The 288,358-nt window shown below is 38.0% G+C and overlaps 1 protein-coding gene across 1 annotated transcript; it reads left to right on the forward strand.

Moving 5' to 3' along the window:
- Nucleotides 1-10,607: 10,607 nt before the first annotated feature.
- AGMO (alkylglycerol monooxygenase) lies at nt 10,608-207,700 on the forward strand. The gene is made up of 13 exons (XM_068405255.1): nt 10,608-10,764; nt 17,095-17,225; nt 30,669-30,820; nt 89,609-89,712; nt 95,652-95,747; nt 109,663-109,729; nt 111,287-111,352; nt 111,460-111,539; nt 112,666-112,800; nt 113,288-113,404; nt 122,795-122,877; nt 124,048-124,153; nt 207,417-207,700. The coding sequence occupies exons 1-13, from the start codon at nt 10,636-10,638 to the stop codon at nt 207,495-207,497; spliced, it is 1,347 nt and encodes a 448-aa protein (XP_068261356.1). The 5' UTR covers nt 10,608-10,635; the 3' UTR covers nt 207,498-207,700.
- Nucleotides 207,701-288,358: the final 80,658 nt, after the last annotated feature.

Consider the following 288,358-nt stretch of genomic DNA (forward strand, 5'->3'; position numbering starts at 1 on the left):
ACTATGTTGTGGATTTTTTTTTTTTTAAGTGAATTGGGAAAGCCAAATATGATTGCAACAATTACTTATATAAAATATAATTTGTGATTTTTAGTAACTATGAATTGGCACATATGTCTCATGTATCAACTGAGTAATGGCAAATTCCCCAGACTAGCATCAATAAAATCATGCCTGGGCATTGTATCTTTCAAATGCAAAGAAAGGATGACAATGTGTGGAAAAAAATTCACCAGCTCATTTCCCACACTGATCTTCTCCAATTCAAGTACAAGCATGTCCTAACCTGACATAAAACATGAGATTTCATTTTACAAGTGATGCTGTGATGCTCAAGGCAATAAGGGTATCTTATTTTTAAGGACATTTAAGATCTTTTTTTTTATGTGTTTATGAGTTACAAAATCAAGTGAAGACTTAGTGACATATCTGAGACGAAATAAAATCATTCCTCTGGATTTAATTAAACTGAATCATCAGAAGTCTTCATAGATTATATCTATGATTGAGTACTCAACCTGTGAAATTTTTGGAAAATGTAATTCTTTTCTGTGGAAAATTTGATATTTAAAATTAGTTTTCACCCTAAATCAAGCTGGAAAATAAATGTGATCATCATAAAATCATCAGCAAAGAAAACATTTACAAAGCAAAATTGAAACTTGTAGACAACATATATATTAAAAATGTTTTGAGTTAGTATGCTACTTTGACATCTCATTTTTTGTTTAAATTGGGAAACTGATAAAATTTTGTGTTGTCTTCACACTATTGCAGTGGCTTAGGCATCCCGCATAGGTGTGATTCAGAAAAAGAGTATTAGATGAAGTACTTATGTGAGGAACGGAACAATTCAGAGAATTTTAGTTGCCCAAAGTAGCCAAGGAAAATAATGTAGACAGTATTTGATTTCTCATCTGGGCAAATAAAAAGAAAACTCTCAGCTTCCGAAATGCCAGTTGGCATAAGGTCCAAGACATTTTTAATATGATAATGTCAGTAGAGGTTGTTTATGTAGGAATGTGTTTCACTGGAGCAGAACGACTGGATGTGACAGATATCAACATTTTACACACTATTTGCATACCTGGTAGTTTAGAATTACACTCCAAATGTCTCATTGCAGATTCTAATGTCAGCTACAGTATTGTAATGCTAAAGCAAATACAAGTCTGTACGTAATCATTACACCTAGTTTCTAGCAGAAAAAAAAAAAACCCACAGAAAAAAGGGAAAGAATCCTCTAAGAAGCCTTTTCATTGACAATTGTCTTTGCTCACTACATTAGAGTAAAAGCCAGGGTTTGCTCAGGTTGAAAGGTAAAAAAGCTGAAAAATATAAAGGCAAAAAAAATATTGAGACCTAAACTGGAGACATAGGTCAACACGTTTCAATTTCCTTTAGCTTTGTGACAACACCTGGACTCCAAAGGTACACCCATATTCAGTGGCACTTCTCAAAGAGAGTCTGAAGTTAATATTAACATTCTTCTCTGAATTCTGACAAGTTGGTAGAGGAAAGTCTGTGTTTATTCTCGGTTTCCCCACTTCCCATCCTATCCCTTCCTCTCACTGCACTCCAAATCCAAAAATATAACTCTCCATGGCCCAAAAGAAAGGACTAATGATGTTACAGAAATGACTCAAACATGTGAAAAGCAGTTTTACTGATTGAGAACTGCACTCTAAAAACTTCACTAATTAAAAGTAACTATAGAGAGCTGTGAGGTCAATGTAATTTTTTTTTGAATCTGAAAAACGCAAAATAATGTATTTTATAAATTGTATTGCTTTATTCAGGTTGACTATTCAGATTGTGCTAGATTTCATAATCTTTTAAGAGTGAACATGCATTCCCCAAGTAGCTAATCAGTCTCTTAAAATCTAGAGATGATTCACGTCAAAATTATGGAGTTGATTCATTGCAAACATACTGGAAGTAGTCAGAACTGACCTTGATAGTTGCATCTGGACTCTTGCAAATATTTTTCTAATTTTCCACTATTTTGTCCCCCAGTATCTTGAAAAATTGCCACAAAAAAACCCACAAACCCCTAAGCATACCCCAAAACACTACACATACAAATCTTACTATTCTGACTGGGCTTTGGCTCAGATATTAAATCAGTAAGTGTTTCAGAACAGGTACACCGCACAGCAAAGAAAACCTTACAGACATCTTGATCACATCTGCTTTTTTAAGTTAGTCTGTAACACTGGAAAGATTCCCCACAACTAAATATCAGGGAATACATTCCATACTTATGACATACAAATTTGAAGCCTATTTCATTCCCTGAACATAAAAAGAGATTAGAAACATTCATGAATATATGGAGAACTAAATTTTGGAACTAGCATGAAGGAGGGAAAAATAGGCAATTCATAAGCAAATTTTGTAGTAGATAGTCTATTTTTCCTCAGTGATGTGTATGCATAAATGAAATTTCATTTATCTTTTCATTTATATTCATCATATATAAAAAAGAGGACAAAAAAAGAAAGCAAAAAAAGCTTTTGCTATGGTAAAATGTGACATATATATTACTTGTAATTTGATTGATCATACTGATTTCAATCATTTATTTTATCAAATGACTTTTAGAGTTATTCTTGCTTTTCACATAATATTAAAAAGTGTGGGGCATGAAATGAACTTCAAGCTTGCATAATGAAAAGCACTCAAAGACTGAAAACATTTATCCTTAAGTTCAACAGACAGTTCCAATGCTTATGCATTATGGTAGTCTTTAATTACTTCATCATATGCTACCTTGTACCAGGATGTCTAACTAGATTTATGCTCTAGATTGTAAATACTCCAGAAACTTTGGGGTTTCTATGAATTTTCACTTGCCTGCTTCCCTTTAAGATTTTTTTTCATAATATACTTACCCCTAATAATTATTTACAAATGTTGTTATATTTATTAATTAGTTTTTGCTCTGGTTTTAACTTTCCTTCAGTCCAAAATTCAGCTTTTAGTTGTTTCTGAAAGCTTGCAGAGCCTTCTAGAGCTAACAGCTTTAGTTAGCTATCTTCTGAAAGAGAGACTGTTGATTAAAAAGGGCCTGCAACTTCTGTCTTTATCTGATTTCTGATTAGGAAAGAACCTGTTTAGGTCACCAGGAGTTCAGCTAGCAGGTATTTTAGCAATTAGAGAACCAGCAGGGGTGTGAAGAGCATGCTGGAATGTCTCCAGGTAGGATGGGATTACACAATATTGTAAGGTTTGGTCCTCAACATGTGACAGATAAATTACCTGGAGTGTGTCAAAAGTGCTGGAGCAATGAAGGATGCCCTTTTGCGGGTTTGGGCTGCGGGGATTACTTGGTGCTTCTTCCTGGGGTGGTCTCACAGTGGGAGGTGTGCTTTGGCAGAGGTACTTAGGCACTGGGTAAGGGAGCAGTGGGAAGAAGTGTGTGACTGTGTAGCTTCAAGGATGCCAAGCAGGTGATAGACAGGGTCTTAGAGAGCTCCTGGAACAGCATGAGTTGCAGGATAAAATGAAGAAGGGAGAGTGAGAGGCTACTTCTGGATGAGTGGTGGATGGAGACTCCCTGGGTGGAGGAGGCTGGCAGCTTGTGACTTCAGGCAGCAGGGGAGAGGCTCCTTCTTTGCCCTCAGACTTGAGTTTGCAGCACTGATGCAGTGTCTCAGGCAAGGAACAAACTCTGCTAAGGGGGAGCACAGAGGCAGCTGGACAAGAGGTGAGCACTAGCTCTGGAGTGGCAGGGGACAGTGGATGGAGACTCCCTTTGCGGGGTGGTGGGGTGGCAGTGTCCATCTCCTACCAGGCTTACTGGCACAGGAAGCTTGTTGCCTACCAGAGGTCCAGGTAACTTATTAGAATAAAAAAAAAGAGGATTTCCACCTTTCCAAAGGTGTTCTACCACCTTTGGTAGCTAAGCATTTTTTTTCTTCAAATGCATTAATTGCACTTAACATTTGTAACTCACTGTAGTTTATTTAAGGGAATCATCCATGGAAAATAATCTCGCCCTCAAGGACAAGCGATTTGCAGGCTAGGAAGAAAGAGAAACTATGTGATTTTCCTAGGAAAAAGAAAGTATTCCCTGTTCCTCATGATAAAGAAAAATAGTTGATTTAAGGTCAGAGGATGCTTGAAGATCTCAAACTTTAAAATATTACCCAGTGATTTTTATCAAGTACATCTGTTGCTGGTACTAGAATATATCTTTAAAAAGATGTTCAGGGTCAATTTATGACAACTGTCTTTCTGTTGAAGTTCAGATACGTGTGCATAATCTTTATAATTCTCTAGGACTGTTTTTTATGATAAAAAATTGAGTGTTTTGGTTAGTCTTGCTTGAAAGGTGTTACTTCCTATGCTTCCACTCAGAAATGACCCAAATGATTCCTGCCTGTGCAAGTGCAGTAAAGTGATAGCATGCACTATAGCTCATGTCATGAGATGTTTCATAATTTTGGATCTACCTACTGTTGATATGCATATGCTCTGAATCAAAAAACATGAAAGAGACTATTCTGGTGATAACAAATAAACAGTTATAATCACTAGTCAGATAGTACAAAGACCTATTAAATAGGTTATAACATGTCTGATCAAATGATCTTGATGTATATCTATCCTGAATCTGAGGCTGTAAGCTACATAATGCTGACATACCATGCAGGTTACAGCATGCAGCAACTTGAACCCTGATGTTCCAAATAAATTAAACTAAAATAAGATTTTCAAAAATAAAAGTGCAAAAAATTGCACAGCAGAGCATGCCAAATAAAATTTGGAAACACTGACAACAGGTGGGCAGGCTGTTCTTCTAAAGTTACTTGATAGGCTTGCCTTGAAGATGGAATTTATTTTTCCGGTAACGCCCATCCCCTCTCTCACCAAAAAACAAAACACATTTTTCCTCAGTAGGAACAAAAGGTTAAAGTATTTCAAGAGCACAAAATGCTGAAAATATAATACAAAAATACCCTTAAAAAGTTTCTGCCTTCTTCTTCAGCCTGCCTGAGTACCCTGATGACTGCTTCCTGACTCATGAGGCAGCTATGTTGTCTGCATCAGAACTGTGCATGAGCGAGTCAGCTGGTGTGGGACTGCTCGTGGCTTAAAAACAACATCTTGGAGCTGTTTTAGGTTGTGCAGAGATAAGCAGTCCAAGAAGCCAACTTCAGGGAGTGCCAATAACTGACCTAATTAAGAGTTCACCTCTTAAGAATATTGGTAGCTGAACACCCAATGGATGGGGCAGCCTAGGAGCCCACCCATGGGCAGCTGAACTGCCCAGGCAATGAGGCATGCAGACAGAGGATGAACAATCATTTAGTCAGATCACATGCCTGTTTATTGACAAATCTTTCTCTAGGCATGAGATACCGAGATAAGTTTGATGTTCTGAAATTCCCCAGCTTTCCTCGGCAGGGTAGAGTCTAGACTACCACATTTTCTGATCCTCCTTTCTGTTGTGAATGTCTGTCTTGACTTGAGTCCAGAACAACTCAAGTTGAGTTTTAACATTTTGTTTTATTGGGCTATTTTCTGCTGATGAGGCATGTTAGAATGGCTCAGCTCAGTGTCTAATGACCAGCAGTACTTGCACAAGGAAAGCAGTGAAAGTGCACAGCATGCAGCTGGAAGTGGGGGAGGGCTGAAACCACTACTTAGGCTCTCTTGGGAACTTCTTGCCATTACAGCACTGTTTAAGAAGTCTAACATGCAAACATGTTAGAGAGCTTTCTGCTTGTGATTGGCTCCCAAAAATCAGTCAGAGCTTCAGGATGAACCTCCTTGTCACTCTTCCTTGCAGTCAGCATAGCAACAACACCAAAAGGGTTTTCTATCTCTAATATCGTTTTATTAGAATAGAAACTAAACCAAAGTAGCTTCTGAAATACAGAAAACTGAGTTTCTGCTGATTGAGGACTAATAAAAATACAGAGCATGAGTGTCAATTCCCCTACTGCTCACCCTATCCTAATAGGGTGAGCCATTACGTTCAGACCTTGAAATTTCAGCTAGTTTCCTGGGTTGCAGCAATCTTTGCAAAGCTCTTCTGGTCTCCAGGAGAACCTCCCTCCTGCAGCCACTGTTGTGTCCTCTTTCTGATAAGGCCCCTGCCTCCTCATCTCATTCTACATCTTTCATCTGCTACACCTCTTGGACTGTCCCCTCCCAGCTTCCTTGCAGCCCAACAGTCCCTTGTAGATCCCATGGAGAGCACCATCTTCCCCTTCTTCCAGAAGATGCCCCATGACCCCATCCATGTGTGGCAGCTAGAACATGGAGTACCAGGGAACTTCCCTGTCCAGACAAAATCCATCCATAAAATGGAGTATATAACACATATAGTTATGTGAATAGGCAAATAAAGGAAAAAGTTTCCATCCTGCTAGAGACTGGCCTTTCAGGAAAAAAAAAGGATAACTTTGAAAAAGGCAGTTACTGAAGTGCTGATATAAAGGAAGAGTCAACTGTTTGGATGTAGCTGCATGCTGACATATGATAGCCTGCTGAAGCCATATTTTTGGCAAATGCACAGCAGGCGGTGACTCTGTGAGCCGTTCAGTTGATCTAATAACTTGCTGCTGCTGAAATGAAGAAGTCCTGTTTCCACCTTATTCTCCTGTCTCTGGTTTGTAGCTATGTGGTCCTGTTCTCTCTCTCCTCGGCTTTCATGCCAACTCCTGCCACTCTCTGGACCCTCTCATGAGCTGCTTAGCTCACTAGAGCAGTAGAAAAAATGTAAAACTGTTTCTTTTCCAGCTTAATTTCTTGTTATGAGAGTTTGTGAGGTAAAAAACTCATGGAGGAATCCTGTCAGTAAGGCAAATCATGGAGGAAGCCTGTTAGAAGTAAGGAGGGAGAGAGCAGTGCTGCCCACCCATTTTCCAGGAGAAAGTCAGCACTTGGCTCAGCCAAATGAAGGAACCAGAGTCTAAGGTGCAAAAGATTCCTGTGGTCAATACACTAGGGGACAGAGAAAGGAAGATAGGGAATTTTAAGAACAATTAAAAAAATTTTCTCTGTAAGAGAAAGGAGAAAGATATCAGACATATCACTGTTAAAAAAAACAAACAAACAACAAACCTGCTATAGGATCAAGAATAGATGCTAACAACAAAGAAACATAGAGGATTCTAATATGTACACTTATCACATTTATTTTCCCCAACAGACTGCCTGAAGGGTGTGTGTTTTTCTCTGGACATCTTGGCAACCCTCGAATAAATTGATTTTGCTAACAAGTCACGCTGAATTAAATAATTTAGAATGATCATACATGAGTACTGTTCTATGATTAGCAGTCCTGCATAGAAGGAATGAGAAGTTAGCAATAAGTGGCTAAGTGCATGGCATGACATTGATTAACACACAGAACATCCCTGTCTTCAGGTTTCTGGAGTCAGTGTTATGCTGTTATTAAGAATTGCATATTAATACATATAGATTATACAATATGAGCAAATAAACGAATATGTTTTTAAAAAAGGTACTCTATGATGTAGGGTTTATCACTTGCAAAGACAATATCCAAAATATTTTGTAATACCAATTTTATAATAACACTGATGCATCTAGTGCTCCCCTAATGACATCCATTGCCAAGCTTGAATATAGGTGCTGAATACTTTGTGCAGTAATCAAAAAAAATTCCGACACCTGCTCATCACAATATACTTATTTAAAGTGTTTCTATATTCAAAGATATCACTATGTAAATAGAGCATGCTAAGCCCAGCTTGGTTCTGGATATGATTCAGTTTGCTGTGAATGATTGCCAAGGCAGACTATATCACCCATCCCAATTTCAACCTGCTCTAATTCCCTTTATGAGTTTATTATTTAATGCTGGTTTAGTGCTCAGAGAGACCCAAACAGGAAGCGTCTGGGCGTTCTCTGTTCATGAAGTGGGTGGGATGGAGTTCTTTAGAGAAAACAAAATATGATCCACCTACAGATCGTGTTAGGCCAGCTCCCCAATTTCCTCTAAGTAGAACAGAGGCTTTTGTTGCCTTAGTTACTGGAACGATCTACTAGTCAACAGCAGAATCCCAGTCTCCAGACAGAACAGCCTTCTGCATTTTTGATGGCAGCATAGGATGGGAAATATCTACTTTTCTATTTTCTGTTGTAAAAAGAAAATAAAGTAGGTTATTTAACTCTGGAAAAAAAAATATAAAAAAAAAATCAACTCTTGCAAAAAAAATTCTGCAAGGTCACTGAATAGGGGGCGCATTGTCTGGTAGAGGGTTAGAGCTTCCACTAAAGCAACAGTCCTGGATGCTTTATTTTCTATTCCTTTCCTAACAAAGAAAGGCGTGAGCACTGGAAACTGCATGCTAAGTTTCAAGGCTTAAACAGACAACAGCAGCTACATTTGTACAGTCAGATTACTGAACCCTGTCTAAAACTCATAGAAGCTCCAGATAGGATTTTAAATTGTTCTTCTCCTCACCAGAGGTGTAGCTATTGTAGCACTATCATCTGTTTTCCCTTGGACACAGAAGCTGGAATACATAACCCATCTGCTTCCCCTGTGAGGCATAATCAGGTCCAAACTCTTTCCTTTAGTTTTGAAAACAAGAATTTCAGTGTGGTGATACTTGGGTGATAATTTACACTGAAATAGGGGTCCAAAATAATAATTTTTAAGAAAGCATAGAGTCCCAAAAAACTGAGGGATTCTCTTCTTTCTCAGAATGGTGTAATATGAGGTAGTGGTTCCATGGTACCTGAACTGTATCTCACCTTGTGTAGCCATGGGCTCCCTTGCTCTGCTAATCATTCTTCTCACTCCAGAGTGATCCCCAGCCACTATTCACTGATAACATTTTTATGGGATTAGGTTTTGGTCATTTTAACTCTGCGAGCTGATAGTGGAGCAAGATGAGCGCTAGCACCAGAGCAATGAAGGGTGGCCTGCTGGGATGGCGTGGCTGAGGTTACAGTGAGTTCAAAGAGCCTGAATGCGAGAGTAACACACAGAAATACTTAGGCTAATCTAACTGAAAATGTAAACATTTTCTACCATATGTCCCTGCCTGCAATGAAGACCTAGTCAGAATGCTGTTGATTTGTGTGATTTGGAGTAAATTTGGAATTTTCATTTAGATGAATTCAGATTTTAGAAGTTAATAACTAGAGTTCTGTAAGAACCTCAAATTACCATAAATCAACATTGAAGTTGAGGAGAACACTAGGATGTCATTTTAAAGCATTTTAAAGTTTATTAATTTTTACTTATAGTACTAGTATAAACTATATGTGTTAAGAGAGTGTCCAAAAATCTATTTCACCATTAATGCCATTTTAAAATACTTGTGCTTTGTTCAGCTTAAAAAAGTAAAACATTTTTTTGGTACTTCCAGTAATTTTCTGACATTCATGCACTACACTATTGCTACATTACTCAAACTGCAGAATATTGTTTAAATCTAACCCCCCCAGCTGTTTAAATGGCAACATATTTAATACAAACATCACAAATGTGCATTACTTCAACTATTTTAATGTAAATTTCTACATACGTTTCTTTTTCTAAACAGGAATTTCAGCTGAAATTACCTGTCATAATCCCTTTCCAAAACTAAGGGTTGATTCAAAGTAGAAAGTTTTTCTTAATTTAATGACTGGCAGGATTTAATGTGTGGCAAAATCCTTTACAGCAGGATTTACAGTCCATTTCTTCTGCAAAGACCGTAAGTGGAACTTAACATTTGAGATGAAGGGATTGGGACATTGTGTTATTTTATTTCTGGCTAATCTATTTTATCACAAAGCTTATTATTTGTACTAACACCAAACATATCAAGTGTGATTGACAAACATTTGACAGGGAAATGCATGCTCCTGAGCTTCAGAATGAAGGCCTGAGTGTACAAAACCTGTCCTTATTCCCATTTCTGAAAGTCATTTTCTACAAGGATCTCGCATACATTTGTTCTCACTGCTGCTTTGTATTTCCCTAGTTTTCATTCCTTTGTAAATGAGAGCATCATAGATGGCTTCTAGAGGCTACCTTCAGCATGGTCATGTTAATCGGATCTATATAAAATTGAGCTGTGATAAGCCCGTCTGAAAGTTTAAAAAATAAAAACTTCTAATGGGAAGAGTGCTGGACTGACCCAGACAGCTGACCAAAGCAAAGCAGCACACCTCAGCTTGTTTCTCAAAAACTTTAACAATTGAATTTTATAAAATTCTGCATTTTATGCAGAAGTCAAAACCTGAGCAATATTTTTTTTGTGTATGTGTAGAAACCTATGTGAAGTTGAAAAAGGATCGCTCCAGCTCTGCTGTTTAGGGAGTTTTGAGGGTGAGCGGGGAGCTGGGACATGCTGTGGGTAGGTGTGCGAGGGCTTTCTCTTCACTCCCAGCAGCGGGCCACGCATGTGATGACACACTGGGGAAAAAAAAAAAAAAAGCAACCATGAAAACCTCCAAAGCAGCACGATTCAAGGAGAAATCAGAAATGGAAGGCTTTCCGCAGAGCAGCCTTCAAGCGCCCCAGTGCCAACGGAAACGCAGTGCGGCCGTCGGGCCGAGCCAACAGCCGGAGTGCCGGGGCGGGCCGCGCTGCGGGGCGGGCGGTGCCCGCTGTTGGCGCACCTGCCGCGGCCGTGCGGAGCGGAGCGCAGCCGGGCCATGGGCAGCGAGGCGGGCGGCCCGCGGACGACCGCGCCGGGGCAGCAGCTCCGCGCTCTCTTCTACGCGCTGCGGCCCGGCGAGAGCTCCTTCCGCAGGGTGGAGGAGGTGCCTGACTACGTGGAGAAGGTGAGAGCCCCCTCCCTGCCCTCCCCTGCCCCGGAGCATCCTTCGCCCTCCCCTCCGCCCACCATGCGCGCAGCTGCCGCCCGCCTTTTTCTTTTTTTCCAAATGCCACAGGCAGCCCAAGGAAACACGACTGCGAAAGGGCACCTAAATTAAGATTAAATACCTCGTCTTTCTCTGTCTGCTTTCACTCCCGGGTTCTCTGCAAGCTGCCTGTGTAATCTGCCCATGTAACTGTGCACTCTATTTTAATGTTTTTTTAAATGAAGGTTCAGATGCTTTCCCCCGATGCCAGAAGCTAAAGTCTTCAGAGAAGCACCCCAAATATGAGTGTTGGTGCTAACGTCAGTGCTGCTGGATATAATGACAGCAAACTGAACCGAGGAAACCAGAAAACATGATACTGTGTTTGGCTATTATGGTTCTTAAAGCAAGCAAAGTGTCAGGTCTCTTTGTGCCCTTACAGCAAGCACTACAAGCTCAAAGAAAGAAAAATAAAAAATTCTATTTAAAAGAAAAAATGAAGATTGTTTAAGAGAATGAGAACAAATATTTGTGTTGGGACAGTGCAGTCTCCTAAAGCTCCAAGGCAAGAGTACAGAGGTCAGGGGTGAGAACTCCCTTGTCAGCAGACAGCAGCATATCACTCCTTCCTCTCCAGCCCTGCCAGCTTATCCACTTCCATGAAGGTACCTTTGCTCCCTTCTGTCCTACCTATTGCACATATCTTGGCACCCAGCTCCTGCTGAACCTGGCACTGATGCGAGCTTTTCATGGAGACGGCAGATAAACACTCTTTGCCCTTGTTGAAGTAAATTCAGTCCAGCTTCACTGAAGATCCCCATTTTTTACAGAGGTCCCATTAGCTCTGACTAGCTCCTCTGCCAGGTAAACGTCAGACTGCTGTACAGCATCTGCTATTGAGCTGTAACAGGGGTGTAATGGGTTGCGCAGAGCAGTGCAGCACCGTCAGCAGCTTTCTGGGAATCGCAGTATGCAGCAGCCCCATCATTGCTGGCTGCGGTCTACAACTTCCTCACAAGGTGAAGTGGAGGAGTAGGCACTGACCTCTTCACCCTGGCGATCAGTGACAGAACTCAAGGAAATAGCAGGAAGATATGCCAGGGGAGGTTTAGGTTGGATGTTGGGAAAAGGTTCTTCACCCAGAGGGTGGTGGAGCACTGGAACTGGCTCCCCAGGGAAGCAGTCATGGCACCAAGCCTGCGAACATTCAAGAAGCATTTGGACAATGCCCTCAGACACATGGTGTGAACTTTGGGGCTGTCCTGTGCTGGGACGGGAGTTGGACTCAATGATCCTTGTGGGTCCCTTCCAACTCAGGACATTCTACGATTCTATGTTATCAGCAAACATTGCCCTTTTGGATAGGGTAAGCAGACAGCTGCTGCAAAGCCAGGCTGTGCATGCAGTGTCTGGTCAATGCACTGCTTTCCTCAGAGGCATTTTGCAACTAAGCTGTAATATCATGATCGAGGAAGTCTGTCTAGAACTTGACAGTTTTGCCTAGTCAGCTGATCTCTCCCTCCAGCTCTATCTATTGCCTGTCTCAATCCCTTTTACTGTTCCCCCAGTTTCCAACAGAGTATCATTCCTTTTCTTGCCAGCAGCATTCCTTAACATCCCTGGGCTTTCTTCTCCCATGCAGACCTGTGCAATATTCAGCTCAGACCTTGACCAAACCTGGAATTTCTTGTACTGGGCACACAGCTGTAAAAGTTTGTGGAAGGGTTCGTAATACTACTTTGCATCATAAAAGTGCCGCTGGCTTCTGCTGTTGTAGAGCTCTGTTGTGATAAGTTTGTAAGGGAATATGTACCTCACAAAAAAACTACACTAAAAAAGGTTTCCCATTACGGTTTTACTTTCCTATAATTGCTGTCTTGGGTTAGTTGTACTAGAAACCCCTCTGGTGCACTTGTTGCCAGAACAGGTCTTTTGATGCTTGGTTAGGTGAGTGTGTAGAAATCTTTTAGTGGTGTAACTGTCTTAACTGTAGGCAGTCCAGGAGACTCCTGGAATGCATTGAGGATGACTTCTTAAGTCAGGTAATAGACAGCCCTACTAGAGGGGATGCAATACTGGACCTGTTGGTCAGCAGTGCAATCAAGCTAATTGGTGACATCAAGACTGGAGGCAGCCTGGGCTGGAGTGATCATGCACTGGTGGAGTTTGCAGTCCTGAGCGATATGGGTCAGGTGAAGAGTAAAGTCAGGACCCTGAATTTTACAAAAGCAAACTTCAAGCTGTTCAAGGAATTAGTCCTGTTCTAAACAAGGGCTGCTCAGCTACCAGGGTCTAGTAACAAAGCTCTGCAGCAGTGTCCAGAGAAAAAAATCACCCTTCCAACTAGTCTCCAAAACTCTGGGAAAAGGTGTCCAAATCCTGGACTATAACCATAGAATTTATTTCTAGAAAGAGAAGAGAAAGTGTAAATCAATTTTCTTTGTCCAGGACAGAACACATCCTGACTCTTACAATGTATACTGATGCCTTGCCCCGTTGTTTCACGAGCATCCTCTGTGCTATGGCTATAAGATTATGCTCTGCATGCTTTTTTTTTTTTTAATTCTCTCATATTCTACAGATGGGCAGATGGAGTGCTTCTTTTTGCTTGTTGTGTATAGTTTTCATGAACAACAACAATTTTACTTTGCTTCTTGCTACATTCCGAAATTATCACTTGTGCTCAGTAAAGACTTTCATAAGTCAGACTCAGGAAGAGAGCACTGTTCCTTCTGCTTAGAGCCCCAAAATGGAAGCTTTGAATTTAATAATCACTGTTTTGCTTTTCTATTTACTCTCTTCTTTTGAGACCCTAAAGATTAAGTTCACATTTACACTCAATTCACATTTTAGGCTTTGCTTCTAAACAATGAGGCACAGAACCTTCGTATTCAGTTTAACATGAAAGTTGAGATTCTTATGCTATAAGGACCTGGGACTTTAAGAAAACAGAAACTGTTTTAAGACTTGCAATAAACCCATGGATTTATGCTGAATTTCAACTTAGAGTATTAATTTTTGCAACTGCATAAAGCAGAAACTGGTTTTAAACAGTCCTTCACATTCTGTAAGAGTTGGTTACTTATAAGGGAACCCATCCTACTCAGTGCTCAGAGTAAGACTTTCAAGTTATAGATCAGTTATTTAAGTAAACCACAAGCTAATGCAAATCTTCATTAAGTATTTCTGATGATGGGTGAAGAGAAAGAAACTGGAAATGGAGAGAGCGTAAAGCATTTATAGACCAGAAGATATCAAAAGGATCCAGGTTCTGTCTCTGACCTGTGATGCCAACAGCAGCTATTTCTTAACTTTGTGCCGTTTTGTTTGTAGGGGCAATCCTTGAAAACTTTTGCAGGGCTACTGATTCTCCACAGGTTCCTTATAATGACTTCATTGTCATTTTAATTTAAGAAAAAAAAATGGTTAGCCTAGGGAGACTGTTGTCTGTCTTCCTGACTGTCTCCTTTTTTTCCTTTATTGTTTACATTATCCTTCTGCTGTCCTACATCTCATCCTTAGACTGTGGGCAGTTTGGGACAGGGTGTGCCTTTTCCTTCTGTTCGTACAACATCTAACACAGTATGATCCTGCTCCATGACAATAGCTGTTAGGTGTTATGGTCACAAAATAATACATACTAGTCTTGACATAGTTGATCCCTTTGATCTGCTTTGGACAAAGCTTAATGTGGGTGTGTGGGAGAGAGGTAGTAATTTCTTAGATACTAAGAGGTACGCCATAAATCTTTCCTTTTGCAAGCTCCTTGATGGGCAGGAGGTTAAGGCTGTCTGAACATTTATCTACCCTCCTTGCTATGACACTCCCTGTTTGTGAGTCAAAAAGTGCTGTTAAATGTTTGGCTGTCTCACAGCTTCGCAGTGGGAAGAAAATATTTAATGAAGTCAATGGGAAAGAAGTTATACCAGTGTATTAGTATAAAGTCAAGTATTTTAACTGTTTCAGAGGTTGCTAGGTAAAGTGAATTGCCACATAGAATACAGGCCTCATGTATTTCCTATTCACTATTTTAATTTCATGAATAAAGCATCCTACTTTTTCTGCCCTGAGCCCATTCAGTTTGCTGTGCAGCTTCTGCTGTTCCGTAACTCCAAACTGCCTGTAGTCTGTGCTAGACCTGGCTCCTAATATTGTGTTCAGGTGTTTCTTAGCTGTTCTTAATAAGACCCTTTTTATCTCTGCTGGAATGTACAGCTGTGGTCATCAACCTTTGTTTGATAAGTTAGGAATCTGTTCTTTAATTATATCAATTAAGAAAAGTACATTAAAAGTCTTGTCTACTTAGAAATGAAGCAGCTAGAGCAAGACAGGGAGGATTTATATTTTCCTAGAGTGTTTCAATGATTTAAAATGGAGGGTTGTGGGGTTTGGTTTTTATTTCTTTAATTATTATTGATTTCAAATATCCAAAGATTTGCCACATTGGTTTTCTTGGGTGCTGGTTAGGCTTTATCCATAGGTCTTCCTTTGTTTTCAAAGTTTTTTATACCATCAGTTAGTGCGTAGCCCAAACAGGCTTTTAGATACCTAAAATGCTGTTAAAGAGCAAGCTAGGCATCTAAATTAAAAAGTGCCATGTTGATATTAATCTCTGTTAGTCTGTTATTGTAACCTAACCCTGAGCTGCTGAAGTTTATGAACTTTCACATTTCCTAGACGCTATAAATCTCTTGCTGCTTGCATGGTTTGAATCATCCCGTTCTTCTTCAACTGAGCAATCTGGTCTATATCCATCTTAGTCTCTTTAGTGTCCCAGCCTGGTAGGAATTCCCAGATATCTCACTTGGCAACAAAAATGAGCACCCTCCAAAATGCAATGGCGTTTGCGGAGGCAGCATGCTTTTTCCATCTTAATGTCGTATAAGCAGGAGCAGCCTCTCTTCTACAGCAATGCAGTTTGGAGGGTTTCGGTCTGTGAATCTGTATGTGTTTGCAGGTCACTTGAAGGGGGCAGCAGAAGACTAACAGGGCAAGTTTGGCAGTGTGATGCCTCACATAATGGTGCAGGAAGTCTCACTGGTCTTGTGCTTCTCTTGCCCTGCAAAACATGGTGGGAATTTTATGCCTTAATACCACTGAGGAGGAGTTGTCCGAATGTCTCCAAGGTCACCTAAAAGTTTTCTACAGCATGAGGGAGGCAGTTGAAGGAACATTCACATGCACAGAGATCTGATGCAAGTGAAATAGCTCCTTCATGTTTTCCTTGCCACAGGCCTCCAAGATTTTGGTGGTGGTGGCTGATACACTGCCACTGCCTCATCATTCCTTCCACCCATGAAGTGCAGGGACTGTTAGGACTCCAGTGTCAGTAAAAAAGCATATGCTCTACCGATTACTGTTATTCAATCCTTTTTTCTTGCCTATGCTAATAAAAATTTGAGAACAGCTGTAACAATCTTTCTCCACTGATGAAAAATAGTGTTGCCACAACAATGTTACGAGTCCTATCCCCTAGTCACAGCCATACCTTTCTCTACTGTGTGCTGCTGTTGCACATTTTCAACTTGCCAGTTGATCTGGGACACAGGACGAACAGTGTGAATTGAATCCTAGACTGAAGCAGTGTTGGGAGTGAGAAATGTTTCAGTCTCACTCATCATTATGCTTTTTTTCAGAAAGGCAAAAAGTTATTTTACAGTTAGTACAACTCAAAAGAAAAAAGGGAACATTGTATCATGGCTACTTAGTCTGGAAAGAGAACATGTTGTACGGCTGAAATTGGAATGGGCTGCACAGTTACTGGGTTCTCTGATGAAAACACGCACAGAAGAGCTGTTGCTATCTGCAGCAAAAAGCATGGCAACAGAAATGCCTAGTAGAAAGAAACTCACTTTACTATGTCTTTCAGAGAATATTGTTGAATGCCAAATTCAGTGGCTGAACACATTCAAAAAACGCTTACCTATGAAATCAAAAGCAAATTCTGTTTTACCTCATGGTTAGAGGAGCCCACAATTGTTGCTACTCTCACTGATTTACTTGAATATGAGAAATGAGTTTGGAAAGACTTTTGTGTTTTGTTTTGATGCCATTTAACAATTTACGTGCAGAAGATACAAAAGAAAATAATATGTGAGGAGGTTAGTGCACTGGATTTATGCTGGTGTTGTGGATTAAATGGGAGCCTTTGTGGTTCTGATTTATAAGGTCCATGTGGAGCTTTCTCATAGTAGTAGCCTGTAAGGTGCCAGCCAACCTGAGAAGTATCTGGCTGCATAAACTGTGGTTAGGAAAGGTGGATCTAATTCTATTTGTGTTGTGACTTCTTTTCTTCAAAATCTTTTTCAGAGTATTCCGTTCTTCATTGCTTTTATTGGGCTGGAGTTTGCTGTCAGCTGGGTTCAGAAGCGTAAGCTGTCAGTTCGGGTCAATGATGGCATAAGTTCTCTTTCTTTAGGTATCCTGTCTCGACTGCCAGAGTAAGTATATGTGTTATATTAGCTTAAGGTTGCTTTTTAATCACTAAGAAGGAAGAAAAAAGAATTATATATTGAAGTTGTTATTGCTAACCCAAAATGATTAAACAAGGCATCTGGATCTTACTTTGCTAAAATGAAGTTGCATAAAGAGTATAAATGTCTTTCTAATCTGTAAGGCTAAATATGACACTTGCAGGATGTTTTCCAGCTCCAATTACATTCATGTATATTTGATCTTGGCTGTCACCTTTTGCTGATTCTGGGACCTCAGCTGACTTGACCATATCTTATGGTAGACTGTATACTAAACGCTGAGTTTTCTTTTATTAAACTTCTGAAAGAAGAAAACAAAATAAAAACAAGCCAAACCATGTCCATTATTTTCATTAGCCTTTGAAAATAAAATTGTGTGCATATACCCAGATTGCTAGAATTGTGGATATGCACGTGATCCAAAGTTCTTTAAACTCAGTCATATCTTGTGTTTGACTTAAGGGGACTTCTCAAAGATTTTAATGCCTGAGAGAATTGTCGCAAACATGATCATCTAATCTACTCTCTGACATAAAGGCCATAAGATTTATCTGAATTAGTTCATGGAGAACAGAGTTGTGTTTTAAAGAAAGATCCACTGTGGATTACTAAATATAAAGTAACAGGGAATCTAGCAAATTCTTTTATATAAATTGCTCTAAGTGTTTTTCAGGAGCTCTAGTTTCTTTTAAGGATTATCATGTTTTAGATCTGCCTTTGCATGATATGAGCTTCCAGATGACAGATTTTATTACATCTTTTCTGTTAGAATGGAATTAAATTTCTATTCCCCATGTATGAATTTGCAGATTACCATCAATTGCATATAATCTGTTAATTACATGAAGAAAAGTTTCTATTATTTGAATTTGACTCTATGATATATTTTCAAGCCTTTCAATTATTCCCACAGTCCTTTTTCTGAATCCTCTGCAGTTTTTCAGCCTTCTTAGTGTTGATGTCTCAAGTGCACTCCATATTTCAGAAATTACTACATCAGTGCCAAATAATGAAGTCATTTGTTCTCTATTTCTACTCGTTGTTCCTCCCTTTATGTATCCCAGGTCCTCTGAGCCATCCTTCATCCTCAGATATTTTTTTAGATTCTGTGGTTTACATTCCTCATTCATAGGCAATATGTTCTTATATTTGGCCACATAGAAATACATGGATTGTACATTTGGTTGTCCTGAAATAGTTTGAATCTGTGAAATGTTGTCTTTGTTACTTACAGATCCCTGGTTTTTGTCATTGCAAATTTTACTGGAAATCTTCTCTTTTAATCCAGGATATTAATAAAATACATTGAAAGAGCACAGCAACAAAAAAGTTAACAAGATACTTTGAAAGAGCACAGCAACAAAAAAGTTAACAAGTAATTTTTTTGGCAAGTAGCACCCATTTTCTGAAATGTGTAAATCACTTTGTAATGTATTGAACATTTGACATCTGCTTGATTTTTTTTTTTTTTTTTTTAAACTTTCTAATCAAGAAAAGTTTTGACAAGGTATATGCGTGTGCCTTTAAATTAGGTACAAAGACAACCTGTGATGGATTATCTTAGTTACCACTAGTAAATATCATGGATGAAGCCTTCTAAGGAGTTTGGTAGATAAAGAATGTCACTTAAAGACACTCTCCCAAACTCTTCATCTATCTGCAAATAAGAGGCATGAGCTTTCAGCATGAGAAGTGTTCAAACATAAAGTAATGTCTAAGTTATTTGAGAATTTCATGAAGCTCTTTTTGCAGCTAGTGTACAGCCTATATTCAAACCCTTTTGTTGCTTTTAGTATGACTTGTGAGCATGATTTTGAAGGAGAAACATTCAATTTTTCGTTAGGTTTTAAGCTGTAATAAATCAAATACTTATCAATGCATTAGACGTGTGTACCAACACACAACCCTGATGAAGGCTTACTCTAGTTTGTATGCAGCTAATATTGAAATAGATTCAGTGTCTCTTCTTCCACTTAACCCAAATTTTCTAGACAGTCATACACTTCACAAGTTTACCATGCTAAATACTTATTTTTTTTCATCTGAAATATTCAGGACTGAGTATGTTAAACAAAGGGACTGAGATACATGTAAAGTAAGTTTAAACAGTTTTATGAGGCCTTTTGGCTTTATTTTAAGAATAATAAAATGCTTCAGATGCACTTATTCCTGGAAGAGATGCTTGCTAAGAAAACTAGTGTTACGTATGTGGAACACAGCTTTGCAAGGTGCTGAGTACTTTTATTATTTTGGCACTCAGTACTTTGCTGCAGCATTTGGCTCATGGGCTATGCAGTTTTCTTTCAAATAAGAATTATTTTGCAAGGTTGTTTCAACTGAGTGAACCAAATGATCCTTAAGGACACAAGCTTTGCAGGATCAGGCAAATCTGCAGGATCAGTACACTTATTCATTGCTACATCAGCACAAGAAGTTTCTTCCAGGTCACTTGTGCATCTCTCGTAGCTGGAAATATGAGACCCTCCTCAGCAGCTCTTTCCAAATGAGTTCTGTAAAGCTTTTTTAACTTTCTGACTGAATGTGAAAGCAGCAGGCAAAATACAGACTTTGAAGTTATTTAATTGCATGTTAATATCACAATTATAATGGTGACTGCTTAGTGCAGCACCTCTTTTGTAAGTAAGAGGAGTTGTGAATAATAGACTGACTAAAAAGGCTTGAACTGAGAAAACAGAAGAGTTTACCTTTCTGTCTTCTGCTTCCATGGTGTGAAAGAACTGGGTCAGAAAAAAAAAGAAAAAAGAAAAAAAGCACACGCAAAATCTGTTACTAAGACTTTCACTTCAGTCTTTCCCTTTCAGGCAGAAAAAAGGTAGGGAAAGCTGACAGAAACTGCTAAAACAATATTTCAGCAGAACCCACAGCATCAGGGGAAATAGTAGTGCAAATCATTAACAGCTGAAGGTTAGATTAACACACCATTGATTGTATCCTCTCCCAGGGACTAATTTTCATTTTCTCAACTGGCAGCAATGGTTTGCCACTTCCTTAAAAAATCTGTGGCTGAAATAAAATGGTGCGCTTCAGTCTATTAGTTAGAATGAAGCTTCAGAGGCATTGTTGCAAAGAGGTCTTTACATTAATGAAAAAATTAGGAGTCACAGACCATATTCAGCCTCTGAGTATGTTTTTCCATTTCACAGTCTGTATAATAGAAGTACAGTATATCTTGAGGGAAAACAGTATTTATTCAGTGTTTCTTACTTCATTGTTGGAGAAAATGCAAATCATAAATTGTTGATATTCGTATGCCAAATATTAAAAATGTAGGTGCAAGAGGAAAAGTCTAATTGGACAAGGCAATGTGTTTTGTTTTTAGGCTTATTAGACTCAACAGCATGTAGTAAGTTGAATTGCTTTGTGCGTATGTATCGTCTCTTGTAAAATAGCCCATACATTTCTTAAATATAATTTTCTGCGCCTTAATGCACACTATGCATTCCTCTGCATGTATGAATACTAAATGTTATATGCAATGAAAAGTAATTTGGGGGAAAGGGAGAGACTTGAATTACTAAGTTTACTCCCAGCATCCTAAATATTGGTGGTTAAAAAATTTCTGAGAACTTCTATTCTAAATAAATAACTAACTTTTCTAACTAACCATTGCCAGGAGACTTGAAATGCTGCTTTAAAAATATTCTCTCAAGAGAAAGTTTGTTTTGTGTATAAATATCCACTATACAAGTATGTGCATTATTTCATATTGGCCCATTTCTTCCTTTAAAGCAGCAGAACATAAATCAAATCAAAAAGTGTTTGGGGGATAACTGAGGTAGGTACATTTTCAAACTAGTTGGGAAAGTCTCCGTTCTTTATGGTCATGCTCAATTGCCAATTTTTAGTGTTCAACTCTGCAACACAGTCATACAGTGTATGAGTGTGTGTGTGTATATATATATATATAACACAGAATTTTGTCAGTCAAGTCTGCAATGAACTTTTCCATTTCTAAAGAGAGCATTACAATTTGTGTACATTATTTACTTTGTTTTTTTGCAACGGAGATTAGAGTTCTCTGTGTTGAACATCAGAAAGGAACGAGAAAATACTTTTTGATTAGTTCATGCTATTATGCATCTTAAGATATCTGCAGATCAGCAATTGAATCAAAGGAGTACAAATCCTGTTTCTGCTGTAGACAAGCGTATTCAGAGTTTTGTATGTCATCTGGATTTTAAATAATCTTCTTCCAGAAGTTAGATCGAAGAGGCAGTTTCATGTCCATTTTAGACCAGCACTGCTGCCAAATGAAGCACCTTTGACTGACTTCTGGTTGCTCATTTCTGCCTCTGCACCTTCTCTCCCCTTTTGCCAGCATCAGCATTTCTGTTGCCCTGTGGTGAAGTGGCCCGGGAAGCAGGTCCAGCACCTCCCCATCATATTAACCTGCAACAATTCTTACTACGGCTGTGCAAAATCTTGTGCTAGCACAAGAAATGGGCTTGGAAAAAAGCAGTCAGGGTTGCAGGACAAGAAATACTCAATTCTTTTGTGACATTACTGAGTTATCTGCTTTAAAACATATGTAAAATTGCAGTCTGAAAACAGAAGTTTTCAATTCTTAATAGTAGCAATATGCAGAGTTGATTAGAATACACTTGATTCAAGTTGGTGCAAGCAACTGTGGAGCTGACAGTGTGCTGACAACAGAAAATACTTGCCCGCATGGATTTATCCATTTAAAGTGTGTCCTGGTTTCCTGAAGTATCTACTAGATACTTTACCTGTGACTAGAAAATTAAAATCTCATAAATTAGTGATAGCATCTCTTAGAAGAAAATTTGATACATGCAGTTTCTTGTAAATTATATTTTCACTTCAAGACTTATTAGATTCATTGTTTTCTCCACATCTGTTTGACTAAGGCTTTGGACAGATGTGTTGCTTCTGATCCAGCTGCCCCCTCAGATCTGCCAGCATAACTGCACATTTAATTGCTCCCTAACGTGGTCCTGACAAAGGGATCCAGCTAAAAGCAGAAACAAAAGACCCTCAAGAACCATAAAAGAGGTGTTTAAGCTCAGCTGCATTCATTTTGACAGAGCCAGGACAGGGAGCAGCTATGCATTCAATTATGCTGGCAGGTCTGAGGGCTGGTAACCACCACACTTAGGGCAGTGATGAGCAGATGGGGCTAAACTGGTAAGGTAATCACTTAACCTGGTTAAACAGCAAGTAAAGCTGCTGTGCCATGCCGTGCCCCTAAACCAACCTAACTTCTGGCTACTGCACTTCTGTCCTTCCTGTACTCATTTACGTAGTCCTTAGTTTCTCTTGTGTTGGTTCAGGTGCTCATCTGATCCTGTGAGGAGGTATTTCAGTTCACTATGGGAGCAAAAAGTATTTGCTTAAGGCAGAGACACAGGCAAGTGAGTGGGAATGTGGCAGCCAAGAGCTGTATTGGCTTAGGCTCTATTGAACCTGCAGTCACGACTATGCCTGCAGCAGCTAGTTATGGCAATTTAAGATACTACCTGTCAATAGATGTTTCCCAAAAATAAAATTTTTAATAGGTAACAAGCCTGAAGAGACAGAACCTACTCACCTCTCCACTCCTCCCACTCTCCAAGTAGCACTAGGTAGTTACATATTTCATGAGAGCACCCTCCTGGCTGAAGTGTCCCAGCTATGCTGCTAATTCTTCCCACATTTTTCCAGAGGTCATGACCCTCACAGCTCTGTCAGAAGAACAGGTTTTGAAATAACTCACTAATCTTCTGTAGGTAAAGCAGTCAGAGTAGGATAAACAGTTTCGATAAGGGGGTAGTGCTGTACGGTAGGAACAGGTAACATTTTCAGCAGGCAAACCTGACTCTGGAAGGGGATTTTCTAAATCAGTTTAATTAAGATTCTGGCAGTGACTATCTATGTGAACAATCTTTTTTTGTTCTGATTAGGTTCTTTTTAACTGGTTTGCCATCGATGAATTGAGTGGAATTAAATCAGTAAACATCAGGATAATTAATCCACACAAGAGTTACTCTCTTCTCTCTGCATCAGTTTGACAGAGTTTTATAAATTTGGTGTAAATTATGCAGTGGCCTTGGGCAAGTCCAAATCCAGTTGTGCCCAGTAAAGATGCTAGTGCTTCCTGCATGCCGTCAGGTGCTCATCAGCACCTCCCCAGTCCCCTGTTACTGTCTCCACTTCTCTCAGTGGTGAGTCCTTCCCAGGCATATCAGGAACATTACCTTTGGTTTGAACTGTAGAATTTTGCTATCCTGGATCATTTTGTTTGAAGCAGGCTAGAGAGCACCCATATGGGCAGGGCTGCTGGCAGACTACAGGAGTACCAATGAGCAGCTCTAGACAGCCCAGTGTGCATGGAGTGCTACTTTTTGGTGATGACTAAGGAAAACTCTGAATTTAAAACTCTGGAGTTTCTAAAGAAATGACATATAAGCTACTGAACATTAAAAAAAAGGATTTGGGGGAGAGACTTGGGAGAGTCGGGATGTTGTCAAACTAATTGACTGAAACAACTGGTAGTCCCTACTTACCATAATGTTCTAGAGATTGCTGTATTTCACACAAGCCTCTCAGGGAGCCAATTACTCTTTTAGGTTGTCTCTTACACAGACACAGCTGTTTGCAGAAAGCATATTTGTCTACATCCTTAGTACTGCATCATTACCTTTTCTATATAGTGGGGCCAGTAAATGGCTCGGTGATAGCCTGTTCCTGAAACTCAGAGCCCAGCTTTGCCCCTGCCATGACTTTAGAAACAAAGACAAGCTGTCAGTGTTTGTTCTCAGATATACTTGCGCTCTTCTGTGAAAGTACAGGCTGTGAACTGAGTTTACCCTTAGTTGAAATATGTTATTAAGTTCCGTAGTCTCTGTAGCTCACAAAATATACCAATTTCTCAAACCTACTAAATGTTACGTTGATTTTTTTATTCCATGTTTCTGTATTATTCTTTAAGATAAATTGTGTTAGTAGGCATTTTGAAAAAAAAACTCTAAGGAACTGCTTCTGTGTAGAGTACCCTTCAGACTGAAGCACTTCTCTGCTAAAAGATGCATTAAGCTTAAATCAGGATTCCACTAGATGGAGCACAGGGGTAGCATTTTTAGAGCTGGTCAACTTAGTGTCCTGGTGCAACACCTAGAAGTTATGGAAATTGGGGAAAAATGTCTCTTAATGATTCTGTAAATCAGTGTTACAGATCTGAAAAGAATAGATTCTCACCACTGTGTATATCACAGACAAAAACACACTATTATTTTAAAAGTTCAGAAGTATGACCAAAGCAGTTCAATAGAAATTCTCATGTAAATATTTTTCCTCATTTCATCATTTGATGTGCTATGATGTCTCACTGAAGTTATTTCACTATATTTTTATAGACCATAGGAACAGTCATCTGTTACCAGTTCCTTTGTTCTAGATAAATTCAGAACTAATCTGAGTTGAATAGAATACCCATTTCTCTTTCCTCATTACTTCTGTTTATATGTGACCTTTGAGAATATTACAGACTTGTTCCTAATCTAACAAACTGTAATGCAAATTTGCTGACTTCAGTGGAACAATCGAGTAGGAGAGATCAAAATCAGATCCTCTATTGGAAAAAGGTACTATGTAAGCATTTGTGGTAGCACTTATATGGTGTTATTTGTACAAATACTGAAAAGTCAGGTCCGTTGCCTCACAGAAGACTATGTTCTAGAATCTCACAGTATTGCGTGTCCTGAATTTACTGGAACAGAATTTACTGCCCAGTGTGCCTGGCAGGTATAAATAGGCCTAAAGAAATATAACTTCCATTCTCATAGAGGAAGAAGAGTAAGCTACAATGCCAGAAGCTCAGCTGTACTGAGGTTTTTAAACTAAGATTTGTAATCTTTTAAAGATCACGTGTAATTAAGTTTGCCAGAAGACCTTGCATAAACTCAGGGCAAAATGTGTTACCACCATGAATTGTATCATTAAAGGCAGTGGAACTTCTCATGAAAATATTTAAATTGTGCTGGATTTTTAATTGATTATTTATTTATGTATTAAAGAGCAAAGATAAACAACAAGTGGCTTGAATTATATAGACAGGACTTGGACTTAATAATAAAAAAGTGTAACACTGACTTTTGTTCTTTTCCTTCCAAAGCCTGTTGTTTCATGTTTTATTCCACCCACTACTGTAAATTAATATTAATGTCTTAAATTTGAGGATAAAAAGTGAAGTGCAACAGGAATAGGTTTGGTGAAGAAAAGGTCAGCTCTGTCAGACAAAACATTATGCAACACTGCATATACAGCTAGTAGGGATAACAAACTCACCTCTGTTTTACTTCATTTTGCATTTGGTAGGTTATTTTCTCCTTGAGGAAAACTGGGGATTTGCATTATTTAGGCTAAAATGCCAGAGAAGAAAGCCATACTGAGGAAGAGGAGAGGCTTTGATTCAGCTTTTGTGTCTGGTGGGAACATTTTCTCAAAATGTAGGTGCTATTTCCTGTAATCAAGGGCTTTCCAGAGCCTGATAATCATTTCCCAGCTGTATCATTTTAGTGAATTATTTTTTAGCCTTGAGTTATTTCATGACTGGTTTTGCATATTAAGAATAGGAGAGGATCATATTCATCTTGATGATAGAAAACAGGGAATAGAACTCCCACAGCTCCCACTCCCTTTCCCTCCACCTTGTGGAAAGTTTGGCTTTGTGCTAACGCGTGAAAAAGGCCTTGACTGCAGTATGTCAGGCATATTTCAGCTCGATTTGTGTCAACCCTAATAAGTCAGCTGACAAGGTAATAAATTGGGTGTCTGTTCAAGACCTGGCACCTGTACAGGAAATAAAAGGGGATTTCAGTTGCAGGAGATTTGCTTTGTTTTGCAAATGGACCTTTTCTCAAGGCTCCTCTATGTCCTCCCCCCTTCTTCTCTTTACTGAAATCGTGTTATCAAAATGTTTATTTCAATTGTGACTGGAGCCAGTTTTTCATCTGGAAAAGAAAGCTCTATGAGTATCTTTGGAAATGGAATCCTTATACTTTCCACTCTGAAACAAAGGCTTACAGAGCATTTAATTATTCACGTATCCTGCTGTTACAGATATGGTCTGAATAAATTCAAATTATTGAGGAGAAACTTCCTTTGTTCAACATTTTGAAACTACATTCATGTAGTTTGAATCAGGTTAGGAAAATTGAATTTATTTAACCCAGGGAAACTGTATTAATAATAACTCACTATTTTTAATGATAATATAACCTTGTGACCAGGGTGTCTTAACATGTTTCCTTTTGTGTCTAACCTCCAAGGATGCAAATCTGTTAAAGCCCTTGAGAGCTGAGCTTTTGTAGGTCCAGCTGTAGAATTGTGTTTTTAGCTCAGGGGCCCCAGACTGGTTCCCAGTGTGACACAAGGTGGTGACTGCAATAGTGGCGAGAGTTGAAGCAGTTTCCTTGGGGTTTTCGCTTTTGATACATGGATCCATGCTCAGAAGAGAGACAACAGCTACTGTCTCTGACCCTTTTCCCTTTTGGTGACTGTCCTGGGATCCATGGAAGAGGTTTCCTAAAACTTTGGTTTCAGGCTCTAAGGCTGATCTGTGAGTTGGAGGAAGAAAAATGGGACCTTGTATTCTTTGAAAAGAGGCAGCTGCCTTTTCTTCCAATTGAATTTCCTCCACCTTTTCCCTCCTTCATTATCCCATAGGGATCTACCATAAGTAGATCTTCATGTCCACATGGAGAGTTCATCTCCCAGAATTTCCTTCTTGGGCTTTTTTAATTAGAGGAAGTGATAATCTGACCCAGTGGAAGGAGAAGGGGGGAAATGGTTTGTTAAAGCAAATATTATCACCTTTGAGTAAAGTATGTACGAACTTTAGAAACAAGGAGACAAGAACTCTCTCTCAAAACAGTTGCCTAAGTGCATACTTTGCACATAATAAGAAATTTTTCAGCAGAAATGTTCAAAATCTGAGAAGATAAAACTATGCAATGTATATAATAAGATTTTCTATACAGTCTGTCCTCAGATTTATTACTCCTTGGGCAGAGGATTTCACTAGATGACAGAAGTCTTACCTGCTTCTGTCATATTTATGATTAAAAACTAACATTTAAATGAGGAAAAAGTTTTCTTAAGTTCTCTTTAGTGTTTTCAAGAAGTGAAAATGGAACTTGAGGGAAAAAAAAAAGAGCAATATAAAACTTTAAAACTCCAAGTGAACTTTCAGAATCGTAATTGAATGGAAGCTCTGGACTTTCCTATCTATCACACTGTAAATTTTAAAAAAATACTTAGCTAAGCAACTCTTCTTTCTCCAGCATTGCATAGTGATATGATGGATTACTCTAAATTAATTACAGTAATCAGCTAGTGTTATGTGCCGTAGAGTTGTGATTCAAGCATGAAGGAAAGAATAAGCAAATTCTGACTTGTACAGTAAATTGCATATATAAAAAATGTGTTACAGGGTTAGCTCAAGTTTTACACCTTGGCCTCAGCCTGTGGAAAAAAAAAAAATTAAGGACTCAAGGGTGAAATACTGATCAAAAATGGAGGAAATGTACCAGTTCACATATCCTTGGATATACTGCAAAGGCATTATATGTTAATAAAAGCAGAAGAATAAAGTAAGAAAACAGTACCTAATAATAACTGATACTCTGTGTTGCAAGAGGTGTTTTAAATTTCCTGGTCATTGAAAAGATGTTAAGAAACACCCATTTCTTTGTCTTTGAATAATATCAGCTCCCTTCTGAGCTGTTGTCAAAGGGATTGAGAATTTATACTGAACTTTACAGATGCCTCGTGAGATGTATTGCAAAAATCTGGTTGGACACATATAATCTTCTTTAAAAATATTTATAGAACACAGCTCTTATGAAAATTAAACATGTTCCAGGTGTGTATGGTCTAACTTCTGGGTATAGCTAAGCTGTTTTTGAAGCGGTGGATACACCTGTCATTGCTAGTCAAAAGAAATTCTTCATCTGCCAGCTGCTGAAATGAAACTTCATGGGTTTTGTTGTGTTTTGTTTTTGTCCAAGAGAAAAATTGGGATGATTGTAGTAAAGGTAGGAATGAGTTGCAGGTAAGATGTGGCAGCTGGCAGCTAGCTGTGGGAAAGGTATTAGTTCTCTTCTTCCCAAGCAACAACTCCTTGTACAGCTTCAGCTTCTCAGGATGAGATGGTGGATGTGATACTATTCTGCTTGCAGGCTAGTATTGGGAGCTTGGGATTTTCAGCTGACTTTGTTCCTCATTAACAGAGAAACTAGCAGCACAGAAGCTCAAGATATCTCCTTCTAGCCTTATTCAAAACATGGTTATGGGAAGAGGTACTAATGCCAGAAGTATAAAAGCTCTGAATGGATATCTTTGCAAAAATACAGAGGCGACCGCAAAGTTCAGTCATAGCATGGGGGATGGTTTGCAAGCTGAAGCAGCCACTTTTTCTGAGGTTCCCTTATGTTTCAGTGCAGCTACCCAAAAAGACAGGGCATGGCCAGACTATTTTCAGGCATGTTTCCCAGGTGTGTGAAACAAGGCTTTAGAGAGGAGGAGTATATGTCCTTTTTTCAGTTTTTGCAGATTCAAGTATTTTCAGGGCCATACTGTAAACTAAATCGCTGAAATCATACAATAAATAGTCTAGCTGGAAAAAAGGAAAAAAAAAAAGGCACGTTTTGAGAAGTACCATTGAGAAGTGGCACTGAGACAAGAATGAGCAGACATGGACAGAGAGACACATGAAGCCTCTTTTAGCTGATTTCAATGTAAGGTGAAATTCCAGGTGAGACTAAAGTGAAAGAGAGATATTGGTCTGTGACAGTCTTTCAGCTGAGGTTTTGCAAGGCTGTGACCCCTATGTGCAGTTTGTTACCACTGCTATTCCAGTCGTGGTTTGCAGGTATGCCATTTGCAATCTCCATTTGAAGCTCCCTGAATTTGAATCCCTCAGTCTTCCTTCAACCATTAATATGATTTATAGATTTCTAAAATCTTCTATAACTTTGCACAAAGGTGGTGTTGTTCTGATAATTCTTCCACCACCCCAAAATAAAAGATATGGGCAGCAAAACATCTGAGAACTAGATTAGTTTTTCCTGTGTGTAGAGATGGTGCTAATGATAACCTTATTCCTGACTTTTAGGCTCTTAACTGAGGTGTATTTAAGATATTTATATATAAAAAAAGGATATTTGTGACTTTCCTACAAGTAGGATCTTTTCCCTACATTTTTCTGCTTGCTGTTTTTCAGAGGCTGCCCCAGTTCAGTTCACCACAGTCCCACAAACATTTTCAGCAGCACAGCAAAGGCAGGTAACAGGAGGTAGCATGAGGAAGCTGTTGTAAATCATACCGTGGACTACTCCCTTCTACAAAATTGCCAGTTTAAATATACATCAATGGGCAGCTGAGGTGCCACTTCACTGCTACCTAAGCCAGTTTCACCTGGGCTACCCCAGTGATCACAGCCTCTCATCTCTCTCACGGTGGGGTTAACTCTTCCCTATCTGTCCAAAACCTCACCCAGCAAAACCAAAACAATTTTTTTTGAGACAGCTCAGCCTCCGAATCAGTGAAATGAGATGGGATGTAGTGGGGCTCTGAGGGGAGGGTGTGGCTGTGGCGACCCAAATTTGTAGTAACCTAAACAGCTGTGGAGGGTTACTGCTGGATCTGGCCTGCCCATCCCAGAACTACTTTCTTTCTCCTTCTCTTGGTCTCAGCACCGATCTGTGTTAGGTCAGGGTAGCTGCTCACTCTCTGTAGTCCAGGAACTCAGCAGCAATAAAAGCTGCTGTCTGGTGGCTTTCCTGCCTTTGCAAATTCATTATTTTTTCTCCCACTTTCTGGCAGCCCTGCCATGTTTCTCTACCAATTGCCCTTTCCCTTCTTTTCAAATGCTTTGTCTCCTCTTGCTGCATGTATCCTCTTTTAAAGTGAAGTGATATGCTGAGCTGATAAAATATTTCACAGCTCCCAAAAGTACTGTTACCTTCCATGCCCTTCCTTACAACGGAAATAGCCAAGGTATTTTAATGCCATACATTAGTGTTTGAGCATAATTGCTGCTATACTTCAGTCACTTCCGGCTTGTGAGCTAGCAAGGATGGGTTTCTTCCAGATTGGGAAGAACAGGAACATTGTAACACCTGCAGAGCGCAGGAGTGCTTCAGCCTTTGAGCATGCCTAATGCCACAATATGGGTGGTGAGTGGGTGAGAGTTGGTTTTAAAAACCTTGTAGACCTTAAGCAAAGGTCCACTGAAGTCAATCGTAGTATTACTTGATAGAGGTTGCAGTACTGCAGAGACTGTGTGTTACAAAAAGACTCCCATCTGATAAATGGTAAACATATAGTAAAAAGGTTCTGTAATTAAAGTTGATAAAATTATTGATAAAACTTTTTGGATCTCTATTTCAGTGTTTTATTCAGAAGTGTTGACTTAATTAGTTATATATACGTATGGAATAACTACAGACTCTTTGAACTGTCCTGGGACTCGCCATGGACATGGTATTTGACGCTTCTGGGAGTGGACTTTGCATACTACTGCTTTCATCGCATAAGCCATGGTAAGAGTTAACGAATTTTTCATTTAATAAAATACAAAATATATTAATTATTTATTTAAAAAATAAGTATTTGGTTTTGTTTCTATACTTAATCTACTCTAAGCATATATAGCTGCTCTTCTTCCCAAGGATTAGCAAAGATTCACTTTTACTTTGAGCATGGAAAACAGTTTATACATCATACTCTGTATAATAAATGTGATTTTGTGAAAAGAGGGAATATAATTTTGAAGGCAGTACCACAGCAAAAGTGAAATATCATAGGAAAAAATTAGGAAGTGCATAAAAAATTATGGTTAGTATCCCTATATGCCTGTGTGAAAAACAGCATGGTACAGGTAAATATTTCAAAAGAACCTCATGAATGTACAAAGTGGAGGGCAGTAAAAAGCAAGGTGGCCAAAATAATGATAGGATAACTGGCTAACTTCATCTGTTTCTGTGTGCTTTTAGAAATCTTTTTAAACCTTCAATCATTGTTTAATTGGTAAATGAATAAAAATGTTTCTATACTTTATATATATATGGATATAGATATACGTATATAAATAAGATATTTTAGAAATCCTGTCTGCAATTAACACTTGACTACATAAATGTGAGCCTTGCCTTGTTTTTTTTTTCAGAAGTACATTTTTAACCCTACTTGCTTTTATACATGAATGAGAAAAAGCACAGTTTATAAAGGATTTAACTTTTATTTATTGTAACAATGGAGCCTATATAAATCATGCCAGTCATTTCTGTATGTGTATATTGTCAAGGTATGATGATACTGATCCTTATGTATCTGTCTCGTTACATATTCCTGTTCTATAGTGAGAACATATTTTTGGTCTAGCCTTTTATATCCTACCTGAAAATGCAATAACACTTTCTATCAGTCCTAATTTTGGGCCTGATCTAAAGTCCATAGCAATGAAATAAGAATCTTCTTGTGGTTTAAGAGACTTCGGACTGGGCTTCTCAAGGCAGAGCGCCCACAGCTTGCAAAAGCTGTGGGATCTAGTAACGATGGTTTATGTAATGCGCTTTCAGAAAGGGAAAATGTTTCGATGCCAATAGGTCAGCGGAATATATGGAAGTAGGTAAGAAAGGAGCCTGAGCTGCTGTGGGAGCAGGAGGGAGGAAGGGTCCCTCCTGGGTGGGGATGGCAGGCAGGTGGGCGGGGGCGAGAACAATGCAGGGTGGGTGCAGGGGGACAACAATGGTGTGGGGGGCCAGGGCTGGCGGGGGGACGGGGTGGGAGGTGAGGAAGCGGGGGGAGCTGGAACAATGTGGTGGGGGGGACATCGCGGCTGGGAGCTGGGAGCCGTGCGTGGGCGTATGCGAGACTGGGAATACGCTTCGCAAACAATGACATTAACAGTGCTGGAAGGGCTACAACTTCAGGCTGAGAACTGGACCAGAGTGACAGGCTATTCCTGCATTTTAAAATAAAAATAATTGCCTTCAAGTGTTAGAAAATCACTAGCCTGGCTGGGCTTTCACTGGAGTCAGTGGTAAAATTACCGTTGGCAGAGAAGGGAGAAGGGTCAGCTCTGTGCTCTCTAAAGCAATTGCATGTATTTCTGTTCTTGCAGCAACTTTGCATTTACTCTTGTCTGGTTTTCTATATTTTGAGAGGAACACTGGGATTGCACACTTTGAAATTAATCATTCTAGCAGTTTCAGAATTAAAATCCAAACCAATTCTGTCTATATGTAATGGAGTCGAGGAAACTGCATAACAAAATGCTTCTCTTGTCTTAAGGTCAGCGCTGAGCTGTTCTATAAATGTTAATTTACTCTTCTTCAGATTATAGATACATTGTTCACTGTTAGGTCTGTGCTACTCAGCAGGGAACTGATGCAATGTTAGAGAAAACCACTCTAAATGGCAATTTTAACTCAACCAACACTCTCTTCTCTGGTCAAGCAATGATGAAATCCATAGCGTGGCCACACAGCTGCAAAAGTCTGTTGCTTCGGAAGTTGCTAAGGAAATTTAAGTGTAGGAGAAGCTTTTAAAAAGTAAAATGTAAACTCCTGAAAAATACTTTTGCACTTTGAGAAGTCAGGGTACTGGAACAGTCTCTGGTACAAGCGGACAAAACACACCCTTGTGCTTAAAAGTGACAGGGCCTGGTGATTCAGGCTTGGATCCTACAGTGAAGTTAAAAATTAATAGCACATGTATATCCCAGGAAATTCAAGCTGTGTGGGCTTATGTGTGGGGATGTAAATAATAGCGTAATTGTTTCAAACTGGAAAACTAAAATTTAGGTACATTTTGCAGTTGTTTCTTAATACTTGAAATAATTTTGATACGAAGAATCATCATCATCATATAGCTTTTCCTGTCTCCAAGCAATAATTTGATAACTCAGACTCCGGGCTTTTTGCTACCTTCATGTTATCTATGCAATAATTGGATTGTCTGTTCTGATGTTGGAATAAATAGTCTGAATCATTACAGATTTTCAAGTTTCTTATGTAGCAGAAACTCTACTATACAATACCAAGTTTTTACCCAGCACTTTGGAAGCTATTTTTTCCTCTTGACTATATGTGTGTAATAGCTATTATCATAAACTGAAGTTAAACAGCAACAAGAAGAAGTATTTTTAGGTGTGATCTCATTTTGCAAAGGATAGAGTTATTCTAAGTATGTGCTTGTATTTTCCATTGTTTGCAGTAGCCACTAGAAAGTTAGAAAATAAAGTGTTTCTACACTTATTCCAGTGTTCTTCTGGGCCTGATCCAAAAGTCATGGCAGTCAATGGGAGTACTTACTTAACCACTGCTTTTTCTCCTGGCATTTTAATGAATTTATAAATCAATATAACTTTTCCCTTTGTTTCAGTAAAAACACCCGTTATGGCTGCACTACTAAGGAAAGTAAGTTGTAAAATCTCAGGTTTTATTTTAATTTTTTTCAGGGAAGGATATGTGTGGGTTTGAGGGATTTTTACCAGATATTTTAATCCAGCATATATGGATTACTCCTCAAGTTTCCTCTCCAGGTGCAGAGTCCTTGCAGAGTTACTCCCGCTAGAAAGGGGGATTCGGTGGTCCCAGAGCAGTGCCGAGCCCTAGCCGTGGTGCAGCACACCCCTCCCCACGCCCTGGCCTCACAGATACTCCTGTTGCAGACACATGACAACGGCAGTAAGGAATTTGGAGGCTCTATAAACTAATTTCTTCAGCAGCCACACCTCAGGGGAGGAAATCTAGAGAGTTCCAGATCCATGCCAAAACAAGAGAGATGGGGTTGTGCAGAGCCTGGGTCCCAGCTGCAGAGCAGTGGGGGGTTTCATGGCTGACTCGGGAGTGGGGGCCTCCACTGAGCCCCAGGACACCCTGGGGCTGAGCAGGGCACTCAGCAGCGGCTGTGCTCTCAACCCCACACCCCAGTGGGGGACAGTGGGGAACAGTAAAACTCTGGTCCTCTGTGGAAAGGAATAGTTTTTAACCTACGCATCCTGGGGGGTTGTGTCCTGCAGAGCAGTGTGGTTTTCTGTCAGCCGGGGACCCTCTTCTCCTCTTTCAGGCCCTGAAAGAAGCTGTCCAAGTCTGGCAGCCAGCAGGTTTAGAGAGCCTGTCTTTTTAATGGCAGCTTCCAACACCTCTTCTTTTGTTCTCCTTTACTGCTGGTGAATTTCCATTGCTTCAGTGTCCCTCCCCTCAGACAACCTGGGAGAAGCAAGTGTCCTTCAGCGGGGCCAGCCTCCACAGCAGCTGCATTGTTCTGACACGGCTGCGGCGGCCCGTGTCAGCCGCTTGCTCCCATTGTCTGCTGGCGGCTTCCAGCTGCCCTGTGGGATACGTGACACGGTCCCTGTCAGCGAAAGGCCGAGCCAATATGAGCCGATGGTTCGAGTTATGTGCGGAGGTCGTAAAATAGACCTCAACTGATAAGTATACCCTCGGCAGATTCCCCAGCTGCTACATAAAATTTTGAGTTAATGATGTGTCTCTTAATACTTCTGAGTTTATTTATGGTGGATGAGAAATAAGCCTTCTACTACACCAGGCGTATTCTGGAGCAATAGACTCTGAGCTTCTCAAATTCTCCCACCCCACAGGACTGTTTTTTTTGGCCAAGGCCAGCTTCTGAAGGGTCAAAACACAAAGAAGAAACCCTGAAAACTCACTTCAGCTTTGTCCCTCAAAAGGCCATGCATCAGATCTGTGGCAGAATGTCTCAAATGAAGATGCTGAGGAGGTTTTCTTTCTAAGATTTCCAAGAAATAGAAGCTTTGTGAACTTTTCATCTGCTGTTTTGTAGAACTTTTATAGAAGGGGGTTTCTCTGCACCATGACTTACATTGCTTCTGCCTCTTCTCCCAGTAAGCATCTTTTGTTACAGTTTCATAGAACAATTTCTTCAGCAGCAGAGCTGACTTCAGAAGTTTCTGCCTGCTTTTTTCCTACACCGTGCTGCAGTTTACCATGCACTCAGTTCTGAAAAAAACCTCCTGCATGGAGTCTATATGGGTAAGATCAGTGAAAGAGTCCATGTTAAAAAACAGAGTTGTGTTGGGTTTTGTTCTTAAACAATTCAACTCAGTTCAATAGTCACGGGGTCAACTTAGGCATGAAGCAGGACATGTGGTCCTGCCCAGTGGTTAGGGACATAAGCAACATAAGCCAGACTCGATAGCACAGAATCTATGGGAAAACTGCTTCAGAGAGAGCAGAGAGGATTTTCTGGGTTAGTAATGCACAGGCAGGTAACTTTTTTTTTCTTGTTTTTTTTTGTTTTTTTTTTACAAGGAACCAGAATGTTTAAATTGGGGCAGGCAGTGTCTCAAGATTCATGCCATTAAAATGGCTGGAATGGGCAACAGTAAAACCTGTTCCTATTCTTTCTGCTAATTATATATGTAGTCCGCAATAGTGGTCCTAATATGATATCACTTTGGACACCAGGGCAATACTATGTTCAGTGTTGAATGAGCTTGCAAGCTTGTTAAAGGAAAAGACAGCAGGGCTCAAATTCTCTTCACCATCTACATTTACTTATCATTTTTGGAGGGTGTATTGGAATCATATGATTGTGCTATCTTTATTTATCTGACCCATTCCTGCCTTTGAAGTGCTCCTTTCATCTGCATTTTATAATGTACTTGTCTGAAGTCAGTATATTAGAATGGACTTAAGTAGATTTTATATTAAGAATTGATAGTATATTGAAAAAATTTTGGATTTAAAGGATTTTAGTTTTACGGGAAATTCATTATAATAAAATGATGTCTGACTTTTGTTATTGGGAACGTGGTAAGAGACACAAGGTTTTCTTTTCAGGAAAATCTGTATCCCCTTAGAAATACAGTAAATGAGAATGTTCTTTTACATGACAAAGGCTCCATTTGGGGGGCAGGGGGGACAGGGTTGCATGGTGGTGGTTTTTTAGGCTTGTCCTTGCATGTGGGAAAATGCCGCTGTTTACCTGATGAGAAATTCAGTACCATATTGATTATCCAGCATGAAGCAAATTTAATTCCACCCCAGTGAAAGGTAGAAAACTTTGGGAACTGTCAAGTGACTAAATGAAGCTCTGCTCTTTTTCTTGTCACAGCTTGTGTTGATTGCAAAGGGAATTGATACCCAGTGATTAAGAAAAAAATATTCTCTTCTTGTGAATTTTAGAGATAAACATTTTTTGCCGTTCTGTCAGTTGTTTTTTTCTTATTTTTTAAACAGGATTGCGAGAGGAGGATATTAAAATGCTGACTCTTCTTGCCTCACAAAAATAGCAAAAGCAATAGCTGGTTGTCATATTTTCTGTTCTATCTTCTGATTGATTCTAGTCTAATACCTTCAGACAGCATAACGTGAATTGAAAAGTAATAGAGAGTTCATGTGATTATGATTGATTCCCTGCCTTCCAACTCCACTGTAAATAAACTACATTATTTGTTATTCCTATACGCCTGTTTTTATAACTATGTCTTTTACCCTTCTCTTACTTTTTAGAAATAAGAGGTGCTCCTTTACCATGTGTCATATAATTTTCTGAGTGGACACTGAATTTGTAGAAGACCACAGTCAATCTTAGCAAACAAAAATGTTGCCATTCTTCCTGATATTTAAATGTATATTTTAGTTGAAAATGTTCACCTGAAAACTACCTCAGCTGCAGTGAGGCTTCATGACATGAAGTGGTCCAGAGTCCCATAAAATTATAGGAGCCTGCCTGTATTGTTTTCAGGTTGTTATTGTTCGTAATAAGTTCCTGTTGTTTGAAAGATTGTGATTCTTGTATACTGGCAGGAATAATGTCCTGATATGGGGTGAGGTTGGCTCATTTAGTCTGTTAAATTTAGTGGCACATGTAGATATCACAAGTACCTTCCTGTTTTACTTGAGAAGCTGTGAGCTAGTAAGTGACTTTCTGAAAAATCTCTGTAACCTGAAAAGTTTAGAACATGGGAATAAGAGGAAATCCACTGGAGAGTTTTTGCTTAATTTTAATTTCTGAATATCCAGAAGAGGTTTGTGGGTGAATAGATTTTCTAAATATGTGATATGCCAGAGGTTGTTAAGAATGACGGTAATAACAAGTACACTGACAGGTTGGATGGCAGACAAAGTCATCAGCCATGGATATTTCGCTCTTTAGAACTGCTGTAGGATATGCTCTGGAGTAGGAATATGATGTAGTGGAGGGTAGAACATGGCTTATTGCTACAGGTGAGGAATTAAACTCCATGGGTTCAACATCTAATCCAAGAAGACATAAACTGCTTATCTTTGGGTGATGGAAGCATATTAGGAGAAAAGTCACTACGCATGAATCTTGTAGTTTTTCTGTAAATATCTGGTAATTGCTTTTGTTTGCCATAGGATACTGGGAGAGATGGATCTCTATGGTTGTTTTGAATTAGGCCTTGATATGAGTATAAAAGGAACCTCTTTTTTTTTTTTTTTTTTGATGTTGCCAGAGACAATATATCTTTTAATCTTAAATATCATGAAATATGTATTCATGAAAGCGTGAGCTGACACTATTATGACACAATTTTTTCATATCAACAATTCAAGTGGTAATTCCATCTCCTCTCAGCACTGTTTATCTTTTTGCAGGCTCCCACCATCAAGAGATCTGGCAAACTCCCTGATACAAAATGAAAAAGAAACCATATTCTTCTGTTTTACTTGCTCGTCATCTTTTCTTATGGCTGGGAAAGGGGCCAGCACAAGGTTAATACTCCAATTCTGCTTTGAGGATTTACATAATACATTGGCCTTCTCAAGGCTCTCTATATGGGCATGCATTAATGAGAGGTACCTATGAGTGTCTGGAGGGTAGAATATCATCTTTTTCCTACCTGCAGTGCTTGGGTTGTTCCTGAGTGTACAGACTGGGGAAAAAGCTCTGGATCTGCTTGCACAAAAGCAAGTTTATAACATGCTTTTACAGTAAAACATTGGAAAATGTAAAATAAATATCCTTAAATATTCAAAGCCATGGGGAAAATCTCTGCTCTTTTTCATCTAAATTTTTCTTCAAGGTGGTAAAAGCTAAACTTTCTGAAGCTTGAAATGAGTTCCAAAAATCATTTGTGAAATGACTCTCTTCTGAGATCTCCAGGAAATATGCCATAGTGTGTGGATTAAACAAGAGGTTGTAATGAAGAAACTGGTACATCGCACACGTGGCTGTTGTGATTACAGTGATGCTCCTGACTGTTAAACTGACACTTCTGATAGAAGTGTCATTGCGCATGAACAACTTAAAGCAGTATCTTACGGGATGAAGTGGGAGAAGAAAGTGTCCTGGTTTGGCCTAAACCAGGCCGATTTTCCTTTCAGTGGTTTTTGCTTTCAGCTAAGTCTCCTCTAAGTAACTGCACTTTCTGAAACTAACTGCATGTTTGCAGACAGTGTCTGCCTCCAGGACTGATAACACCCGAAGTTTGTAGTTATCGCTGAGGCACAGGTAGGGATGTTGTGCAGTAAGGCCCTTGCTGTACTTATTCTTAGAGAAACCAAGGTCACTGCTGAATTTCTCACTGCTTACAAGTGAAGAGCCGAAGGGGGGTCGCAGGTGCAGGGGGGAGCAGACAGGGCAGGTGACCCAAAATTGACCAACGAGGGTATTCCATCCCACACATGTCATTCTCGGTATAAAGGGGGGGGGATCACGAGGGTCTCGCTCTCTTTCTGCTATGGCCGGTGTCCAAGGAGGACTCCGTCTGTTTTCCTGCTGCCCCCGATCCCGATCCGTGCATCCCTGAATCCAGCTCTCAACCGTCGCTAGGCCCAGCCTGGGCCTTCCCGGAGCCTGCCCTGCAGTGCCGGTGGTGACGTGGCTGACTTCAGGGGAGCTCAATCTTGGTTTTGTATATATATTTGTATATATTTGTTTATCTCTATTATTATTATTATATTCTTTTTCATTATTATAGTTTATTAAAACTGTTTTAACTTTCCAACCCGGAAGTCTCTCTCCCTTTTCCCTTTCCCTTTCCCTTTGGGGGGAGGGGTGGGGATAACAGAGGGCATCTGCCACAGGTTTAATAGCTGGCCCAGCTTTAAACCGTGACAGAAAGTTTGCTATAAATTAGAATGGGTTGACCATTCAAAAAGACAGCTGTCTTCATACATTCGTATCCTTGGCTAGTGCTGCACTCTAGTCTGTGCACGTGTATTTTAAGCAGGGAAAAAAAATAGTCCCTCTTTAATATGAGTGGAGACATCAGTATGAAAGCATCTAACTCACTGTGCAGAGAAACAGTTCATTTGACATACTTCTCCAAGTGTGCTGCTGAAAACCAATGAAATGGTGCATGACACTTGTACTTCTTAAGGTGTTATAGAACATACAGTAAAATGTGAATTTTCCAAGTTTTGAAGAGAACCTTTTTGCAGTTAGTGAGTGTGGAAGAAGGGAAACTAGTTCTTCTGCCATAGTTTGAAGATCTTATTTTAATGGGATTTTACCTGAAAAAAGATTTTAAATAGTTCTATTATATACACTAATTGACCTCCTAAATGTTATAGAACTACCTTTGATCAGGTGACTTCATAAGTTGAAGAGAGAGACTGTGTATTTGGAAGTTCAACTACTTGTTCAATGAAAGCAGTCCAGCTACGTCTGTTTTATCTTCCTTTTTTGTTTCTGTCTTAAACTTTGAATATGTATCTTATGCTAGAAACATATATCTAGAGTAAGTGAAAACCCACCTAAGACTATATATTCTTGTTTCTCTGGATCTAATTTTAAGCCATGTTACTTCGGCTGAAGGCTTCATACTGAATTAGAGAGGAAATGTAAAAATGCTCACTAATATCTATTTCCTGAATAAGTAGCACACAAATCACTTGATCCAGGCTCATCATTTTAAACACACGTCTTTCCTAAACCAATTGCGATGACTTTGGAGATGCTAGCTGTCTGTTTCTGATACAGTAGCTTTGCACACTCTCTTGCTAGAGGGCTTTGTCCTGGGCTGGAGGGATGTTTGAAGAGAGGCGAGGTTCATTTTTATGTCCCTTCCATGTTTTGCCAATCTATTGATATCAGCAGATCAGCAATAAAAGATACCAAATGTAACAACAGTTTTTAATTTGTGATATGAAAATGTGATTATAAGGAATTAGATTTAGAATAAAAGCACACGTCATATAATTCATCAAACAGCAGCAGTGGTAACTATTTCTTGTCACTAAGTTTTAAAGTAGAAGCAGAGGCCTAGAGAAATAAAAGGCATTGTTAAAACAGATGGCCCATTGAGATGCTTGTGCTCTTTCTGTTGCAAAAAGAAGTTGTTTTTCTGCTGCTGGGCTAGTAAAAATTGCCTGGTCATTATAGCTCTGTACGCCAGTCTGTATAGTTTTAACATGGAGAAAGAAACGTACAGAACACTATCTCTCTGCTTCCCTCCTCTGAAGCAGCACTTTCGGTAATAGGCTCTATGAAGATCTATAGTACTTTGCGATTTCAAATAGCTCTTTTGAAATTTCTTTTCAAATGTTTTTCAAAGCATGCAGAATTTAGCTTTGGAGCACCTTCACAGTTTACTTGCAGGGAAAGGTAAGTGGCTCCTGGGGCGCGTGTGCGGTTCTGTGGCTGGGGGATGTAGAGCATAGATGTGAACCCTGTTCTCCTGGGGAGATGGACTGCTCTGAAGGGCTTGGGTTTGGACTTCTGATCCTCAGCGAGACACTGCTAAAATCTCTCATTTCTGGAGTATTAAGACCAAGGACGTATCAGAAATATCATTATTTCCATTTTTTCCAAGGACACACACTCTTTATACACACCTTTCTCTAATTTAAATACAGTTTCCAGTGTGTTTCCATCAATACATGTGTATTTTATGCGTGTATACATAGAGAGATTATTTTTATTATATTTGGTATTATCTTACTTGACTGTCTGAAATATTTCCAAGTGCATAAATTGATCATGTCAGAATTAGCTAAAATAAGAAAAAAAAAAAAAAAGATTGTCCATTGCTAATTGCATTCTTTGTTTTGCTGACTGATGTCCACTCCTTATAAAAAATAGATGCATGATTATTTGCAAATTTGAAAAGGGTATTGTTTATTTGCTATAAGAAATTTAAAACGACTTTTTAAAGAAGACTAAAAGTGCATTCCACCCCAACCTCCAAACGGCAAGTTGTTCCTTTCAGGATGTTACTCAGATTTCTAGAAGCTGGGTCTGTAATAGTTTTCCTTGCTTGCTAAAAATCTAGTGAGGCCATTACCGTTTAAAATACTTTATTATACATTTCAAGATTGGCAATTAACATTTAAAGTGTGTTTGAAGCAGACAAAACTTTATTGTATCTGGCCAATGTTCTTTGCATGTATGTTTCCTTCAATGCATCTTTATTGCCTTAATTAAAGTATTTAAACTGCCAAAAATGTTTTTTGAGTGTAGGAATGGCAATCTTTCCCACATCACGCTCTATCTAAATCGATAGCATGCTGGTGGAAGGTGTAACAATGAAAATTGCAAATTGGATTTTTGCCTTTTTTCCCTCTTTTTAATAGCTAAAATTACCAGTAAATCCTTTTCTGGCATAACTTTGTTTTTTTCCCAACCAAAGATATTTAAATAACCTGCAGTATTTCTCAATTAGTTTTTCTCAAGAATCAGTAATTGTCAATCTTTAATAAATTCAGCAAGGTTAAATATTTTAAAATTAAAATTGCTTTTTTAATCTTAAAAATGAAGATATGCTCAAAATAGAATATAAACATGCTGTTGCAAAAAGATACCTACAATGTTCTCATGTATAAATCTGTATGAAAGACACATATTCCAAATAAGAATCACTCAGCTGTTATTATGGTATTCATAGTTGGATTCTGCAAAGCACTTGGGTTTTAGCACTGGATGTTGGCCTCTGGGCTACTTATTTTGATGGCTAAATGGGAACTGAAGTATTAAAAAAAATTATTTCTATTTCTGGTAAAAAAAAGTGTGAATAATCAAATAATATTGGTATGTGTGCATGGGGAAGTGCAAGGTTTTGTAGGGTCCAGGAGAAGAACTCTTGATTCTACCTAGTTTTTAACTTTCCAGAAACTCTTACAAACTTTTGTTCTGAAAAAAACACAATCAAGCTCAGCTTCTCTGATGAGGACAAGCAAGTAGCAGTCATTATGCAGACTATCAGTAAAATGGAAGGTGCATTGCTTCAGACAATGCAGAGTGACCTGGGCACGTGAGCTTGTAAAACATAGGTGAGATTTTCTGTTGTGACTTTTAACTTTAATAAAATTAGGAGAATTCCATTCTATTTAATGAACGTATATCACAAATATCACTGTTGTCCTGAGAATACCTTGTTGTATTATAGTTGTAAGTTCATCAGTGGCAAAGCTATTGCTAAGTATAAAAAGGGAAGTGCAGACTCTCAGATTGTAATAACACTATGGCATGCAACATGTTTTCACAAGGAATCATTTCCGAAATCAATGACGTCATGTTCATGCTTTCAATCAACTGCAAACTGGCCTATTATGTTGAGACAGAAAAAAGTATGGTTTGGTTTTTTTTTTTTACAGCACAGTGGTGTAAGGGAAGTATATATGCTTTACATGTGCATCATATATTTTACATATTTTTATGTTGTCTTTTATTTTCTCTTAAATTATAGTCATTATTAACAGATGTGGATGCTGAGATCCTAAAAAGTTTGTAGTCATAAAAACATCATCTTACCTTTTTTTCAGTAAGGTAACCTATAGTGTGTTACAGAAATAAGAATAGGAGTTTTTCACCCAAAACTAACTGTCTTAATATACTTTTGACTGGAAATTACCTTTTGTTTAAAAAAAAAAAGAAAGAAAATTTTAAAAAAAAGGAATTGTTCCTGAGTTGTTTGTTGCCTAGAAGTGTTGTGAGGCAGGAATGAGTAAACCTGTCAAAGCCAGTTCTCAAGTCTTTCCCACTGTTTGCGGCTTTGCTCTTCTCCTGATCCCTCTTACCACTCATTCTAACGTGGAATTTTATTTTTTTTTTTTATTATAAATGTTGTTCTGATACTTAAACGCATGTTTTATTTGTTGGTTTAAAGTTGAAAAATAAATTAAAAGTATTATGGAGAAATGCAGAGCTAAGTATGTAGGCTTGTTATTCATTACCAGCTTCCTTGTACCATATGAGTAAAATGAATGAGTCATGAATGCTTTGCAGCATTCCTATGGGACAAATGGCAGTGTGCAAAGTGCCTGCAGTACACATACAAAATAAACTCGTACTAAATGACAGAATTTTAAGAAACCATAATATTAAGTTTTGCTCTTTTATCTTTAAATATGGGTATGATTTTACATTAACATCTCTTCTAAGAGCACTTCAACTTCACCAAGCAGAGTTAAGTTGGAAAGCACGGCTGGTTCAAAGAAATAACAAAGGAGAAGTGAGTGCAACCTCAGGTAAATAGCAGACTTCAAAAAAACTCATTGCATGGTTTGAATTCTTTATTTCTTGTCCAAAGCATTTTGCTAAGCAATTTCAGATTGATTACCAGGATGGTGATTTGGATATTTTAAACTCAGTAGTAACTTTAAATTACTGAAGAATAAGAAAAACTAAACTCATAAATAGATAGATTGAGAAATGATTGACATTTTCCTTTGCTCAATATGTGTCTTTGGTAATAACATGTGAGTCTCTTAGAGTGTATTTTTTTTTTCCTAGTTGAACTAGGAAGGGTTTTGCAAAGGAGGTGAGTTTCACTATGCCCCCCTCTAAAATAGGGGAAGGGTGGCACAGGCAGATGAAGGGACTTCCCTAGAACAGAGGCAGAGCAAGGGACAAACTCAGGGGTGAACTCCTCAGGCTGGTGGCTCCAGACCAAAGGGAGTGCTTCCATTACAACAATTCTGCAAGTGAAGTTTGTGGGGTTTTTTATTATTTTATTTTATTATTTTTTAAGTGAATTGATATTCACGTTTCCTGTTTTGTGACTATCCCAAATCCGAAGTTTAATTGGCATAAGTTTTGCTGTATAGTTTATTCACAAATCAGTCTGTATTCTTACTTATTTTAGTGGTTTCTTCTGAACGTATGTAACACTTAAAACAAAAAAAAGCCAGTTTAAAGATGTAGGATATTTTGCATGCATTGCAGATATGACTGTGTAATAAATACAATTGCATATGTATGCTCCCTGTGGCTACAGAAGTACATATTCACAGAATAAAAACCACAGTCAAAGGAATCCAGACTGCTTATTTTTATACTTACTGATATCCCAGGGAAAAAGGTAAAAAGCAATTTATAAAACCTGGACAAAAGAAGGATGTAACTTTTTTTTGTACTCCCTTGCGCTGAATCTCAGCTGAAATAACTGACAGTTTTTGGACTTCCCAAAGGAAATGATGAGTGAAGATAAATATCCAGATGTTTGCTGGCCAGATGTGTAAGGTTACATTTTGGAAGGCATGAATACTCTACCTGTGTCCTCTGAGAAGGAAGTTGTAAATAGTAAACATGCTAAATTTTTATTTCTACAGTTTGGGGGGGAAAAAGGGAGTTCAAAGTAAAACACTCTGTTTTGCCTTTAGTCTAGTGTCTTAAGAGCAGATGCAGGTTGCACATGCAAAAAAGTGGGATTTTTTTAATGGCCATTATGTCTGCGTGGCTAACTTAACACCCTTTGTGCATTGTTTTTAATTTAGGGGAGATGCAGCTTATGGAACTGTCTTAATTTTCCAGCAGTAGGAAATAGGTGTGTCGTCTTTGAAAGTTTCCTATTTTCTGTTCCCATGTTTCAAGCCGCTTATTTGCGACAACAAAAAATTTAAACCTTGACTTTTTCCCTTCTTTCCCCCGCCTACGCTAAGTTTCTCCCTTTCCCACCTAACATACAGATCTGCTTCTTTTCAAATAAATTGTTGGAAGCGGCTGCCTGCTCGTACAGCAGCACAGCTCATCTCAGCTTGTGCTTGCTCTCAAACTTAGGAAGAGGAAAGAAAAGTCTTGTTAAAGTCAAGTAAATAACTTAGCTGCTAGGCAGTAGGAAAAATATTGGATTTGATTGTGTATTATTCCCATATGGGTGAGATATATTTAAAATTGAAAAGGAAACCAGCTCCCTTAAAACTTAAAGGGACAGATTTTCAAAAATTGGCAGCCAATTTTTGCCTATAATTGTATTTAATGTGGAAGGGATTTTCCTCTGCTGATGAGGGATAAGAGGGTCTTGCCACCAGACTAGCAGGGAGGCAGAGGAGGCCCCTTCCAGCACGTAGATGTTATTACTGGCCAGATCTTTCTCTCCTTCCTCGGGCTAAAGATCTCCCATGGCCCGCAGGGCCCCAGGGAGGTGGGCGAGGGCTGGAGCCTGCCCCAGTGCATGGGAGGTGATGAACTCATTTATGTGAACTCCCCACTCCTTTAGGAGCTCCAAAACAAGTATGTCAAAAGTGAAACATTTTTCTTTTTTTTTTTTTTTTTTAAAAAAACCCAACAACAACAAAATAAAACAACGGGATTATCCGTCTCATGGACAGGCAGTGTTGCAGCATGTTCCAACACTGCAAACTCCCTTAAATGGCATGGCCTGTAATTTTAAATGGAAACAGACTTGAAAGGTTTTTTTGTTTATTGTGCTTATGTAGACTTCTTTTTGTGTTTCCGTTCTGCCAGTGTGTAAACATTAGAAAACATAATAACCATATAATTACAGAAGTCCAGTCTCTTCCTCCTTAATAAAAATAGCTTCCAGAAATCCTTGTCTCAAAGACACAGGCTGTCCAGCCCCAAATTTCTTCAGTGACTTACTCATTTCTTCCCAGTCGTGTATGAGAAAAAATAGGCTCTGGAGCATGACCTGAAGATCGGCCATTGCAAGCATGTAGAAATAGCTTGTTTCAATTTCAGTGTAATCCTCAAAACATTGCTTGGAAGTGTCATGTGCTAAGGACAAGGGAAGTCATTAAAAGGTGCAAAGAAAGTGTGGAGGTATCACCAGATGCAATACTTGCTGTCATGAGTCTTTGCATATAGAGAAGGAAGAGGACCAGTTAAGAAGACAGGACCAGGAAGAGCGATGGAGAGTGACCACGAAGAAGAACTGATTATAGAAGTGGTATAATCCTGGTTCTGGGAGTTCATCCCTGCTCCTGGGGCAGCTGCTGCTCCCCATGAGGAGAGAATAAATTGCCAGGCCCTGGGAAAAACCTCCTCAGCTAAAGGTTGAGTAACCAGGTGGTGCTTGGAAGCTGCCCTGGTCCAACACTGTGGTTATGGTGGGCACCACAACCCCCTGGGCGAGCAGGCAGTCTGGACCCTGTGACCCACCTGCTCTTCCTACTCACACCTGCAGTTTCCTTATGTAGGTGTGGGAATGGGAGAGTGGAGTGACAAAACACGTAGTTCAGATTTGCTAGTCAAACTAGTTGTTTTTCAGGCATGTCATTGTGGCTTATCTGCATGCGTTGCTGGTGTTGCTAGGTCTTACAATACTATCACCTGTCTCAAGAACCTTATTTGTGGTGTTGGTTTTGAAATTATTCTGAGATTATTTTTTGTCTTGGCTTTGATTTTTGTGCCTATAGGACACATTTACTTTGTTTTTTTCTGCATCTTGGAGGATTGAAATAATTTTTATACTAGTGGAAAGTGTCTAGACTACAGCAGTTGAAGCACTAAGAGGAATTTTAGTTATCACGACAATAACTGTATAGGAGAAGACTGGGGCAGGCAAAGTGGGGTACATTCAGAAAGGAAAAGGCTATGGATCTGCATGTGTGAGTGGGATATGGAAGCACTGCTGGATATGGGGGAGAGCGTGGGAAGGGCTGGATGGAGCAGAGGAATATGACAGAAAACAGTAGACATTGGGGCAGTATGGAGGAAAGTCCGTGGAGTCAGGATGAGTTTAGGAGGAGCGGTCTGAGGCTAAGGGAAGAAATTTATGATGGATAGATTTATGGCTGCTGCATGAAAAAGTTAAGGGATAAACCCCTGTCCTATAGAAGCTTGCAGAATTTTTGCTCTTAATTACAAAATGAGAGTTTGCACCAAAAATGAAGGGAAATCCTCTTTTTCTATCAGGCACTAAGAAATCCTCTATTTTTGTATACAGCTCAAAAGAAATATTGCCATAAAGTTTGAGCAGCACTCTACAGTCTGCTGAAAATACTCTATTCACTTCCCAAGTAGTTATGCTTCAGAAGCTTATGATTGTCAGGCAAATATAATGATTTTTCAATGTGTAGAACTGTCAATAGTAGTTTTTAGTGGATGAATAGGGTAAAATTGTCCTTTACTCTGTTATGAAGGAAAAGGCAATGGCAAGTGCTAGAGGAATATATGTTTATTATGTATATTTTTTTATCTCTTTAGAGATATCTAAGATTTTTCAATTGCCTGTGTTCAATAAAAGGCTGTATTAATATTTTTTAGCTACATATAGATTTATGTCTATTAGTTGAGTAATACAAACATCCCTTGAGACATGCGCTACTGAGTGTTAATATAATTGCAGAAAAGTTTCACACTTTTTTTTAATTGGGAATAATATCCAATATGTAATGTCTTTTGTGTGAGGCGATAGCACAACATTTTACACATTAATCGAAATAATTCACAGAGCTTACTTCATCTTCCAGTCTAGTAGGATATGGTTACTACACAAATAACTTTAGGACAGGAAGTAAGAATAATACTGTAATTAACTGAAATTGTAGGGGAACTTAGGTAGTCAGAATGTAATTATGCAAGGCAGAACTCAGTTAGGAAACAGGATTAACTTTCCTGTTCTTTTGAAAAATGCCAGATGATTGCTAATATTTATAAATGGTTTTCACACGTCAACTGAATGATGATGCCTGTGACAGAGGAACTGCCTTTAAAATTATGCGAAGCAGTTGGTTCCTCTCTGAGTCAGTGATAAAGATGCTTCCTCCAGAAGCAGCTGTTTAATTTCCTTCCTGCAAGATAGATTTCCTTAACGGTGTCACATCCAAACATTAGCCCAGTCTTTACTAGTTTGTCAGGACTAACTTGAATGAAGTATACCCAAAGTAAAGTCAAATTGAAAATGACTGAGTAAAACTGTTTTATTTTAGAAAAAAAACCAAAAGTGCATATTCTATGTTATGTCAAACACTGATATAGGAAAGTTCAGCATGGAAGATACTGACTCAATAGCGAAATGCACAGTTATCTCTAACTTTCAAAGGATTACAAGACCTCTCCAAACTTTAGTAGAGATTGTTTATTTAACCTGTGTCATTGCTGAAAGTGTTTGCCATGTGGTTCAGAAGTAGCACAACAGAGGTAAAGTCAGAATCGAACTACGCCAGAAGAAATAGAAAATAGGAGTAGCTACTAAGTATTGTCAATTAAAATCCAAATGCAGGGAATGATATTTAGTTCAGGAAGAAATTCACTGTATCTGTGATTTGCTCTAAAGAGAACTTTGGAATGCTAATTGAAACCAAAGTATTGCGGCCCCCAAGTCTAACTCAGGTGAATATTCTATTGGCAGTGGTGTCGAATGCTAAATAATAAGGTCAAACGAGTCACAATGTAGGCCTACTGTACGGTGTTGATTCCAATACACTCCCCAAAACAGCTTTAATCTTTGGTTATTTTATTTATTTATTATTTATTTTTAAAATTGTATTTGCTGTACTTTTAAAGGATTTTAAAATTAAATCACTGACTACTGTGTTAATCTTTGAAACGGGTTATAGTTGTTTGTTAGCTATTTTGACATTGGGATTTCTTTTAAAGTAAAAATTCAAATATTTATTCTACATTTCTTTTTTATTTAACTATGAATAACTCCATTAATTCTCTATAGTTTACTAAGTTGATACACTACATTTACAATATGATGATTAATTGTTTTGTAAAAAAAGAGCATGATGTTATACTGATTACAGTTTAGTGTAAAATAGTTATCTAGAATACTGTAATCTGACACTTCAAGAATATTATTCTCAATGCAAACTAAAATTGTTAATTCTACACCTAATTTTACCGCATTGACTGAGTTAGTCTACAGGGTAAAATCTTATACCTTCTTAGTGTCTTGAGAGATTTGTTCTGCTTTTGAGATGTATATTTGTATGGAAATAAGATTTCAGTAAGGAGTATTGCTTAGATTAGATGCCTAAGTGCCAGTCTTTCTGATCAAACAGCATCTTGAACTCAAGGGCTGAGGTGCAACAGTTCTGTATCTTGCTGTAAGGAAAGCTAACTGAAAGCTTACTTCTGCCTTTTTGGCTTCCCATGGCAGTGAACAGATCAGCAGAGAGATACAAAACGTTAATCCTTCGTACTCACTAAAGTATGTCTGACATCATGAGCACAGTTCTGCGGTATTTCTTAGGGAAAGACTTGCCAAGACTGTAAAGAAAATGTTTTTGCAGGGAGCCTTACTTTGTCCTGACATTTATGTGAAGACACAATTTGCCATGAACCTTTTAGTCTTCCTCTTCCTTCAGAGAATAATGAAAGGAGCCTATTCATCCTGGTCTCTTGGCGTTTTTGTGGAAAAATAATAGTTCAACTGCACAGGCCCACTCCTCATCTGAAATATGAGTAAGCCCTGGAACTGGAGCAATCTGTGCCCACTGCATACTTCTACCAGGACGCTGGACTGTTGCCATTGTTAATAATGTTGAACCTAAAATCAGCATCCACAAATGAAAGAAACAGATAAAAATACTCATAAAAGGTCAATGCTTATAGTATAAATATACCCAAGATCACGTTAGAAAAAATATGTAGGATAACTGTTTATTATTACATCAGGTTTTAAAATATTTATACTCCGAAATGGCCTTCTCTCATTTTGCAGTTGGGGAATATTCCTTTGGGAGCAATGGCAGGATGTTTTCTGTTAACCTCATTTTTTTTTTTTAACTAGAAAAGGAAAACCTTTTCTAGCCAGTTTTTCTTTTTTTTTCTCCCTGTAACTAGGTAATAAACTTCTATCTAAAAAACCACTTGCTAGAAAGTGCTGTTATCCGTTTAAAATTTACGGAAACACTGTAGTTTAATGGTACAATAACTAATGTTCAATTATAGAGGAATTCCTCCGGAAGAACAAGTCATGACTGCAAGTGCCAAATAAATCTGGTGGTGTGACATGGATAGTAAAATTTTATAACAATGGGAATCTGAGGGTTATATTTTCAAAGCAGATTGTGTTGATAGTACTACAGCTGACCTGGCCATGTTTGATTTGGTGTGTATGTGAGGTATAATGCTACTAAGCTACTGAGGACTGAACAGGGTGACTCACTGTATATGAGGTGAAGAGTCATGGAGTTATAACCCAGATTAAGTACTTTTTTTAAAAAATAAATGGGATCGTGGCAGTGGAGTTATCAAAAGCGTGTGCCTTTCCTCGGATTAGTACCCCTAACTGCAGTGTGGTAACCCAAATGCATGACTATCAAAATAAAGTAAAACACTTTTGTAATGCCCTGTAAGAAGAAAAATATTTAATAATTGAAGGGGGGAGAGAAATGAGGAGAACCTCATTCAAAATTGGACTGTTACCATATAGAATGAATTTAAAAATTAATCACCACAGCCAGTCTCCAGGTAATTAGACATAATATATAGGAGAGGGGTTGCAACTATGCTGCTACTGTGAGTTGCAAGTCTGCTGCTGTGACCTGTATTGGAGTTGACAGGGAAACAGGTAAAATTTTTAGCTTCCATGTCCTTGTAGTATTCTGTTTATTAATGTTACTTTTTGGCCATCAATGATTCTTAAAGCTTAAAAAAAATGAATCCTAGTGTTCTCAGATGACGTATCTATGTTTAAGTGCTTATTTTTTTACATTAAGTAGAGCAAAGTATTACTTAATTTATTCTTTTAGATAAATTCAAAAGACTTTCTCATGCTGAAAGTACTAAATGCAAACCTGCAGCAAAGGTTTAATTCTCCTATTTTATTACTTGTTAATATATTTGCTTTTAAGATTTAAGAAAAAAATATTGTAAACCTCTATTACTGTTACGATTTAAGTTAATTTTTTTTCAGAACACCACAAACATTCTGGTAAAAATCCATAGCTGACTTCTTAAAGAAGTCCATTTCTCATTTATATTCAAGAAAAATGATAAAGATCTGGAGTTTTCTTACAATTTCAGATTTCTGATTAAATGAGACAGTCCTGGCAATTGAAGACATATTTTTAAGGAAATAAGATGAATTGCTTTTAGGACTACAAGTTTTTTTTTTCAGATGAGTGTGTTTTCATTTAATAAGTGAATCAGAAACTTTAATTTTCTAGTTGACTGAAGCGATTTGGTAAGGTTTTGTATGAGCATGATTTGCAACGGTATAAATTCCATACAGGGTGCATAAAATAAGATTATGTTTCATCTTCAAGAAGCTGAACAAATGAAGGACTAGAGGATTCTTTTAACACTTTTTTTAGTGAATATAGGTGATACAAGAAGCATAAATAAGCATAGTATCTCAGAAGTCACTCATTTGGTTGATGGAAACATTAATTTCACAGCATAGCGTAGGGAGTGATTACTAGAGCAAATGGTTATTTTGCAGTGTCTTGGATATGGTGATAGCACTGACATTTTAAAAGAACATGTGTAGAATTCAACTTTTGTTTAGTGTACAATTTATATAATGTTTAATCATATATTCATTTTAAATAATAAGTTATCACTCTATGGCAATACAGTAGCAAGTACCAAACCCTAGATTTTAAAATCTAGGTATCAAAGTTAGTTATCAAGGTATGTAAGTCTATGGAAATAACATTGTTTTGAGAGGTGACTCCACAAAGCTGATATTTAAACATTTCTATTCTAGCTGAGTGTGCGTGTGTGTGTTGGTAAGGATCGCAATTCATGTCTATTTGAGTACCTGGTGCATTAGTGGAGTAGCTCTCCACTAGCTCTATGGATAAAGTGAAAAAAGTTCCCATTGTTCAGAGCTCCCATCCCTTTGGAAGATTAGGTGACCTAAGGAAAAAGTACAAACTTAGCTGACCTTGTGGTGGAGAAAGAAACGGGCGTTGCAAAGAAAGGGCTGAAGATTCTAGATTAAGAAGAAGATTCTAGTTTACCTTACTTCTTTGGGCAAGAGACTGTGAACTGTTGCAAAGTGAGGACTGAGGACAGTTGCTGCTCTTGCCTGAGAAATTAGGGGTTTGTTTGGGTTGGAGCCTCCTTTACATGTGGAAAAGGTCAACGGAAATGTTACTGGGGGTGTGCTGAGGCTCTAGCACTTCCCTGCTGGCGTAGAAGGGAGGGCCTTTCCCTTACTGCACTGTGACTTGTAATGTACTTTACATCCAGCCGTAGTGGAGCAAGTATGGAAAATCCATCTTTGCAGGAAGAAATGTTTTTGAACCTGTGCAGATTTAATGGATGGCTATTTTTATATGTTCATAACATTATAAATATGTGGAGTATTTTCTATTTTAAAATGTTTACTTGAGACAAATGAAAAACTTTAGACATTATGAGGGGTGAGGCCGCTAGGGTAACAAAATGTATTGCTTCTCATAAATATATCTTTAAAATTGAGTCACGCAACTGTTGAATGACAAACAGCTTCTGATAGTCAGTGTCTTGAAAACTTGAGAGCATCCCTGTGATTCTCTGTGTCTCTGTCAACTTCTTCAACTGTTACTAAATTATACAACTGTTGAATTGTTTATATAAAAATATAACCATAAATAGTGCCTAAAGATGCTAGTACGTAATATTCTTGCCATAGTTTTTAATGCCATGTTCAATACATTTTTAAATTCTATTTAATTATAAAATATGAAACATTTTTTAGAATTATGCTGTTGATATCCTCAATGTGGAGATATCTAGAACTAGAACCAGAGCTTTCCATTTGCCAGCCAGTGTGAATTGTCAGTCAGATTTTCAGGTCGTATCTTGGACAGTGGTGGACTTCTGAATTGCTAGGCTCAACTTTTTGGTGTGATAACCTGTAAGATAAGACAGATCAGTTCACTGAGATAAACCAAAATATGGTCAATATAATTTTCTGATTCATTGGCTTGATCCTATGCTGTGATCCTGAGTCAGTATGAGAATTAAAGGAAAATATATAGATCTGTGTTTGATCTGAGCACCAATTTCTGATATTTTTTTAAAAAGCTTGGATTTAAGGGAGAACATTGTACTACTTTCTCATGTCTGAAGGGAACAACCTAAGGAATACTTTTTCCCCTGAGAGACTGAAGAATATTATCTCTTCTAGAATAGCTGTGTTCTGTAGTAATTGCTCTTGTGGAATTAACTGGGGACATCCTTAATCTATCTGCTTTGTTTCTGATAGTCATGGAAAAAACAGAGCTCATTGCAAGCTCTAAGACTATTCTGACAAAGCAGAGTTAGTTTGTGTTACATTTTGCTGCCTTGGTTTGCAGTATGCAAAATAGTTAGTTGCAAGTTATCTTAGGTAATTCTATCCAACCTGTAGTGACCTGGGAAAGTCTTCACATTTGGTGGCTTTTGTCTCATATTGTTTTAAGCAGGAATTAGTCTATCCACCATGGACACATAGAACGTGTGCACCCTCTGAAAGCACATTGTGCTAGCTGCTGTTTCGCTGCCTATGGAAGAGCTTAACTGCGGGTTAGGAGAGGAACATACCTTAAAGCAACTTTCAAAATCTGTGTTGCACAGAATGATAATTAAGTTTTTGGGAATGTTTTTAATGATGGCAGATATGTAATTGCTAATATTCTCTTTGTAAAGGTAAGCATGATTCAAAAATTTATAGTTTTATAAAAACCTTTTTTCATGTGTGAAATGGCTCAAAAGAGAGAAAAATACAGTTTTGTACAGTGTTATTTTACTCTACTGCCACATTCTGACTCAATAACAACATGTGCATATATTTTTTCATGAAAGACTTTTCCAGTTGCTCAGTGTTCAGGATGAATTTACTACGAAATGTTTAAGTGCCATTAATGTGCTCTTTGAGAAAAATAATGGCTTTTGTGGGGGGTCAATGTTCATTCAACTTGTTTCCTTACTCTTAAAATTGTCCATCACATGAAAGATTTGTTTCATTGATATACTCTCCTACTGGCCAAAAAAAAAAAAGTCATCACATTCTAATTTAAGACAGGTTAACCCCCACCTCTATACACAGTAAATGGATGTGGCAGAGACAAAACCTTCATTCCCTCTGTCTGTCTTATTAGACTTTGAAAGCAGTAGTCTTTAAATAGTTTAATAAAGGCCCTGTCCTCCAGCTGGATTTTTGAAGGGAAATGCTCCCACACAGAGCTGATTGAAACTGATGATTCTTTTATGTGAACAAGTTATACCTATCTAGACCTTATGACTGTTGATACAGTGAATGGAATCTACTAGTCGTCAGTATTTTATAAAAGTGAACAATTTAGTCTGTGATGTCTCAATACTTTGTCGTATTACAAGCTTCTATTTATCATTTAAATAATTTGCATTATATAGTGCTTGTGGTTTCTTTATGTTGTTGATTTCCATGTTCAGTTTGAAACTTGATTTAAATTCCTTATGCCTTTTGCATTTTTTGCAGCACATTACCAATAAATGCTTCTTGCACATTGTTCAGTTTATAGCAGAGAATATTACTTTTTTATTGGTAATTGCGCAGCAGATTATTATGTGGTGAAAAAAAATCCATTCTTTTCCTAAGGCCTAAAACCAAGTTCCTGTCTGTTTTGCGGATGTTAAAAATCCCTTGACACTCAAAGAAGAAGAGTGGGAGTATTAACTCTCAGGAACCCTTGGCTGAGTATCCATGAAAAGAGTCTTTCTCCTCCCAGCACAGGGGACTAAGCTTGTTAGGAATGGTTACTGTGAAAGAAACACTTTATGTAATCTTAATAAATTAAATAAATTTAAGAGCATTTTCTTAAGCAGGAGGGGAGGAATGGAAAAGAGTTCAACTTTTTATGTTATTAAGAAATATACAGAGTAGGACAGATTATCTGAGGATTTGTCCAAGCTTCTAAGCATGAACTGTTTTGGGGAAAATGACTGTAAAAATAATTTTCCCTACCTATTTTTAATATTTGATATTGGAATGTCATTTTTCTCCCTCTTCCAAAAGCTATATGCAATAAATAGCCAAACCACTTGCACTGTAAAGGTCATAAGGGCCTTGGAAGTAACTTTTAACATGGTGGCAAAGAATCTCATCATTATTACAAGTGATGGGAGTTGTTCGGACAGGGTGACTGTTCTACATACTCAATATTAGTGACTGGCACATAAAAATAAAGGGTCTTGCACTGTAATTCAGTATAATCAGAGCCTCTATAATGCTTTTATTAGTTTGCCTTTCAAACTTTTTATAGATTTTGCAGATTTGCAAACTTTTCTGAATACATAAAGGTATAAACCCACTGTCTAGAAGAGTCAAGACTTTAGAAACCCAGAGCGGTTCTTGGAGACGTGAGTTATCTCAGCTGACACAGGTCTGGCAGATAGCAGGAGATGGGGCTACCGTGCCTAGGGGAATTGCTGGCTGCCCTCGCTAGAACCGAGGACTTTGTGTGCGCTGGTTGTTAAGACAAACAGGGAAAGAGAGTGCCAAGAGAGACCGCCCTGCTGAGCTGCGGATAGATGTTATTATTTTTAAGAAGCAGCCCTCTGGTGATATAACAGGGCTGACCCTGTTAGCGGAGGCTTCACAAATCTTTCTCAAGTGAAAGTTCCTGGCTGTGCAGGTTGGAGGGCAGACAAAAGAATCAAAAGAGCAAGGAGGTGAAGTCTCTGTACTGTACATGTGAGGGCTGCCTATGGGACTCTGCAATAATACAACAACAGCCAAGACTGCAAGGCACAGCTTCAGTTCACTGCCTCTTTTCAACTGCTTCTAATAACAGTTTTAATTTTAGATTCCTCACGGCCTTCTGCATAAAATCTTAAAACTGTAATGATTCTTTACCAAAAAAAAAAGAAAAAAAGAATTAAATACCACTGAAATCTCAGCCTAGAAAACTCTCTCATTTCTCTCTTAGCAATATAGTAATGATTAAAGATGGTGATTAGAATAGAAAACATAAAAAGATAAAGTGGCTAGAATATAAATATGTTCGATTCACTTTGACTTTCCATATATTTGCTATGCTGTGATGAAGAGAACTTTATATACAGTATTGTCTGTCAACCTACAGGAGACCTTTTTATCTTATTATCATCTGCTAATCATTTGAGAGGTGCTTTGCAGTACAGGACCTTCTCAAAGCTGACTGAAGAAGCCTCCTTGAACCATACTGGTGACATGCCAGTCTCACAGTCCAGAATGAAACTGAGAAACTTTCTTTGTGGTTAATACTTGCACCTGTTCAAACATGATATATGTATATGGAATATACATAGCCTCTCTTACTCCATCAGTATGGAAGCCGCAGGCCTTGGTGTTTGCCAGCTGTGTACTGGTGACCTTGCAAATGGAATAGACACTTTTCAGGTCCAAAAATCACAAGACTTCTGCCATTTGAGCTAGCTGGGCTTACAGTAGCTCTTAGGTGGTTTTGCGTTGCAGCAGGTATTAGTGATGACATAATCCATAATTCTGGGCTGTACCTGAAGCTTTTATTTTATCCTTCTGTGCAGTTGTGCACAAACAGTTGGAAGTTAGTTGTGTTACCTGGAATCCATATTTATTGTGCAAGAAGAAAGGGAAGGGTGGAGAAGTGCAGTATAATATTTAGACAAGTAGGCAGGGCCAGCTTTAAGGCCATTTGAATTGAATAGGGAGATTCTTAGGTTTTTCTACTTGGAGCTGAAACAGGAGCAGAATGTATATTGGTAGAGTGCGTGTGCTGCAGTATTTCTAGGACAAGTTTTCCTTTCTTTATTTGCTATTTTAACATTTCAGCATACCATCAATCCCCCAAGTGGAAAATTTACATGAGGCGAAACATAATGAAAACAAACGAGCAAGTCTTGACTGGCTTTGCAATTTACGTAAAATGTTGGCAAGAGCTTTGATTAAGAGTTTAAATTCACACAGGCTTAATCAAAAAGAAATTAAAATCCTATAAAAAGACTGCTCAGGACTCCCTTACAGAAACCAGAATTGACAGCAAGAGCTAATTTTGTGTGTTGATATCAAGACTGGGAGAAAGGAATGGAAAATAGAGCATAATGGGCAGTTGAAGTGTAAATAATACATGTATATCAGTGTACTCCCAGAAAATATGATAAATGATACATGCTGTAGAGCTGCAAGCTTGGGGCAATATTATCCAATGGAAGACCCAGCATTATCTGGTTGACAGGGAAATGTACCACCCTTGAGGGTAGGTCAGTAAGAAGCAAAATGAGCAAAATCTGTATTCTTGATAACTAATGTTCACCAAAACTTTTGAACTTAATTATGGAATTTTTAAATGGAAAATAAACCCAAATAATGTCACTAGGAGCATTACTGGGATATTAGTTATTACTGGGATAACTAATAATTTCCCTTTTGAAGGTGTGAGTCTTTAATGTGTTAGAAGTTTTTTGCATTTTTGTCAGGTATTCCACAATTGTAATTAAATTTGAAATATGACAAATATTGTGATCCCAATGGACTCTGACCAGACAATAGCTTATAGCAAATAGGAGAAAATCAAGGTCCTACATATTGGCATGCGTGTTGCTGCCATTACTAGGAGATCTTTATTTTAGCCAGCTACAGACCTTTTGTATTATTGGGGGAGTAATCAATAAATTGTGTGCTAGTAACAACTGTTCCACGTATCACATCATATTTCTGTATTTCAATACTTAGCAAGGGTAGAGGGTCCCCATGTTTTATTATACTGAACTGTACCTTTTCAGTTCTCATAAGCCAGGTTAGGAAGAGTTGTTTTCCAATTCATAGTAATTGCAACAACAAAAAAATCACTTCCTTTTGCCAAAGGGGAATAAAGCAAGGCATTGAACAGAAAACTCTCTCACTTCCCCAGCATCTGTTGCCTTACTAAGGAATTGCAAATTGTGCAAAATAAACAAACTGCATTCCTTGTAAGAAATCTTCATGAGTAAACTACTCAGATGGTAGTTAGTTATAGTCCCTTAAAAAAAGTCAAAGGTGTTTTTGACAATAATAGTTTAGATGCTTTGACATTGGGGCCTGAAATATCTAGAATGATTTAGCAGGAAACAATTTTTATTTAAGGTTCTAATTTTTTTTTTTTTGCAGTTTCAATGTCCAAGAACCCACTTTATACTGTAGGCTGTAGATACCAGACATGAATGCATATACTGTGCATGTGATTCTGCAAAATACATTGACTCTTGAAATCCTGAAAAAAATGGGCATGGCCCATCATCAGCTTTCAAGGACGCTTTCATTCAGTAAGTGTTCAGAAAATACCAGATATGTCAAGTCTCACTTTGGCAACAAGTTTCTTGGAGATGCTCAATGCTTTGTTTGCGACTAAAGCGATGAAGTTAGAAGGAGGAACCATAACAAATGCAGAATAAAATCGATTTTGATATACTTTCTATCTAACCTTTAGGTGGTCAGTATAAAGAGTTGAATGAAGAAAGATACCATCTTGAGTTAATCAGAGTAATTGCTGGAGATTTAAATACTGTTGCACACAAGTAATTTTTTATTAAAACTGATTTGAGAGAGTCTGCATTTAATATAAAAAGCAGCTTTTCCGCTGGCATGGGAGTGAGAACAGCAGTGTGATCTGTGATGACAGCACGTGACATGTCCAGTGTCCTAGGATCCAATGGTTGTTTTGCTTGGCCAGCATCGCGCAGCAAATTCCGTAAGATTTTGTCCGCAATTGACTGTTCTGGTGACAAGATCTGAAGTCACTCAGCAGACAGAAAATCAGCAGCTATTTGGCATATTGCTTGCATGTGCTTGACTCTACTGTTTTCTGTAAGGTTTATTAGCTGCTTTCATTGTTTTTTGTAGTAAGCATTGCACTTTCTGATCCAGAACAAGTTTAGACAGCAATAAAAAAGTGATTTTGTGCTGCTTTTTATGGTTTCAACTGTGTTTAAAAGTAGAAGCACATGACAGGTTATTGAGTTGCATTGATTTTAATGAGTTTTCAACAGCTCATCTTGGATTTTTTTTTAAAAGGTTGCAATTCCAATGTGAAATTTCCTTCCTAAAGCATCTCAGTTAGTTGTTCAGATTGCACTGTAAAATGAGAGATTTCCTTTTTCTTCTTTACTGTCAAAAGCTGGCATACTGTTTGTTTTTCAGTATTTTAAAAAATTGCTCAAATACCCATGTTTGTTGAAAATAATATATAATTGTATGTACTGAAGCTTCTATGTGCGCACCTGTGAGACAGGGAGAGAGACAGGGAACTTGAGTTGAATTCTCACCCATTAGTGAATGAAATTCCTTTTTTAGCTGTACAGTGATTTGTATGCAATATTTTTGTATGGCCCTTACAACTAGAATATCTCATTACCTCACAAATGATATTAAATATTTCTTTTCACAGTACCTTTTGCGAACATCAGTGTAAAAAGAAAATGATATATATTTAAATACATCCTTCATTTCAGTGTTTTGTTGAAAGAATTTTAACGGACAAACCCAATTTCATTATATATTCTGTCTTTATTAACAAATAGTGTGCAATTAGGAAACTGCGAAACATTTTAAAGTACCATTTCATGGATGACTTTGTCTCCATTATACTGATCCTTATTTTAATTTATGTGTAAAAAGCTGCTGTCAAGAGAGGGCATATGTTTACCAGTTAGATTAAAGCTGTTTTTTTCAGTAAGCAGTAATTAATGAATGCCACTCAAAAACGACCAATTTGACTTTGCAATGACAAAGAATGTCAAGAGTTTTCTTACTGTTGAAGGCCCAGGCATTGTTTTTGTGTTGCATGTTTTGGTGCCACATGTGTATCAGTAGCACATTACCGTCACCTTTAAATCTTGAACAAATATTTTCCAAAACACAGTTTTCTGCAGGAAATGAAGAAGCCTTTTCTCTTACATATTTACTGTCTGTGGTGGGAAGCAGCAAACAAGTGCTGGGAGTTAATCTACTCCTCCCACTGATCCCTTCCCCAACAACAAAAAAAAGCATCCATGTATTTCTTTTATCCCCTCTTCCACTGACTCAACATATGAATAATTTGTAGGAACACTTATAATTACTCATAGTTGATTTCTTCATAAGAAACACTTGGCTGTGAGCAAGCTCATAGTAATTTTGAAAGGGAGAAGTGTGTATCTATGTGTAGATTTTTGAGGTGTCTACGTTGACTTTTAACAGTCTGACACTTTGTACAGATGATAAATGAGCTGAGAGTGGTCACCAAAGGATAGACATGTGCATAAACAAATATATGTTCAAGGAATTAAAAAAAAAATTAAAAGCATGCCAGAGAGCAGGGTGCCTTTGGTGTGAATATATATACACATCCCTAAAGCTTTTTTTTTATGATTTTCAGTCAAATTATGTATTGTCAATGTATCTTCCTTTGTACAAGATCTTTGGCTGCACCTTTGTGATGAGTTTCAAGAGGTGGTTGTATAATTGTTTTTGTTGATCTTTAAGTATGCAAAATGCTGAAGCTATAGCTTTTCTACGCTGAAAAGCAATTAAAATCTTGAGATGCATTTTGGAGAAAGTCTGGATTTGCAGTCCTGCCCAGGACTGGATAGGATTCACAGTCCAGGGATCCCTGCACATACAAAGCTGTTACTGTTTGCACTGCAACTCCTCTTGCTGTCACACCAGATAAGAACAGGACAGTTGTCTATGTCCAGCAGGATGACTTAAGTACTTTAAGCAGCAGCCTTTCAGGTGAGGGATCCTGCTTTCCCATATAAGGCACAGGTCTTGGGACTGCAGGGAAATGCTAAAGCATGAGATAGGCAGGCTTTGAAAACTGCTTGTTTGAAGTTTACTTTCGGTTGTCTTAAGTTCAGAACAGTGCCTGCCCTTCTGGACACCCGTACCTTTCCCTACACATGTGATGAGGGATAGAAGCACTCTCTAAACTTCATGCCTGACATTTAGGTGTTTCTGTGCTCAATGTTGTTAGGACTGTATTTTTATAACTGGATCTAAATGCTATTCATGCTGGGAAAAGCAGGGGTTAACATGAAAACTAAACAGATGACAGAGCCAAGGATGACAGTCCCACTTCTCTTCTTGTTTTACAATCCCAGCCAAAAACTAACCCAGTGAGCTGAATTACCCTGCTGAGTGTTGTTGTGAGAGCCAGAGTGAGCAGGAGCGTGTGTGGGTGTAGAGGAGGAGAGAAGGGAAGAGCAGACGAAGAGGGACGTGTGATCGCCACTTTGGTTAGAGCAAACTACCAGATGGGCTTTGCCGTGTGGTCTGAATTCTCCCTAGAACTCTGTTCCCCTTCCCACAGAAAACATTTCCTTTCAATGTGTCCAGATGCAAACTGAAGCAGAACTTTAGGGCCTTTCCATGTAGGGTGAATCCAGCACAGCCAAGGTGGCATAAGGGAAATCCCTGTGGGACTGGATTTGGCAGATTTGCATGTCCTTCTGTAAATCCCCATATTTCCATTATTTTTGATGGACGCACACTATTCAGCACTGCCAGGGGAATCACCAGGTGTACAGAGAGGGCTCACAGCTTTCCATTGCTGCAACAGACGAGTGCTAACGCCAGGTAGCACTGGCAGAGGTGAAACATTGCCAACTCCTTCCAGGGCTTTGAAGGAGGCAAGGTCAGAAGGAAATCTGCCTCAGACTTTTGAAAGGGGCAAGTCTGTAGCTGAACCAGCTGATAAGGGAAGAGGAGAAGCTGCTGATTCATACAGGTTGGTAGGAAGAGGGGGTGAAAGTAGCAGCTGACAGGAGCTCTAGGAGAGGTGTGAGTTTCCCAGATACCCAAACGTCTTTCTAGTTTTTCTCCTAAAAAGGCCCTAAAGTTCTGCTTCATGTTTCTTCCAAGATGCAGTTTCACTGATTGCTAAGCATTTTCCACACAATTTCATTTGCTTTTTTATTATTTGGCTTTTGTGTGAGGAAGTAGGGGGTGGGTTGGGTGGGGTTTTTCTGTTGTTTGTTTTCCATCAGAAAAAACTTCAGCGTCTGTCCTGTTACTCCATCAAAAACGTGCCACTGGGACTTTAATTCCCTGGCATCCTACCAGAGGGAAAGAGAGAGGAGTTCAGAATAAAAGCTCCATTGATAAATGGCAACTCTGATAGTGTGTTGCCATTTTCTCTTATCCTTAATATGCTGCTGCAGATTCAGCAGTTTTGATGATGTTTGACTGTTGTAAGTTCATGTGAAACTTTTGGACGAGATGATTTTTAATACATCAGATAGATACATAAAATGTGTTAAAGGCATATTTGTGTCCTGGCTTAAAATCACTTTTAGCTTAAAACGACTCTGTACTAGACTGGTCCAATACTTTTCTTAGAAGTCTGCAGGAATCTGAAATAAAATAACAGAGCACGATACCCCAGGATGACAGCTTGTCCTAGATAACAAACAAGTCATTTTAATTCTGTAGGAGGTGGAATGTTGACTTGCCATTTCATTCAATCTAAAATTTTAAGAGTGGAAGGAATAGCCCCTGCCCAGGCCCAGAAAATATCATCAGATACTGGTACCCTCATACATTTTCACCATTTTATTTTCTACAATTATTTTCTGCTTTACCTCTCAAAGTAGCAGAAGCACTTAGTTTGTTTGCTGGATGTTTGTATTTAAAATCCTTAATGTAAAAATAATCTTAACAGAATGCAGAAGGTAACCTCGAATAGAACTCAGAAGACGTGTAAGTAGCCAAAATTATTTCACATTTGAAATATATCAGTGAAGAATTAAAGAACTATGAAATGAATCTTGCTTTGTTTCAGCAGAAATCTTGTTTCAACAGACTGTGGTTAAAAAACCCCAACTGTTTAAGCACAATAAGTGTTTAACTTTAGATTTCTAGTATGTATTGTTAACTCTGTTCATTCCCATAACATAAGAAAAGCCTCCTCATAAACTTATAATATGTACTTCTAGTGGCCCATCAGGATAGAATAAATATATCTGCTTTTTGTTAGCAATGTATCTACTAGCTGCTTGAAAAAATTCATAATATAACGACACTCAGAAGGGAAATGAATATTTTATCTATTTGTTTCTAATTTAAAGTTGAAAAGGAAAGTGAAGCTTTTTCTGTCTGTAATAACTTCACATTTCCTAGAAGGATACATGGTTTCTTTTGCACTTCTTTTAATTTTGTATTCAATAACTCTTTCAAAACATAATACATCATAAAATATTATTTATACAAAACATGATAGAAACCTTTCCTTTACAACCAGGTATTTGTTATTTCTGAGTATTCCAAAACCAGAGACTTGAGGAATATCCCTCCTAGGAAGATAGGGTCTCTGGTATAGCCACATGTAAGCATTGAAAGGTCTTCTATTTCAAGCCTCTGCTTGCTTTTAAATCACTCTAATCTCTGCTGCTAAAGTCATGAAGTAATGAATGTTGTTTGGTGCTGACTGGTGGATTTTGGAGACAGCCAGAATGCCATGATGCCCTAGAAGATGTAATTAGGGGTCAGACTAGGGAAAATCTTGCAAAAAGCTGTTTGAGCCATTCAGATTTGAGAAGAAAGCTGACATTGTACATCCTAATGTCAGTCAGCAGAAATGGCCTGCGCCGTCTCCAGAACTCTGACCATTCAGATTATACACAAAGAAAGTGTCCTCTCGTCAGAGTAGCGTGAAATTTCAGTTTGTCATGTTTGTACTCTCAGCAAAACGACCAAGTGTTTAATTGCTAATCCAGACTGGATTTACTCTTCCACACCAGATATCCAGGGCTCTTCATGCCAGCCCTTGAAACACCTTTTCTGTTTTGGTGGAGGAATTCTGTACTGCATAATCTGCTGAGCCAGAAAGCTAAAAAATTCCAGCTCCTTTCATTTTCCTGGGAGTCTCTGGGATTGCACATGTCCTCACAGAAGGGCTGGAGGACTTGAGCATGAGATCCCACCACTCTGGAAAGATGCTAGAGGAACAGTCTGTCAAGACAAGGAAGGTCTCCTGGGAACCAGCAGTGTTGGGCTCCTCTGAGACCAGAGGGCTTTTCCCACTGCTGAGGGTACCCGTTTGGAGGAGCCCATGTTTCCAAAGTTTCTTCCCACTTGACCCCACGTATAAACTATTTTTCTGTTGCTTGATTAGGGGAAAGGCTGAAGTAGGAGCTAAAAAAAAAGAGATTCAGGCTTCATTCCGTATGCAGTGGATTATCTGGGAATTTTGGGAGGACAGCGTGTGCCTAGCCCTATTTCCAGGGTGTTTCCAGCCACACCAAGTACTTTCTAGAGGAGCCCCAGGAGCACAACACTTCACAGGAACAGGATGTATTTGTTTGCCATTGTGTGGATTTAGAGACTGATCGCATCAGAAAATCTTGAGCTTGACCTTGGGTTACATATATGTAATTTGTGTATGTATCCACACAATATATATACATTCATGTTATCTGTGTATATATAACATGTATGATTCCTATGATGTGCCTTTAGCTATTTCAGGATAAGAAAGACAACATTGAGCCAGAGTCACTATTTTTCTCTTACATGAAACTTAAAATTTTGGTAGTACTGCTTGATTGATTCCAGCTATGGCCAATTTGGCAAAAAAAAAGTAAATTTTTCCAGTTTTTTAAGCAAAGCCCATAGAAACAATGCTGAGAAAGGAAATTGTATCTGGCAAGTTAAAGCAGACTGGATCACCATTCTTTACTTCACTACAACATACACCCACACAAACTTTGAACTCCATTACATCCGAAGTTCCTTCTGGCTGCATTTCCAAAGATTCAAAATATTTCTAATAAAAAAAGTCATCAGCCAGCTTTTCCCTCTGAGTTCTGAAATAGATGGTGTGACCTGCAGTTACCAGTTTCCAAAAGTAATTGATGAATCATAAGAAGACATACTTTATTCCTGTTTATAATTTGAAAATGTTGGCCCTTGTGTTTAGGAACTACTTTTTTTTTTTATATCTGTTATTCAGAATTTCATTATTATAAATGTGGGAAAAGTTCCTAGTGGGAAAAGAATGCTGCAGATACACACACAGATCCCAAAGCCAACCCCCACATTGCAATTTTCCTATTGCCTCACATCTGGAATGTGTAACTTGCAAACTCAACCATAACAAGAATTATGGTTGAGCAAGTTAAAAAGTTTGCATTTGATGAGGAGACAAGTAAAGTTGACCCTGATAAGGACATTTTTTTTTCTTTAGATGAAGCCACATCTTTTTTCTTAAAGGAAAAGAAAAAGAAAATACATACTAACTTTTAGCCTAAACCCGGGAAGTTAAACCCCTGCTAATGAGAGCTCAAGCTCACATAGCTGGCTTGTAATCAGGACTGACTGTACTCCGTATTGTCTTCCACATATATCCAATCTTTTTTTTCTTCTTCTTTTAAACAATCATCTGTACATGGCAGCCGGGACATGGTGATTTTTTTCAGTTCACAATTTTTAGCTTATTTTTAGTGAATAGCATAGTGAAGGATAGGTTGACAAAGGAGTATTACATTGGAGATTTTGACTTTATCTTCCATTAGACATAATTCAGAATTTCTGTAGTAATACTTGGATATAGTAAAATAAGAACAAAGTCAAAACAATATACTTCACCTAGAATGAGTATATGTTTCAAAATATGCTAAAATTAGCAGCATACAAAATAACAGGCTTAATCTATCCCTGATATAACTCAACTGAGCTCAGTAAGTGTACTTCATAGACTATTTCCTCCTTTCATCATTTCTAACTGGACAATTAAGAATTATTATGTTTATGGAAACCTTTGCAAATCTGATATCTCTGAAATCCAGATTATCTATAAATTTTGTTCAAATCGACAAATGTAATTCATTACAGGTGTCTAAATGTGAGTTCACATTCCCATGAGCTATGCAAGAATGTGTAAAAAGTGTGAATCTTCAGTTAAACATTATTTTTTTATCTTCTCTAACTTTAATAGCTAAACTCTTAACAGTTTATAAACTCTGATGACCTGAGCCTGATTCAATAATCTTACAGTCTTTGTAAAAAAAAAAAGATTAAATGGATCCAATTTCCATTTTCTGTGGTCAAAGTTACGGACGGAAAAATTGCACAAAAATTCCATGAGATCATAACACCAAGTTATAAGATTATGATTCTGTTTTTCAAGGCTGATACTGCCAAGTAGAGATTTGAGTCTTGCCAGAGGTATACTCCATCCTGCATGAGTAAAGAAATGGAAGATCTGCAGGCAGACAGAAATCAAGCAAAAAGCTTGCTAAAGAACTGTACAAGACTGGAAAATTTTTGCTGTGATCCCATCACAAAAGTTTGTCAGGAAGTTATGATAAAATAAACCTGCAAAGACCTACTGCATTTCCAAATAGTAGGAACTGGGGAGGTATTAACTGAAAGGTTTGGTTCCATAAATATAACAATGATTATTATAATCAAGAAATATAATCAAGAAAAGGGAAAAGAAGAGATGGATCAATATGAAGCCACAGCGAACACTGAGGGATACAGAGGCAAATTTTTATCGCCTTACTAATACTGAAGATGAATAAATTTTTACAGATAAGATCTCCACAGATACAGACTAATCTTTCTATTAACTGATGATGAATTTACATGAGTTATTTGGTAAAAAAAATGAAACTATTCCTGACTACTGCATCTAGATGCATGACATGTGTTAGGCACACTTCTTTCAGATGTATGCAATGAAAGCATCATTCATGGAATTGCTCCCAAACAGGAGTATGCTATCGTGAGAGTTTAAATCCTCCCACTCCCAAAGTGATCAGATCAGTATGAAGAATGATTGAACCATTCTCCCTGTCTGCTCCCGTTGCCAATCTGTAAGAGAATGCTGTAAAACATGGGTGGACATAAGGTAAACATATCAAATGCACACTGGAACTTGCTCATCATCTGAAGCTGAAAATGGCAGGTGTTCAGGACAGAGATGTTCACAGCAAACAACTCCCTTTGGTGAGAAACACTGTGTCTTTTTCAAAATAAGTTGAGTGCATTAGCAACACCCTAAGGAAATGGAGTATATTATATTAACCTGGATGTTACTTCCTTTCAATAGCTCAGTTTCCAGATTTTTCTCATGTCTTACAAATTCAGTGATGTTTATACTTGATGATGTAGTCTTGGTGGTGTTTTCTTCCAGTTTAACTGCACAGAGGCAGCTAAAGGATTTAACAGGGACAATACTGGCTGTGCAATAAACTTGGCCAAAATGAAAGCCATTGCACCCACGGATGCCTAAATGATTGACTGTAAAGTAGGTACCTGTGAATGGTACAAATTTCAAGTAATTTGATTTCCAGGTACTGAATCTGACACCTGGTATCTAAACAAATCTGTTGTAACTGTAAGCAAGATGGTGAAATTTCCCTTTTCAGCAGGTTTTCTCTTCACTACTTTCAGGTAGGTTGTTATCTTATAGAAATCTAAAACTGGTTTGTGCTGATAAAGAGGTTGAAAGCCATTAGTAATATTGGCTGTGCTTACCTTCCCAGTGTACTGCAGAAAAGGAGTCAAGCTTCTTCTGAATCCTACAGAGGATATGGCTTTCCCAGCTTGGTATGGGCACGTAATGTGGGGTTTGAAGCACCAGCTTCAGCATTTCACTATGCTCTTGCTGTATGCCCCAATAACCAAGAAGTAAAAAACACAAAGGAACCTAAATCCTAGAAGACTTGGTACTTTCTATGTATTAGACAGCCCTTTCCTGATAGCAGAAATCAGCTGCCTTACCAAGAAAAGGAAAAAAGAAACCCAACCCCAAAAAACTAATACTTATAGATTGTTTTCCATTTTACAAACTTAGATCTGATGACATAATATTACCAATATATCAGTAATTGTCTGTGTTTAAATATATGTACATAGACAATGTGATACAGATGACACATGATGATATTTGAATATAAATTATTGCCAAATACAGTACCTTATCACATAAAAGCAAATAAAATATTCAAAATGCTTACCTAAAATTTAATAAGAACTTTCATTTTCTGTACTCCATTTTCATGTTATGCTTGACATAGTGGAAAAACAGTTTTCTCCCTGAAACTGATGAGATTAGGCTCTGCACCCATTGTGGCTGTTGTCCTTCCATCAAATGCGTTGTTGGCTTTAGCAAGGGCTTATGAACAGAATTTTGTAACTGGACTGGAATAAAGTTTACATTTTTAGCATTTAGATTGATGCTTTGAACCTGAAGAATGTACAGGGATCACAGTTCCATAAGGAAGTTTTATAAGCATGGTAAGATTTGTAGAAGCAGTTCCTAACATATATGTCTAGTACATGTAAGGTACAAGTAGTGTTCATATTTTGTTACCATACTTCCTCATTCAAAATGTTTCAATCACTATTTAGATAGTAGCATTGTTAGATTAGTTTTAGTTTAATTTTTTATTTAACTCGTACAATTTGGCTGATTTCAGAGAATATAAATTGGTTTACATTGGAATAGATGACATTAAATATGTCTGATTGGACCTTAAAAAATTACTTTCTTTAAAGATTTTGTTTGTTTGTTTGGTTGGGTTTTAGTCAAATTAAAGAGTTGAGTAAGTTTTCTGTTAACCTTTATCAAGGTACTTTTAGATTTGTGTGTCCTGAATTTGAATTCAGGTGTGGAGCCAATACACTGAGATGTGCTTGGACCAGTATTGCTCAGAGGTAACTGGTGGTGTAGCAGAGCACTATGTTGCAGCACAGAAGGCAGATTTTACTATTAGTAGGTTCTAAATCTCATAATTTTACTACAGCTGACACAATAATTGTAGTTTTACTTAAGCCTTGCCCCTTGGTCCTACTGAATACCAAAGAAAAATTTTCAGTCTTAATAGAAATATTTTTTGAACAGTAAATTTCTAGATTTTGTGATTTCAGTAAAAAAAAAAAATCTTAGCAACTGTGACTCAAGTGATTCTGAAATCAAAAGGAAAATTGTCACAACCCCAAATTTGTTGCTGCTTTTTAATCTCATTGATTTAGTGTAATGTTTGTGGGTCTTCCCAGAGCTATGTTCCTGTTTTCTTAGGGACTGTTCTCCAAGGATGGGTTAGAGCATCTAAAGGACTACCTTCTGATGATGGATAAAAATCAAACATTGAAGAATTTGATCTATGTCTTTTTATTAATTATTTAAATTTAATTTTGGAGGGTTATTTATTGTTACACTGAGAAGTTTATATTGATAAGTTAATTCCAAGTCACTGCATCTGAATATTCATTAATTTTCATAATTTGAGGGTGTTTGAAATTTTGAAAGGAAAATTTTGCCGCACTTAGGAATAATCCCTTTAGGGGAGTTTTGGAAACTTTAAATTCCAGTCAAGAGCCCCATGCACAGAAAAAAAAATATTTGGTCATCTTTTCTGCAGCACTGACAGCTTTGGCTTATATTAAAATTACAAAAACACCCTTAAAACCACAGCCCAAAATCTGCCACTGGACTTTATTGGGATATATAGCCATATGTTCACCATCCCTTGCTAATATTAAAAAATGGATTATTTTAGCAACAACAGCGTTTCCTCATTTTTGGTTGATCTTAAGTTTTAGTTTAGGATACAAAATGTCAATGTCATGCTACAGGCATTTCAGTATTTTGGGGCCAATTTCTGTGATGAGGAAGACACTGGAAATGTTTAATGTCAGGTTTTAAATTTTTACAGCAAATTTTGCATCTACAAAGCTTTAGTAAACACTAAACTTCATGAAGTCAGTAGAATTCTGATGCCATGAGTTGTTTTGAGTTATGGATTATAAAAAAAAAAATCAGGATATTTATGTTTTATTTCCTGATGTGTCAGAATAACATGAAACTCAAAAGTAAGATTGTATCTGCAAATTTGTTACTGACTTATAATAGTTGTTTATGTGGTTAACAAAGAATCAGAATTCTTGGATGCAGGGAAAATTTGCAATGGAAGTTATATACTTTACTCATTATTTACTTTTTCTATAAATTTAGCTAATGTCATTGCCTTGTGGAAAATTGTATTCAGAATTTTAACTTTAAACAATAAAAGTACTTTTATATTTGTTAGTTTTAGAAGAATATGTTTTGTTCTGATTTTTCTTATCCTTAAAACAAAAAGCCCCTTCAATTTCTAGTCCTAGCACGCAAAGCAGCTTAATACTAAACACCTTTAAACCTTCGGGTTTTTCCACATATGCTTTCCAATCTAAGGAATTTTTACACAGAAAATATAAGTTTTAAATACAGTTTTTTTCTGAAATTAAAAATCAAAATTATCTGTGAGAATGAAACTGATGCAATCAGCTAGTTTCTTGGAAACTGTAAAAAGTGGCTGTCAGTCACTATGAGAAAGATTGCACCTGTGTAGGGTTTCATTTATTGTTGTCAAGGTCTCCAGGAAAGAAATTTAAGTGGAAGGCAGAAAACAAAGTCCCATTTCTTTTTCTATGCATCTTTAAATACATCAGTAGCATCTGGACCTCAGGTTGATCTTTAAAATCGAAGCTGGGTTCGGTAGAGTACAGTAAAGTGAGACTTTCAAAATGGCAATAAAAGCAGCTGTTGTATCTCCAGCATAAGGGTAGCAAAGTGATGCCTCTAAACATGTTAAGGCTGATTGAAGAACAGACCAGAAAGTTACTTAAGAGAAAGTTAAATTCAGGTAAGAGGAGAGTGAAATATTTAAAGGTAAATATTGGAACTGTTCTTGCTGTACGTGAGGAACACCTGCAAAGTGAATCAGATTTACATTAAAATGCTATCTATGCTGTGGTCTTTGTCACCAGCCTAATTAAAATATCCTTCTGAACCCACTATGGTACTCTTCTTCCCTGCATGCTTTCCAGAGAAAGTTTTTTGTATGGAGGATGCTGCCTTGAAGTGCAGCATGGCTGTGCAGATGCACTGCAGAGCACAGCTGCCTGGCAGATCCCACCATCAGTGCAATGCAGTGCATCGATGCAGGACACAGCCGATGTACTCCTGTACCGTGAACATGAGACCTCTACTTAAAAACACTTAGATTCATAAGGCTAACCAGTGGCATTTGTTTGCATATATGGGGGGAAGCATAATTTCATACTTTGACCACCTTACCTCTTCAAACTTTGAAGCTGCCATGGCTTAGGTACACATTTGCCTTTCAAAGCCATCATTGCTTACATGGTGTGGAGTCAGGTGATTACACTCAGTTTCTAGAAAAGAGGGACTGCCTCTTTGTTCTTGCTTCATTTTTCTAATCACTTCAATCCCTGGTCACTGTGAGCTGTCTCTGAAGGGAGCAGCCATGATCCCCCACTCCCTGTCACCCTGCACATGGCTGCCTATTTATTTCTTCCCCCACCATGCAGGCCACCAGCAGGATTGTACAAATCCAGAAACACAACCCTCAGCCACACCATCATTCTCCATTCACACCCTCCCCTGGCATTTTCTTCTCCTTTAAGTCCCTTAAGCTTCTCCTTAAGCTCCTTTTTTCCTGAGCTCTATTTATATGCCATTTTTGTCTACTCTAGTTTGATAAAACAGATTATGATAAAATTATCTCAAACACATATATTACTGCTTAAGTAATATAAAGCAAAATGCAGAAATACTGAATATAATAATGAAAGCAAATAACCTTTCTGAGTTTTTCATATTTTTTTAATAAACATAATTATAGAAAGAATAATTTATTTTTATCCTTAAACTGGATGAAAATTAAAGCTTCTAAGCAATTTTGATAAACGGAGACTGACCAAAAGTCTTTAAACAGTTAAAAAATGCTGATGCTCACGACAAATCCACACAGATTTTATTTAAACAGATTTCTGTCCCTGTTTAGGCTCATGAAACCATGAGGTACAAATCTGATTTGATCTGTTTACTTGATTTCTCTGCTGGAAGAGAAGAGAGCTGAATTAAGTATGACCAGAAAGATGTGACCATGCTATTTATTTAGTGCTTTTGAGAATTCTCTGAGAAATGTGCTTGCTATGTGCTTCCCATTTTGTGCATGTTCATATGTTGATCTAAGAGTCAAGAAGAATGTTGATACCTTTGAAAATACACTAGAAGAGTCATAGAAAAGTGTCATGGCTAGCATAGAGTATGTTGGTTTTTCCCTTTATTCTTTTCACTTTTTAAGTGTCCTTCTGATATTCAGACTGATTATGCATGAGCATTCTGCTCTTCTCTGCTGCATTAAAACAGGAGGAGAGTAAGTAGTCCAGAATAAATATCTTCATTAAAATATGCAAAAGCAGAATCAAATCTGCATAAATGAACATCTGTATATACAGTACACAAACGTAATATTTAGTCAGATGATCACATACAGATTATGGCTGTGGCCTTCAAGAGAAACTCCCAAAAACCACCTCTCAGTATATTTTGCTGCATAATAAGCTCTTTCAGCTGAATTTCTTGCATTAATGTGTGTTTTATTGTGCTGAAGTAATTAGGCTGGCATTAACTGATGTAATACATTGGTAAATATTAACTTGTTTCAGTTGATCAGTTACTTACACAAAGGCTATTGAGACTGTACATGGTGCAAAATAAAAGAAGTATTTTGAAATCTCTGTGATTCTAATTGAACAAAACACTTGAACACACAAATAATCACATCTTCATACATAACAGGTCCCAAATTAATGGGAACTTTGAGATAAAACTCCTCATCTGACTTTCCTTGAAATGCAAGAATGCTGGAATATAGTGAAGGCTTCCAATCTCTAAACCTTTGCCTTACCACAACAGTAGATACATGTATAAACTAGAACAAGAAAACTCTGAATACAGATACCCAAAAACTTTGAAATGTGTCAAGCTGGAAAAAGATGTGAAAACCCCTGTATTGCCTGCCCACTGTGTCTTTCCAGGGTGAGGTGCAAATCCAAGAAATGTATAGTGATGTCCTGATTTGAAAAAATCCCCATGCCAGGCTTTTTTTCGGTCCTTCTTTCCATCAGCTTTGGCTATGCTCGCTCCACCTGTCATTCCATTGCCAGGCCAGTCCAGTATGTTTAAAGAAAATACGCTGTGTACTGTCACTATAAATGGTAAACAAACTGGCCAAAACCCCATGTCAATGAAAATGCTTGCATGTCTGCAGAATCAGGGTCAAGAAAATGTGTGAAGTGTGTTGTTAAAGCTGTTCCTGAAACAGGATCTATACTGGGAGCCATAGTGTATTTTTAGTTTCAAACTCTTCCTCCAGCATTCCTCTGGAATAATCATGAGGAAATGAATCAGCAATCAATAACTATGAATATTAGTAGCTGAAATAAGTACCATGTTCTATGCTTGCTTTAATAAATATATATGAAGAATAGATATAGGTAGTTTATACCTTTTTTAGTTTTCTCTAAGGCTCTTGATAGATGTGAACTGGAATTTAGCAGTTCTTCACATGGCCTCTTGCTCCTGCACCTGGAATGCTTGAAGAGCTGAATCAAAACTCAGATTCTAATCCATGAAGATGACATTTAATATGTAAACAGACATAAATGCAAAATAATTTCTAAACTTTTAGAAGGCGTATGATAGGCACAGTTTACTCTGTCTTAAATATTATAATGTATGAGATCTAATTACAGTGGAGAGAACTATTTTGGAAAGTAAGGATAGGTGGTGTGTGGATTGTTCTTACATCCAGTCATAATCCTGTAAAGTCTGTCACTCCTGTACTGTTTGTTAACTTTTTCACTGGATTATTAGAATCTTTACAGCATCAGAGTATACCTCAAAACTGGTAATAAGTTTCCTTTGCTAACAGTAATTTAGATCTGCTGTCATGCAAAAGCCATTCTCACATTAGTCTGAATTTTAAAATAAGCTTTATCTTATATGTGAAAATTGCTTGTGTAGTTTGGAATAAATTAATGCAAATGGAGAGCTTAGAGATGTTACTTTTTTTCTTGCACCTGTGAAATACCTTCCTGAATTTGAATTTATAGCCTCTGAACTGTGACCTATGTTAGATGAAGGAGAGATTTAGGCGTGGTTGGTGCAGTTGTAGATTACTGTGTCATGCAATGGTGTGACTACAGGTTAGTCATGCCCATTAGTTTTCCTTCAAAATTTAATCTTTTAATACAGGAAATATGGTTTAACTTTAGATTTTGCTTTTATCTAGTAGCACTTAATCCTCTAGATTGAGGTTTTGGGTGTTTTTTTCTTTCCCTTTTTATATGGTTTGCTACATAATTTGTGCTGTAAAAGGCAAAACTGCTTCTGTTACACCTACCAGTTTCTCCTCTGGGTAGGCAGCATTGTAAATTATTAAATACAACTACAGACAGTGTCATGATAACTTTTAATGTGATGGTGAAGTGAGAGCATTGATCTTATGTAATTTGAGTCAGAAAAATCTGAACAGGTAAACTATTTGTAACTTCTTACAGCTGAAAAGGAGCATAAGTAATAATAGTAACAGAAAAAAGGCCATCTGGTCCAGCTTGCCTGAGTTTGTTTGATTGGTCGATTATAATCTCAACCACATGCTTTTCCATTGAGCTCTACTTTGCCAACCCTATCCTATTCCAGAAACAAATGTATCTGTCTCTTGTACACCTTTATAAATCTTTCCTTATAACTTTGATTATTTAGTCCTTATGTGGTCTTGTGGCACAGGAGATCCCAAAGTCTCAGAAGACTTTGGAGCTGGTAGGTTCTGGATGCTCAACAACTGCACAGAAAGAAATGCTCTTGATCTGAGGGTTTGTAATCTAGTTTCAGAGAAAACACCGATTAGAAGAGCGGTGTGATAGAATTAGGTGAACATCTATGTGGTGATATGATTGCCTTGACCAATTACAAAATGCAGATGTTTATTTTCCTTTTAGATTTAACAACAGACACCTGTACTACTTATAAGCTGTACTGACATCCTGATAAGACATTTATTATTCTTTTCTGCAATTTTTATCAAGGCAGTACTATCTTTTATGTAATTTGGGGAGGAAATAAGGAGAGTAGTACTCTTAAACTACAGTTCTTTTCGCTAGTAGCAGAGGGAAGTAAACAACATCCTTGTGAAGAAACATTTTCATTCCATAAGCTAAGGAACAGAGAAATTTACTGTTCTGCCTATGTCTCTGATTCCCATTTACTTCATCAGATGTTCTTCATCTCTATAGCAGTGGTTAAATAATTGGGAATGTTATTTAAATAAGGTTAAAATAATTTAAACCATCACTTAAACAATGATTTGTTCTGTTTCTGCAAAATAATGTCAACCTTCATATCCTTCAAGTTCTTTATAAACACATGTGAATTTACTGTCCTGATGTGTTTCAGCAACTAAATCTAGATTAGGTTTTGTTTGTTTTTTTTTTTTCTTTTCCCCTTCTTCCCCCTCCCTGGAGGTGAAATAAAGAAGGTTCCTGTGCTATAGCCACTGTCCTAGATTTCATGACACTGGCACCAGGTGCTGTAAATTATACTGCTTTGATTATCTGGGTCTTGATTCTCTAGTGTAAGCTCCTAGCAATTCCTCCGGGGTTTTAGCAAAGGATATTCTTAGCCTGGACTGGCACAGTTGTGCTGTGCCTCCCTCTGGCCATTGCTCAGCTACCACTGAGCTTCTCTTGGCTGAGTAGCTGAAAAAAATACTTCATCCATTGCTGGGTCCTTCTACCAAAGAACGTAAGTTAGTTCTGGGATGAATATGGGGAAATCATTTAACTTACAAGCTTTGAGAGCTCCCATGCTGGATGTAGAGATAATGGGTACTGGCATGCATATAAAATACCCTATGAAATTATACATAAATTCTTACTGTTTGATATGTCTTAACACACTGTAAAATTTTGTACTTACAAGTATGTTTTTCATTAAAAAATCAACACTTTGCAGATAAAGAGAAAGATTCTCTGTTTCCCTCTCCTCCCCTGCTAACTGTGGGAGGAGATTGGCTGTGGAGTAACGGGATTTTTTTGGTAGACTAGAGTTACGTTTGGCACAATCTGCCTAAAGAGGCCAACAGCACACTCTCATTTTGGGTCAGTACTTTTGTCTAGCAATGCATTTTAACCAGAGATATCAAAGCAGCAAAAAACTTCTATTTTTGTATTGAAAAAAAAATACCCTACCCTTGCCAGATAATAATGACACTTTATAAAATAGAGGAGCCTATTTTTCTTTGGCAGATCTGTTTCCTGTATACAATTTTAGTGGTTGAGGTAAGTCTGCAGTCCAGTATCTTGCACTTCATAGCTTTAATGCTTATTTTTGTGTGTTTGGAAAGTATAAAGTACAACAGATGCATCCGGAATTGAGCTTTCAATCTTAGCTTATTTTATAGCTTAGAGCAAACAGATAAAGAATAAAAATTAATTTACAATGGGATATATTAAAATGCCATAATTAATCAATTAAAAATCATTCTTTTCCATAATTGATGTTTTCTTTCTCTGAAATCCTTTCCTTTCTGTTAGCTCTGCTACTAATTATCCAGCCACTAGCTCTAGGCCTTTAAAGTCAGAAAATGCAACATCAGTCAGGAGACATGTGGCTGCAAAAACCACTGAACATGTAGGAGGAGTGCCTTTACAGGTCAAGTGCTATAGCTGTTCTTTGACAAATCAGTCTGAACTAGCATCATAGGAGCCTGCTGGTATTCCTGATCCCCCACATCTCCAGCTTCATCTGTCAGGTGCTGCTGTTGCCAACCCTCATTTTACACTCACAGAATCACAGAATGTTAGGGACTGGAAGGGACCTCGAAAGATCATCTAGTCCAATCCCCCTGCCGGAGCATGATTACCTAGACCATATCACACAGGAACGTGTCCAGGTGGGTTTTGAATGTCTCCAGAGAAGGAGACTCCACAACCTCTCTGGGCAGCCTGTTCCAGTGTTCGGTTACCCTCACCGTAAAGAAGTTTTTCCTCATATTTATGCGGAACCTCCTGTGTTCCAGCTTGCACCCATTGCCCCTTGTCCTGTCAAGGGATGTCACTGAGAAGAGCCTGGCTCCATCCTCATGACACTTGCCCTTTACATATTTATAAACATTAATGAGGTCACCCCTCAGTCTCCTCTTCTCTAAGCTAAAGAGACCCAGCTCCCTCAGCCTCTCCTCATAAGGGAGATGTTGCACTCCCTTAATCATCTTCGTGGCTCTGCGCTGGACTCTCTCTAGCAGTTCCCTGTCCTTCTTGAACTGAGGGGCCCAGAACTGGACACAATACTCCAGATGCGGCCTCACCAGGGCAGAGTAGAGGGGGAGGAGAACTTCTCTTGACCTGCTAACCACACCCCTTCTAATACATCCCAGGATGCCATTGGCCTTCTTGGCCACAAGGGCACATTGCTGACTCATGGTCATCCTGCTGTCCACTAGGACCCCCAGGTCCCTTTCCCTTACACTGCTCTCCAACAGGTCTTTCCCCAACTTGTACTCATACATGGTGTTGTTCTTGCCCAGATGCAGAACTCTACACTTGCCCTTGTTATATTTCATTAAATTTCTCCCCGCCCAACTCTCCAGCCTGTCTAGGTTCCTCTGAATGGCTGCGCAGCCTTCCGGTACGTCAGCCACTCCTCCCAGTTTTGTGTCATCAGCGAACTTGCTGACAGTGCACTCTATTCCCTCATCCAAGTCATTAATGAATATATTGAATAGTACTGGTCCCAGTACCGACCCTTGAGGGACTCCGCTAGACACAGGCCTCCAACTGGACTCTGTCCCATTGGCCACCACTCTCTGGCTTCTTTCCTTCAGCCAGTTCACAATCCACCTCACTACCCAATCATCCAGACCACACTTCCTCAGTTTAGCTGCGAGGATGCTGTGGGAGACAGTGTCAAACGCTTTACTGAAATCAAGATAGACCACATCCACAGCTTTACCATCATCTATCCACCGGGTTATGTCCTCATAAAAGGCTATCAAGTTGGTTAAGCATGACTTCCCGTTGGTGAAGCCATGTTGAGTGCCCCTAATAATCCCCCTATCCTTGATGTGCCTAGAGACAGCACCAAGGACAAGTTGTTCCATCACCTTTCTGGGGATGGAGGTGAGGCTGACCGGTCTATAGTTCCCCGGGTCCTCCTTCTTGCCCTTTTTGAAGACTGGAGTGACATTCGCTTTCTTCCAGTCCTCAGGCACCTCTCCCATTGCCCACGACAGCAAAGATGATGGAGAGTGGCCTAGAAATGACTTCCGCCAGCTCCCTCAGCACCCGCGGATGCACCCCATCAGGGCCCATGGATTTATGGATGTCCAGGTTGCTTAATTGGTCCCTGACCCAGCCCTCATCAACTAAGACAGATTCCTCCTCTATCCTGACTTCTTCTGGGGCCTCAGGGGTCCGGGGCTCCTCAGGACAGCCTCCAGCAGTATAGACAGAGGCAAAGAAGGCATTCAGTAACTCTGCCTCCTTTTTATCCTCTTTCTCCAGGGCCCCCACCTCATTCATCAGTGGGCCTACATTGCCTCTAGTGTTGGTTTTACCTGCAATGTATTTGAAGAAGCCCTTTCTGTTGTCCTTGACCTCTCTTGCAAGGTTTAATTCCAAGGAGGCCTTAGCTTTCCTAGTTGCCTCCTAGTTGCACTCCCAGACCTATAATCTCTTTCAGTGTTTTCTGGCAGTGCCGGAGGAGCTTTGGCCCCACAAATATCACTACCAAAACTTATGGCAAACATTGAAATAGGCTCTGCACCTGAAACTCTACTGCGTGTGGCTTGTCCAGTCATCAGCTAGTAATCATTTATTAATATTTTGGGGAAAGAGGAAATGGAATATAAAGCACCTCCTCTGACTGATGGTCAAAGTTCAAGAGATAGATAGCATCAGTAGCAATGGACACTCAAGTAAAAGGCTTTCTTAAAGGCTGTTTTATGCCTTTTTACTAAATGTTTTTGATCATGCTGCTGGTACCTGTATCCCTATGCATAGTTCGAATATAAAGGCCTAATTGTGTAGATCTAATTTAGGCACGTCTTTGTTCCCTGTTGAAGGGACAGGGCAGGGAGTGGTGGGAGAGAAAACCTTGAAGATGGCATTCTGGCGTTAGGGGCATCCTCTAAATTCTCCTAGCTGACACACTTAGTAGTGGGCTCTACCAGATGGAGTACCCCCTCTTAGTGTGGTATGGAGGCAAGCTCATATGCCCCCTTTCTTTTTCACCCTTAAATTGAGGCTGCATGCTTTGACAGTTGCCTGTGTTCTGGTCTCTTTATCTAATCTATCTGTCTACATGGCTTCCATGTCCGTCTTGTTAAAATGATAAATGGAAATGGCTGTTAAAGTTTCAGCATGCTTAGTGGTGTCCAGAGCCGATCTCTTGTATGACAGATGCAGCGATAGGTAGCTTCTTGAGGGACACAGAGAATCTATGGTTAGCTATGTGCTTTTAGGAATATGAGTATAATGTAAGTACTGACAACACTGGTCCAAATGTTATCTGTGGAAGTGTAGGTTTCTTTTAGTATGCATCACATATGCTGTAAATAAGCAGTATGACTACCAAATACAATGGACCTATCACTGTTAAATAAGCACACGGTATCTGTTGCAATACTGGTTCTTTTTATTTCTCAGAGAAATAATTTGACACTTGTAAAACAAATGTATAAATAAATATGGGTGGCCAATCTCACTAAATAGCTGAACTTGGCTTCAAAGGGTTAACAGTCCTTTGTTTTGATTTGTATAATATATAATGAACTTGTTTCAAATAATGGATATTTTTCAACTGAATTCGGTAAGTTTTGGATCAGGTCCATAGAGAACACAAAACTCGTGCATTACCTAAAGTATCTGTCTGGCTTTTTCTATGGTTTGCAAATTTACAAAGGAGTGGGACAAAAGTTGGATGTGAATGCTTTTTTCTAGAATATTTTAAAAGTTTATTTAAGGGGGGTGGTGTGTCTTGATGTCCCCTAGGCTTTCCTGATATCTCAGTAGATTTTAATAGATTCCTTTGTAAATCTAGTCTGCATTTCCACACATCTATCATTCAGGAACTTGGCTGAATAAATCATCTAAAACACTCTCCAAGAGAAAACTGTGTAGAGCTAATTCCTCTTTTACACCAGAACAACTCCATTGACTTATCAGTGTTAATTCTTACTGTATCTGGCTTGGAAAAATGAAGAACCAAATAAATGAATGCAGGAATTCAACCTACAAGGTAAAAGTTATGTGAAGGGGCCATGGATATTTCCTTTGAAAAAGTATGTTTATGCTTTTGAGTTGGAGGACTTTAATTCATTCCAGTTCATCCTTTTTTTTTTCTTTTTTTTTTTTTTTTTTAGATGTATGTATTTCCCTCACATTCTTTGAATGTATTGTTCTGAGGGGCAAAAAGTAAGATTAATGTGGCTGAATTAGTATCAGTTACTGTTTTCTTCTTAATATCCTTCAGCTTTATGTTGCTTTAACGTATGCACATTCAGAATTTTGAACGTTGTGGGAAAAGGTTTCACTGGCATCCATTCTTGCCATTAAAGTGCTTCCCATCTGAATATTGCCTGCCAAAGTATGTGGTATCCTGCAGAGCGAGAGGATGAGGACATAGATTGCAATGAAGCTGAACAGTTTGCACTTCCTAACGGTGACACCAGACATCAATCTTTTGTAGAGACAGCCCTGAATACAGGAGAATAAGAACTCTCAACTCCACTCCCCCACCAAAAAAAAAACAAAAGGAGAATTATCTTCCCTTTTTTTTTTTTTTCCGTTTCATTTCAGCAGTTTCCTTCTAAGATCCTCCAGGATGAATATGTTCTCTAATTGCATAAGCTGACATTTCAGTGGCTGAGATGCTTTTGGGGAAGGAAAAAAAAAAAAAAAGAGAGGAAAGTAAAAAAAATTGTAGGTTCTCTGAAGTAACTTTTCTTTTTAAAAATAATTTATTTAATTTAGTTTCAGTTCTCTCTGTCATCAAGCTAAGGAGTAGAGTGCTGATTAGGTCACAGTTAATGTGTTTCACACATTTATACCACAGTTTTACATCAGCATTCAGTAACACCAAGTGTTATACAGGTTAGCAAATGCTCAGAACTAAAGATTGCCAGTGCTGTAATCAGCCATATTGGGAGAAGCGTGAGTCAAGTCTGCAGCTTGTATAAAGTGGCATAGATCTATAGAAGTCACTTTGCACCAGCTGCTAAGGATCTTCTCCTTTAAACAGAAATTTGTTGCAGGTTTTTATTTTAATATATAAATCTAATTTCACCAACAGGATGATCCTCTTTGTAGTGAAAGAGGTGCAGAAAGAGCTAAGTGCTGCTACATCTATGAGCTGCAGAAGTTAACATATACTGTGTCACTCAATCAAGAGGCTGTGAGGGTGTAAGGTGGATAAACCTTGCTATAATCAGTAGGAGCTCTCACTGAAGAAAGAATAGTTGAAAAACTTGAGCCCAGTATTGGTGGGAAATGCTTGTCAGGGCTTGGGACTGGGTTCACAAACAGGATTTTATGCTATGATTTAGTTATCCTTGAAACTGCCATGGCACCAATTTATTTTTTTGGTAGAAATCAGAGCTGTTTTCAGACTCTTACACCTAAAGAATCTGTTATGAAAGCCAGAACAACTGGAAAACAGAGTATCTGAATCAAGCCTTATACATCCGTGAAAGAGACAACTGACAGCGTAACAGCTGCCACCGTCATGGTTCCTCATGACCCAGAGACTCAGATCTTTGCTACAGAGATCATCCAGAGCTCAGGCAAACAAAATTTTAACCATCTGCAGAGCTGCTCCAAGCAACTAGAGAACTTGAACAATTGGCTTCAAGAAGGTGTGGGAAACAGGTTGGTCGGGCAAGTTGGTGTAGCAGAATTTGTGTGAGACCTGCTGTGTACAGAAAGTCTTGCCAAATATTGCACTATTTTCAGAGGTTACGTATATACACATTACTAAAACTTCTTTCCTTGTGTCTTTCTTCATCTTTTGAATTCTTCCTATTTGTCTTTGTGGAAGTGTCCAAATCCAACTTTTGCATGCTAAAATTGCTTTGGATCATTTATCTTTCTCTCCCCACGAAGGAATGCACATTCATTTTCTATTAAAACTACAAGTGAAGTCAGAGATTGAGTCACTGTGAATTTATTTCTGAATCCTTACCTAGTAAACTTTATTCCTTTATGGTTTTCCATGGCATGTGTGGAAAGACACTGTTCAATTCCCGGCAACTGTATGAAAAGCTCACAGGCAGTGGGTTAGGACTGTCCTAATGTAATTAACTGAGACTATTATTTTGTTTATGTTGATATAACTGTGTTGCATGAAGTTTGATCCATGCAGCTTAGCTTCCAAGGGAACTACTCTTACTAGAAGAGACTGAGTCTTGGGGAACACTGTGGCTTTTCCTAACCTTTCCATTGGTATCCTATGCTTACAAGGATGCCAAGAAATAACATAGGCCATGTATGGCTTGAGAGGACCATTATTTTTGAGCTGGGCAAGCTCTGCTTTTCTAACCACATGCTATCTTAAATATTTTACAGATTCAGAAGTGTATCTGAGTATAGTTCACAGCCCCCCCAGATTCTTGTGAAGAGGGGATATGATGTGGCCCATTGTTTGTTCTGGGTAGCACATGTAATACTTTGGCTTGTCTTGATTCTTCCCATGTTTCCCTAGACCATTCTGCATCTGAAGTTCTGCAGATCTTATTGTGGATTTTTTGTGTGGGAGCAGTTTTGTGTTTTCAACTGGTATGGCAGCAGATCAGGCAGGAGGTTTTGGCTTGTGCACAGATTCTGGAGGCAGGTTTTGTAGAAGGTTGCTCCAATTTTTGGCTTGTAAACCATGGGAGCATATACCATGTATTACTTGATTATAAGTTAGCCCACTCACTAAATAGTTTGCTGACTGCATACCGTAACTTAAGAAGAGGGCTGAAAATCAGAGGCTTTTGGCAAATAACCTATCTTGCAACTCTTATTGAACAACACTAAAACAAAAAACTTAAAGCAAAGTTGGATCAGAAGAGTAACAAAAGAGGGGCTACACCACAACAGACTAAACAGGAGAGTCATGTACGGATCATATTTACTTCTGTTGTGGAGATGATGACTAATCTGTGTAGGTAGGTGTCTGTTTTCATGTGAGGTGGAATGGATTCTAGGGTGAATTCCCAACTTTATTAAAGGCATCTACTCTAGGTCCCAAAATGGAGTTTTTTAGCCAACTTATATAAAAAATCTGGTAATTTTCCCTCCTAGTAATGAAAGTGGTGCTCTGTCTCAGTGGTTGTTCATCCAATGCAAGTGTAGAATCCAGCAGGGAATAAGAGTCTGAAAAAGCCCTGCATGAGAAGAGATCTGTTGAAACATTTCAGAAGCACCAACAGAACAGATCAATTAGAACAAGGCAGGGAAGTAGTAAGTAATCAAGCAGTTGTTTTGTAAATAAGAAAAGCTAATAGTTTAGTGGAGAAATTACTTAAATACTATGTACTTCTCTGGTTTATCTTTGTTGGGAGGGTTGAAATACATAGAAAAGTAATGACTGGAAGATTTACATTCCAGGCCATTTTTCTTTCCTCAGTCGTTCTGGGTTTTCTACTAATTCTGACTGGAGAGAAGTAGACCCATGAGATGATCCCTTTTCTGTTGCTTGTAAGTGAACGCAGCACAGAGTACCTGCCTTTGAAATGCTGCAGGTTACAGCTGCTCTAGGAAGCAGCCGTTTCCACGCTGGGGTCAGCAGGGACCACACTGTGGGTGAGGGGTTTCTTGCCGCATGCTTGGCTTTGCTGAATTCATCGTAATCACAGAATGTTAGGGATTGGAAAGGACCTCGAAAGATCATCTAGTCCAATCCCCCTGCCGGAGCAGGATTACCTAGATCATGTCACACAGGAACGTGTCCAGGTGGGTTTTGAATGTCTCCAGAGAAGGAGACTCCACAACCTCTCTGGGCAGCCTGTTCCAGTGTTCGGTTACCCTCACCGTAAAGAAGTTTTTCCTCATATTTATGCGGAACCTCCTGTGTTCCAGCTTGCACCCATTGCCCCTTGTCCTGTCAAGGGATGTCACTGAGAAGAGCCTGGCTCCATCCTCATGACACTTGCCCTTTACATATTTATAAACATTAATGAGGTCACCCCTCAGTCTCCTCTTCTCTAAGCTAAAGAGACCCAGCTCCCTCAGCCTCTCCTCATAAGGGAGATGTTGCACTCCCTTAATCATCTTCGTGGCTCTGCGCTGGACTCTCTCTAGCAGTTCCCTGTCCTTCTTGAACTGAGGGGCCCAGAACTGGACACAATACTCCAGATGCGGCCTCACCAGGGCAGAGTAGAGGGGGAGGAGAACTTCTCTTGACCTGCTAACCACACCCCTTCTAATACATCCCAGGATGCCATTGGCCTTCTTGGCCACAAGGGCACATTGCTGGCTCATGGTCATCCTGCTGTCCACTAGGACCCCCAGGTCCCTTTCCCCTACGCTGCTCTCCAACAGGTCTTTCCCCAACTTGTACTCATACATGGTGTTGTTCTTGCCCAGATGCAGGACTCTACACTTGCCCTTGTTATATTTCATTAAATTTCTCCCCACCCAACTCTCCAGCCTGACTAGGTCTCTCTGAATGGCAGCACAGCCTTCTGGTGTGTCAGCCACTCCTCCCAGTTTGGAGTCGTCAGCAAACTTGCTGACAGTGCACTCTGTGGTAATCTGTGGCACAGTAAATGTAATTTTGCTATCATCTTCTAAGTTTCTAGCTATATAAATTGTAGCTCAGTTCCTCACTGACTACTGAAGGTATTTCTTGTAAGAGATGACAAGCATAGTGAAACTGAAGGTTTTGTTTAAATTTAAGTGGATGCTGAGTGGAAACTTTCACCTGTTCTCCTAGCTACAGTCGGCATTGACTAAAAGAGAATGGAAGTTACAGGACTCATCTGGACATATTTATAAATCATTTGTATTTTTTTTTTCCATTTTACTTTAGATCCAGGTCTTATAAAGCTGTGTGCAAAGAAGTTACCACCTTTTAATTAAAAGGTCTATCTAATCTTTTTTATTCACTAAAGATTCATCAAATCTTTACCATTTCACTGATTTGGGGGATTGTGTAAAATGGTTGTTTTTATTGACATCACTCCTTGAAATGAGTGCAGGTTTTTTTGGCATACATATTTTCTCCCATTGTTAATCAAAATGTGTTGGTCTGTGGGAATCACTGAAAGCTACAGAAATGAACAACAACAAAGTCTCATGTTGAACTATCTGTATTGTGTATTCTTAAAGGGAAATCTTACGTGCACGATGACAGTTTCTACTACCACAACAGAAATACCTCAGAAGCAGTGAAACATGGCCCAGGCATTGGATCTATCTTTGGATCTCACAGAAAGGGATTTGATTAGTGCCAAAAAATGAATTTGCAATAGAAAAAAAATAAGGCTAAGTAGAATCATTGATTGCCTTACCAATATGGTTGTGATGGTGTGTGAAACAATACATTTTATGTATTAATTAGGAGGAGGAGGCAGGGAAGAAGTGGAAAAGAAGGATAACATCATTAATCTTTCTTCCTTTTGGAAAACCCAGAAAAGAAGATAAAGTGGGACTGCTGCAAAAAACCTGGCTCCAGCTTCTTGATAACCGGTGCTTCATTGGTGCTGCAAGGCTACTATTAAGTCCCCCAAAGCTTCTTCTGCAGGCCACTTCCCTCAGCCTCTCATTTTTCTTTCTTCCATCAGTAGAATTCATATTTTGAACTAATGCTAAAAAAGGCAAATCTTTGTTTTCCTTTAGAATTAGTATTAGGATACAAGTATCTCAACTGCTTGGAGCCAACTGATGTTAGCAACTGCAGGTCGGACTCTGAGATAACTTCATGGAGACTTAAAGAACTAAAGTGAAAACTGAGGGCCAGATGATAACCTGTCCATCATCCAGCAATTCCTGTGTAGCACCAATTTTCTTTCCTTCCTCACCTGTCTGCATGGCATCATTCATTTTCTTTTGGGATTACATGCTGATTCAGTTTATATTGGGTGATGGAAGAAAATATTCATTGATTCTGTACAATGGTAATAATAGTGATAATAACGTATTAAACAATAATTAATTCCAAGATATAGTTGTTCTGCTCTTCCCCAGATGCGAATAGCTCACTAGGCCTCTACTCGTTAACAGGAACTTGGGGAAAGCCACACCAGGAAAGGAGGTCCTTGTTGTGCTAGGTTATAATCTGTGTAACTTTCCTCACAACTACATGAAAAGGAAATGCCGCCTTTATCTTCTGTTAGAGATAGTTCTTCATAATAGCAGAAGATGCAGAAAGCTTCCAAGACCCAACTGGGTGTAGTACTCAGGAACTTAAAGCCGGTCCTGCTGTGAGCAGGAGGTTGGACTAGAGACCTCCTGTGGTTTCTTTCCAGCCTGAATTATGCTATGATTCTATGATGTTCACTCTCCTGAATCAAATATAGGGGTTTTGTGCATACATGTATTGCAGTTTTTTATTTTTTAAGTTGTATTTACCAATCACATTTGACTTAGGAGACATCAAAAATTCCGTTACAGCATTGTCTGGGTGGCTTCTGCAATTCCATCACCTACTCTTTTCCTGTGGCTTCACGGGATAATTTGACTGGAGAGATCTACAAAATGCAGTAATACTTCCTGTTTTCTACATAGCTTTTTAAAAAAATCTGTGTTGGAATTGGCCATATCTCAGTCTTGCACTCTTTTTTGGTCATTATGTAATAATACATATGAGAAAGTGCATGTGAGAGAGTCTTTTACAATTTCATTCTAATTGAAATAACTTTTCTTGTTTTGCTACAAGTTATCATCATTATGAATGAAGAAGTGAAACCACAACTCTTCTACAGACACAAACATTTTAGTTTCTGTTGTGGGTAGTTGGTGAACAGTTGGCTGTATTCCTTGAAGAGTGCTTGGTCTGTTTCTTACATTTGTGAGATGTCTTTTAGGTGTTATGATTGTAATATTTTTAATATACTAATGGTTAAAGACTGAGTTTTGGCGTGATCTATTTCAGACTTATTCATAATGTTATTCTTGTGCTTCAAATAAAATGTTATTGATGATCAGTTTCCTCAGATAAATTTTTAAGACAAAAATTATCATAAACTCTGCCTGTTTTGCCAAGGAATTTAACATAGTCTGCCACCGATGTCAGCAAGAATAGAATTAAGGAGCAGGATTTAATTTACTTATCTCTAATGGAAGTCGTCAGAAATAGCTTTAACAGTTAAATTACTTGTGGCCGAATTATTTGTTTATGTCCCTAATATTCCTATGGTATATTTTTGAATGATAGATCATTTAAGCTGGCTCACACATCTGAAAGATTAACATTTTACCAATATTCTGTTACCTTATTCCAAATTCTTGTTAGTGTAAAAGGCAATTTAACTGAAAAATGAATGCTAATAAAATGCCTTTTTAGTAATTCATTTTGAAAACCATTTGACTTTAACTACAATGAAAGTAGACTGTAAAAATCATCATAGAATCCCTTCCTTGAACTTTTCGTAATGCTGAAAAATGAGGGAAAGAAGCAAGATCCAGTTACTCTACCCTGTTTGTACAGCTGTACTTCATTGAGTGAAGGCTTGTGTTACACACAGTTTGTGATAGGAAGTAAATGCTTTTAAAACAACTAAGGAGACAGGTCTTTAACCTCCACCGGTTTAGATGCTTTGTTCGCTCATTTAGCTTCTCTCAAGGTCTTGGGAAACATTTCAAATACAAATTATTATTGAGTACTGAAGCTCACCTGAATAATTCGTCTCCTAGTGAGCTCATTAGGCAGAGATGCATTAAAATGTTTTTGGGATTTTTTTGAGAGAGAGATCACTGATTCTTGATATAGTGAACACTTGTTCCTTCAGGAACAAATGTTTTTAAAGAAGGAAGAACTCTCAGATTGAGTGTTAAGTGTTTTATGATAGCTGAAATTGTGGTTTTAATTCAGCAATTGTAAGGATTTTCAAGGACTTAGAGGACATTAAAAAATGATGTTGTCACGTAAATTACCAAACTGTCAAAATTAACTAGATTTAAAATTCTCAGTTTCTAGCATCCAAGACACGTACCTCCTGTTACAAGACTATCTAGTCCCCTGAAATGGTGGAGACACTTTGAGATTCATTAAGGGGATTTTTTTGGCATTACTTTACATTGAAAGAGTATATGTTAATCACCAGACAGAAACTATTTGATGTAAGCTTGACACTAGATAATTTCAGGACTTTAAATACACATTATAAGATCTTTCTGTGAAAGCAATTCTAATATCTGCCAAAGGCACTTCTCTAATTGCTCTGGTGAAACAAGTCAGTGGCAATGGGAGTGTGTAGTTGGCAGTCAGCCAGTAAACTTTTAATTTCTGTAATAGGCTGAGGGTTTGCGTACACTACGTCCCTTGAAATACATGTGACCTTAAATTTAGGTTTATGCTAAACAGACATTACTTGGGCTGCATTAACCACCCACTTTCTCATTTTGCTGTAATTAAGGTCATCCTCATAGCTTGTAGCTATACATCTGATGGCCATGAACATTTCCATCTTAACCTCCCACTTAAGTCTGTCCAGATATCAATATACACAGCAGAGGGGCCACCCAGATCTTCACTTAATGAGAAAATCCATTGACATACAATCAGGATTTTGAAGTATTCTTCTTCACTGCAGTGCATTCGGAGCACATGGCTGACACTGATTTTACCCTTATTCCAGCAATTTTTTTTGAACTGTAACACAATAGAATGACTGCTCTCCTTTGGCTGGGTCCAGAGTTCCCAGCAAGCGGACATTTGTTTTTCCATTTCTCACTAGTGGGCAGGCAATGGCTGTGTTTTGTGGTCTGTGGTACAAGTGGGCTTGAAGATTTATGTGTTCCAGAAAACTATAAGCATAACAGCAGACACCAGTTACACTGTTTAAATTTGAAGCATAAGACTTTTGGAACATTTTGTGTCCCCATTCTAGTCTTGAAGTATAACTTCAGTAAACAAATGCAGGCATGAAAGCATCCTCAGTCCTTGTCCCTCTGAACGCCATAACAGAGCTCCTACCAACTCGTGTTATCCGGAATCACCTCGAACTTTCTGGCTCCTTAACTCTCATCTCATACATCCTTCTGCTCTTCCAGCACTGGTTTTAGTTCCTGCCACAGCCTTGCCTTCCTCAGCATGAAAGTTACACTGACGTGTCCACTTACTGACATTTAACCTAGCCAACCCAAGCTCAGATCTGAGCATTAGGTTTTACTACCTGCTATGCTATGGTAAAATAGCAAAGTGTAAGTTGGGGGATTAGTTGCTTTTACCTTAAGAAAAAAGGCCTTGGGAAACTACTGTTGCTTTGTTCTCTAGTACATACCTCATTAGAAATTATGTGTTTTGCAGAGGTTAATATACTGTGGGCAGCACACCAAATACATCATAGTTCTGAAGATTACAACTTATTCACAGCCTTGAGACAATCTGTACTGCAGAGATACACCTCCTGGGTAAGTTGCACAAGATTTGACAAAGAAATTAATATCAACAAGATTTAGTAGAAGTGAAAACATAGTGTTTATTTTCCTTTGAAGAAAAACACATAAATTGTGTAAGATGTTTGACACTGAAAGCACAGAAGTTGAAACTGAAAACTCTGAGAATCATAAGCGTTAAAAATACATTCATTAATGTTTTTACAGCAAATGTGAAAAGAGATACAGTAGTTAAGTTTAAGAAGGCTAATTTATAGACCTGCATTTATATTTTCATAACTTTCTGAGTAAAATGGGACAATTTTTTTCATTCGGTTATACATAAGTACAGGAAAAGATCAGAGTATAACATAACTGCTCTAGAATATGTCTGTATAACTGAAAGGAGCAGGGAGAGAAATCATTACTAAAGATTGCTTTGGACATGCAAAAGTATTTACTTGTCTCTGCTCATTCATGTCATGTGTCAGTACTCCAGTAGGTAAGGGCAGTATGCCACTTCTTTTACCTAGTGTTATTTCAGATATAATTTATTTTAAATGGTGAGCTGGGTAAGATGAGTACTCATTTACAGATTTAAAAATCTATATTTCCAAATACATTCATAAATGTAACATGTAACATACTATTCAGTGTTTAGTTTTGGGCCCAGGATAACTGCTGATTTCCTCAGTTACTCTCATGTTCTCTATTGATTCTATTTTTAAATTCAGATTGTAATTTCTTTCTTTGTTTTTAAAATAAGAATAATAACTTCAAAATCTGAATTTTCAGAATTAGACTTCAAAAGCAATATTCAGTGTATTTTTGTATATATAAGATATATAAATGGTCTTCTCCAATGAGGTGTAATACTGGTGGTGGAGGAAACCCACAGTCCTCTGGCAAGCTCTACAACTAGCCTATGAGCGAATGATTCAAAGCCAAGAGTGTGTGCTCACACAAAAGCAAATCCAGTGTAACTCCATTAACTTCGGTAAAGTTAGTCTGGATTTATGTTCATATAGCTGAGCATGGACTTAGCCTGTAGTTCATAACTGTTTCAAGCCCATGACATTAGATGAGTTAAAGCTCTAGGCTGCAAAGTAATGACTAGTTCTTCTGGAAATTGTGAAGCAGATACTGTTTGTTTGTTTTATTTCTTAAAGACTTCTCTGTAAATTCTTGTTATTTTTTTATTCAGCAAGTAGTCATCTGATGTTGGTAGGAGTGCCTCAAATTTACAAGGCCATAATGAACAATAATGGAATGGATACATCTCGGTCACAGCTTCGCTTCCTATGTAAATACTGCCATGTTAAAGATTTAACCTTTGCACATTTACCCATTGGGACCATATGTGCAAATGCTTAACAAAAACAATAATTCAAAAAAGACAAAAAGCCTGTGTGTACATATGGGTGTGTGCATAAGCAGTTTGTCTGCCTGCATGGTTTGGAGGATGATACCTCAGAGAGCATAAAATATTCAGGAAGGCCAAGATGTCTGGCCTTCTTAGATTCTGAAGACCGTCCTCAGGACCACACTGATATCACTTGGCAAATAATATATGTACATTTAAAATTCATTTCCTTTGACCAAAGGGAAGCGAACATAGGAATCCACAATACTTTCATGTGCAGTGTTTTTTCCACCAAATATTTGGTATTAGTCAAGACATTTGGTTAGTGTAAATACTGGTTTATCTCCCCCCTGAACTTCTGAGAGGTGTACCAGTTTTCTTTCTCCTAAGCCTTACTGTGTATGAACACAATTCTTCCTAATTCTGATAGCACTGCTATATTTTTTGGACTGCCAGACTTGTCCAGAACCACATGGATGCATCTGTCTCGAAGCTGAAACTCAGTGAAGCCTTAACTTAGTCTCTGAGAGTGATCTGATGTTGCTGAATGTGTACTGTTGAATACAGTTTGACATCCAGTTTTGTGGAGGCTGTGAGAACATTGTGGTGGATGATGTAGGATTGTGGGACTGTTCTGCTGCCAGCTCTGTATGTGTTTTAAGTTAAATCTTTTAAGATAAATAAATCAGCATATTAATCTGTGTGGGTTGTGCTCGAGCTGATTGCAAAGATGTGAAATGAAAGAGAAGAGAAGAGAAAAACATGCTTGAAGTACAATCAGTGGTGTGAGATGTACTTCTGAACTTGGAACCAAATGTGTATTGCTTCATGTTGTTTGCACACACAGTAGTGTTTCTGCTACTCCAGTGGAGGGGCCCACAGAGAATCAGACCTACTGTTAAGACTGAGAGATGGCTTTGAAGCCCATTTTGTGGGAAAAAAATGTATGTTAATTTTTAAGAAGAAATCAGCGAGCTAGAGCTATATAAATTTTTGCTTCTGATGAGACAGTTAAAGTGTAATTGTGAAAGGGGAGAGTTGCATATAGACCTTGAAAACCCATGATTTAATTCTTTGAGTACCAGTTCTCAACTTTCCTCCAAGGGTAAGATTTAATTGCAAATATTAGAGCCATAATAATTTGATAGCTTTAGACTATATGTTTAGATAAAGGGTTGAATTATGCCTTGTTGGTTTAAAAGCAGTGGAAACATCTATATATAAATCTGGAAAGGGAATAGGTAACACTGTTCTTTTCAACAGAGAGTCACAAAGTTCACTTCCTACCTGCTGAGGAGTGTGCCAGGTCTGGGATCTGTAAGGAATGTGGTTTGTTTTTTTTATCCTTACCTTTAACTCCTGCAGAATCCTTCCAGAAGTGTAGACCACATGAACTGGCTGTCGGCAGCTGCCCTGTGGCCCCGCTGCACCCCGCAGCCCCTCCATGGCCGCATCGGCAAGTGGCCCCAAAGACCCAGCGTGGAAATGGAGGGACTCAGTGCAGGCAACTCAGCCCTCCTGCTACACCTCAGGAGTTACAAATTTTTCCCTTTTGGTAGTGGAAGTGTTTATAAGCTTTTACTTACAAATGAGATGGAGGAAGGTAGGGCTTGCCCGCGTCAGAGAGCGTGCAGCGGACACGCACCCTTCAAAACGGGCAATGCCTTAAGTGTGAAGGCACACAGCTGCGGTGCAGCAGTCCCCAATACGAATCCCTCTCCACCCCCTCACTGAGGGCATTTCCCATCAGGTTATCAGTTATTGTGGCTCGCTCTCAATCTCTGTTGCTGAATCCACAAGTGGGAAAAGATCTGTGAGTGTGATAAACGTTTTTGTGCAGTTTTGACCAGAAATTCCATCTTGGAGCCAGGAAAGCTTTTCCTCTACAGATTAGTGAAAGCTGGTATATACCCATGAAATCTTTTGATTTGGTGAATTGGCATTTCCAGCAAAAAAACTATTTAAAGATTTTTTTTTTCTGCTGACATTGATCTTCTTGTTTCAGTGGCACCACAAACAGGAGAAACCAAATATTTTGTATGAGAGAGGTTTTCATTCCTCCCTATAGATGCTGCTTCTGTAAATGATCTTTGAAATCTTTTCTGTGCAAAATAAAGCTTACTTTGCAAGGAAACATGAGGCAGTTAGGAAAGCATTCTCCTTTGTCAATCTCAAATTTACCTGTAGATTTATACAAAATTTCCCTCATCTCGCCACTTAGCAGGGAAATCCTAGTATTCATTGTGAGAAGTAGGTTAGAAAATAAATATGAAGATGATCATTCCTTCCCCTCTGAGTCATCTGTAAGTACCACCAAATTGCCTCTGATACTTTTAGGCAAAAAGCATATAGTTTTTAACCCTGCTTTCATTCCTGCAACCACTTCCATGAATAATCTGAAAACCATCCGTTTTTTTTTTTTAAATGAACCTCCTCTCCATTCCTTTTAAAAAAATTCCTGCTCTTATCATGCCATTAGACAGGTACAATCAATAATAAGAGAAAACTGCAGTAGCTTTACTTAAATGTGGCCATGTGTCCTACTCCTTTGTTGGCTTCTTTGTAAGATAACCTTTGAGAAAAACCATGCCACCCTTCTGGTTGTTGTGGGTCAAATATCTCTCAGTCTCTTTTTTTTTTTTTTTTGTAGCTTGCCCACTTTTAATAATTACATACTAAGGGCGTCCAGGTTAGAGAAAGGAGGAAAAAGGAACTCAGAAAAGAGATCAACGTCATGCCTGTGTTTAGGGCATTTCTTCTAAAGTATGGGAGGCTTACACTACATTTCTGTTTCAGAGCATGGAGAACTGCAGGTTTGAAAGTTGCTCTTCTCTTTAGTAGTCTTCTGCACAAGGCAGTCTGATCTGTGCTTTTAATTCTTAAAAAAGTCTCATGCCCACTTCTACTCCATAATTTCATGCCTAAATGCCACATCCCCCTGATGGCATTTACTAGCTGTCACCTTAGGTAAGAGTTGCTGTGAATTTTTGTTCATTTACTTAGACTGAGTGATTCTTAGGGAATGAATGTGCAAATTTCACCTTCCAAATATATTATTCTTTCTTTTTTTTTTTTTTTTTTTGTTTTATAAATGTTATGCAAACACTTCAGCCTTCTAGGATCAGACTGATGAAAACAAAATAGATGTTTACATTATATCCCCCAAGTTCCAGAAGCTCAACATAATCCTTCTGCCACCTTTGAATTCCTTTACTTCTTGGAAAAGAACTTCTAAGACATTCAACCAGAAAGGTTCCACGTGTGGTTTGTGGGGCAGCTGTGATCCATGACGCCTTTGAATGTAGTTTTTGAAATCACAACTGTCCCAGCCCTGCCAGGTGATACAGCAGTGACTTAAGGGTTTTTCTAGTGCTTCAGTTATTGTCTGGTGTTGAAGCCAGCAGACTGAGCTGGGATTGGAGGGCCTTAGTCCTTCCTTGGCTCGTGACAGTGAGATACAGCTGTGGTGACTTTTTGAGAGCATCAGTCACATCATGGGGATGGAAGTGCAGTTGTTTCACAGCCCCAGTGTGACATCTTACCTATTGGGTAGGCGTTTTGACAAAAACTGAGGGAGTGTCGGTGTTAAATGCTATGGGCAGACCTACACTAAAGGAATTGCTGGCTCAGGAGGCCTGTCATGGCTATCAGATTGCTTTCTCTGATGTGCAATGTTTTGATTTTTGTGAGGAGGACAATAATAATTTGAAAATGGATTTTGCTGATTTTGCTGTGTTTCACAGGGAGCTCTTATCTGCTATGCAGATTTTCGCTGAGTGCTAAAGAGATTTAAAGTTTTGAGGATGCCTCTGCTACTGTTTGGTTTAGAAAAAATCTCTATTTTAGGGAAGGATTAACTTCTTAATGCAGCTGGTATAACACAATGTCAGGTAGAAGAAAAAGAAGATAAACCTTTTTCTGAAGAAAGCAGACTGACTTTTAACACATGGAGGTCTTGGAAGTCTTTATTGTATTGCTCAGCCAGTTAAACAATTAATTGTGAAATTCCTGGGACTTTACTCTGTATGTAAGATACCGGTGTCTTTCCTAAGTAAGCATTTTTCTGAAACTGTTTTCGTGCTAGCACATCTTTAGAACTCAGCAATATATCAGGGCTTCAAGGGAGGTGCTGTGAGGAAGTTAGGGTGAGAATTTATAATTAACTTCGAAAGCCAAGTAAGCTGCCTTGCCCTTATGGTGCTCACGTAGGGAGTTCGGCTGGAAAAACTATACTGTTATAAAGTCACACCTCGCTTACTCTGTGACAATTCTCCCCTACAAGTGAACCCTTCATGTCAAGGATATGTTGCTGTCTGCTCTGTATAATAAACAGAATAAACATCTAGTCTCGAGATTTCTGAGTTCTTGATTTTTTCTATTTGCTCACTACGACTTTTGGGAAATTACTTTTGCATCAATTTATGTCTCCTTTGCTATAGCACATCTAGTAGTAACATAATCAGTATCTATTCCATGTAATGTCTACGTTATGGAAGTATTGGAAGAAGCAATTATCTTGTGCAGTGCTTTGCGCTTCTGAGATAGTACTTCGTTATGTCATCACCAGTTTAGAATTATATATCTAACGTGTATTTTCTTTCTCATTTTTCAGATTTTCAACTTGCCTATGGCTCTTTTCATTCCCCCTTCAGTGTTTGCTGTTCATCTACAGTTTAATCTGCTTTACCAGTTTTGGATACATACAGAGGTAAACCAGGTTTTTAAGCCATACCTAAACAGTTAGCCTGGAGCAGTGTCCTGGAAATCCACTAGCAGCTGATTTATTGTGTAAGAAAAATCTTTGTCTGAGTTCTTTAAGGAGAAACATCTGTTCATTTTTATTCCTTTTTCTGAATATATATTGCTAAGTTTATAAGAAGCAATGAGGCCAGTTGGTCCCAATTAGAATTTTTTTTTTAAAAAAAGTAACTGTAAGGAATCAATTTTTTTTTGCTATTTTAATATGATATTTTCCTATCTTGCACCTTATTAAACATTTCTGGCAGATACTGAAACTGATTTTGTTTCTAAGATAAAATTTTTAGGGAAAAATATCCCAAACCCAATGCTTCTTAAAGATCCTTTAGAGTTGTAACTGAAGTCAGATATTGTTTCTTCCTTAGTGCAAGTAATTCTCAAATGAAAAGTACTCTGATTATCTGATGGCTATTTATTTATGACTGTACCTATTTATTTGTGTTTTGTGAGTGCATAGACCATATCTAGTTTACATACATATACAGTTAATAACCCACTGTAATTTGTAAGTAGTTTCCCACACTTCTCAAGTAGTTGAATGGCCTTCTGCCTTCTCCCTTGCACTACAGTAGAGGTGTTTAAAGGTATACAATGTTGTATGTCAGTAGTGTATTTCTCAGTAGCCCCTAGTGGGCTGCAGGCTAATTATCTCTACAGCAGTTACTCCTTTCTATTCTGACTATACAGATGCCTTTTTACTTCTATAGATTCATTATGTGATCTATAGGACAGTTCTTCTCGAGGCAATTTTATTTTCTTTATCTGCTATTGTAGGTGATTGTGTTGCTTAAATTACAGTTTTTATTTTCTCTTTTCTGTGTGTTTACTTAAAAAAAATAAAAAAAAAAAAAAGCTACTTACAGTGACAGAATAGCAAACTTCTGTTGTTGAAATTTCACTTCTGTTGGGCACATTTCTAAATCATTAATACACGTTCGATGCTCTGCAACACCATGTGAATAGGAAAGGCTTACAATAAAATGTCACACACATCACCAGAGCTGGCATAAACTCAAGCAATGCACAATTAAGCTTGTCAAAATGATTTGAACAAATTTGAACACTTCGAAATTGTACCAAATGAACACTCTGAATCACATGATAGCAAAGTTTCTTTTACCATGCCTTAGCTTCCCCAAACTGGTTTTACTGTGTTTTGACACTAAGAAAAATATAATATGCCTCATCTACATCTTCTCTGCTGTCTGAAGCCATTTCTTCCTTGGCTGAGAGTTTTCTAACATTCTGCTGCATAGCAGCAACTCAATGAGTCTCAGCACTGGTGCCACAGTGCGTGTCTAAAGTTTCTAAAGTGAATTTCAGAGGCTTATGAATCGCCTACATTACTCTAAAGCGCTAAATCCTTCATAGGGCTTAAAACGAATTTCCATAGCACATGTGCAATGTGCCAAGTTTAGACACTAGTCTAAACAAGAATGAATTTCAGTCTCAATGAACAGATAAGCACTCCTTACTATTAAATTATTGTGCCAGTAGAAAAACAATGGATCTTTTGTACTGATCCAGTTGATTTAATCATAGGTCTTTGTTTACAAGGGAATTTATTCTTAATGTTGGTATTGTTGATTTTGTAGCACAGCTGAAATCAGTTGAAATATGCTGAAGTCATGCTTTAAGGTCAAAAATGATGTCAAAATAGAAATAGGATTATACCATGTATTAGCAGATTTCCTGCTCTCAAGGGCAAGGACATAACAGAGAAGAGAAGGGAAAGGAAGGGAAATAGTAGCAGCTATTGCAGCCATGCAGGTTTATATTAGCCAACATTTTTGGTGAAATTAATATGAAGTTTCACCTTTATACCAGTTTGTTTTGCAACAACTATACAAGTTAACTGTGTAAAGCAGTGACACCCCTAATTTTTTTTATAACAGTCCTTTTCCTGACTTTTAATGGTTCTAATTATCTTACACAGATTATAGTAAAATGAAAATCCTTTCTGTAAGTCTCAGTTTCCAGCAGTTTCCCAACATAAAAAGTTTGTTTGGGGCTGCAGGCCTGGGCTTATATAGAAAACAACATCCTGTCTCTGTGACTGCTGCTAGCCCTTGCTCTGAGAGCTGAGATTCATCATCCCCCAACAGCTCTGATGTCCTCTGGGAGGCTGTGGTGGGTGTTGTTACAAGGTGGCAGTACATGTCATTAGGGGTCTAGTGGAGATACAATTCAGTATTTCTATTCTGCAAGTACAAGATGTAATGGTTTGCTTCAAAAATGCAGGAGCATTTGGTAAGAAATGTTGTTCGTCCTCAGATTTCTATTGCTTTTAATCAGTATCGATGTTTCCTTAGACAAGATTTGGCCCCATATTGACTAGTCAAGAATGTTTAGAAATTGTACCTTCACAACTTTTGATTACATATCTTTCTCCTTCAGAAAAAAAAAATCTAATAAGATACAGGAAAAAATCTTTCTTTAATAGGTGATTTTTTTTAATAGCACTGAAGATCTTAATAAAGGATATGCACAATTTATTGTATTATAAAAGAAAAAATATGTTATATTTAAGTAATAGGAAAGCACAACATTATATTAAAGTTTCTGAGGGAAGATGTTTTGTTTTGGGTGTAATTTAAATTGAATTCAGTAATTACAAGAGAATGATCGTGCTATGCTGAAACTTTCTATGCCATGTTTCAGCCTAGAGCAAAAGTTTATAGCTAAAGTATGATCCCTGATATTTTCTTACACTTTAATTTTGAATGTGTCCAATGTTGTTTCAAACAATACTAAGAGAATTTTCCTGTGGTATAGCTTTAACCTTCATCAGTGTTTGTTCATCAGTTTTTGTCCAGCTTTCCTACCAGCAGATCAGACATGGTCTATTTTATTTTAACTCAAGTGGCTCATATATTCCTGTGAAGACAGTATACCAAATCATAAAGATCAAAAGTACCCACTCGTTCTCAGTTAGACTTCTTTATTTCCTGCATACTTGGTATGCATTAGCTTTTAGCCTTTTATATAAAATAGTACAACATTTTAAACACCATAAATCTTATATAAAGATTATGCTATACCATTTGTTTGGTGCTAGAGATCTTTTATTATTACTAAAATCAGAATGGGCTATTGATACAGGAAAGGCATTTCTGTAATTAATAAAGAAAGGTTGGGTGTGCTAGAGTGAAACTATGACTTTGTGACTTAAGTTATGCATTTGCATTTAGCTGTATTATCCCATTACAAGAATTTTTGCTGTCCGAAGTCCACTTTTTTTTCACTGCTTCTGTGCATTATTGCACTGTGTACATGGCAATCTGAAATTATATGAAAAATTTTCCAAAGATTTTTAAAAAATCTCTGAGTAGCACCAAGGTATTGAAATAAACTCTCAATAGTTTATTTAAATGAAAAATAAAAAAAAAACTAAAAACAACTGCAGAAAACACTTTTCTGTAATGGTGCATAAAGATAGGATCTCAATAAATAAAGAGGAAACAACTTTTGGTCCTATCCAATACTATTTAGGTCAAAGGAAAGGGGCAGTAGATCTGCTCTTAAATGGTCTGGGAGAAATGTTTCTATGACTAAACCATTCTCATCTAGATCATAAGGGGAGTAAAAAAAATACTTTGGTCAAAGAGCACTAAAAATCTAATTTTTCAAAAGCCACAAAATGTTTCAGGAGTGTTACTGACAGACAGAAATACTCCATCCATTTCAGTTTATTTTCACAGGTGATTCGGAAGGTCTATGGCTCATATTAAACTATATCCTTCCGTTATGCATTTATTACAACCAATAAGTTAGGTGTGTTTATAACCTGATAGACACCTGTGAAAAACAGAAATTAGTTTCTGTTGGTTTAGCTGTAATTTTTATGAGATGTCAAATTGTATTTAGAAAGTATCAACTGAATCAATCCCTGTTGGTAGTAATTGCAGCAGCAGATTATTCCTTGCCTGTTTGATCTTTGACATGCATTAGTTTCTGTTTGATTTTCTAATTTAAGGAAAGACTGTAATCTGCCCTTTACCATACTCACGGAAGTCAGCTTTCTTAAGGCATCTCTTTTTCCCTTGATTAAGTCTTTCTACCTCGTCAAAGTTTGAGAGCAGAAAAAGGTGAGCCACTACTGTTAGCCAGAAGTAACATGGGTGAAAACAGGTGAGGAATGGGGAAAATTTTGGAAACACCTCATCCAAGCTGGAAAAAGAGATGTAAAATTGCAACAGATACAGGCTAAAATACATTTGTTTTTGTCAGAAAACACCCAATCAATAAAACTGAAACTTGCTGTGGGAGTATATTCTATTTGTCGAAAAATATTTTGCACTTATGTGCAGTGTGTACTGGTCTAAGTTTCTGTCTACGACTTTCTTTAACTTTGACTTCTGCTCAGTTTTCTTAAATTAAAAATTTTGAAAGAGAACGCAGTTGTGGAGGCTTCACGCTTTCATGAAAAAGATTTCTGTTCCTGGCAGGAAGCCACACACAGCCTATCTGGGCTCCCTGAGTACAGGTGAGATGTTGTGGCCCAGTCCTGAAATCCTTACATCAATCAGCTCTTACCTAGGAAGATGGCCAGATTCAGAAAAAATCTTCTTTTTTTTTTGTTTTGTTTTGTTTTGTTTTTTTTTCAAATATGAGCATAGAGTCAATAAGGAAATTAAACAAGCAGATTGAAGAACCATGTTAAATTAAGTAAAATACATAAAAATGTACGTATTTCTTTTAAGTAGCAGTACACCTGTTATTACTGTATCAATAGCAAAAGCTATTCTTGAAACTCTAGAGGATGTATGTGTCTTTTTAAGCAGAAGCTATTTGAGACAAAAGTCTATTGGGTGGCAGTTAAAAGAATCATAAAATATTTAGGACAATGTGATAAATAAGTGCAATATGAGACAATGAATAAAATATTCAGTTATTAATTCCTAGACACTAGCAATTGAGATTGGTCCTCTATTTCTTTGCAAATTTCATTTTTCCATTTTATTGGACCTGCCTTTTCCACATTGTGTGCGGTAGTCTCATTTAAATAAATAAGAAAGGAACGCAGAAATAAACAAGTGTAACAAGGTTTATTTAAAGTACTTTCAGTAGTTTAGTGATTTAGAAGCAATTTAGTAATCTGTTTCTTAAAACTGAAAGGTAAATTTGGTCAAGAAATAAGACTTTGAATTTAAAAAACATTTTAACAGTACTTATTTTACTATAGTGCTTTTGAGTGTTTGCAGTGGGAAGAAGACAGTTTTGTTTTTGTGGTTGTTTTGTGGAATTGGAGAAAGATTTTTGGTAATGAGGTAAAACCTTCAATAGTTTGCAAATGAAAAACAGAGGTGCTCTTCTGGTAGGTAAAAAAGTCCTGAGGCCTTGTTTACAAAGGCATATATTTATGCTTAATTTACTGTACTGTGAATAGTTCCTATAAGGTAGGTAAGTAATGAGTCAAATTTAACGTGTGGAAGTTTTTGCAAAATGGTGGTATTCAAGTGATATTGAATGGATCACAGTGGAAACAGAGTATGGTGAACTGATCTGATTTCCTGGCCAAGATGAGAAGCATGGTTCCTTTTTTTTATAAAGAGCATCACCAGTAAAAGGTGAAACCAGTAATAATGCAATGTATTGAGTATAATTGTGAAATTGCAGTCTCTCTCGAATTTGATGCTGGAAACTCATTTTTAATTCAAACAGCATGTGCCAATGAAACCTTTAATTTTCTGTATTCTAATACATTGGTTCATTTAATGAAAAAACAAACTTTTTTTCTTTAATTCAGCCACTATAGCTGAAAATAGGCATGGGTCTGTCTGATGTGCCCTTTCAAATTAGAAACACACACATCTGTCCTAGTCAGGTTACAAGGGATCAAAAACTTACCATTCACGAGACTTTTGCTAAAAGTCATCACAAAGATGAATGTAATTAGAGGTGATTACAGCCATTCTCCTAGTCTAATATTCAAGATTGTGTCTGACAACTCTCAGTGATGCAGATGATTTAAGTGGAATTCCTAGAAACAGGTCACGTCATCTGACAGCCTACTGGCTTTTAGAAGCTGGATTTTCTCATTGTTACAAAGATACAAGAAATTATTCTAAAACCATGAACTAATCGCTGGCTTGCATAAAGAACAAAATTTTGGTTTACAAAAGAAAGTTCTGGTCACATTCCTGATAGCTGATGCTTTTATCATTCTCAAATTAATTGTTCATCTGCTGCAAACTCTCAACTCAAGCATTTACTGTGGAGAGAAGGAGAACAAGTAAATCAATAAATACGAGTGAGATAAAAATACTTTCTTTAATGCAGGCAGTGCCTTTGTAGGTCCAGATAGGATATATACAATATAGACAATAAAACTCAAACATTATTCCAAGAAACAAAGAGATCTCACTGCTTCAAACTAGCCTGTCTGCCAAAGTGGCTTTATTAGATTTTCTGACCAACCTGCAGGATGAAAGTCTTGTCATTATTGCACTTGCCAGAACGCAGAGAAAAGCAAAGCTAACACCACTATCACTAAGCGGAAATACTAGCAATGACTGCAAAATGTGTTACACTCTTCCATGTTTCATTCCTCCCACGAGGAGAGAAAAGTATTGTCTTTCTAGATATATAAAGCATATAACTCTGCTTTTTGTTTTAAATAAAAAGAATAACAAAAGAGAGCGAAACCAAAACATTCCTAAAAGAACATATTGTTCCTGTCCTGCAAAGCGTAAGCTGCACTTGAACACAATTTAATCAGGAAAAATGTAGTGGCATGAGGTCTGGAGCTCTGTCCTTGGCACCTAGGATCTCAGTGATGATTAGGAGTGCTGACTGTACACCTTAGCAGCCCCAGAATGAGCCTCCTATTTTAAACCTAAGTACTCCTTGGCACTTTTAGGTATCTGAGTCTACCCAGGAGTGCCTTGACACGGTGAATTAAATATTTTGTTCTTATCTAGCCTTTATTTCAACTGAACTGCAGAAAAGAGAGGGACTTAAAAATATGTAATTCATTTGAATGAACTGAGTAGTGCTCTGAGCCCAGCAGCTCTGAGTTCAATATGCAGCACAGGAGCCGTGATCTTTTTCATTCAAAAAGCAGCTGCTCCACAGCAATTGGCTTGTGTTGGAGATTCACATTTGATGGGCAACAATTCAGGCAGAGGAACCCTTCCCTTTCCCTGTTGAAGCTGGGTCACTGGTGAGGCCAGAAATGAAAAGATTATGGGACAGGGACATAGGTAGGAACTTGACTTTTCATCCTAATAATTAGGTCCTTGAGTTGGAGTGTTGGTTTCTAGTCCTTGCACCAGTCTTCTTGCAAGAAACAGCTGTGAAATGTTTACTTCAGCAGCAGTGGGCGTGACTATTGCTAATTTGCCTGCAGAAACCCTAAAACTAAAAATCCTATTTCAAGATTTTTATTTAGGCTACTACTTGTCTATTATGTCTCTGTAGACTTATCAAGATAAAAGTGAAATGAGATACTTAGAGATGCAACACGTTTCAGTACATTCTGCATCCTGCGAAACAATCTACACAACTCATATACCAAATAAAGTTAATATAATAATGAAAGGATACCACATTAAAGTGGAGATAAGCTAGAGATACTGCTCTCTGTCAAAAAAAAAATTCTAATTTTCCATCTTGACATGTTTCATTTAATACTCGAGTTTTTCTCATAGCTTGTACTCACTGAGAATCTATTTAAATTAGTTATGGCTTCAAAGCCAACAAAAAATTTGAAAGACCCATATTTGTTAAAAACGCAAAGTGTAGGATGCTGACTATATTTTGATCTATTTAAAGAAGAAGGTGAGGAGCTACACTTGGCTATTTTAGTTTATTTCAGGACTGGCATACTGATTTATTACTTTCTGATTTTTTTCCCTGCAACTGCTAGCGTGTATTTGTCAAGCTGATGAAAAATACTGAAATGGTATAGCAATTTTTCTCCTGGAGTTTGTTTAAAATGCTTAACTTGATATATGACTGAAAGAGTGACTTTTTCCATGCTCTGCTATTTATAATGCTGCAATTAAAACAACTGGTTAGTGTAGGTTTTCTCTGACTTTTAGTGGACAAAGTGATTGAAACTTCCTATATGTGCTCATCTTTCCCGCAAGGCTTAATTCAAACTTTAAAGAAAAAAAACACTTGCATCCACTTATTGGAAGTGTTAACTAAAATATTCACATAAGATGCCAATTTGATTCAAACCTTGCCTCATGGTTGAGGCGTAAAACAATGAAAAGTGACAACAGCCTGCCTTCAAGATAATTTATTATAAACGCATTTCTTAAGTCTGTGTGTTCATTATATAAATACGCCCTAAACCGGGCTATCCATTAAAACTAGGCTTTTACCTCCCATTCCTACAATCCAGATTTATCAGAAATTCACCCCCTATGAAACTCTTTATGAGCCTGACAGGCCTGATTCCTCTCGCTTGTTTTATTTCTAAACTATAAATATTGTTTTTTCGCTCCTCAGTGTGGAAATTTGGCTACATCCATTTTACATGCTTAGTGGAGTAGAAAACTGCCTAATCAGATAGGAAAACAGTTGGCAGTGTATAAATCAGGGTTTGCCGAGGATTTCAAAGTGTGAACCTGGCAGACGAGCTCATATCCTAGGAGTTCTGCCTTTCCCTAGCTTCCCTGTAGAGATTTCACATGGCAAATCTGATCACCAGGGCCATCTGTATAAATACGTGGGTGTATTGTCCTGAATTAACACAGCAGCTCTACTGGGGAAAGTAATTAAGGTCTTATTTTTAAATTTCCCCACCAGACTATCTGAAATACAGATTTATATACCAGGAATAAGAATCTTATCTTGATTTTGAATAGGCAATCAATAGTAATATGGGTTTTACTACCAACTAGTCTAACATAAACCCCAAAGTTAAGTTCAGAATGCTCCTCAGTGATGCTCCAGGGATGAATTTGCCCTCTTCTGTCCTGTAGATCAGTAGCACTATGATATTGAAAGTAATGCTGTGCTACAGCTTTCCTTATACTCAAAGAAAAAAAAAACACAAAACTTTTTATATAGGAATGGTTTTACTGTAACATTGCCTGCTCTACTAGGTCAACATTCCTTCCTAACGTTCATGTTGAAAGAGAGTTAAGTAAAGATTCATGTTGTAGTGGTGACAGGAGGAGTTGTTACACAAGATGTAAAGTTTCCCTTGGATTTCATGTCACGATTTTTTCTCATTATTTAAACAAGAACTACATTGAAGTGGTGCAGGTACCAGGCAATAAAGATTTCCCTTGGTGCTGACAAACTCTGAGACCGCAAACAGAGGTGCTTACATGCCGCAGGAGATATTGCATAATGTTCTTTCCCTTTAGGCTAGGGATTGCTGTCACAGAGCAAACATCTTTATATGAGAAGTACTATTATAGAAAAAAACATTTAGTTCTCATTATATATGAAGATTTCACTTCCAGCATGTTTTGTTCAGTAATATATGGAAACTGCTTCTAAGCATGCAGCTTTTAGCCTGCCTTATTTATTAAACTGCTATTGGAATTGCTTCAAGTGTTGTCAGTAATTCTGCTTTATTATTTAGTGATACCCAAGTACAATAATGGAGGGAATATGTTGTTCGTTTAAACAAAAAAAGAAATAGGAATATATGTTTTGTGGAGAGATCTGACAAAGCTTTTGTAAGTGGTATACATAAGATACCTACATATCTGATTTGTAGGTAGTTGCTCGAGTCCATTTGTAAGGGTTTTGGCAAGTAAAAAATTATTTTTGTGGCTGTGGGATGTTAAAAAAAAGCAAACAGGAAAAGAGTTTTGCTGGAATGCTTCAGTTCATCTGTGGGTTGCTGGCATGGGAGTTGAGGTGCACATGATGTGTTAATTGAGAGAGGAAAAATTTGAGACAGGAATTGATTTAGAACAGCAGGTGTCTGTATCAGGGAAAGAAACATAAGCGTAAACCCCCCAGCCATATTGATCAAAATACAGATAAGGTCATCGTTGGACAACAGCTGGGGTATTTCAGATTTTAGGGGATTGGTAGCTATTTTTTTGTATTCCCAAAATCACTGCAACATGATGACATAAAGAATAAGAATATTTTGTATTCATAAGCAGACTTTTCCTTTCAATAGTATAAAATAGAGTTTGAAGTACAGTCCATAGGGATATTGAATAATGACATTTCCTCTATTTTTTTTTAATTTTGAAACTACTTCCCAGTAAAAAGGTCTGAAGCAAAACTTTCTACTGCATACAAAAATTATAGTAGCAGAAAGTGGTTTTTTTTAATAAAAATCCTGATTACAAGCCACAAAACCTGAGCTGTTCTTATATTCTTATCACATTTATTTTGTTAATTTTTAAAGTTTTTAATTTAAACTTTTTTTTTCCCTGAAATGTGAATGTTGTGAGAATTCTTATTCTAAAAAAACCATTCTGAATACAAAGCTATTTAAAGCTGAAAATGTTTTTCTATCTGGAATGACTGAGACCTAGTGGTGTATATGCTTTGGTATCAGGTTGCAATTACAGTGTGAGCCTGGTTACTGCTACCATGAACACTTACCAGCTCCTTTGCAATTGCTGTTCTCTAAGGAAAATATCTGGACACAGTGAAGGCACAGAAATGAGGACAGACTGACAGCTGAAAGGTAGACGTGTAGGTGGAGTCCCTGCTGCTGCCTTTCTCCCTTCTGTTGTGTGTTAGGCTTCTTTTGAACATGGGCTGTTGTTACACCACATTAAATTTTGTTAAAAGTAGGTTCCTATAAATTTCATTCCTTTCACTGGGATTACAATATGTTCCTGTCAGACTGACATGACAGGGTCAGAATCTTGCCTGGCAAAATTTGTCTTACTATCCTAGCATTGACAATTGACTTTGGTGAAAGATGTGCTCCTAGGAGTTTTGCCCCTGGTAAGATGGCATAATATAGAAAAAGTCAACAAAATTCAACAAAATAATTATGTTCTTTGCCATGTGGTGCTGCAGGAGCCTTCAAAATTCAGCTTTCCAGAAATGATATGTTTCTATTTGTTGGAATGATATATGGATATATTTCTAAAATATATATTTACAAAATATTTATAGAATTTTTGGCACCAAAAGTATTCCACTGACAACAGTTTTTTCTATTTTAGAAATGTGCTAAATATATGAAGTAAACTTAGCGCTAGCGAAGGAAGTTTCTAGAAATAGCACCCTTTACCATTTTGAGTATCTAGGGAAAAAATATTTTTGATGTGTTTTAGCCAAAGTGTCAATTTATAGATTGCTGGGTTTTCAGCATGCTGGATTTTTGCATGGTCAGGTACAGAGTTCTGTACCACCTCTGAGCTTATAAGTCATGCGGTTATAATTGTTATCTCAGATGATATTTCCACCAGTGTGTGGCTAGTATGTCTGCAATGGAGGTAACCTTGGCCGAATAATGAATCGAAGTAGGCTCAGGAATCAATCACTAATGATGCTGCAGAGAAGATATTTTCACTAGATTTGTAAATGTCATCACGCAAAGAAAGACTATTTTAAAGGATGAGAGTGGTTTCATTTTACAAAGAAAATACTTTCTCTAGAATTAGTCAGAAGTGTTTATTTAATATTTTACGTAAGTTCCTGAGGTCCTTGGGGAGCCCCAAGACACAAAGTTGTACTTTAGCATACTGATGTATTATATGTACTTTCAAAAGGATGATTTTTAATTTTAAAATATTAATTTAATCAACTGGGTATTGAAGACTTGAAGGCATTCATTCTGAGGACATTTTATTATACTGCACCTCTAGGCTAAAAGTGAAGGCTGCTGTTCTTTAGTGATTCCCTGCTCTCCTAGCTCAGATTTGGTTTATTTTTTTAAAAAAAATGTTAAAATACTGAGCTAAAAATATATTTAAACCAAGTGGATCAAAGTTAGGTGTGGTCTAATAGGTAAATCAGTGCTCGCTCAGGTTCTGGGCTGAAGTTCAGTCCAAGACATTTGACTCAGATTAAATTAATTTAGTGGTCACATCTCACATCATAGCTTAAAACAGTGGGATTTTCTGCTTGAGAGAGGTGGGAAATGGAACTAGCATGAATGATGAATTGTTTCTCACCTTTAGATGGTCTTTTCAGGCTTGAAGGTATTTTGAGGGAGAACTGAGAAAAACAAACGATTCTACTTATGTTGTCCTTGGCTTCTGAGTTAAACAAAACAAAACAAACTTCTCCCAGTATTCTGCTTTTCCAGTCAAGTGTGTGCAGGATTTTGAGACAGATGCTCAAATTTTATAGTTCTCTCTGTCTGAAGAATTTGCTCATTTCTATACTCCTTTGATTACAGAAATGCTCTACTTAACCTAATAAGTAGAAGTTCTTTTAGCTGTTATTAAAGACAAAAATGAACAAAAGGTATTTATTCCTTTTATTGTGATATTTGCCTGATTCATAAGGATTTAAATACATCTGAAGAATGTCCTGTGTCTACTTTTTGAGTCCAGATCTGCTTTCACTTGCACAAATGCGAATTTAAACAGAAATGGAACTGGCATATTTTAGGACTTTGTTCTTTAAGCCTTAAATGAATAAAAATCCTTGTATGTTTAGTTATTTAGATGAATGGGCCTGCTTTCATGAGTAATGACTGTCTGTCTGTCTGCATAATGTGCTGTTTGTCAATATTATCTCTATTATTCTAATACAGATCACCCATTTCTGCAGTATGAGTATTAAATTTACTAATTAAGTTTTGTAAAAGACGAAGTGGTAGATTCCGGGCTTCATTTCGTAAGGTCTAAGCATTTTTATATAGCTTCTTTTTTTTTTTTTTCCTCCCCTCTTTTAATTGCAAGACCTTATGGACATAATCAGACATGGTGAATAGATACCATTTTAGGATATATTTTGTACAGAAATCCTTTTTAGTCATCTAGTGATTGCATCTATTTGTGACTGATGGTTTTGTGTTTGGGATTAAGCAATGGTTGCTGTGTTTGGGTATCCACATACTTCTGTTGATCTAACCAAAGCACTAAATGTGAAGTTAATGTTGGCTTTCCTTGGGCTCCATAATACAGGAGAGTACCTAATTTAGCATAAAGCCTGCTGACACAAACTTAATTCATCAGCATTTTCTGACAAAGCTTAAGTCATTAGAGTGAGTTTATGGCAATCAACACTCTCTGTCATTTTCAGTCTGGTACTAAAATGATCAAGGCTGCATTTTCTGTAGTGTTGAATCATTGCCTTAGATCGCAGTTCCACTATGAATTTATGCTGGTCTACTTTCTTTTCATGCCTCTGACTCACAATAGTGTATTTGTGACCATTTGTTGGATCAGATTCAGGAACTGATCCAGTTAAACTAAATTAGAAAAACAAAACAAAATTAGTTTCAACTTGCATCAGTGCACTAATCAGGTTTGTTGTGTTACTACATTTATGCTGGGGTAAAAGAAGGGTATTGGTAGAAGGAACAAGCAGTCAAAGGTACTGAAGGAGGAAGGAATATTTGTTCCTAGATCAGTGCCAACCATTGGCTGATGTAAAGTGTTCACATAACTGAGATCTTAGAATTACACTAGATCCCAAGCAGTGCCAATGGGTATGGGTAAAAAATGTGAGTGAAATGACCTGTATGGAATCATGAACTGATAATAAAAATAAGAAGAAAATGTGCAGCTGGATCAAAAAAAAATTTTTTTAACTTGCATTTTACTAAATTTCACCTTTTTTTCATGAAAATTCTTGTAACAGTAATACAGTGAAATGGTTAAGGCAAAAAAATTGCATTCTTGTCTTTTTATGCAATTCTTCTTAAGATAAACATCCTCTTTATGTATTTCCTCCTCCTCTTTTCCCTCCTTCTTCTGGATTTTATACAATATTTTAGAATTCATTGAAACATTACTTTTTTTAAGGTTATCACCAACCTTGGGCCTCTGGAGTGGATTCTTAATACTCCCAGTCATCACAGAGTTCATCACGGTAAGTTAAAAGTGTAACCTCTTATTCCTCAGTGTGTTTTTTCTCATGATCACTATTAGTATAATAATAATAAAGTTCTAAAATTGTACTGTAAAATTAGTTTTACAGAAGGACTTTAATTTTGATCATTGCTTCAAAAATACTCCTTGTTCAGTTAGAAATTGCACAGTATTTTAAAAAACTTTTCTGTAAATGAAATTTAATTTTTAAATTTTTACTTTTAAGATTAGTTATTGAGCAGAAATTAAGCCTGGATAACATGAAATAATTTGAAGGTTTTGAGCAAAACAATTCAACATTTGTTAATATGAAGAGTGATAGAAAAATAACTCATCCTTCCATGACTACTAAAGCGTCATCAACTTGTCAATCACTAACAGATGCGTTTGCATTAAAATTCAAGCACTGAATGTGCAAAAAACCATGGTTAACTTTTAGAAGAACTCTTAAATGTTTAAGTGGAATTTGGTTTCAGCTGTCTGAATTATTGAAAAATCTCACCTCACACAAGTGCATCATGACTGACTTTTCATCAATATTCAGAGGCATTCAAGACTGTACTGCATATGTAAATTGGATTAATAACTCCACTGCATACTGAAAAATGTCATGAACGTATCTGAGGAATAGAAGTGGATTTCACAGATGCCCTTGACTCATTCAGTGTGCAGAGATAACAAGTGAAAAAGTAATAGGGGAATGGAAGAATGAAATAATTTGAAACAGACTCAAATGCAGTTATATGTACAGAGGATATTATTAATATTTATTATATCCTCCATGTGTAAAGTGTTTATGGCACTGTGTAGACTTTTTAAAAAGACTATGGTGCTGTAAGTGTCTAATCCTTAAAATATGCACAAGTACTGGTAATCCTGGAGGGAGTCACTCTGCTCTTATTTGCTCTGCTGTAAATCCAAACTAATCCTCTGACCCTGATTGGAGTTAAGCAATCACTCTGAAGCTGATCAAGTGTTCTACAGTTGCTCCAGACAATCTCCACAAACTTGGGATACGTAGTCAATGTTTCTTTCTCATACTTTTGATAGGACAGCTTATATAGAAATACATTCTCTAGAAAACAGATAGAAGGATCAGTTTTCCTCACACTGAAGTTAATAATAATGAAGGCAGGATCAGACATATGGCATAGAAGTTAGAGACAGCTGAAAGCCATTAATGAGATGATTGCGCATAAATGTATTTAGCATATATCTTTTTAGGTATAACCATGTGAAATTATTTTTGTTTGCTTTTAATTTGTCTTTATAAATATATTTTGAACTGAGTTTACTCTCCCAATGAATCCTTTTATTTCACAGAAATTTTGGGCATGACATGTTTGATTTATATGTTTGAATCTGAGTAGAAAGTGAGCAATAAGCTTAGTAAGAAAAAAGAAAATTTATAGATGTATAATGAGTGGTGGGTTAGCTACCTTTTAAAATTATTTCTAGATTATAAATTGGTGCTAATGATGAAGATTTCCCTTCATAATTCAGTTGCATGTATTCTTATATATCCAATTACTTGTGTCATAAATGGTTTTTATTCTAGGTAGAAATCCTTACTGCATTGACAAAAATTATGGTGGCACACTCATTATCTGGGACAGGATATTTGGTAAGTAAAAAAAAAATTGTTCTCTCTCACGTTTAATTAGTATGGCAAAAATATGTATACTTTTGAATTTGGTTGTTAGTTGTTCTTTTTTTCTCTTCTTCCATCAGGAACATTTGAGGCAGAAGATGCAAAAGTTGTATATGGCTTAACACATCCAGTAAATTCATTTGATCCCATCATGCTCCAGGTACTATAGTTTGTGTCACTGACTGATATCTTCAACAGGCACTTGTGTTCAAAAGAAACTCCTCTCTTAGGCACAGTTGAGGTCATCCTTGCATTGCTGCACAGTCAATTAAATTATCTACAATTTCTTCAGTATTTCACTACAAAACAATTATTTCTACTCACTGCATCGAACATATGCAGAGCTTGTAGTCATGAAAATACAATACACTAAAATTAACAACTAATTACAATGGCGATATAACAGGCCTTGGATGGCATGATGTCCATTTTGCCATATGTGGAGCAATATGCAGCGAAGCACAGACAAAAATGTATATTTCGTCTGTTGTTTGTCTTCTCTAAATATTGTTATTTCATAAATAATCCCATGGTATAATATCTTTACTATTTTTATTTCTTCTGCATATTTCCTGTTCAGGGTACTCCAGAATGATTTATGTTGACAGCGTTATATAGCAGCCATCATGGTCTCAACAAAACCTCCAGAACTGGTTGAATATAACTTTATTAATAAAAAAAGAAAAGAAAAAAAAGAAGAAAAAATACTTAGTGTGGTGCTTCTTAGATTTATTGGTCCAGGCTTCACTTAAGCTGGATAAAAATTCTCTGTAAAAACCTCAAGGACTGAGGACTGTTGAAGTATCCATTTGCTTTTCATGACTGTTCACCCAAGGAGGCGTCTCAAAGAATGAGAAATTCTGCTGCAGGGCTGGAAGCTGGAAGGATGACCACAGCCTGTGCAATTATATCCATTCCAGTCAGAAACTAAGTAATTTAGTTATTGAGAGTATGTCAAGTCAAGGTCCCAATAATGAAATTCTAGTTTAAAACTAGCATATATATAGCTATACAATATACCGTTAAATACTCTGGATTGATTACAGGAGAGACAGATTTTCATCTGGGCAGAAGTCATTGTAATCCTCAGTATAAACCAAGGGCTTGATATGGCTCCTGTGTATTTCAGTCAGGTTTTCTGAACTTCTGTCTTAATCTATTCCTAATTTATTCTTTTTACTGACTTTGAAAAATCCTTCGTTTGAGAGCTAAAAATGAATAAAATATAATGTTTTATTGAATTTTATTTTACTAACAATGAAAAATTACTTGCTCTTTTTTTTCAGTTACGTCCCCTGGCTCATATTTGGAACACATTTTGGGCCACACCTGGATTCTGCAATAAGCTTTCTGTCATATTCAAAGGGCCAGGCTGGGGACCAGGCAAACCTAGACTTGGCCTTCCTGAGGAAATCCCAGTGGTAAATAGAACATGCACAGGCTTTCAGTTTTGTGTAATTTACTTGGACCTCTTAATGCTACTGGATCAATGTTAAAAACTCTACACATGCTATTTTAAATTAGCAAATTAGCAGTCATAAAGCATAGAGGAAGGTGAAATGGGAACAGAAACTGAAGGAAATGAAAGTTTTAGCTGTGTTTTTTCTTTTTATTTGAAGGAAAAAAAATATTTTTTATTTATATTTTCATTATTTATTTCCTAAAGAGGTTTTCAAGATTGTTCCATAGAGTATGGTAATTTCTCTTTCTTTTAGCTGTGAACGTACACACACACACACAGAAACTCTGTCTAACACTAGGTAGTACCTAAGTTTGATAGTAGATTATATTTGTGCAATTATTTATGTTCCTTAATCTTTTTTGTGTTTGTAAGCGTAAAGAATACTAAGGAATAACAGGCTGGAGCAGGTCACTGTTGAAGGCTGTTATCTGTTTTGCTTCACACAGATCACGGGAAAAGAAGTTCCCTTCAATCCAAGTGTACCAGCTTATCTTAATTGCTATGCAGTTGTACATTTTGCTGTAATAATGGACTTGTATACTGAACTTCTTGGTACCGTGACTGTAAGTAATTCCTGTCTTTATGAAATAACATCTCATGCTAACAATAATAGGATGCACAACATATTTAAATAATGAAGCATTGAGTAGAGGCTCTACGGCCTGACTCATATCTTATTTAAACTGTTGTAATAATAACTAGATTCTGTAAAAAGATTCAAAATAAATGGCTATATATATAATCATATAACACTAAATAAAATTTGATAGATTATTAAACAATATTTAATAACCATATTAATTATTTACAGATGAATATGCTTAAGTTAAGCAATTAAATTAAAAAATAATAAATGTACCATAGAAGACGTATATGTCTGCTTCAGTTTTTAGGACCTCATGAAAGGAAAAATGTATCTCAGACTTGAAACTATGTAGGTTTTAAGATGTCAAGGTTGCTCATATTGTTAGATGTCAATAATGCCCAAGCTTTAGAAGGAAAATTGCAAAGGTCTTGTGGTGCTTGCAGGTGGAAAGCTTGGTGTCAGTAGGAGTTCAGAGTTGGAGGAGCACAGAATCAGGGCAAATGCTTCTTCCAGTCTTGAACACAGAACACCATTTACAGAAAAACAGCAAGGGGAGGCATGTATTTACCACCTCGCATTAGGACTGATGGGATCTCCCTGGTAACACGATGTGGTTCCTCCGTGGATACTTGGCAGTCTCTGAAGGTGAACTAAGAGGCCATCTCCACCTACAAGAAGCAAGACATTAACTGCTTCCATGGCTTCACACCCTTCCAACCTCCTTTTCATTCTTCCTTCCTTGACAACTCTTTCTACTTTGCTAAAGCTAAAATCTTTTTGTTATGAAGCATAATTTTAATGTATCTAATGACCCACAAATCAGTCAAAGGCCTACCAAAGCACCACAAAAGTCTATCAGCTTAATAAAACACCCTTTGGCCACCTTCTTAAACCCTTTCTAAGACCTGCTTGGTTAAGAGCAGTCTTGTTGTTGTGTTTGTGTCACCCATGTTGCCGCAGGCCTGCTATCGGGGTGCCAAGGGCCCCCTGGGTTCTTCAGCCTCTGCTTGCCTGTGGACCTGCCTTGTCCCAACACACTTGGCTGGCGACCTCCAGCCCTCAGCCAACGGTGGTTGCTGTCCCCTGCCCACCTCGATGGGTGCTGTGGGACAGTACCCTTCCCACTGGGACCATGGCACTGTCCACTGGCTGCCACTGGCCCCCTGCACCTTCCCCAGGGAGTAGCCCCTCTTGCTGAGCCCCGACGCCTTTGCCCATGACCAAGACATCCGAATCCAGCCAACAGGCAGTTTTCTAGAAATCTGTGTCTTTTGCATAGCTGACTGTTGTCATCCATGAAGGATTCCAGAGGACTGCAAAGCCATTTCAAAGGTGTCAGAAATCTTGTCCGAATGTTGACGTTTTGGTCTTCCTACTCAGACATTCCTCTTGCATCCCAGGGCAAGAAGGGCAGGAGAGGGACTCTGCCTGCAATAATTTCTTGGGATACCTGGCAGCAGGATTATAGCAGCTCTGCATTTACGAGCTGCTACAGCCTGTTGTTTTTTTCTGTTTTTGGTTAGATGTATTCTGAGTAGTACATCAGACCAGTAGAATGACTCAATTTTTGAGAAAAGTTTAAAGAGTAAGTGTTTTATGTAGGATTCCCGAAATAATATAAAAGCTACCTCAGGCATACTCTTCTGATTAATATTAAGTTATTCTACTCATTGTGTTCACCTCTATAAAGGCTCACACTACAACTGCAGGGAATTCGGAGATTACTAAGCCATCTGAGGCTTAGTCTATTCTAAGAAATTTCTGAGGACAGGAAATTAAGCCAAAGGTAAGGATAAATGCCTCCAATGTATACAAGACATACAGTATACATGATTGCCAATGTTCTTATACTGAGAAAAGCCTCTGTGAGATTTTCCATATATGCTTCTAGATTCCTACACACCAGAAGCAAGTAATATTTGCATGGGGATCAAACTGTGGGGTTTTTGTTTTTTACTTTGTTGCTGTTTCTTTTAGCAGCAAGAAGTAAGGAGTCTGCTCATGAGTTTGTTCCTATTTTATTCTTTTCTCTTTTTGCCTTTTTCTGGTCCTGGAAGCAAAAATGGATGGTCTAAATTATTTTCTCTGCTGATAGCTGCAGCTGTTTAAGAATAAGTAATAAGGGAAGTTGAAAAATGCACCCAAGCCCCAGATGACCATTAAATTCTTGCAGTCCTGGAGAAAACATCCTGAAGATCCACCATTTATGAACCTATTGTCGAAAAACAACTAGAAAATTCTCTGCACAAAGCTGCGGGGTAATAATGTAGTAAGGATAAGAAGGAGAGCACGGGGGACTAGAAGCACCTCATCTCAGGACATAAACCTTCAGCGTGGGTGTAGAAAGTGCTGGTCCCAAGGCAGAGTTCCAGCATTGCTCTGCAGTACAGTGGGGAAGCTGTCATGAGAAGGAAGCTTGTGTATGAATAACTTTATTTGGCAAAAATCTTTCTTCAATATCAGTTTTCCACTACACTGAGTTATGAAATGTCTATGGATACAACTGGAACTTTCTGTCTGGCTATGAATTATGTCATAACTGTGGCATAGCTCCATAAATGGAGAAAGCTAACTGTTTTCCTCATTTTTAGGTATAAGTTCCATTTCATAATAGCCATAAGACACAGCACACAGCTATTACATTTCTCAAGTGATTACAGTTGCTCAGTGTTTGGTCTCACACACTGTAGAAGTGTTATATTTCTCCATCCATAAAGAGCAACCATATACCTTCAGTCTGAATGACCTCCATTTAACTTATGAAAAGAGCAAAACAAGAAAGAACAAATATATATTTTCCACAGGAGAGAGCATACAGTGTTTATTTTCTATATAGTGATCTGCACTACATCCACAGAATCAAAATTTCTTCTGAGCTCTGCACATCTAGATCTGATCCAAAGCTCATTGAAGAAATGGGATTTGGATCAGTCCCAGAGAGAGTGTTAGGAGTGTAAAACTGCAATACATTCAAAGCAAAAGTCTCATAGCTCCAGAACTGAGTGCATCACATAAATCAAAGTGAAGTGTACCTTAAGCGCATTTTGCAGTGTCTTTTTTATTGTTGATAGATACTCTAACATTTACTGTTCTTATAATACTATGAATATGCAAGCAGTTTCATTAGAAAAAGTAGGAAGGGATAAGATAGATCTCTTGAAAGCTGAGAACACAATTAATATATCCATTTGGTAGCACATCACCAAGTACAGTATATGGAATATTGCTAAGAATTTACAATGTTTTTTAGGAATTCTAAGTTAAAATAAATTCATACAGACAAAGACACCTAACAATACAAATTTCATAGATTGTATTAGCATTCTTCATTTGAATGTTGAATGTTGAAACTGTCTGATGTATAACTGCAGGTCATCTGTCAACTTACAAAACGTGCTGACATCATTCCTAGCAGCTCTTTTGAAACACTGAACACATCAGGATGAGAAAATGCATCCATGTTATTCTTCAAAACGAATAAAACAATCTGAGTTCTTTGAAATATGAAAGTCAATTTGGAATATTTCAATGTTCATCTAAATGCACATTTGGAATGCTGTATTTCCTTCGTTTAAATGAAATAATTTTTGCATTACTAAAAACCCGTAAAATAATAATGCTGTGGCATTCTGTTGACTACAAAGCCATGTAAACTTCTTCCGAGATTCTATACTCCCCTTTTTTTTTAAGGCTGCAAGATATTTTTAAAGCTTTCAGTGAAATCAAAATCCAACAGAAATATTTTTTTCTGTTTGATTGCAGCCAATAAACACATTGCAAAGTTGTGGCTGATTTGTAACTGGGGAACCTGCTGTGGTCCCACAGGCTTCTCTGTTTATACAAATACTCCAGTATATAAATACTCATTTATTTTATATATACATCCATGCATATTATGTTTAAGTGGAAAGAGGATGCTAGCGCTCACGAAGGTGTACAAGGCACATTCTTTTCACTCTGCAACTTGCAGTGTGTAGATTTAATATATGATGTTTAATTTAGTGATATAACCCGCTGACTATTTTGTTGATTTTGGTAGAGTAATGCCTAGAAAATGGATGCCTCAGCTGCCAGCATCCACTTCATAGGGTGATACATGTTTGAAAGTAAATAAAAGAATCAAGGCAGCATGTAACTATACCACTGGAGCTGTAAAGAGAAAGTTATGGAAGCAAACGAATAATGCTAAAATTCATGCTACATGACTGGTTTTCTAAAAGCTGTTATTCCCAAATGTCATCCTGGTGTATTTCACCGCAAATTTCTTGGTAGTCCTTGACTAGGAGTACAAATGAAGTAACACTTTTTTTTTTTTATATGTGAATGTGGTGCATGTATCTACAGTGAAGGGTAACTTACACCTTCTACCTTCATGGTTCCCAGTAAGGCTTTATGCCTCACTCTTCATTACTGCAGAAAGCTGAAGACTTGGGAAGTGGAAGGCTGCAACACTGTACTCAGGCCTTACAGTGCCATGCATTTGTGTGAATCTGATGATAGTGCCAGTTTGCAATTAACTGTGATCTGCAAGTTGTGCTTTAGAGTCCTCCAGTCCTTTGCGTTCTAGGCCGCAGATGGTATTGGATCATAAGAAGTTTTACAAACAGGTAGTGTTCAAAATGTTATGGTTCAAGTAGGAGAGCATCTGAAGAGGAATGGAAATTGGCCTGAAAACTAGAATCTGTAAAATATGATCGTACCTGGCTCAGGTAGTTATCATGCTGAAGAACCTCATATAGCATTTTGACCATTTAAAGATAAAGGCTTGTTTATATTTGAGTTTGATTTCCCTAAAATATAAGGTTGTGTCAGTTCTTCTATTTACTGACATACATTAACATGTATTTCTATTCTTATTTTTTTGATGGAAATCCATGTTTAAAACTGAACTGCAATATATAAATTTCCTTTCAAGTTCTTAATCTATGCTTTTTTCTTCTGTGGTTAGATAGATGTGGAGAGTCAAATGATAACTCCAGGCTCCAATTTTGCACATCTTAAAGAAAATGTTTAAGAGAAGTTTGCAGGGCCACACTCCACATTCTTGTATTCAATCCTTCCTTTCTTTGTGGAGAGAAAGCTGCAGTCTGAACTAAAATATTACAGTGTCTCTAATATCAAGCATATAATTATTTCAAAGTCCATCAACAACAATATAATAGAACAAAAATATTAAAAATTATTACTGTTTCTTGAAAATATGTCAACTTTAAAAGAGTAATTTTAATTTTTTTTCCCACTTTTCTAGAAATGGCAATTAAAATATATCTTTAAGCAAAGCAAAAAAATATTATAGAATTTATGAGAGAAAACACCACTAAAAATATGACCCAAAAGTGTCTGCTTTGGAGAAGTGTTTCCATCATCCACTCAAATTCAACACAGTGTAGGGAACAAATTTAACCTCTGGACTTGCTGTCTAGCTAATGGCAAGAAATAGAATCATTCAGAAAGTGCTCGCTCTCCACTCATTACAGAGAAGGCTTAGGTTAATAACAGGTTTTTAGGCACTTCAGTAAAGGTACTTAAAGGAAGGTAGAACGAATCAGCACCTCAGTTTTCTGAAGCTGGAATCACAAGGAAACCCAGATGCCTAGGACTTGGTGACTGGTTGTCTAATGCTAGACAGCTTGGAAACACTGGGAGGGCAGAAAAGTGTGAAATCATGCAGCTCTTTTAAACTGGAAATTGGAGACACCCTTATTCATTCATAGCAGGTACTTCTGGATCCTTCCCAAAGACAAATATTAACATTTGTTCTCTTGAAACCATTGCAGGTTCATTTGTTTTCCGAAAAGTGTGATTTTAGCCATATATTGTAATGTAGCAATTACGTGACTTGCTTGAAATTTGGATTTGGTGTTCAGTTCTCTTTCCTGCCTAAGGGGGATACAAAACCTTACATTTTTTCTCTCAGAATACTGCCCTGACACTGTGGGAACATTTTTAAGGCAGTCTGTAGAAGCTAGTGCATTGCACTGGAAACACAAAGCAAAATCAGACCCACCTGGCCAGAAGGACTAGGTTTAAAAAAAGGTGTAATTCTCCAACTTAAAAGTGAGGACAGTCTCTAAGGAGGAAAGTCTTGAATCCCAATCCTAGTTCCCTGGCAAACTCCTTTATTTGACAAGTAACAATCATTGAAAAAAGTATCAAAGCATTTCTATGAAATTTATGGGTGAGTTCCCTTATGCCTGTGCCAAATCATGTTTTTCTTTGCTCACTTCTTGAATTTTTGTATGACCCAGTTTCTACAGGAAGCTGAAGTTGGAGTTGAACTTACTGTGGCTAGAAGAGCAGTTTAAGAACTACTCACTTTATTAAACTTAAATAGAGTCTGTGCCTGATTTTTATAAAAAAGTTCTGTCCAAAAATTTTATCACTTCAAAACAAATTTCACGTTAACAATGGAAAGTCTTTTCAACTTAGGATAGCTGTGGGATTTTTGGATTCTAGGAACTGAAGTTTTCAAAAAGAGCACCCTCAATTTAGTCTTTTATTGACAAATTTTAAAACTCGTATCTGGAATTTGCAAATGTATTCCAAGTGTTACAAACCTTGATAAAGGATTATCAGCCCATCAGAGTATTTTTTGTTTTCTTGACTTAAGTAGGAGTCTCAACACATAACTGCTATACTGAGTTCCCCCCACCAGGTTTTAATATCTAGCTCTGTATCCTATCTCCCATGGTGGCCAATAGCAAATGCCCAGGGTAAGAGCATAAGAGGAGTGTAAAGAATATCTTTTCTCAAGGTCTACATATAAGTAGATGATGGTGGTAATCATCAGTCTTAGGTTTTGTAAGTTTATCATAAGGAGGGATAGACAGATTGGAAATGTAGCAATGCTCATGAGTTTGATCTGTCCTGGTATAAATCTGTGCAACAGAGAGGCTTGACAGGTGTCATTTGTGAGAAGTGTGTTCTGGCTTATAAAGTGGTGGGGCTGCTGTTTAGCTCACTCATTGCTGGGACTGTGTTTTCTTTGTTCAATAACTGTTTGGTAAGGATCTCTAAGTAGGTGCTGTGATTCTTTAGTAAAACAACAGAAACCTACCCAGCCTGAGTGTGTGGTTTGATGTGTTTTGCAAACATGGGCACTATAAGTTCACACAGCTGTAAAACTTGAGAATATCCTCCTGTGGCCTCCCACGCTCACAGATACTTACCTTAGATCTCTTCGAGGGGCAGGGGCCACCACCGAAGGAAGGTGGGCATGTCACTGAGTGGGATTTATTGAAATTAGGGCAGACATTCATATATTTTTATTTTTCCAGTGCCTGCAATCTTGAAGTGCAAGAAGCTGTTCATAAACCTTGTTGCTATTGAAGCCAGAAAGGATTCCTATAACTCAGCAAGATCCACTACTTCTGTTTTGGGTTTTTCTGTTGTTTTTTAAATGAAAAACCAAAGACTTTTCAAAACTAATATTTGAAAGGAAGTCAGGGAGGGAACGAGAAAACTGATTAAATATTTGATTTTCAAAGGCAGCTGTGTAGATTACAAACAATATTTGATAAATTAACAGAAAAAAATCAAACTTCACAATGAAAATACTTTCTGTTTTCCTGAGCTTTGTTTATATCATTTTGATGTAAATTTGAAGGACATAAATCCTCATGCTGCTATTCATCCAAGTACTAACACACATTTTAATATTTAAAAGTGTTTTAATTCTGAATTAATTTAATGGTATGAGTTGAAGAATTTTGCTCAGTTGGGAACCAAGTGTCGAGTTGTCATGAAGAGACAATATTAATTCTGTTTTTTCTTAAATATGGTTATATTGTCATGTCAAGTGAATTCTTATTCTCGACAATGTATTGTTTTTGGTATCACTGGGAATCATAGATGACTATTGTAACAACCTGGTAACATAAGATGAAGAAAAAGAACACGGCTGCTGGGATTTTTATATAGAAACATGTTTGTTCCTTCTTGGGTAAAGGCATAAGAGAATCAAGTAACTTCAGGAAAACACCTAATGCAGAAGGGAATATCTTTAACATTCTTTTGGAAATACAGCATTCAGGAAACAGCTATAAAGGTGGTTACTCCACATAAGTGTGCTATCCAGAGCAGATATTTTTGTTGTAAAATTTAAAGTAACAAATTACTTTAAAAGCAATGTGGTGGGTTGACCCTGGCTGGATGCCAGGTGCCCACCAAAGCTGCTCTATCACTCCTCTCCTCAGCTGGACAGAGGAGATAAAATGTATTGAAAGGCTCATGGGTTGAGATAAGGGCAGGGAGAGATCATTCAGCAATTACCGTCACGGGCAAAAGAGACTTGACTTGAGGAAATTAGTTTAATTTATTACCAATCAAATCAGAGTAGGATAATGGGAAATAAAACCAAATCTTAGAAACACCTTCCTGCCACCCCTCCCTTCTTCTCAGGCTCAGCTTCACTCCCTAATTCTCTGCCTCCTCCTCCTCAGCGGCGCAGGGCGACGGGCAAAAGGGCTTGTGGTCAGTTCATCACACATTGTCTCTGCTGCTCCTTCCTCCTCAAGGGAGGACTCCTCACTCTCTTCCCCTGCTCCACTGTGGGATCCCTCCCACAGGAGACAGTCCTTCATGAATTTCTCCAATGTGAGTCCTTCCCATGGGCTATGGTTGTTCATGAGCTGCTCCAGTGTGGGTCCCTTCCATGGGGTGCAGTCCTACAGGAACAGACTGCTCCAGCGTGAGTCCCCCATGGGGCTGCAAGTCCTGCCAGCAAACCTACTCCAGTGTGGGCTTCTCTCTCCATGGGTTCAAAAGTCCTGGCAGGAGCCTGCTCTGGTATGGGCTTCCCACAGGGTCACAGCCTCCTTCGAGCACATCGACCTGTTTAGGTGTGGGGTCCTCCTTGGGCTGCAGGTGGATATTTGCTCCTCCATGGACCTCCATGGGCTCCAGGGGGACAGCCTGCTTCACCATGGTCTTCACCACGGGCTGCAGGGGAATCTCTGCTCTGGCACCTGGATCACCTCTTCCCCCTCCTTCTTCACTGACCTTGTGGTCTGCAGAGTTGTTTCTCTCACATATTCTCACTCCTCTCTCTCAGCTGCTCTTGCACAGGTTTTTTTCCTCTTCTTAAATATGTTATCCTAGAGGTGCTACGACCATCACTGATGGGCTCAGCCTTGGCCAGCAGCGGGTTCCCCTTGGAGGCGGCTGGCATGGGCTCTATCAGACATGGGGGAAGCTTCTAGCAGGTTCTCACAGAAGCCACCCTTGTAGCCCTTCCCTGCTGCCAAAAGCTTGCCACGCAAACCCAATACAAGCAGACACTAACATCACTGAGTGAGGACGTTGAAGCTACTGTTCTGTACTCTTCAGAAAATTACTCTAAATGAATTCTTTGTCTACTTTTTAACAGATGTTATCACAGGGAACTATTCTCCTGAGAATTGGTTTTATCATTCTGTCCCTTACCTCTTTCGGACTACTGATGGAGAACAGGCAAGATAAAAAACACACTTCTTTTTTAATTCTCTCATTACACATTATTTATCATTATATGGAAATGTCAAGTGTGTCAAAAAGTATATTGATAAAGAAATATAGATACACTTGGACACATATGTTGCTGTCTGTTGAGTAGAAAATCATACCTGAATAGCGAGCACCTAAACCCACGAGTGTTCCCATAGCGATTAGTGTCTATATCTATATTGTTTCTTGCAGAAAAGTTATGGGACAGGCTACTCATGTCTCTCTCCTTGCTTACATTTTTTGGGTCCATATTTCTGTTTTTGGGACACTGTCAGGCCAGGGAGACCTGCAGGCTTTCCCAAGGCAGTTCAAGCTCAGACTGCAATCATATTGTGCCAGTCCTCTATAGCATGCCATAGGTGTCAGATACCCTGATGGTATATGAAAAGCACACAGTGTAGCTCAGAATAGACTCAAAATCATGTGAAGGATGGTGTGGACTTAAGACTAAATTTAATCAGTATGGATTCAAATCAAATTGGATCTTGAATACACCAGCCCACTAAGATGTACACAATGGAAGTAGTCTATATGGGCACCGTGACCCTACAGAAGATTAAATAGCAGATACAATTTCTTACAGAGGACCTATTTGCCCTGCCAGAACAGAAATGTGGAATAGAATCTTCCTTGGAGATTGAGGTGCCAGTTCCACTTTACACCTGCTGTTCATTATGTTTTCAGAAAGGAATACCTTTCACTTGTATGGCCTGAATAGTTTATTATTCAGGATAGGTAAAAATTTGTCCATATGCCAGAGATGTGTATAAGTTAGGGAGTTAATAATGTGAATTAGTAAAAATTTACAGAAATAGACTGATGAAAAGATTCTGAACTACTCATGTAGCAGTTTTCAGAATTTTGTTGTTGTAATTTTTGAGATCAAAAGACAATAGCTGTATATACATTTACATTTGTGTGAGCTCATATATAGTTTGTATGTATATTCTCACCCCCAGCAAATTCAGTGTTACAAGTCCATATAAGGTAGATACTATAAAAACTTAACTATAAGGTTGAGAAAGATGACTTGGTTTAAGTGCAGGACATCACAGACCATTTCTACATTCTCTTTTTCACTGAAGTTAACAAAGAAGAAAAGACTGGACATTAATCTGAATTACTTTCCATTTCTAGGCCCAAAGCAGGAATTTTGGAAATCATCCGCTGCTCAGTCTTCCTAGGTCTGTACAAACTTGGCCACTTAAGGAGTCAGTTTTCTTCCCTGGGCTATACATATGAGGTAAGACGTTTATTTTGAAATGGCTATACTGATGACCCTAGATTGTTTTATCTTTTTATAAAAAACAGAAACATTAAACATTTATATTTTGCTCCCTTATTTTTTATTATACTATTTGAGTAGAATATTGATATTTTTCTCATCTCTTTATTTCTCACTTTTTTTGATAAACTTGTAAGAAAATTATTGGGTTTTGCTACAGAGAGGCCAATTTACATTGAAAAAAGTCTGGAAAGTGTATATTTATCATTTGTTGCAAAAATAATAAATTAGTGGCTATATGCTTTGAAAGGAATAGCAGAAATATATTGCTGAATTTGAATTGGTTAACTTACCTTTCATGGGGCAAATCTGAAAATGCTTGGAGGCTGGAAGAGTCTTAAATATAAAGTGTTTTTTTTTCTGTACTTATACTGTACCTCAGAAACAGACTTCTGGCCATTGACAAAGTTAGCATACAGGACTAAATAGACCTTTGGTCTGATTAAGTATGTTTTCTTTTGTGTTCTTAGGACTTATTTTTATCCTGTTTGTGACTTTTGCTTTTTAATCTACCTTTTTCTTTTTTTCAGTACAGTTGGTATTTCATAATAACTCTTTTAATATTATCTGAATTAAATAATACTGAATCATTAATATGATTCTGATATGAATAACATTGCCAAGCTACCTAGTGCTGGTTACCAGCAAAGATAGTTATCAGCAAGGTTATGAACAGTTTGCTAGACTAGTAGAACTGTTATCAGGAAGATACCTTTTGGCTTAAAACCAGAAAAAATGAAATAAAGCAGTAGGGATTGAGACTCAAACTAAGTTCAAAATGGTTCCTTTGACTTGAAACATCTGCGAAATTTATAGCAACTTCCCTAATTGGAGGTTTCTGGTAATGACGCTGATTCTCCTGCTTTTCCAAGAGATCAGGCATTAAAAGAATGAAAAAATATTTTATGCTACTGTGGGTCTTTATTTTTTCCTTTTGTCTTTTTACCTGGGATAGGGAACAATAACTAACAGACAATATTTAAAGCTAGATAAATGCCACTAATCAAGAACTGTTTTGATTTTTTTCTCATACTATTACATTGTCAAAGTTTTGGAACTACACAGCTTCCTATTCTGCCATGAAGAAGAAAATAAAATGAAATCGTTCTTACTCTGTTCTTTACATGTATCTGGCGTTAAAATTTTAACTTCTTTGCCATCTCGAGTTCTTCCATACTGTACTTTCCTATCCTTTCTTCTGTTTAGTGTTTTTCCTTTATCCTTCATATTATACTTCTCCGTTACACTTTTTTAGTCCCTTGTTTGGCCATTTTTAACAAGAAACAGGAGTACCTTGCTCACATGTTTTTCTTTGAAAACATTGAAAGAATACCTGTCTTCCAGGTGAAAGACACCTGTCTTCCCAATTGTTTGCTCTCAGTGAGACCAGAATAGATAATGCTTCTGAGTAGTGCCAATATGTCAACACTAGAGACTTATATTTTATCATAAATCAACAAGTTTGTGATATTAATAGCTTCTGTGTTGTTTGTGATGAACTTCCAAGGGTCCCCCATTTTGATATAAATGATCCATTTGTGCTCTCAATGCATTATATGATTTATTGATTCATGGTAGGAGTGTTCTTAGGTGTGGTAATATTGCTATAATGGGATTATGATAAAATTCCGAGCAATAGGAATGAATGCATTATATCACGTATAAGAATTTCTCCTGACTTCATTTTTTTGAGTCTATAAATTATGCCTTTCAGGGCACTTACTTAGGGATGAAGAAAAATAGGCTGCAAGAGGCATGACGTTACTACTCCATGTATCTAGAATTTAACAAATAATTCTGACACAACATTCTTAAATTAATGGTGCACATTGCAGTAGAGAAGTGCAAGACTGATTTTGCCATACAGCATGTTGAATCATTAGTAAAAAAGTATGTGACTCCTGTCTATACATGTTGTTTTTTTCTGTGACTGTTTCATATGTTCATATTTCTTATGAATATTTTAGGACCAGTAGATAAGATTTCGGAAGTAAATATCCTTGCAATACTCTTTGCAGGGTACTCCAACCAGTAAAAATAGGTGATTTAAACTGAAAATGATTGCATTTGGCTTATAGGAAGGCCTGAGGATTATCAGAACTGCTGCATGGGAGGAAGGCCTTCTGGGTGAAAACTAGAAGGAAAATACAGAAGAAATGAGAGAAAACTAGGGGAGCAGTGAGAGAGGAGAGGAGAGGAAACAAGGAGCGAGCCTTTCCCATTTTGCCATTACATTATCTCAGTGGGTGTGAAAAAAGCAGCTAAAGATTGCAATTCCAGCAGCAGGAGCAATCCTGCCCTCTGGCTCCAGCCCCTTACCCTCGCTGCCCAGCTAATTGGGTTGGCCAGCTGGCCTGACTAATGCAGCCAAAGATTTTTATTCAGATAAGTGAGTTGATGCAACTTGCTGTGGAGAAAGAAAGATTCCTAATGCTGAAGCTCAGGGAAGGTGGAAGTAATATGAAGCTGGAGGTGTGTAAGAAAGAAGGACTTCTGCTTTTGCTAAAGCTGCAATCTTAATATGGTTGTTAACTGTGTCCACACTGTAGTAAGTACAACGTTGTGTCTATTGATATGTTGAAGTTGTGTGTTACCAGACTTGGTTCCATATGAAAACTATGTTATTTTTCTGGTTATTTAAAGGTATTGTTCTCTGCTATTGTATTTGAAGTTCTTCCAAGATATACTCCTGGGGATTCTCTCCTGCTGTCCTTTCCTTTTCCAAACCAGACAATAATTTGAAGTTCTGAGTTAGAAAAGTGACCTTTTTTTTTCTTATGGGAGGTGGAACAATACACCTTTCTCAGCATTCATTTTTTTGTTCCTTGTGCTGTATGTATTTCATATGGAGGGTTAGTTGAAAGAAGCAGGGTTTTTTTTGTGATTTTTTTTTTTTTTTAAGAAAAAAAAGTAGTGATGTTTGAGGAAATTTTTAAATCTTAAGAAAATTGTTTCTTGGGTGGAGGTTACTGAAAACCTTGATGATAGGGGCAGAGATACTATATTTGACTGGTTATAGACAATAAACTGAGGAGATAATGTGTTTCTGCTTGAGGATCTGTGCAGCCACATCTATACTAGTTAATTTTCTTTAGGCTGATTACTTCATGCCTGTGTAATGTGGTGATCATGTGTATTACTAAAGCCAAATCATTTTCTGTCAGACTGGGCCTGGAGTCTCCTAGCCACTTGGAGGCAGCAGAAAACATTGCTTGTATGTTCAGTTATGTGACAGTTCAACAGGCACGATATGTAAAAATAAATCTGTGATGATGGTGCAGCTCTTCAAAGTGTTTCCATCCAACTGCTCTGGTTTGGCATCCTCCAGCATATTCCATGAGCTGATTTTGGTCAAGCACTGGCTGTTATTTGACAGTAGTACTAATGAGGAGCAAATAGAAATGAGAGCCCTTGACGTGTTGTTGGAACTCATCTTAAATACTTTCACTAGCTCTCATAGTGGCTACAACTCAGTACTGAGACTCTTAAACTAAGGGGCTAAGAGTGGGGAAGCTGGAGGAGGAAATACAGATGTCTGTCTTGATGTGCTTGTGTATCTTTTACCATTGTTTCAGCTAAGGCATTGTATCTGAGAGTAAATCTCTTCACCTAGACTCTTCTTGCACTGCAACTTCCTGGGTTGCCTGGCTATGAAAGCATGGGCAGATGGTATTAAATTACATATAGGAAGGACAAAAATCTAAGACAACTTTCATTGGGGAAAAGAGAAAAAAAGAGAGGTTGTATACACGTGTGACATTTGAACCGAAGAGCTTGTTTTCTTTTCTGTTTTACATGTGCATGTGGTACATTAGAAATATAACCAACTTTGGAAGATATACAAAATCTTGTGCTGCAGGGTATAATTCAACCCTTAACTAATGAAGGCAGAAATGAACTTCATTGGGGTCAAATTGTTTATTTACTTCTCCAGAGTATCTAAACTTGGTAGATGCAGCTGTTCCAAACACTTCTGGAGACAGTATTCTGTACGAGCTGGACTGTTTCTCTGATCTTTGATGCAATTCTGGTATTTCTTATGAGTGTGTCAGCTAATTTGTCTGGATAAAATATATAATATCTCTTTATTAAAGAACTGATTTGCACTGTATTCTATGTTCCACAGCAGTCCCTCTTGATGTGATATATTACCACAGTACTTATTTCTCCTTTCATCATACAAAGACTTGCTGTTACCTCACTTGTTTCTTAATGTAATTTACCAGCATTGGAATACTGACTTATGAGTACTGACTTAAACCAAACATTTACTCGTAAGAACTTATTTCCACATCAACGATAGTTTTCTGCTCTGTAGCATTTTTTTCTTGGTCCCTCGTTATGATCATCTGTGCCACATTTCAAAGATCAGCATATCCCATATTTGGTTTCCATTAAGGTGAAAGCTCCATGCTCCGTGCTATGATTTACGACCTCAGCATTTATGCAGTCTCTGTGCCCTAACTAGATTGGCTGGTGTATTTGAAATGTATTTTAGAAATGAAGCTGAGGATGGAAGGAAACTCTACTGCCTTATGATAAAAAGCCTTGTCAACACACATGGAATTAAACAAACACAAGTTGTAATCTGTATTTTCTATGTTAGCTTCATTCAGAAAAGTCTGCTATACCACGCAGTGTAGCCCAGGGACTGGACTTTTAATACTCTTGACAACTGCCCTAAGGGGAATAAGGTCCCTTAGAAAAAGTCACAGTAAAATCTGGCAGTAGATTAAGTTAGTTTCCACTTAGGTGTGACAGCAGAGTCATTACTGATTTTAGACTTAGCCAGTTTGAGAGTCGGCTTCACCACCATCGACTAAAGACTATGATGTATAGTTCCAGATGCTCTGGCCAATTGACCGTAAAATTGCTCTGCATTTCTGGCAGTGCAGCCAAGCTGGAACTTTTAAAATCTCCACTCCCTGAGCTCAACACCCTCCCCGCTCTGCTTAAAAGCTGCTCATTATTCTTCTTCTGCCCGCTGATCTTAGCAAAAGAAAAACTTCTGGAATCAATTAGAAGTGCCTGCACTTGATGAGATTTGCACGTGAGTTTGGAATTGTGAGGCTTTGATAGTGTCAGCCAACAGCTGCAGTTTCAGGTGGTAAAACGAGGGAAGGAATTTTCCAGGGTTTATTTACAATCATAAAATAAAACAAAAATCAAGTCAAGTTGGAAACCATCTAATGTGTTATTAAAATGAAGCCTGAATTGAGTTATATATTTATTTTGTCTGAAAAAAGTGAACTGGTGGTTTGTTATCAGGATCTTTTCAATTACCTTGCGATTATTAGGCTGTATAGAGTGGTTGTAATAAAATGCAAGCTATGGTCTGCTTGCTATAGTTTTAACTATGAAAGAGGCATCTGCTGTTACTTTTGTCACTTTAATTGCTTGACAAGACAAGCAGGTAGTCATACTTAATAGAAATCAGAAGCATGCAGTCAAAGATGAAGCAAAGGTGGTACTCTGAAGACAGAAAATACATATTCACGTATACTGTCTGAAATTCTGTGATTTGTTCTGTCAACGCTCACATAGATAGTTGTAAAGTTTATTTTCTGACCCTTCTTAGCCCAAAGCAGTTGTGGTTGGCTTGTATCTGTATGCAATGTTTGCAATTTTAAAGATAACAGCCATGCCAAATGATGTTATTAATGTTCACTTATACATTTGAGGGTGTCTTTGTAAAAATGAAACGGTGTTATTTCACACACTTTGTTACTAATTGCACACTGGTTTGGTTCATAAGTCAAAGCATAATTATTCTAAAAGCCAGTAATGCTATAAACCCCACCGAACTGCATTCTTTTCTACATCGTAATAACACGTGGGTAATAATAGAAATCTCCATACCAGTGAATCGCTTTACTGATTTTAATCCCTGGTGACAACTGGGATACTCCACATGGGTAGATGTTTCTGTCTGTGTATTTGCAGTTCCAGTTCTAGGGTATTAACTGAAATTTTTTTTGCTAATGCACAAATACATATATTTGTTTCATACCTCAATTTCTTCTGCAGAGGTAGTACTGTTAGGAAAACTAATCTGCAGAGTAATTTTAATTTTTCCCATTAAAGAGCTTAAAAAAGTACTTCCAGTGAAGGAACGCTCAGAGAATACCTTGTTTGCAGTATTAGTCATCTGTGTAAGCACAGAGGCACCTCTGCATCACAACACAAGCAGCACTGGCGTACACTGGAGTGAGAGGTAGGCATACAGACAGACCCTGTGCTGTTTGGATTCTGTAGGTGAGATGCAAAAGCAGTCGGAGCAGACTCGTGTTTCCTGTGCTTGACAGAGCCAGTGCTTACTGATCAGTTTACACTCTTATACATCTCACATTCAAAGTTGATTTAAAGGTATAGCATAAAGCACATTGCCCTTGCCTTTGACTCAGAGATTGCAATATGAGTGATTGCTGTGTCCTGAATGAAAGACACTGGCTTGCTGAGATTTCCCATCCATTCCCACCTCAGTGCGGGGAGCCTTCCAGCCTCGCCGTGCCCGGCTGGTGCGCGTGTGTGCTAGGTGGCTGTCTTTACCCTATCAAGCTCACCTGTGTGTATGTGTTTATTAGGACAACCTGATATATAAAATTAGTAGACTTCTTTCCAAAATCAGATAGTCTGCCACCAAAACTATTGCAACTGGCAGGTGGGAATGGTCCTAATCTTAAGGAGAGGAGAGCTGCATCTGTGTTCCCAAGACCATGAAAGCAGATGGCTTAGTTTGAATTTTATCCTCAACATGACAGGCAGAGGGATTGAATTAGCTTTTAGGAGATGACAGCTTTAATTAAGCCAACTATTTCTGATGTGGAATAAATCTGGGTTTGGCAGATACAAGGTGACCACAAAGAACCAGCCTAGCATTTAAAGCATTTTGGCTATTTTTGTCTCACAAGACTTAAATAGAGAAAATTCAAATGTGAAAAAGACATGCAGTCCAGGGTTACCCAATTGATACGTCTTGCAAGGGAGATGGAGGTACAAGATTCTCTTCCCATAAATATCCCTTCCCACTTCTGTGACAGTGAGCAGAACATAGTAGCTGTGAAAACGTAGCATTTCTGACATAGAATGGCTGTGTAGGACACAGAATTTGGCTGTAACGTAGGCCATTGAAAAGCCAAATCAATACTTGTATTTAGGAAAGTAGAAATTAACTCAAAATATTCTATAATATATATTATTAGAACTGATGATTGAAAAAAAAGGTCTTTTGCACAGTCTATTTTTTCAGAAGCTTCTTATGAATAACAAAGAAGAAAAAGCACACTAAAAGTCAAGCCTCTGTTTTTTTACTAGCAGCACTTGACATAACCACAGAGACTGAAAACTAGTTCATGACATCTGGGCAATTGCATGCTAAATTCTAACCAGGCAGTGCCTCTTGTCTAAAGTGGGCAATAGATCAATAAGATAAAATCAAACCATTATCTGTGCTGTGATTTTTTTTTTTTTTTTTTTTTTTTTTTTTTATTACTGCCTTATTATATCATTCCTTTGTATGAGTTCTGTTTTCTATGACGCTTAGAGGCAGGGAATATAGAGAAAGCAACAATGCTATATTTGTTTTTATATTTGAGTATTACGCAAAGTAGAGAGAATGTTTTAAAATTTCCTTCTTCTGACAATGCCAAATAAAAATTGCCTGATGAAAGAAGATTAGCAAATGCTATGTTTAACGATTGATTCCCAAATGCAGAACACACAAAACACTTTGTATGTTTAAAAGTTAGAAATAGGTGTTATGGGAAAGAAGTATACATAATTCTCTAGTTATCACTTAAAACTAAGGCAAAATAATGCAGCAACCCCCTATGGAGTCTGGGAGTGATCACATCTGTCCTGACAGAAATAGTTTGGTTTCTCTTCATGTGGAGCCCATGAAATGCCTGGAATAGGTTGTTTATTTTGCTCATTGGAAGCTAATACAGAGTTGAAAATGCCTGGGTTTAGTTTGAACATTTTGGATTTTATGGAGAAAAGGATGCTATATTTTTTCCTTAGCTATTACCTGAATTCATTGCACATCTTCATGAGACTATAAATCTCAAGATACATTTATTTCTTCTCTTGTTGGTTTCATGTAAGTTGACTACAAAGAACAGTCAGATATGAGGAAACAGTTAAAAGTGGTAGTTAAGTACAATGTTAAGAAACAGAATCTGGCCATTAACTGCATTGTTTTATATCTACATGTCTCCATACCCATCTCCATTTTCCTCTGTCTGTGAACAGTCTAGTTAGTTAGATTATAACATCTTAGGGCAGATACCTGTCTTTGTGCATACATAAAGGGCCTACATCACTTCTGTGCACTGTGTAAACAGTGAATAGAGCTGCCATCATCCCAGTTAAATTCCTAGTTATTTCTTGTTCCTGACTTTCAAGTGAAGCCTATTAAACAGTTGCCTTGTTTAGAAAACTGAGGGGTTTAAGTATGCATATTTGTTTAAGTTCTCTGTTGTCTTAAGCTGAATATGTTCTAGCACAGTACAAGATCCATTCAGGAGTCTAATTCTAATATCTTGTTGGGCCATCTTTGCTTTTGTTGAAAGTGTTGGCCTAAACCAAGTTCATTCCAAATGTATCCTACATACTACAGGTATGGATGGTAATTAGCTTCTGGGGTTATTTGGGCCTTATTAAAATACATCATCAGACCATGAAACATGTAAAAAAAGCAGGAATTCAACTGTCAGACTTGTAAATGGGCCCAAAAAATGTGTTACCAAGATATCAACTGAGAAGATCTTAATAAGTTTTAAAAAGTAGGGTATAACTGGATAGAATTTGCCATGCCCTCTAGATAGAAGTCTAAAATGTGCAGTTGGATGAAAAAAACTGGCATATACTTTTGTATGTTTTTATTTTAAAAAACACTGAAAAATATTTGAGACTTCTAAATAAGAGTCCAATTTTTAACTCTTCCTTTCTCCCTCTCCTCCCTTTTATTACTTTTGATTTTTTCTTTCTATGTGTGAAAAAGTAAAAGATAATAAAAGGAAATGCAGAGGATTAATATGAGGACTCACACAGAGGAATTAATTTAAAAATTTGAAAAATAAAAAGCAAAAAAAAAAATTACTCATGGGGAATTTCCAAAAGGAACAATTTTAAGCAGTTTTAGCAATTGTGTATTTGTATCCTAGGCCAAGATTTCTGATCAAATCTATTATGCTCCAGACAGACTTATTCATACCATTTTATGGCCCTCTGTTGGTAGCTACACAGTAGTGAACCTATTTTGTCCTATCAATGTGCCAAATATTTGAATTTGTCAATAAAGACTCACAGCTCTGCTGAAATGCTCAAACTGGCATTGCTCAATGTGCTCTGCTCCATTGCCTCCAGTAATAGAGCGAGCTGTAGGAAAACTTTGTTTTCTGTTTCGCTAACCAAATCAAAATAAAATAAAATCTACCAAAAAAAACCCCAAACCAAAAACCTGTTAGGCTTTTTTCCCCACCATTACAATATAAATTAGTCAAATGTCAGAAGAAAGTTTTGCTTCAGGCAATACTATCTCATTCAAACTTCTCCGTTTAAGGAATCTCCATTTCTAGGAATAAAAAGACCTCAACTTGCCCTAAGTTCATTAATCTTGAAATGACACATTTCAAGAAATAAATTGTTTGGTAAAGTTGTCCAGTCTCTACTTCCCAGAGTAAAGAGAGATTAGTGAGTGTTTCATCTGAGTGGCTATATGAGAACCTTGCTGCTGGAAGAAGCTGTCCGTTAGCAGAGGGAAGCTGGATATTTAAAAAGCAAACAATGTCAATTTTTAACACAGTCCTTGGTGTTGGTAGAATATTAGGGTCTGAGATTCAGAGCAGCTTTATCACACCATGATTTTTCTGTCATTATACATTACTCAAAGGTAGCTGACTTGAAACAGATAATTTTAGAGTAAGAAATTCTCAGTAGAGGCTCCATGAAGATCTTAAAAAAACCCTTCCATAGCTTGAAGGAGAGTTGGGTTCATCTATGTTGGGGGGGGAAGGGAACATCTCTGTTTTACATGTATATGTGGTGTATAGCTATCAGTGAATTATGTCAAAGAACAAGAAATAAATTTAAATGATAGCACAGTATATTCTTCTATAACTTTATTTCCCACTGTAATGTCAATTTATACAGTGTTACTCTGATTAAGAACAGTGATAGAACAAATACAGTTTTATAGCCTTAATTTTTATATAAATTAATGCCATCTTAACTTGATGTTTTTGAGTATCTTATTGGACTATTTATCACCTTCTAAGTATTTCCTAATTTCTGCCAAGTTCTTATAAGAAGTCGCAATCCACTAGATGAACCAAATCTGCTCCTTCCAGTGATGTAAAACTCACAGTTCCACTCCTGGCTAGTGAAGAGTTAAGAAAGAGGAAAACAGGATCTTTAGTGGATCCAGGTTTATTTTTTTGGCTTTGTAAACTCTGTGGCTTTCAGAACTTATTAGCATCAAATAAAAATCAAAAGCATCAGATTGCAAAACTAACAAAAATAATAGCCGTGAAAGCAGCATGCAACCAACACTGGTCCTTTTTTTCTGGACAGTCCACATAAAATCTGCCCAACCAACTAATTTACATCCTCTGTTGTTTTATTTTGATCTTTGTGTAGATCAAATTATGTGGTCTTCACTATTTTATTTTGCTTTGTAATGTGCAGTAATCTGTACTATTAAACTCTACACAAAAGCATATTGCAACTGTAAAATCTGCATGTGTTAGACTGTGCGTATTTGGATATATATGCCAATAATTTCAGAGAACCCATAATACATTTGACAGAGGCGATTCTGATTTTCAGAACTCCGTGTGTGGACAAATGTTTGCCTCTTGGCTTTGACAGTGTCTTTAGAATGCAAATTATCTTTGGAAAATTGTGGTTGAAAGAGAACCTTGTTGTCAGCTTAATTGCTAAGAAACTGAAGCTCTGCTTAATACTTTTTGGAACAGATAAAGGTAGGTCTTCTGCTGAATGTCTAGCTGTTTGAAGGAAAGCTCAGCTAAGATAGGTCACACTTTTGCCTTCAGTCCAAGGTGGAGTCTTCTTTGGGGGAAGGACTTGGAAACTGGTGATGGCAAAGTGTGTTATCAAATGAAACATTATTCTTGCTGGACAGAGTATGCATATGCAAATATTAGCCAGGTTAAAAGTGGAGTGGAAGGAAACAGCGCTGGGGGGAAGGCAGACGTGACAGACCCTCTCCAGTCCATACAGGGCACAGCTGGTCCAAAGGGTACTTGTAATGATCTGAGAGAGAGTTAGGGTAAGGATGAAAAGTAGGGAGGATCTGTACATTCTCCCAAACTCCTTCTATTACTTCCTTTGTAAAGGAGCTGAATGATAAGAAATTGCCTCTGTGATCCCACCCCTTCAATACTGTAAAATTCAAAGTTTACAGGGAGAGTGGGAAATGAGAGAAGAGCCTTGGGTTTATACAGCATTATCTGCATAACATATTACATCCTTCCAGCCTGGCTGCCCTGATTTCTAAAGTATTTAGTCATGTCCTTGCAGATAGATTATCTCTTTGTAGTTTGGGGACAAGGTCGAGGAACCATGGTTGGATATACTATAGGCACATGCTAATCTTATTTCCCCAGTGCTCATGGGTTCTTGAATCAGTGATTTAAGCTTAAATGTAGTGCTGAATTGCTCTTTTGTCCCAAACTGCAGAGGAGACATTGCTATTGTTCATATTGATTAGTAGAAGTTTTCTCCCTTAAAATTTATGTGAAGTCATCAAAACTGCAGGTTCAGCTAATGTACTAATGCCAGGCAAGAATGCTATATGACTTTTCTCCACCATCGTTTCCCTATTATGGTTAATGCAGTCCATCTTGCTGAAATGAAAAAGCTATTGCCAGTACACCTCTTAAATTATTCTCAAGCTGCCAGCTGTGCCATTTGACTTTGATCCTTTCTTTCATGGTAATTGTCATGCTGAAATGTAAAACTAAAATATATTCTGCGCCAAGTGCCACCTTTTCATATTGTCGAAGGATATTCGTCTTCATGGGATTTCTGCAGATTTCACGTGCTATTAATAGTCTTCTCTATGTGCTATTGCTGCCATCAAGTGTAATTATATAATTATGCATGTGTAACTATTCATGTACAGTAATTTTTAAGGAATGACAGCTCTCTGGAGCTCACTCTCAGCCAGCATTTTCACACTGCTTATCTTAAAAATAACACTTAGTATTACATGAAACGCATGAAACACATCATTTTATTTTAATGGGAGTTAAAAAATTGAAAAATTCTGATTGAATATGCACTTTGAAGTATGTCGCTGAACAGAAGAATAGATTACTTAGTTATTAGATGAAATTTGGTAGTTTAGTGACTTGCTTTCCTATTTTGTTTTGCTCTCATTAAGATAATTGAGAAAAACTGTGAAATCATCAATGTAAATAAATCCCTTCATTAACACAATTATATTCACCTTACAGGTGTTATTACATGCTAAGAAAAACAGTTCTAAAATATTTTTCTGGCCAATCTGTTTTAAAAAATGCTTTCCAAATATGAAAATTGATATTATTTCTAATTCAAAATATGTAGAGAGGAAAATACTTTTCAACTGTTTATTTAGTGCTTTAGGGATCTCATTGTTAACATTTGGGTGTTTTTGACCTTTGCTGTATTAAGGAGGTCCTGAAGCACCTTGCTGTCCATTCACTCTACAGCAGCAAATCAGTATTCTAATGCACTAATGAGAGGCTGGACTGCAAGTAGCAAGATACTTCATCATTACAACCACTGTTTGCAATGTGCTACTTAAGAGTAAATATTTCCTTTATTAACTCTGAAGTCAAGCTAGTTGGCATCCAGGTATTCTAACAGTTGTTCAGGGTGCTGTCAAGTCCCAGAACAAAATGATAGTCCTGCTCCCAGGCACATACAGTGTAAACATGAGATAAAAGGCAGCAGGTGAATGTGGACAAGTATTAGGACCACTGGAGGAGAAATCACAAGTACTTCTATGAAAACTGAGCATATTGATAATGGGAGCTAACAGAATTAGCTCAGGGAACAGACAGAGATGCTGAAAAGATCCTTTAAATGTTGAAAATTAACTTACTTTTCAAAAGGGAGCCAAAGAAAATGTGCATAGAGAGGAAAGACATATCCAAAGACATATCCAAAGACAACAGCCTAAGACACACATTTATTTCAGGAGCATTCTGAGTGGACATCAGTGAGGTATAAAGGTTTTGGCAAAGAGAGTTGCTGTATCAGAGATATGAGAAGACATGAGAAGATATGAAATGAGGATCCTAGATGCATGAATGAATAAGACTATCTCAGGTATGTTGTTAGGAAAGAATCTGCACATGTGGGTATGGCGAATCTCAGGAGAGACGGGAATCGAAGATGATATCTAAACAGTGATAATCATATCTAGAATTATAGGGAAAGAAGGAAGCAAAATTTATTTGGAAACAGGAGACAAATAATTTAAACTATATTTAACCTAAGCTGACTATCAGTCACATAATGTTGGGAAGGCTGCAATTTAGTTGGTGAGGGGAAGGCAACGAGACTGGGAGAAGAGAATGGGATCTGCCTAGACATGATAGAATTTGTGCTGGGGGTAATATTATCTAGAGGAGTACAAAAGCAGAACAAGGACAGACTTTGCACAAAAACTTGGTGTATCTGAGATGTACATAATGGCATAAAAAGTTGATGTATATACTGAGCCCTACATAATGGCATAAAATAAACTTTATTTATACAATATCTACACAATAGATCTTTTGAGTAAAAAAAATGTTAGAATATCTGTTATTTAAAGAAAAATATCCAAATATATAACAGATGAATAGATTTATCTTTGAGTTCATGGTGGTGAGCTTCAAATAACAAGTGCTAGTGAGACATAAGGATGCTGGAAGACTTTGATGGGAAGAGACGAGGAAGAATAAACTGATGAAGTTGTGTGAAAGGATGTTATAGAAGGAAAGGAAGAAGAGGAAAGCAACATGATTGGTCAGGTAAATGGGAAAATGTTATGGAAAAAAAATATTGCTAAATGGTATTGCTATCACGTTTCTAGGAATCAAATGTTAATAGCTATTCGCTGGATTGTTCTCATGTAGGTGAAAATAGTGGTAAAATTAAAGTGAAAATTAAATCAACACAACTACTGCTTGAGAAGTTTCTTAACAGCAAGTTTGGTGCAATTTTGAAAAAGTAAATAGCATTCTGAAGTGAGATAATCTGAGTTGATGGGCTTTTTCTAAACAAGAGAGAATGAAGATGTATAGGCAGACATTTATGGTGAAAGTGGTACACATTCCCTTCTAAAATGTTTTTATTTTTTTAACAACTGTAACCCAGTGCATGATTTGGGACAATTCTGGAGGATCTACTATGCCTGAGGGAATGGCTCTAAAGTTTCACTCTGAGAAATACAGAGATAGTATTATTTTTTGCATTAATTTAATATAGGCATACATTTTCAGAAGTAGAAGACCTTACACATTGACTTAGATTTAAGTGGATTATAGAACCCAGCTGAAGTGATTAGCTTCTTGAAAACCCATGCAGTAAGAAAAGACTTAGATGATTATAACATCTACTGTGAAGTTTCGCATGTGATATTACTATTTAAAATAGCCATAGTACATACTTTGTATGTAAGTGAAAAACATAACTTGCAAATGTTTGCATCTGACAGTGATCTATTTTAAGTAAAAGAAGAATATTGCTTAGGTGCTAGTGAGCAGTGTGAATATTGTGATTGGCTACTGCACAGAAACTTGCAGACAGGTAATATGTGTAGAGCAAATGAATTGCTACTGTGTAAGTTTAAAACTGTAGATGCACAAGCTAAAATAATATTTACCTATACATGGTATAATGAATCTTTATTGGCAACTGGTATTCACAGACTATTTGAAAGGTGGTATTGGCCAGACACAAGTTATTTGGCAGAGATCTTGCCTAGTATATATTTGCAGAGCCTGTCTGAATAAGGATGCTGGCAGGTTTACCCTGATTTCTATTCCAGGTGACAAATTTCTATCCAAGCATATGAGTGATCAAGTATTTTCCACTGGAATCTGGGCACTGTAAAATTTCTGAAGCTGAGTAGAAAAATTAGGATTTGCTTAAACTATAATAGCCTCTGCATACCAGTGTGACGGCAAAATATTTCCACTTGGACAACATCAGGGCGAACTGCAATGAATTGAACTAAACATTTTTCAGGAAGACTGATGGTATTTTGTTGCCACTTGTCAATGGCATCTTCTCTTAACCTAGAAGCTGTGATCACCATAGTCTTCAGTTAATTTCTGCGTGAAAATTAAGCAACAGCAATGGAAAGTACCAGTGCACTAACTTTATCTACCAAAGCAAAGAACTCGGTCCAAACCAGATGAAAGCTATACCATAACCACATTAGCTTATTTTTTTCCAATGCAAAGCCAATTAAGAAATAGAATGGTTTCCACTAGTTTATTTGTCTTTCCTGGAGCAATTACAATTGCTAAACTTTCCTAAACTATACAAATGTGGAGTCTCCCCTTGTGACAGGTTGTTTAAATTTATAACTAAAGCTAGCATTTCCATCTCCAATAAAAGCCAAACAGACATTTAATTATGGTGTGTGACATTTCTGACTAAAATAGAGCCAACAGAGCCCGTCAGACAGCCCTCATTGTTCATGAATTTTGAACAAATTGGGGATCTGTGAATTTACAGCCAGGTTTTTCTCTACTATTGTTTAAAATAGCACACATGGAAAACACGCCATGGGTGTGTTGTAATTCAGGTTTAATGATGTAACACTTGGTTTCAGTCAGTTGTTGGAGGATTGCAGTAACACTGGTTTAGTGCTTCAGACATTGCATGTTCCTTAGCAATTATAGTCCAGCTTTCAATAATGGCTGTTGGCGGGATATCCACAAGTGAAGTCATAGCAATTTTGAAAAAAGAGCTAATAAAAATACACCTGCTTTGTAGTGGAAAACAAGCCTTTAATATCTTTGCTTTGAAGTTGAGTGAAGCCCACAGCATTAACTAACAGATACCAGTATTATGATGCAGTAATCCACTCCCCCAGGGGAAATCACGGGATTGAAGTATGAAAGGCTACTATTTTCTAGTCACATATTTTTTTAGTCACTGTAACATCATGAAGGAAGAATGGGAATAACAAGGTGATAATAAAAACTGGAAGGGGTGTTAGCTGTAAAGTCAGGAATATCCAAAGCCATCACAAACCATAATTCAGGGATGCCACAACTTAAGTGATGTATAATGATTCAGTTGTTAGTTTTAATACAATTCCTTATTTAAATACATCCAAATTCACTTTTTGTTAGAACAATATATGGAATATTAAAACAAGGTTTAAGAAAAAGAATAAGAATTTTTTTTTTCACGCAACTTCTCCGCTTTCTGTACTGCATTGGTTTAGGTTTTGACATTTTTCACAGCCACTGAATATTAATAATCCTCAGTTGGTTTTCTTCACCAGAATATCTAGGGTGGATTCCTTTTGTCCTTTTGTTAAATTCTCTTTTATATTCTCTCCTGATATACTTCATATGTTTTGAATTTTTTTTCATTTTAGGAAGCATGTGTGGTTATGTCCTTGTGGCACATACAGTCAAGTTATGTGTCTTTCCAGGGCAGTCCATAATGCAGTAGTTATATGCAGTTATAAACTTCTGTGTGGAAGAAGTGTAACAAAATATATTTACAATAAAAATGGTGGGAAAAAATCCAACCTCTTTAACTACTTCTAAAATGAGAATAGGAACTTGGAAGATCCAGTCCTGCCTATTGCTAAATTAGTGACTGCTTAGGCAAATGACAGAATCTTTCTTTGTGTTGGTTTAACTAAGTGGAAAAGGCATTCAAGAATGCCCACATTATAATGAGTTTATTAGGTATGATTACTGTGTTTGTAAAGAGCCTGTAGAACTACACTATGAAAGGCCTTAAGCAATTGGGAGTTACGCTGTTGAAGGAAACACGGTTCCCTATGTTCTTGGTTTTTCTTCTGCACAAAACTTTGCTGTCTGTTGTGGCACACTTCTCCCATCACAGAGACGATTATACTTGTCTTACTATAGAGAACATGCCTGAAGAAATTTTAAGCCAGGAATGTATAATTAGAGCTCAACTTAGGCTCACAGTTATTCAGTGTGATATATTATGTAGTTATTCTGCAATCACTGGTGTTGCAATTAAGATCCAAACTGCAAAAAAAAAATTTGTGGGTATATACACAAATGGGCCTCTTATCATAGTTGGAGGGAAACAGAAAATAAAATGATTGGTATATTCTAGCACAACAAGATTAATCTGGAAATTGACAGAGCTACTTCCATTTTAATCACTAGATATAATTTATGAAAAAAATATCTAAAACATTTTGATCAAGAATTTCCCGCAACCCAAAGCAGCTCAAGAACCCACAGGATACAAATCCTACCATTAGACCTTCAGTTTCAGCTGTGTTGGAGCCTCCTCTTCTTAAAATAACCAGAATTTGAACTGTATACCTTCAGAGCTGCATGCTGCTTCTCTCATCCTCATCCTCACCCCCACCAACATAGTAGGGTCCTGTAAGTGGAGAGGTGAAAGATAAAGGGCGCTTAACCCCATGCTGGCCTGATCAAACACCGTTCCTTGCTAACACATGAAGAAGCATTCATCAAAGGAATATCACTTGAGTATGATCCTACAAAGACATGCCCACATTCTTAACTTCACGTCGATGGGACTATTTAGGTGCATGAAGTTAAGCATGTGTTTTAAATCTTTGCTGCATTGTAGTCTGTATTTTTCCTTTCCACTAACCTGAGCCTTTACATAAGGCAGTTACCTTACTGGTCTGAAACGCTGAAAATTCTCTCTGCCTATGGAGAAGATTTTATATGTCTGAATTCACTTATTGATCTTCCCTAGTTGCCATAGGATTTTCATTTTTTTTACATCTGTGTTTTCTATTTTTGTTTAGGGTTAGTAGTACTTTTTTACAAATTTCAGATAACTTGTATGGCCATGCTACTTTTTCAGAGCAAGTATTTATATAATTACTTTTCAAATAAAAATCCAAATCTTGTTTTATGTAAAAAAAAAATCTATTAATAATGATACAGACTTCTAACTTTTGTACTAGATTTTACTCTTAAGTAAGTCTTTCACTTTCCCTCAACATTGCTATAAAATAACTAAGGGAATTATCTATTTTACTGATTTCTCTTGTATCTTTTTGGGAGTGAATGAACATGTGCTAGGGTTGGAAGATTTCCTATTCAGCATTCAATTTAGTAAAAAGCATGCAGAGAAATGCTGAATCAGAGCAAAATATTTAGGCTCTGGAAATAGGAAGAAACATAGTGAGCTTTTAAGCTATTACATTGTTCAATCCCATAGCTAAATTTAAATATGCTCTGCATTCAGTGCTAGTCACAAAGATTTTGTTGTGCTGGGTAAACCAGATATATCAGGAAGCCGATCCGTCACACTTCTTACAAACTTCATAGTACTGTCACTACATATTTTACTGCTGTTCTTTTCTTTGTAGAATTCAAGTGTGTAATTTGCATCATTACTCTGAAAGTAAATTGCTATTGAATCTTGACACCTGCCAGCCCTGGTATTCCTTTCAAGCTGTAAAGCACTACTTTGAAATAAATATTGGGAAACTCATTGAATGTTGTCAGCTGTATCGTCCCTGTTAGCATAAAATATTATGGCTAAATATTTCTGGATTCTATTTTCTAATAAAATGTGAGCAAAACTATGAACGCTTTTCTGTACTTTAAAAGTATTTTCTAAACCTAAGTTTCCCAATTTTTATCAATTTTATACGTACACTATTTCCCATATGTTCCTATATGAGAAGCATGTACAGTTTCTGTTTTTATACTTAGGAAGTTCAACATTCAATTAAAGGATTAAGTGGGCCAAGTCTGACAAGAACTCTGAAAGCAAAATTCCTCTAGCCTGTTATTTCCAAATTCGGACATAAAATAAATTTAACTGAACTTAAAGACTGTGTAGTGATTAAAGTCAGTAGAACCTGGTTTCTGACCTTGGCTGGTCCTGGATAACTCCCAGTCATTTCAGAGGAGTGTAGTAGAAATATCTGAGGAAATAATAATTTTATTGTTATTTTAGGAGTTGCATTAATCCTCATGATCATTTCTGCTTTACTCAGTTCTAACAGGAATCTTCCCTGCCTCGTGAAGCATGTTTACCTGCTCCATCTTTAGGTAGACTGTGTCTAACGAGCTTTAGTGAATCTGGTCTGAGATGCGTCATAATGAATATTACCCCTACAAATGTAATGTATTCAAACAAGGGTGTTTGTGATCACACATATTCAGCAGATTTCAGCTGGAAAGTGTATATAAATTAGTATTAATTTTCTGCAATGTTGATAGACTTATTTTTTAGAAGGTTGAAGGGAGAATGTGAGAGGAAGAAAAACACTTATCATTAGCTTGACGTGCCCTTCATACTTGTGGTCCCACAAACCAGAGTCACAAATTCAGTTCAAAAAAAGGTTCTGAAATACTTTTTTTTTCCCCAAAGGGAACAAACTGCACATAATCATGCCTGCCAGATAACTTGTGATCATCCCACTCTTTTCTTGAACTTCCACCAACTCCAGTCCTAGTGAGTTCAAACTTCTTTTCTTAATCTTCAGTTCTTCCATGCAAATTCTCCCTCTCCTACTCCACGCTTCTGACGGCATGGAGTTAGTCTCCCATCACCTCCCGTTTCATCAGGGAGGTCGATCTTGAGCCTGTGCCTGATTGTTTAAGTGTTCATTCTATCTGGTTACTCCTCTCTTTCATTGAGCTGATTTCTTAAGTTACTATTTACTGATGTCTCTCTTAAGTCCTTTCTCAGGATCTGCTTCTTTCTGGCGCTCCTGAAAGACAAGAACAGTGTGTTTAGAGGGCTAGCCAAAAAGAAACATTTCGACGGCTGCTGGCCTAAGGCATGTGCTACAAGCATACCTCATAATTGTCTGTCTTATCTATAAGCTCTTTGTTGTTATAGGTTATAAGCTCATGAGAAGAAAGATAGTTTAAGGCTTGTTTGTAATCCTTCACTTATTGAAACCCTGATCTTCATTTCAGCTGCAGAAGTTGACTGTGGTAAAATAGTAAACTGACAAGACCACCCAAAATTAATTGCTGAGTTATATGTTAATAGGCACTGTTATGGCTTAGTAGATGATTTTCAGCCAAAGATGCATTAAAAATTTGCAGAGAGTGATCTGTGACCTCTGTGAGGGCCCTGTCCGGGCTATGCAGAGGATACTTCGCTGTGGCTGTGAGGGAGAAGCCCTGAAAGCAGCTCCACAGTACATTTTGTGCTGGAAATCATCAGGGAATCTTTCAAATAGTATTAGAGAGCACTGTTCTAGTGAAACTCTTGAATCTCTGTATGAAACTAGAAACAGAAACTAGCAGCTAAGAGGGGAGTGTATGGCTGAATTTATGTTGGGAGGACAGAAAAGAGTCATAGATAACAGCCCCGGGGCACAGACCTTTCATGCTGAGAATTGTGGCCTCAGGCAGAGGTGTTAAATCAGCGTTCCCAGACTGAAAAATTTTACATCACCACTGAGACAAATTCAAGCTTCCTGCCCTGATGGAGCCATCTGATGGAAGCTTTGAGCAGTGAGTTGGACTATGGTCATACATATTAGATCAGATTTTCTGAAGAGAAAAAAATGCAGCTGTATACCTTTACTGAATCGTCTTTGGAGTGAAATGTCATGATAAAGTATATAGATGCTTTGCAAGTTCCTTTGCGGTATAATTTATATAACTACTTAAAGAAGGGAAATTGTATATTGAAAATCTAGTAGTTAATAGCCAATGACTAAGCATTAACCAGACAACCAAATAACAATTTTGCTACTTTTGGTAATTAACTGTGCTTGCAATTTTACATGTACTGCTAACTTCAAGCACAGAATGATAGCCACTGAACTTGAGCCTCTTAAAGCATTGCATTTTTTGGATCTGCCTAATAAAGCTCCTGCCATTTATGTGTCCAAATCAGTTTAATCTAGGCATAAGTCCATTGAAAAAAACACTCCATATTGTTGCCTTTGAAATCATAAATCAGATAGATAGATTTTTAATGTTTTCTGCTTTAATGTTTTACATGTAGAGTGGTATGAATCTCAATGTTGTAGCTTTTCTGTGTGTTCTATAGATTACACCTGGCTGCCTGACAGCAAGCTGCCAAAGTAAATTACCAGAATTAATTACCATTCAATAAAGTAAAAATTAAATTGGGATGCGAACTCATAGGAGCTCCACAGAGTAATATACTCCTATAGAGCTCTGCGTGTTATGGTTCATTAGGTGTATAAATAGACCTTTTCAATACACTTTGGCAGTATGGAAGTAAATTGTCATTTTAAATTAAAATCTTGTTGGTGAGCTGGTATACGCCTCGATATCTGAAATACGCTTATTTTTGTATTGATGTCATGTTATTGACTTAACTGCCAGTGTTCTCTAGTCACCTGAACTGGATAATAATAAAAATAGATGTGAAATGATTCTATTCATTTTGGTTTTGAACTTTCTTATACCTCTTTCCAGTGCTGCATACCCAAGGGAAAATAATTCCTTTATTAAGTCTGAAGCCTAAAATTCCACTGCCTCAGCTCTTAAGAGGATTTTAGAAAATGAAGAACCCTGCCTACAAAAGAGGCTTAAGAAGGGAAAAATAGCTAGTTTACAGGCCTTGGGGGATTAATAAGTCTTCCCATATTCCTTGGAATCCTATTGAACTAAAGTTACAGTGAGGGCATGGAGACAAAGGTCTTATGCCTTTTGCTTTCCTGATCAAAGTGGAAAATGTAATTTTTTGGAGAGCAAATGATATTTTTCCCCACTTATTTTATCTCTAAATCTCTATGCCACTGCTTGTTTTATAGATTGAAAATTCAGAACCTCAGGTTAGCAAATTAATTTACCAAATGAAAAATGAATGATAATGGTTTTGACACTCTGTGATGGTTAGGACATCCTACATATTGAAAGTCCAAATTTCTGTGTTAATGTGGGAGAATTTGGAAAATATTTCTGTAATCTAAAAGTACACTGTTTATGTCCATGCTGGAAAGATTGAAACAGATTGTCAAACTGAAAAGGTAGAATAGAAGAATTAAAGAATTTGCCTTTACTTAGACCACTCATCTGAGAACTGAGATGATAATACTCCTGCAATATGATTATTTAAAAAGAAATAATCTACTGAACGCAATGGAAGGGTTGGCTGAACTTCGGAAAACCTGGCTGGGAAGGACAGAAAAGAGGGGGAGGTCAGTGGAGAGTGGATATTCAGGGGGGAAAAAATACTTTTGGATAAAAAGAGCCACTTTCAAAAATAATTTTCTGGCTAGCCACAATTAGGAGACAAATATGAAAGGGTGGGGAGCTGTAGAACAGGCCAGCAAAGGAAATAAGGAAAAAAAAAAAAAAGGTATGAAAAAAATTCCAAGAGAAAGACAATGTTTATAGTCCAACAGGAAATTAACAATAAAATCATAGTGCTTGTGAGATGAGTTGAACGGAGAAAGTCGAGAGCACAGAAGGGCAAGCTAGAATAATGCCTTCACTTTCTGCAAGCAGCAAAATGCAAAGGGTGGTGAAGGAGTATTCCTGAATGTAAAAGGGTGAGGGCAAAACTGCGATGTCTGTAGCTATGTGCCCATCTTACTTTGGCAATTAGCAGTAAAAATGGGTAAGTTTGGGTATTTTACTTCTGGAAATGGGGCCTTCTTTGAAACTGCCAGACTCTGTATTAGAACAGCTTAAATCCTGTGTTTGGACTGGGTTGCAGACTTGTAATGAGCCCTGTGAACTGAGAACAGACTGCAAATGTGAAAGAGTGTCATAGGTGCTACTTACATATGATGGTACCTGATGGTCTCTTTTTGTCAACTGTGTGTGGCCATTGTGTTGATGTTGTGGTTTACTGGCATTTGTATCTGTTTGCACTTGATTCGCACAGATAGAACTGACCAAACAAGTTACAAAGAGGGCAGAAAGCACCTGTGCAAAGACTTTTTTTGGTAAGAAAAGAAGGGAATGGAGCAGAGAATGTAACACTCCTTATACAGGAAAGTAATATGGATCAATTTTCACTTGTGCATTTGGCCATTCTGGCAGGCCTTTTTGTGTACTTTACATACTAATACTAGTTTGAAAATACTGTAAGTCTCAATCTTTTATTCTAGTAACAGATCACTTTCACAGAAGTCCTGTATAGAAAGTCTGTATAGAAAGACGAGAAATTTCAAATGTACAGATGCCAAAGGACATAACGGAAGATGTAGTTTCAGCTCAAAAAGGAAAAAAAAATGCATAGACATCTCTGTGAGGGATTGTTGAGTATGGTTTGGTGTAGTGGCATCTGATTTAAAGCATCAAAGTCTTTTATTGGAGCTGGCCTCAAGTGACTTAGATAAGTCTGTCTGACATCTCCCATTAGCACGTGTTAGTTGCAAAAGGATGTGGAAACCAACAGTGGATTAAAAATTAAATGAAGCTTGGATCTAACGTAAAGGAAATGCCTCCGACTGCCAGAGGGTCCTTCTACAGCAAATCAAAGCCCCTTCTTCCCGCTCCCAAAATGTGTGTCTGGTAGCTATTAGCTTATGTCATTATTATAACCTTTTTTTAAATCTAGTGCATACAGCTTTAATGACAGTTCTTTACAGAAAGCCTTTTCTGTCAATAACTGTTTTCTTGTTTTTGTTGACACTGTGAAGTCGTTTGAATGTCACAACATAATGTGTGCTCTCAACATTGTCACAAAACTTTGAGACATTCTTGCATCCAAGACTAAGAGCTGATTCCAGTAAAGTTTTAGGAGCAAAATCTTTTCAGATTTGCTTCATTATAAACTTTTCAGGGAAGATACTGTGTCTTTTCATAATATTTAATCTTGGAGATTTCAAACAGAAAGCTTTAACAATATTCTTAGCAATATATTCTAGCAGCTCAATTGTACATGTTCAATAGGATTATAAAACAAATCATGAGAATACACGGTGCTAAATGTCTTCTTTCTACTCATAGCTGTAGTAAAAAGCATCCATCAAGTCACTGACGTCTTCTTCCCCTTTAGTTGAAGTGTGGTGAACCACTTGTTAAAACATCAAGAAATGTTTTAAAAATCAAAGATAAAGACAAGAAGGTCATTCATGTCTATTTACTCCCTACTGAAATGAATACCAAAGAATGTTGCCCGTCATGAAATTTTGTTTTTGTCCTCTTTTTTTTTAAAGACACAAATGGAGAAAAAAAAGAAAACACAGACATAAACTTAGAAATGGAATGAATATCTGTGTTCACATATATATAAGCATAAAATATACATATATTTGTTTAACATGTGTAGTAACACATGCACAAGCATGCTGTATATGAAAGAATATTGTATACAATATGTATTATAGGAAACGCGTTAAAAAATGAATTAGTATTTGTCTTCATAATGATAAGCCAGATCACTCATCCTTTCTCTTGGCTCTGGGTTTTCTTCCAAAGTTTTTTGAGTTTGGTTTTGCCTATCAAAAATACAGAAATAGAGGTGGGGTCACAAATTTCTAGCACTTTCAGATGCATTGATGTTTCTTGATATATTTTTGACACTACAGGTTTGTTTTGCCAATATTATGATCGAGAAAGCAAAATGCTTGAAAAATATTCATTAAAATTTAAATATTTTTTCAGGGACTTGCAAAAGAAACATTTTGATCCCTTTTGCTAAATGATGAAAACAAATCTTTTGTTTGAAGTGAGCCTGAAATCGCTAACTTTTCTGTCCTCAATCTTTTTTATCTCCAGGTGCACTAATAATAAGCAATTAATGTACTAATTTGCCTGTGTTGTTTTGTCTCATGATTGTTCATGATTTTTCTTGTTACTGCTCGTGTCTAATCCTCAATCTGCTAGACATTGCTCCTTTCTTACTGAATACCCACCGAGTACTGGCTCATCTGTTCAACAGTGTTATTTTTATTATGGGTATATTGATCGTGTCTTGAGCTGTTCAAGAGGGAATATTCTTAAGTATTAAAGTATCATTGCATTCTTGATTTGAAATTTTTGTTCATAATTCTAGATTTTTAAAAAGGATTGCCCTACGCAAATCTCATTTTTGTGTTTAAGAAAATAAAAATTTAAAAAAATTAAAATTCACCTGTTACTCCTGCAGAGCTGCTGTGTGCTATAGCTGTCAGCTGCACTATGTTCAACAAAGATAATTAATAAATTTCAACAAAGATAATTAATAAATTTAGACAGGAATAAAGTTCAGCCTTTATCTTATATATTATGTTTGCTTCTTAAAAATGCCCTAGTAAACAGAATATTGAAATACTGAGACCCTCCGAATACACCCTTAATCAACTTTAACCAATCTGTGGACAGATGCAGAGATGTACAGACTGAACCATGTGTTTGGGTTTAGTGATGGGACATAAAAACTAACAGAAATGAGAATAAATCAGCTGGAGATGGTAACATATTAACAGCATATTTATCTACTGGAGAATGTTCTCTAGTCTTAAGAGATGCAAAATGTGAGTACTATTGTAAATAAAAAAAAGAAAAAGCCATGAAGTAATATTTGGTGCATTGTAATTGGTAATATTTTAAAAATATTTTTTTTTCTCTATCAAATTCTCAAACTTTTCAGCTTAAACGTCACTTTACAAACCTCTCGAGTTATAGGGAATCCACAGGTGAGGAACATGTGTTAGCTCATGTGGCAATAAGGAATATCTGATTATGCAGTTTATACTTGTTTGCATTGCCAGGTTCCATAATGGACCTCTGCTTCATTGGTGCAGCGTGTAATACATTGCTTGCATGGGAAGACATGAAAAAATATTACACTGCTTACAATCAACTGAAGCTAATGTGTCATGTGGTGAATGCAAAAACAAAAAAAAAAAAAGTGAAACAATGTGGTTGATGACAAAATGTGGTTTGTCTGGCCTTGGAACTTCTCACAAGATTCTGTAAAAACAAAAGTTCACAAAGGCTTAAAAGGAGACTAGAAGAGTTCATGGAAAAAAAAATTCATAGAAGGTTTTTGTATATGTAGAAACTGTGGCTGGTTCAGGGATTCCTTGAGCAAGAAGGAATTGACAATTTAAAATGTGTGATGTTGAATCTCATTCAAATTGTTGTGCATAATATCTGATTATTTTTTTACCAACACACAACTAAGAAAGAAGTGCTAACCTGGATTTAGAGGATTGCAGGCTTCTTCTTATTTGAACTCTAAATATCAATTTCCCATGAAACTTTGCTGTTTTGATTTTATTTTTGCAGTCAGGAATAGTATGGTTAATTCCTAATAGATATCTGCTGGTAATACAGTAATTTGTGTTCTATGAAAAGTGCTGGTATTCAGTACAGACCAGCCATCAGTGACCACACTTCAAAAAAAAGAAGCTGGAAGTTACTGACTGATTCAGAAAAGCCCAATTTATTTAGGAAATTGATTGCCTAATTTGCACAATAACACAACACAACTGGCAAATATGGATGGATGTGGCTATTGTACAATAGTACAAAATGCATAGCTAATTGTGGGTAAGGATTGTATATGATTGTACCCCATAAGCTTTTCAAAGCACACAAGAATAGTGAGAAATATGAAATAACTTAAAGAAAAACGTGGAAATTTATCACTACCTTTGCCATTTGTATCTAAACAGCCTACTTTTCAGGCAGAAATGTGAATTTTCCTTTACTAGCATGTTTGCAGTAAAGTTTATGGTAGGTACACAGGTGAATATGTATATTTAAAGTATTTCGGATTTCAAATGTGTATGTTACTTATAAGAAGCTTTCAAGTGGAGTTAGAAGCTGTGACATTGTTATTGGAACTGTCTTCAGGTTATTGGATTATTAAAGTCTTTTCCTGAAGTCAACAATGGCAACCATATAAAAGAAACTTTTATGAGTTTGCACATACTTAAGTGGAGTTACAGATACTGTAGGAGTGTTGTCAAGCTACAAATGTTTTAGGAAATAGTGACAGTAATGATTATGCGGTTGCCTTCCAAAATCTTTGAGTGGCTGATCATCTTGAGTCGCTTTCCATGTCCCTCAGATTGCTCAGAGTAAGGGAAGGCCAGGCAAGACAAGAAATTCTGCTGGCTTCCAAGGCTCTGCTGCTCCAGGGCTAGACAGAGTTTAGGCTGTTTAGTAGCTTTATCACAGGGGGACTTGGCAGTTTCAGCCTTGGCTGTCTTCCTTGGCTGGAACATGTTAGGGCCACCACTGTGCACAGCAGATGAAAGGTAGGATTGGGGGTATGCAAGGAACTTTGGGACTGCCCTCTAGCCTCACACTGTTTTCTGCATTAATCAAGAAATGAATTGCTATTTTGGACAACTGCACTCCTAGGGATTCAAGGGCACCTAAAATGCGTTGGAATAGTAAACAAAATAAGAAACATTACAAAAGTCATTGTTTTTTTGGGGTTTTTTTTTTTTGTTTGTTTGTTTTGTTTGGTTTTTTTGTTTTTTTTTATTACTTGCCTTTTAATAAAAGTCCCCACAGACCAAGAACTTTCAACTAGATATTGCAGCTGTTTAAAATTCCATTGTTTGGCAATCAACCTATATTTTTCTGAAAAGGATTAAAAACTAAGCAACACATCAGGTTTGTGAAACATAACACAATGCAAGGCTTATTGTCTTGGTGGAATAACACATTAACGTGGCATGGTCGGTGCTATATTGCTTTGGTGCCTAGGCTAATAGATCTGAGTTTCCTCAGGCAGCACATGGCCTTTGCCCTTGTGGGCAAGCTCTTTATTTATCGATGATTTTTTTTCAAACTGAAACAAGCATTTCCTTCAGCAAAATAATAATTCAAAAACCCTCATATACTATATTGTAGTGTGACATAATTATTCTAGCAGAAGTCCAACTTTTAGTAAAACCTTTGATCAGATATTTTAAAAAGGAAAGCACTGTTCAGTGAACATCATGCACTGCCTTTTTGTGAGCAGTGATACTACACCAAGAATGCATTTCATATGCATTTGTGTCCTCTTTGCCCTTATACACATTCAACAGAGACACTCAACTCCCTCCTTGTTTTCGTTCCCACTTGCAATTCTCTCCAGCTCCTGACTGCAGTATAACCATGTCCTTCTCACTTCTTGTGCCCAGTTCTTTCCCTACTATACCAACAGATATCAGATACTGAGGAAATGGACCAGGTCCACCCTTAATGTAATACTGAGAGGACTGTGGTGAATAACCACGGGTTCATAGAAACAGGATAGGCGAGGTGATGGGTTGCTCTCTGAAGGGCACAGAATACCAGGCAAAACTGGTAGAATTAACAGAAAAGGACACTGAACTGTAGGGCTGCAAGAATCACAGAAAAAGCCTCCAATCCTTCCACCTTCCGCAGGGCAGGGTCAATAGCACTTCCTAACATCCATCCTGGAAGATGTGTTTCTAACCTATTCCAAAGACTTTCAGTGGTGGTGATTCCCCAGGCAATGTATTTCAGTATTTGATTGTTCTTGCAATTTAAAAGAATTATTAAATCCGAATCATACTTGCTATCTCTTGTCCTATCCAATGTGGATATATGTTTATTCAGTTTGTTTTTCAAACAACTATTTTAGTTCTTATGCTTTACTTATGTATTTTTGAGGATTTTTTTATTCGTATATATCTGTTTATAAATAGTTTATTTAACCTTTTGTCACAGGATGTTTCAAATATTTCCTGTGCATTCCATCTTATGTTTGCAATCAGAAAAAGTTCATGATTTAGGACAATTTATGTCTTAATATTCTTTCTTCATAATGAGGAGTTTTTTGTTTTACTGTGTTGGTGTGTTGGGTTTTTTTTTAACATTTATTTCCTTAATATTATTTTTTAAGGTACTGTGAACTCTGCTTAACTCCTTTTTACCTTAGATAAGTTTTCCTTGAAAACTTACAACCTCTTCTGTCAGTTTATTGAAAACATCATTGTTGAAGTGAAGTTCATTGATTTTTATTTCTTTCTTAGTCCCTCTTCCTGTCCCAATCATCATGAGGTAATATTTCACGGTCACTGTGACCCCAGTTGTCAAATTTATATTTTGATATTCTCATTGTGTTACCCCTGAAAGTAAGAACCAAATACAGAGGGTCATTCCCTCTTATTGGTTTTACACTTTTTATATCAAGAAATCATATAGTAGTAAAAAAGTTTAAAGCACAGGCTAGGTACTGCTTATTTTTTTTTTTCCCCAAAAAATGTCATGATAGTTATAATCTTGCATTATTACCAAGACTTATATTATGGATTTTGCTAGTTGCTCACAGAAAACCTCATACTCAATAAAATAAATTATTAAGCAGGTGAGATGTTGGGTTTCCATAATATCAGCTTGGTCTTGTCAAGTCTTATAAGTAAAACTGACTCAAAATGGAAATGCAGAATTTTATGAAGATTTAGTATCACATTTAATATTTTTCTAGTCTCCTTGAGCAAAGGCAGCAGATTTTCATGTGTTCCAAACCTTTGCAGGTAATTCTTTTCTTTTTTCTTTTTTTTTTTTTTACTTTATCCATAAGTTAAATAGAGAAAGTAAACTAAATAAAATATTATTCAGAGCAGCAGCTCTATTACCATCTGATTTTGAACTTAATCTTGAATGACATACTATAAGCAGTAAGAACTAAATCACATGAGAATCAATTAATTGGCATTATCACTAAGTCTGTAAAAATAATTACTAAAGCAGAAATCTTTAAGATTCTGAAGCATAGCACTACCTGGAATGCAAGCAGCAGGCAGCAGAAATTCTATAAACCAGGAATTTTGCCAAACCTTTTCAGGCTGAAGTCCAAATTGAATTTTTTTTAACCCAGCCATATTTTCCGTACTGAACCAAGGAAATTGCAACCCAGCAGTCCTATGAGCCCTTGCATACACTTCATTGCAAGTGAATGTCTGTCTGGGGTTTGGGTTTTTTTTTTTTTTGATGGTGTCTGTATTAGATACCAACAAAAATGTACGTTAACAGGCTGACAGAAAATAAGATGTGAAAATACTGGAAACGATGCTTGCATAACACAATTTATGATGTGATGTCCATAATGTACAAACTGAGGATTTGGTGCTGCAAAAGTTTACATACGTTATTAACATTATGTACGTGAGTAATTCCTGAAGGATCAGATCCTACAAGTCTCACTGAAGTCACTGTTATTTGGACATGTTTATGACTGCAAGGCTCAGCACAATAACTTACAAAGGTCTGTAACAAAAACATTGCTGTTTGTTTATTATAATATTCCTGTAAGCATTTGTTTTCATAACGTCACGGAACAGTTTCCTTCATTTGACAGTCTCATCTCAGCACACTTACACATTTGAGTCCATGATTTAGACTTAGTTGTCACTGGTATGCTTTATCCATTATGCTGAAATTCCAAAAGAGTCCCTAAACCAAAATTTAATCATTCTTTGTGTTAGCAGACCTACAATTGTCTCATAAAGTCACCAAAATAGGTTAAGTGATTACAGTTCTTAGATCTAGGTGAGAAAAGGGAAGTCATGCAGGAGCAGAAAAGAGAAAAAAGAAAAAGGAAAATCTATATGCAGCATGACCTTAGCAAGTACATCATGATGGCTGAAATTATGCTCTGACATGATAAATGGGCAAAGACTGGCCTGTTCTACCACGATTGCTGGGGCAAAGGTCACTCACATGGTGATGACTAGGACAGTGCTTTCCAATTATGAGGGGAAAAAAAAAAAGAATGAAAACCATTGCTAATGTGGTTGTACCATCCTGTAAAAAAGGAGCCTAAATAACCACAGCTTTGATCGTTTGTTGCAACTGAATCTTTCTGAAAGCTTTTAATGTTTATTTAAATAAAATGATGGTGTAAAAAAAAAAAATCTTTACATGAAAACCAAACCTTATTCACCAAACATGAGCCAAGTTGTTCAGATACATAGCTGCTCTCTGCTGCAGCTACTTCTGAAAGAATTACCCAGAGAGAGAACAGAGATAGATTTTACTATGACAAGTAACTGATGAGTGATGACTTATTTCAGTGCAGAAGATGATTCGCAGTTTTGGCTGTAAAAAAGGTACACGTGGCCATGTATACTGGCAGCATTCATATGACCAAGATACGCGAGTGTTCAGTGTAACGACACCTATAAACATGATTTAAACGCAAATTTTCTTACCCGTGGGAGGAGGATGGAGTCCTTTGTGGGTGTATGAGCCTGTATGTGTGTGCTTATGAGAGACAGAGCTGTACGGAATGATGAATAGCACAGAAAAATATTTTTGTCAGAATAATGTAATTTGCTGTCCACATGTTCTTGGTACAAAGCTGATTTCAAATACCTGAATTATGGAGACTTCTTAGCCAGAACTATATTCCAACAGGTGTTGTGGATCAGGTAAAATGATTTAATTGCTACTCTTTCAAGTGGGGGCAGGAAAGCAGTCATACAGCATGGCAGAGTGTCAGGGAGCAGCGGTCTGTAAGATTCCTGCTGGGGATGCCTGTGATGTGAGGAAGTCCTTCAGAAGGTGCACCCTGACTCTTGTGGCTCCTTCCTATAACTCCTGAAAGAAAACCCAGGGGAAAGTTTTAAAGCAACCATCTTCAAAGGTGAGGGAGTACTGTTGTCTGATAACGTTTGTCAGATTCCAAACCTAAAGCCACTGTTCTTGGGCTGGTTTGAAGTTGATGTGCATGGCCAAAGGAGAAATACCAAGCAGTTCCTGGTGGTAGCTCTGCATATTAGATTCAGGCTTTTCTGTATGAAGAAGTTATGACAGCTGAAATAAGCCTGATTCAAACCGACGTTTGATTTTCATACAGTTTGAGATAAGTATCTTTAAAATGTCATGTCAAGGAAGGGCAGCTTTGGCACATATAGGTTATCTGTGGAAGGAATGGAAAAGTCTCCTCCTCTCTCTCCCTTATTTTATTTTTTTAATTGAAAGAGTGTTTTGTTTGTTTGCGGTGGTGGTGGTGTTTTTCCTTTCTCACAATTAGTGTATTAAATTCTAGTGACTTGTTAAGGAATAAATTCATGGCCCTACTGACACAATCTGCCTAGCCCACTTCAGCTTGTGAAAGTTTGGAGTACTTGATTCCAGGTGCTCCTTCGGTATCCATAGAAACAGTCATTGCCTAAAAAATTACAAGTTTAACTATTCACACCAAAAAAGGCAGTTTGTCCATTTTCTCTTTTCTTGAGAACTGTTGTGGCCATCCTCTGTCAGTTGCCGGAGGGCCAGGAGCATTGCCCAGCAGCAGCACAGGAAATACTCTTCATTTGTGACAGGTCAACATGAATGGTGACTTGCCAGCAGCCCTGGCTGGTGAAATCTATTAGTTTGTGGAATTGTCTTACTAGCTCCGTTTCTTGGGACTACTTAAAGCATGTCAGTGCGAGACATTGGGAAATAGAGTCTGAGGAGCTTGTTAATCTTATGATAACGCTGATTTGATAATGCTGATTTTTTTTTTAATTGTTTTTTAAGCATCAGCAAGCCTGGATAGAACAGGAACAACCCTAGGGTTTAGGATAACTGCATGCATTGGCGGGACTAGGGTCCAGCAATGGCTATGGCTGTGAAGAGCAGCAAGGGGCAGCTGCTCTGTGACTGCTTGACCCCCCAGTTCTGCTGCCACCTCAGTGGCAGGCTGCAATTAACATGCATATGTGCAGTCTCACCTGTAGGACTTGGGCATGGAAGTTCTGGTGAACCTTGAGTCCACCCTGGCAGGCCCGTTGTCCATGTGACAGGCAAGTCCACCCCGTGTGAAGAGCAGCTTCAGAGCCACTCTTGAGAGTCAGTGTAAACACTCCCAGGCACTGCATCTGTGTTGTCTGGGTGCAGCTCTGAGGCTCCTTGTCAGACCTAACTGCCCTGCAGGCAGTGAATCTTTCAGGAGACCGTACATAAAGATATAAAGAATGCCCCAGGGGTTGGTGTATGCAGCACAGATGTTTCATGCTCAGAGAAGTTGCAGCCACTATGTTCTATTAACATACTAATTTTTACTGAATGAAGATAATTTTTAGAATTTAGACTATTTAGCTGATGTCCTGAGTAAGAGCCATTGCCTTTAGTCGTAGACATTGTGCATAATCATCTTTCAGATAAATCTTTTCCATCAGTTTGTGAAAATCACAAATGATTTTGGAAATCACTGGAGGCTGGGAGGGTGTTCTGGAAAGATACCACTGCATGCTTGCCCTATGCTAATGCTCTTTCCTAGGCATTAGCTTTTGGCCACTGTTATAAATTGGATACAGAGCTAGGCAGGGTTTTTGATTTTACTAAATACTTCCTTCTTAATAATCTTAAGGAATGAACAGAACAAAAAGAAACCTGTCAATTTGTCAGATAAATTCATTACAAATATACAAATATTTTTATATCATTTTACATGCATTGCTTGTTCGGTGTGGTCTGTTTCATTCAGTCTACACATATGCATCAGGCAGTGCTACTACACAAAGAAAACCTACAGAGAAAATGAGACCACTTTCAAGTGCTGTGCTTTTATTTTTTTTTTTTCGAGGCTCTGTCCCATGTTTATCAGAGACTAGCAAGTCAATTCTAGACTTTTCTCCCTTCTGAAAAGGAATTCCAAATTCACTCATTCCTAGTATCTAAAGGTATGCTTGTTTAAAAATAAATAAATAGAATCTTCCTTTTAAAACTTTATTAGGCAATCACATGTTACTTTTCTGAGATTTTGGATTTATTACCTTTGTCTATTATTACAATCTGCTTTGAGTTATCCATGACAACTTATCTAGGTTGTAGCTGTACAACCTAGATAAATCCAGAGACACTGAGCTTGATGCCTGCAACCTGGATTATTGGCTCAGTCCTGGCGCTTGACAAATATGATTATACTTTTTCTACAAAGTTTTTGTCCAAGAGCAGGCTAGCAGTTTTTGCTCAGAAAGGAGCATAAACTAATAAATCCAGTGAGATGAGGGTTGCACAGTGAATTACACACCATGACCATGTGAGATCTCCCTGCCCATGTCCCCGATCCAGTGTAGCTGGGGGTGCAGAGGAGCAGCGTTCCCATGGCTGCCTGTAACGCTCGTTAATGCTAACGATTCCAGGAACACTTGTCATTTAGGTTGTTACCCTATTATTTCCCAGGGAGACAGCTTACATCCCAATTTGTACCTACTCCAACAAAAAGTGTCTCCTCTGTAAACATTTATCATGATGAATCACAGTTTAGAAGTACCATGTTCTCTGTAGGAAGCTGGTCAAACAAAGGGAAATCTTTTTTTTTTTTTTCTGGTTCAGGGTAGACCAGGTTTCACCTGGATTGACCCAATGTGAACTTGTTTCTCTCTTCTGCTCCTCTGCATTTTTTTATTTCAGATGGTATCCCAAATGCCGGACATTATTGTGTATCCTGCAGAGGTGATAGTATTTGTGTTACTGTTCGGTTAGACTGTTGGAGTGCTTTCTCAGAGGCATGAAGAATTTTTAATGTAAGGAAGAGACATAACTAAGGAGAAAGAGGGATCAGGACAGAATCAAAGGACAGAATTGAAGCTTTAACAATCATTGTTCTAGGGAACTTTTTAAAAAAGCATCATCATTGCAGAGTAGACCAGAGGATGTACAAGACTCTTCTAGGTGAGGACTAGAGAGACCACAGAGACACTGAAAGACTGTTGATCTGCAGGTTTTTTTTCTTAAATACAGGAGATGTGTGGGCTACAGACTTCAAATGGAGCCCATAAACATGAAAGAGTTTTTCCCTACACTTCAACAGAAGAAGCTTTTTTCTCATGGCATGCTTTTCTGATGCTTTGATATGGTAGGGAATTTTTGGTGGTTGCTGTGTGTGATTTCTGTGCATGTGTAATTTCCTCAAGCTTAATGGCTTTTTTTTAATGGCATACATAATTCCATCAGTTGTTTGTAAGTCTCCTCATGTCAAGAAGACGTTTTCAGTTTGGCTTGTGTAAGAAGCCATCATATTGGAGCACAAACTGAACTTTATGCTGAAGGTCTGTTCTGGCACCTAAGGTTTTCTGTGCACTTTTGAACAGATTTGAGCCAATAAAATTCCAGGTTTTAGATTTTTCAAAAGCCACTTACTGTTCTACATACTGATAGCAATAGAAAAATTTTCAATTTAAACAATTCTGAATAAAAAGCACATCCTATTCAGATCCCAAAACGCATGGGACAGCTCTTATCTATCACTGCATATACATACAATGTAAAATTACTATTAATGCGCTTAATAATAGCCTGTCTTCCATTTATTTTGTTGATAAATGTCTTGAAAGTGGTACATTTTAAGTGTTGCAAAGTAATGTCAGAAACCCAGAGATTTCAATCGATTTATTATTTATGTTTACAATAACTAATAAACGAGCCATCACCATATAAGCAGTTTTCCAGAAAACCTATAGTAAAAAGAGCCCTGATATTTATCATTCTGAATGATAACTTTATTTTAATAAGTTAATACTGTCATGTGCAAACCTTCTTATATACCTTGTATAATAAAATAGCTGTCATTTTTGCATGTGGAATTAGGTATGTGGTGATTGTATAAAAATGAACATTCTTCTGATTCTAAATGTGAAAAGCTGACCTTTTAAAAACACTTTAACAACTTTTAGTGTTATCATAAATCTTACCAATTCTTTAATGTTGCAGTTTTTTGGTTGCATATATTACACTAGTTCTTCTACGAGTCAACTTTTGTTACAGGGAAATTTGGGCCTGGGGCCAGGTAGGGCTTTGGAGAGCTTTTAAGTTTGAGAGCCTGTTTCACAGCTGGAATGCTCCCCAAAGTGAAGTGATCCCAGAAGAATATGTTTCCCATTACGCAAATCTCTACCAAATCATGCCTTGTAGCTCTATAATAATTAAGACTTTGGAAGCCCCAAGAGGTCTTTTTTGATCCATGAATGAAGTTACCCCAGGTTCAAATAACTAAAACCTGACTCCTCCTAAACCAACGAAACACAAAACCCCTCCATTTGTCAATGTAACATAAAGAGAATGCTCCAAAATGTCAGAGCCTTTACACTTTAATGGATTCAACCTCAGGACATGTCAAGAGTTTTGATTGCAGTTGTTGGAGATCAGGCTGAGGTGTCTGTGCAAGTTCCTGCGTCAGAAGAGTTAATGTTCTATAAAATATGATGTAAAAAAGACACATTGCTTTATTTTGAAGTTTGAATGACGATGAAATTGATAAAATCAGAAGAAACCTTTCAAGTCCCTTGTGTTGCTTTTAGTTATATATTCTTTTGCAGAGTACGAACGCTGTGATTTTAAGAGGCCAGCCACTGCTTCTGCTATAAGAATAAGATAGGAAATAGGTATTTGTTGGAAAAGGTAGCATACCAAGGTATTATGAAGCCTTTTATTTATTTTATATTCAATTAAAATGATACAATGGCTATGGAAGACATCTTACTGAGTGTCCTGGTTTGGCCCAAAGCAGGCCAATTAGTCTTAAAGAAACCAAGGTCACTGCTAAATTCCTCACTGCTTATGAGTGAAGAGCCAAAGGGGGGTCGCACCTGCAGGGACGAACAGACAGGGCAGGTGACCCAAGATTGACCAACAAGATATTCCATCCCATACATGTCATTCTTACTTTCCTGTTTATCACTAACCCACTGCCTCCTGGAGGTGGGGCCCAGGAGGGAGGGGCCCTCCTGTCTCCCACTGATTGGTACCAGCTTTGCCAATTCTCCAGTTAAAAGCCTGCAGGTGTGATGGCAGTGGGAGCTACTGCATTTTCCCCTCTGCCTGTGCTGGGGGGAGCTACTGCATTTTCCCCTCTGCCCATGCTGGGGGGAGCAACTCTGCCTGAGGAGGATTTCCAAGCTCTCAGTCTTGGTTTTGTATATATTTGTATATGTTTGATTATTTCTATTATTATTGTTATTATACTCTTTTTCATTATTATAGTTTATTAAAACTGTGTTAACTTTCTAACCCATAAGTCTCTCTCCCTTTTCCCTTTCCCTTTCCCTTAGTGGGGGGAGAAGGTTAACAGAGAGCATCTGCCACCTGGTTAATAGCCGGCCCAGCTTTAAACCATGACAGATTTATTGGTGCCCAACGTGGGGCTCGAGAGAAGCTCCAACAGGTTGCTCTGATAAGTTGAATCCTGGCTCTGGTGGGAGGAGACCCAGAGAGCTCAGCTGAGAGAATATCAGATTTCTTCCTTTGAGATTTATGAGGGGTTGGAAAGTTAAAACAGATAGTGAAGATGGTGATGTCATTTTTGAATGCTGTGTTATCTTGTCTTTTTATGGAGTTTCTTTCACAATTGAGTATTGCAATGATACCTTACCTGCTGTGGGCACTGTGTTATTGCTTGCTTCTTATGAATGTTTACATGCAGTTTAGCAGTGGGCGCTGGTCGAAATGTATTGTTTTGGTGTGGGGTTTGATACTGATTTATGCTGTGATAAACTGGGCAGTTAATATTCCGATCTCTTATCTCTATGACACAATGATGGGCAGCTTTAATCACGAATCAGTAGCAGCAACTTCATCTGCACGTTCCAGGCATCCTTTAGCAGATTCTGTTAATGATTACACTTCCAGTTTTACTTTGGGAAATAGTACCTTCTCCTTTTCTGCCAAGCTGATTCCACTAGATTTTGTGAAATTAGGATGGTGCTGTCTAGGTGGCATGTTTTTATTTTTGGTTGTCCTGAATGTGTTTCTGATGTGGGATAAGATTAAATATCGGTGCAGGGACAGTTGTAGGTGTTATGCAGCCACCTCAGATCCTACAGTGTGTACTGCCGCTACAGCCTCAGATCCTACAGTGTGTACTGCTGCTACAGCCACTAAACCCACTGAAACCTCGGCAGCCTGTACCACAGCTGCTACACCCCCCAAGATGGCCACTGCAGCTACTCAGACTCTCAGCACTCCCACGACAGCCACTGCATCTACTCAGACCCCAGCATCTATCGAATCTGTACCAATTGCTCCTGTAACCAGGAAGAAATACCAAAAGAAATCAGCTTGTGAAGAGAAGGATGATGACTCAGAGCTTTCTAAGGCAGAGCCATCATATGACCCAGGTGAGGGCCCTTCTCAGGCAGAGTTAGGGCCTGACACAGATGGGGGTTTCCTCGATCGTCCTTTTAAAGCAGACCCATCACAGAAGAAAGGTCCTTCTAAAGCAGAACTATCACAAGAGGAGGACTCGGACGTAGAGATAACCTACCACTCCTTATCCCTGAAGGACCTGAGAAATATAAGGAAAGATTTCAGCCGTTATGATGGTGAACCTATTATTACCTGGTTGCTCCGATGCTGGGATAATGGGGCAGACAGCATGCAATTAGATGGCAGAGAAGCCAGACAGTTGGGATCCCTGTCCAGAGATGGTGGTATTGATAAGGCGCTCGCAAGAAAGTCAAACACTGTCAGTCTCTGGAGGCGACTCTTGTCAGCTGTAAAGAGCAGGTATCCCTATAAAGATGATGTTATGAGTCACCTAAGCAAATGGACCACTATAGAAAAAGGTATTAACTACCTTAGAGAACTGGCTGTGCAAGAGATCATTTATAGACACCCACGGGGCATTGTAGATCCTGTAGATCCTGATGAAGTGGAATGCAACCGATCCATGTTCCGGAAGGTTGTGAAGAATGCTCCACCGACATATACCCATACATTGTCAATATTAGTCTGGGGAGAAGATGCTATGGCACGTTCTACTGTGGGCGAAATGGCTAACTGTATGCGACAGTATGAAGATAGTATTTCTTCCCCACTGCAGGCACGCATCTCGGCTGTGGAAAAACTGACTAAGGAGAACAAGGACTCATTTAAACAACTGTCAGACAAACTGTCCATGATCGAGAATAAACTTGACTCTCTACCTACACAGGCGCGCGTTGCAGCCGTTAGGAGAAAACACTCTCCTACAGGACCAGCTCAAAGGAAACGGAACACATCACGAGGTATCCTGTGGTTTGCCCTGTGTGGTTATGGGGAGGACATGAGCAGATGGCATGGACAACCTACCAGTACCCTACAGGCACGAGTACGTGAGTTGCAAGCTAAAAGAAATACCAGAGAGAATTTTTCTAGAAGGATGGCTGCTCCAGTTACCAGTGAGCAGGACCCCAGTCAGGGGAGATGGGCCTCAAATCACTTTTTCCCAAGTGTGAATAGGAGAAATGAAGGTCCAGTCCCTGTGAGCAGCACGAATCCATTTCTTAATTAGGGGGGGCCCTGCCTCCAGCCAGGAGGAGGAGAGGGACAACCGAGTTTATTGGACTGTGTGGATTCGATGGCCTGGCACATTAAAACCACAAAGGTATCGAGCCTTGGTAGACACTGGTGCACAGTGCACCCTAATGCCATCGGATCATAAAGGGGCAGAATCTATCAGTATTTCAGGAGTAACAGGAGGATCTCAAGTGTTATCTGTATTGGAGGCCGAAGTGAGCCTAACTAAAAATTAATGGAACAAGCACCCCATTGTGACTGGTCCAGATGCTCCGTGCATCCTTGGCATAGACTACCTCAAGAGAGGGTATTTCAAGGACCCAAAAGGGTATAGATGGGCCTTTGGTATAGCAGCTGTAGAGACTGAGGACATTAAACAGCTGTCTACCTTGCCTGGCCTCTCAGAAGGTCCTTCTGTTGTGGGGTTGCTGAAGGTTGAAGAACAACAGGTGCCAATTGCTACTGCCACGGTGCACCGACGACAATATCGTACCAATCGAGACTCCCTGATCCCCATTCATAAACTGATTAGACAATTAGAAAATCAAGGAGTGATTGGCAAGACTCGCTCACCCTTTAATAGTCCTATATGGCCAGTGCGAAAGTCTGATGGAGAATGGAGATTAACTGTGGACTATCGTGGCCTAAATGCAGTTACGCCACCACTGAGTGCTGCTGTGCCAGACATGCTAGAACTTCAATACGAACTGGAGTCAAAGGCAGCCAAGTGGTACGCCACTATAGACATTGCTAATGCATTTTTCTCTATTCCTTTGGCACCAAAGTGCAGGCCACGGTTTGCTTTTACCTGGAGAGGTATCCAGTACACCTGGAATCGACTGCCCCAGGGGTGGAAACACAGTCCTACTATTTGCCATGGACTGATCCAGACTGCACTAGAAGAGGGTGGAGCTCCAGAACATTTGCAATACATTGATGACATCATTGTGTGGGGTGATACAGCAGCAGAAGTTTTTGACAAAGGGGAGAAAATAATCCAAATTCTTCTGAAAGCTGGTTTTGCCATAAAAAGAAGCAAGGTCAAGGGACCTGCCCGGGACATCCAGTTTTTAGGGATTAAATGGCAAGATGGGCGTCGCCAGATCCCGATAGAGGTGATCAACAAAATAACAGCTATGTCCCCACCAACTAACAAAAAGGAAACACAAGCCTTCTTAGGCGTTGTGGGTTTGTGGAGAATGCATATTCCAGATTACAGCCAGATTGTACGCCCGCCCTCTTTATCAAGTGACCAGAAAGAAAAATGATTTTCAGTGGGGCCCTGAACAACAACAGGCTTTTGAACAGATTAAACAAGAGATTGTGCATGCAGTAGCCCTTGGACCAGTCCGTACGGGACAAGATGTTAAAAATGTGCTCTACACCTCAGCTGGGGACAATGGTCCTACCTGGAGCCTCTGGCAGAAAGTACCAGGGGAGACTCGAGGTCGACCCCTAGGATTTTGGAGTCGAGGATACAAGGGCTCCGAGGCCAATTACACCCCAACTGAAAAAGAGATACTGGCAGCATATGAAGGAGTTAGAGCTGCTTCAGAGGTAATTGGTACTGAAGCACAACTTCTCCTAGCACCTCGATTACCAGTACTAGGCTGGATGTTCAAGGGTAAGGTTCCCACTACCCATCATGCAACTGATGCTACATGGAGTAAATGGATTGCATTAATTACACAGAGGGCTCGAATAGGAAACCCTAATCGCCCAGGAATCTTAGAAGGGATCATGGACTGGCCAGAAGGCAAAGACTTCGGAATGCCACCAGAAAAGGAGGTGACACGTGCTGAAGAAGCCCCACCATATAATGAACTACCAGAGGATGAGAAGCAGTATGCCCTGTTCACCGATGGATCCTGCCGTCTTGTAGGAAAGCATCGGAAGTGGAAAGCTGCTGTATGGAGTCCCATACGACGAGTCACAGAAGCCACAGAAGGACAAGGTGAATCAAGTCAATTTGCAGAGGTAAAAGCCATCCAGCTGGCTTTAGACATTGCTGAACGAGAAAAGTGGCCAAGGCTGTATCTTTATACTGACTCATGGATGGTAGCAAATGCCTTGTGGGGGTGGTTAAAGCAGTGGAAGCGAAGCAACTGGCAGCGCAAAGGTAAACCTTTTTGGGCTGCTGAATTGTGGCAAGATATTGCTGCTCGGCTAGAGAAACTAGTCGTGAAGGTACGTCATGTAGATGCTCACGTACCTAAAAGTCGGGCAACTGAGGAACATCGAAACAACCAACAAGCGGATCAAGCTGCTAAAGTGTTCCAAATAGATTTGGACTGGGAACATAAAGGTGAACTATTTTTAGCTCGGTGGGCTCATGACACTTCAGGTCATCAAGGGAGAGATGCAACATACAGATGGGCTCGTGACCGAGGGGTGGACTTAACCATGGACTCTATTGCACAGGTTATCCATGATTGTGAAACGTGCGCCGCAATTAAGCAAGCCAAACGGTTAAAACCTTTGTGGTATGGGGGGAGGTGGTTGAAATATAAATATGGGGAGGCCTGGCAAATTGACTATATCACACTCCCTCAGACCCGCCAGGGTAAACGCTATGTGCTTACCATGGTGGAGGCGACCACCGGATGGTTGGAAACATACTCTGTGCCCCATACCACTGCCCGGAACACCATTCTGGGCCTCGAAAAGCAAATCTTGTGGCGACACGGCATGCCAGAGAGAATTGAGTCGGACAATGGGACTCATTTCAAAAACAGTCTCATAGACAACTGGGCCAAAGAGCATGGCATCGAATGGGTATATCACATCCCCTATCATGCACCAGCCTCTGGGAAAATTGAACGGTATAATGGGCTGTTAAAAACTACCCTGAAAGCAATGGGGGGTGGAACCTTTAAAAACTGGGATAAACATCTGGCACAAGCTACCTGGTTAGTTAACACCAGGGGATCTATCAATCGAGCTGGCCCTGCTCAGTCAGACCTTCTACATACAGTAGAAGGAGATAAAGTCCCTGTGGTGCATGAAAGGAATCTATTGGGAAAAACTGTCTGGATTCTTCCTGCAATGGGCAAAGGTAAACCCATTCGTGGGATTGCTTTTGCTCAGGGACCTGGATGTACTTGGTGGGTGATGTTGCAAGATGGTGAAGTCCGATGTGTCCCTGAAGGTGATCTGATTCTGGGTGAGACTACTTAATTCTGAACTGTATGTTGTTGCTGCATAAGTGTCTTTCAGGTTAAGACAGTGGTGATGAGACCGGAGCTAGCTTCATCAAGTGGCGTCCAGTAACCTCCTCGAGTCTGACATCTTTAACCTGCAACCCATGGGCACGAACCATGACGAAAGAGAGACTGCTAGCCAGAGAGACTGCTGAGAGACTGCTAGCCAGATGGAAACCCACAATCCTGAACCAAATGAACTTAATGAACTTTTTGTGTAGAGATGAATCATAAACTAGTGATATGTGTATATATATTTGAAAATGAAAAGGTAGTGGTGATCTGAGTATGACGTGAATGGTATGGAATAAGGGGTGGAATGTCCTGGTTTGGCCCAAACCAGGCCAATTAGTCTTAAAGAAACCAAGGTCACTGCTAAATTCCTCACTGCTTATGAGTGAAGAGCCAAAGGGGGGTCACACCTGCAGGGAGGAGCAGACAGGGCAGGTGACCCAAGATTGACCAATGAGGTATTCCATCCCATACATGTCATTCTTACTTTCCTGTTTATCACTAACCCACTGCCTCCTGGAGGTGGGGCCCAGGAGGGAGGGGCCCTCCTGTCTCCCACTGATTGGTACCAGCTTTGCCAATTCTCCAGTTAAAAGCCTGCAGGTGTGATGGCAGTGGGAGCTACTGCATTTTCCCCTCTGCCTGTGCTGGGGGGAGCTACTGCATTTTCCCCTCTGCCCATGCTGGGGGGAGCAACTCTGCCTGAGGAGGATTTCCAAGCTCTCAGTCTTGGTTTTGTATATATTTGTATATATTTGTATATATTTGTATATGTTTGATTATTTCTATTATTATTGTTATTATACTCTTTTTCATTATTATAGTTTATTAAAACTGTGTTAACTTTCTAACCCATAAGTCTCTCTCCCTTTTCCCTTTCCCTTTCCCTTAGTGGGGGGAGAAGGTTAACAGAGAGCATCTGCCACCTGGTTAATAGCCGGCCCAGCTTTAAACCGTGACACTGAGAGAACACATAGAGCTATCAAGCAGTATTACTAAGAAACATTTCCAGATTCACTAAAGGAAGAAACCACTGGCAGGATTTTGCTGGAAAAGTAGCAGGTTAGGGTTAATATGAGTATCCAAACTTCATTGAGATTCAGAAAGAGAAAAGGATGATATTCACAGGCTATGATTCTTACAAGATGAAACTCGTAGAAAACATAACAATGTAACTTTCCTTACATTTCTTTCAGTATTTATTAATAAAATTCAACACTTTAAGAAGTTTATTAGAACCTGCTGTAGGACTATGCAATGTCAATGTAGTTTCTAGTCTACTTCTAAAGTCTGTGACTTTATAACAGGGAAAATTTTGCAGGATGCTAACTTCTGAAAATGTATTCTTGTGCTTGTTTAGTGATTTGTGGACAGCTGAAAAAGAAAGTGGGATATGTATTATGAGAGGACAACTAATGTCACTTGAGCATCTGAGAATTTAAATATGCTCACAAATCAGCCATCGGTATAAATCTAGTAATGCTCACTTGTAATTGCCGATGAAATTTTAATCCTTTAATTATTGACGACTGCAAAATCTGAGAACTAAAAATATATTCCTTAACTTGAGGGGTTTTTTTCTGAAACTAGTCTACTGACTAGAATTTCTGATGTGTAACAGGTGGTATTAATTTATTATACTTCCATATTTTAATACAGTATAAACACCATAGTAGTTAAAGTATTCATTTAAGCAGCAAAGCTGTAAGGAAATTCATCAAATATAATAGAGGTATTTATACACCTTCCCTTTAGCATGTACATATTTGTGATTGGACTGCCTACTGGATGATGATACTGAAATAAATGTGGCTTAAACAACATTGTTAAGTTGGCCAGTGTACTTTATTTCTGGCCAGACGAAAGTATCCTTTTCTTTCTATATTCACTGCTTAGAACCTGTTTTGGAAGAAGAGAAGCCAGCTGATGGAGAATTTTTTGCAAATACAATTATGTTCGCTTCCTGAATTGCCAGTGTTCCATCAACTGGCAGCAACTCGAGACAATGGTGACTGAGAGCTAGACTAGACTGGTGGCTAAAGGATTTACAACATCAAGAGAGACTATTTGAAGCAGCGAAGTCCAAAATTGTCATTAAAAATTCTTCCTTACACTGGAAGTACCCAGACTTCAGCTGCTGCTGCAGTCTGAACATGCCTAAGTCTGGTGGGGTCCAAGACGAAGATCCCTTGTCTATGACATGGATACTCCAATTTCAATATACTTTTACAGAATACTGTCATGGCACTGACAAGTTCAAGCTCCCTTCAAGGTGCAGCAGCAGTTCCTTTGTTATAGCATGCACGCTGTTGGTACTTCTCCCTCTCTCCCCTGAAGCATAATTGGCTATCAAAGACAGAAACTGTTCAGGAAGCAGAAGAATCAGATGCATTTCTTTTTTCTCCCTGAAGAGACAAATGTACGTCTTCTACCTTCCAGAGCAGTACCTGAATCAACAGACTTTATTATATCCGGTGAATGTCCTTTTAATACAAAGTTGCATGTCGAAGTTGCATAAAAATCAGCAAAACATGGACTGCAATTGAGATTTCTCAAGTCAGTGGTCTGTAGAGTCATGTTCACCTTTTTTTTGGTAGGCATTTTCTCTCATTTCTTAAGTCTTTTATTCTATTCCTATGTGGAGATATAATTTCAGCAGGCGCGAAAGAGTATTTTCCCTTTTTCAGTATAGATTTTAGTGTGGCAGTTGAAGCATGCAAAAGAATGGATGTGGGTGTGAAGTCCTTTGGACTAAGAAGAAGACTGAAGTAATCTTCCTAAACATTTTATCTCATTAATTTATAATAGATTAATTTTTGGGAGGGTGACATTGCAAAAGCTTGGTACAGTCATCACCAGCTGCTTCTCTGAATACATTTTAAAAACAGTGAATCTTTCTCAGCTCTTTGAGGCACCCATTTGTTGGGTGCCTCACCTTAGGAAACAGTCTTGAATATCTGACCCTGAAGGTAGACTTGTGGTATAGATCATCAGTTAGGTCCAGAAGTGTTCAGTTGCACTATAAGTTGAAGTTCTTATTCTCTGGGGAGAAAAGGCATTTTTCTGTGATTCCTGGTTGCAGTTCCCTAGCCCTCTTGGACCTCCTTTTGCATCTCTTTATTCTCCCTGTACGTTTATAAAGAGTCTTAAGCACCTATGTAGAGTGAGTGGCTTTTGGGTTACAATTTCTTAGCAGGTGCCTGAAGTTTAGTTATTGCACTGTGGATCCTGCCCTGGTTACATTTGAACCTGTGACCCAGAGACGTAAAGTTCCACGTTGTATTTCCTGTCTTTTGAGTCGTCCAGCTCCACTAAATACATTCTTGCTGTTGGTGAAAATGTACTGCATATTGACTGCTGACAGGTTAGGCTTTCTTTGTCCAATTACTTCACATATTACCAAGATTTGTACATCAGACCTGGCAGTATTACTTTTTTGTGCTTAATGCTAGTCTCGTGCTTATATTTCAGGATTAAATTAGAATGTTCCAGAAAAAAATAGCTGGAATATAATTAGATTTATTGTTGCATTCTCTGATTTTTGTATTAGTCACTTTTAAAATTGGAGGTCAAATTTTCAGCTGGCGTGAATTCCTGTAATAAATTCCTTTCCTTACAGAGTTCCCTTAATAAATTATCCTTTTTGAACGTGAAAAGAACTGCATTAATTTGTGCTTTGAGATTGCATGGTTTAAATTTTACTTCAGCTTTTCATGTGTTGCATTAATCATATTTAACGAAAGAATTGCACAGCCATTATGTTTATAAGGACTGGATATTAAGCATGCTGTTTCCTGTACTGTAGATAGCAGACATTGTCAGTAAGCAGCCAATTGTGTTTTGTTTTACTTTAATGTTACCACGTGGGAAGGCTGACAAAATCTCTCATGTGCTCATTTTTCAGGAACAGTGTGTTGTATTTATACTGATATTAGAAATATTTATGCATCCAACTATTGGCAAATAGAAGTGTTTGCTTTTTTTTAGAGAAAAAGATGAGTGCAACGAGTGGTTTCTGGACGAGAATGATTAATCATGCTCTCCATGTGCTGAGTTAGAAGTACTTAATTTATAATTTGAAGAGTTATATAAATAATATAGAATGCTGATGACTGACATTCCCAAATAGAACGGGATTAATATTTTGGTAGTTTCATAATTATATGGGACAATAATTGGATTGTTTATTGTTTTAAATGCTATAATTAGCAGTTCTAGTATGTTTTTAAGAGCAATATTGGTCTGAGGAGGGTCAAGGAAGTGGCATATTCTTTGATTTGTTTCTAGAATAGAAACATCTTGGATATGTGCATGTTTATTTTCATTTTCTTCTTGTGTTTCTTCCTCTTCCTCCTCCGTTTAGCCTTTCATACCTACCTGAACAAACACACTTTCACTTCCACAATCAATATTTCATTCTCCTGACTTTCAGCATCATTCATATTCCTTGCATTCCTTTTTAGCAATGCACACTTGCTCACTCTTATAACAAAAAACATGCATTGTGGTTAGGTGGCAGAGGTCAGCACTAGTCTTGCGTCACAGGTCAAACAAGATCACTTACATTCTTTATCAGGGTCATTTCTTCTCCCTGGGTGGGATATGAACTTTTCTTTTTCTTAGAGAGGAAAAAAAGACAGATGTTCACCACTCCTTGCCCAGAATTTCTGCTGCATGATATACCATCATCTTTCATGTAAACTTCCAACACAACAAGGCATGAATCACCCATAACTTATTCTACTAGTTATGTTCAACATTCTAACAGCAGAGTAACTGCACAGCATATTTAAATACACTTGTGATGAATGTAAAAAGTTAATTCCATATTTTACACTTTAAGATATCTCCAATATTCATAACAAATATTTATAAAATGCTCAGAGTGTTTATTTCTGGGTTTTCATAGGGATATATATATTTCTGTTGTGTATGATTTCCCACTTCCTAATACAGCTCGATTTAAGATTATAAATATTATTTTTGTTCCTTTTTTGCAATGTTTGTGCAAAGTAACATTTAAATAGAATGATTCTGGTTAGAAATGCTTGTATCTTTTGTGATAAATTTTCTCTAGCTAAAAATAAGCTCTTTTGCCATTTTTCAGCTGTAGAAAAGCAACGTTACTAGTATTTCTTATTACTCTTGCATTTTATTGATCCTAAAGGAAACAGGGTATTAATTATGCTTTCACCACTGAGTATTCCTCTTTCATGGGTGAATGAGGTAACACACAAGAAGTTCTGTTACTAATCTTCCCATTCAAGACGGAATTTTTTTGCCAGTATGTGTCAGCAACATCCCACTTCTAGGTAATTCTATGTCATAAGCATTTCCTAGAAGATATGTCATTCTCTGTTCTGTTTACTCCATGCTTACCTTTTTTGTTCACGAAAGTTGGAATGTGAAATTAGCAGTATGGAGAAAACAAAACAAAACAACAACCAAAACCACAACAAACCTTTATTGAGAAGTTTCAACATTTCAGATGCTTTCTTCCACTTTTTAAAAAGTGTTTGGTTTTGTTGGTTTTCCTCCAGAAACAGTAGGTGTTCCTTGCTATTGTGTTCACTTGCTTCAGAAAGTAACATTTCCTACTTCTTTTGAGGCATCAGTACAACTAATGAGCCTTATGGGTTCTCTCTCGAATGCCTGTGGGATATAGCTCTGTCTATACTAGAAAGTAGTGCAGCACAACAGGAACTGATTTCTAGAGCAAACTGGTTGGCGCCGAGGATCTTAGTCTATACTGTACATGTTTTGCTTTGGCTTGCCTGTAGCCTGGTCTGCAGACTGAATGCCCATTAGCAGCTGGAGAGCATTAGGTGTGCTGCCAGAGGGCATCTTCCAGATGAGTTTCACCCCAAAGGAATCAGTTCTAACACTCCAGAGCTGCAATGTGAATCAAAGTTCAGCAAGTGTGGATGACTAGGAGATTTTCTTCTAGAGTATACTAACCTCAAATAAAACACAGTGGTAAATGTACCCTTTGCACCTTAGCATCTTTCTATGTAGAGGAGAAATTCAGTATTTATAACAGCTGAGGGCAGAGTTCTTTTTTTTTTTTTCTTTTCGTTTGTCAACATCCAGCAGTGTTCGTCACCTTATATTCTCTTATGTTTTGTCTCCAGGTTAGTTCGTCCTTTCTAGCAATCAGGTGCTGAGGAGCTCAGTTTCTTGTACTATTTTAAAGGCCTTATCAAAAAAATTGAGTGTTTTTCACAGAGACAATAAGGGGAAAAGGAGAAAAATAAGCATGATTGGAAGCTGACATTACTTCTGTGAAACCATACCCAGTACAACCCAGATCTGACAATTATTGACTCATATAACAAGAATAATTAGGTAAAGTCAGTTTACTGACTTAACAGCACCACACTATGTTATTATTGCTTGTGTTAGAGTAATACTTAGATGCCTGATAAGGTTCACCATCCCATTATACTTGAACAGTGTCTCTTCCACAGTACAGGGACAGGACACTTAATGAGTAGGTAAGACAGAGGGGAAAATTGTCAACCAAATAAAGATTCCCAATTCATTTTACAAAAGATGCAGTAGTTGTAACATAACTCATTGGCAAGGTGTTAAAATAGGCTGGGTGTTAGAGTAGTTGTTGGTGTGAATATACTAGGCAAACAGTATTTTTCAGTATTTGTATGGACACATTCTTAAAATTGCTCTTGCTTCAAACCACCAAATAAAGCAGGGTATGTGTGTTATATGTTGGGAAATATGTACAAGTATTTTAAAGCACAGGGGGAGTGTGTGTGTATGTAGGGATCTTTCCATAATGGAACAGTAGTCTTGTTGAAGGTATCTCCATGGGGTTACCATCGTTAATGGTAGTTAGTTAGACGCAGTTAACAGATATTATCATTTAAGCTAAGTATTGTTTGTTCTTATAAAACCTGCTGTCACTTGGACTCGATGATTTTAAGGGTCCTTTCCGACCAAAATGATTCTATGATTCTATGTCACAACAATATGGCATACTTACTTACTTCACATATATGCTTCTTGACAAAATGCCTCTGTATGACTTCCTTTGTTACTTAGTATTTCCCTAACTAGACCCAGAAAGTTACAATGGAGTCAAAGTTGCCCAGCAATGCCATTTTCTTTCAGTTCAATGTTGCACCTTAAAGCCACATGTAAGTGTAAGCCATCAACTTTGTATTTCTACTTCAAACCTTCTAATATTTTTTTAAATTCCCAGGGTTTCAGGGTGCACACACATCATTTGTCTCTAGTTTTGAAGAGACAATGCTTCATAAACTATCCTTCCTAATATTTTAAATACATATTTTTTTATAAACTAAGATTAGTTGCAGAGATTTGTTAAATGATAATTAATGCTGGATTAGATTGACAAATTGTTCTGTTTAGTGAAAACCTAGATGCAATAATTTGTTGATTTATGTAAGTAGAACGACTATGTGCAACTTTTGAGCACAGAAGAATGAAATACAGATATCTAGAGGAGCAGCAGACTTGTCGTCACTCTGCCCAACACTTGCATCACATTATAATCCTGAAAAAGCTTACTGCTCTATTTCCGTTAATTTTGGTAACTTATTTTGGGTGTTGCATAGTCCAAATCTTGAAGAGTCACAGCATTTAATTTTAAAATTTATGTGCTTTGAAAAATTGTATAAGGCAAGAAATATTCTTTCACTTTTATGCTGTAGCTCAGATTTACATTTTTAGAGCTTCCATCAGCTTTGGCAAAATGGAGATTAGTTTGATCCAACTTCTGAAGCTGGGAGGTAGGCCAAGACTCTGGTAGTCAGAGATCTGTGAAAGCGTGTTGCTGCTCTATTACCTGACACTTTTGGCCTTATTTTCAAGATTTTTATACAGTCTTTTTGTTTTCTTGTGTGTATAGGACTCATATTTTCTTTTTCTCTGAGGCTGAAATACGATACTATTTTCACTTAGCATCTTTTGCACATCATTAAATGCATTATGAAGCAATTCTCCAAGCCTAGCTCCACTGCTCTGGGGATATGTCAACAAAAAGTAGTTGAGCTGACTTAACCATGGACATTCCCCTCTCTTATGAGTATTTCATCCTAATTAGTAAAACAAGCCTGAACTTTTAAAAAATGCTGATGCTTACAAGGAGTAGCCTTTGTTTCACCCCATCAGTTTTCTCGGCACCTGAACATTGATTCTGAATGGGGAAAGAAGTTTCATATAATATGCAGATGTACACTTGAGCATTAATAACCCAGCTATAACTAATCAAAGTAGGAATGGGCCAATTATTCCACAAATATAACTTACTGAATCAGTATCTGTGGATTAAGTTTGTCGCAATGTAACTAGCTCTGCTGAAACTATTAAGGAAGATGCATTGTGAAAACAGATATATTGTTAAGGGAAGTCTCTTATCTGCTTGTTTCTATACTTGCTCTTCAAACAATATTTAAATTAATTTATTAATATATTACAATACAAATTTCAAATATGAAATTTGCAGACCTGAGTGCCTATTTAGATATATTTTTGAGAATTTCTTCTTAATGTTACATAGTATGAAGCATCACATAGTTCATTCAGTCAAAAGCATGAAAGAATTAGTGGAAAATTAGGATTATATCACTTTACTTTCTGATATAAGTTAATTTAATGTCTGATACTTTAGCAGTGAATTTTCTACCAGTGGAATATTTTGAAAATTTAACATTTTTGAGGTTTAGCAGTCTGCAAAAAGGGTATTTTTTTTTTGTTGTTTTCTGGGTGGTGTGGTGGTATGAAATTTTTTTTCCTTCCCAGTTATGAATTATCATCCACACATTCTGTGTTTTGGAGGGTTTGATTTTTTTTTTTTTTTTTTTTTTTTTTTTTTGTGACTAGATACACTTTTCCACCTTTAAAAAAAACCCAAAACAGTCCCTCCCACTTTGTTTCCTCTTTCGTCACACCCCATCAATGCTCATTTTCAGGGAAAGAAAAAGGAAATTAGAGGTACAGGGTGTATGGAACTCTTGACCCACTTTGGAACACAATAAGAAATAAATCGAACTCAAATGACTTTGCCAATTTGTTGCATATGTTTTCAGCTAATTCTCCAAGGCTTTTCCCTTGACACCAGCAGAACTTCCCACTTTTTTTAGGTTCCTCTTGTTGTGAGTGGCCTACATTGTACGCGTGTGCTTCAGCTTGACAGGTCACACAAAGTATAGACTAGCCTTTCACCTCCAGCTGCCCCTCCACTTGACTTCCTCTAAGTAATATTGGCTTCTGCAGCTAAAAACTGCTTTTACATATAATGAAATTCACAAGTGCATTGGAGGAAATGTGATTTTTTTTTTTTTTCCAGCCCCCCCAATTTCAATAGCAGTTTATTCCTTTAAAAGGCAAATTGCAGAAGGGATTAACTTTGAAAGCAAACTGGAAATATAAAGACAGGAAATGAGTCTGTGACTGTATAACTGAGTTCATAAATGGGCCCTTTTTTGGTATGAAACTGGGCTTTTAATGTAGAAAAATCACCTACTTAACAAAACCATTCTCTGTTTCAGCACTGCAGGAGCATGAAATAAATCCATGTTTCTTTCTAATATATCATTCAGTCTATCGAACTATTTCCAAATGACGAGAGTTCTAGCAGTGCAGCAGAAGGTTCCATACCTCTGCTGGGATGGTGATTTTTTCAATATAATCCTTTAAATTTTGTTGTTCATTCTGGTTTACAAAGATGCCTATAAATCCTCCCTTAATCTGAAGATGAGACGAGCATATTCTTTCTCAAGAAAGACACCTTGACTTCACTCAGAAACCCCTTTCAGTTCTGTAGTGAGGATTTCTCCATTTTAATGCATTCCAACGTAGTCTCCTGTGTAAGTTGCAGAATGTCCGTACATGCTCATTCTACACCAACAGTTATTCAGAATCACCAGAATTGTCCCTAGTCATTGAGTTACAGTGCTGTCATGTCAAATGGCGTTGATGGAACACCTAAATCACTTCATTATCTTCACACACGCACACGAAAAAATAATCTCACCTGCACTGTTTAGAACAGCATGAAACCACCTAAATACTTACCATTTCTCTCTAGCTTGACTCCATCTCCCAGGTAAAAAATACAAAGTAATCAGTTGCTTTGTTTCTGCCCCCCACTCAGAATCAATACGTAAAAAGCATTTACACACCAGGCATGCACATAGTAAAGCAGTTCTGTAGGATTCAGACTGATTTAACTAAAAAGAACATTTCCTTCAAGATTTCCCAATTTTTCTGTTGAGAAGTATTCTTGTTTTCTTTTTCTGAAATTAAAGATGAGACACTCCCAAGCATCCTTCCTTGGTCCACTGCTCCGTTACAGTTTCTTACTGCTTTATGGAAACAACTTCTCTTGCAACTCAGAGGTTTGAGTAGAAAGAAATATTGCAAATGGTGTTTATGTTAAACATTAAAAAAAAAAGAATAGGGGATTTTTGCAGATTTGGGTTACCTCAAATTGTGTTGTGCATCAAAAGGTGAACATGCTGCATAGCAAGTGTGCCTTGCAAGCAAATGGAGAATAAAAGCCAAAGTAATTGTGCACGTTAGAAGATTAGGGGTGGTTTGTGGATATTCAAAGTCTTTAAAAAAAGAGATGGTGGTGAATGAGATGGAGATGATGCTGATGTCCTATTCAGTTCATGTGTCTGAGGCTAGCAAATGTGGTGGGTGACTCGATCTATGCAGGTTCAGACAGTCTGCTTTCGGTAGAACTAGACTTAACCTTGGAGCTTTAGAATATTTATTTCTCTTTTTTTTCCTTTTTTTTTTTGGGGGAGGGGAGGGTTGTTCCCCCTCAGAAAGCACCCCTGTGCTCTAAAATGTACTTTATTGTTGTAGCTTAAAGGTATTGTGATATTACCTTACGGTGTGTGAACTGTAGGGGTCACACATAAGGTGACTGACAAAATGATTGACTAGTTAGGAAGAACATCATGTATCTCAGAAAATCTCATATTGTTCTTATTTAGTCTTTAATCACTTTTGTGTTTGTTTTTTTTTTTGTTTAGTTCTGGTTTTAATCTTGCAAGGCACTATGAAACAGGGAATAATAATTAGATTTTCACTCTAGGCAGAATAACAAAATACACTGTGATCTCAAATCATGATTAGCTACTAAGAAAGAAGCTATAGAAAAAATATTGTGGGGGAGAGTGAAGGAGGGTGTTAATGACAGTTTCTCTATGTATTTTTTAAAATAGTGAAGGTGGCACTCTGCTGAGTCATTCTACTATGTATCTGAAAAGGGCAGATCAAAAAAGCATGAGTTGTATTTGATTTGGCATTTAATTATGGTCAGTAAAACCTGTGGAGCTATCATATTGCTTCCTCCTTTAATTTTAGTTTTAGAGGCAATTTTGTCTGTCTGTCATGTTAGAGTGTGGGGGTGTTTTTTTCTCTCTTTTGATAGGTTATGTAGGAATGGTATTTTCATTATTCCTATGGATGGGAATTTGAGAAACATTATAATTGTCTTCATTGACAGATAAATTATATTTTTTTAAAGGAAAAAAGAATGGACTGGATAACATCTTAAACTTATATAAATATAATTTTTCTTTATGTTGTTTTAGAGAAAAAATGTCTTCTTGAGTAAAACAGAATAGACTGAAATCATCTTAAACTTATTTAAATATGATATTCTTTACTGTGTCTTATGGAGAGACTTTCTTTTTTAAATTCTGAGCCGAATTCCACCATGTTACGGTAATACAGTTTATATTATTTTTAATATTAGTGTGTTGAATGCAAAATATAGCTTTCTACAATACATTTTACATTCAAAAGTAAGATACACTACCTACCTCGTAATTACCCCAGGGCTACAGAGATTATTATCATCTAAAATGAAATAGTCACTCTTCATCCCGTCCTAGACTTTTTAAAACATGAAGCTTTTGAGTAATTTGCAAAACTCAATCAACTGGAAGTTTATTGAAATATTTTCTTTGCATGATATGTTTGATCTTTTTTTTATTTTATTTTAAATAAGTTCTTATGCTTAATTAAGCATAGGAATTTTAGTGTGGTTTTTTTTTTTCTGGACAGTTTTCTCTAAAGTGTATTTGAAAGATACCAATTTAACTTCTATCCAGATGGGCATGCATATATGGTAAGTTTTGGATGCTGGATTAATCTGTATAAGCAACACTACTTTCTAAATGACTAGTTCTGTTTTCCACTTAAAAGTTATCATACTGTCTTTCCACCAGACATTTTAAACAGATTTCTAAAGGTACTTTAAATGCATTCATGTACCGAATATCACTAGAAATATTTTCAAAGTTGGACAGGGATAGACACACAGACTTAGGCATCTGACTACCTACATCCTACTTCTACATCGTATCAAAACTCTCCCCTTGCCCCTCTGCCCTTCACTACAGTTAAAGCTGCAGGGACACCTGTCCCTAAAGCTAGGAGGCAGCCAGCTAGCAAGGTGGCCTAAGCCACCAGCATTTCAGCTTCTAACACATACCAGACAAGTTCAGATATAGCTCTGCTGCTCAGACTACAACTAGAGTCTCAGACAAGGTATATCTCACTTATTTTTCTGGGGTGTACTAATTCAGCAAGGTTCCAAGCACAGTTACCTCAATAGTGCATCAAGGATAATCATAAGTGAACTGATTTACAGCTCTCCTAATTTGGTCGACATCATGTCTGCCCATTTCTTACATGCGCCAAAGAAGTGAGTTTAGCTACTGTTTTAATGACTACTGCATCAGTGGTTTAACCCATGAAACGTAACAAAAGGGTAATGGTGGTAATGTCCTTCTGAAATCTGTCTAGGACTTGAAAGGAAGATTCAAGTCCACCATGCTTTTCTGCTGTCTGATTTTGCCCATGCTTTTAAAATTAAGACCCCCACCGATCAGGAGAAGATCCAAGGGACAATTCAGAGTTGAAAATATTGAAGGATAGGAATTTCTTTTGCTCCTATGTCTTTGAGAGGCAGGCCTAAGCCTCCTATTGAGCAGCTTAGGTGTATCACTCCTCCATTTGCCTGTATTTATGAACTTTTTTTTGGTACCTTTAAAACTCTGTGTGTTCTTTATGGAGCCTGGACAACTCAGGGAGAGTATCTCAAGGTGTATTTGGCTTCAGGTGTTTGGCTCCCAATTCCCATTATTGTCTATGAAGGTTAGACCTCTACTACTTAAAAAGTAAAAATAATCTTTATGAGATTGATTGTTTGTATGTTTATGCCCAGACCTTGCAATTTTTAAAGTTCTCTGAGGCACCAGAGAAATGTTTAGTCCCATGGCTTTATGTATTCTAAAAGTTCACTTCCTATCACTGAAGCATCATATTCCTGGCAGGACTATGCTCCTGACTTCTAACTTGATTAACAAAACTCCCCAAGCTAGCCTGACTTCAAACCTGGATCCCTCACATAAGCCTTCTTCAAGAATATTATTCCACACCTATTTGCTAGCTGTTTCCTTCTGACCTTCCTGTTGCTGAAGCCTTTATCCACCCTCAAGAAAGCTTCCAGATCATCTTGCACATCTCCCTGGACATGTATTATCTCCTATGCTTTAGGCTATGTTCCCTCCCATAACCATCCTGTTCTCCCCACCCAGCAGTGTAATGAACTCCTAGGCTTCAGGACACATTCTCTTTCCATGTGTCATTTACTTGCATGCTAGGTAGACAGTTTAGCATTATTAATCCATATAATTATTGAATAGTATTTTTATGATAATGTTTTAATTTTTTGTGGTTTTCCTTGAAGTAAGAATCATCATTATGCTTAACCTAGCTAAGGAATAAAAATTACTAATGTATTCTGGTTTTTGGTTACGGTATTACGTGCTGAATGAGTCCAGCGAGAAAATATCTATGTAGAGAGAGAGAAAAGGAAGATGGTGAAATCATTATTTATAATTAAATTATATATATTTATATATATAATTTATAATATATTTTTATAATTATTATTTATTTATAATTAAATATTATAATTAATTATAATTTATTATAATTAAATTTATTTATAATTAAACTTTTGTGATGGAATTCAATAGAACAGATTAATTAGCTTTAGCCTGATTTTTCAAGGGACCTTCAAAACTTTTATGCTTCACCAACACAAACAAAACATGAGTGAAAAACATTTTCTTGAATCACAGGCTAATGTTAAATGACTCAAGGCCATCTTCAAAACCTCCACACTATTAATGAATGTATGGTGATCATAAAGAAGGGAATATGGCCAGCATGTCTCGAACTATAGTGATTTTTAACTGGCTGCACATATAACTTTGAGAGCAGTTTATAGGAAAATGAAGTTACTGGGGCCATGGACATTTCATGAATTACTTTTCAGGGCTGGGTGAGAAGTCCAAAGGTTAATTGTGAGTTATGTTTTTTTTCTGAAATTCTTAAGTGGTGGAAAATACCTATATTCAGTCTAAGAACTTTGTTAGGGACAAGAAAGATCACCCCCAAATAGCTTTTTGCCCTCAAAAAAAACCCCAACCGTTCTTGTGAAGAAAATAATTATCTCAAGAAACAGAAATGAGGGAATATGGCCTGGGCATATCCTGATAATCAGTTCAGGCAGGAATTGAATGTTTCGGATTAGGTAACTCTTCCTGCTGAGGTCCCTTGCACCAAAATGTCTGTTAAGCAGATGAAGAAAAGTTGTTGGAACTCATTTTTCTTTTATGTTTCTTCACTCTAATTGGTTACCTTGGTGTACAATAACAAGAAATTGAGAAGAGTGTTCAGAAGCTGCAGTTCTTGGTCCCCTGTTACCTCTTTGAATTGTCTCATTAAGGAGGATGGGACCAGAGACATGAGTCAGTTCAGGATTTCACCCTGTGGAACATACTAATTTTCACAAGAGAAAAGAGGAATTTTCTCTAGTTTGCCAGTCCTTCTGGTTACTTTCTTACACTCTAAATCTGTCATCTGCTTACAGTTTTGCATATGCTTATGTGCATCTAGCTGAATCTTAAAGAACTGCAGATGTATGTGTATTTCTGAGAAAGGCATGCCTATCATTCCTCTGAGTTAAATGGTTTTTCAAACATCCTTCAAACACATATTTTTCTTCGTGGAAAAGCTTTCTGCCTCATGAGAGGCTTTCTTCATTCAAGCTAGGTCATGATTGTAGCATTGATAATAGTTAAATACTCTTCAAAGATGTAACTAAGAAAACTTCTGTGTATATGGTATCCTGGATACTCCATCTGGAAAAGAAAATAGGTCCTTTTGATATACTTTTTATTTCATATACATTTAGTTACCCAAATGTATGCTCTTGTGGTCTATATACAGTTCCATTGGCTTGGTTTCCTAGTGTTAAGCATTATTAGAAAAGTTCATAATTGTACTTTCATTGTTCATGGTTGCATTGTTCTGGGTTTTTTTTTCTGAGCTTCTGTCATGGCTGATTCATGGTAATAACATCAAAAAGAAGCAACATGAAATGAAATGAAAGAATGAAACAGTCCTGAGAAATGCAAGCTAAAACCTAGGTATATCACCTGCTTTGAACTAATCCCATTTTCACATGTTATAAAGACTTCTGTGAAATTTGATGCTGGCATTATTTTTCATATTTAGAGCTGAATGCAGTCCCTAACTTTTTTATGCTTTTAGCTTTGTGGGCAAAAATACCATACTAATATCTTTAGGTATCAAACAATACTCAACTCTGAATTTAGACATTATTTAACCTTTAGGTTAGTATTATTTTACTCAGGTTCTTAAAGTAGAAGTGAGACGAAATGGAAGGAGGTTCACCGTAAAGCTTTTCAGTCACTGAGGCAGGTGTAAAGGAAGCTGAGACTTTGGCAACAAATATATTGGGGTTTAGTGTAAGCATCTCTGGCTTTCAGCAGGTAGCTGGTATTTTGCATATATTTTTCTTTGTCCTCTACACTTTTCTAAACAAAGTCTCTCAAATCTGATTACATGTAAGAAAAACATAATGGAAGAGGTGCTATTTCTGTGGTCTTGCTTTCTGATGCACTTCATCTTAATTCTGAAAAGAACTTATCTGTAATACATATCCTTCGAGTCAATATATTTTAAGTCACTTTGTTGAGCTGCTGAGTATAAGCTGTAGTATCTGAGTTTCTTTGTTTGCCAACAAGTCAACAGAAGATTAAGTTAACAGAACATTGTTTAAGTTGACAGAAAAATAGTGACTCGAAGGGAGAAAAATGACTTAAGTAAATTCCTAGTAAAAGCAACAACTTTCTAACAAACCTTATGTCTGTTCTTTCATGTACTTCCTTTTTTATCACTCCAGAACATCCCACGGTGTCAGATGGCAGTTTTTATAGCACAACTGGCCACAATTTAAACTGTTCAGCAATTTCTAAGTGTCAGTAAAACAAAAGCATCAGCAGATCTTTGCACAAAAACATAACCAGACTTTCTGAAACAAAGGCAGCCCTTGGTTTTCCTTTCAGTAAATCCTAGTAATGCACTGGGTGAGAATGTGTGCTGCATATCCTTTGAGCACATCACAGAACTGGCAGCTGGGAGTAGGGCAGCTGTAAGTCTTTGTTAGCGCTGACTCTGGTCTGCTCCGGGACCGGCACCACCGGGACCGGCACCACCAGCCCCGGCATGATTTAGAAAGTCTTGAAATGCTGGGGTTACAGAGGCCTGTCTCTAGTTACATCCACTCTGCCTTATAGTCAGTCTCCATTTCCTTACGGGCAGGATCATGACCCGGCATCTCTGCCGTGCTAGCAGATTGTCCTGATACACACATCAGTGGCCCAGCACTATCCTGAGGTAGCTGGGTGATTCTTGAAAAACAACTTAGGAGTGCGTTTGTATGCATCTGCCCCTGGGAGAATATTGCTGGTTTGTGCTTTATGTTATTTTATACCTGGGATGGAGAGTGGATGAGAATCTGACCCTTTTTTATCATTTTAAATTTTATGTTAGTACACAGGCAAAATGTATATATGCCAAAGAAAAAAGCGGAGAGTAATTCTGACAGGTTCTTAATTTTTTATTGGGCATCCTTACATTATTTTGACTTATCTGAAATAATGGAACTAAGCTTGAATATTAAATAATGCTAGAATGCATTTGCAAGCTGCTGTGTTATTGTTTGTTTAATAATAGTCAACTAATTAAATTATCTCACTAATCCACTTTCTGTCACTCACTAAAATTGTGAGGGGGTAAAAATAGCATTTTGAAAACTGAGTGGATGGAAAGTGCTATACCTCAGCTGTTGTTTTTTGTAACTAATACTAATGGGGTAAAGTATCACACCAAAGCAACTCATCTTGAATTTAAACTGGTTTGGAAAAGATGATTTAAAGACATTTGCACAAACCCACTGATTGGTGTGGGCAACCAACTGTGCAAATCAGTGAATTGCTGCATAAATTTTTGGCGTTGTCAGTCATTCATGTTCAAAAGTATGACCACAAAAAATGCAGTAATGGATACTAACAAAGCCTTAATTCTCAGAAACAGATAATTAAATGGTCTACTGAATTAATATTTGGGGGACCTAATCTGGTGAAGTGATTGTCTGGTATTTGCCAGCTTCGTCTGTTCTTAACAGGACCTCTGGCAGCCAGCCTGTATCACTCACTGCGTGAGCTCCAGGGCAGACTATCCATTTCCTCTTTATTCCATTGTATTTTTTTAAAACATGAAATAATTTTCTTACAGCAGATCCTAATCTCTTATCGATAGACAAAATAATTGGTTTTGATTTCACCTTCCAGAAGTAAGTATTAAGTTATGATTTTTCCTGTCTGCAAACATATTTTTAAAGGGGGAAATGCTCTAAAATTAGGCGAGAGAGAAGACAAAATCAAGCGGAAATGCATTCCTCACAGGAGATAGGCTAGTTTTTCATTTCTCTTTTTTCTTTTTTTTTTTGTTTCCTAAGCAGTCATTAGAATCTGTTTCTGAAATCTTAAGTTTATCAACTGCAGATAGGAGGGTGGAAATATGTGTGGAGAAATTCTTTTTTGAATGAGTTCCATTTTCCCATAACTCCAGTTGGGATGCATGATAAAATTATCAATGAAACGTCCTAATTTGATCCTTAACCAAAGGGATGTTGTCCTATGAATCATCTGTGTTTGTGGGAGGCAGCACTGAAGCTAACAGAGCAGGAATGGGACCCAGATGTTTTCTGGGAAGCCAGTTGCACTGTAGGCTGTGTGTATTACCTAATGTAGGCGACCATGTGGAAGAAAAGGTTGGAAACATCCCATTACAAGTCATATATCACTGAGCTGACAGCAAGGATTTCAGCTTGTTTTTATTTAAATCATGAAAGCATCTGCTCAGCTGTCCAGCTGTATTAATTTTAACCCTTTTCCTGGCAAATGAATTTTGCTTTATGAAATGGCAGGCAAACAGTTTGGTGCGCTTGCAGAAAACCCCTGGTTAGAGGGTGCTGCAATAACCCTTGCCCCATCCAGCAGAACAGCACTAATGATGGCTACGTCTGCCACTGGGTGACAGTGTAGCCATTCCATACACCTGTACTTTGTGAAACACCAGCAAGCCTCTTATGCTGGGAAGGCTGCAGAAGAAAGGTATAGACACTACACAAAGAGAGTATTTGTGGGTGGTTTTTTTTTTCCCCCTTTTAATCTACTTATTCTTCAATTGCTGCACACCTTTAGAATGAGTCTTTTTTTTTTTTCCTTTCTTATGCCCTTCTATTTTCTATTTTTGTTTTCTATTATTGTTGATTCTTTCTTTCCTTAATTTTCCTTCCTCTTTTATTTTTTTGGTTTTATGTGGTGTTCATCTCACTTCATCTCCTGTAGTCTCTCTTCTCAACTCTTTTCTCTGCTTTTTATTTTCTGCTCTCCTCCCTATTGTTTTCTCTCTGTCACTAGTATATAAGCTTCTGTCAGGGTCCCTTTGCTGCTTCTCTGTCCCCTTATATACACTGTTTAGTCTTTACTGTGTCTTTAAAAGAATTTCCTCATTCCATAGATTTGATATTTATATAAAAAAGCACTTAGCTTGCAGAAAGGCTGTTCCCATCAGTAGGAAACAATCTTTGGGCTCCAAATCAATCCTTCACCACATGTGTTTTTTAAGCAGCTTATTGATTTGTTACTTTTTAGCACTCTTTTGCTAAAGAAAGAGACTTTAACTGAAGCCTAACAGTTACAGTTAAGTAACAGCCATACAGTAAGTACAGACTTTAATTTCCTATGTAGAAATCTGCAGAAGAAATATAAGGAGTATCCAGCATAATACTAAACCAGATTAGTAGTTTTGGCATGCTAAAATTTGTCTCTTACTGTTTTGGAGGCTGTACTCTTTATTCTGTGCTATGCCTACCCTGCTCACCTCTATGTCAGTCCTCTGTTTTTCTGTCAGTGCAAGGAGGTTTTCTTATTTTACATCCTTCATGCTTTATATTGTAGTCATAGTCCTTTAAGTCTACAGAATATTTTAGAAGGATTTCTTCCACATCCATCAATGTGAGGCTTTGGCATAATGAAATGGTATGCTTATGTTAGTATTTGTATTTGATACAAATATTTACATCGGATTAATTCTCTCTTCCTTAAACACAAAGAGCTCAACAGCAATTGCTTTCAACCAGTGCTTTGCCTCATTTACTGCATGATTGCTCCTGGAGCCCATAAACTTCCAATCCAGGTGCTAAAATGTGGCTTCAGTAACAGTATCAATCCCTAGTTAGCTTTGGGAAAGAGGTAGGATCAAGAACTGAGATCTTCCACTCTGGTTAAGAGCAACAGAAGATGTCCTTACGGGACTTGCACCTGGCCACAGGAAGGTTCTTCATGCCCAGTACTGTGGAAGGCAGCCAAAACACTGCTGTCTTGCAGAAGTAACTTCTGTAATAATGCTCTGTCAGTAATTCCACATGATTTCTCTACATCCTGGAGGTTCAGCTTTCTTGTTATTAAAATAACTTCATTAGATTTTTTTCTTTCTTTTCCTGTTTACATTTCCCTTTCTATGTCTGTAGGCTATTCTTCTGAAATGCTCAGCTGTACCTAAGGCATTGTTTTCATGCCTGTAGTCTGTTTTCTGATAAAACCTACTGTTCCGACTTTCCAAGATTTTGCTCATTGTTTTATCTAGTTCGCGCTCACCCACTGTATATAACATAAGGTTTGAATCTCTCTGTTCCATAAGACTAAATTTTCCCATCCAGCCTGTTAGTCAGATCTCTGGTATCACATTAATCCTCTGCACCTGTGTCCAATTTATGGTTAATAAGCATTTTCCTTACACTGAAAGCAATAACCCAATCACTAGCTGTAGTTATCTACTGGACAGCTCTGATGGGAGATGCTTCACTCGTACTGATCCTCCTCCTTCTGAAACAGCCTTTCTTCCCTGCTGCAGCAGTGTCATCTCTGTGTGTTGGGTAGCATCTGCTGCTTTCATGAATACACCAGGACTTGGATCTGTGGGGAGACTGTGATCTGCACTGATTAGCATGTATCTGCTTGACCGGCTAGACTTACAACCAAAATGTGCCTGGAGTATTATGTTCCTCCAGGGGACATATGGAAAAGTTTTCAGCTTTTGCTGAAAAGTTTTCCTTCTTGCAAATATGGCAGTTTTGGTGAAAACAGTTGTTTCTTGCTACCACACATTATTCTCTGACTTGCTACAGAGTCACTGTATTTGCATTATTTTGAAAACATTTTGCTTTATCTCTGTGCTATGCAGGACTTGGCTTTACAGTCATTCAAAGTAGCATCATCTTATTTTCCTTCCCAAATATGACATATTATGGGTATGTTCTGTGGATTGATACATTCCTTTTGAAGTTTCATTTTTCCTACAGATGAAAAATTCTTCAAAACTCTGTTGCTTAACCTGATAGCATGTTCTTCCTCACTTGTTTCTAGGTTTTAATGTAAATCTAAGGCCTCAGACTAAGCAGTAGTTTCAAAAAGCTACCATTTGTTCAATATTTAATCAGTAGGGGTTTTTTTTGTTTGGTCTTTTTCAAAAACAGACCAAGTCCTTGACTGAATTTTTTCTAGTTATTTGCCACAATACTAGGTAGTCCAGCTGGACTGGAGACCCTAACTTCTCTGTTTTGCCATTCATCAGCTTTCAAGGAGCTGTGCTCTCTTTTCCTGTTTCTCATACATGCTAGCTAACCGTGAGCTAGTGTGAGACCTTTATGATTAAGACAACTAATATAATTATTATTATGTATACTAATGTAACAGTTAGTAGTCCAACAAATACATGAGAAAAGACAGCGTGGAGGGAAGGGGAAGTGGGAGAAGTGTATCCCCTATCTACACGTATGCCTGGTTAGGTAGCTAGACATCTTCCAAGCTATCTCTGGAGCTTTTCAGGGCTGTGGGAAGCCGCGGTGGGTCTCTTCCTGCAGCACAAGAGGCTGCTTTAACTAGTGGAGCCTTAACAGAATCTCACCCAAGGATTTCAACCTGATTTTGCTATGAGGTCCTCCAGGTGGCAATGCAGACAAACTAACAGGTCAGAATACCAGTTTAAAAATACTGAACTGAGAACAGCTCAAGTTTAGATTACGAAAGCGGTCATTTTAATTGTGTTTAATTTAAAATGTTCATCATTCTGACAGGTCTGCCAAGTTCACATAAATGAGAATTGGGCACAAAACAAGAGGGAAAAATTTGATTTGTGTAATCCCATTAACATCATTAGTTACTTCACAGAGTAGAAGATGAGATTTTTTAAATGTAAAAAAACATAAACCAAATAATTACATTTGAAGTCACTGTTTATTTTTTTTATTGGTGCTTAATTCTCCACAATCATGTACATTGGCAGTCATTTATCCCTTGAGGAATGCGTACAAAACATTGCTATTATGATTTTATGTCATTTGTACCAATTTTATAAAGATAAAAATATGTGTATAGTTATAATAAGATGAAGATGCAACTTCTAGATGATTTAAAAATTTTAAAGCTCAGGAACATAAGCAGCTAACATGTTTAGACCAGAGATTTTCAGACAATGAATTTCAGTGTGCTTACATTTTGTGAAAGATTATTTAAGTATCAAAAAGCTCTGAGTGGTGACAGAATGTTCCATGTCCTAATTCATAAACTATAACTCACAAAAAAGCCCAAACCAAACTCTTAACAGTAAGAAAAGAAAACTCAAGCCTAAGTTACATAAAAGATTTAAATAGGATTTTTCTCTATACTTGCTACAGAGATGTTGCAACAGCAAACAAAAACGAAAACAACTCCCAGTGCCAACTTTACCGGGTTTGATGACTTAATTGACTATTAATTTTTGTGGTTATGTTAAAAGATTATTAACTGTCACAGCATGCCACTGTCATGTAGTCTGCAAAATACAATGGCTGCTCCTTAGCATACCAACCTGGCAAGACTGGTAATTTAACCTTCTCAATGAGACTTATATCCCAGATGCACCTTTTTGAAGCTACCTGTAAACCTTTTTCAGAAAAGAGTGTCTTCTGGAGTTTCATAAAACGATATCTGATTTCTAAAAGAATTTTTTTCAACCTGATCTACCATCTGTTTGAACTACAATATTAGTTTCTTGTATGAAAGGAACAAATATTCACTTTAAATTGGCAACTCAGATGGCTAGTATCAACAAAGCCCCACGCAACTTTTCTGATTTGGAGATTTGGGTTTTTTTCTGATAAGATACAAGATTTAGGATTTATAGCTGAAGTTTATTACATGCATTTTATTTCCTTGAAAAGTTGAACCTGTTTATGTAAATTCATTTGTTTTGATTTCACTTTTACCTGTAGTACCATGCCACACTGCTATTCTCTCTGTACAGAAAACTTTTGAAGGAAATGTTCCTGACATACATGTTTTGGTTTCTTTTTTTCTGCATTCATTACTATGATATTAAGTGCTGCTTCAGCTAAGCATTCCACAAATAAATGTATACAATAAATATTTTGTGACTGATTACCAGGCCACACAATTATTTACAGAAACCACACAAATGTTTCAAAGAGTAATTAATTAATTATGTGAATTAATAAATATAAAAATTAATGATGTGGATTACTGTAATGCTATGTAATTACAGAATCACAGAATCAATCAGATTGGAAGAGACCTCTGGGATCATCAAGTCCAACCATTGCCCTGACACCACCATGTCAACTAGACCATGGCACTAAGGGCCATGTCCAGTCTTTTCTTAAACACATCCAGAGATGGTGACTCTACCACCTCCCTGGGCAGCCCGTTCCAATGTCTAATGACCCTTTCTGAAAAGAAATTCTTCCTAATGTCCAAACTGAACCTCCCCTGGTGAAGCTGGAGGCTATGTCCTCTTGTCCTATCGCTAGTTGCCTGGGAAAAGAGGCTGACTCCCACTCCACTACAATTTATAATATGTTCCTCCCAGAAATTTGTAATTAAATAATATGTTCCTCCCAGAAAATTCCAAAGCACCCTCTAGGCTACATTAGTCACTTCAGATACTCTGGTGTGGAAAAATATGTTTCTATTCTGTAGTATGTTATTAGATTTTAGCCAGAGCACGAAGAGAAAAGCTGGCTCATACAGCCAGGAATTTAAGGATCTGTAATCCCATTCTATGTGTGCTTCTGAAAATGCCACTATGGCTTCCCCAATATTTTTGTTGTGTATAACAGTTGCAGATTTTGTGCTTTTATTACAGATTAAAGTTTAGCAAAGCATTTGGGGAAATATTTTTAACTTATGTTCTGTTCCATAGGTTTTTCTGGACAAAATATTTGTGTGGTTTCTTATCACTGTGGGAACTGAACTTGATTCAGAAAGTTCTTCCAGTCATATGTTTCTAATACCCATATCCCCTGTAACTCCTGTACATTTGTGTTTCATATTGTGAAATTGATATGTGTAATGGATTTCTAGTGTGTATATATATATTTGTTTATAATGTTCTCATCACTACAATACCTGAGCAGCGATAACAATCTGAGTTCCAAATTAGTCCATCATGTCCATTTCGCATAGGGGTGACTTACAATAGCCTTATTTATTTGTCCTTTAATGCCCTAGGTAGAGAAAATTATATTCTACCTGTCAGCTCCTCATTTGCACTTTCCCCACCACCCTTCTCCTTTCTTGACCCAGAAGCTACTCTCCTTCAACAGTGAACTAAAATTGTTGAAACGGTCTGAGTTTTTAGTCACAGTTTTCCTCCAGGCCTTCAATGGTATATCAATATAAAGAAATGGTGTGTTTCTTTTCCTCTATTCAAAGAGAACGTATCACTTAGGAAGCAGTTTAATGATGTGAGTATATAAATCCTTAATACTGTTTCCATTAGCTAAAATTCTTTCTGACCTTTTTGCCCCATAATTTATTCTGATATGTTATCACCATACATGTATTCATGAATGGGGTCCAACATGAGCTGTCCAGGATGGGAACTGGATATGTGACGGGTGACAAGAGGGTACATGAGAAAAACATGTATGTAGTTCCTACTACTGGTGGGATGCCAGGCCAGGCATCAGTACACTGGTACCAGCAAAGACTGACGCAGGCTGCTCTGGTTAAAGGGTAGAGTGACAAGATAAAGTGATTGAAGAAGGAAGAGCTAAAAACACTAGGGTTTTATTGTTTGTTTTATTGCTGTTGGTGGTGGGTGCCTTGGTGTAATAGCAGGGTGGTGAGTATAACAGTGGAGGGGGGAAAAAAAGAAAGAAAAAGAGACAGAACTACAGAACTACAAAGGGAGTAATAACCATCAGTACATGAGGAGTATTTTTCTCAGGAGAGCAGCAAAAATGAAGTTATGAGAGTTCTACTGATGTTCTGTGGGAAAGGCAAGTGTCCATTGTGCTTCATACGTTTATTTGTTATGTGTCCCAAGAGCCTGGGGTTTTTTAGCTTTTTGACTTTAGTAAGCTTAGAATGGGATATCTACCAGTTCTTGGGGGGCTTCTCAGGGACTGCCTTCTCAAAAGTTGTCAAGCACCTTGTCAAGTTTGCACAGGACAGATATCTGGAATACAATAGGATGTTTTCATGCAAGGTTAGACGTATGTTTAACATAGATACAATAGAAAATTGAGTTAATATGATGCAGACACATCAAGCATTTGTAATAAGGCATGCTCTGTAGGAAAAGCAGAATCCATAAGGAAATAGGCAAATAATTTTTATTAATAAATCTGTTGTGAGGTCACTCTGTTTCCATAAAAATTGTGTATAACAAAAGAGTTGAAATGTGTTGAAAAATTATTCTTCTAAAAGTACCTCTAAGCATTCCTTACAGAAACACAGCAAACTTTTTAATGGAGATAAATCATTTTCAAATGCATTTTTTAATGTAAAAAACAACAAGCAAACTCAATTCTGCAGTTGTATCTTTTGCGTTTATAGGTTCTTCCTTTCCATCCCTCATCTCTGTAGTAGGCTCGTGTCATATCCATCCGATACAAGAGCTTCAGTACCTTTTGACAGAATAATAATAGATGTATAGGTGTTTACCCTTATTTCCTACTTCTAGATATACATCATACTACACATTTTATTTCATTTTTAATCAACTACACCTTCTGCACAACTCCCTGGTTAAGATTTTACACCACGAAAATGGAAGTCTCAATTTATTTTCTAAACGAATATATCCCAGTACAACGTTTCATAAAGAGAACATGGGCTTATGGAGATAGAATTATTAATATAGGTCTGATTGGTTTTGCATGGTTTTTTTACTCTAAAATTTGTTAGCTCTGTTAAAGATATATAAATAAATGTTACTTCTTTCTCTCTCACATTTTCCAGACAATTATATTTCAGTACTGAACATGAATTCACATAGGAATCAACAGACTTTGAATTCATAAGACTGACAAACCACTGGACAAAATTACAAAACTATGAAAAATATATTTTTCTTTTTACAGTTATTACTTGTCCTTGTTATGGGTGTGTGGTGGAGAAGAACTTTACAATAAGCCCCTTAAAGGCCTGTTTTGGAAACTGTATATAGGGATACCACCACAAAGTGGCCTTTGCCATTGCTCCTTAGCAGCCTGTGGAGGATGCCAGGTCCAGCTCACTTGGAGTGGATGCAGAGATCCTCTGTGAGCCACCTCCCATGCTACAGTTCCCCAATATTTTAGCATGGCTCATGGCCAGGTGAGGACAGTAAAGCATGTTGATCCAGTTCCTCTTGCATGGATCAGAATTAGCCCTGTAATAAGGTCCCACAGAAAGCTACTAGCTACAGCTAGAACAAACCTATGCATTTAAATTAAATCATTGTGTGGGTTTAGTTCATGAAGAACTCATGTTTGCTTATTCAAAAATACAGCAGAATCACAGAACATCTGTGTCCAGACTTGTTTGGTTCCTCTTCATTTTTCTCTTTGTTCCTGAATGCATTTACATAATACTGTAGACTGTGATGATAAGCTTTTTTTTCAATCTACGGATAGCTCATTCATTTCTTTTTCTCTGGTTACTGGCAGCTAGAGGTGCTTTTAAGTCACTTTTAAAAACAGTTATCTTCTCCTTTATTCCAAAAAGCGGTTCTCTCTGATGGTGTTATGATATCAGTAGTAAATCCCTTTAGATACAGACTAATCTTGCTGAAGTATCTGACAATAATTTCTTTAACAATCAGGAGGAGACTAGAAGCCAGACTCCAAATTGTCTGTAATAACCTCACCTCAGGTTCTATTATCTTTCATCACTATAGACGTGTCTATAAGTCTTCTATAAGATTATCTTGTTGCTAGGCTATTTGACTCATCTGGACATCATTTGTTTTATGATGTAATATTTGTTCTCGTAGCTGAAAAAATAAGTGGATTTCTTTCAGGCTTTCAGGGTTAATCCTGTATTTTTTATGTGCATACTCTTATAGACTTCAGTAAGATTACTTTTTTGAGTAAAGGTTCCAAGATTATCTCTTATATCACATATATATGAATTTGTCAGAAGTGTGTCTAACCCTTTCACTCTCCTGCTTTAATGATTTTTATGATAATATACTTATTTTCCATATTTTCTGTATGATTCAGTATTTCAGTATGCAGGCCTTACAACATTACTTTTCTTTTTTGTTTGTTTTTATAGTACTGCTGGAAGTATGGTTTGACTGACATATATGCCTAACTGTAAAAAGCTTCTATTCTGAGGGTGCTTGAAGGACATAAAAATAGGAGATACTTTCAATAAAAATGGAATAATTTATTACGAGTCAGTTGAAGGGTAGAAAAATAATTAAAAGAGCTAGCACAGAAAAACGTTTCAAGTAACTAAACTAAAACTACAGATAAACATATACTATTACCTAGGTTAATTCTAGGTTAATTACGCATCAACAAAACCTCTTTGATCCTTAGTGAACAATTGAAAATTATTACATTCTTATTTAAATAGGTAGTGGGGGATTGATTCTTATTGTCACAAAAAGACACTATCTTGGGCAGCCATCTGACATTTTTAAAGGCCTCTGTCACTTAGTTTGGAGAAAAAATGGAGGATTGATCACTTTTTAGCTGCTAGGTTATCATATTCTATGTTATAAATACTTGGACAAGAAAGCAGAAAGGTCAGGCAATGGTTCTCTTGGAAGTGCAATGAACATGTTACAAAGGAGAAAGCGAGGCAGGGCAGAATCAAGCTCTGGTGTATAACACAGGCAGCAAAATTCCCATAACTCATTCCCCAGTTTGAACAGTTTGGCCAAGGTGTGGCTTAAATATAGTAGTTCTTCTTCTGAATTTGTGACTTCCTTACCATCTCAGACTTGCTGACTTCTCATGCTTGGTCAAGCGAAACCACTTCCTTCCTCTTGTTTCATTACTAGAAGGATTCTTACGTGATCAATATTGCTGGTGGTTTCTACCTCTGGGGGGGAGCAGCAGCCTGCGTGGCTGAGCTATGAGATCACCACTCAGAGTAGGTCTAACTTCTTATTCTTATGGCTTAGAAATATTGTATCTGCCATGCTGGATTTGACTTCACCAGCTTTAAAGCTTCTCTGGTCTGAAGGAGCTCTCAGACACCCTCTTACAGAATATCTTTATGGAAGCTGTCAAGCCAAAGCTATTGCTCTGTCTGAGGAATGTACTGGCTAGGAAAGCAGCTTAGCTTTTAGTGCAAGAACATTGACAGCATAATTGATCATTGAACTGAAGTAGAAATAGGTGTCTGATGTCTAGGCAGTGATCAAGGCAAAAACAACAAAAAAATTTTGGGATTGGATGCAAATGAAAGATCTTGATGAACAACGGGGTGGAGAGGGAGAGCCCTAAGGCAGACTGGTTGGTGGCTGCTCAAGCAGCCCGCTGCCAGTCTTTAAGCAATCATCATTCAGACATCTTGTGGGCAGAAGTACCACTTTTATAGAGCTGCTCTTTTCCAAAGCACTTTCTCAAAGCTTTTTGCAGCCAACATTGATCGTCTGCTTCCTTTTCCTTTTGATATACAGATGTTTCTTCATTTCTTAGGAAAAGAGGCTGTGACAGAAGGGGAAGGCACTGACTGAGCATTGCAGGTAGCAAACAGGTGCAGCCACAACTGAGACTGACAGAGCTGCCTTTAAAATAAGCAAATAATCTAGTTAACTGTAAGCTTAACTGACATTGTTTCTGTTGATTCACTGAGCAATGAATAACCATTAAATCCAGGGTTTTTAAAGTCTTATGTATGTGCTGTTCTGCTGTTTACATATCAGCTATAACTATCTACTATTCCAGTTTTACTTACATTAATTAACTGTGCTTCAACTGGACTGATTAAGTCCATTTAAGAAATAATTATATAATACTTCAAAAGGTAGAACTGGAGAAAGATGTTGAAGGGTGTCAATATAAGGGCTTCAAACCAGCTATGTAACCTGTCCAGAACAGAAGCATAGACTTTTGACCAAGCGTATCTATGAAAAGATCATTGGACATCAATATGTATAGGCAAAAAAATGGCAGATACGAATAATTACTAAACAGCTACTAAACAGTATCATAAGCCAGATCCTAATGTAATGTAATTTCAATGAAATTTATGAGGTAGCTGATGTTATATACAATTCTGGGCCAAATCAATGTATAATATAACTTTGCATACGTATTTTCTTTGACTTCAGAGAGTTACACTAGGGATAACTATGGCTGCACAATTCAAAATCAAATCCATATTATGATATTCAGCCTACAGTCTGATCGAAGAAACAAATCATTCTAGAAAATGCATAGAATATACATATTTTATATATGCACTTGAATTTCTGTGTACATCTATTTATATGCATATATACACACACATACTTCTATGAGTTACATCTTTTCAATAGTATATAGTATCATTTTTTCCTTGAAATAGTCTCTGCTTTCATAATTAAGGTCTTTATCCTGATCACTAAATTTCTGCTCAAGATGGGAAGATGGGGAGCATTAGTACATACTCTCACCTTTTTTATAGTTTGAAATCCAGAAAAAATTCTTTTTGAACATTTTTAGTGTTTAGGCAATCAGTACCTATGCTGCCAAGGCTTATTGAAAGCAGCTGGATGCCTGCTTCTGTCCTTCCCCTTTCTTGGAACTGCTGCCAGAACAGGTAGTCAGAAACGGAAAGTAGAGAAATATTTGAGCATCTGTGCTCGCTCTCTCTCTCAGGAAAACAGCTGTGGCTTCCATAGGAAGCACTCATTTTTTCCCATCAGCCAAGACTCTGGATACCCTTGGGTCCAGTTTTGGCACAGCAAGCCAAGTAGGATGCAATTTATGGCTTAAAACTTATGAGAGAAACTGTTCAGACGGTCCTATCCCTGGCAGAACATTGAGAGAAATTCCCCAGGCTGCAAGCCACATGTGGGCCTCTGACCTTTATTTGCACACCATGGGAGAGGTTAACAATTGTTGAGACTTCAATCCTCCCTTTGACATACAAATATAACAATACCAAGTAGCCTTTCCAAGACAAGCATATTTAGGGCACAGCATCCTTCTTAATCTAGGATTCAATGTAGGGGGGAAAAAAAAAAACAAAACCTCAAAAAACTTAGAATAAGAAAAGGATATATTTCTATAAAACTGAACCCTGAATTTGTATTTTTTTCAACATTCTGCAATTGTTAATGATATAGTGATCTGTGACTTTTTTAAAACCAACGTAATAATGAGATGGAAACAAATTCTCACACCATTTTCAGCTCTTCATGTCGTCAATGCCATGAGTTATGGAACTAAGATTGCTCAATAGCTGGAGTAATATAAGAAAAGCATGCAAGTATCAGATTTTTAAGAATGTCCGTTGTATTTATCCAAGTACATAATTGTTGAGATTAAAAAAAAAAGTATGAATTCAGAATTATTGATATGATGCTTGTCACAGAAAAAAAAATCACAAAGAGCCAAACCTATGTCTTTTTGACATGTCTTGTATTCACAGCATTACTGTAGTAAATGAAACTATCTTAGTTTTTAGTAAGACAGGGATTGGAAAGTACTTGTTTTTCAAGGAAACAAAATCATTGTCTGTTTTGCAGCTAAGGAACTATAAAGTCTAAGTGTCTTGCTGTATGTTGCCTAATCTATGGCAAAGAATGCAGATTTAATTCCCCAGCATCCCAGGCTTTTACCATAAATCCTTGATTATTCTTTCAGTTTTGGAGGCAAATGATTTTGACTATGTAGTCCCATGGTTTTAGTGTAGAGAGTATGCTGAATTTAAAATAGGAGAGAGCTATCTCATGCTTCTGCTGTCAATCTTTTCAGCTATCGTCTGAAGAGCCAATGCAAGCTGATCTGTAAATGTAATAATCCTGTGACTACTCTGACAGAAAGCAGGTTCAACTCTGTCCAATGCCAGAAGCTGGGGAGAAAAAAATATAAAATAAAGAAGCAGCAGATCCTGCTTTTCATCCTCTCACTAAGGTGACAACCACATCTGAGAATGAAATTGGTGAAGCCTTGCACAAGGTTGATTATCGCAAAAAATAGTTGCTAAGTGATAGTTGTTCCATGTGCTAAGCAGACTCATCTTTATTAACCACTGTGGGCAAAGTAAATGGTCTGAGCGAGTGTTAGTTAGAGGTGAAGAGTTCTTTTGTATTCACTGTGAATAAACAGAAATATTGGGCTGGTGGGGACCCTGCACTGAAGAAGGATCAATACAGCTACACTATAGATACATGTCTATCTAACCATTTACACACCTTTCGCAGCTTCCTTACATAGCCGATTCTAATACTGTACCATCCTTATAGCCAGCTATTACCTAATGAAAATTTTAGTTCAAAAAGATTGTTAGTTTTTATTACCCTGAGCAGTAGCTTCTTTTCTTTTTGTATTATTCTTTTACATGTCAGAAGATTGATCTTATTGCCCCTCCTGAGTCTTTTTCGTTTTTTTCCCTCCAAGAATACAGAGTTGAATTTCTTCCAGCTTTCCTACAGTTCAACTTTTCTAAACCTTTTATCATTCTTGTTGTCTACTTCACAAGTATAATCCATCTTATCTATGTTTAAAGACTTAAAGACTTCATCACCTTTATGTAGGCTAGATCAAAACCTATGGGCTACATGAAATGCTTCTGTTAATATCTTTCACATTGATACTGGCACCTTTTTGTAACAGCACTGTATGGTTGAGACATGTTTTGTTTGTGAACTGATCCAACTCTCCAATTATTTTCTGATGTACTCCTGGCTAATGATTATTCCTCACTACATATTTGTGTATTTGGTTTCTCTTAAGTCTAGTATCTTCCATTTCTATTAAATTACACATTTTCTTCAATATCTACAGATTTTTTAAAAAACCATTATGAATTCTCCTCCTATTTTCCAGGAAAAGAAAGATGTTTCATAGTTTTTTGTATTTTAGAAATGTTATGATATACATGCCTGCTTTTTCATCTAAATTCTGATTTCCCTCTCATTTTGTCATATAATAATTGATTCTTCCTTTCTGGAGGTTTCTTCTTCTACTCAGTTATGTACCCTCTATAAGAAGTCTCATATAGACCATATTCCCCTAGTAGAAAGTCACATGGATCACTTCCATTAATTTTATTTCTTTTTTTTCCTATCAGCTAATTAAATAATACAACTACATGGGCTTGACATAATGAGTAGGAATATCAGTGATTTAGCCCGTTTTGAATATATCTGTGGTTAATGTCGATAACAACAACTTTTATATAATCAAAAGATGGTGAGTTTTGGGAATGGGAGTTTCCCTGGACAAGAATAGAAGCAACAAGCCAGAACACAGGAAGAGTGTCTTGAGAGCAGGCAAGAGAGACACCAATAGCCAGAAGGAGATCTACTTTTCCATGTAAAGGAATGGACAGAGGGCTGGACTGACCTCAGCATATTTTTCTTCTCCATGGAACTTGAAAACAGTCACAGTTTACTGCTTTTGGCCTCAAAAGAGGGTTGGCTGGCAGAATGGGCATGTTCTGTCTATCTTTAACTTGGACATATATCTTCTATGGCAAGATTTTTCCTTTACAGTATCAATGAATATTAACCCATTCCTTCGTTCAGAAGTTGGTTTCTTTGTTTGGTGGGTTTTTTGTTTGTTTGATTTGGGTTTTTTTTACACTGAGAACAGCCTTCTATGGTCTTCATTTTTCACTGAAAGGATTCACGTCTTTCAACATGTTGACTTTAAGAGCAATCTTCGTCTCAAATGACTTTTAGCCTTGATCTCCTCTGTCTTTCTTGAATACTTTTCTGGTGTTTGTTCACTGTGCTGGAAATCCCTTCTGCTTGTCACTCAATTGTTTTACCCCTCTCTGTACATTCTTATTCCTTTCTTTCACATTTGCCATTAGTCACAGTAGCCAGCTTTTTCCCATCACTTCTTTTCAACATCTGCAGCAAAGTTTTTCCCGTCAGTGATCTAATGTCTGTGGGTTATAGTTAAAGGCTGGGATTATTTTTTTATTTTTTTTTTCCCCACACAATGGAAAAATTCCCATTTTGGAGCTCATAGCTAGTCAACTTTCTCTCAAGAGGATGTTTAGTATACCAGTGAGCGAAGATCTTCCACTTTGCAGCCACCTTTGTCAGAGCTCTCCCGGCTGACAGAGTGCTTTTGGTTCTGTTCACCACCCCGCCAGGGTGCTTACGCACAATAGCCACACTGAAATGAGACCATCTGTGTAGAAACATACAATATTTTATGTCTGCTAATGATGAAGAGATTGGACACTGACTTACCTAATGTTTTTCCTGCAATGTCAGTATAGTATTGTATTAAATTGACATAAAAATGAAGGGAATGAAGAGATTGAATTATCTCTGTAAGCACTTATTTGGTGAATATTACACAGCTAGGTAATATCCAGTCCAAATTCTGAAATGTTATGTGTAGCAATTTTTCTTCTGTGTTCAAACTACAATCATTTTTTTTCTGTAGCTGTAATTTTCCTGTATTTTCAAGATGAACGCATTCAAAGATGAAGGCATAAAAGAGAGGCTCCTCCTGCATGAGCTCTTTTAAATGAATTTGCCCCACCTTTTAGTAAAAACTTACCTCAACGCAGGATTAAACAGCATGATACCTAAACTTTTCTTAAGCCCATGACCATATAAAAAGAATACCCTTACTCTTACCCTAGATATATACATGTCCAGTCTTTCTTGCAGAGTATTGCATTTAAAAGCATTCGATTCTATAAGCCTAAGAGAACAATTTAAATTTGATTAAATATAAGATCTCTGCAGTAAACTATTGATTAAACTGAGCTTCATAGTTCTTGAATAAGGGAGATTAAACTGCTCTTTACATATAATTTAAATAATATCTTATAAAGTGAAATAGTTCTCTGCAGATGTCTGTTTTACCCTCCAACTTGTGGCTGAGCTGTAAGTGATGCAGTGGGGTGTATGTAATTATGCTACAGCTGCTGACAGGCATAAAAGTAAATGCGATGTTTCATCTCAAGGGGTACATTTCCTGTTTAAATGTTTAAGAAAATATACTCAACAGCTTTAGCCAAATTGAGTCAGGACTATCTCAAATATTTTGTTTCTGCAATGAACAGCTATTAATAACTCTTTCAATCTCGTTTGGCCTGCTAGCCTGCAACAGATTAAACTAGTGTGTTTACAGATTGAGTAAGTTTTGTCTTCTTAACTTTTAGGAAAGCTTTATTTTTAATTTTTCATTTATAATATAATAATTGAGACAATTCCCATGCCTGTTCTTTCTCAACTTTGAGGCAAAATAGAGGATGAAAAATTGAAGAATATTTAAACTAAAAAAGGTGACATTCAGAATTAAGGTCTTCTAAAACTGTTGATCTTTGAACTTGTTTTTCAATATTCTGTTGTCAAACATGAAACTAAAGCAATATGAAAAAAAAAAACCAAATTCTAAAATATTACTATGCTCTAGAATGTGTAACAAAGTATATATTTTGTTTGCAGGTTTTATGAAATTTTTAAGATCAGATGATGACTGACAATTTATAATTACTAAATAATTTTTTATAATGTATTTGCAAAACAATGAAACAAACTTGGTCCAGAAGTGATTTTTAAATGTTCATTGAACAGCTAAGAAGACTTTTTTGTTTAACAGGGTTTAACTTTGGGGACAACGTGAAATGGTTAAACATTTAAGAATGATCTAGGAATTTATAGATGGAATTAGGTAACTTACTGTAGGAAGTATTCTCAGATTTGTCAAAAAAATATTTTAAAGCAGATTTCATACTGAAGAGGAGAAGAGAGTTTATGTATATGTTAATGAATATAATGTTGATACTGTCTCCAGCTTGCATTAGCTCATTGCAAGGTGAAGATTTAATAATTATTAACATGCTTTGGAGTTCCTATTCACATGATTGACAGCAAAGCTTCCCACTTCAGGGTTTTTTTTTTTTCTTTTGGGGAATGAGGTAAAACCTTCCTAATCCTAGTGCTTAGGTTGTGGATTATTCTGTGACCCAAGAGAGAAGGAATTTCACAGGTAACAGTTCAATAGGATACATATATCTACACAAGTGATTTGAGAAGCAGTGGGCTGGTTTCTCCTGAGTGAAGGACGTGATCTAAGATACCATGCTGGATGCACATAAGCCATTTTAGATCTGAATATAACTGCAATAGCACTGCTTGTGTAAAAATCCCCATGTATTTAGCTGAGAGATGTGACTTACTAGCTTGTGTGCAATGCCAGGAAAGTCAGAGTCAACCTGGTTGCTGTGCTGAGAGAGATTTAGCAGCTTATGTCTTTTCTACCTCAGGCATCTCTTCAGTGCACTTGATTTCATAGTGGGGATGTGCCCAGCTGTGAAAGCACTAGAGGAATATATAACCTTTCTCCAGATCTTTCTTTGTCTTTCCTGGATAGGTAATATAAGCCTTTTAAGGTATGGGGACATTTGCAGCCTATGTTTTCATGCATTATCTAGCTTTAGAGTCTCAGACCGTATTTTAATAAAAGAAGGAATGTTTAAAACATTTAACAGAACAGGAAGGAGATGTCTATACCACTTCTCTATTATTTTCTCATTTCTTCACTGTTAATGAAGTATAAAACTAATGAGGTATATCATAGTACCAAGAAACCAGTTTGTGAGTGAACTATCAATATGCTTTGGGGGGGTTGAAGATACTTGGCTTAATTCTGTGTGTGCCAACAGTCTCTTAATACACACCTTGTTCTATGTCAGAGACATGCTGAATCTGTGCTGCACCAATAGTCTGAATGTGTGTCATGAACCCTTATGGAGAATTTCCAGATATCTGGCTACTTTTACAGAAATCTTGGACAAATGCTGTGAAGCCACTACTATCGTAGTTGTCCCTGTTCTCCTTTATCCACAGTACCTTCACAAAAAAAAAAAAAGTCAGCTTCCCACTTCCTTCTCCATATATTTTCAAGTGTATGGAAGGCATCACACAGAGAAAGAACCTTCGTGTTTCTTAGTTTCCCTTTCCAGGTATTATTACTGCCACTTTTTTGCTAGTGCAATCTTCTTGATCTGTGCACTGTACAAGATAAGTGATTTCTATATCTGCTGTTAATGCCATGGCATTTCTCTACTAGCCCGAGGCTGCTCATCTCAAAACATTGCACTGAGAATGAAGATCCATGTGTTTATTACCCAAATCCTGACTTCCAGAAATAGTGAACCTCTTTCCCCGTTTCTGAGACATATATTTTCTATCATGTCTTCTATGTAGTTCAGCACCTGAAGCAGTCCTGTGTAAAGAAGTGGGAAAACAGCGATGGTATCAGTGAAAACTGCACTACTTAGGTACTTGTGAAATCTGGAGTAGGTTATTCAACCATTTAGTTATTAATATTAATACTTTTATTAACTGTAATATCAGTTCATGATCTCCTCCTTTACTAGAAAAGGACAATGACATTACCCAGTCACAGCCTTCACAGATAAAGTCTAAAAATTACTGTATCATCATTAGTATTGATAGTATGAAATGATTTCTGATGCCTTCGAAGAAGCCATGTCCAGATTTGTAGATAAAGAATATAAAAAGAACCTTAATAATGTTTGATTTTCAGAATCAATTAAACAATTCTCAGCATCACATTGAGAGGACTCATTGTTTATCACATTTGCCAGAACCACGTCCACTTCGTGATATGAACAGCCAACAAAATGGAGTGAGTGGATGTGCTGATCTTCCTGAGCCCTCTCCAGAGCTAGGAATACATTACCTAGTACAGAGGTGTTCAGAGAATTCAGCGTCAAACACGTGCCCTTTCATGTGGTGTTGTCCCCAAGATATAGCCTATTTGTTGCACAGTTGCAGACTGTCTGCACAGCAAAATTTCGAGTGAACTTGTCTGGGCAGAATCTGAGAAATGTCAGAGAATCATTGAACGATTTAGGTTTGAAGGGATCTGCAGTCTTGTGCTTCAAGCCTCTTCATATTCCTTAAAGTAGGGCTATCTATCTGGACATTTGTCTACATTTCTAAACTGACGTCTAAAGCCTTCTAATTCTATCCAGATGAAATCTGCAAGAGGAAAGATGTTATGTCTAGGCAACTCAGATATATAAAGCCATTACAGAAGAGAAAATGGCAGAAAACAATCTTAGTGATCAACAACAAAGCTAATCATACAAAAGTGGGTGCCTGAATTTAGCCAATTATTTTCAAGTAGTTTACAGCCTAATAAACTTCGCTCACTCCAGTGGGGATTTCCTGTGAAGAGCAGACTCAGTCCTGCAGTCAATCCATTAGTTAAGCTATCTTCGTTCCTGCAAAGAATGTTATTTACATTTCTGTAGGCTTATTCAGGGAGAGAATAGGGGCTGTATGGAAATAGAAAGACTGTATGAAAGGAGGTAATGTAAATATTTGGAAGAGGACTGTCCTCTTCCAGCAGTCTAAAGCACAGTCTATAATTAATCTGTAGTTACTTGAATAGGTAAATGCAACAAGTGCTTATATTAAGGTGGCAAAAATTTTGCATTTAACTTTGCTGGATATATGGTTGTGAGAAATTCCGCTTTTAGGCCTCTCTGTTCCATATATGACCACTGTCCAGAGTAATTTTTCATTTGAAGACAGAAATCAAACTATTGTTCTTATGTAATATTGTTTGTGGGGGAACTTTTCTCAGTGTGAAAATAGAGAAAAAAGTATACTATTTAATTCCACTTTTTTATTTCAAAACCAGCTGAATTAGGAAAATGATATATGAATATTTTTATCAAGGGACAAATACTAGTTGGTTTGGACAATACAAGAATGATGAGAATTTCTGTGACAATAATTTAGAAACTGCAAAGGAAAAAAAAAACCCAAAGTCAAAAAAACAAACTGTTAGGGTGCTAGAGAGTTGAACAGAAAATGCAAAATATCTGCACATAGGATTCAGGAAATATGTTTTCCCAAGGGCATTAGAAAAATACCAGTCAACTATAGATCAGGCCAGCTGGTGGAATGCTCTTCTGCTGCTTCCTGCTGCGTACGCTATTTTCTGCTCAAAATTGTGGCACATATTGTCTCGGCTTTCCATTGCTGACATCACCTGATTGCACCATTCATTCAAATGGGTCAAGCCTTGTGACTCCAAAATATGTAGCAGCAATCAAAAGAAACTGAACTCCAACCTACACAGCAAGTTTCTGTGTGGTAGCCCCATACAGCTGGCTCTGCTCAGGGTAGGTCAGCATTATAGCAGTAGAGCCAACCAGAATTGCGGTCATGCAAGGGAGGATGTGGCCCCTTAATTTTTTTCCCTGATGTTTGGGGTTTTTTCTCAAACCCCATCCCCCACAACCTTGCAGCATTATTGTTACATGAATACATTATTTCCATCAAGTACTGGCAGTCCTGACATTGATAGGCAGTGAATCAATACTGCTATAGAATCATGAAGTTAAAACTGGTTCTGTAGATCCACAATGTGCAGTATGTGGTTTTTCATTCTGGATGTAATAACTGCAATTTGAAATATGCCCCTACAAGCATTGATTGCATGCTTTAAGAACTTCACAATAAAGAATTTCGTTAAGAAAGAAGAAACTGCATTACTCCATTTTAAAAAGAAACATTCACCTGAGATGTTTTTTTCATTTTTGGGCTACAATAGCAATAACCATCTTTAGCTGAGGCCATTTCCTGGGGCTTAATGGCCCATGGCTGTGCTTCTTCAGGTGATCATCATCTCCCAGCAGTCATTAATCCCCTACAAATGTCCTGCACCTCAGTCACTAAATGTGCTTAAATGTGCTGCTTCTGAAAATGAAATACTTCTATATTTAATGCATCTTCCAGGAATAGGAGTTATCTTTCTGAGGTGAGGAATGAAATGAGTTTAGTAACGTGTCAGAGAAGTACTAATTATGACAAATGGGTAAGATTTGTTTCTCGAGATAGCCCGACAAAGAATTTTTCCTCAGTAAGAGCATGTTATACGTAAGTCATCGTTTTATGTGTGTCACGATTCACACTCATCCCAATTACGTAACAGAAAAATCAGAAATATAAATAGTTATTTGTAGTTGCTTTTCTTGTACGGGGGATCTCAGCATGGAAATGAAGCATCTCACAAAACATGGAGAGCATGTGCCTGCAGCACTGCTTAAAAAGTCTTTCCATTCCATAGCTGTAAAATAGAGCTGTGCAGTTTTACAAGGTGTTTGTGATACTTCAAGAAAAAAAAAAAAAAAGTTAAATCTTTCATACCTAAATGTCTGAAATTCTTATAAGTCTTTTGGTGAGAATTTTATGAGCCTTTCTTACAAATGGGACTACAAATGTATCACCAACAATGTCATCAGAAGTTTTAAACACAGTATACAGCCTATTCTTGCTCAAGTAGAATTAAAGCCTTCAATGAAAATAGTTGAAGGGAATTTGTCTTGATAGAGGTTAAATGGGGATTGGATTTTTTTTAATTTCATTGGAATTCTACTTACTGTTACATTGTGTTATTTCCATCTCGTGATACTAAGTACGTAACGTATAGATTACGTGAAGCCTGTACCTGTCCCAAACATGTTGTGAGAGGGATCAGACCTGATCCCATCACATTCACTTCAATGAGTGCAAAATGAGTACCTTTTAGGTATTATGGTAATTTATTATTTATACTGGACGTTCAGATCTCATGTACTTCGGTGAGTCACTGTGTAATGAGGACAGAAGTAGATTATTGGGCCATGCATTGTTAAATGTTGAATGTTAAATCATGTTAATGTTAAAATTGCAGCTCTCCTAGTCAGTACCTTTTGATTGCAGATCAACCTGAAAATTATTATAACCTGACCTCAAAATTCCTTTTCTCTTCAGTTTTCTCTATCCCTTAAAACAAACAAAAAATCATCTGAACAAAATATCTTTCAGTATAAATGGAATGTTTTGTTTAACTCACAGTAAAAAATGTCACTTCAGTAACCCCTAACAACTGCCTTAATTTTGCAGTTTTCTAAGTTAGAGATTTTTTTCTATGCGAAAGACAAAAGTTTATTTCAGAAAATTTAAAATACAAAATTTCACATACACGCATGTGCACACACTTTTTATCCTGCTCTCTGTCTTGTTTTTTTAGACGAAGCTATTACCTGAATTAGACTTCAACTTGCAAGTATCCCAAAGCAGTTTTCAGCAAATAAACTAATGAAAAAAAAATTATTAGATCCACTGTTAAAATTCACTGACTAAAAGAAAAAGATGCACAGAGCAAAGGACAAGATAGAGAGTATTACAGCTTTAAGTTGTTTCCAATATAGTTTATATCTCATCATAAAAATCATGTTCGGGAATAAGTACTGACCTATTGTAGTATCTAGAACACTTCTTTTGCCATCGATTCTGTTTAAGGCTACTTTGAGTATTTGTAGCCTACCCCGCAATTTTGCAATGTCAGCATTCTTTAGACCATTTGCCAAAAAACAACATTTTTGCACCTACCTTCTGTCACAGCTGGAGTTATTATTGTCCTGTCTTATTACATATGACTCTGAGTACTTCAAATCCAAACTCAATTACAAAGTAGGGAAGATCATGCAGACTTTGCCAGTTATCTTGTTTTGGTACCATTCAGAAAGAACAAATTCAGACTGGAATGTGCACAGTAAAGAGTAATAGAAAAAAAGAAAGCATACATTCCTAAAGTGAATTTATCACTATGCCTAGAATTCTTGTATAATTTTTCTACTTGAGAACTCTGTGTTTTCACCCATTCATTATATTTACCGATAAGTGTAATTTAAAAAATCTTATATAATATTTCTCCTTTTAAATTCTCTGTTGTAGGTCTTGTTTTTCTTCTGCGCTGCATTCTGGGGGATCCAAATTATGAAGCGGATCACTTCATCCAAAGATAAATGTCACTGAAAGAGCAGATCTAACATGACTTTGATTATGGAAACAGCACTTTGGAATAACCTTCTAAGTTCCTTGGAATTAATCAACCATGTGTCTTACTGAATCGCAATCATTTAACTTATGATAGGAGAGGTTTGTGATTTTGTATGAAGGTTTGAAAGATTCATTAAGATATGTTTTCGTTTTTATTTGATTTTAAAAAAACATTTAATTTCCCCCAATTTAAATAAAATGTTTGTTCACAACATATAGTTTTACATTCAAGGGATTACAAAGTCTTCGAAACCATGTAAAAACAATTGTTTTTTGCAGTGATTTTGTTAGTAATCATATGTGAAAAGTATTTTTCACAATAGGAATAATTAAAATCATATTTATTGTAACCTGGTATAAAGTGACCGACAGTCTTCCTACTGAGGCTAAACATAAACATATGTGAATGTCAGTTTTTCCATAATGATTGAATTACACTAGAATCTCAATGTCATGCCCAATTCAGTGTTCATAACATACAGCTACATGAGGATGAGTAGTCAAGGCAAGGAAATTATTAAAAACAGCATGATAAAATAACTCAAACTAGTATGAGTTGAAACATCTTCAATAAAATTGGCTGATGTATGTGTTGTATAATGCAGCCTTGCAGTTTAGATTGAATTATTTAAGGAGTACACCTGCAGTTGCCAACTTTAGATACTGATCAAGCCAGCACTTACATATGGGTATCTCATTGACTAATGTTACTCATGTGACAAAATATTTGTAAGGCTGGGCCCTTAATTTCTGGTAATTTCCTGCTGGGGTGATCTCAGGGAAGATGCACGTCTTGTCTTTCAGGAGCTGTTGGAAAGATGGTTTGTACTAAGATAGGAAAATTAAATACAAATGGTAAAGGGAGTCTCCAAACAGCAGGACTGGCAAAAATACTGGAGCTAGGTTGTTTTTCTTTCCTCACACTCTTCCAACTTTTTATTTGGCTCCAAGACTTTTAGAATTGCTTAAAGTCAAATAGCTAAAAAATGTAGGCTGTCTTGTGTGCTTCAAACTAGTAATAATACCTATATTAAAAAATGGGTTTAAGTTTGGGTTGAGTTTTTTTTCCCATTCCATTTTCCTTTCAAGATGTTAATGACATGCTAACAGACATCTCAGATTTAGACAGATAGCCTACTTTTCATTAACCTGTATTTTCAGTCTCTAGCTGTAACAGATGCCACTGTCTACATAATTGGATGTTTCCAATAAATTGTCAGAAACACAATAACGTTATATAAATAAAACTGATCCAATGTCTAGTGATAGTATCAGCTTAATTTTATATAAATTTTTACTTTGAAACCCAAGTTTTGAGTTACTCCTTTTGTGTATCAGATACCTTGTGCCTATCACTTTAGATTATGCTCAAAGACCTTGAAATATTTGACTGAGAAAGCAGGTGTTAGTTTGATTAGAGGTACTAATACCTGGGATGCAAAGTAAGGATAATACCTTCTGAAACTGAAGGCATCTTTAAATAGAGGACTTACCTGTGGATCTTCTTCACTTTACATAATGAGAAGATGGAAAAAGTGGCCCATGAAAAACCTAGAAGAAATCAGATTTTAAATACTTGTTGAGAAGTTTAATTCAAACTTTTGTTCAGCACAAGGTAGGCTTCCAATGTCTTTTTAAGAAATGGATAAATACAATTACATACCTCTTAGTTGAAGAGTGGAAATATAATCTTGGGACTAACATACTGATGTGACAGCCAGGATCTTTCTCTGGTACTACCATATCTGACCAAAACTTACCATCTCTTTGCCTGAATTTCCCCATCTGTGGAATGGGGGTGATGGCAATACTGATGGCGTCTCTCACCATCATCTCTCAAGTATTGTATTTGGGATCTTTTCCTTACAAAGATATTATAGGGTATTTAAGAAAATGACAGAATCTGATTCCAGAAGTACAACACAATCTACAAACTTCTTATATGACCCCATAAGTTAGTGTACCTATATTTTCAAAATTTGTAATAGTGACGTCAACCTCACAGGAATATTTTGAGGTCAGTTAATATAATGACTAAGTAATATAACGAAGAGTCCTGTTGAAAGTCATTTTCCTTATCAAAATAGATCCTTCAAAGACACAGGAACAGGATAAAGATTTAACATTTTCTGCATTTAAAAATCTGCAGTCTGGGAAGGACAATAATGAAGATTCGAGTTAAATTAATTTTAAAGATATCCTAATGAATGTCATTTATTTACATAAAGTAGTGAAAGGAATGTGATTTTAAAGGTAGATTCAGATTAAGATGTAAATGTTCTATGTAAATCACCGGTTTCTCATTCTAGTCACTATCAGTTACCTACAAATAAATTAAAAAATACAGATAAACTAGTGACAAATACAGAAGGCACAGTAGTTTAACTCAGATCTTGTCCAAAAGAAAACAGTTGTACTCATATGAGGTAAATTCTAATAAATGAAATATGCAAAACCAGGCACAAAGTATAATTGAAATATACCCCTGTTACAGCCTATTCTCTCAGAGATCCTGAACTCTACAGAAACCTTGCTTTCCTACCTTAAAAGTATCTCAGTTTGATGGGAATCTGGAAATGAAACATTCCTCAGTTTCAATTTGGCAGCCACAGTTTGGCCAAAGCGAGGGCCAAACTTCTTTTCTTCAGGAAAGAAGCCAGAGAGTAGTGGTCAATGGGACAGAGTCCAGTTGGAGGTCTGTGTCTAGCGGAGTTCCGCAAGGGTCGGTTCTGGGACCAGTTCTATTCAATATATTCATTAATGACTTGGATGAGGGATTAGAGTGCGCTGTCAGCAAGTTCGCTGATGACACAAAACTGGGAGGAGTGGCTGACACGACGGAAGGCTGCGCAGCCATTCAGAGAGACCTGGACAGGCTGGAGAGTTGGGCGGGGAGAAATTTAATGAAATATAACAAGGGCAAGTGTAGAGTCCTGCATCTGGGCAAGAACAACCCCATGTACCAGTACAAGTTGGGGACAGACCTGTTGGAGAGCAGCGTAGGGGAAAGGGACCTGGGGGTCCTAGTGGACAGCAGGATGACCATGAGCCAGCAGTGTGCCCTTGAGGCCAAGAAGGCCAATGGCATCCTGGGGTGTATTAGAAGGGGTGTGGTTAGCAGGTCAAGAGAGGTTCTCCTCCCCCTCTACTCTGCCCTGGTGAGGCTGCATCTGGAGTATTGTGTCCAGTTCTGGGCCCCTCAGTTCAAGAAGGACAGGGAACTGCTAGAGAGAGTCCAGCGCAGAGCCACGAAGATGATTAAGGGAGTGCAACATCTCCCTTATGAGGAGAGGCTGAGGGAGCTGGGTCTCTTTAGCTTAGAGAAGAGGAGACTGAGGGGGGACCTCATTAATGTTTATAAATATGTAAAGGGCAAGTGTCAAGAGGATGGAGCCAGGCTCTTCTCAGTGACATCCCTTGACAGGACAAGGGGCAATGGGTGCAAGCTGGAACACAGGAGGTTCCACTTAAATTTGAGGAAAAACTTCTTTACGGTGAGGGTGACTGAACACTGGAACAGGCTGCCCAGAGAGGTTGTGGAGTCTCCTTCTCTGGAGACATTCAAAACCCACCTGGACGCGTTCCTGTGTGATATGGTCTAGGCAATCCTGCCCCGGCAGGGGGATTGGACTAGATGATCTTTCGAGGTCCCTTCCAATCCCTAACATTCTGTGATTCTGTGATTCTGTGATTCTGTGAGGGGTGGGGTGTGCGTCTACCATTGAGAACATCTAACAGAACTGTGTCCCTTTTAAAAAAGTGGCTGATGAAAGCAACCTAGTCATTAAAGCAGAGGCCAAATAAATTTCCTCTTTTCCAAGGTTTTTTAAATCTCAATTTCCTACTTCTGTGGACTTGCCATTGTGTATAGGTTGTCTGAAAGCAAGGTGCAGAAGAGGAACAATGTTCTTCCCATTGCAGACTGAGCAACACAGAATCTGAGAATGACTCCTCTGGCTGAAGGCTTGAACATACTCATCATGGGTGTCCAAGACTTTTGTACTTTACAATAACATCCACTGGGTATGTATAAGCAATCCTTTGGATACAGACTGGAAGGTAGGGTTTGCCTTTCCCAGAGAAGAGAGAGTTTCAAGGACAAGCTCATAGAAACATCCTTGACTGCATCATTCTCCCATTAGCTATGTGGTAGGCAGCTATATCCCTGTCAACTTGGTTTGTCATGATTTTTTTAAAATATAAACTATTTCAATATTTTAGGCACCTAACACTAGTACTGGATCTAGTTTATACTGTCTTTATAGCCACTGCATAGAGTGAAACAGTCATCCCAAAGATCTCTGATTTCAAGTAATCAAGGGACTCTGGAGACTAGGTGGCCAATTAATTGAATTAGTGTAGTTAATATATTACATACAGTTAATTGAATGAATTAAATGCTAACTGCAAACATTGCTTATTGCTAGAATATATTAGTGATATTTTGGTAAGCCACCCTTCTCCCTTCACCTTTTTAATATTCCGTTGCTTATTTCTTTGGAGTTTGTTGTGTGGTTTGAACAATTATATGGGATCAAGTGAAATCAGGTGAATTATGTGAGGAAATCAGTGAACACAATATTGATGCAGAACTAACAGATTTTGTGCAGGTAACTATTTTTCTTTTAGAGAGCCACTGTTTCATGTCTCTGGAAACAAAAATATTCTGCAGGCTAAAACCCTAGCCTCACATGTCCAAGTGAAAAACTTCATAAATAACGTTTTTAATATTTGCAGTATTGCTTAAGACTTTTGCTTTTGTTTGTCATTCAACTCCTCAGTGGCACACCTTGGAGGAAAAATGTAGATAAACAGAACTTTTTTTCAGTAAGAGTGTTAAAAAAGTGACTTCCCCTGCTCTTTCCAGCTGTTGTAATCTCACATCCCTACACATGGCCTTTCCCGGACTGTGTACATAGCAATATCAAGTTACTGAAAACACAGAAGTAAGCAGCTGAATCCTGTGTTCACTTGAGACCTGACCCTGTGCCATTCAAGTCCCCGAAAAACTTGCTGCTGACCTCAGGACCAGGGCAGAGCATTCATTCCCTGTATGGTAACAAGAATGATGCAATATTTACTGCAACTCAAGCTTTGGTATGGTGCATTAATTAAAAGTGACATGGTTGTGCAATTACTTGTTCCCATAAGTGGCTAACATGGTGTTCTTTGTGATATATTAAAATCAGAGCCCTTTGATGGATAAACAATGACAGTTAAAGCTGTAAACTATGCATACCAGTTATGAAGGACTCAGGACCCTTTCTCTTGTCTTTCTTATCTCCAGTATTCTCTCAAGTCTATGGAATTAGGGACATCGTTATCTAAACCATTATCTAAAAGGAGGTAGTTGATCAGATATTTTAAAGCTTCCTTTTTACAGACAAATTTCTGTGAGCTTTCAGAATTTTGTGTCATGAAAATAGACACTACTAAGCTGAATGGCACTGAAGTAAGAATTGTTCGGACTTCTTTGCTCTTTAACTTGTGATAAAAAGAGCTATGGCTCAGCGATGGAGTTCATCAAGAAGAGCAATAACTCTCAGAGAATGCTCATAGCGTTGCCGCATCTTGCAATATTATGCAAACTATGTTGCTCATAGTTGAAGTTTTTCTTAAAACTCTGGCTCCTGGAATTCTGTGACTGCTGCTTTCTGCACCCACCCACCACCCCCTTACTTTCTTTCTTTAAAAAATATTTCTGGCTGCTGAAAATAAGAGCTATATAAGGTTCAAAATCTAAGAGGCAAATAAGATTTTAACAGGTAATATTTTAAAATATTTTCCTTTTTAAACCACCCTAGTGATTCCATGAGGGATTGCTAATGCTGAGTGGGAAAAAGCTATTCTTGATCTATCCTTTTTCTGTAAAACCTCTGGTTCCAGCATAGGCATATACAATGGCCATGAGGCAGAGTTCTACTATGTTTCCTGGTTCTCTGCTGATGTTTGGCCTGTTCAGTATGGAATGAAAACAAAGCGGGCCACAGAGCCGGCTCTCTGAGGGCCCACTACCCGCAGTAACTCTCAGCACACACAGATCTCAACTGCAGTATGTCGTGTTACCTATCACTCCCAGGAGTTCTGGTCAAAGCAAACAAGAGATGTACTGTGGACTTCAGGATTTTCTCTTTCTACAAAGGAAACAAGTGTAAAAATACTGAGTTTGAAACTCAGATACAAGCCACAAGGTAAAGCAAAAACAAGATATCTCACTTAGTGGAGAAGCACTTCCATATTAATATCAGGGCCAAGGGAAAACTTGGCTCAGTCCTTTGTCATTTTTGCCCCACCTATGGAAAACAGCAGAAAAATGTGGAAACTTGGAGTAAGAATGAACTGCTGAGTGTCCTTCTGTTTATGGTTTGGCAAAGAAAAGTGATACAAAATTAATCCTTTCCCCGCCTCCCTACCCCTTGCTATATTTTTAATGCTTCCTCCTTTATTCTTTCTTCCCATTTTTCTCTGAGTCTCTCTCTCATGTTTATTTCCTTTTGTAAAAATTCCTCTCCTGTCTTGCTTTAGGTTTTTTATGTGTAGAGGTACATAATGGCATATTTCATATCCACAAATATGTTATTTTTTGTAATACAGGAGAGACAACCATACTTACCTAAAGGTGACTACTTTCTTTACTGTTCCTATCGGTCAACGGCTCTTCTAGTATTCAAAACACAAAATGCACTGGTCATATATTGTTAATGTTATATTTACTTTCTTTCATATGTATCTGCCTAGTGTCCTCTAATGATTCATTTTCTATTTCCATTCCAGTAACATACCACTGTCCTTTTCCCAGTTTCTACTCCCTTTCCTGTTTCTGTGCTATTAATTCCTTCTAGTTACTTGTTGTACCTTCAGCATTGTGCTTTAGCTGTCACTGTCCCTCTCTGCCTCAGGATGTACTACTACAGTTTTTACACACTATTTTTTAACCTGCTGATTTTAGTGTGGCAAAGGCGGGCAGCCCGGTAGTAATAATGTTTGATTAAAAAGAGATTAAATGAATAAAGAAAATCATGAAACATTTTAAACAGTACAGAATTTGTGGTGTTTCTGCTACTTATATTTTCCACAAACCTTGAATGTAGTACTTATCAGTACATAAATTACAATTATAGAAATGTTTGCCAGGAAAGAAAAATACTGTAAGACAATTCTAGATTGAAGAATAGGCTGCTAACATATTGAGTGTGATCATGTCTCTTGCTGGTGTCTGTCTGCATTGAGGTCATGCGCCTGTTATTTGAAGATGATAGCATTACTCTTTTGCTTCATTTTTGCAGCATTTGTGATTTCAGTTCTAACAGCCCTTTACCTTCTCACCACTCCTGACTAATGGCTGACTCATTACCTTTAATCATCCTGAAAGCACAGATTTTATTTTTGCTCTCTTAATCACACTGCAAAAAAAAAATGCTTTTAGGAAGGGTAAGGTGTTATACACTGTAGCAGTGTAGGTATGTACCAACATGCTTATTTTTGGAAAACCTTAAGTACTCCCAGTTTCCTATCCATCACCACAATCTGGATTTCACAGTGATGTCAAAGAAAGGAAAGCCTGATGATCAGAGACTGGTGGGAGAAAAGAAAGGGATGTTTCTGAGATTCTGACAGCGAAGTTTTCCATTGAAGGTCAGATCACCTTTGTTTTTATTTTGTATATTACTTATTTTCCCTGAAATACAGTTGTAAGAGAGGAGTAATGTATTCAAGTCTTTACGGCCAAAAATAAGATATATACTTGAATGTATTTTTTTCTTTGCCAGCAATATTCTTATTATTCATGGAAAAATATAAGAGTGGCTCATGCCTATGGTTAATTATGGTTAATTATGTCTGATAATTGGACTGTAGTATGTGTGTGAATGGCCTTATTAATGAAGAACAATGAACGACAGTTTGTGCTACAGAAGCAGAATTATTATCTTAGGATGGTACATGAAAAATAATCCATCTCTGAGTATAACTGAGAGACATCTGAGCATCGGCAGAGGTGGGCGTTCTGCCATATCAAGCAGCCTAAGCAAGATGAGGTGGTCAGTTTCCCTTCCGCAGAGTTTCCAGGCGGAAAAGGGGAGATGGACTTGGGCAGCAAGAGCTGCAGAGTGAGAGGAGCACAGGTTACAGCAGGCCCTGTTGGGGCAGTGTGGGGTGTGGGGATGTGCCCTAGCGGGGGGGACACAGCAGGAGGTTGGCAGTTACAAGGCTATTGGGCACAAGTGAATAGCACAAAGTCCCTCTCATTCATAAATAGAAAGTTAATAAGAACAGGTATGACAGAGAAGATGGTCCACAAACAGCGCCTGTGGCCTGTTCGTATGGAGGGGTGGGGGTTGTTATTATTATTCTTTCTTTGGGTTTCTCCTCTTCAGGAAGTTCTCCGTCACACTATGCGTTGGGTAAGTGCAAAGCCCATGGGTCTTCTAATACATAGCAGGGATTTTTCTACCAATACTTTAATCAAGAAGATAAAATGGTGTGCTGGTGGGTTTGAGCATTTGACATGTATTCGCAACGCATGTCTTATGGTCCTGTCAGCTTCTATTGTACTTATATGCAAGGTAATGAAAATAGGCAAGATGTAGCACTAGTCATTGAAGCTGGTATAAATATGTCCACTAAAGTGCATAATTTAATACATTTCCTACAGTAATTTTCTTATTTAATGAGATGGATATACAGGGCTGTATACAACGCTTATATATCACCAGCAGAAACCACTTCTGGCTAGTGGATGCAGAGGTACAGTATTTTTAAAAAAATATTTCTTTCAAATTTTCAGAATGAACAAAGCTTCAAATAATATTTCCTCTAGATCGTATTTCACAAATATAGTTGTAGGCGGTGTAACACAAAGTAGCAGCTATGAAGTTAATTTTTGTCAGTATATTGAAGAAATTATCAGAGATGTCTTGCTGTCAGATTTTAGTGGGAAATAGCAGTAATGACCAATATTACTGTTAATAAGAGAAAATATTGATCACTGTGTCATTAATATTAGTAAAAGTAATTCAACATTTCAAGTTCAGTTGCACAGTTTGAGGTCTGTTAAATTTGCCAAAAATGCGCACTTAGATGTTTTTGTTTTTTTCTGGGAGGTTTTGTGGAACTTATAGAAAATGTAGTTATGTAGTCTAAATATATTCTGTGGAAAATGCTCAACTGTAAGGTCCATTTTCCTGTTAAGGAGATTTCAGAGCAAGAGAATTAATAGTGCCTGAGTCCTCGAGCATGTCTGGTTAGAAGATGTGTATTTGGTTTTTAAGATGTGGAGATTTATGTCTGAATTCTCACAGAATAGGATATGTAGATACAATTTTGTGTTTTCCAGAAGGCATAGTCGTATTTCTCAACCACTCTCTAGTATTTCTGAGTAACTGCAGTTATAATCTCTGTGTTTTTACCGACTACATATACAGCAGATGCTAAGGTTAAAAAGGTGCAAAATAATAACACTACATGATTCCTCTGGGGAATAGCTTCTGATTAGGGAGAAGTGAGCTAAAAATATATAGAAATATATTTTTCTTTCATGCTTTCTGCATCTTATTTGCTTGTATGGAGAAAATGTTCATTTTTTTCAACTATGCATTGGAAGTCTTACTAACCTTTTAGTTTTCATAGCTGTGGTCATTGCTTATTTCACATTTTATTTTCTTTATCCCTGCAGCAAGTATATAATCATAGGCTAGATAAAATCCTGTACTCTAAACATTTGAGAACATCTGGTTAATAAAATCCCATTAATGATTTTGGTGTGCTGTGACAATTGCTATTGGAGGCCACTGATTTTGACTTTTTCTTACTGGATTCTTTGAAAGGTCTCAGTGCCTTTCTTACACCTTCCACAGGGAAACTACATAAATGAGGAAAGCTAGCTAGGCTAAGGACCCTAGTATCATCTGCGTGTGGATTACCCATGCAAGATTTTTTTAAGAGTCAAGAAGAGTTATGCTGTGCAGTTTCAATCTCCTTTCTGGCTGCCCATTTTACAAAATCTCTGGGAGGTGGTCAAGCAAGTAAACTGTTTAGACACTGTGGGTGAGGACCTGGGGTCAACTTTTCTCTCATGTGCTGATTCCAAGATGGAGAGAGTCTCACAGGTAAGGTTCCTGCTGTCAGTAGCACAACAGAGAAGACTTCTCTCATGTGCTGATTCCAAGATGGAGAGAGTCTCACAGGTAAGGTTCCTGCTGTCAGTAGCACATCAAAGAAGATTAGTGAGACATGACAAATTAACCCCTCCTTTAACAAGAAACCGCAGGTAGAAAGTAAATGAAAAAGCCCCTTGCTATGTTCCCTAAGAGCTAATCCTAGATTATACGTGTTCAAGTGCTGCCATTTCTTGTGGGAGGAAACCCATGTGCTCATACTTAGTGGTCTCCAGCATGCACTGATGCTTTTACCTTTTGAAGGTTCCCATCACCCTAAAGCAAAATCTAGGCAGATGAGAAAGAAGAAGGAGCTTGGTTCTATTCCTACAGTGTTTTACTAAAAAGAGCTGACATAAATTGGGTAGCTATGCTGACCTTTGTGTTTCGTTGTTTGTTCTTTTTGGCTTATTGAATTGCTTCACATCCTAAGCTCATTAAACTGTGGCTCAGCCAAATACCCGGTAAGAAATGGTTTAAAAGGTAAGTGCAGTAGCATATTGTAAATTCTGTAGATTAGAGCACAATTGTTTTTACAAAGACATTTGCATTAAGATACAAAGGTTGTCTAGACTGAGAGTCACAGACTTGTCATTAACAGAACCATCCAAGTGTCTGGGTCTTCGAATTAGTGAACAGGTTCAGGATTCTAGACAGAGCAAGAAGACTTCATAAATGAGCAACTGGGCTCTAGGGTAGACAGGTCATTTACAACAAATTATTGCTCTTGTCTCTTTGTTCCTTGAGCTAGTTTCTTGTAAACAGACTAGCAACCTTTTGGACATATTTGTTACTCAAAATAACTCCAAACTGGAACAAGGTTCACAAGCAGATCATAGAGAGCCACGCACATGAGAGCTGTTTGCATTGGATACTGACATCTTGTGGTACAATTTAGTTTGGAGATGGATTGTGATGCCGTTTTTGCAAAACTTGCACCAGTGAAAATGTTCTACTACTTGATCAAAATGACATTCAACACATGGGCTTACAAAGATTTATAGAAAAAGGCACTAGGTTTTCTAAAGGTGAAAAGCCTCCCATTCCCAGGTGTGTTCCCAAGAATTAGGGGCTAGAAACTATTTTTCATTTTTTAAAGTAGCTTGTTTTCCAAGGCAGTAAAGCTGGTGCAGTCATCTCAACATCATGTAGTAGAGCTGACACAGTAGCTACATAGGGTTTTGCTACTCCATTCCAAGCAGTATAAAAAAGAGATTCAAAACAATGAATGATTCCAATATTCACACAGAAAAATATGTTTTTTTCCAGAGATACAGGGCTTAGACAAAAAGAACAAAGTATCTGCTTGGTCAGTAAAAAAGCTGAAAGTTTCTGTAGCATAGGCAAATAGCTCTGAAATCATTTTACTCATAAGCTTTACTTATCCATTTCAAGTAGCACTGTCATGTTTTGAGAGGTCATTCCAAAACCAGTAGTAAAGCTTCATAGCAGACTTACTCCAGATGTGATCCAAAACAACAGGAAAAACAAGCATTTCTAAAACACAGAGCAGTAATGTGCAAAGTGGGCTAAAGAAAAGATAGGCCATTTTTTTTGTATTTGAATGAGGAAAGAGCAAAAAGCTAACTGGAAAGAGCTTATTAGCCCAGAAACTCAGTAGGTTCAGTCTTACTTTCATATTCAGTGAAACTATTAGATATTTTTGATCTGTTGGCAGCTGCTTGCTTCAATGTCTAGCTTAATGAATTGTGCTGTCATGCTGGGATTTGAAACAGTCCAGTGGGTAAGGCTTCCCTGCTGCCTTTCTCTTTGACTGCATTACACAACCAGCTCTCTTTTATATTTTGATAGTGACATCTATTGGAGCTTTGAAGAATAATCTTTTGAAAAAAATACAAATGTATGTTAGTAAACCAAAAAATTTTTGACAACTAAAACTTTCATGAAAACAAAAGCAGATACATACCTGTTATGAAAACATATACAAGAATGAAAATACTGATGCAAAAAAGAAAAAAGTGGCAAGAGTTCAAATCATATTCAAGAAAAAAATATGCTTTTCTCTCTTTTGATTATGGGTGAGCTTAGAAACCTACCCAGATATCTGAATTTTGTTTAGAAGAAACCCATCAACCAAAGCTGTAACCTCAAAGTTAAACAAATACAGGATTTTATTGAATCCCCTACAGATATATACAAGACTTTGACAAGTATTGACAAGACCAAATCTGACAGAGTGGATACAGTAGCAGTTAGCCAGTCAGCAAAGGCTTGGCAAGCCTTCCTCGTAAGCAACTGAAGTCTGTGCTGTCAAAGGGACACAACTATCCAGTATATTTAGAATGAAATTAGCTCCGGCTTTTCTAAGCAAGCCATCTTTACACCTGTGAATTATATTGTGAATATGGCTTGTGTCTGTTCAGAGCTTACAGAAGGGGTCCTAGACTTGTCCAGAGATGTATGATTGATACACAATGAATAAGTGTGGACAGTGGATTTACATTACAATAAATCAGCCAATGTATTTAATTTTTCTAAAATGTGTATGTACTATGAGAAGATTCTAGCATTCAGTCCCTGGTGTCAGCAGTAGGCAGTACTGAGTAACGCTACCTCACAAAACCTCCAGGAGAAATTAGGAGATCCAAAATGCACAAGGAGAATGTGCTGTGGCAGGCACAGTCCCCAGGATAGCCCCTTTCCCTTCTGTTCCTTATTCTCCTGAGGACTCCCAGAGTCCCTTCATGTACACCAGAGAAATGTGCCTTATTTTCCTCAACCCATGTCTTGCCATAACATCTGGCCCACGATGAATATCCTCGTATGAAAGTTTCATGCTTATTTGCTAGAGGTTGTGACTTTGGGGGCCTTTTTCCTGGCTTCTTCTTTTCTACAGAGGTATGATAAAGAATTCCCCAATATTTCAGATGATGAAAGAAGCAGGAGATTTCTTTGTTGCCTCAGATTATAGATTTTGGTAAAGATTCGGGTTTTATTTTAGTTTGATTTTTTTTTCATAAGATGTGATTTCAATTCATTCTGTTTTTTTAAAGGAAATGTATTTTCTTGAACAACCAAAGGTTTTAATTATATTTTACTTCTTTGTATTGTTTCACATATCTTAAGATCTGGTTTTGCTTGTATTTATTCTGGTGTATCTTCACTAGTAGCAACATGGCTTATACCATATTGACTCCATTATGGTAACAAAAACACCACTCAGTCAAGGAGCTAGTCAGACAGGGATCTTACTATGAAATGAAGAGGTGAAGCATGATCTTAGAGTAGCAAACATATTGACTCAAACAATCTGAGTGCAAAAGTACTTGATAAAGCCTCTAATAACTTGACTATTTTCAGAACTGCATGTTTTGCAAATCTCTGTGCATAAATGCCTTCATATACCATATAAACCATAATAACCATTCAGTTATTGTTCCCATATAAATGATATATCCATTTCTCCTGCTGCTGGGTGAGAAATGTTCAATTTTTACAGCTAGTGTTATGTTCTTCATTCTTATTCAGCATTTACAGAGTCTGAGGGAGAAATAAAATGTTAATAATGTTGTAGACACTTTTTATAATGAAAATATATCCAAATTAATCTCACTTTTCATTTATTTAATAGAAATTCTATCATATTATTTGGTGCTTTAAGAGTGTCTGTAAAAGGATAAACCAGGAAAGAATCAAGTAGTTTAGTCAGTGTATTGTGACTTTTCTGCACAAACATTGATACATAAGAATAATCCTGGTTTGGTACTGTATCCATTTGGCTTGCATAAGCAGTTTCAGTGACATCAGTTCAAGTGAGCAAACACTGTAGAGTCACTTTTCTCCATCTAACTGTGCTTTCAAGATCATTGATTGCTCAAATGAATATAAAGAGAGAATATTAGAAGCAGCAAATGAAAGCTGCTTTCTCTAGGCTTGAAGATAGATATTAAGGGAGATGTTTATTTAATTTAAATGAGTAAAACTCACTAAAATCTGTGCTGGGTACTTAGCAAATAAGAACACAAGAAACAGAGGGTAGGGACACCGCAAAGGTCTTTTATATAGGTACCTGGTTCTGGTATGGCCAGGAACTTCTAATATGCCTGACCATCCTCAAGCACACTCTGAAAAGTTTTTTAGGCCTCTCTGTACTGCTCTTCTATCATACATTGGGTGCATCAAGCTCAGAAAGGCTCCAGCCTGTATTTGCATGATGCTGTGCTAATAATCTTCTTGGAACATTGTGTCCTGAAAGCACAGGACAGAGACATCCTGCCCTAACCTGTCCTGTCTCATTAAAATCCTCCTTCATCTCAGCTGTGACAGACCACAACTCTGTGCAGAGCCATCTGCTACATCCCTTTCCCCAGCATTCAGGCTACAGGGATAGTGTGTTTATTTGGACAAATCACCAGATCCATGTTGATGCAAGGCAGTAGAAAGGCACTGCATTGAAGTAATGATCCCTCCCGATGACACCTAAACAGGTCATACAACCAGACCTGCAAGGATGAAAGGATTATTTGTAGACTGCAGGAATAACATAAACATGCAGGAAAAGTTCTAATCCTAACTAGATCATAGAATCATAGAATGGTTTGGGTTGGAAGGAACCTTAAAGATCATCTAGTTCCAACCCCCCTGCCATGGGCAGGGACACCTTCCACTAGACCAGGTTACTCAAAGCCCCATCCAACCTGGCCTTGAACACTTTGAGGGAGAAGGCATTCACAACTTCTCTCAGTAACCTATTCCAGTGTCTCACCACCCTGACACTAAAGAATTTCTTCCTAACATCTAATCTAAATCTACCCTCTTTCAGCTTAAAACCGTTACCCTTGTCCTATCACTACATGCCGTTGTAAAAAGTCCCTCTCCCACTTTCCTGTAAGCTCCCTTCAGGTACTGGAAGGCTGCTAGAAAGTCTCCTCAGAGCCTTCTCTTCTCCAGGCTGAACAGCCCCAACTCTCTCAGCCTGTCTTCACGGGAGAGGTGCTCCAGAGCTCTATGTTCATCTTCGTGGCCCTCCTCTGGACTCGTTCCAACAGCTCCATGTCCTTCTTGTGTTGGGGGCCCCAGAGCTGGATGCAGTACTCTAGGTGGGGTCTCACGAGAGCAGAGTAGAGGGGAGAATGACCTCGCTCAACTTGCTGGCCGTGCTGCTTTTGATGCAGCCCAGGATATGATTGGCTTTCTGGGCTGCAAGTCCACATTGTTGGGTCATGTTGAGCTTCTCATCAACCATAACCCTCAAGTCCTTCTCCTCAGGGCTGCTCTCGATCCATTCTCCGCCCAGCCTGTATTTGTGCTTGGGATTGCCCCGACCCACTTGCAGGACTTTGCACTTGGCCTTGTTGAACTTCATGCGGTTCACACAGGCCCACTTCTCAAGCCTGTCAAGATCCCTCTGGATGGCATCCCCTCCCTTCAGCGTGTGGACCGCCCCACACAGCTCGGTGTCATCAGCAAACTTGCTGAGGGTGCACTCAACCCCACTGTCCATGTCGCCAAGAAAGATGTTAAATAGAGCCGGTCCCAATACCGACCCCTGAGAAACACCACTCGTCATTGGTCTCCACTTGGACATTAAGCCATTGACTGCAACTCCTTGAGTGCAACCATCCAGCCAATTCCTTATCCACCAAGTGGTCCATCCGTCAAGTCCATGTCTCTCCAATTTAGAGATAAGGATGTCATGCAGGACAGTATCAAATGCTTTGCACAAGTCAAGGTAGATGACATCAGTCGCTCTTCCCTTATCCACCAATGCTATGAATAGTCATGTTAAAAATATGAGTAAATATAAAAGGAATGGAAAAAAGAACTCATCAGCAAAGAAAACTTTATCTAGGAAGTCAGACACTAGTAAGAATCAATTGAGAGCTGCAAAATATTGAACTCAAATGTAAAAGGAATGAAAAAATAAATTCAAAAAGTATGTCTACAAATCCAAATGAATGCCTTGTTTCAGTTTTAAATTGAGAGGAAGACATAGAACATGAAAGCAAAATGAGGACAGTTCATGAGTTTGAATATATGAAAAAGGAAATAACTATTGGAAACAAAACTAAGCTTAATGAGTTCAACCTTGGGCACTCATTATTTAGTGTTCCAAAATAATGAAGGAATAAAGATGCTTTCATCACTGGAAAGCAACAGATACTATACTTCTATTAAACAAAAGGAGAAAATTATTGAAGTAATTTGATGCTAATTAATCTGACCTCAATAGAATTCAGAAGTGTTTAAAAGTAAAGGAAAGCAAAATTAAAAATGTGCAGGTAAATAGGAAACAGAATAAAATGCAGCATAGGTTAACAAAAGCAAGGTCATGCCAGACTATTTCTACAAGAAATAATTGATTTTTTCTACAAGAACAGTATGATACATCATCTATCAATACTTTAACAAATAATTTTGTATGATGCTGCATAGGAAATTGTTAGCAAAGCTGTGAGACATCATCATAAATGCAGGAATTGTAAGCCATGTAAGGAAACAGACAAAATGGATGACTAAATACACTAGGTCTTTTCAGCCTCAAGAAAAGCTTACTGAAAGGGTATATGATTGTGGTCTATAAAATCACAAGTAGAAAGGGTATCAGTAGGGGATGCTTATTAACTTTCTTTAATATTGGAAAATCTAGGTAACATCAAATGAACTTATAGGCTGTTAGGTTCAAAGGAAAATGGAGTACTATTTCAGCTGCCACATAACTGGGCTGTGAAATTTACAGCTATAGAATGTTATAAATATAAAAAGTGTTTATGGAGCTCAAAAATACTTAGATGGATTTATGGAATTAAAAAAAGCTATCATGGGCTATTTAAGACAAAAATAATGTACTTTCCCTATGCATCTAGGTAGAAGGGAAATTTTGGTCTCACCCAATTCACCTGTTCTAATTTTCTTAGGAGGAGCTGATAAAAAAACCTGGGAGTTAATACTAGAATTCTTTAAGACTCAGTCTTGGGGCTATTATTATTTAAATTTTCTCTAATTACTTTGGCACAGAATGTTTGAGTGCAAAAATGAAAATTAGCTGATAAAGCTGAAATACATCAGGAAAGACAGATCTGTACACAGTATAATCTTAAGGAACAGAATAACAGAAATTTAATGAACTTTAGTAATACGAATGGCAATGTCATTCACTGAACAGCTAATGACAAAAACCTGCTTTTAACTCAAAACACAGGTGACCAAGAGTAATCGAGAAGGAAGAGCTGGGTTTGCTAGTCAGTTCCAGGGGTCTCTAAAGGGCTGTAGTTGAGAAAGAAGGAGGTACTCACCATAATAATAGATAAGTTTCCAGTCACCTATACAAGGAAGAAGGCAACAAGGCTATTTAGAGAATGCAAAAGGATGTATCTTTTGAAGAAATAAAACAGAAGCTAAGACACAATATGATTGCTTTTCCCAGGCTGTCTGTAGATTGCATGGTAGCTGGAATTAACAGGGAATTTCTCTTGTTCATGCTGAGGATACAAAAATGCTGCTTTCAGACCGACGTAACCAGCTGTCTGCACCACAGCGATGGAAGAAGAGTGGAAAGCCTTGCCACGTGCCAGTGGGTAGATCACAACTGGGATGCACACCAGAACCTGGGAGAATAAAAGAACAGTTTGCATATAACTTTTAAGTCCTCAGGGAATAAACATCAAAAAAGAGGAATTAGTCAATTGATTGGTAAAGAAGCCTTAAAATACAATGGATAAAGTAATCATCAATAAATTTAGAACAAAAATTTGAAAGTAGATGTTTTGGAATTTCTGGCTAATACACCTGGTTGCCTGTAGTATTAGAGTTCCTTGTCCTAAACAGAGTAACATGTGCATTTTTACAATATAATGTGACAGAAGGAAATGAAATAGGCACTTCCTTTCTTACCATCTCTTGCAAAGAGAAATGCAGAATTATTTAACTGAGTAAAAACTCACTCAGATTGGGTGTCATTAAGTGCAGAAACCTTGAAGGACTTATTCCATATTGGAAGCAAACCAAACAGAGACAGCAGTGAATTTTTAGTTCAATTGTGTGGGTGGATGGCTGGGGTGGGGGGAATGCTAGTGGAGACACTGAAGATAAAAGTAGTGGGAAAATAAGATTTCAGATTCTGGGTCTCTTCCAACTTCTACAGTAGTTGCTATTAAGAAGTAACCATTTGCATATATTTATTATTGTATCTGAGGAATTACACAGATTTACATAGGAAGTAGTGTTGCTAAATTACACTTTAATGTTGTTGCTTGCATACATGCATATACAAGCTTAGACCTTGATATTTAAGAGCAAAAGTGATCAAAATAAAATCATTTGCAGATGTAATTTGGTGCTTGCAGCAACGAGATACTACTGAAGGGTGATACACTCGTATTTACTGAGTGCATGTGATTCTGTTATCCTGACACCTGGCATGCTCTTCATTCACAATGGATTTATTTTGCGGTAAGTTTATATTTAAATGAGGCTTTATCTTGACTGCTTGAAATTTGTGGCATTGTAACAGTTTCTATTCAACATACGTCACAGACTGTGGGCTTGGTTTGTGTGATGTAATGCGTCTAGATTCAGTGTACTTTCTATATAAATATCTCCTCTGACTTGATTGATATTGATATGCTTACTGTAATTCATTCTTTTAACAAACATATCAAACTGTGTTTTCTAAACTGAAATCAGAGGGCTTGCTTACCAGTATGATTCACTGTTTTTCTTTTTTTTTTTTTTTTCCTGCAGTGTAGGCTAGAAGAATTACTTGGTTTAATGGGAATCTTAAATAGTACTTCATTATATCCTGTAACTGTTCTACTTTTTATTTAAATATTTTAGGATAACATTATTTATAAACATCAGAGTTCTTGTCATTTGTTCAGGAAAGACACCAAAAAAAATGTTTCATTAAAGAAGAAATAGAAATTTATTTTAATTCTTACTAACTGAGGTAAAGCTTTGCTAGCATTATCTTTCCCTCCTTTCTGTTTACATTGCTCTAAATGTCTGGGTCCTTTGCAATTCATTCACTATTTCATACTGTTAAGAAACTGAACACTCTCTTCTCATTCTTGTCACTGCATTTCATTTTATTTACTACTTTGATCTCCTTCAAGATGTTGCTCGATGCTGTGTTAATCCATTGGCTTGTTGCTATTACAGTATTTCACAGCTCTCCTTTGTTGCTAAGCTCCTAGATAAATGAATCATATGACCTTGACTGTTTCTTTCTGTTAACGTTGCTGTTGTTTTTCCTTGAAATTTTCTTCTTCAAATTGTAACAAACAGTAGGTCTAACTAAGGCACTACAGCCGGACATTTGTAGTTAATGGGGGCTGTTAATAGGCTAGGTGAAGAAATTTGGCTAAACAAAGAACACCTAAGCAACCTGCTACCCTCAACGTAAATGATTGCATTGTTTCAAGGGTAAATTGTGAGGGATTTTTTTTTCAGTTGTCCTCAGAATTTTCGCTGGTGTAATGAAAAAAAGGTATTCTAATCTGGAGGTAGGTGTTATGACATACTATTGCAGTAGTATTAATAAAGAACAACTTTGGCTTTTATAGTCTTTTTGCTATAGAAGCAAAACTCATTTGGTGTCTCTAATGGTGTTTTTTAGGTTAGCTTTTTTTTTTTTTGTTGAACTAGAGCTAAAGACGTTTGCCTTTAGCTTGCTTGAAGGTTTGTTTTGGTTTTGATTTTGTTGTTGTTGTTTCATTTTTTTCCTCCTTTCCTCTGCATCTTACTGGCTTCCTCCTTACTTTATTCTCAGCCCTTTTTTCTTATGCAACCTTGAGATAGAGTTGGAGGCCTGCTTTTAGAGGCTGGGCTTTTTGTTTGTTTACTAGGGAAGGGGTTTGCCTCCTTTTAGAAATGGGCATTTAGTTTTGTTGAGTGTTATTCAGATAGCTGGTAATGTAACATTGCTCTTTTAATTTTTGAGAACAGAAGTCCTCAGGTATGATTTGTGTAATTTTGAAGTAGCCTCTAATCAGACATAAATTTGTAGAGAAGAAAATAGTAGAAAGTCACATATGGTGGTGGCACAGCCATTCTTCTGAGTCTTGTTAATGACTGACTGGTCCAGAAGGCTGTAGGTTTCTTTTCTGGAATATGCTGGCAAACACCTAGTCTTACAGTGTTAAATGACACTGCATTATTTTGTCTGTGCTAAAGCAGCCTGGCAGAAAGAGACCTGGGGGTGCTGATCAACAGCTGGCTAAATACGAGCCAGCAGTGTGCCCAGGTGGCCAAGAAGGCCAATGGCATCCTGGCCTCTATTAGGAATAGCGTAGCCAGCCGGTCTAGGGAAGTGATCGTCCCTCTGTACTCGGCACTGGTGAGGCCGCACCTTGAATACTGTGTCCAGTTCTGGGCCCTGCACTTCAAGAAAGATGTTGAGGTGTTGGAGCAAGTCCAGAGGAGGGCGACCAAGCTGGTGAAGGGTCTGGAGGGTCTGACCTATGAGGAATGGCTGAGGGAGCTGGGGTTGTTTAGCCTGGAGAAGAGGAGGCTCAGGGGTGACCTTATTGCAGTCTACAACTACCTGAAGGGAGGTTGTAGTGGAGTGGGAGTTGGCCTCTTCTCCCGGGCAACTAGCGATAGGACAAGAGGACATAGCCTCAAGCTTCGCCAGGGGAGGTTCAAGTTGGACATTAGGAAGCATTTCTTTTCAGAAAGGGTCATTAGACATTGGAACGGGCTGCCCAGGGAGGTGGTGGAGTCACCATCTCTGGATGTGTTTAAGAAAAGACTGGACATGGCCCTTAGTGCCATGGTCTAGACGACATGGTGGTGTTAGGGCAATGGTTGGACTCAATGATCCCAGAGGTCTCTTCCAGCCTGATTGATTCTGTGATTCTGTTATGTCTTTAGGACAGGGGCTATGTCCCATGTCATCATATTATCATTTAAAACTTTGAATGTGAATGCAAGTATAACTTGTAACTCTTTCTCTCTTTGCATATGAATTAGCTTAGTATAATTTAAGTTGTAAGTGTCTGTGTCCTGAACATTATTTTTACTGAAGTGTGTCACTTTTCATTACATTAAATGAATACTCATTTAATTTCCCATCTCACCTCTGAGCCCATTTTATTAATGTCAGGATTATTCTTACATCCCTCTGAGTCTTAAATACTCCCCTTATTTTAGTATCATCTGCAAATTTAATGATCTGACTTATTACAGCTTTATCTAGACCATTGAATAAAATATGAAAATCTTCTGGTGTTAACCTACAGCCCCATGGGACTTCACTTTTCAGCAGCTGCCTTTCCCTTTTCCCTTCAATCCCCTGTTTTTCTGGGTGCTGATTGGTATCTTGGTACTGCTGATCCCTGAAGGCAGGCAACTGCATCAGATCTGGAGTCTATTGCAGTTACTACAGTTCTACAGCAAAAGCAAATAGCCCAAAAATCTCAAACTAAAAATCAAGGACAGGAAAGAGTCAGACTTCAGGATACTGACCTTCAGATATGAATGTTGGGTCGCAAGTGGTTGATATTGGAGAAAAGTTTAAAGCCCGTTTTTATTAAAGATTTACTCCATCCACAACAAAAGTTTCTTAATGATAACAATGATCCATCATTTTGAATTTCCTCTGAACCTTTTTAAATATCCAGCTATGTCAAGCCTCTTGGTTTATCTAGGCTAATAATGTTTTTCATTTTTTAAAAGTAACCAGATTTCTTTAACATGATTTACTCTTTCCATATCCACAATGTCTCATAATGATTAAATTGTGCTTATATAATTATATCCTTTAAAATGATCTGTAAATGTAACGTCTCTTTCTTAAAGATCATACTCTGAGGCATAAAACTTCCTTGATTTGTCCCTACAGATAAAAAAAACGCTAAAGGTGTTCATTACAGACTGACAGCTCTGGAAAAGAGGTTTGAAAATTGGTACTGGAAGGGATTTCGATTATTTTTACTGGAGTAGTGGAGAGAATGACACTTGTGGACTTAAGAGCAGAAGAGCTGAGAGTCAGCTTGATTTGAGGGTGTGTGAACAAACTGAGAGAAGGAACTCTGTGAAGTATTTGTTTGTGAAGATTAGAGACTTGTGGACATGGGCAAATAAAAGAAAGACACCAAGCCTTGCAGCTGGAGGCTGGGGAGCCTGGACTGGCCTGCAGCTCAGTGAGCAGGAAAAGGATGAAGCTAGGGAAACCTCGTGTTTATGTAAACAAATTGTATCATCGTGTCAAGAAAGAAGCTGAAAGTTTGAATGCTTGTTGTGAGTAAATTAATATGTTAAGGTGTGGTTTGTTTTTTTTTTTTCTGAAATGTTCAGTACCTAGAGTCAGGGCTTATAGCATGCCTCCGTTTTTGAGACAAGAACAATAATATTATATATTGTAAAATATGACCACTGTAAGTCCAATTATAAATTTGGCTATTAGGTGCAATAAATCATATTCTTCCTAAGAGTTAGAACAATAGTGCACAAAAAGACGCATAATTTCTATAATTATCATGCACTCTAGTCTGGATGTGGTGGGGCCTTTGGGGATGGTTTGTTTGTTTTGGGGTTTTTTTGGTATCATGTTTTTGCCTTTGAATTAGATATGTCTGAGTTGTCTTCTGTTACAAATAGTAAAATTCTAGAGAGCTGAAGTTCTCAACCAAGAGGTTGAGGGAAAGAAGACAATTGAGAGGACACTTGACAGTAGTACATTAGTAGCACAGGGAGTGTAAGCAGAAAATTGCTGCCTTATTTCTCCGTTGTGGGAGAGGGGGAACCAAAAAAAAAACAACAGAAATCCACCAGTAGGCATTAAGTAGTCAGAGCTGGGTTCAAAACAAACCAAAGGAAGATGGTCCTTCATATATGTAGCCGATCTGTAGAACCTCTTGTCAAAGAATAAGGTGTGTGCTAAAAACTCATATTAGTCACCAACAATGGATGTCTTCTCTGTGAGCTTGTTAGTGACTAAAATAAAGGAACCAAGGACAGCTCAGGAAGGGCTTAAAACACTGAAGTGGTTGGAGGCTGGTAGAAAGCTAAGAAGTGCCTTGTTCCTATATTTCCTCCTTAAACGTTGTCTTTTTTCCCCTCAGCCAGGGTAGTTGCTTTTGTGTTGTTTTGAGCTGTAAAAAAGCCACAGAATACCTGTTTTCTTGGCTGCGGGGAGAACAGAGATCCGGTGAGTTCGTATTTTGATTTATTCCCCCTTTCTTCTCTGACATGATCTGCAAGATGTGCTAGTAGGACCCTGCAGCTGAATATTTTATAGTGATGGTGTTGGAAATTGCCAATATTAGAGGATTACTAGATGTAGAGTCTTCTAAATTCTGCTGTAGTGAGGCTGGTTAAGTGGAAACCTTTTAAGGGAGAAGGAACTTGGGCTGCACATATCTAAAATGGTTGCAGCTGCTGTCCTTGTCTTCCTTGTGAGCCTTTCGTGAGTAGACATACTGTGCACCATGCAGAGGAAACACAGGTAATGTTGAGGGTGGCGCTTCCCTCAGCGGGAACAGCGGGATCAGGTGCTTCCCAGCCTTGTTAGGGAGTCAGCAGCTCCAGTATTTGCTTTGCAGGTGCCTATGGAACCATTGCCACACCACCCACACACCCTTTCTGTTATATCCTCCATCTTGCAGGACGATGGAGGGGGGGGAAAGTGGGCATCAAATCCTTGTTTTTATACCTTGCACCTTGGGAACTTACAGTTCTATCTATATTTGTGCCTGTCTGTGGGTGAATATAAGGAGAAGATGGGGGACGGAGCAATTTTACAAGGCTGGAAAACGACTGTTCAACAGGATTTAGTCATCTGCAGTATCTTTTCCCAGCTGATATACCTTATTAACAGCACAGGCTAGGCATTTATAGAGCCACTGCATCCAGAGTCTCTTTCACATACAAGCTGTTCATACTCTGCAGGACCACAGCGCTTGGCGAAGGAGGCTGAGCAATCTTTATTGAGGCAGCAGTGTGACCTCATACCCCGCTGCTAACAGAGGCATAACAGCAATGGAAGATTAATTTTCTGTTTCTTTCCCCAGAGTGTTACAGTGTATCTCTTTTAGGTTCAGCCTCAAATCAAAGAATGAGATGGAAAAATGCAGTTCTGCTTTCATTGTTCCCCATTTATTAGATTGAGAAACAGTTCTTCTCTTAAGTTGCATGATACACAGTTACATTCAATCTTATATTTTTATCAACTTACCAACATTTTTAAGTCACAATGGGGAAAAGAAAGTACGGGAATCCTAAAGAAGAGGAGAAAAATATGTTCTGAGGTTTCATTTCTTAATACATTCACACTTGATAGTAATACCTCCTGGTTAGAAAAGGCACTATATTGTTTTCATAATTCCCTTTAGCAGTCTTGGGATGCACCATCAAGATAAAACCATGAGATGTGGACGAAATGACTGTATAGTACGCTTCTTGCACTTAATTTAACCTAGACTTAGTTGGTAGACTGGTAGAATAGTTGTAGCTAATGAAAACAGCAAGAACAATGGCACATCAAAATGCAGTGGTTTAAAACCACATCAGCACAATTCAAGAGTGCTGGGTTCATAATAATAGAAAGTAGGATCTGATCTTTGAGAATTATAACAGAGACATAAATCAATGAGCCATCTACTGTAGGGCTCTAAGATCAGTCCATATTTGATGCTGTGGAGGCTGACAGCTTAAATTTGTGCTTTCAGAAACAATAATGCAATAGTCCTAATTTAACTCATTTCATTCATGTCACTGAACGTGCTATTGATTTTGTGCTGGAAAAAAGGTAGAAGTAGAGAAATTTCTAGACAGAGCTTTTTAATGAAGGGAAAAAAATTTGTAAAGACAATACTGTTTATTCTTCTCAGAGGAGGTCCATAGATTCATTACATTGTAGATCTCTCAGGCACTGGTCTCATCAGCCACAGTATTGTAAGAGCAGCCATGCTCCTAGGCCTCCAGCCACTCGTGCCAGTTCCAGCAAATGCTGGGAGGTGTTTCCAAACCTCTTCAAGCAACAAGAAAACAAAATGTTCAGTCAGAAAATAGATTAACTTTGCTTTCTGGTCTGCTTAGCCTTGGGAACTCTGAGGCCGAAACTGATCGTAATTCTCTGCTACTGAAATCCAAATTCAGCAATTTTTGGTGAAAGAAGTTGCAAAACTTTAGACACCATTTTCCTGGTCTGGTTCACTCCTTGGTGACTAGGTTCAGACTTGCAAAATGAACAACCATTACTATGAAGTACCTTGTATAAATTTTCTGGGAGCTAGCATAAACTGAATGTCAGTTCTCTTTAGATGCTTACCTGAGGGAATAGGTAGACCAGATGACATTGTTGAAGATTGGCATTAAAAACATTTTTCACCATCAAAGAATAATTCTGCAGTTCAACCTCTGCTTTCTTGCAGAGGTAAAATTGCAGAACAGTCTTCTTGCTGACTTGTTCAAGAACTTCATGCAATCTTTGTGGATTTAATTATTATTATCACTATAATTTATTATTATTATAAAAAATCTTTAGGTACTTTAAATAAACATTCCAAAAGTGAATGTTGGTATCTAGTTGCACCCAGTAGCTGAAGGTGACAGCCAGCCTGGACTCCCTGTTTTCTTTATGCCTGTCACAACCAGAAGTTTGTCAAGGAAAAATATCCTGATATTAACTAGTTTGGAAGTAGCTATTGTTCTGTAATGAGTGGTCATTATGGGGCTATCTTTAACTCTCATTCCTGGCTTCCTCTTTATGTAATGGGAATTGCACCCTTTGGTGTGATTGCATCAGCAATATACACGTCATTAAAGTGATGCAATGTGTGCTGCTGAGGATGATTAGGTCATTTTGGTTTAGTTGGTGAGAGCAGCATCTTTACAAATATTCCTTTCCCAAATGACTGTACTTATCAGTGAGCAATTAACATCAAACAGTTGTGTCTGGCCTGAAGTTACATCTATAAGATGACTCTTATGATCGGCTCCCTACATAACTGGTGCTAAACTTTGGCATTTTGAAAAAATAGGATGCTTCAAAAAAAGAAAAAAAATAGTATGGCAAACATGTCTCTTCAGAAAACAAAACTTATAACCTCTCTTCTGCTTGAACCAACACATTTCCAAAGAGATTGTTTTCTAGTTTAAGGTTATTGGTCAGATACCTCTTGAAACACTGGTGACAGGTGGAAAGTAAATTCCAGCGCTGCAGAAATTTCCAAAGAAGGAGAACTTCATTTAGTTTGGTTGGGGGTTTTGTTTTTAAGCGTGCTAATTTGTGCAGGCATTGGACTTATGCACGAGATATTTCCATTTCACATGCTACAAATAATACTATTGTTATATTACTTTTTGCTCTCTTTGCTTTCCCTCTGTGGTCATCTTAAAATGCAATTTATTTTCTTTAGTTAGAAAAAGTTTCTCAAGTACTTGGAATAAGTCATTTGAAAAAGAGTAGATTAAGACACTGTAGTTTGAGAAAGAGTTGACCTAACTGCTGTAGTTGTGCAACTGAAATAATGGTTTTGAGTAAAACTGATAAGAAGCTGGATAGTAGGCCAGCAAGCAGGATGTCTGTAGTTCATCAAGGACTAAATGAGATCTATATAAAGCTCTGGTGTAATTGTAAAATCATGACACACAGACTGGAAAAGATCCAAAAATGACATTTGAAGATATGTCATAAACAGACCATGTGGTTCTGATAAAAGACTAGAATGACACTGTGTATTGAGCATATAGGTAAAACAGATAAACCAATTTGAAAGTCTTAATAGTTGCCTGACAATATCCAGTAAAAAAGATCAGTCAACATATAAGGAACTGATTCCCTGTGTATGAAATAAAGTTGTGGCTTCAGTACTTTATATTCAAGCTGTAGGAGAGGTAGATCCTTGTAGTGTTTGGTCTCAGTGCATAGGGCTATGCTTATTACTTTGTGTGTTGTCTGAAGAAGGAACACACCTGATAAAGGCCAAACCTTAAGGACAGTTGAACAAATATGGTCTCTGGTTAGCACAGAAACAGTTTCTCCTCTGATTAAATCACTGGAGTGGCTCAGTAGTGGTTGAATCATTGACATGTTGACTGCAGACATTGGAAGAGGTAGACCCAAGCTGTAAGAAGTAATCAAAGTGGAGCACCCTCTCTGGGAGCCATTGCACATTCCAGGACACTGTGGCTTTATCAACAGCTTTGACAGGTTAATTATTCCATACTTAGATACAAAATTCTGCCACAGGAAGGATTCAGAAGTCACCAGACAAAATGTCATATGCTCTCCAGGAATAAAAGCCACCTGTTGGGGCTCTGGTGTCTCTGGTCCACAGAATTGTCTGTCTCACTATGGTGAGAGGTATTTCTCCAGACACAACAGTTCCTTAGCAGATAGTTGTCTTCTAATGTCTTGGATCTATCATCTCAGTCTTACAATTACCAAAGGGCAGCTAGAAGGCAATGATATGTCAGAATTCCAGAAAGTGTGGGTTTAAAAAAACACAAAACACAAAACCAAACAAACCAAATAAACAAAACAAAAAAAAAACAACTCAAAACCCAAACTCATACCAAAAACACGGAGTGTCCAGGATGCTTTTAAGACAGTCAGAAAAGAAGTACCAACAAAGTCTTGCAACACCATGTCATCTGCTCTTGGCAACAAGAGAGGTAGTGATTTCTCAGGTAAGTTGTGGCCATCTAATCATCTCAGATGCTGTCTGAATATGCAGAGAGAGGAGTAGATTCTGTATTGTACAAACAGTACATACAGAGAAAATAGAATGGAAAACTCTAGATCTAGTTGAGTATTGTCTGTTCCTCAAAGACTTTTGAATGAAGAATGAGTCTATCCTTCTTTTAGTTAACCTTAGTAGTAACTACTGTTCTGAATGATTTGTTCTTCAATTAAAAATATCTAGGAAATCATGTTTGAAAGTTATAATGTCAAATATTTTTTATTGCAATGTGTAAGAACCATATTTTAGCTCCAAGAAAGCATTTTGTTAGTGATGTCTCTGAAGGTGGTCCATGCCTTATGCGAAACATTCGGACCCCTACCAAAGAAGAGGCAAGACATTTTGAGGGGAGGAATGAGAAGGCTTACAGAAGTCTTAATTCAAGCCTCAGTTCTGACTTAAAAGCATGAGAAATAACTATATCCAGTTCATTAGATGCAGCAAATAATTGCAGGATTATAATTTTATCCAGGTATAAGCTTTCTTAGGGTAGCTTCACTCCTCATCTTCACTCCAAAGAGAGGAGAGGCCTCTTGCATGCTAATTGCCTTGAGAAGGAATCAAAAAGAAATTGACATTCAGAAGTATCCTTTGAATTACTATTTTTAGGGTGTGTAATCTGTATTGTAACTGCTTTAGCAAAGAGAATTTCAGAAGGTCAAGATCTATTCAGGAAGCATCAGAGCTACAATCCTCATGGGACAAAACACAGCAGTTCTTCCAAAAATAAATCCAGTTACAAGAAATTACTTTTTTATTTAGGACTTTTAAAAGCTCATCTATTAAATAAAAATTTGGCATGTTCTTTATCTTCCAAAAGCTCGAAAAATCATCATGGAATGCATATTCTCTCTAACTGGTTATTTAAATTTCTTTGCTTTTGTGAGGTCTGTGAAGTACAATAATTTCCCATTAACTTTAGAATGTGGATATGCTATTTAAATCAAAAGCTGAGTATTGCGTGATCCAGTCTCCCAAAATCCCACTTAGGCACTGAGAAGAATTGTAAGCATAAAACGTAAAGCGTAAGCTTTACATAAATTGTAAGCGTAAATCCCAGGCAGAAATCCAGGTAGTTAATCCTTCATATATCAAGTCATTAGGCACTATTTGGTATGAAAATTCCCCAGGTATGCAACTTTAGTTGTTGTTGGGGGGTTTTTGTTTGGGTTTTGGGAGGAGGGCCTTAATGCCTGTTTGAGAGACAGACATGTACAGCCTGCTCTGATCCAAATTTAGGCAGATAGATATAGTTCAAATGCTTAAATTTCTTGGAAAAGACTTTTTTTAAGGCTTCAATTGGTCATTAGGAAGAAGATGGTGATCTTCTTCCTGCTAATCTAATTCTTTTTATTCTGATGGGATTGCAAAGGCTAGATTAGAAGTCATTGTTGGAAGCTGGAAATACTTGTTTTTCCTCTAGTTAATATAAAAGTTTGAGGCAAGCAGTTCCATCTGTTTTACTCTCACCTTAGACCAACCAAGATGTTGCTGCCTTTGGGGGGAGCCTGAGGGAGTGGTTATGTTGCATTCAAAGTGAGCCACACAGATATAGATGAGCCCCAGAGTGATTTACAGCAAACTTCCTGGAGAAGTTGAATTCTGTGCCTGTTGAGGGAGGAAGGACACGCTTAATTTAATCATACAGTACTTTCCTTTCAAAGGTCTTCAAAGACATTTAACTCTCTCGTTGACTGCATATAAAACACTAAGCATACCAAAAAGGCCTGTTTACTTGATCCCAGAAGGAGCTTTTGCATTTCATTTCCCTGCAATATTCAATTTCCAGGATTGCTGGAGTTGCTGAGCACTGTGAAAGTGTCACACATTTGCTTTTGGTAATGTAGCAAATGTGGATTATTTTTTGGTATAATGAAAGTTTAAAAGCCAATGGAGAAGTGTTGATTCTGTTTGTGACAAAAGCTGCTTCATAGATAAAGGAGCACTACACAGTTAAGAAACTTACGTAATAGTGTCTAAAATATATAAAAGTATTATTGTTTAAATCTAGTATCAAAATACTTGACATGCCATCAGTTAAACTTTAGGACCTGTAGTCAGTGTTGCTAAATTGAATCTTATTGGCTTAAGATCTGTCAAAGAATACAAAAAAAAAGCCCCATAATTTACTATTCATACAGGATGCAAAAATGAGTTGAATCTAATGAGATGGAAGGAAAAATATTTCAAATAATCTTCTTTAAAAAATTGGCAGTCAGTATACTCTTGATGTAGAAAGTTATTAATAGCTGCACCCAGGGAGTAGTTCTAAAAACCTTCTTCCTTATTCCTTGAACCTTGTTTTCTATGGAAAAAAAAATACACTAAAATAATCCATAGAAAGCATTTTTTTTCCACCAATAGTTCACAGATGGATAATTTGTAAACCAGTTCTCAAAATAAGGAGAAAGATTTTCTTACTTTTAATTATAATGTACCATCTCTCACAGTAGCTTCTATTTGGGACCAATTTAAAATGTGAAAAGGTGCAAGAACAAAACTTCTTTCTTCTGTCCTTTTCCCCTTGTAGACACAGTGAAAATGTTTTCTGGAGAAGCTATCTTATCAAAGATAAACTATTGCCATGAGAATGTTAAATGTTTGGAGGAGTTTTAAAAAGAGGGATGGGTGAAAAGTCTAAACTTTGCTTTGGGGACAAATCTGACTGTATCAGAGTCTCTTTATGTAACTTAGCATATGAGCTTGTCATATAAAGCAATTACTCATCAGCCACAAAAAAAGGAAAGGAAGGTAGAGACTAGTGTCTTAGAAATCTGTGCTGTGTTAGCTACTTTTCATCTAGTGCTTTTCTAGGCAAAACAGTTGTAGTGGATCACTATTGGTGATATAAAGGAGAAAAATTTCACAATCCTAGTGGGTCTTAATGTTGAAATATTAATGTCTTCTTCCTTTCCACTTTCTCTTCTCTCATGGTGCTTTTTGAGTTGTATGACATATTTGACACAAAAGGCTTTCATGTTTAGGAAAAGCAAAGGATCCAGTAAGACACCTGACTAAACAAAGACAATATGAAATTATTTTTTGTGGTTCACTCCCACTCATGTGAGTTAATTCATCTGTGTTTTATCTTAGTTGATCTGTCCTCATTCAACTCTTGACCTAATCATGTACTCACAACCAACTCTGTGTTCAAACGTAGGCATTGACCTGACTTCATCACCCTCCTGAAAGTACAATAGCCAATTGTGCCTACATCAGACAAAACAGTGAGGGAGTCTTGTAATGACTCATGCACAAAACCAACTAGGCCAGGTGAGAAACTGTCCAGTACTTTTCCCTAGATTTTAAGGGGGAAGAGTGAGGAAGAAAAGAGCATAGCCATGTGAAACTGCCTCAGCTGCCAGGGTCTGCAGCTGTGTCAACACCACATCGTAACTGCCAAATGTCTCTGTGACTGCAGAGAGCAGCTCTTATTCCATCTGGGAATAAGGAGCTATTTTTCACAAAACATTGCCTTCCTTTTAATAAATGAGATATGTTAGGATCTGTTTTAATGGTCTAATGGACTTAAAATTGCTCTTTATAGCCAAATTATGATCCTGTTTTGAAGTCTGCTGGGGCCAATGCAGATACGTTGCACATGTAAATGAAATGATGCTTCGGAGCAATGAAGCATCTGGAGGAGACACCACTGTCACTGCACTCACATCAGATTCAATTTGTCTTATCTATTCCTTGTTTCATGCCTTCTCCACATGTCTCATGAGTATACACAGATAACTAAAGTTAAGTAATATGCAGCAAAGAAACTTCTATTAAACTTTTTACCAGATAACTTACTAACAGAATCATAGAACAGCCCAGATTGGAAGGGACCACAAAAGATCATCTGGTCCAACCTTTCATAGGAAAGGGACTCTAAATGAGATTATCTTGCACCCTGTCCAATTGCATACTGAAAACCTCCAGTGACGGGGGCTCTACTATGTCTCTGAGGAGGTTGTTCTAGTGATTGATTGTTCTCACTGTAAAAAATTTCTTTCTTATATCAAGATGAATTAGGCGGACTTCTTCAGCCAAATTCATGTAGCTGCTGTAACAGGTGAATCAGAAGTGAATAATTCTTGAATGAGTAGAATCAAGAATGACCTAATCATGTAGATCTCTGTCCCTATAACTTCCACTCCCACAATGTTTATCAATGGTTGTCAGATAATTAGGGATACCAGGCAGTGGTGAATTCCGGCACAATTTTAGACAAGTCTTTATTGTGATCCCTTTGTTACTTTCTCAGAGAGGTCAAAAGCTTACTTCAAACCAACTTTCCTACCAGAAAGAACCCTAGCGTCACATATATCTTTCTTCAACTGTCAGTGACACTTGTGTTTGGGAGCATTCACATTCCCTGAGTAAAAGATCAGTCCGTTCTGTTGTTGATCCAATATTTAGACAACAGTCTTTAGACGATTGGAAATAGAAAAGTTCAATTACTAGGTAGTTTTACTGAATAGCTTAGTAGAAGAATACCTGCCATTCCTAACAGTTTATTGATTGCTAACAATCTTTAAGGGTAGCGGAACATGTGATATGGAGTCTTGGATTCAACTTCTTTTTTTAATTATAACTTTTCTGACTATAGATATAAAAGAACATAAATAAATGAGGCTGCTATTTAAGGTTAAGGCAGTGGGAGTTTTGTATCTTAATGTTGTGGGAGATCTGTAATGTAGTTTATGCTTCTGCATAGACTTCTGTGGCATTTTATAGACTATATAGCCTTAGTCATTTGTCAGATTAAGCTAGCGCATATGTTTGTGTGTTTTCCCACAAAAATTAACAGACAGCATTTGAAAGAACTTTGGTTGGTCTTAGTGAGAACCTAGTTTGGTTTTTGGTTTGGGTTTGTTCAGTTGTCAGTTTCTCGAATAAAGATATTTGTGTAATACTGCAATGGGATCAATACAAAGAAAGTCTAGACTCTCATCTACCACAACCATGCAAGGAAGGAGGCGCACTCCAGCCCTATGTCCTTTTTTTTATTTGGAAGCAGTGTCAACTCTTTGACTGCTAAAAAAGGAGTCCACTTGTTGCCCCCTTTCCCTTTAGAAAAAAGATGGTAGCCCAAATAACACCACTTTGACATAGCTTTCATACCACTACTGGTGTCCAGTGTTGGAAAGCCCCGATAAGGACTGTATTTCCAGGCTTTTTAGTGAGCTATGCAGACAGCAACGAAAGGAGTCACATGACAAGCTGCACGTGGAGCACTGGACCTCAGAGTAAGAGGAGAGCGTTTGAGCATTGTTTTCTACTACAAGGGCAGCTCGTTTCTTAGTGCCTAGGAAGTTATCTATGTTCAAAGAATCACAGTTCGAGAACCACTGATGTAGACAATGAAACTGGTTGTTTACATTTGTATGGAATTTGTTGTATAAATTTCTATGTAAAAGCTTTTTAAAATAATCTTTTAAGAAAACAAATACCTTGAAGTTCATTTTTCCTTTTTTTTAATGGGCATTTTATATCAGTTTAGAATGGATAGAGTATCTAGATAGAACAGATATTTTTCATTTGATGAAAACTTGTTCTTTGAATTGAAAGGGAATTGTTTTAGAGGAATGCTAAAAATGGTTCTATTCTGAAGACCGAAATGGAAATAATTTTTTTAAAATGATATAAATGTTTTCAAGGGTAGAATATCTAGATAAATTCAACTAAAGTTCAGATTTTTCTGTCTTAAAAAAAAAAAAAAAAAACCAAAAAACCAGCCAAACAAAACCCAAACAATCACCTATCTTTCCTGAATCTCTTATTGTTAGTATGCCGATATTGATACTGAATTAAAAATAAGCACATATTTTAATTTCAAAACAATGCTTTCTTTAATTTAGAAAACATGCAATTATATTGACTCAAAATACCTAACAACAAGGAATTGGCTTTGCACAATAATAACTTAAACTCTCAGAATGAATGTTATTCATTTATTTTTTTCACTTGTAATATCCTGAATTTATAGTAATACATTGTTAAATATTAAAACACCTAAATCAGCAAGTCAGAAATTGAGCTGTAACAATGGACTAAATTTCATCTGTTACATCCAGCAAAGAATTGGTAATGAAACACAGTGTTTCACAAATACATATATGCTTCATGGGATTGTGTGTCAGTGCATGTGGAAGAGATAAAAATATTCTGGAAGAAGTTCAAAGGAAATATCCTAGTAACTATGGAAACAAAAGTCCTTCTGCCCTATGTGAAGAAGAAAAAAAGATTAAGTTAGACAAAATGAACATCTTCCTTTTAGTAACAGTTTGGCCAAGACAGATTTGTCCTCCAGAGTCGATGAGGCTTTGAAAGAGATAATGATGAGATATCTCCATAAAACTCCAAATGCTTTTCTTATGACCTGGGGACAGACTTGAAACGAGCACCTTAAGGCATCATTCACTCACATATGATTGAAATCAAGATCCATTTCAGAAAAGCTCTTCCTTACATTTGGCTGGAGTTCCAGTTTTTGTGCCAAATATGGGAATTGGCCATTTAAATTTTAGTATAGCTCAGACTCTGGACTTTTTAATAATAAATAAATAAACTTCATAAGTTCAGCATTACAGAAATTTCAACTTTGAGTCAACAAATGAGAAACATGAGCTTCTACATTCCAGTCCTAACATCAGCTTCTATATTCCAGTCCTTACATAAACCTTTGGATAACATTTTATTACATTAAACATAACCTAATCATAGTTATATAAAGATGACAATAGAAGAAAAAGTTACAAAAGGACTGGAGTCATACAGGGTGAAATTTATGCAAGAATTGTGATCCATCTAAAGTTCTTCAACTATTTCAAAACTGTAATAGGGATGGGCTGCAAAAGCATAAGGTTAAAAGTTATTTAGTGCAACATCATGCATCCCATGCTACTCTGAAACATTTTTTTCTTTTTTTTCCCCCTCTTTGTTAAACACAAAAATATGGGGTTTCTTTATACTTTTGTGTCACTTATCTCTTCTAGGTTCATAACTATTCTTTCATTTATCCATTTTTCTTTTATTCTGAAAAAGTGTGTGTGTGTGGTGGGGGGAGGGGAACCTTGTCCACTTTGGTTGAAGCTACACCAGTGTCGGAGCTGGGCAACTGGGAAATATTACTTGTCCAAAATCTGCTGGAAAACTGTAGGTGTATTTTTGAATTTTGTTATTAATTCTCTGAAGACATATTTTGAAATGCATGTCTCGTGTATGGCTTCTGTTATTTCCTGAAAGCCTCATTTGTCCATTTGTGAATTTTTTTCCTTTAACTTAAGCTTTAATTACTTTGTGTTTTCGTTAGGTTATCAGCTGAAGTTACATGTCCTATTATAAGGTGGATTACTTGCCTTTTCATCTACTGAATGTAAATGGCTTGAAGTACTGAGTAGTACTTTTGCTCTATATTTTCAGTGTTGTGTGAAAAGTATACTGGACATAATGTGAATTGGAAGATACTTCTGTAGACTCATCTACATTGTATTTTAAAATGACAATAACTGTTTTTTAAACTTCAGGGTTTTACTCCAAATTTTGAGCATTTTCTTCCCATGTTAATGAGCCACCAAGTATTATGAATAAGTTCTCTTCAGGTAAAATTTTACATGCAAGGTCTAGAGAGATTTTTGCCTTTCTGTCATCTCTTCTGGATTCTTACAAAGCCCATAAGGCCTTAAAGCTTTGTGAGGATTGAAATGACTGCAGAAAAGTGACGTTACTCATTCTAACAGCCTCATCTCTGAGGCAGTTCAGGACAAAGTTTGCAAGAGAGGTCTAAAGACACGCTTGTGTTTTTTGATTCTGCATCATGAGTTTACAACATGCCAGCTGCAGTCTCATTTAGAATGAACGGAGTGTACCGTAGGAAATACATAACAGTAGGATTTACTTATCTTTATCAGAAAGGCTTTTAATTTAGCTAAAAACAATTCTTTGCCAGGGGAAGCACCTCAAAGCACTTTTCTCAGATTTCAGGAAATAACTAATGAGGCTTGGTTACCAACATCTTTTCTGTATTTAAAGAATAGAACTTAACATAACAATGAAATGGTTAGACTGCTGCACTCAGAAGTGCAAGCAAAGGTATTATTGTATTCTGTTTTCTTCACACATAGTTATTTATGTGAATGATTAACCTGTGCCCACAAAAACTGAGCTTAGAAAAAAAAAACCTCCACAACATACCTTTCTGGTCTTATTCTCTGTCCTTACCTTTCCCTACATAAAATGAGAATTGTTATGATTACCAACCCTCAGCAGACATAATGAATAGCTTTTCCCAATTTGGGTCTGTGGCCCTAGGCAAAGATAAAGCTCTAAGATCATCCCATTCTCCTTTTCTACTACATAATTATTTCTGCTACAGCAGCACCTTGGAACCATAATCAAGCCTGAGATTCCTTGATGCTACAGAGCATACAATTACAGAACAAAAAGAGGTCTCTGCCTCACTGCACTGATGCACAGAGTAGTAAAAAGAGAGAGATGAGATGGGTAGAGACTGATGCAGGGGAGCTTGTCTCCAGTGTCTGCCGGTGCCAAGGCTGTGATTGCACTTGCAGCTCTTCAGCAGAGCAAAGCACTTGTTGCTCTTCCAAAATCCTCAGCCATGCTGCTTCAATGGTTGGTTTCCTTAGTAAAAGGTGCTTGAAAAGTAGAGCTATTTACAACGTATTTCCTGCATCGCCAGGCTTGAAGAAAGAAATCTCTCAATTTACAATTTACTTTGCATTTAAAAAGCAAATTTACTACACTTTTGAACAGTCCTTAAGCAGCTTAGTATCGTAACCCAAACAGGGTGATGGCTTTGTCACACACAAGATGGTGTCTAAAGACACAAGCAATGTATTTCAGTTTTGCTCAAAACTAATTACCAGTGTGAAATTCTGCTTTCTCATCTATACTTTTCTTGTAAGTATATCTCTGCATTCATAAACTTTGAGAGCTTGTGAATATTCTGTTCATACTTATTCTTCCATGCAATTTCCTAATTACAGGAGGTGAAGTTCTTAAAAGATAATTCAATTTTTAAATTGGCAAAAGAGTCCCTCTGATAAAGTTAAGGTTATTCTTGAATGTGTAACAGGTTACGTAATTTGAAGGCAAATGGACTGACAAGGATGAGAAGGATTTTTTGATATTGCTACTGTGCTTTCAGAGAACCCACAGGGTGTCCCCGTACATGCTGTGCCATGAATCTCTACTTCAGTTTGAGTAATCTCAATTACCCAACAGCAATGCATGAAGGCAGGCAGCAAACCAGTCTTCAACATCAAAACAGAGGATAAAAATAATCTGTTCTTTTTCCAGAGTTATTTCATGCCCTTTACTTCAGCTGACTGCTTCTGTTTTCACTTACAACCTTAGTGTCAGCTGTGTTATTCCTATGTAAAGAAATAGCCATGGAAAACTAGACTTGGTCTTTCCACTTTTTTAAAAGAGAACTAATATTCTTATTCTACTATTTCTTTTAAGTTATGTTCTAAGCCATAATACACAAAGATTGTACTATACAACCTGGTGACCTAGCTGTAACTTGAAGTACTTTTCTGCATTATGTTCTCTCACTAGAGTATTTTCTTATGTTGTTCTGGAATCTATTATAATGATGATAATATCTAGGTGCTAAGCAGGATGTACTTCTACCCCTTTTAAATCAGTATAAAGTTAGAAAAAGGTCTTATGGCTTTTCGATTTCTTTCCCAACAAGTGATATGCACTATGCTGTTAATTAAACTTATTTTTAGATCCCAATGAGGGAGTCAATGCTGATAGGGAAGTTAAACATACACAGTAAGATGTCATCATAATGAATAAGTTATATCACACTGCTTCTTCCTTAACCTCTCTTTTTGTCTAAGGGGTTTCTAAGTTAGGGAAACAGGTGCTCTAATGTGGATGCAAAGCTGATGGGGAAACTGTACCAATAGAGCAGGGATCAATTGCTAGCTGTCCCACTGGAAGGATGTGTTCATTGAAGGTTTTCATTGATCTTCACTGATTCTTATACTGTTCTGTGTTTCAACAAGGACGAATAGAATAAATAGTATTTCACTGAACCATCCAGCAGTTGCAAATGAAGAGTAGCTACAACTCTTTTGGAAGATGGACTTGTAATTCAAAGTATCTTAGTAAATCGGAGAAATAATAATAATAATAATTATTATTATTCAAATTTCTGTTTTATTTTGTTTTTTAAATATGTGTAAAGTTCTGTCCTTGGTAGAAATCATCAAATGCAGAAAGACAGGTTAGGCATTTGCTGTTAAGTACTAGTTCCTGAGAAAAGGATCTTGTTCACGGTAAATTACAAACTGAATGTGAACCAACAATTTCAGACTGCTGTTAAAACAAACATTTTAGGAATTGCATAAAGGAATGTCATTTGTAATGCATTCAGTGTAGCATCTCTATTTTAGCTAGTACTACAGTATTAGTAGTGGCTGGAGTATTTTGTCCCCTTTTGGATATCACATTGAAGAAATGCCATTGGAAATTGTACAAAGATCAGTGAAACTTGCAAATTTTGAAAACATGACCCATGAGGAAAAGCTGAAAGAAGTGGTTGTTCAGTTTAGGGAATAAAAAACCTACAGAGTGACAGAAGTCTTCCAACATCTCAGTGTTATCTACAAATAGGAGAGAAGCACAACATTTTCTCTCCATTGTGGTTATGATGAGGAATAAACAGTAGGCAGCACAATACTACAATAAGTCAGATTTAAACAAGTTTATCTATTTATAAGCTCGAGAAGTGGGCCTGTGTGAACCTCATGAGTTTCAACAAGGTCAAGTGCAAGGTCCTGCACCTAGGTTGGGACAATGCCTGGTATCAATACAGACTAGGGGATGAAGGGATTGAGAGCAACCCTGAGGAGAAGGACTTGGGGATACTGGTGGATGAAAAGCTGGACATGAGCTGGCAGTGTGCACGTGCAGCCCAGAAGGCCAACCGTATCCTGGGCTGCATCAAAAGTGTGGCTAGCAGGTCGACAAGGGAGATTCTGCCCCTCTACTCTGCTCTGTTGAGACCCCCACCTGGAGTACTGCATCCAGCTCTGGAGTCCTCTGCACAGGAAAGTCATGGATCTGTTCAAGCAGGTCCAGAGGATGGCCAGAAACATGATCGGAGGGATAGAACACCTCTCCTGTGAAGAAAGGCTGAGAGAGTTGGGGCTGTTCAGCCTGGAGAAGAGAAGGCTCCAAGGAGACCTTCTAGCAGCTTTCCAATACCTGAAGAGGGCCTGTAAGAACAATGGTTACAAAGTTTTTAGCAGGACCTCTTGCGACAGGACAAGGGGTAATGGTTTTAACCTAAAAGAGGGTAGATTTAGACTAGATATAAGGAAGAAATTTTTTACAATGAGGGAGGTGAAACAGTGGAACAGGTTGCCCAGAGGGGTGGTAGATGCCCCATCCCTGGAAACATTCAAGGTCAGGTTGGACAGGGCTCAGAGCGACCTGATCTAGTTGAAGATGTCCCTGTTTACTGCAGGGGGGGTTGGACTAGATGACTTCCAGGGTCCCTTCCAACCCAAACTATTCTATGGGTCTGTGATCTAAGCCTCAAGTATAACCGTAAGGACAGTGAAGAAAGGGAACAAACCAAAAGTTTAACCAATAGTTGAAACCAATTGGACAAACATTCTGGGAATGATTTGGAAATAATTAATTCTGCCATGGAACATGAGGTTGGACTTCATAAGCTTACAGGGTGCCTTTCACCCTTATTTTTTTTTGTATTCCATTAAGAATTCATGTGACTCTTCAGCATAATTTCTAAAGTTACTTAGATAAGTCTGGCCAAAAGAGAATAAAAGGTAAAGTTAGGAGAAGGTAACTTTTTTTTTCTTTTTAAACAGCAAGTGTAGTTTGAGGAAAATCTGTTTAATTGAATGATAATTAGAAAACCTGACATAATTGAGAAATTTCTGTGTCATGGAAGAAAAAAGTATATATCTGCAACTGTTATAGTGCAGATAGCATGTGTTTGCACTGTGTGAAAAGGCTAATTGTAATTTTTGCTTTTGGCAAAGACACAAACTGATTTTTTGCATTTTGATATTTCTAATCACATCATAATTGCAACTAAAACCAACGTATTGTATCACCACCTGCTAAAGTCTCACATTTGCTGTAACACACTTTATAGCAGTTCTGTTCCAGTCTATTTAAGCTCAAACATGTAACCTCTAAAGTAATTGGAATACATGGTAGGTATATAAGAAATAAAATCTCAGATTTTAAGAAATGGAGCAAAATGACATGGGATCTCTACAAAAATTTAAGTGATGGGGAATTTACATTAGCAACATAGGAACTCAGTACAGAACAGCTGTTGCATATTAAACAAAGGATATCTTTCTCCACTTTTAAAACACATTGGGAGTGTCATTGTGCTATATAGGTGTGTCCTGGTTTCTTTGGGATTTGGTTTCAGTTTGTGGCTAGCCATGGTGATCAAAGCCCTTAGCAGCTAAAGCCAGGGCAGCTGACCCTGGCTGGCCCACAGGTGTATTCTATATAATGGACATCAAGTTCACTATAAAAGAGAGGGCTTGCTGGGAAGAGGTGGGGCTCTTTTTGCTTTCCTCTCTTTTCTCACTCTTCCTCATTTCCAACAATTGTGATTCCTGGAGCGACTTGCTGGTGCTCTGTAGATAAGTATAGTTTTGTCTCTTTTGTGTTGTCATTTATATTGATTTCTTGATTTTATTAAATCTGTTTAACTTCAACCTACAAGTCTTCCTCCTTTTCCCAATTCCCTCCCTCATTTGGGGAAGGGACATTGGGTGATAGAAAAACTGTTTATTGTTTAGCCCTGGGTGCAGGCTAAATGAGGACAAGGTATAACGCAAGGCTTGGTTTAATTCACATTGTTGCACAATCCTTTAAGGGTAAAGATTTTTTTTTAAAGTGCTTAAAATTGGGAACTAACTAGCAGAAGGGAGAAGAATGTAGAATTACATCAAATATGCCAGTGAAAAAACACAGAAAATGTGGTGAAAAGAATTATATTACGATGTCTGTCTGTCCTAAAAATATATGATATTAAGGTGCTGAAAAAACATCCTATGCGTACTTACCAAGAAGAAGTAAAATCTGTTTTCAAATGCTTGGCTTGCTCATACGTTGTTGTATTTAATCCTTTCTTCCTTTACTGGTGATATATAGGTGTGTCAGTGAGCTAATGATGTTTTGTTAAAAGAGGGAGAAGATTTTCTTTTTTAATGAAATGTATAAATGAAACAAATTAAATTGCAAAAAATATGCCAACCTGAAAATTATTGCAAAATTGAATAAAGGCCACAAACAAATTATCTTCAGTTATTCTTTTGACTGCACTTTAAAACATTCATAGAAAGTGAGCAATTATCCTCCAAAGCCCAGATGTAAGTAGGCAAGCCTGTACGCACACGGGCAGAATCCATCCTTGTAAATCCCCCAGCTGAGGTTTGTGAATGTGCAAGAGGAAACCGTACATCACTTCAGCAATACTCAGAGTGACGAAAAAGAGGAAAACAGACTAGCTTTCAACCAATTTGTACAAATGATCCTTTGGTTTCTCTTGGGGGGCAATGAAAGAGAGCACCTTTTTCAGTTTGTTGACAGAAGATCTCCCCAGTGGCTTTCCACCAACCCATTCCCAGTTTGCTCCTTCTACAGCAGCTGCACACAAGTGTTTACCCCAGATGGTGGCTTTGGAAAGGGGGAGGTAAGAAGGGAAGAAAAATAAATTCTTGAGGGATAGTGGGCTGCTGTCCAATTTTGTTTCTAAGTAGGGTCTTACTGGGTTTTTTTAATACCTTTCTAGTTCCTTTACTGTAGGAGTAGATAAAATCACTTGACACAGGTTTACTGATGCCTAATTAAATAAAATCAGAAGTCTTAGGGCTTTCTGGTTTTGTTATTTTGTTGGTGTGGGTTTTTTTAATTTTTGCATGCTACTTTTTATTTCCTAGAGAGTTGCAGGTAGAAACTAGCAGTTCCACTGGTTATCCCAAGGTGAGGGGAAAAAAAAAAAAAAAATCTCTGTGGTAAGACCAGTGAGTCGGAAAATTTTACTTAATAGAACAAATTGTATTCAAATAAGAAATACCTGTGTTTTTAGAGAATGGGATATGTTTTGTGTTTTGAAGCACTAAGTAAAACCTATGCAGGCAATATATAGGTAAGGGAAAAGGCTGAAAGGGAAAAAGATACTGACTTTTATTTCCTTTAGAGCCTGCCTAGCTTCAGATTTTCTTGGACAGGTGGATATGCTCTCAGAATAACATAGGCAATCCTAGAGGGTGAAAAAAATTCTACTCAAGTATTTCTTCTGTGTAAAGTGACTTGGTACCAATCCCATCTCTTATTCAGGAAATCAGGTCCTCAGGGTTTTAGCTGAATCTTCTCCCTTTCAGTAGTAAGGTCACCAAAGCAATGTCTGTCCTGAATATGACATCTTCACATGCATCACCAAAGGAATTGCAAAGTGTAATCATTTGTTATGGTGATGTTTCAGGAATGGCAACAGCACTTTATTAGGGACCAGAATGGAATCAGAGAACAAAGGGATTATAACACGCTAGATATGAATTTCTTTTCTGTTCTTGTTGTTAATCCAAAAGAAGCAGCTCCATATCTTGGGGTTTAGATTTTAAAATTTGATTTTGTTTAGAAATGCCCTTATAATTATCATTAAAAGTTGGTGAGAAATCAAATGAGGGAAAATACAGAAATGTTTGAAAGAGAGCATTGTGGTTACCTGATCTGTTCTTCATTATGACACACAAGAAAAAATAAATTGAACAGAAAAAAAAAACAAACAAACAAAAAAACCCCTCTATTTTCAACCATTAATTTTTGACACATGGCCAGAACTTCTGCCTAAGTGGAAAGATAATTTTTTAAAAACTCAGTAGTTAATTAAAGATTTCAAATTATCACCTTGGGTAAACCGTTGAAAACTTCATTGCTGCTTCTTAGATTGATACCCCTGTTTCTAATATAATGTCAGGTTTCAGCCTTTGGGTTTTTTTAACTTTTTCTGCTTTTTTAAAGACCCTTTTGCTGTCAATAATCCACTCAGAAAGATATAGGCAGTTTCTTTCTCAACACAGGAAATTTAATACAGCTTGAGCATTTGAAATACCATTTCTGTGAAATCACATTTATCTGCTTAATTTCAGTGAACCCTTAATATTCAGTAGTAGATCTGTCAGGTTTTTTCCCCCTTTCTTGTGCTTGAGAAGCTATTTACATGACTGTTCCTAAGCTTCTGGAATATTATTCAGATATCTAAAGCTAACCACGCACGCAAGTGCATAGACTTTGTGATAGCTGGACTCTGTGTGGAATACAAAGATTTTCAGAGAGCATATTGGTGGCAGTTGTGCACTTCATCATGAATGACCTGACTTGCACACTTAAAAAATTATTTAATTTTAAGACTTAAAAACGATGCTATGAAGTATTATTTTCAGATATAAGACAGCTGAATGTTGTCAGCAAAACTTAAAAAGAAAATATCTCTAAATTGAAGCAGGAATCCGCTGATTCCTGCTTCAATTTTCAACTAATTAAAACATGACCAGTGGTTATAAAACAGTATGGCAATAAGGCACTAAGGAAAAGACTCATAAAAAATTAAGGGAAATTAAACAATGAAAACCACTATGATGGTTTTCAGCTCAGAGAGAAGGAACCAGAATACAATGAAATTGCATTAATCATTACATTTTCCTGCATATAATATGTGAAATAAGTACGTAACAAGTAATACCACCAAGGTAGTATGGTATGCGTTGTAAGTCTCTTACTTGCCAGAAACAAGGGACCTTTCCTTTTCTCCTGTGCAGGCATTTATACTTGTATCAAACTAGAATGACAACACAAAAGTAGAGACAGAAAGCCACCAAATTACACCCTTACTGCAGTTGTGATATAAAGTATAAATATGATTAAGACATGGTTCAAAGGAAATACTGTAATTAGCATGAAATGAAAGCATATTAGAGACAAATAAGAAATCCTGATAATTAACTACAGTTTCCTTAAGTGTTGTTCACTAATGCATAAGTGAACAAGGAGAAAAACTGTGCAGAGGAAGGATGAATGAAATTGTGGCATTGGCATAGTGATAATGGAATTTCTTTCCTCCTGTTTAATAAATACGCTCTGTAGGATCAAAAGAGCTACTGGTTTTCACTGATAAACACAAGGCTGGGTTATAAATCATTAGGAGTGCCAGATAACCTCAGTATTTATTCAAGAAATGTCTCAAGAAATTCAGTCTAGATCTGGTTAAAGATATATGAGGATGGATGGGGAGAAGAGTCAAGAAGTTAATATAATGCTGTAACAGTGTAAAAATCAGGTTTTTCCAATTTTATTTCCAAAAGAGTTTCATGTTTCAAAGCATGTAATTGATAAATCATTATAAAGAGTAGGAACTTTTGAGAAAATAGTGACTTGGATTCAGTATTTTTTGTAACAGAGATCTGTACCTATGTTTGTAGAACAAATAGTAGATTTTACCAGCAGGGTGAGCAATTTAGCTGGTTCAAGCCCTGTGTACTCTAGAAATACAAATCAATTATGCAGAATACGATAATTCAGGACCTTATTAGAAGACCTCTTAGAACTAAAACTGGCAAAGGAAGTAAAAGAGAACAAAAAGGTCTTCTTCAAATATATCAGTAGCAAAAGGAAGAACAGGGAAAGTGTGGGCCCTCTGCAGAATGAGGCGGCAGCGCTGATAACCAAGGATGCAGAGAAGGCAGAGTTGCTGAATACCTTCTTTGCTTCGGTCTTCAATCCTAAGACCAGCCCTTGTGATCTTCAGACCCTGGATGTAGGAGAGGAAGCCTGGAGGAGGGAAGACTCTCCAATAGTCAGTGAATCCTGAGTTAGTGATCAGTTACAGAAACTGAATACACACAAGTCCATGGGCCCTGATGAGATGCACCCAAGAGTGTTGAGAGATCCGGCTGATGTTGTTGCTATACCACTCTCCATCATTTTTGCAAGATCGTGGCAAACAGGAGAGGTGCCTGAGGATTGGGGGAAAGCCAATGTCACTCCGCTCTTCAAAAAAGGCAAGGAGGAAGATCCAGCAAACTACAGACCAGTCAGCCTCACCTCCATCCCTGGAAAAATGATGGAGCAGCTCATTCTGGAGGTCATCTCTAAGCACATGGAAGAAAAGAAGGTTATCAGGAGTAGTCAGCATGGATTTACCAAGGGGAAATCATGCTTGACTAATCTGATAGCATTCTATGATGTCGTGACTGAATGGGCAGATGCAGGGAGACCAGTGGATGTAGTCTACCTTGACCTTAGCAAGGCGTTTGACACAGTTTCCCATGACATCCTTGTGAGCAAACTCAGGAAGTGTGAGGTAGAAGAAAAGACAGTGAGATGGATTAAGAACTGGCTACACAATAGAGCCCAAAGAGTGGTAATCAATGGTGCCAAGTCCAGCTGGAGACCTGTAACTAGTGGAGATCCCCAAGGATCAGTGCTAGGTCCAGTCCTGTTCAACATCTTCATTAACGACCTTGATGAAGGGACAGAGTGTCTTCTCAGCAAGTTTGCTGATGGATATGAAGCTGGGAGGTTTGGCTGATACACCTGAAGGCTGTGCGGCCATTCAGCATGATTTGGACAGACTGGAGAGCTGGGCAAAGAGGAACCTAATGAGGTTCAACAAGAATAAATGCAGAGTCCTGCACTTGGGAAGGAGTAATAAAATGCACCAGTACAGGTTAGGAGGCAATCTTCTGGAGAGCAGCTCTGTGGAGAAGGACCTTGGGGTCCTAGTGGACAACAAGTTTTCCATGGGACAGCAATGTGCCCTTGTGGCCAAGAAGGCCAATGGTATCCTGGGGTGCATTAAGAAGAGTGTGTCCAGCAGATCGAGGGAGGTCCTCCTCCCCCTCTACTCTACCCTGGTGAGACCTCACCTGGAGTATTGCTTTCAGTTCTGGGCTCCCCAGTTCAAGAGGGACAGAAATCTACTGGAGGGAGTCCAACAGAGGGCTATGAGGATGATTAAGGGACTGGAACACCTTCCTTATGAGGAAAGGTTGAGACACCTGGGGCTTTTTAGTCTGGAGAAGAGAAGACTGAGAGGGGATCTGAGTAATGTGTATAAATATGAGGGCTGGGTGTCAAGAGGAAAGGTGCAACCTCTTTTCACTTGTGCCCTGCGATAGGACAAGGGGCAATGGATGCAAGCTAGAGCACAGGAACTTCAACCTCAATGTGAGGAAGAACTTCTTTACCGTAAGGGTTACAGAGCACTGGAACAAGCTCACCAGAGAGGTTGTGGAGTCTCCTTCTCTGGAGACTTTCAAGACCCATCTGGATGCGTTCCTGTGTAACCTGCCATAGATTGATCCTGCTCTGGCAGGGGAGTTGGACTTGATGATCTCCAGAGGTCTCTTCCAACCCCTAACATTCTATGATTATTCCACTTAAAGGCATGCAAGAACTAGGAAGCCCTAAGGTACTATACAATAATTAGTGTTTGACAAAGTGTATCTATGTTTTTGAAATGAAATGGACCAAATTTAATGTTTTCTGAAAGTAAAAGACTGAACCCCTAAGGGTGCTCTCTGGTTGCTTTCTTGAACAGCAGAAAACATGTGGACTTTACTTGTCTGGAATATAAAGAGAAAAAATGCTGGGTGAAAGAGAAAATCAGAGACCAGAAGTTCCAAACATGTAGCCAATTTTGTATTATAGTAAAGAATGGGTAGCTGATTCAAAGATTGGTGTGCCTCCAGGATATTTTTCCAAACAGAGACTCTGGGGAAATTAGAAGGAATTAGCTGAAGGTGTGAAGTTAGACTGCATTGCACTACATCTGCATGGACATTCTCTTTCAAAAGAGTGGCCTTGAGTTACTTTAGTCAAGTCAACCTTTGTATGAAATAAACAGCAGCGCAAGAGTTGGATGATGCAGTTCAGTTCACACCTTCAGTTAATTCATTTTAACTTCTCTAAGAATCCTTTTGCAGACAGGTTCAAATTCTTGGTCAGTGATTCTTCTTTCCTGACCTTAGGATGATCAAATGAGGTCTTATCAAGGCTTTGCATAACAGTACTGATATTTCCATATTTTTGCTGGCAATGCTTCCTTCAATGTGTCCCACTTCTCTCTCTTAAATGCCCTATTACATGTATTCTTGCTTCTTGTTATGGGGTGGAGACACTAAGAAGATGGCAAGAGAAATAAAAATACAAATACTTATAAAATAAATCATAGACTGTATTTCCAAAAATCTCCACAGTATCTTAGGGGCCTAATCTCACTTTCATGGGTGTTTCAGCTCTGCTGCAGTTTTCTGTAATGCTTAGGCATATGATGTACATGTGGGCCCTAAATTCAAATTCTGGCAAGACCCTACTTGCACCTTTACATCCCTAAAAAGGTGTTGATATCTTGCGTGATATCATGTCACGCAAGAGAGAAAAGAAGAAAAGGCAACAAATTCAGTTGAAGTGTTCAAGGTTTAGTAGGGAACAACCTGAGCTTTCTAAAGGTGTTGAAGATTTGACAGTATAAGTGCGTTTCTCACTTTGTACATTAAAAAAAATAGTTTAAAAATCCCACATAATTATTAAGTGTATAAGAATTTATTGTCTTTCAGGGCTTTAGTGTCCTTTACTAAAGAAACTAAAACACAATATTGCACACCACATCCTAAGTCATCAACTGAGGTGTGGCATACTCCTGATGTGTCTTCTCCTGGGGTGCTGGACTCACATCCTCAGATGTCTCTTAACAACCACTTCTATTTCATATATTTGCAAGTGTCAGATTATCTCATCTATAGCAGTCAGTTCACAGAGCTTGGTTAATTTAATTCCAAAGAAGTGACTACAATAACTCTTTCATTGGGCATCAAGATATCATACATGATATAAGAATATTGTTTCAAGGAAATATATATATTTTCTACTGCCTAGTCTCCTTCAGCTCTTTTCCAAGTCAACACCAAATTATTTTTTTATAGTTAAAATATATGTTATATATGAAGCCAGTTATTTTAAACTATCATTTTTAACCAGAAATGAGGCCTTCTACAGGCAGCTGAGAGCAGTCTCGCAATTACAGGGCCTGGTTGTCATGGGGGATTTCAACTACCCTGATATTTGCTGGGAGGCCTACTCAGCCAGCCATCCTCAGCCCAGGAGGTTCCTCCAGTGCATTGATGATAACTTTCTGATGCAAATGGTGGATGAGCCAACTAGGAGAGGAGCGCTGCTGGATCTTATCCTCACTAACAAGGAGGGTCTTGTTGAAGAGGTGAAGGTTGAGGGCAGCCTTGGTTGTAGTGACCATGAGATGGTAGAGTTCAGGATCTCATGTGGCAGGAACAGAATAGCTAGCAGAATCACAACCCTGGACTTCAGGAGGGCCAACTTTGGCCTTTTCAAGTAATTGCTAGGGGAAATCCCATGGGACAGGGTACTAGAAGATAAGGGGGCCCAAGATAGTTGGTTAGCATTCAAGGACTGCTTCTTCCGAGCTCAAGATCAGAGCATCCCAGAAGGTAGAAAGTCAAGGAAGGGTACCAGGAGACCTGCATGGTTGAACAGGGAACTGCTGGGCAAACTCAAGTGGAAGAAGCGGGTGTACAGATCATGGAAGGAGGGGCTGGCCACTTGGGAGGAATATAAGTCTGTTGTCAGAGGATGTAGGGAGGCAACTAGGAAAGCTAAGGCCTCCTTGGAATTAAACCTTGCAAGAGAGGTCAAGGACAACAGAAAGGGCTTCTTCAAATACATTGCAGGTAAAGCCAACACTAGAGGCAATGTAGGCCCACTGATGAATGAGGTGGGGGCCCTGGAGAGAGGATAAAAAGAAGGCGGAGTTACTGAATGCCTTCTTTGCCTCTGTCTATACTGCTGGAGGCTGTCCTGAGGAGCCCCGGACCCCTGAGGCCCCAGAAGAAGTCAGGATAGAGGAGGAATCTGTCTTGGTTGATGAGGGCTGGGTCAGGGACCAATTAAGCAACCTGGACGTCCATAAATCCATGGGCCCTGATGGGATGCACCCGCGGGTGCTGAGGGAGCTGGCAGAAGTCATTGCTAGGCCACTCTCCATCATCTTTGCTGTCGTGGGCAACGGGAGAGGTGCCTGAGGACTGGAAGAAAGCGAATGTCACTCCAGTCTTCAAAAAGGGCAAGAAGGAGGACCCGGGTAACTATAGACCGGTCAGCCTCACCTCCATCCCCGGAAAGGTGATGGAACAACTTGTTCTTGATGCTGTCTCTAGGCACATCAAGGATAGGGGGATCATTAGGGGCACTCAGCATGGCTTCACCAACGGGAAGTCATGCTTAACCAACTTGATAGCCTTTTATGAGGACGTAACCCGGTGGATAGATGATGGTAAAGCTGTGGATGTGGTCTATCTCGATTTCAGTAAGGCGTTTGACACAGTCTCCCACAGCATCCTCGCAGCTAAACTGAGGAAGTGTGGTCTGGATGATCGGGTAGTGAGGTGGATTGTGAACTGACTGAGGGAAAGAAGCCAGAGAGTGGTGGTCAATGGGACAGAGTCCAGTTGGAGGCCTGTGTCTAGCGGAGTCCCTCAAGGGTTGGTACTGGGACCAGTTCTATTCAATATATTCATTAATGACTTGGATGAGGGAATAGAGTGCACTGTCAGCAAGTTCGCTGACGACTCCAAACTGGGAGGAGTGGCTGACACACCAGAAGGCTGCGCAGCCATTCAGAGAGACCTGGACAGGCTGGAGAGTTGGGCGGGGAGAAATTTAATGAAATATAACAAGGGCAAGTGTAGAGTCCTGCATCTGGGCAAGAACAACCCCATGTACCAGTACAAGTTGGGGACAGAGCTGTTGGAGAGCAGCGTAGGGGAAAGGGACCTGGGGGTCCTAGTGGACAGCAGGATGACCATGAGCCAGCAGTGTGCCCTTGTGGCCAAGAAGGCCAATGGCATCCTGGGGTGGATTAGAAGGGGTGTGGTTAGCAGGTCAAGAGAGGTTCTCCTCCCTCTCTACTCTGCCCTGGTGAGGCCGCATCTGGAATATTGTGTCCAGTTCTGGGCCCCTCAGTTCAAGAAGGACAGGGAACTGCTAGAGAGAGTCCAGCGCAGAGCCACAAAGATGATTAAGGGAGTGGAACATCTCCCTTATGAGGAGAGGCTGAGGGAGCTGGGTCTCTTTAGCTTAGAGAAGAAGAGACTGAGGGGTGACCTCATTAATATTTATAAATATGTAAAGGGCAAGCATCATGAGGATGGAGCCAGGCTCTTCTCAGTGACATCCCTTGACAGGACAAGGGGCAATGGGTGCAAGCTGGAACACAGGAAGTTCCACATAAATTTGAGGAAAAACTTCTTTACGGTGAGGGTGACCGAACACTGGAACAGGCTGCCCAGAGAGGTTGTGGAGTCTCCTTCTCTGGAGACATTCAAAACCCACCTGGACGCGTTCCTGTGTGATATGGTCTAGGCAATCCTGCTCCGGCAGGGGGATTGGACTAGATGATCTTTCGAGGTCCCTTCCAATCCCTAATATTCTGTGATTCTGTGTAATAGATGTTTTGGTTCAGTGACTGAGCCAGAAACGTCGCAAGCTGAAGAAGGAAAATATCGCAGTTATGTTTGAGGTTCTTTTTCATCTTGGGTGGGAATATTTGCTTTTATTTGGGGAAGGTTCTAAGATCCTAATACTTCAGGAGTTAAAGTTTAGAAACAAAAACATACTAAAGTTGAAATATTTCCTTTTGAAAATGTCAAAGGAAAAAAATTCATTATTCTGAACACCCACCTACTTTTTTTTTTAGCTATGAATTTGCTGAAACTATGCCCAAATTCAGAAAGTTATCTCCTCAACTTTGCACTTCTTGGAAAAATTATTCATTCCAACTGTCTTTGTTCAGGTCTGTCTAAAATTGCTTCTAGAGTTAGAAGTTAGTTGGGTGATTCATCCACAGACTAAAAGATCATAGTGACTGTATTTCCCTTCCTTATGGTGTCATAGACAATGTCGCTGAATTAAGTGACATAGCATATAATGTCGCATATTACTGAAATGGGTGCATAGAGATGTATTCCTAAATATTTCTGACATTATCCCATTTTGCAACATGTCCTTTTTTCCTACATTTGCAATGTAATTCTCTGTAGTCCAGAACAATAGGTAAAATTATTTTTCGCAAGTTGCCACTGTGATTTTTATCATCTACTATATCTTACAGCTATGAAATGCCTATGAGTAAGTGCTAAATGTTCAACATTTCAGAAGGAAAATATTTTCATTGAAGCAGACGCTTCTCAGATTCTTCAGGAGCCTAAAACATTGCCTGAAACTGTTGCTGCTCCCCACAGGGTAAATAAAAGTTTTACAAACCAAACATTTCTTTAAAATGGATATGACCACCAGTATTATTTTCTGTGGAACACAGGAAAATAAAATTACCTGTTATATGAAATGAGTAATCAGTGTTCAGAGGAGATTTATTCCTTCAAATTAAATGTTCTGTTGCAATCATAAAAATGGCTCCAATGTTCATTAGCTTGTTTATGCAAACGCCCGAGTAATTGCTTCCGTCACATCACCCTTCCTACTATGGCTTTGATATTTATTTAATGAGTTGGGTTTTGTTTTAATTTCATAAGTGTCTAAGGAAGTACTACAATATGAGACCCTATCAGTAATATTTAGAAAATTTCAATGAAATGAAACCTATGAACTAATCATTCACTGCAATGACATTAATTTTGCGTCTCATGCTTGTGACATATAGCTGTGATTCATCTCTGCTATGAATACTAGCTGCTTATGAGTGGCAATCCATTAAAACAATGTATCTCACACAAAGATATAATATTTAATTAACTGAAAAATTAGTCTGAATATTTTTACAGAATTAAGCACAAGTGACGCAAAACATGATAAAAAAATTAAACAGAAGCTCAAATTAAGAAGTAGAGAGCCAAAACACACTATTATTTGGAAAGAAAAATGCTTAGAACATAAAGGCAATAAGAAAATAGGAAAATAAGTTTTGTCACTCTTTACTTTAGTAGTTCTAATGAAGCAGTTCACTGCAATATTACCTAGTGATCCTGTGTCAGACACACTACATTTGTAACCTTTTTCAACCCCTCAAAAATACTTGTAGTAAACACATTAAAACTTGTAGTAAACACATTAAAACATCAGAGTTCTCTCTATAAATGGAAATGTTTACTTCAGTGTCATCACTGTAATTCAGTAATTAGATTCAGACTCCTCTTCTCTTTGTAGACACCTTATTTAGTTTAAATGGGAAAGCTTTCAGACCCTTAAAGGCAACAGTCTTGTACTGTGAAGGAAAATGACTTTTATATCTACTGACATTGCATTGCTGAATGTTATGATTCTGTTGTTATATTACAGATCCACAAATAACAGCTTATACAGAAGTTTGAGTATAAACTTCTGTTTTACCCTGGAAAATCTGTAGATGTCTCTTTTTTTTTTTTTTTCCTCTTTTTTTTTTTTTTTCTTTTTAATTAGTATTTTCTCAATATTACCAGGAAAAGATGCTACAACTAATTGTAAAAGCAAAGAGGAATTTCCTACCTGGACTGTTTTAGGGTCAGTGTAGATGCACATTAATTGTAAGTTAACAATCCTAGTCCTTAGCCATCTGGGGCCTGATCCAAAGCTCACTGACGTCAATGGGAATCTTTCCACTGCCTCCTTTTTGGCTCAGGTCCTAAATTTCTGTAGCAAAATATAATGCTGTGAACTAAGCTGTCACAAAAAAATGTACTGCAACTCTTCAAATCTCAAAATAGCAGAGTGTGTACAGAATTCACAGTAAGAATTGTATTGCTGTTGTTCCGAGATGCTCAAGCAGAAAGAATACTGCTGGTTTTACCTCCACATCAGTGGTTTTCCTCTATAGAATAAAATAACCTATATCTTGGTCACGTATGTTCTGTATAGGGAGAACAAACTCACTTTAAAACTGTGACATGATGCTGCTTCTTAGGCAATTCTACTGAGATTAATAACATTGAAAGGGTGGTGAAATAACTCTTATGCTTCTCAATGGTAAATTCAGGAGAATTTTCAGTTGCCATAGAGTCATTTCACAAAAGTAAAGTGAAATATTTCCCTCGCTGTTTCTGAATAAAATGATTCATGCAGTCAGAGAATTTAAGGATAGCGTGAATTATTAGGAGCTCCACTTTCACATTTTATGCAGAAATTCCTGCTTATTGCCTTTTTGTTCATTGTAACTTTTTAATGACTCATCTGGACCTGTGTTCAAAGTAATGAGGCTCAGTGCATTAGCTTGATACATGCAATCTAACATGTCTTTGCTGTTGCATAAGAAAGCATTAATTAATAGGAATTGTTCTGCATTAAAAGATGAATCAGGAATACACTGAAAAGGTCATAAAAGATAATTACACCTCAGATAACATATATAATGATAACTTGTTAGTGTTTTAAGATGAAGCTTACAAAAAAGGTAACCTGCTCAGCTGACTCTATGACTGTGTTGTACATATCTGGCTCTCAGGAAAGACAGAATAGATAATAAAACTTGGAAATGAAGTATTGTGGGATGAAAAAATTTTAGGTGAGACATTCTCGTCTGACATGATGGTAGTTTTGACAGGGCTGTACTAAAATTGTATCCGTGAATGGGTACGGGTTTTGTCACGTTTCTTTCCGCTTTGGAATTGCTGCCTTTTGGAGTCGGTAACTAAAATATGATACATACCATAGTTAAGAAACTTGCTATTTTCTGGGCTGATAAGGAACAATTTCAAGAACTTCAAGCGCTGATTTATCCACAGGAAAGTTATTTAATATAATTTAGTAAGTTGGGGAGGATAGCACTGAAAATGGCCAATGTTACACGATGGATTTGGGGAAAAAAAAAGGCTGTATTTATCATGAAAAAATAAACAAACTGAGCTCTCAGAAATTTCTGCATGATTTTGGGAATCTGACATAAACCTCACTTCTACAAATAGAGACAAGTGGAGTACAAGGGCAAAAGACTACACATTATAAACTGACGTCATTCTACACACAGGCTGTGAATCATGAGGTACTATATGAACCAGTGTTAATTAAAGTTCATTATTTTCCACTCACTCTACAGTGTAAGACACCTTACTGTTTCAGAGCATGATTCACTTACTTTCTGCATGAATATAAACCAAAAATGCAAGGTTTGGTAAAAAGATCGATAATAGCAAATAAGGAGACACAGTACCTCTGAGAAAAGATGAAAAGATGTCTCATGTATTTTCTGTGAATATTCTATATTTTTTTTATTTTATTCTGTTTTATAGAGGCCAGATTTTGCAAGACTGTTCATTCACAAGCTGTACAAGCTATATATAGCAGTGTTTACTGCTACGATAACACCTCAGGAAGCACTTGTTTCTCTGCACATCTAAGCTTGTCTAGCCCATTTTAGACTTGAAATAGCTCTGCTGCAGCTGTTGAACGTGACCAGTTTGTCTCCCACACGCTCTCTTCTCAGAAGTGCAAACTGTTATCTTTCTGGAGAATTTCCCTGAGACTGCAGGCATCAGTGCATTTGAAATAAGGACGCAGTGGTTCAGAGAGGGATGCCATGGATAAAGTGGAAAAAGTGTCATGGATATGAAACTTCGCTTCCATCAAAAACCACAAAAGAGTAACTCATATATCTAGTTGCTAACAGGAACAATGTAAATACAGGATTATGGCCTTTCAGACAAGGTCCAGAAACATTTCAGCATCTGTAGTTTTAGAGTAGATCCACAGAGGTTTATTTTCAGAAATAGTGTCTTTCAGTGATTGTTTTCATTCTGTCAATACGAACTTTTAGGGCTCCAATGTGTTGAAGTAAAAAGCAAAAAACCAAATCCCATACAGCAATGCTTCTTTACATAAGAATGTTGATCCTCTTGTAAAGCAAACAAAAAGTGTCCCAAAAAATCTTAGAGGAGTAATCACAGTTTATGGGGTAGGTATTCGGTTGGGTTGATTTAATCAAAATACTATATGATTAAATTATATTTTTTCACTTGTTCTCAATTTATATGAGAAAACTAAGCTCTAAAATTAAGCTTTAAAACTAAGTTTTTTCAAGTTGAAATGAAAAAGTTCTTTTTAAATAATGGCTTATTGTTACTGCAAACACATAGGCATTAATGATTTCCTTTTCCCCTGGGAGAAGATAAACTCAACCTCATGCTGAATTCACTCTGTTTCTAACCAGTACAAGTGCATTGGCTTCTGTTTGTTTAATCCTGATTTAGGTGGATATCTGCAAGATTATGGTTATGTTATGTCCTTAACAAATAGAACTGCAGTTTAATCTAAAACTTTAATTTTGAAAAGTAAACAATAATAATTCAAAGCACAGGTATAACAATTATAGATTCTGTAGTTGTGGAGCAATGGTCTGTGACTCCATAGATAATCAAATATGACCATCCTCAACTTTTGAAGTAAATTATGCAGCATTGAAGGATACAGTTTATTGATATGCATTTCCAGGGCTCTGTAACTCAAATTACAGGAAAATCACAGCTGACTGTTTGAGGGTTTTTGTTTTCAAGCTAGCTGCTAGAATACAAAATCAACTCTTGATTGCTCGGCTTGATGTTCCACTTGTTTTTAATCTTTCAATGAACAGCAGTATACATGCAAAATAATGTGGGGAAAGTACTCCAGTGATTCATTCTGCATTCTGAAATGTGAGATTAAAAAGAATTACAGAAAACATTTGCCTATTTTGTGGGATGACAGACTGATTTTAAAATCAAAAGTCTTTTGGAGAAGATGGCAATATTGTATATGTCAGTGTTGCTTTTATTCCCAAAGAACTAAATATGAAAAGAAGCCAGAGAGTGGTGGTCAATGGGACAGAGTCTAGTTGGAGGCCTGTATCTAGTGGAGTCCCTCAAGGGTAACTGAACACTGGAACAGGCTGCCCAGAGAGGTTGTGGAGTCTCCTTCTCTGGAGACATTCAAAATCTGCCTGGACGCATTCCTGTGTGGCATGATCTAGGTAATCGTGCTCCAGCAGGGGGACTGGACTAGATGATCTTTCGAGGTCCCTTCCAATCCCTAACATTCCGTGTTTCTGTGATTCTGTAATTTTACCTATAATGAATTTTATTCTTAATATGAACTCAATTTATAAACACTAATATAAGTTTTTGCTGGACATTCTTGATGGGTGACATTGGCAGCACCTTGAACATTTCTCTTGTATGATGTGGGATGAACTGATGCAATAAAACTCAGATAGCAACATTTTATAATGAGAGATTCTAAATTGTCAGCTTTGCAATTTTTTATTTGCAGACTGTCTAGTAGTCTGAATACCAGAGTCAATGCTTTGGAGAGGAACCTTTGCCGCTGCATACAAAACCAATAGCCCAGATATGATGGTAGTTTGGATATGTGACTGGAATGTCTTGATGGCATTTTGAGCATTACACACAAAAATCTTCTGTTCATGCATTTTAAACAAATTTCATTCATCTCCTTAACTTTCTTTAAAAATATATTCTCAAGCCTTGTTTCACAATTGAGTTACTGGTCAAAGTCTGAAAGGGTTGTGTTTTAAGAAACCTTTTTTATCTAATTGAAAACTGTAAGGAAAGTCCAGGTTTCTGTAAAGCAAAGTAATTCTCATATAGGAACATATTATTTGCTTCCTAATGTGACTTTTCCTAATGAAATCTGAGACTCACCAGGGGACAGGAGCTTAATAAGAGCTGAAGATAACTAGATAGATTTTAAAAAGAACTTCAAGAGTTAGCACGAAAAGGAAAAAAAGTAGTAAAATGATGAATCTTTACGAGCAGAAGGTAAACCTGAACCAAGCATAAATTTAAAATACTTCTGTGGTGCAAATCAAATGTTTCACACAGCATTTTAAACACTAGGAGATAGACCATGATAGAAGTGAAAGGCTCAGTATGTCCTGAGTCATCCAGTCTTCTATTAAGAACTTGAAGTGATGAAACGTGGCAACATCTGAACCTTGGTGCTCTACAGCGCCATGTATTTCGGGCGCTCATTTGTTACTGTCCATGGTGCTGTCTGACAGCTTCTGAAAATATTATAAAACAGGAGGCCTGTAATTGTCAGTGTTAGAAACAGTCGCTCTCATTTTCATTAATCTATTATGACATTGATCTTCAAATACATGATATATTCTCAACACAATATGTCATTCCCTTTATTCTTTTCACGTCGAGCATGCTTCCAGACACAGCATTAGTTTCTGTATATTCCAAATACTGACTCTTTATGAAAATGTCTACAATATTATTCAAGGCAACATTTTCAACTTGAATGCTTTTAAGTAGAGCTATTAAAACCAAATGTATGACTCTAAGTAAATGTTCTGATGTTTATAAAACATAGTACATCACTCTTGAACAAGAATCAGATGCCTTTGAAGGAGAAGGCAAGAGGAGGGGAAACGTGGGTGGTTGGAAGGGAGTTAAGTAAAAGAACACTGAAAATTAAGAGGGAGATATGCACAGGGAAAAACATAAGGAAGAGAGGAAAAGACAATAGAAAAGAAAACTTAGAGTTGACAAAAGTGTAATAAAATACTACTATAATAAAACAAAGAAAACAAGAGAATCCACCTGTATGCCTAAGAAGTATGAGATTCATTTTTTTCTGTAGCCTCTATGTCATTATCTCTTCTTCTGTATGACCTGCCAACACTGCCTCTTAGCACCATGTTTTATTGGATACTTCTGTCCCTTTTAATTGTCTTCCTAGTCCTTTCTACCAGCTATTTCCCTGACAGGTTAGCTCTTCATTAGGACTTCTTGCCACGTGACAAACATGGAGAAAAATATACTTATGTAAACATTGGACTTTAATTATGGGCGTGTTGGTTGTATACACCAGTTGCCATGCTCATGTTAATGAAGTGGATAAGAGCTCACGTTCAGAAACTCCCAGAGTGAAACAGGTGTGTTGTCCAAGGGGGCTGGTGCTCTTGGGAATGCTTTCTTGCTGCCCATCTGCTTTGTTGACAACATGGCAACTGCAGTAATTTTCTTCTGTATGTCTGAATTCCTTCAAGCACTGTGAGAAAGACACCACACCTTACAGCTGAGAGACTTTCCCAATCCCAATCAGACAAAGAGACTTCAGTACAAGCTTGTGCTGATTTGTCCAGCCTACAGACAAGTTTGTTTGTGTTCACGACTGTTGGGGATTACTTATGTATACATTTTTCTTTCTAAAATCTATCATTTCACTCTAAATTAGAAGTCTTTGTATGGCTTCCTAAAAAGTATCGTATTGATTTGACGGCTGAAAGTTAGTCTTATGCCCTTTGTGGTCCTCACCGTCTGCCTTATATCACTGAGCACTATCGTCAGTAGCATCTTATTTCTTTTTCACACTAGCCTAATTTTATGGTTTATGTCTTGTGGATGCAAATCTTGCTGGCATTATGTTCTCTTTTAGTTACTTCAGAGCAAGCAATTCAGAACATGAAACATTTAGAGGCTTAAGGTTACCTACATGACACATTTGTAAGATCTACTTTTCCTTTGAAACAGCTCAATTTTTATTAGATTTCATGAAGCACTTGAAGCCATTTGTGCGCTACATAACACAGCTGCATAGTACCTATAAAATCAGAAGATAAATGGAATTGGTTCTAAATATTGCATATTGCATTCTGATATAAAATTGATCTCTCTAAAATTCAGTTATTAAAGTCTTGTAACCTTTCAAATGTCTACAAGGACACGTATAACAACAGGCTGTTTGAAAGCATTAAGTTCTTTAAAAATATATTTCTACCATTTCTTACTGGAAACCAGAGCTAAAGTCAACCCTGAAAATCACACTAGTAATAAATTTATGATTCTTTTTAAATATTGCTGTATATTACTGGTTTGAACACTTGTAAAATGCAAGGAACATTGATATCTTGTATCTTGTGAGAGCAGAATATTTCAGAATTTGTGGATACTTTATGCCACATTGGACTAGATTGCATTGTACACTATGTAATTGTGACATGAATCAAGCAGTGAAGTGTGGCATTAATAAAAATGTGCTACTGTATTGCCTGTTTTGTATTGCAGGGTTCAGTCTCAGAGGTTCTCATTACAGAAACTGTGTAAAGACTCTCTTTTACCTGCCATTTAGTCTTCCAGAGCTCTTTATTTTGCAAAAAGCTGCTAAACAAATGTGAGAGTCTTCAGACTTTTTTTTTTGAGGCTAGGTAACCCAGATGGAGAGTTCTGAGTTATGACAGCTTCCTAAATATCAAAGTCAAGCCCTGAAGCACAAAAAGGAAGCTGTTTGCTGAGGAGAAGGAACGCGCCTCCACACAATCCAATGTGAATCAAAGTGAAGACGCTTTATTAAGCATAAGCTGTCCCTTTTATACATTTTGTACTTTCCCTGGCTGTAAGCATGTGCATTGCTATTCGTTAATATTATGAAACATACTCTTCTTTGATGTGTTGATTGGTCACTGCTCTGCCACTGGTCTTTTCTTAATTGGCTCCATCAGTTCTTGTTTCTTCTCCTCCGTGTTCAGCTCCCACCGGCTACTCCCTCAATTCTTGTTTGCTCAGCTACTGTTTTTCCTCATCTCTCCAAGGTCGGCTTGTTGACACTAGCTACATGAATCTAGTCACACAGCTAGGCCCTCACTCCATACTCTCATACTTCTGGCTCATTACATGACCATTCTCCTCCAAAAACCCCTCTACAATTCCCCCTTTCTTTTCTTGAGCCAGAAAGGCCGTGTTTATCATCCGCTGCAGGGCCCTTTGCAAGCAGGAGAATAAACACGGTAATACAAGCATGATAATACAAATCACGAACAATCCCATCAATAACATTTTAATCAATCTGACCAGCCATCCAGGAACCCATGCTGTTCCTGTATTTTCTGCGTGGTATCCATGAGCTCTTTGATCTGCTTATGAATTGACTTGGAGTGATCATTCAGATCCATGCAACACATCCCATCAAAATCCTGACATCCATGATCTTGCACTAATAATAAAAAGTCTATAGCAGATCTATTTTGTAAGGTAGCATGTCGGATACTATCTACACCATTGGCTAATGTTCCTAAAATTCTAGAAGTTTGGTTAGCTCTTTTTGCAACCTAGCAAGCTAAATTTCGCAATTGTGTTAGTCCTTGTGCAGCATCGTTACATTCTATCCCTATGTTAGTGACACTTCTTTTTTACCTGGCCTTATGTAGGTTAGTATGGTTAGTATGACTTTTTGTGTAGTAAGCTTAATTTACCTATGGTACACGGACCTCCCAGTTTCTTACTGGGTCTCCTTGGCCAAACCCTATCCCCACAAATTAGGAGTAAACCCTTTGGTAATTTTTGCTTTCAGATCCCTTTAAGGGGACCCCCACTAGACATGTATGAAAGGGTTGTTCAGGTTGAGCTAAGGAGGCACAAAACTGTGTCGGGTTCAGGCTCCGCATCAGAGTCACCCAAACGTCGTGACTCCCCTTCCATGGTGTCATTGGAAGGACTGTCGGTTGATGACCTTTTGTCAGGTCCAGGATCCAAAGCAGGCTTAACACAGAAAAAACAACCTCTTGCTTCATCATGACTGCGCCTTTTGCTCCCTTTTCTATACCTCCCACGCAAACTTTTTTTTCACTCTTCCCGCAGTCAGGGCACTGGATCTCTCGAGAGGTCAGTGTTCCGAGGCAGATGCTGAGTTGGCTCATGTAGTTTGGGTTGTTTTTGTAGCCACGGCTTCACCCACTTAGCTGGTACCCATTTGGCTCCTGTATCTGTAACGACACATGCATACCCTCGACCCAACGTTATTAATTCCATTGGACCTTCCCACACACGAGTCACCCCATTTTTTACCATCACTTTGGCTTGTTCCTGTTCTTTCTGAAAAGCCTCCGTACCTCCCTTTAACCCTGCACCATGTTTTACCGCTGGAGGTACAGAGTAGTCCTGTGGCAAGCATAAAAAGTTTAGTACATAAAGCGCTACACAACCTGTCAGGAGGAGATAGCCCTGGCTCTCCCCCTTTTTGTTTTTGTAAAAAGTGTTTCAGAGTTTGATTCATGCGCTCCACAATAGCTTGTCCCGTTGGTGAATGTGGGATGCCCGTTACATGTGTTATACCCCACAGCTGGAAAAAGTCCTATGTGGCGCGTGCCACATAGCCTGGGCCATTGTCCGTTTTAATCGTCTGTGGAATGCCCAGGGCTGCAATAGCAGAACGCAGGTGTCATTGAACGTGTTTGCTGGATTTGCCTGTTTGCGCTGTAGCTATAATCAAAGAAGAAAAAGTGTCAATTGTTACATGAACATCTTTTAACCTGCCAAATTCAGCAATGTGAGTTACATCTGTTTGCCAAATGTCCAAGGCCTGCAGTCCTCGAGGATTGGTTCCTTGTATCTGCGTAGGTTGCGGCAGTTGCTGACAATCAGGACACATAGCCACGATATTCCGAGCATCACTGTGTGACAAATGAAATTGTCATTGCAGTGCCTGATGTCCTTGATGAAAAAACTCATGTGACATACGTGCCTGCTGTTTAATGTCCAGCACCTGTACAGTCATTGTAGTAGAATTTGTGGGGTCAGAAACCAAAGAGTCCACTCGAGCATTGCCTTCTGCAATAAACCCAGGCAAATTAGTATGATTTCTTACATATAAAACATAAAACAATGCAGTTCGGATTTGAATTTCTTACCACAGAGCTCGCAGCAATTCAAAAACACACTGGTTACGTGTATGCTCTATAACAGATCTATCCATTTGCTTTACAATGCCAGCTACATATGCTGAATCAGTAACCAAATTAAAGGGAATGGGAAAATTCTGAAATACTTCTAATACAGCTCGTAATTCTACCACCTGAGGTGAATCCTTTTGTTGTACTACCATAGATTCCCACTTGCCGTCAGAATACCAGACAAGGCCCACCTTGACTGTTTTTCCAGATCCATCCATAAAAATGGTAATTCCATCCACAGGAGTGTCTGCGCACAACACTCTCATGGCAATTGGAAGTTCCGCACTCAATTTTGTAACAGGATGGGAGGGCAAGTCGTAAACAACCTGTCCCGAGAAATTCTCCATGGCTGTTTGCAAAGCAAAGCTATTAGCCGTACACCACTCAAAATACTGAGCTGCAATAGGAACGGTTAGTGATGCAGGATCTCTGGCCACAAGCTCCCGACATCGCATCCGTCCTTTGATGATAATCTGTGCCAATAGCTCTGCAATCATGGGGACAGTTTTCTTTGTTCTTGAAGGTAGAAACAACCAATTCCAATACATGTAACAAATCTGACCATTCTGAATTCCATCGACCAATTATTGCATACGGAATTTGCCTATCAAACAAAGTGATAATTTGTATTTCCTGATTCAAATCAATACGATGTACAAATTCGGAATGTAGCCTGCTTTCTATTTCTGTAATCAGTTGCTGTACCTCTGCGCTTTAGTGTGTCCCTTCTTTCCACATCCAAAACATTGCATCTCCTGAGTCTTATGTTCCACAGTACCCACTTTTGCACAAACCTTTATCATAGCATTCAAATCTGGTTTTCCAAGTAAAGCTTCAATGATCTTTTGACAATCAGCATTAGCATTATCCCTAGCTAATTGCGTAACTAGAGTATCTCGTAAACCATCATCAAAAACTTGCTTTTCAACTGCTTCTTGTAGCCTCTCAACAAAGGATAAAAAGAGCTCCTTGGGTCCTTGTCTTACAGTATATAATTGCATTCATACCCAGCGCTTCTTTTTTTTTTTTTTTTTGGTGATTGAACGGATAAAAACAGCCACTTCACAACGTGTAGCAGATCCTGCCAGCGCTCCTTCCACTGGCCCAGCAATCCCATGGGATGACAGCTGGCAATGGCTACATATAAACTTACTGGTGTCTCTAAATCCACACGATGTACCTTTTTCTGTTGCATACCATTGACATATTGTGGGACTGTTTTTCATGCCTTGCGGTAATACCGTCCACTGATATCGTTGACAGGGTGCCATGTTGTTCCTACTAGGTATTGAAAAAGCAAATTAGCATTTGTCAATTTCATGTAAGGGGACAGTGAAAAAACAATCTTTCAGATCAATAACCAAAACGTACAGTCTGCATCAATAACTCCTGGTAAAACAAATAGACCTTACAAGGTTACACTAGGACATCCGAGTGTCCTGGTTTGGCCTAAACCAGGCCGATTTTCCTTTCAGTGATTTTTACTTCCAGCTAAGTCTCCTCTAAATAACTGCACTTTCTGAAACTAACTGCATGTTTTTGCAGACAGTGTCTGCTTCCAGGACTGATAACGCTCGAAGTTTGTAGTTATCGCTGAGGCACCGGTAGGGATGTTGTGCAGTAAGGCTCTTGCTGTACTTTTTTCTTAGAGAAACCAAGGTCACCGCTGAATTCCTCACTGCTTACAAGTGAAAAGCCGAAGGGGGGGGTCGCAGCTGCAGGGGGGAGCAGACAGGGCAGGTGACCCAAAATTGACCAACGAGGGTATTCCATCCCATACACGTCATTCTCGGTATAGAGCGGGGGGATCGCGAGGGTCTCGCCCCTCTTGCTCGCTCTTGCTCTTTCTGCTATGGCCGGTGTCCAAGGAGGACTCTGTCTGTTTTCCTGCTGCCCCCGATCCTGATCTGTGCATCCCTGAATCCAGCTCTCGACCGTCGCTAGGCCCAGCCTGGGCCTTCCCGGAGCCTGCCCTGCAGTGCCGGTGGTGACGTTGCCGACATCGGGGGAGCTCGATCTTGGTTTTGTATATATATTTGTATATATTTGATTATTCCAATATTATTATTATACTCTTTTTCATTATTATAGGTTTATTAAAACTGTTTTAACTTTCCAACCCGTAAGTCTCTCTCCCTTTTCCCTTTCCCTTTCCCTTCGGGTGGGGGGGGGAGGGTTAACAGAGAGCGTCTGCTGCAGGTTTAATCGCCAGCCCAGCTTTAAACCGTGACACCGAGTAATAGTGCACTTAGCCCATTTCAGTGGGTCCCACAGCATTCATTGGTACCTTATGCACTCTGCTATTCTCTGTTGTGATTGCGGTTGCTGTGGTAACATCCAGTCCAGGGCTCCCTGTGGTTCGGGCTGCAAGTTGACTGCTTAGGCCTGGAACCGGTTGGGAAGATTCATTTGTGTCAGCACACAGTTCCTCCCCGCGTTCTTTCTCCAGTTTCCCTGCACTCTGCAGCTGCTTGTTATCAGCTGACCTTGAGCATTATACTTAAACCTGCACTGCTTCACAAGATGCCCCAGCTTCCCACAGCAATGACACATCAAAACAGAGTTATCTCTTCCACTCAGCTTCGACTTCTTAAGGCAGTTTTTCTTAAAGTGACCTTCTTGCCCACATGTATAACAATGACGAACTACCTTAACTGCTGCCGCAAAAGTTTTTGCTAAATGCTCCATCTGAAATGTGGTGGTTCCTACTTTCCCACAAGCATCCATTAGTTCGGTTAAGGTGAGGTTACGATTTGCCATCCCTGCAATAACTTTCCTGCAGTCCTCGGTTGCGTTGTCCTTCGCCAACTGCAACAACAACGCTTCTTTAGTAGCCCCGTTTTGTATCTGTTTGTCTAAGGCAAATCACTCCCCAGTTGAATGGCTCCCATTCAGGTGGGCTGCTACCATCCCCTCGATATACCAAGCAAGACAATACCCCGCCACCCATAGCAGCCACAGCCCCGAAATCACCGTTCGCAAGCGCGTGCTCTCTTAATTTTCTCCAGGACCTGTCCGGGTCCGGGCCAGACACAGTAACCTGGACTGGCTGCAGCGCGAATAACTCCTCCACGCTACTGCCTGACTTTCCCGACCCTCGGGCTCTGCAGCAATTATGTCCCGCTTCCGCCTCTTCAGAAAGGTCTATTAAGGGTGGCTCAGTCTCAGATTCGGGTAACAGGACAGTAGAAGGATCAATGTTCCGCTGCTGTTCCCTGGGTGGTGGTGGGGGGGCTCTGGCGGCACGGAGGGTGAAGGGGGGGGGAAGCTCTGGCGGTGCAGTGGGGGGGGAGCTCTGGTGGCGCGAAGGGTGGGGCGGGGGGGGAGGCTCTGGCGGCGCAGAGGGCAAAGTCACTGTGAAAGGAGCTGTAGCTGCCTCAGCTGCCGCCTTTGCCTCTCTGTCCTCCTTCAATTGCTCCAGTGAGTCTATAACTAATCTCCACATCATCAAACGACACAGTGGCGATCTTGTCCCTCCTTGAGGCAGCCTCAAACAGAGAAGTTCCAGCGCTTTGCCACGTACTAACTTTGAAAGCAGTCTGCGCCGTAGCTGACAAATTATTCTTTTTACACCATTATTTACAATTATTTACACCAATTATTTACATCAATAGTCTCCGGAGCAAATGCTCATCGTATTTTACCCCTCTCTTAGAGAGGATATGTAGGAGAAGCCTTACTATCGCACTTTCTTCTTTACAAATATTTTGGCCCATCTCCTTTTCCCCGGCTGCTCACCTCGCTGAGTGTCCCGTTGCAAAGTACTATTCTTTTCTTGCGAGTCGTCCTCCGGCTCGCCCCGGTCTTCAGTCCCGCTGAGCCGTACTCCAGCCGGTGTACCTCCTTCTGGGCTATTCCCCGAACTTGCTGTCGATCAGCGTCCCATCGGGGTCACCACCTGAGGAGAAGGAACACGCCTCCACACAATCCAATGTGAATCAAAGTGAAAACGCTTTATTAAGCATAAGCTGTCCCTTTTATACATTTTGTACTTTCCCTGGCTGTAAGCATGTGTATTGCTATTCGTTAATATTACGAAACATACTCTTCTTTGATGTGTTGATTGGTCACTGCTCTGCCACTGGTCTTTTCTTAATTGGCTCCATCAGTTCTTGTTTCTTCTCCTCCGTGTTCGGCTCCCACCGGCTACTCCCTCAATTCTTGTTTGCTCAACTGCTGTTTTTCCTCATCTCTTCTCTCCAAGGTCGGCTTGTTGACACTAGCTACATGAATCTAGTCACACAGCTAGGCCCTCACTCCATATTCTCATACTTCTGGCTCATTACATGACCATTCTGCTCCAAAAACCCCTCTACAGTTTGCTAAGCATTTTACATTTGTGTGAGACATTCAGAAGACAGACACATCTGACACATTTTGCAGCATCAGGGGAAGCAGCAAATGTGATGAAAAAAATGTGTCTGAGAAAGCAAAGAGCCTTTGTGTAGTTTACCTCCATCTCTTCACAAGGAAACAGAATTTGTGTGTATTTTGTATCTTAATTACGTTGAAGAAATGCCTAATTTTGGATTACTACTTTCTTCTCAGAACAGTTACTTACCTAAAAGGACACAAAATTTGCTGTAACTCAACAAAGTGGCAATATTGTTAAGGTCCAAATCCTGACACCTTTTTCTTTCCTGTTGTTATTTGTTGATTCAGTGTAAATATTATGGTTTTTCACAATCCAGAAGGAAATGCACATGGAGGTGATCTTTAACTCCCTTACCAGACGAGGAGATAAGTGCAGTACTGTGTGGCGTTTCTCTCTCTGAGAGTGAGAAGTATGGGTTAAGAGGTGGCAAGAAAAACTGTGTAGAACAACACAAATGGTAAAAGAATAAATATAAATGCTGTTTGAATCTGGACAAATTAACCTGCAGTGAGGTAGAAATCATCAGATTCTTAGTTATCTTGCCTGATGAAGCTGTCCTTGCCGACATGTATAAAAGTTGCTTGCAGACTAGCCTGGGATTTCAGTGCACAGAGGAACATCACAGGAAAAGGGAATTTGACCAGTCCAGATGAGGCTGGATATCATCATTTAAGATAAGAAAAGAAGGAAAAATGTGGAAAGAAAAAAGAGAGGGGAAAATTGTTGAAAGAATTATTAATATGAACTAGAAATTTGGCTAAGTTATTATTTATGGCTATTCTAAGGGAACATTGGTTTTAATGATAACTGTCAGAAACACTTAGTGTACCAATGTAGTTCAAATCTTAAATTATAACTGAAGCAGAAGAAAAACTAAATGCAGCTTGAGTACATGTTTCAAGAGGAATGAGGAATTTTTTCTCCAGTTATTATTACAGTTAAGATACTATCTGATTTGCACCAAGTTAGCTCTAGCTCCTTCACATGAAATGCACACATTATTTTTACTCTCAATTGCTTGGCAGCACTTCTGAGAGGCAGGAAAAAAAGAAAATACATTTTCAAGTGAAACTCCTTCTCACTGAAGCCAGCAATAGTTTTGCATTCAATTCAGTGGGGCTAGTTGTGAATTGATCCATTTAACTAATTTGTGCAAAAGAAAGATAACCAAAAACTAGGGTTTTGTGTGTGAAAAGAGAAAATCACTAGTACCTGGAACTTACATGAAGAATTCCAGGTGCTTTTGTAGTGACTAGGAGATCGAACATCACAGGTCTTTAATGTAAAGATTGATACTGTCATTATCCCAGAGCACCCTTGCGTGTGAAATGGTGGTGGCTGACCATCAAAAACTGTTATGACTTTATATGATTTGATCTTCCAACTGAAGATTTTTTGTTTTCTTTCCAGTGTATTAGCCTGTTTAACATTTTATCCAGTCAAGTTGTGCTCTGCAGTGATTTAGCATGGCCTCCCAAAACACCATATGTGCAGAAACATAATTTCCATAAGTCCTACCTTGCATGTCAATCATAATTTAACATAATTAAAAAAGTTCTGCTTTAAATGTGAATTGATCCATGTTCAGAATTGAAAGATCAGAAAATTTTATCTTCAAGTATCAAGTGTTATGAAAGAATTACAAATATGTTTAAAGCAGAATGCCTCTATTTAACAGAAGAATGATCAGTGAATCCTTTATGATTTATTGATGTGTTTGTGTTGTTTTGAGCATTTCTGGGAAGGAAGGAGAGTTTCGCACGCATTTTAAGGTCAAAGTGGCATTGTTATGTGTCATCTGAATTCTAGAGAGAATGTATGCTAATCATTTCTTTTATTCACCATATTCATACTACAGGCCCATATATTTGTGTTTAAAAAATAAAGTATTCCTGCCTGACAGTAAAACAAAATATACTAATTTGGATACTATGTGGTATATTTTTTAACCTTACAAAACCATGCAGGCTGTTTTCTAGCTGAGCAGATGTCCTGTGCATGTAATATGAAACAAACAAGACAAATATATTTCGTCTTGTTTAACTTAATCATTGTTTCTGTTGTAGAGCTTAAGTTTGACTCTTGCACAAAACCAAAGGTGACATAATCATCCTTCATGTATTTTCTTTAATACACTACAGAATCATTAGATCTTCAGTTTCTAGTAAAGCAAAGTTCCACAAATATAACTAAAAATAAGTGAACATCTAAATACCTACAAATGTATTTCAGTGAGGAGTTAATTTCAACCTCTTGCTTAAAATGTAACATTGAGGTGGGGGAAGAGAAAATTGCTTATGAAATAATAATACCTTGATATGAAAATTATATTTTTTTATCTCTTGTTCCCTTGTTAGAAAGCACGGTCCTCAGAGTGTTATCAAACTGAAGATGCCTCATTAGCAGACTAGAATAGTAGCAAAAGCTTTAAACACTATCTCTGCCTTATCTCCCCATTGTGGAAGGGCTCAGAAGTTGGCTAATTTCCAAGAGACACTTAAGCAAAATATACATGAATAAGCAATTATTGAGCAAGTAAATACTCCCTGAACTGTGCTATTTTGTGTGCAGGAGTGTTCTTGTTACATCAAGAGAGAGAAAAGTGCTGTAATGCAGAAGTTCTATAAAATCTCTCTGTAGCATCATATTCATGGCATACTTTACCATGCGTGGGTAAATGATCGGCCTAATTACATTTCTTTTATCCATCATAGAAGACTCATTATTTCCTTCTCTTCCCCCCATCTGTCTCTGCCCATCTGTTTTCTCCTATGGTTGCCTTGTAAGGTCTTTGGGGCAGGGGTTGTTTTTTTGTTGTTATGTACAATATCTGCTTAAGGGGATCCTGGTTTACAACTAGGAATTGTAAGCATAAGAATAAAACAAATATAGAGAACTTGTATATGTAAGAAACTGAGCTATCAGTGACTTATAAACACTTGAAGACCTCAAGACTTCAGATTTCAAGCAAATAAAAGCATCCTCTTTGGCATACACATAATATCTGATATCTAGTTGGCCTCTGTGTTAATGTCCTATGTATTTTCCTTATGTCAGAAGTGCACAATTCAGCATATATCTCTTCTATCTGTAAGTCTGTCCCAGAGTCAGGGTGTCATAGAATTGTATGAGTATTGGCGTTAAAGCATTGTTTCAGAAAACATGAAATGCAAATGCTCCTTTGGGATCTCTCTACCAAGTCTCATGGTCTTGTCTATTTGCAACGTGCTGGGCAGGATACATTTCCAATTGGTTGCCACTGACTCACAGCCTCCTTTTTTTTTTTTTGTGCAGACATATAGATTTATAGATTCTACCCCTTGCCTCAGTGGGAAGCGATTCTGTCTTGAGTCTGGAAGAAGTTCTCTTTCTCCTACTTTGGCATTATTAAGGTTTCACTGTCCCACAAAAATGTTAAAACAATCCAAGGAACAACCTCCTATTCCCTCCTAAAACAGTCTCATTTAAAGAAATAGTGATGTGGAATTCTTAGAGTAGTGACGATCTTATGAATAAAATACCTGTGGAATAAAAATATGAAAATTGATAAAAATATCAAGTTGCAACTGTGCTGATGAAGATGATAGAAGATAAGAGTATTTTTTACATATATATCTATTTTTCATAAAATCAAATTCTTGCTGTAATATGTGTAAACTTGGGATTTAGGATAGAGCTATGCTGTCTGCTAGCTCATTTGTTTTGATTTTTCTGAATATATGGTTGCATAAGGTCAACAAATTGATCTAGGTGACACACAGAATTTTTAATTTTAGGATTTGCATCATCTGTGACACCTGCCTCTTTGTACATTTGCTAATTTGGAAGCCCTGTAGCAACACTCCTAAATTGTCTAGTTAGAAACTCACATTTCCCTGTGCAGGAGTTTCACACACATTTTCTTTAAAATTTCAGTAATCATAAAACATGTCAGAGGAAAAGTTTAAGGCTAAAAGGGTTCGTAATGGAAGCAAGAACAGTTGGAGTTTTGAGCATATGACAGAGGCACGACTTGTAGATATCTTCAAACCCTGGCATAGAAAGGTTGTGGGACAGTAAACAAGAAAACTTAGTCCACGGTAAATTAATTTTGCTTAGTTTGCCCTTTACTAGATATTTATAACAAGTCAAATTACCTCACTTTTGCTTTAGGCTCGACGTGTCCATGGGAACGCTTACCGTAGCTTCCTCCATAATCAAAATATGTTTCACGTCTAAGCCCCTGCTATCTAGGGCTGTTGACATTTAGCAGCTCTAATGGTAGTCCTCTGGTTGTAGTAATCTTGCAAGTATTTATGTACCCGTGTCAATTATGTAAGAGGAACTATGTCTATTATTTGTCTATTACATAGTAATTTTATACGGGCTTTCACTTGCAATTTTATGAAAACTCTGTGCCAAAATGTGTTTTATCAAATCTCTGGGAAGTTCTGATGTATATTTCTAATCTTAAAAATATAAGAGGTGTTCCTATAAGAAGCATAGGAGTGGCTCTGTCTCTGCAGTGCAGTGATGCCTTCAGTGATGCGTGTTGGAGTCCTGATCCTCTGATATTGCAATGTATAGGACATGCCCTCTTGTATTTTCCTCTCCATTCTGGCTTTACTTCCAATGGAAACCAGCATGCACCAAGCGGTGGTTCACACCTAGGTTTTCTTCAATAAGCAGTTAAGACAAGGCAACAATTCAGACAGCAGGGTTTCAACCCACATGGATTTCTTGGCATTTTGTACACAGTGACATGATCCACCTTTCCCACTTCTGCCTTGGAAGCCTTTGAGTGCCTTAGGTTATATAAAATTAATAACCTAACCAAGCAAGGACCCCAGCCAGCTATTGCTTTAAATATGGAACATAAAAGACTTCCAAGCAGTGACCAGAAAAGACAATGGTAGCTCCTGAAGGAGACTGAAGAAAACATTTTGCTAGTGTTCTTTAAGATTACAAGGAAAAATTTATTAGAATCAAATTACATAGTATAGTCAGAAAAAAAAATGACGCTTTGTCCAGCACATAGACTAATTTCTAGGAAATTTTAATCTGAAGATATTTTGGGTCACAGAAGAGGATTTTAGCCAGTCTCAGTTCAGTATTCATGAATAAGGTAAATAAACGAAAATAGGGATACAGCAAAAGGCCACGTGTGGAAGTTCATTGTGTTGAAGATAACATTGTTAGTAATAGAAAACAGGTGAAATAGATTCACAATTTATGATTTATATCTCTCACCGCTGTTCACAAAGTCTTATCAGAAAATAGTTTATATTTAAAAAAAGAAAGTGACCTAATAACCTGAGGTATTCCTTTTTTTCATCAGGTCACACTGTTTCATGTATTTATCGTGCATATGGGATTCTATTTCCTTTTCTAATCCACCTGCTTTTCCATAAATGTGTAGGAAGTAAATTATGACTGACAGGTTTTGGAAAAAAACGAAAACCCCCAAATGGTACAATAGACGAGTTTTAATGTTAGCAGAAAAAAACCTTTATATTCCATGTAAACACAAGACATTCCCTGGTGAGCTGTACTTTCCAGAAAGAAAAATACAGCTATTTTTAGGCATCTGTATTTTTTACTTAGGTGTTTATAAAAAAAAAAAATACACAACTAAACATCATTTTCGTCCTCCTGTAAGAAAGGAAGGCAGAAATAACAACTATAATTGCCCGCAATATTTTTATATTTTTTATTTATTTCAATTTAACAATGGAAAATGGTTCATACCATTCTCATATAGGTGAATTTTCAGTTTATAACTAATGAAATCTAAGTGATTAAAGATAAAACAAACAAGTGAAAATTATTCTTTCCACTTTTCTTTCTCCAGAACTCCGTGATTTGTCTAACAGTGCATTCTAGCCATGTTAATCATGACATATGTTATCCGGAGTGTCTCAAAAGGAATCAAACCTGTAATAATTATTTCAAGATGCTTTTGCCATAAACTAACTTTGTGAATAATTCATTTCACTTCAGTGTATGATTTGTTGATGAATAATCATGAACTATCTGGAATTCATTAGCTTATAAATATTTATGAACAACTATGGTCTCTGTAGGATTCATGATTCCATGTCTGTTTAGACTCTTCCAGAGGAAGAAAAAAAGACATGTACATGCAAAGAGGGAAACTGAAGAAAGAAGGATCACAAAGATTTCTAATTTCTTGCAGAATGTTATTTCAGAAGTGACAAAAGGTTAGCAGTATATCAGTTCATTTCTCTGAGGTGATTATGTGAAAAGAAATATAAAAATTAGGCCATAGTAAAGCAACTGACTTACAGCTACAGAAAAACCTAGCTTAATACTCTGATTGTTCACGTATTTGTACCTTTATAAATTGTAATGGGATAATCTGTCATCAAAACTTCATGTATTTATGGCAGCAACCTGAAAACTGAGAAAGTTTCAAGGATGGAAACTGAATTTCTAGAAGCCGATTTGCTTTTGATGTAAAGTATGTCTATATGTCACTTCATTGCCTAGTGTGGTGTCATTCACAACCAGGGCAAGATGGTTAGTTGTTTAAAGTTGTACTACACAACTCAATCTTTTCGTGTCGTGTCCCTGCAAATTATTTTAAATGTGTCATTAAAAACAATTTCGTTTTTCCCATCAATGTTCACTTTAGCTACCTATAAATACCTAAATCCCTTTAGCAGTGGTTAAGAGCATAAAATCTGTTTACATTTCATATTTTATCTGGCTGTATCTCCTCTAGGAAAATGGAAACAAAGTTTAATCCTCAAGCAATTGCAAGAATTATTTTGTAGGCTCACAAAGTGTTTATCTAGGAAAAAAGAAATATATCAATACTATTTACTTTGACTCTGGTGAAACATTAAATCACTTTGGTGAAATGTTAAATTAATTTATTTCTTCTTATTCTTAATAGCACATATGAACACATGAAAAAATAAAGTTTGTTACTGCCAGATTTGAAAAAAAGTTGTATATTTTACTCCTAAGCCATTAGACTCTTTCTTTAAGAAGAAGGGTAAAATAGCAGCAACCTGGTTGGGCTTAATGAAGAGCTTAATGATCTCCTGCTGTGACAAAGAGTCCCCTGGAAGCAGCTGCTGTAAAAGGAGAGGTTCTGGTACCAGGTGAGGAGCAGTTGTGGAGGAGTCATGAAAGGGGGATCTTTCATGGGGAGGTGAGTTGATTTAGGAAAGTCATAGGGAAGAGTGAGGAATGGTTGACAGATGTCTAATTCAGATTTCGGTCTTCCATTCAGGAGAGAGGAGGTCTCTGGGCTGGCTCTGTTTACTTCCAAAGGGTAAGTAGCAGCAAAGGTGCAAGGACTTAAGGCGTACTAGAGTGCTGAGTAACCTAAGGACGGTATTATTTGTAATTTCCTGCCTCTCTGGGAGAGGAGAGATATTAAATGCAGTATGCCAGCCATGGCCTAGGACCTTCTGCAGGTGGTTCAGGTGCTGATATTCCCCGATGCTCCTCAAACCAAAGTACAGCTTCTCCCTATGGTATTGGGGGAAGGACTATTGGTGGATGTCCTAAACCTGTTACCATCAGGAGGATGAAGATGATGCATCCTGTTGTCCATCGTGTTCTCTCCATGGCTTCACCCATCGGCTAGGAACCCACCACGGTCCTTCCTCTGTTAAAACACAAGCATATCCTTGGCCAGTCATTTTTACCTCAACGGGACCTTTCCATTCTCCCGTTTGCAAATCCCGATACTGTACCTTTACCTGTTCACATTTTTGTAGGCCGGATTGCAATGACATGTGATGCACAACAATCGGGGGCGACTCTCTGTCCCCAGTGAGTCTTAGATAATTTAATACATAAAGCGCTTTTGCAAGCCTGTCAGAGGGTACTAATTCTCCCCCTTTCTGTTTTTGCAAAAGTGATTTGAGGGTAGCATGTGCACTCTCAACAATGGCCTGCCCTGTGGGGGAATGTGGAATGCCGGTAAGGTGGCGGACGCCCCACAGTTGACAAAAGCGAGCAAACGTTTGTGAAACATATGCCGGTCCATTGTCCGTCTTGATCTCAAGAGGGACACCCAAAACAGCAATGGAAGCGTGCATATGTCGCACAACATGTTTCGCAGCTTCACCTGTTTGTGCAGTAGCACATATAGCGTGTGAGAACGTGTCAATACTGACATGGACATATTTGAAGCAACCAAATTCTGGTATGTGAGTAACGTCCATTTGCCACAATTGCCATGCATGCAAGCCTCGAGGATTCACTCCCAGGCCAAGGCCGAATCCAGTTTTCTGACAAGCGGGGCATGACTGAACAATGCCACGCGTATCAGAAATTTTCAGGTTAAACTGTCGGGCTAACATCTTTGCAGATTGGTGAAAGAAATCATGAGAAAGGCGGGCTTGCTCAAACAGGTTGACCGCAGGGTTTTGCCAAGCGGTAGCTACCAGATTGTCAGCTGCATTGTTACCAATTGAAAGACCGCATTGAAACTGATGACTGCGAACGTGGGTAATGAAATAGGGTGTTTGGCACTGATCCAATAAAAATAACAATTGCATTAACAACATATATAAGGTTTGATTTTTCACAGACTTAACCATGACGCGTTCAAGGCGCAAGACGGTACCGACGACATACAATGAATCAGAGACCACATTCACTGGGTCTGTTGGAGTGATGATCTCACCGCTGCTCCAACCGCAGCTGCCATAACTGTAGCATTATCTTGGGCCAGCATCCGTTCGGCTGCCTCTATTAGAGTAGCAGTACTCAACCCTCGCGGCAGCAAACTGAGGGCCTTTTTCGCTTTTTCATTGGCATTATCAAACGCTAAAAGATCCAAAAATCGGACTTTCATGTCATCATTCAAATCTGGATGCGATTGGATGGCATCATGCAGCCTATCAATGAATTTTCCATAGCGCTCTGTTGGCCCTTGTTTTACATGAGTAAAAACTGGTGCCGCTTTCTCATCATGTATGCTAGAAAGCGCCCTAAAAGCCAAATCTTGACTGAGTTGTAACGCAGCTGCGGGAAGCTGCAGCTGTACAACTGTGCTTGCGTAATTGCCCGTCCCTATCAGTACTTCTGCCCGAATCCCAAATAACGGGTCATTGTATTGACGGGGGATTACTGCAGCGGCCTCGCAAGCAGAATGCCAGTGCTGAAAAAACTCTATTTGTTGGGAAGGTGTTAACAGTGCAGTAATTAGCATCTTTGTATCATAAGGGGTTAACAAGTGAGCAGAAAAAATATGCTGTAGAATTGATTGAACATAAGGAGATTTTAACCCATATTGCGTTAGCGCAGTCTTCGTCTCTTTTATCATTTTCCAATCTAAGGCCTCCCACATATTACCACCGTTTTGATCTATGACAATGGGAAATGCCATTGGATTAATCGTTTGAAACTGCCCTTCTATTATAGCATCCCGAATTACGCGCCGCCACCTACGCCTCGGGTCTACAGGAGAACCAGATCCGCACAACCCTCTGTCCGCCTCTCCTCCTCCCACCGCCCCCATCCCCGGTACCACAGTCATGGGTGGCCGCAATTGTTGCTCCGGTTGCGAGAAGTCCAGAAGAAAAGGATTTCGCGATCCGGTCCAGCGGTCTCGGAGCCTCAATCTTCGCCTCGAGCGATTCCAATTTTTGTAGGAGCTCTTGTAGCTGGGAGTCTCCCAAGCCACTCACACCAGCCTTGGCACAGGGTGTTGGGGGAGTTGATGGAGGCAGAGGTGGGTACGGCCGTGGTGTCGGCGACGCTGAGCGAGACGGCACCTTCTCTAGTTCTGGTGGTGGTGGTGGGAAGTCTTCCTCTTCTTTTTGTGGAGGTAACGGAGGCGCCGTAGGTTGAGAGGAACCAGGCTTTTCCTGATGATCCTGCGGCAGAGCTCGTCCCCCCGCTACTACCTTTGTTGGGGCAGATGGAAAATTGGGCCCCGAAAAAGGAGCTCTGTTGCCGAAGTAGCGTCCTTTGATTTTGATTCAGTTTGATTCTCAGGCGTTAGGGCTGCAAAAGCTGACGAAGCAGCCAAACGCTCGGCTTTCATACTCTTTAAAGTTTCGGTAACTAGTCTCCACACAGTGGGGATTTTGCCTGCATCCTTGGAACCCAACGTAATTTCATCCCACAGCTTCGCACCCATATTTTCCCAGGTGGCAGCATCGAAAGCCGCACTGACTGTGGGGATTAATGCTCTTTCTTTTGCCCATAGCAATAGAGCCTTCAAGGTAGCAAGGTCATATTTCAAGCCTCTCGTGGAGAGAATAGGTTGGAAGAGTTTCACGACTGCCTCTTCTTCTTTAGACAGCGTATTTCCCATTCCTCCCCGACCGCTCACCTGGCCAGGGCGAGTTTCCACAAATTCAGCTATTTAGGTGCCCAGAGCATTCACCATTGGTCGGCTTCTCCGTCCCCTTCAATTTTGTCGGTCTCGTTGATCTTCTCAACGACAATCTGAGGGTCCCTGTTCGGGCGCCACTTGTTGACACGGAGGTTACAGGACACTGCTACACAACCAATGTGATCAAGCAAATGCCGTTTATTAGCCGTTACGCACAGATTAATATAGCAATTCTATCTCCTTATCATGCTCCTACTCATATATGATTGGTAATTAGTAGCTATCACGCTCCCTTAACATGCTTATGATTTGTTAAAGCCCTTTGTCCATGCTCCTTGACGTCTTCTCGTACATCCTCTTTGGTGTTCTGATCCAAGTCATGTACACAGTTTTTTCTTCCTCTTATACCAGTTCTTTCCAGTCGACTCAACCACAAACAACCTTCACATTCCTTCTTCAAGGTCAGTCCATAGGCTCTTGCTACATGATTCTTGTCATGCAGCCAGGTCCTCATTTCCTGCAGCCTTTTACATCTGGCTCAGGAGGTGACCATTCTCTTCCAGAAACCCCTCCACAGAGATGTACAAGTCAAATTTTAATTACTAATTAAAATTTTAAAAAGTACAGATTTTTCTCTCAATTTATAATCCTGTAGATTAACCTCCTCCCATGTTTCCCATGATCCTTTTCCACTGAGTTAGTGAAGTTAGCAATGTCTGCACAAGAGGCCTCTTAGCAATGTCTATATTTTTCCTACTACAATGAGGAAACGTCATTTGTTTCCTGTGTTTCTCTAAGTAGTCTTAATCTGTCCTTTCTTCAGTCTTTTCTTGTCCCAGATAACTGTGTGTAAAAGCTGATTCTGGTCTTTTTAGTAGTTGATCTTCAGCACTTTCCCTGTCTTAGGAGCAGGCTGTCTCTTATGCTCTACTATCTGGTCTCTCTGCCAGGTGCCTTCAATACTTAACAAAGTAAACTCCAAAGAGATGGATTATTTTTTTTTCTATGTCTAATATTAATTTTTCTCTTTGGTGTTAGTTACCATTCATGCCAGGAGTGGCAATAGGACTTCAGTGACATATTTAGTACTTTTAGAATGAAGAAGATGAATTCCCTTCAAACTTTTCCACCTGAACTTTTTTTTTTTTTTTCCTGAAGAAAGATAACGTAATTATTTCTAGTTAAACATCAGTTCCTGAATGGTTATAATGATCTTGTTAAGACCAGTATCTGTGCCAAAGAATGTCACTGTCAAATGTGTGATCAAAATTGTATGTTGCTGCTAAAGGACTCTTCACTGATGGATGGTCAATGAAATTCATGGGAAGTACCTGTAAACATAAATGAAAACATTTGTTTTGGTTAACAAAAGCTGATTTGTTAGATTTTTATGGGTTTCTAAAATACCTTTTAAATATTTTGAGTGAGGAAAATATTGTGCTTAAATTTTAAGATTGTTTGAGCCATGTATACTTTTCCTGAAGCTTTTGCTGCTGGGCCATTCAGGGATACTTACAAAGTTAGAGTGCAACTGTAGATATACCCTTTTACTAAGGATTTGTATAGTTCGGTTATGACAAGAGCTGGAGTCTAGCTACCCTACTACTTTACTTTCAGAGAGCTAGAAAGAAAAGAAGTAAGTTTGGGGGGCAGGAAGGGAGGAAGTAAAGGGTGTTATGAGGATATTTCTAGATGGGGAGATATTTCTAGTGGATTTCAGGAGATCTACAAAATGATTCAAATATTGCTGCTTCTCATTTAACATTAAACTCTTCAGTGTTTTTGCTGTGTATGTATAATGCACATACCCTTATGCAATACTTTATTGAGGAGGAAAAAACCCCACAAAAACAAACAAGACTTGTGATGAAAAGTAAATGGAAAGAGCAGTTTTGAACCTAAGATTTTTGTACCGATTTTGGCTGGGCTAGAGTTAATTTTCTTCATAGTAGCTTGTACGGTGCTCTGGTTTTGGTTTGTGACCAAAACAGTGCTGATAATACAGGGATGTTTTAGCTGTTGCTGAACATTGCTTGCATTGTATCAAGGCCTTTTCTGTTTGTCACACTGTCCTGCCAGTGAGTAGGCTCGGGGTGCACAAGAAATTGGGAGGAGACACAGCTGGGACAGCTGACTCAAACTGACCAAAGGGATATTCCGTACCATATAATGTCATGCTTACCAATAAAAGCTGGGGAAAGGGGGAAATGTTGGGAGTTATGGCAATTGTCTTCCCAAGTAACTATTGCACATGATGGAGCCCTGCTTTCCTGGGAATGATTAAACCACAACTCCAAAAATGGCTAAACTAACCTGAAAACAGAAAGATATGCAAGATGGCAGACTGACTTCCTTTCACGGTGGATGGTTGAATTCATTGCTTAGAAGAGGACAAAGCAGCATAGAAGTGGCATGTTATTTTCAGTCTGTGGGCATGAAAACTACATTTTGGGGGGTGGGGGAGGAGGAGACAGGCATATTTTAGACTCTGGGTACCAAAAAAAAAAAAAAAGCTGAAGAAGTAGTCTCAGCTGCAACAAGTTATTTCAGATTCGCCTCCTCTGTCAGTCTTTATTCTGTCAGGACTTTTGCCATGATCCCTCTTACTACTTTCTAAATTCGCAAATTTCAAGATCTGATTTTTGGTTCAAGTGGTGGTTTCTTCTCTTTTTAAAATATGGCTACAAAAGAAAAATTTTAATTACAACCTATTTACCTGAAGCTTTAGTCTATATCAATCTAAAATGTTGCACTACAAAAAATTTGATTTAAACTCCTATTTGTGTTGCTTTAATAAATACTTCAGTAGTGTATCTTGAGCACTTATTAACTTATCTTTTGCTGATGTCATAAGTCAGTCTCAAAGCTGTCTTCAAAGCTGAAGTTTAACAGTATTGTCATGTGTGGCCCATAAGTTTATTGCTTTAGGCTTAGGTTTTTTACAGGTGAAAATAATTCTCATTTTATAGAGCTAAAGAAAAGTTGAGACAAATTTTGAGCTAGGAAAATGAGGACAGTAGAATCTGTGGGTGATTATTGCTGTTGAAAAGCCATCTAGTCATTTGACACCCTGAATATCACTTTAGGTAACTTAGTCCAAATCAAGTTTAAGAGCATATGATTTTGGGTCAGAGTATAAAGGACTTGGACACTTGAGGTTGCAGTTAGAGGCTTAGCAGCTCTTCAGAGTCCTACTAGGCTCTTATTTGCAGTTCCATGAAATCTGCAAAAACTCCAGCAGTCAGAATAAACTGCACCAAAGTGTTTGCATTGTTTAGCCAAACCCCTTGAGGAAAACCCCTTTGAAGAGAAAGTAAAGCTGCAGGAGGACTAAAAGAAGGGTTATGAGGAGAGCTTCAAAGGAGTCTTTCTTTTCTTTTCCACTTGAAAACTACCTTTGAAGTAATTATCTTATGTACCAGCAGAAAAACAGGCATATGCTGTGGAAATTGCTTATTGCCCTGTTTGTACCTGCCTTTCTTCTACCTTTGACACATTTCTTCTACCTTAGCTTTGCTGAATATGTTCACTTCTCTTATCCTGAGGTTGCAAAGTCTGTGTCACAGAACCGCCTCTTTATAGTTGCCTGCTCCAAATTTAATATGTTTTGAGTCATACTCTAGGGGCCAGTTCAAATACATTTTAGAGAAAAGCTGTCACCTTGAGGACACAAAGTTGTTTTGTTCTCTTCCTAAAACTCAACTTTCTGGAAAATTGGTTTCAATGTAGTTACTCTTAAGAACAAATTGTGGCAGTATTTGCTTTTTTTCTTGATTGATTCCTTCTAGCATTGGGGCATGTATAACTGATCAGTAATCTATCACGACTTTCCACTGTGGTTTTTTTTTTTTGGGGGGTTGGGTTTTTTTTTTGTCAGGCAAGAACTGGGAGCTGAGACCTGGTGGGTGGTGGTCCCAGGTGAGACTGGGACAGCTGAGGTCCTGTTGGTGCACTCAGGGACTTGACACCAACTTCAAATAAATGTTCATAATAATGATTGCAGGAACACTGAGGTGCTCCAAGTAGCCCTCCATGGTTATTGCCCTCGCCAATAATGATTGCAGGAACACTGAGGTGCTCCAAGTAGCCCTCCATGGTTATTGCCCTCGCCCTCTGGTTGACAGGGCAATTTCAATAGTTACCAGCTTTACTGGATAAGGTTTCCATGATATCGCTTGTCTGTACTTTAGGTCATAGCTCATCCATCAGCCAGATGCTACAAACTCTGTCATAGAGCGGAAAGGTGCTAAGTTGTGTGCTAAGCAAAGTCTTTACTGAAATAGTGTCAGAACAGCATGTTGAGGACAAAAAAAAAAAAAAAGAGGAGGGTGGGGGGGAGGGAAATATGATGTAGCTTTGGATTGTAGAAACTTCCAGGTAGGACTTCAATAGAAGGCTTTTTAATAAGATAAGCATGGAAAATGCAGGAGGATACATACGAGTAACGTGTGGGGAATATAGCAGAAAATTGCTCTTACGTGTCATAAATATAGTTCTCACAAACAGAATATCACAAAATTCTGCCTGGGTATTTTGCCTATTTAAACTGTTTAGGACTACCAAGAGGCACAAGTCTGTGTCT

The sequence above is a fragment of the Nyctibius grandis genome, chromosome 7 (assembly GCF_013368605.1).
Source record: "Nyctibius grandis isolate bNycGra1 chromosome 7, bNycGra1.pri, whole genome shotgun sequence".
Classification (NCBI taxonomy): Eukaryota; Metazoa; Chordata; class Aves; order Nyctibiiformes; family Nyctibiidae; genus Nyctibius; species Nyctibius grandis.

What these genes read in the sequence shown, in the direction of transcription:
- AGMO (XM_068405255.1), top strand. Translation starts at nt 10,636, where the DNA reads ATGGGCAGCGAGGCGGGCGGCCCGCGGACGACCGCGCCGGGGCAGCAG. An exon ending in TGCAGAGATACACCTCCTGG is followed by an intron (nt 89,713 to 95,651) that starts GTAAGTTGCACA and finishes CTCATTTTTCAG; the next exon opens with ATTTTCAACTTGCCTATGGC. An exon ending in GGACTACTGATGGAGAACAG is followed by an intron (nt 122,878 to 124,047) that starts GCAAGATAAAAA and finishes TTCCATTTCTAG; the next exon opens with GCCCAAAGCAGGAATTTTGG.